Source organism: Delphinapterus leucas, chromosome 7, assembly GCF_059928025.1.
Source record: "Delphinapterus leucas isolate spDelLeu-1000000601 "Yukka" chromosome 7, BTC_Dleu_Yukka2, whole genome shotgun sequence".
Lineage (NCBI taxonomy): Eukaryota > Metazoa > Chordata > Mammalia > Artiodactyla > Monodontidae > Delphinapterus > Delphinapterus leucas.
Genome location: NC_143135.1, coordinates 29,524,208 through 29,762,995, shown reverse-complemented (window position 1 = coordinate 29,762,995; position 238,788 = coordinate 29,524,208). Strand labels below are relative to the sequence as shown.

Genomic DNA, 238,788 nt, shown 5'->3' with positions numbered 1-238,788 from the left:
CTTTACCTTTGATGTCCTGGACATTTATTAATTTTATGTATGTTATCTGGTCACTTAATTTTCGAAACAGTCCATGAGATGTAGATACTATTCATTTTACTGAAGAGAAAACTGAAGTTTTCAGAAAATCTCTAAAGGAAAATATTTCTGTTGAAGGGTACAACCCAGCGAATTCGGAATGGAGTCATTTGTTTCTGAAATACTTTCTAGATTAAGTGATATTAAGATGCTATCTTAATGTAGTCTGAAAATAGGCATATATTACCAATTTCTTGTAAAGGTGCACTGATCATTGGTGAATAAGTAGAAGTGTTTAAATTTCGTCGTTTTTGATACCCACATTGTATAAGGCTGACTAGTCTCACAGGTGTTTCCACACCTAATCTAAATGCTTATTTTACATTTAACTTTAAATTCTGCCTTACACTTGCCATTTAACAGTGTTCACATTTTGAAGTCCATATTTTTAAGGAATTGTAGATTTACTATGCCAGCTGGCTTCTCTTTAGTTTGGCAAGACATTAAGGCGTACAACAGAAAGGACAAGAAATTGGCGTATTTTGTAACGAAATGAAGGGAAAAGAACCAAAACTTTCCAAACACGTGGTGCTAAGGAGACATTAATTCCCACCTTTTGTTAGAAATTAGAGTATACTAACATGTTATTTAAAACATAGAAATTTAACATAGATTCAGAGTAAACTGAAAAGAGTGGAGAGAAGGATAAAATGGAAAGTGAGATTTGAAGTTTCATTAGACATTAAAAAAAAAAAGTAAAAGTGAATTTCAACCTGGCAATGCTAGGGACTTAAATCCCGCACCTCCCCCAGGAGCACCATTTGGAGCCCCGAGCTCCTGGGGCCCTTTGGCAGCTGGGGCCTGGAAGCAGCGGAACCAAAGGCAGACGGTCCTCTGTTGCTGGGGCGGACGTGGGCCCAATCTGTCCGTTCTCGCAAGTTTCCCCCAGGGCTGGGACTTGTGCGGGAGGCAAATTCAGGTTCTCTGTCACCGTAGTGGTCGTCGCAGGCCCGAATTAGAGGCCAACTGAGAAATCTTCGTGCCTCAGGTGAGGAGAAGGTGGCCGAGTCCCGGGAGCTCTTTTGGAGCCCCCCCACTCACCTTTGGGGGAACTTCTAGGGGTTGCCGGATTCACCCAGCACAGAGGAAACTCGCGCCTCTGCTCTCCCGCTTCCTCTCAACACTCATTCGTCCTGAGTTCAGAAGTTTCTAAACAGTTTCCCTTGTCAGAGTGTAATCCTTACTCAGAAGAATGGATTCTAACTTTTTGTTTAGGACCTCTTTCACTTTCTCTGTGTTCGGGTGCCAGCCTCCAGGTCGAATTTTTGGCCTTAGGAATTAAATTTCCGAAGGGTTTTCTCTGCAGGGGGAGCTGACTGCAATGACGGTAATTGGTAGCTCCGTTGAGCAAGTAGTTTTCAAAGGTATCGCTCACCTTTGTGTTCCCACATTTAAAAGAGTAACCTGGCTAATTCCGTGGTCTCAGTTTAAATTGAATTTTGCTGGCAGAGAAAAGTTAAATGGCTTGCTTAGGAAACCACAGAGTTGGCTGTAGAGTTTAGGTTTCCTGATATCCTGCTTCTTTTCTGTGAACAGAGGGAAGTTAAACTATCTTAAATCGTCTAGGGGGGCTAGTTCTTAGCAGACTGTGGAAGTGCTCTGGGTTATCTGGTGGGATATGGGGCTGCAGAAGAGAGGGAAGGAACTCCCTTTAGAATTTGCCCTCTTCCATTTTTAGGGAGGTATTCAAAGACACAACCAAAAAGGAGGATTAATTATTGAGTCTTTTTCTCCATGTTTACCCACATTAGTAGCCAATTAGTGTATACTAAAATCTAGAGGCTTTGTACCTTGAATATATTTGAGTAAATACAAAGAAATTGAATGCAGAAGAAAATTAAGCGCTGTTGAAAGAAGCATTTTTTTCTACCCTATTTGCTTTTTCCTGTGTGGTTCCGATTCTGATATTGGAGTTGATGGGCTTTTTATTTGTTTGTTTGCTTGTTTTTTTAAAAAAAATCAAAATCTGAACATACAGTATAGATTGTTTACATATATTGGATAGGCAAAAGAATCGAATAAGTTATTGGTTGTATTGTTTAAATACTCCATATTCCACTATTTAGGGCTGTACATCGTTCTTGTGTCCTCTGTTGGGTGCCCCACAGTATACTGTATTTCCAAGTGGAGTAGGACCAAGCAATAACATTGGCTCCTTAAAAAAAATGAATCTAATTCATGGAATACTGCAAATACCTAGTCATAGTGTAATCAAAGTGTACCATTCAATTACATGAGTGTATCAAATAGAGCCAGTGGGCTGTGTTTATAGCATATAGGTTAAGAGAAAAAGTTCTGGGGATAGAATGCTGATGTTACAGTTCTAGCTTTATGGCTCTCCAGCTTTGTGCCTTTTCAGCAAATTACTTTTCTGTTTTCCTCATCTGCAACATGGAAATAATAATAGTACCTACCTTTAAGAGTTGGGGTAAGGATTGAATGAGTTTGTACATGTAGTGTGCTTAGAATAGTAAGTGGTACTTAGTAAGTGCTCAATAAATGTTAGCTTTTATTTTGAAATATGTTAGAAATGCTAAGTTAGAGCATAGCTTTTATTTTGAAATATGTTAGAAATGCTAAGTTATTAGAGCATAGTTTGGCTTACTTTTGTAAACTTTCTGGAAAACATAAGGCATAATTCATAATTTGGCTAATTTGTTATTGCTGAGCATCCAAAATCTTACTTAAAACACTCATTAAAATTTTTTTTTTGCCATATTTTTTCTGTGTCAGATTTACAACATAATTTTGTGAATTACGTCTTTGGTATCCTCAAGGTTACATCTTACTGATATTATATTGATATAATATCAAATATGTATTTTTATTTATTTTCCAGTCATTACATGTGATTGACTTTTCAACATTATTCTTCATTTTCTAATGCAAAAGGAAGGGAAGGCATATTTAATCAAGATTTATGTTTCTTAAATATTTTGAGAATGTGGTTTTTGGTAGGGTGAGTGAGACAAGTAAAATTTTCTAAAGCAAGGTTAATTCTATAGAATCTGGAATTTATCCATCCATTCTTTTATATTTTTATTTTTTCCAGAAAACACGTATTAAGCGCCTAGTGTGCATCTGATTTCGTGGATATAAAGGTGTGGTTCTTACTTTTAAATAACTCATAATCCATGAGGAAGGAAAAGAGTAGTGTTAAATTGTTATTTACTTTAATAATATCAAAAATGTTGCTTGCATCCAAATGGGTAAAGAACGTAATGTTTTCAAAAGGTATTCTGTTAATACATTTCATAAATTACTTTTTTCCTCTCCATTTTAAAGAATTACAGATTACAGAATAAAATCGAGCAAGTAAGAGAAAGCGAAGGAATGTATCAGTTATTTACTTGCTTTTTTGGGGGCACGGGGCAGGGAGCAGATAATTAAAATGATATGAAGTGCCAAAGTGTGTTCAGTGGAGTGTTTATAAAGTTATAGTTTAAAATGATATGTATTTTACTGATACAAGCCATGGTGAGATGATTTCGTCAGAGCATATCCATGACAAATCTGTAAGATTTTCATAGACTGATAACCTTTTCTTTTTGGTTGTACATGCGTAGTCTTTTTTCAGGGACAATTTTTCAAAGTTAAATTGAAAATGAAGATTTAGCATTATGAGAAAAACAATTAGAAGACCTTGAAATAAAAGACCATGTGAACCTAAAATAAAATAATGTTTTTAATCCCTTTCAGAAAAATGATGACTGATTAATCAATATTCACATCTCTGATGGTTAAAACATTAATGGTCTCAGAGCTTATCAGGCCCACATTAAAAATTGTATTTTCAGATAGTTTCTGGGGTTCTCTTGGGTTCCTTGCTTTGCATAAGGAGGGTAGTTACCTTCACTTGTCTGAGATAATGAGTTTTACATATTTTTCCTGTGTTAAATATTTCATACTAATTTGCTTTCCCCCAAGTATTATAACATTCTTTTGAAAAAAGCCAACAATCATGATATTTAAATTTTTTTTCTAGATTTGTTGATCTACAGAATGCTTCAATACCCATATTTTTGTAGAATCTATAAAAAATTTCTTTCGTGCTGGTTGGAATCTGGCGTATTTAATTTGGGTGTCTGGCCAAAAAAAATACATGCTACAGCAGAAAGATATAATGATTATGAAGCCCAGGAGCAAACAGATCAAACTGGAGCTCAGGAGTTACAAGGCAGAGATTCTGAAGTGATGACTAAATTACATATTCCAGTGATGGTGGATGAAGTTGTTCGTTGTTTGGCACCACAAAAAAGGCAGGTAAGTTGGTTAGTTTTATATTTTCTAACACTTTTTAACTGAGATGATTCACTTAATATTCACAATTTTAAGGTGTACAATTCAGTGTTTTTTAGTATATTCATGAGCTTATGCAATTATCACCACTGTCTAATGCAAGAACATTTTTATCATCTCACTAGGAAACCCCATACCCATTAGCATTCACTCCCCATTGACCCCCTTCTTGCCCCTGACAACCACTAATCTATTTTTTGTCTATATGGATTTGTCTAATCTGGACATTTCATATCAATGAATTCATACAATATGCGGTCTTTTCCTCCTGCCTTCTTTTACTTAGCATGTTTTCAGTATTTATCCACATTTTAGCGTTTGTCAGTACTTCATTTCTTTTTATTCCTGAATCATTCCGTTGTATGGATATCCATTCATCAATTGATGAGATTTATGTTTCCACATTTGGACTACTCTGAGTAATGCTGCTATGAACATCATGTACAAGTTTTTGTGTGGACAGGTATTCAGTTCTCTTGGGCATGTATCTAGGAGTGGAATTACTGGGTCATATGGTAACTTTTTGCCTAACTTTTTGAGAATCTGCTAAGCTGTTTTCCAGAGTTGATTAGTTTTGTCAAATAACAGTTTTAAAAGGAAAAGAACATTATTCCAGCTATGTGGTTAGGGTATGAAAACTGAATTCTAGTATAGCTTCTTGAGAATTTTCGTATCTTTTTAGGAATGACTGGAGACAAAGATAAAAATCTAAATTCCTGTCCCCTGTTTTCTTAGGCTTAGTTTTCCGCTACCTTTCTGTCTTACTGAGAGCTCTCCAGAGATACAGGACCAACAGAATATGTGTGTGTGTCTGTGTGTGTGTGTGTGTGTGTGTGGTGGTGGGGTGTATGGTGTATGTGTGTATAAAGAGAGAGAGAAAGAGAGATTGTTTGATTGATTTTAAGGAATTAACTCACGTGATTATAGAGGGTTGGTAAATTCAGGATCTGCACAGTAGGCTGGTAGGCCGGAGACCCAGGTAAGATTTCCAGGTTGAGTCTAAAGGCAGTTGGCTGGCAGAATTCCTCCTTGTGCTAGGGAGGTCAGTGTTTGTTCTATTAAGGCTTTCTAGTGATTAGATGAGACCCACCCATTATATGGAGGGTAATCTGCTTTACTCAGTCCAGCAATTTAAATGTTAATTCTTATCTAAAAAATACCTTCACAGAAACATCCAGAGTAATGTATGACCAAATATCTGGGCACTATGGCTCAACCAAGTTGACATATAAAATTATCCATCATACTTGCCTTATTTATAGTGTTGCTAACATGATTGTATAAGGTCTTAGGTATGAAAATCTTTAAAATTTATAAAAAGTTCACAAAAATGTTAGGTGATACAATATCCAAAAAGAAAAAAACTAGTCTTTCTGAAAATTAATCACATTTACCAAAGGAAAAGAAATCTTTATCATTGTAAATTTTCATTAAATGTCTGTTTATAACTTTATGCTGATAGTAATTAGCATACTGACTTCCAAACTATGATCTCTTATTCTAGAAGCTACTATTATTACCTAAATCAGTTATATTCATTTTAAAAGCCATTCTTTGTTTCTTTTCCCAACATATAGTGGCTTAGTAGTTAAGAGCAAAGATTCTATAACAAGACTGTGTAGGTTTGAACCCATTGTCTAGTACGTATGTGTGTGTGAACACATACACACAGCTCTTAAAAAGCCATCAGTGATAGGACTTAGGTTGCTTTATCATAAAAAATATTCTGTTTACCTTGTCCTCAGGCAGTATATATATAATGAAATAAACCCAGTATTCTTTTTTTTTTTTTTGTGGTACGCGGGCCTCTCACTGTTGTGGCCTCTCCCGTTGTGGAGCACAGGCTCCGGACGCACAGGCTCAGCGGCCATGGCTCACGGGCCTAGCCACTCCGCTGCATGTTGGATCTTCCTGGACTGGGGCACGAACCCATGTCCCCTGCATCGGCAGGCGGACTCTCAACCACTGCGCCACCAGGGAAGCCCCAAACCCAGTATTCTTAAATGAGATTATGTGTTTAAAGTATCTGGCTAAATGCTGTCACATAGTAGGGACTCCAAAATATACATGAAAATATAAGTTAAAAAATTAAATTGGATAAAACTTCCTGTTAAGTATGACTTCATCAAAATGAAATTCTCTTCATTTCCTTTAAAGATTCATAAGGCAAGGATAGTAATTAAAACTCATACCAAAATGTGAGTTTTAAAATGTATGTATAAATATATATATTTGAGATATATATGAGAGGGGAGGGGCAGTTAGTAAAAATGTGAAACTGGATTTGATGGCTTGAATTTGATCTCTGGAACCAGAAACCAAATTCATTGTATAAATTTGCTGAACCCTAGTAGCAAAAACCAAATGTTTATTTTTCAATAACCCATGAAGTAGAAAAACAACCAAACAAAAACAAACCTGGCTAAGTCTCCTCCTAATTCAGTACTGGATCTGCCTTTTTTTAAAAAACCAAGTGGGATAAAATTAGGCGATTCTACAACTTGACCTACCCTGCTGTTTCATTCTGTTCAAGTTCGTGACAATTGTAATGTTGGTTTATTTTGACATTTCCATTGTTCTGATTTGAGTTGGGTTTTCTAGTAACTTTTTATAGAAAGTTTAATTTTATGAATGTTATTTATGAGAAATTTAATGTGAGGTACACTTATAGAGACAATGTTATTTCTTACCATTTCTGCTGTCTGGCAGATAGCTTTATTCACTATTCCCTTAATCTTCAAGTAATAAAGAACTACTGACAGTCCTTGGACAGGAAAGGTCTTCATTTCTTCCAGAACCCATTATTTGCTGCTTTTCTTCCTGAGCCTTTTCTCCAAAATTATTTTCCTTTGCAAACTATGAGTCATACATTCACCTGTATCAATCACCTACTTAATTACTGTTTTTCACATCACCTTCAATGATAAATTTACAAATGAAACTTTGATCATAACAGGAACTTTAAATATAGTTTTGAGTGAGGCCTCAGTCATTTGATAATTATTTCCTTTTCTTTAATATTTAAAAGATGCTTACTTAAAGAAAATAATTGATTTTGGTAATTTCTTCTGCATCATAGCCAATTCACTACACATTAACTTAGTTTTGCAAATACATGCAAAATATTTATGAATTTGAATTAAAAGAATAAAATTCCTCTTCCTCTTCCTTGGGAGGTACAGAAGGAATTAAATAAATTATAATTCTTCTCCTTGCCCCATTTTCATTATTTCATAGTCTGGGTGAATAATTTTTGTAAGAAAGTATTACTTGTTCTAAAGACATTTTTCTTGCTCCTGAGGATGTTTTAGTGTAGGCTACCTTGGTCAGTTTTTTATTCCTTATTTCTGAAAGCTGGAGAAAATATACATGATCCTGTCTAGTTGAAAATGATAGCAGTTTGAAGGATATAGGAGTCTTGGTATTCTTTGCCCAGTAGTATTGCTAATGTAGCTTGGTGCCTTAGAGTTTCTATAGGAGTGATAAGTTATGAGGGACATGATGGTCATGCAAGGACTAGTACCAGTAGATGTGTAATTTCATATAAGTAACTTATCATGCCTCTGCCTCAGACTTCTCATCTGTAAAATGAAGAAATACAACCTATCTCATATGGTCATTGTAAGGGTTAAATGAGTTCATTTATGTAAATCGCTTAGAATGATATCTTCTGAGTAGTATGAGCTCAATAAACATTATCTGATACTATTATGGGGGTTAGGAAGGTCAGCATTGGTAGCTAGATACAATAAAATTCAGGAGAAAAATGCCAGGAGGCAGCAAAGGTGGAAATAAAAGTTCCAACAAAGGTGGAACCAACATGTTTGGAACTGAAAAAGTACCGTTTCTTTTGCCTGAACCATTCTTCACGTCTTGAGTTAAATTTCACTTTCTCAGGGAAGCTTTTCTGGAGCCTACAGAGGAGGGCGGTCTCCTGATTAATACATTCATGGAGTTATATACTTTTCTTTCATAGTACTTATAATAGTTTATAATTATAATTTTTAAATGAGATTATTTATTCAGTGGACATCTCTCCTAGCAGACTGCCCTCCATGAAAGTCATGGACATCTTTATCTTGTCTACCATTGTATCATTATATCTTCAGGGCCTAGCATAAGGACTGTAACATGGTGGCTTTGTAATGATTTTTAAGGGAATGAATAAAAGTCAGAGTAAACTGGAGGACAGATGTGAGGCACAGATAAAAGGAATGTCCCTCGGGTACTATGGTAGCTTCTCAGGCTCAAGACTTATATGATTCCAGCCTCAGTGTGGCAGGCCCAGTCTGATGAAGTAACTGGAGAAATCTGGGGAAGGAACAGATATGAGGACTGAGAAAATGAGTTGGTACCTAACTGATGCAAAGTAGATTATGATAAATGTCAGGCTAAGGTTATAAGGTTGGGTTTCTAAATATTCAAAATAAGTATTTAATATATTTTGATAGTCTAACATTTAACATTGATTTCATCATTACTTGATTTACCAAAGCTGTCGTGGTACAAGATATGATAATTTTCTTTCTAAAAAACGCCCTATGCTCTATATAATGGATTTTTCTTAACATCAATTGCAGTATTTCACTTGTTTTGCTTTAAATCCTTTATAATCTTTAAACAGAGAGTGAACATCAAAGAGAAAATCCTGGGACTATAGGTTTACTGTCTTTAAATATTAAACGCTGATCGATAACAGAAAGGAGCAGTTTATTTTGTTTAACCTCAAATTATTGAAAAAGTTAGGAACTTTTATATGAGACAGGACCTGTGCTATAGCACATGTAGGGAGATGCATTATTTTCCTAAAGAAAGAACTATTAAATTTCAGATAGAATGGACTGTGTCAAGATGCAGTGTCCTCTCCTTTATTTTTTAACATATAGCTTTCTTGGAAGCAAATTTTTATTTTACACTTCTTTCTACCATTGTTTATTTGAAAAATGTTTCTGTTTTAAAGCATTGTGTAGCTAGTTAAGTGACCTATGTATCAAAATACCTTCAGGAATGTGATATTTCCAGTGTTGTACGGGTAAATATGTAACACCTGGTGTGTGGATCAGGGTGGGGTACGGATTTAAAAAAAACCAAAAACCTTGATTTATTTTGTTTGCAAATTCCCATGAAATACAAATTCCTACCATGCACAATTCAAGCTACTAATCTGGTGTCACTGAATGTAGCATTAGGAAGAAATATGTACAGTTGGCTCTCTCTAGCTAGTGTGAATAACACTGGATAGGACCCTCATGGTTGTTGCCATTAGATATCTGTAGATTATATAATGGCAAAAATTTTTGCCTGACAATTCTGAAAATTAGTACAGTCTATAAATTTTTCCCTTAGCTTATTTGATATTCCCTCGTTAAGACTTATATTTTATGCTTCTCCTGGAAGGTACCATGGTGTAGCCATAGAATACTGTTCTCATCTACTTTTTAACAGTGGTATTCTTTTTTTCTCTCTCTAATAAACAATCCATCCCAAATATAAAACAGGTTAAAAATGGTATTGTATAGTATGAATTTGTTTATGTAATTTACTTGTTATCAAGTCCATTATGCATTATGTAACAGTGAGACATTTTGTTGGGTGCAAAAACTTTGAAATCAACATCAGTGCCTTTTTTTTTTTTTTTGCACAATTTGCATTCACACACATAAATAAATAATAAAAATATAACTGTTTTGTAAACAGTTTTCCTGGAATCTCACCTTAATTTTTAATTAAGTAGAAGTAGTAAGAGAATTTTAATTAAATCAAAAAGACCATTTTAGTAAAAAAAATTAATTAAAGGTTCAGTACAGCAATAAGATAAAGCAATTATAAATATTTATGCACCTAATGTCAGACCATCAAAATAAATGAAGCAAAAACTGACAGAATTGAAGGGAGAAAGAGACAGTGCTACAATAATAGAGACTTCAATGCCCCACTCACAATAGTCTATAGAACAAGCAGACAGAATATAAATAAGGAAATAGAGGACTTAACACAATAAACCAACTAGATCTAACATTTACAGAACACTCTACCCAACATCAACAGCATACACGTCTCAAGTGCACATGGGATATTTTCCAGGATAAACCATATGTTAAGCTATAAATTCAGTCTCAATAGATTTTAAAAGACAGATATCATTTAAAGTATCTTCTCCAGTAGCAATGGGATGAAGTTAGAAATCAATAACAGAACAAAATCTGGAAAATTCATGAATTTGTGGAAATTAAACAACCCACTCTTAAACAACCAATGGATCAAAGAAATCACAAGGGAAATTAGAAAATACTTAGAGATGACAACAAAACCACAATATACCAGAACTGAAGGCACACAGTAAAAGAAGTGCTAAGGGATATTGGTCTGTAGTTTTCTAAGGGAGAAATTTATAACTATAAATGCTTAGATTAAAAAAAAACAAGAAAGTTCTCAAATCAGCAACCTAGCTTTACAACTTAAGCAACTAGGAAAAGAAGAATAATGAAACTCAAAGAAAAACAATGAAGAAAATCAATGGAACCAAATTGAAGGGACCAACAAAGCTGACAATCTTAGCTGGAAGGTCTAAGAGAAAAAGAGAGAAGACTCAAATTACTAAACTGAAAATGGGGACATAACCACCAGTTCTACAGAAATAGAAAGGATTATATAAGAGTACTATGAACAGTTGTATGCCAACAAATTGGATAACCTAGATTAATTGGATAAATTCCTAGAAACCACAGAAGCTACCAAGAGTAAATCATGAAGAAATAGAAAATCTGAATAGACCTATAACTAGTAAGGAGATTGAATCAGTAATCAAAAAATCTCTTGACAAAGGGAAGCCCCAGACCTGATGGCTTCACTGGTGAATTCTACTAAACATTCAAAGAAGAATTAATATTAACCCTTCTCAGACTTTTCTAAAAAACTGAAGAGGAGGAGATACTTTCTAACATCCTATGAGGCCAGCATTTTCTTGATACCAAAGCCGGACAAAGACACTACAAGAAAAGAAAACTACAGACCAATATCCCTTATAAACACTGACACAAAAATCCTCAATAAATACTAGCAAACAGAATTCAGCATCACATTGATAGAATTATACAGCATGACCAAGTAGGATTTATTCCTGGAATGCAAGGATGGTTCAACATACAAAAATCAATCGGTGTAATATGCCACATCAACAAAATGAAGGGAAAAAAAACATGTAATCATCTTAATCAGTGCAGAAAAAACGTTTTACAAAATTTAACACCTTTTCATGATAAAAACACTCAACAAACTAGAATAGAAGGAAACTACCTCAACCTAATAAAAGCCTTACATGGAAAAACGCACAGTAAATATCATACGCTGTGAAAGACTGAAAGTGTTTTCCCTAAGATCAGGAACAAGGCAGTGATGCCCACTTTCACCAATTCTGTTCAACATACTACTAGAAGTTCTAGCTGGAGCAGTTAGTCAAGAAAAAGAAGAAAATGGCATCCATATTGGAAAGGAAGAAGTAATATTATCTGTGCAGATGATATGATCTTACATGTAGAAAACCCTATAGATCCCACACACAAACCCAAACCAAAACAAAACCTAAAGAACTTATAAATAAATTCAGTAAACTAGCAGGATACAAAGGCAGCACACAAAAATCACTATACATGAACAATCAACAATCTGAAAAGAAAATTATGATATAGTTCCATTTACAATAGCATTGAAAAGAATAAAATGCTTAGGAATAAACTTAAGCAAGGAGTTGAAAGACTTGTACAATGAAATCCACAAGACATTTCTAAAAGAAATTAAAGAAGACATAAAAAAGATACACGCATCCTGTGTTCATGGATTTGAGTACTTAATATTGTTAAAAGGTCAATATTACCCAAAGCCGTCTACAGATTCAGTGAAATTTGTTCCAAAATCCCAATGATGTTTTTTGTAGAAATAGCAAAATCCATCCTAAAATTCATTTGGAATCTACAGGAACCCTGAATAGTCAATAGTCAAAACAATCTTGAAAAAGAACAAACCTGGTGGAGTCATGCTTCCTAATTTCAAAACATACTACAGAAGTACAGTAATCAAGAGTGTGGTACTGGCGTAAAATCAGACATACAAACCAATGGAATAGAAAAGAAAACCCAGAAATAAACCCTCACATATATGGTCAAATGATTTTTGACAAGGGTGACAAAATCATTCAATGGGGAAAGGACAGTCTTTTTAACAAATGGTGCTGGGAAAACTGGATATCTACAGAGAGAAGAATGAAGTTGGGCTCTTATCTAATACTACATAAAAAATTTACTCTAAATGGATCAAAGACCTAAATACAACACCTAAAACTGTAACACTCTTAGAAGAAGACATAGAACAAAACTTTACAACATTGGATTTAGCAGTGATTTCTTGCATATAACACCAAAGGACACATAGCAAAAGACAAAAATAGATAAATTGTACTTCATGAAAATTTTAAAAATTTGTGCATGAAAAGACACTATTCACAGAGTTAAAAAGGTGACTCACAGAATGGGAGAAAATATTTGCAAATCATATATCTGATAAGGATTCAATATCCAGAATATATAGAGAACTTTTAAAACTCAACAACACAAAACAAACAATCTGATTCAAAAATGGGCAAAGAGCTTGAACAGACATTTCTCCAAAGAAGATATACAAATGGCCAATAAGCACATGAAATTGATGCTCAAGATCACTAATCATTAGGGAAATACAAATCAAAACTATAATGGGATACCACCCCACACCCATTAGAATGCCTACTGTCAAAAAAATCAGAAAACAAGTGTTGGTGAGGATGTGGAAAAATTGTAACTCTTGTGCACTGCTGGTGGGAATGCAGAATGATACAGATGCTGTGAAAAGCAGTATGGCTGTTCCTCAAAAAATTTAAAATAGAATATTACCATATGATCCAGCAATTCCACTTCGGGGTATATACTCAAAAGAATTGAAAGACAGGTCTTGAAGCAGTATTTGCACACCCATGTTCATAGCAGCATTATTCACAATACCTAGAGCATGGAATTAACCTAAATGTTCATTGATGGGTGAAGAAAGAAGAAAAATGTGGCCTATACATAAAATAGGGTATTATTCAGCCTTAAAAAGGAAGGGAATCCTGCAGTATGCTACAGCATGGATGAACTATGAAGACATTTTGCTAAGTGAATAAGCCAGTCATAAAAAGACACATACTATATGATTCCACTTACATGAGGCATTTACTGTAGTCAAACTCATAGGCAGAAAGTAGAATGGTAGCTGCCAAGGGCTGTGGGGGAGGGGCATGGGGTGTTACTGTTTAATAGAAAAGATAAAATGAGATATGTAAATGGATGGTAGGCATGGTTGCACAACATTATGAATGTATTTAATACCTACCACTGAAAAATACACTTAAAAATGCTTAAGATGGTGGGTTTAAGTTATGTGTATTTTAGCATAATAAAAATTTGTTTTAAAAAAGAGCAAGTTACTGTTTTGAGAAAACACTTCTTTTTATATTAAATGATGGCTTCTAGAAATAGATGATTGTTTTATAATTATATGTCAACATTCAAGTAAAATAAATATTGTTGCTTTTTTATTTTACTGTTGCAGATTCTGTATTTCTTGCAGATTTCTTCTATGTATACTTCTAAAATATGTCTTTAATATATATTTTAAAATCCCATTAGTATTGGATCTCATGATTAGCTTTGTGTTTATTATATGCAATATTTTATTAGTACCATACTTATTTAATATGTTATCTGATATTTCAGCTATTAGTAGCATTTATATGTAGCCTGCACTACCTGGTGATGTGATGAACATTTTACATACTGTTGTTAAGGTATTTAAAATCTTTCAGGGAGTCAACAGTAATAAACACAAAACAATTAGACAATTAAATATTGAATTCTTATATCTGCTTATTTAACTATAATTTTTTATCACTCATTTTTTGTTGTAAAAACTACAGTTTATCAGCTCTAATGTGTATTAGTTAAACCCATCTTACTCAAAGTATCAAATATAGAAATTCCTCTTAAAAAAAAAAAAAAAAGAATTCCTCTTAGAGTTTTAGGGTGGGGCATATGGGAGTATGGATCCCAATGATAAATTTAGCATATTTTCTCTAATGGGAATATATATATTTAATGCTATTTATAAAATGTTTGTTCATGTTATAAGAAATGTGAAAAATTGATGCAAAAATGAGTTTTTGGGTTATTTTTTCAAATTTTATTTGGCATATATAAAGAAATAAGGTCTTTAGGTAAATGAGCTACTCAATCATGCCCAAAATGTTAGTTTCTTTAACAGTTCTTTAGAGTTTTAGAAGTATATACATCGTTTATAACTAAAAGGAGAATAACTTGTTCATGCTTATTTTCCCTTAAAGATGTGGTACTATTTAAAATAGTTATTTTACAGTTATGTATTTTTATGCACATTTATTTAAATAAATATGTATAATTACATTAGTTTTCATATTGAAATCTTTAATAATTGCAGTGTACTTCTTGAATGTATATCTACCCTTTCTAGTAAGTTTAGTATCCATGAGAATATTCTTGCTTTTCTATCAGTGGCTTAATGCATTTTTATCCCTGTATATAATTATCTTCATTAGAATTTAGAAGCAGATTATAAAGGACATTGGATAAATAAGACCAATAACTTAATTGATTCTTTTGCCTATCCAATGTCTTTAAATTATCTTCTTATAATTTGGTCTTTTTTGTACCCCAGAAGATGAATCTTTCCTATATGTTTGCTATTCAAATATGAGAATTTAAGATTCTTTTTTTGTTTTAAATTTAACTTAAAAGGTAATTAGAAATTACAGTTTTTGGTTCAGCGATAATCCCCAAATATATGTGGTTCCATGGTTGCGAAAATGATCTTCCATTTCTAAATGTCAGACATAAGTACTGAACTTTAAAATTTATTTGAGCAGGAAGAAAACAAAGGTCCATTCTGTAAGGGAAGCTCAGAGAAAGAAAAAGGAGAAACAGGTGAGGTTTTTCTGTTCACAAAGCACATTTGCATGAGTCATTCTGAGTACTGGTTACTGTCTATTTAGGTCAGCACTAGTCCCTGATCAATAGTCTAATCATAGTTACTGCAAGAGGCTAGGTCCAGTGGTTTTTTTTCTAGGTCCCATATTATTTTTGTTAAAAGTGGTAGGAAGTGTACCTTGACCTTGTGAGCTCTAAGAACATTTTATTTTACTCTTCTTCCACTACCTTCTCTTCGTATAACAAACTACTTAGCTGTAAGTAGAATACTTAAAATGTTATTTTATAATAAACGAAGTTGCAAAGCTTTATGGTGACTCATCTTGTTGTAATCTGTGAACTCTCTTGTTCTTTCTTTTTTTGTGGGTGCTAGTTTTTGTCTCCTTTGGGTGAAACAAATATTATTTATCAGAAGGTAATGTGCATTTAAAGATTTTATTTACTTTGATGAATGTTGTTTCAGAACATATTTATATGCATTTTTATGGCTACTTAATTTTTCTTGTTCCCTATAAACTTTTCACTTGGTTTGCTTGAGTCTTTTTTTTTTTTTCTTTGGGGGTACGCGGGCCTCTCACTGCTGTGGCCTCTCCCGTTGCGGAGCACAGGCTCCGGACGCGCAGGCTCAGCGGCCATGGCTCACGGGCCCAGCCTCTCCGCGGCATGTGGGATCCTCCCGGACCGGGGCACGAACCCGTGTCCCCTGCATTGGCAGGCGGACTCTCAACCACTGCGCCACCAGGGAAGCCTGGTTTGCTTGAGTCTTTAATGTATGAGATATTATATTGCATTGTGTAATAATTTTAAGGATATATTTTATCCTTGTCATATTCATTTGCTCTGTGTGCTATACAGTATTTTTCTGTATTTATAATTACATTTCCAGAAAAAAGCCAATTCTTTCTTTTGTTGTATATTTTTTTCTTTTTGAAATGCAAAAGAAGTTAACTCAAAGAAAGGTATAGCATAAATTGACTAGAGCCATCAAGTGACTGAGGCTTAGAGATGGAGATAGAGGGAAAGGGTGCTGTCAAGGGAAGGAAACTGTAAGAGGATGTTTTCAGGAAACAGTGTTAGTACTAAAAAGGGAGACAAACTTCATGAATTTCTATCTTCTCTATATGTTTTCCCTTCTTCTTCCAGCCTCCACGCTACCTTATGTCTCTTCTCTGTGGTTTTGATTTTACCTTCCTTTATAGCAGAAATCATGAAATAATTAAAGCAAATTCAGTCATTCATCCTTCCTCCCACTATAGAAATGATGTTCAAAATGGTCTTATGAAGACTAACTTTTCCACTAGTACGGAATATTGTCACCAAGATGATTTCTTCTTTGAGTAATACATGTGAAACCAACATTTTTGAATAGAAAGGCTTGATTTTGCTCTAATTTAAAATGATCAAAGCAGCAAACTACCTTAATGAATGAACATGAAGCCAACTTTTCTTGCAAAGGACTACTTTAGAGCTCAAATACAAAGTGAGATATTTCAGATGTTTCTAAGTGAGACATAGACAACTATGAGAGAGAAATGTTTTATACTGTTTTCTTGGTTTAATATTTTTGTAACATCTTGTTCATTATACAAACTGCTGAGATTTTTCTAAAGTTATTGTTTTCCCCTGAAGAGCCATTAGCTTAAATGCATGGTTAATAACATACAAAATAAAATATTTTATTTCAGAATTTATTCAAAGTAAGTGTTAGAAATTCTTTGAGAAACTTATATTAGGGATATTGAGTCAGTTCTTTTTAATGTGACTATACCTTCTGAAAGCCTGGGGTGAGAAGTGGTGTTAGTGTCAAATTCTCCATTTCCTGTAAAATCTATTTATGGATTGACATAATTCTGATTCAATTATGCTGAAGGATAGAGGATAAAGGTAAACAAGTATCCAACTACAACTGACATTTTTTGCAATTTTTTTGTTTTCAGTGTGTTCTGGTCTGAATTTTTTAATTACATTCAAGGTAACTGACTTGACAGATTTGGTTTTATAATTACACATGGAAAAAATTCAAAAAGTAATTGTTTTTTTATAAATGATTAATGAATGAGTTTTATCATTCTAAAGATGTAACCATATAAATCAAAATGTTCTTTGTTCATGGCTAACTTAATAAGTATTTACTCACCATCCACTGGGTATGTCTTAGTCCATTTGGGCTGCTATAAGGAAATACCACCAAGTAGGTGGTAGTTTATAAACAACAGAAATTTATTTTTCACAGTCTATAGTTGTAAGTCCAGGATCATTGTGCCAGATGTTCTTATGAAAGCCCTCTTCCTGTTTCACAGCAAGTGTCTTCTTGCTGTGTCTTCATATGGTGGAGCCTCTTTTATAAGGCACTAATCCCATTCGTGAGGACTCCATCCTCATGATTTAGGTACCTCATAAAGGCCCCCCTTCCTAATACCATCATCTTTGGGGGTTAAGATTTCAGCATATGAACTTTGGGTGGATACGGACATTCAGTCTACCACAGGGTACAAATTTTTCTTTCATTTTTGAAGAAACAAAGAATATGATCTGGTACCCACCAAAAATAGCTTAGAGTTTCCTGAAGGAGGTAAGGGAAAGGCAGCCTGAATGGCAGGATAAGTAACTAAACTATTAATATTGTTAACAGAACTAATAGTAAATGATAGGTCAAAGGTAATCTATTTTATGGATGCTCATTTTGCTGAGAGCAAACTCTAATTAAGTTTATAATATATAATTATATCTACAAAGTAAAGAACTTTATGATATAAAAAGGCAGATATTCATTTACATTATGATATGAAAAGCAAGATATTAATTTGCATTTTAAATAAGATTCATTACAGCATTACTCTCTAGCTCATTATGTCAGTTTAGGATGTTAACTACAGTATTACAGGTCTCTGATACTTTTTACTTCCTGATTATGGGAGACCAAGAATTAACTAGTTAAATGAGAAAAACATTTTTAACACTTATGTTTGATTGTAAATTAGGATGATTGCATATTCCAGTTACTACTTTAAGTTCTATAAATGTTTTTGTTCATTACTTTTGTTTTATATTGGTTTTTGGGTAAAAAGTCTTATAAATCTTTCCAAAGTATAACCTTACTTACCTTAGAGTCTACACATCTAAATTAAACTTTTTAAAATTGACTTAAGGTTGTAATTTTGAATATCCGTTCTTTTCTGTTCTATGTAACAGTGATTTTCTAAGTGCCTTAATTTCTTCCTTCCCTAAATCCCTACATGGCTATATATTTCTGGGCGCATTTTTAATCTTTTCTGCTGGTGCTCATTTCTTAGTATGTTCACTTAGAGCAAGTTCATCACTACTAAATTTTCCAATAGAGCTGATCTAAGCAAACGAGTTTCTAGGTGAAAGTAGATAGCACATCTGTTAAGTCAGAAAACCTGGAATAGTCATCCCTCAGATATCCACATGACTGGCTCCCTCACTTCTGGTCTTCATTCAAATGACACCTTTTTAGAGGTATCATCCCTGGCCACCCTATTTAAAATTTCAACTACCATCCCACAATGTTTGATATCCCCTTTCCTTGCTTTTTTTCTTTATCCCTAATACTTATCAGTAACATGCTACATTTTTTCATTTTCATCTTGCTTCTTTTTTTTTTTTTTTGCCGTATGCGGGCCTCTCACTGTTGTGGCCTCTCCCGTTGCAGAGCACAGGCTCCGGACACGCAGGCTCAGTGGCCGTGGCTCACGGGCCCAGCCGCTCCGCAGCATGTGGGATCTTCCCGAACCGGGGCACGAACGCGTGTCCCCTGCATCGGCAGGCGGACTCTCAACGACTGTGCCACCAGGGAAGCCCCATCTTGCTTCTTAATTATTGCCCCTCCCTCACACCCTCCCTCCATGGCATCCTGGAATTTAAGTTCCACAAAGCTTGGGTTTTTTTCTGTTTCTTTACAACTGTATCCTCAATGCTGAAGACAGTGACTGGCATCCAGAAAGTACCCTATAAATATTTGTTGAAATAATTATCAAAAGCAACAATGAAAAGAAAGGTACTGGTAAGAGAAACATTAAGAAGGTAGATATGGCAAGTGATTGGGTGAAGTGAAGAAAGCCTTGGGAAATTGACATAAAAGACAATGAGCTGTTAGGTCTAAGTTTCTGTGTGAAAATGAGACCATTTCCTCATTTTTTCAATAAATATTTATTGAGCTTCTGTGTAACAGGTGCAGTGCTCTTGATGTTGGGGATACAATGTGGAGCAAAACTGGACATGATCTTAGCCTCTAAGGAGCTTATAATTTAGTGGAGGAGGCAGGCATTTATCAAATAATTATCAAGGTGAATGTGAAATTTCCACAGCTGTGAAGGAGAATACAGTCAGCCCTCCATATCTGCAGTTACACATCCATAGATTCAACTAACTGCAGATGGAAATATTCAGGAAAAAAATTCCAGCAAGTTCCAAAATCAAAACTTGAATTTGCAGCTCACAGGCAACTATTTACAAAACATTTACATTGTGTTTACACCTATTTACATAGTATGTACATTGTATTAGGTATTCTAAGTAATCAAGGGATGACTTAAAGTATATGAGAGCATGGCTTAGGTTATATGAAAATACTACACTATTTTTTTCCATTTAAGTTTTATTGAGATATAATTGACATACAGCACTATAAATTTAAGGTGTGTACTGTAATGATTTGATTTACCTACATCATGAAATGGTTACCACAGTAAGTTTAGTGACTATCCATCATCTCATATAGATACAAAATTGAAGAAATAGAAAAAAATTTTTTTTCCTTGAGATGAGAGCTCTTAGGATTTACTCTCTTAACAGCATTTATGTATAACATTCAGCAGTGTTAATTATATTTATCATGCTGTACATTACATCCCTAGTACTTATTTATCTTATAACTGGAAGTTTGTACCTTTTGATTGCCTTCTTCCAGTTCCCCCTCCCCTACCCCACCTCTGGTGACCATAAGTCCGATCTCTTTTTCTATAAGTTTGTTTGTTTGCTTGTTTTTGAAGTATAATTGACCTTCAACACTATGTTAGTTCCTGTTATACAACATAGTGATTCAATATTTCTATACATTTCAAAATATCACCACAATAAATCTAGTTACTATCTCTCACCATACAAAGATATTACATTATTATTGATTATATTCCTATGCTGTACATTTCATCCCCATGACTCATTTATTTTGCAACTGGAAGTTTGTACCTCTTAATCTCCCTCATCTTTTTCTCTCCTCCCTTGAGCCCCTTCCTCTCTGGCAACCACCTGTTTGTTCTCTGTATCTATGAGTCTGTTTTGATTATGTTTATTCATTTGTTTTGTTTTTCAGATTCCACATTTAAGTGAAATCATACAGTATTTGTTTTTCTCTGACTTATTTCACTTAGAGTAATAACCTCTAGGTCCATTCATGTTGTAGCAAGTGGGAAGATTTCATTCTCTTATGGCTGAGTATGATTCCATTGTATATATACACCACATCTTCTTTATCCATGTATCTATTGATGGGCACTTAGGTTGCTTCCATAACTTGGCTATCGTAAATAGTGCTGGAATAAACATATGGGTATATATATCTTTTCCAATTAGTGTTTTCGTTTTCTTTGGATAAATACCCAGGAGTGGAATTGCTGAATCCTGTGGTAGTTCAATTTTTAATTTTTTGAGGAGTCTGCATACTGTTTTCCATAGTGGCTGCACCAATTTACATTCATTAGATACTTCAGAGAGGAGCTAAACCAGAGGACCTGTGCGGAGGGCTCTGTCCCAGGAAAACTCATAGGGCCCTGCTCTGTTACAAAATCAGGGAGTATGATACCTCCAGCTTTGTTCTTCTTTCTTAAGATTGTTTTGGCCATTTGGGGTCTTCTATGTTTCTGTATGAATTTTAAAATTCTTTGTAGTAGTTCTGTGAAAAAATGCCATTGGTATTTTGATGTGGATTGCACTGAATCATGTAGATTGCCTTAGTCAATATCATCATTTTAACAATGTTAATTCTTCCAGTTCATGAACATAATATATCATTACATCTCTCTGTGTCGTCTTCAGTTTATTTCCTCAGTGTCTTAGAGTTTTCTGAGTACAGTTCTTTTACCTCCTTAGTTAGGTTTATTCCTAGATATTTTATTCTTTTTGATGTGATTGTAAATTGGATTGTTTTCTTAATTTCTCTTTCTGATAGTTCATTGTTAGTGTATAGAAACACAACAGATTTCTGTATATTAATTTTGTATCCTGTAATTTTACTGAATTCATTGATGAGTTCCGATAGATGTTTGGTGGTGTCTTTAGGATTTTCTATGTATAGTATCATGTCATTTGCAAACAGTGACAGTTCTACTTCTTCCTTTTTAATTTGGATTCATTTTATTTCTTTTTCTTGTCTGATTGCTGTTGCTCAGACTTCTAATACTATGTTGAATAAAAGTGGTGAGAGTGGACATCCTTGTCTTGTTCCTGATATTAGAGGAAAAGCTTTCAGCTCTTCATCATTGAGTATTATGTTCGCTTTAGGCTTGTCATATATGGCCTGTATTATGTTGAGGTATGTTCCCTCTATATCCACTTTGTTGAGAGTTTTTACCATAAATGGATGTTGAATTCAGTTTAGAGAGAAGAGAGAACATATATAAAGGTTTTATGCTGGGTAAGAGTATGGCAAGACTGAAGGATTGTAAACAAGCCCCTGAATGAGCTGAAGATGCAAAGGGGAGGTTTGAAAGATGAGGCTGGAGAGGAGGTGGAGGTCAGAGATGATTAAGTTTTCCTTTTAAAAAGATTATTCTCTCTACATTATTGAGAATGGATTGGTCTAGACTAATGAGACTTTTGACCAAAGATAATGAGTGGTGATAATTGTAGATTTGGAGAGGAATGCACAGATTTGAGAGAGATATTTAGGAATTAAAAAGTACAGGATGATGCTGACATGAATTAAACACCATTTTCATGTTAGACACTTTATTACGTACAAGGGATACAAAAAAGAAATAGCCTGCAGTAGAAGAACTCTTTGAAATAAAACATTCTATTATATATATATATATATATATATATATATATATATGTTGCTTTGATATAATAATGAGGGAAACTATTCTACCTGGGTTTTCACAAAGGAGATGAAGGCTAATATGCATCTTCAGAAATAACAAGGAGTTTTCTAAGTGGATAAGGAGAGGAAGGGAATTCTAGGTAAAGAGAACTATTTGTGCAAATGCAGAAAGTCATGAGAAAGCAGCATTTGCTCAGGTAAGCAAATGTTCAGAACATAAAGGAATTTGTAAGGCTTGCTAATGATATGGGACTTTACCTTTTGGACATGGGGAACCTTGATACTTTCTCTCAGTGCCCTGAGGTTTGACAAGGAATTTCTGGAGTTGAAGCTTATTTGGGAATAGAGATGGAAAGATGGATGATTGTGTTTGAAGAGGGGGGCTGTCACTTGAATGTCCAGTAACAGAAATGAGAGACTAGAGTTAGAAATTAGATACGGAGATTGAATTTACCACACAGGTGATATTTAAACCCTTGAGAATAGATATGATTGTCAAGGCAAAAAGAAGGAAACCTTGGATAACACTTACATTGAATATCAAAGCTGTAAAGGAATTTGGGAGATGGAAAAAGAAGGGATAAGAGAAGTTGGTAAATACATAAAGTAAGTTGAAATATGAATGGCTGCCACGTCTAATCTGCTTCATTACTTTGGCCCCATTGGCCTAGGAGTTTAAGGAAAATTTTGTTTTCTGGCTTTGTGAATAGATCAAATAAAAGCTAAAAATGATTTTTTATACCTTCCATACCTAGACTGTTTTCTTACTCATATTTAGAATAAACTCTTCCCTTGCTATAATTAACAGTATTTCATCCAAACTCTAAAACACCCATTTGGTAGTCCACAACATATGCATTATTGTATTTCATCTAGAAACCTAAATGTTGTAAAGTGACTTTAGTTTATTTGAAAGCTTTTCATTGCTATTGTTTTATGTAGAAGAAACATTATAACATAGATCCAACTAATCAAACTAATATTATTAGTAGTACTAATCCTGACAAATTCGTTTACAAAAAAGTACTAAAGAAATTGCTCTGAAAGTTCAAAGTTTGCCAGCTTGGAGAAAACCTATCTCTGGTCAATTATTTGAATTTTGCTGAATTTTTGTAGCTTCAATGTCTTGGGCTAATATTCAACCTGTTAGTTGGCTTATTACCTTTCAGAGACTGACCTGTGTTTGGTGTAAAAATTAAGTGACAGGGAATACCCACCTGAGTTGTGAATGTGATTTCTTAATTTTATCTTTCCTGATCTACTTGATGAATTATATATGTTCATACCTAAAGGAAAAGAGGGAAGGATCTTCTTCCATGTGAGTTTCCATTGAATGCTCTGCAGGTATTTTCTTATGGCAACTATTTTAACCAAGGCAGAAACCTTTTCTTCATATTTATGTATTGATGGTATTAAATAGATAGGGTAAAAAAAAATTGAGTAGAAAAATAATTAACCAGGAATAACAGTATAATCTCCAGATGAATTCTAGATGAATGGATGTTGCAATTAGGTACTATATACCACACTCATAGTCTATAAGAATATTTTAAATAAAAATAGTTTAGCTTAAATCTACATAATGTTCAAAATTGAAAGTAAAGTTTGCATGATGTTTAAGAGAGGCATTCAGTGAGTATGGTTTTTGTAAATGTATTGCAATTGCCAAAAATTAACATAAAATGTGTATTCTTGCTATAAACATTTATTTTCAAGATTCTTAAAAATTGGACATACTTTGAATAGTTTTCCCTCAAATAAAATGTCAGTGATAGAGTTATAAGGTTTTTTTTTTTAGTAAGGATATTTTATATGAATCTCTCATTGTGGTTTTATTTTCTAATGTTTTGCATAAAAGTTCAAATGTGAGCAGAAACTATTCATTCACTGTTATTCTCTTTGATCAATTTGGGTATATGTAATTTCCTGTAAAAGTGTGAGTGGGGAAACTAAATTCTTTGAAATGAGTTTTCTGATTATTAAGATTTTATAGGTAAAGCTTTATTATTTAATTAACTTAGATGATTTCGGTATGTGTTGATCATCAACAGAATTTTGTAGACTGTAACTTGAAGTAGTTCTAGTGATGTTTTAGGAGAATACAAAAACATTAAATTGTCTATACTACATCAATTAGCCTTTGATGGTTTTCTTTTTTGTTATGCTAATTTATTTTCATGGCTCAGAAATGAGAGGTCTTTTAGATGCTTTTTGTTTACACAGCAGGTCAGTAGACTTTAGGTTAACATGTCTATGAATAGGTACATGTGGTTATTTTGAACATTTGAAATTGTTTAGATTTTCCCCCAATTTTCGTAACATTTTATATATTAATTTTGCTAGATTGCAGAAGAAAGGCACACTCATATAGTTTGATATTTGTTTTTGTATTTTTTTCTTTCTAACATAATGACTAAGGGGGAAATTTTCGTATCAAATTACTTTTGGTTTTTTTGTATTCTCTAAAAGAACTTTACAAAATTCAATCCAATAAGTATGTATTGAATGTTTTTCTGTTTTTGTTTTTTAAGTATTTATTTATTTATTTAGTGGCTGCATTGGGTCTTAGTTGCCGCACATGGGATCTTTTGTTGCAGTGGGCTCTTTGTTGCAGTGCACGGGCTTTTCTCCAGTTGTGGTGTGTGGGCTCCAGAGCACATGAACTCTGTAGTTGAGGCACGCGGGCTCTCTTGTTGTGGCTCACGGCCTCAGTAGCTCCGTGGCACGAGGGATCTTAGTTCCCTGACCAGGGATCAAACTGGTGTTCCCTGCATTGCAAGATGGATTCTTAACCACTGGACCACCAGGGAAGTCCCTGAATGTTTTTTTATATGTTTAGCACTGTGTTGGGGGACCAAGAGGTTACCAAAATGGAGATTATCACCTGACCTGGCATCCAGTTCATGTGTTACTCCTAAGTAATGATGTGACCTTGGAAATGTCACTTGCTTATCTAAGCCTCAGTTCCTAATATGGAAAGTGAAGATTTTGGAACTATATCCTCTTTAAGGTCTCTTACAAACATAACATTATTTGGAATTGTCAAAGTTGACTTTATAAAGGGCTGGATATCTTCTGTTTACCTTTCCAGAACCACTTTCTATCCTTTTCACCCTGTATGTGCCCTGGGAGGATGACCTTTACCAACTATATCATCTAGCTCCCCTGCCCTTTGGCTTCTGGTTGGATTATACCAATGGGAGATACCAGCTAGAGATCAGAGGGTGAGGGGAAAGTGAAGCCATCGTACTCCTTTGTGTTGCCTTGAATTGGTTGCTTTTCTTTCCCCAGAGCCATAGCACCTGTCAGGAGGCCCTCTCTATATAACTAACCCTCTCTAGATAATGGTAATCACTTACTCCTTTTACCCTTCAGGCTTGGGATGGTAACGTCTCTGGCTGTTGTCAGATCCTCTGGAGCTGTACACAATTCCCTGTTCCCTATCCCCTAAACTCTGTCTACATCTTTATAAATAGTTTGTTAATTAAACTATCATTCTCAAATTACCAAGTTTGGGTGTGCCACCTTTTTCTTTTTTCCCCTTCCAGAACTGACTGAATGCTTTCTATTCTCTTGGAATGACTTGCTACCAATCTCTGTATCTTAAGGACTTATTACCATTAAGTGTCATCAAGAGTCTCTGTAAAATGAAAATATTCTGTGAGGGACTACATGATAAGCTCTCTGACTAATATGTTAATTTTCAGTGGTTACTATTGGTTTATATGCTACTTGTTTTAGAGATGTGTGTATATATGCATGTGTATGTTCCCCCTTATCTTCACTTTATAATCAAGTGAGAGCTCAACAATTTTATTTAGGTCATTTTCCTGGCAGAAAATACCATTAGGCTAGTCAGATCAAGATGTGTAGAGTTTTCTCTTGTGGCAATGGGGAATCTTTGAAGAGTTTTAAGATATGGAGTGACCTGGTTAAATTTCCATTTTTTGTAGGCTACTCAGTGGCTATATATTGGGAGAATTTGTAGGCAAGGAGGCTGATGTTTTATATTAGATAAAAGATAATAGGTATCTGAACAAAAGGAGCAATAATCAGTGTGTTGAAGCAAGGAGTTGAAAAGTCAGCAGTTGTGGCAGTGGATTGGATGAAGGGGAGAAAGCTTATCATCACTCTCTTCTTTGTGTGACTAACCCAATGGAGAGTGATGCTGCTCCATGATATGGAGAATAATGGAGGAGGATTAGGTTTGGGGGAAGTCAATGAATTAAATTTGGGGCTTGTGTGTTTGAGATGCCTAAAGGACATCTAGGTTTTCCTGTCCAGAAGGTAGTTGATTGACTGAATAGTCTGAAGCAAGAAGGAGAAGACCAAATTAGAAAAAATAATTTAAGGAGTCATCAGCAAGGCAGTATTGAAGCCAAAAAGAGAATGAGGTCCCTCATTTTTTTTTTTACAGATGGAAGTGCAGAGGAAGCTAATGTATTACAAATTTGGTCGAAGAAGATGACCTAAGGAAGGAGAGAGAAGGAATGGTTAAAGAGGTATGCAGAGGACCAGGAGACTCTGGTTGCATGTGAGCTAAGGAAATAGAGTTTTAAGACACAAGCCATCAACAATGGCAGATGCACCGGAATTTCAGAAAGGTAGAGGCTAGAAAATATTTTTCAGAGCTGACAGTTAAATGATTACCTTAGGGAGAGCAGTTTCAATGGAGTAATGGTTCATTGGAAATCAGATTCCTGTATGGAAGGGACAGGAAGAGAGAGCAAGTATAAATTGATAAGAAAAGATTTGGATGAGTAAAGGAGGGTAGAATATGGATAGTAGTATGTCAAGAAAGAGTTTTATGTATGTGTGTGTGTGTGTGTATGTATGTATGTGGGTAGGTAGGAGGGCAGGTGGGTAGGTAGTTATACTCCTTATTTCTGTGAGGATAGAGTAGGCCAGAGAGAAAGTTTGAAGATACAGGAGAGGGCAGGTCTGATGAAAGCTGGAGGAGAGTCTTGGTTCAAGAGCACAGGTGCAAGATTGGCTTTGAGTAGAGGAGAGACTTGAAGTGAGGATGGGTGTGATTGAAGATAAATTTGTAGGTAATGGGCAGAAAAATTGAGAGGAATCTAGCCTGAGTGCCTTTATTTTGAGGATGAGATCAAAGACAATGTTGTCTGTAAATCAGAAAGCTGTTTGAAGAGATTATTGAAGTGGGGGTTCAAGGAGGTTGTTGAAAATTTAGAATAGCCATCGAGACATGAGGCAGTGTGGTGTGGTGGTTAAGAGCCTGGGCCCTGGAACTCTTCTACTGATGAGTTGTGTGACCACAGGCAAATTACATTATTTTTCTGTGCCTCAGTTTTCATCTAAGAAAGGGGATAATTATAGTTCCTACCTCATTAGAATATTGTGAGGGTTAATAAATGTTTAAGTATAGATGTGTGTAAAGCATATCTGGTACATAGTAAATACTCTATAAATTATAATTCTGATTATTACTGATATTTTTCAAGTGTTATTATATACTTGAAATGTGGGGGATAAAGTAATTGAAAGTAGTGTGGTTGGGGAAGGGAGAGACAGAGAATAAGAACACAAGTGGATGTGCCCACGTGAGAACTGGAGTAGTTGTGGTTAAAGAATAGAGTATTTGAATTTAAAATTTCAGTTAGAACATGATAAGCCAGTGAAAAGTTCTAGCAACTGACTGTGAGAGGTGAAGGTCATTGGATTTGAGATGGACATTTTGTTGAAGTATCAGAGGTTTGTACTTATAAACAGAATGACTGAACGCAAATCTGCACATGCAGACCAACAAAGGGGTGTTGTGTTGACCACTTAAATATGACAAGTGGCATTGCTGAACGTGACGTGGTTTTCTGAAATGGAGAGCTATTCTTGGTAAAGTTTCTCTCAATTTACGCAATAGTTCCATTCCTAGAAAATTCAATGTATATTCAATCCTTGTAAAAAGTACTGTATGAGATGTAAAACAGAATTTGGTTTCAGGCTTAGATCATTGTTCTCCCTTTCCCCCTCCCCCCACTTTGTGAACTGTGTGTCATATAGAATTTGGGTTATTTTGAAGCACCGTGCTGTGCATTGCAGGCCATCCAGCATTCTTGTACCTCACCCATTAAATGCTGGTGGCATTCTCCAATTCTTTGTAATAGCCTGAACACATTTTTTCAACGCCCTCGTTGAGCACCACTGGGTTAGGGGAAAGACGGCACAAAGTGGCATGTGGATTAGAACCAAGGAAAAGGGTCCTGTTTTGCACAGTGACCTAGTATAGAGATGTGAAGCAGGGAATTACCTGGCAACAAAATTTCAGTAGAATCCTGATATAAGGTTGCAGTGTTGCAAGGTAGTAAAGTTTCTTTACCATCTCAGCCTCTGTCCTTGTTAACTCCTTCCCCCAAGGCACCCCAGTTTAGATGTATCTGGTAGCCAGGTTAATTAACACTTAGTGGCCTAGTACAGTAAGAATTCTTGACTGGATTTGGTGAAGAGTAATTTCAGCATAACTTCTCTTTTAACTACCTTAGCATTTTCTTCCCTTTCTACTGTACTTCCAAGCATTCCTTTTCCATATGAAAACAGGTGAACATACCTGATCTTTCCCATTAAAATGTTTATTTCTCTATTTTTTCTTGCCGTCAGTAAATATGTTGCATAAAAATGTAATCTTTGAATTTCTGTGTTTGCTTATGAACATATCCAAATGTGCACTAAAATGCAGTGGAATTATTGCAGTTTCATCTTTTGTTCAAACTGATAAACTTTTAATAGTGTCACCCTTGTCCAGTGTTAATGGGTTTGTTATTTTTGGAAGAATCATTTGCAGTAGTTTACTTCTGCTGATCCTAATCAATCAGAAGTATTGCTTTTAAAAGATTAATCTTGAAAATCTAGCCAAGTTGTGCTATTTAGATATTGTGCTTATTTTAAATTAGGTGATTTTTGTAATACTGAACAATATTTTTCATTGTAAATAAAAATTTAGCATGATAAAAATGTTTGCCCAGGGAATTAAATGAGGTTTGATGAGGTTTTTAAGCTTCATTTGTGAAGTAAAACCTGATAGTGAAGATGAGTAGTTCCCGAAGTATGCATGCTTTGTGAAATATTTTCCTACTTTCAGTCTATTTCCTGGGGTATATGCCCATGCCATGGAAATCATTGTGATTAACATTAATTGTTAAGCTTCTTGGGTCTCCCTGCAGAGAAGCCAGAGCTGTAAAAATTGAACCTTTTTTTTTTTTTTTTTTTGCCTTGTAAATGTCATAGCAACAAGACATAGGTCTAGAAATGGAGCCCTGTAATGGTCACATAGCTGATTTAAATGGCGCTATGTAATTATATCACGATTATATGCATGGGTAGCATCTCTTTATTAAGTTACATTCTTTTATATTAAAATATATATCATTTTTATGTGAGAAAAGTTAGATATTTCATAAAATCCAATTTGTTCTTGTCCCTTAACCTTAATACGTTACTTAGTCTGTGTTTTAAACTGGTAGAAAATAATTTGTTCTCGATCTCTTTTTCTTATTTTATCATGGACCCTTAATAATCTCAAAAATGAATCCATTAAATCAATTAACAGATTAATTTCACCCGCTTTTAAGTTCATCCTGTGGGGGGGGTTCCTATGAGATTTTCATAAACTATAATTGAGTTTTTATTTGCCCTAAAGTGAGTTGTTCAATCGTCTGTCCTTTGTAAATTCACTTCGGTGTGTCATGTGGTACATTAGATGAGAATTATTTCTTTCTTTGACACACAATGTAGTGTTTTTGCTTGTTTGTTTTAGAAAAGTTCCTGAAAAGTTTTGTGAAAATCAAATTGAGAAAACAAAAACAAAAAACCTCTTATTTCCCCACTGCATTATACTGTAATTTTAGTATGTTTTATTTGAATAAAGTATTGAATTAGTACTTATTCCAAAAATCAACAAAAGTTTGATATGATTAAAGGGAAAAGTGTATTTTTTAATTTTCAATTTTCATCTCAGATTTAGAAGTTCACAGACATATTGGAATAATGATGCATAAGGAAATTAAATGCAGCTTCTAAATCTTACAAAATTGTTCAAATATATCATGTCATGACAAAATCCTATCTGGAATGTTACTTAAGAGTAATGAAAAAGACAAAAGGTAAATCTTAGGATATGAAATTTTGTAAGTGTTCCTTTCTTGGAATATTTAGAAAAATTGAAAAAATGTCTCTTGGAGTAGTAGGGCTAGAAATAGTGGTTGAAAGGTAGGAAGAGGATGTTTTTGGATCATGGCAGGAAATAGGGTACTTTCGGGATGGGAGTTGTGACTAAGATTAAGCACAAGACTTCAAGGTAATTTCAGGCTAACTATAGTCACTTAAGTTTAAGTCCTGGAGTTTAATTAATAGGGAAGATTGAATAAAAGATCAGTTAACATATTGTCATAGCCAGTGTCTACAAAATGGCTTCCATTGATCTTCACTTCCTGGTTTTCGTGTTCTTTCATAGTTCTTTTCCATAATGAATTGGGTTGACCAGTGTAACCAATAAGATATTGCAGAAATGATGATGCTAGTTGCTTCAAAGGCTAGGTCAGAAAAGAAATTGTGCTGTATCTTGGATTGCTTGCTCTGGGAGGCCAGTTAACATGTCATTAGAATGCTTAAGCAGCCCATGGAGAGGCCTACATAGAGTGGAATTGAGGCCTCCTGCTAACAACCAGCACCAGGTGAGTAGGCTATCTTGGAAGCAGATCTTCCAGCCTCAACAAGCCTTCAGATGAATGCAGCCCTGGCTGACACTGTTATTGCAACCTGTGAGAGACCTCAAGCCAGATATTCCTGATCCATAGAAACTGTGAGATAATAAATGTTTATTGTTTTAAAACCCTAAATTTAGGGTAATTCGTAACAGCACAGAGGAATAATATACACAAATAAGTACAGAGTTTCAACTGTGATAATTGCCGTTAGAGAAAGGTGTGTACGTCTGTGAGTGGCAAACAGACTTCTGATTTAGTATGGGTGTTTGGGAAAGGTTTATGAGCTTAGATCTAAAGAATAGGAAAGAACATTCCTGGCAGGGACAGCATGTGAAATGCTGTTGTGGGAGAAACAGGGCACTTTTGAGAAACCTGAAGACCACCAGTGTGGCTAAGTGTAGACAGCAAAGAAGAGATGGAAAGAGATGAAGTCTTCATCAGAAAATGCTAGGCTCAAGACCACATTAAGGATTTTGGTCTTTATTTGAAAAGCAGTGGGAATCCATTGAAAAGTTTTCAGCAGGGGGATGTGGGGTAACTAGACTAGATATGTATTTTGTAAAGAACATTTTGGATAGCCTTGTGGAGAATAGATTAGAGGTAGTAGGCTGGGAATAGGTTGTGTAAGGGTGGGTGAAAGGAGACCAGTTAGAAAGTAATAGAATTTATCTAAAGAGATGTTGATAGTTTGGACTAGAGTGGTGACAGTTTAGATGGAGAGAAGTAGGCAGATTTGAGAGGTTTTGTATTAAAAATAAACAGAATGTGGTGATGAGGAGTTAGACCTGAGAGGTGAAAAGAAATATAGCCTTGTTAAGGCTATATTTAAGGTAGGTATATAGCCTTGTCATTGGATGGATGAAGACTCAGATTTTTTAAGGAAGATTTTCTATTTTTTTTTTGTGTGTGTGTGTGGGGGACATGTTTTTAGATGCTTTTCACATAGTCAACATGGAGTTTCAAGAGCTAGTTGGATAAATTGTTTGGGAACTCAGAGGAAAGGTCTGAGCATGAGACAAAAACTTGTCAGTTTTATTTCATATGAAGTCATAATTCATGTGATGCAGTCTTTGAGGAGTGTGTGGTCAAAAGAACACAGTTCATTAAAACAAAAATTATTTCAAAATAGTGCAAGTTTTTTATGCATTTGTCAAAACTATGAATGGAACTCTTAATTCCCAGCAGTACTTTGTAATATTGTTCTTTTTCCTTTTCTCATCTTCTGTCTTCATCAAATGCAGCTGTTGTACCACCCCTTTCTTCAAAACTCCTGAAGAAGCTACCCTTCTACTCCCATTCAGGCTAACTTTTATTCTAATCCACCCTTCATCTTCTTTGCTCTTCATTATTTAAATTGATGTAACTGTGTTTTCCTGTTTTGACAACATAGGGCCTTGCTTGCAGTGGAGAGTAGGGAAAGAAACTGGGAGCTCAAAGCCAGGTATTCTTTTGATGACTTAGGGAGAAGAAAGTCACGGAACACCTCTGAGAACAGTGACATATTACTGATTTTTGTCATGTCACCTAGTTTTCAGCATTAAGTAAAAATTGAAGCCATGGGCTTAGAGTATTTTTCCTTGTCTTGTCCTTAAGTAGCTCCATCATTTAATGGTTGGGGTAAGGAAGATGAGCCTAGAGGAGGACTGATTGGGATCTGTGTTAACTTCTGTCTGGAACCTCTGAGCTAACTGCTGCTTCAGGTCTCAGGTCTTCGCTTAGATAATGGTTTCTTTGGAAGGCCTTTTTAAACATTTCATTTCCAGGTTAGGCTCTTCTCCGGCAGCCACTCAATCTTATTATTGTCCTTATCACTGCTGTAATTATTTATTTAATTGCATGTGGTTCCCAGCACTCTAACCTCTGCTAGGGAGGGTGGTAGACAAGTTCAACATTGTATCCCCACTAAGTACTATTTTATCTTTTATGTAATGGGACTTATTAAGCACTTGTTTAATTAATTCAGGCAGGTGTTCTCATAGACTCATTAGGCTTCGTATGTGTCTATCAGCCACATTTCTTTTCCTGCTTACTGTCAAAATATATAGACTTGCTCTTTAGCAAACAACATAAAGTAGCTAGACTCCAGGTTCTTGTCTTAGATTATGACTTTGAACTCTCGGCCACCTAATACCTATAAAAAGTTTGGGGGAAATAAAATTTATGAAGGACTGCAGTGTACTTGTACCATATGGTTTTCACATTAGAATTAGTTTAATTGAATTGTGCTTCACTGTTATTCCATCGCTTATATTGAGGGATATTAAAAGCAACACAACTTTAAAACTCATTGTTATATTCACTGTAGGGGTGGAGGAGAAGGTGGTTTTCTGTGATTTTTTTATGAGGACTGATAGGAAATTTTTGTTTTCAAGGTACAGTAGTAGTAAGAAATCTTATTTTGAATGACTAGGTTTTTTTTTGTGTGTGTGTGTGTGTGTGTGTGTGTGTGTGTTTGTTTTTCTGGATATGACGAATCATGTGACTGCATATGTTTCTCTCTTTGCAGTGGCTTCTAGGAAACTCATAAATTTTGTGGTCTTCCTTCATCAAAGGACATAAACATTTTATGTCCTATGTTTTGAGTAACAGTCTTACTAGTGATTTTAATTTTACCTTTTTATTTCTTCTATCTTTATTGCCATCTTCATTCCCTTCCTATCTCTCTTTACTTTTTTACTTCCTGTACTAACTTGTCTTTGTAAGTCATATTAATTTTTTTTGAATCATTACATATAGACTTCTACAGCGTAATGGATCTCTTATTGGCAATTTGTTTAGGAACTGACTTGGTATTAATTTGACATCTCTCCTTGGATCCCCTAGGCTCTCTGCAATATTGAGACTGGCTGAGTCCTGTGGAGCACCCCCTCTCCTAGATTCCAGTTTCTGAATAAAGGGTCTTCTTTGTTTTCCCTTCAGGGAGTAGTCTTTCATTCCTCTTTTCTCTCTCTCCCAACCCCAAAACATTCCTAAACTGTTTTACAAATAGCTACCTATATTGCAACTGTGATTTAATAAAATGTTTGAGGTAGAGATAAAATGTTAGGTAGAGATAAATTTTATGATAAAAGCAAGGAAAGGTAGTTACTTGCATTCTTTTTTATTTTTGTAGTTATTTTGAAGAACCACTTAAGGCATTTATATTAATTCTAGAAAGGTCAGTAATCTTGGATCACACTAAGGATAAACTAAATCTGAAAAAAATATAAAAAACTTTCAATGGGCTAAATGTATATGATGATTTTAGGCTTTTATTCATATCTAAATTTTGTTTCCACTGCTATTTTAAGAAGTTAGGAAATATGGGATATTTATATATGATGAATAGGTGAATTTAATTAAACACTTTAATATTGGTTTTATTACTTATATCCTCTGTATAGTTTAAAAAACAACTAGCATTCTTTATAGAGATAGTTGCAGTAGCAATTTTAAGGAATATATTTTCATTGTTTTGTTAACAAATCAAACTTTTCAAGTTATTTCTGGCTATTAAACCTTTCTGGAAAGTTGTTCCATATCCTTCCGGTCATCTAAATTTATCACAGGCCTTTAACTAAGAAGGTTGGTGAACCTTCTTTCCTTTTGATCTTGCATCCTGGCGGGTGCTTGGGTATTTCTTCTGTAAGAAAAGTTTTGGTTGATGAGTCAGTGCACTGAGTCATAGGCAGCATGAAGCCTCTAGTGTTCTATACTAACTAATTGGAAACAGTTTCAAAATTAATTAAGGCACAGTTGTCAGCTCACTGTTACTGATTGACATCCCACCAAAGTATTTTGTTTTTTGGCAACTTGCTTAATTGTTCTTTGGTGTTTAGGTTTTTGTTTTGCTTTATGATTTTTATTTTTTTTTGGTCTGTTGAATAGACCTATCTTTACCATGTTGATTTTTTTTAAAGCTCTTTTATGAACCCTGTGTCATTTGTGTTTAATTTCTCCCTTGCTTGATGCTTTTTTTCCCTTAAAAATTATTCAATGCAATTCCTTCTCTTTTTAGCTTGCTAATTTATCAGTCCATGAGAGAACTCTTTTATGCTCCACAGAAACTAGTTCATACAATAATAGTACATTGATTTGTCAAATAAGAGCCCGCTCTCCGACTAAACATGTCGGAAGTTAAATGGCATGCTTAGTTTCCTTTACATTGCATAAATTTGACCTTACTAAACTTATTAAAAATGACATGTTTTTGAAAGATTCTGTTTCTTCATTGTGCTCGTATTTGTTTGAAAGTACTTTTATTTGTATAAAGGATTCTGCAAGGGGGGATTTATTAGGTGTTCTTCATGTTTACAGAAGGTTAAACAAGAAATCGAGACCAGTAAGGTATTTTGGCTGAAGCGATCAAATATGTTCTGGCAAGATGATAAAGTGCTAGGGTTAATTACTGAGGGGGAGAAATAAAAGAAGGAGAAAGAGGAGATAACTCACATATTAAGTGCCTACTTATTTCCTCACACTTTCCATATATTATTTCTTTAAATCCTCCCAGCACCCCTTGGAGGTGGGAATTATTTACCCATAATCAAATGTGGAACTTGAAGCCCAGCTAATGAGTAACTTATTGAAAGTCTTCAACAATATCTGTATAATAAGCACGTTAGGCAATTTATGGCAGCACATTAGTGTGCTGTCTCATGCCAGATTTGGAAAGGAAATTTAGGAAAAGTATTTGATCTAGATATACAATAGATAATCTATATGACAGTAAATGGATTACACATCTTTGCATCATTACTCTTAAATATTACTTTTGAAGCTATTTGAAATTGAGACACATTTTACAATTGATGACATGTCATATTTTAATTGGCAGCATCTTTCTTTCATAGTACATATTAATGCTTCATCTTATAATCAGTATGATCTTAGATTTGTTGGAATATAGTAGATGGTCCTTGTTCTTTTCACTCCTTAGAAACGTTTAAGAACAAAGGCAACATTTTGACCTTTAGGGTTTTCATTCATTTTCCCTTAAGTCTCTTCTAATGAGATGGGCTTTAAAGAATTCTATGGTTAATTAAGTTTTAGAAACATAGCATAATCTGTACTTCTCTTGGAGATTCTTATTATACACTAGCATGTAAGAATCCTAGGGGGGGAAAAAAGCAAAATATTTTTAACTTTCTGTACCCACTGTACAAACTTATTTAACCAAAGAATTCTTACCACCCCACCTCTTTCTTACCTGTCTGTTTTTCAAAGAACATTGTGAATATGCTTGAAGAATTTAATCTCTGCATATGTAATGTTGAGAAGTGCTGGATTACATACTCTTTTGCCTAAGACTATCACCAGTTAGAGTTTAACCTTTCTGAGGGTCAACAGATTTTTCTCTTTTTCTTCCAGTTTTATTGAGCTATAATTGAAATACAGCACTGTATAAGTTTAAGATGTACAGCATAATGATTTGGCTTGCATACATCATGAAATGGTTATCACAATAAGTTTAGTGTACATCCATCATCTCATATAGATACAAACTAAAAGAAAAAATAATTTTCCTTGTGATCAGAACTCCTAGGATTTACTTTCTCAACTTTCATATATAACATATAGTGATGTTAATTATATTAATCATGTTGTATATTACATCGCTAGTACTTGTTCAGTTTGTAACTGGAAGTTTGTACCTTTTGACTGCCTTCATCCAGTTACCTGCCCCCACCAGCACCGACCCCTCCCCCAGCACCGCCCCCTCCCCGGCCCTGGTAACCGCAAATCTAATCTCTTTTCCCATGAGTTTTTTTGTTTGCTTTCTGATGTATAATTGACCTACAACACTATGTTAGTTACCGTTACACAATATAGTGATATGATATTTCTATACATTACAAAATAATCATCCTGATAAGTCTAGTTACCATCTATCACCATAAAATATATTATATTATTATTGACCATATTCTCTATGCTGTACATTTCATCCCTGTGACTCATTTATTCTGTAACTGGAAGTTTGTACCTTAGTTTCTCTCACCTATTTCACTCTTCCCCAACCCCACCTAAAGGATTTTTTTTTTTCAATCTTCTTACCCATGCTCATTTTATTTTTATTTTTTTGCTCATGGCTTGGCCACACCACTTTACCAATTCCTTGCTTTTTTTTTTTTTTCCCTTGAGTCATGTCTTGGTATATAGTTTTTCCTCTTTTGCTAGCAAAATTGTGATATTTGAATCTTATTAACTGGGTGTTTGGAGTTTTATTAGAGTTTCTGAACAACTAGAGAATTCTTGGTAATGTATAAATTACAAAGGAAAAACTCCTTTTTCTGGCATTTTATGACATCTAAAGTTCAGGAGATTATGGGAGCCTAATTACCATATCTTATGCTGATCTCTTCAAAGGTATGACATTTTTCATCCTCAAGGACTCACTAAGAAGGAGTAAATCTCCATTCCCTGCTATTTTTCTTGTTTATCTCTTTACTTCCTGACTCCCCTCTTCTTCTCTCCCCACTTCCCTTTGCCCTCTCTCTAAATCTGGAGTCAGTTTACTTAGCAATTACGTGTTCTGTCAGGATTATTTAATCATGTAATATTTGGTCACACTTTTCCCAATTACTGTATGTTCTTCATTTTAATAATGTTGTTTCTGGAGCCGTATTCTTAGCACTTCTGTACAAAAGAGACTGCCTAAGTCTTTGGCTTTTTATACCTAAGCTAAACTAGCTTCTTCTTACCAGTCTTCCTGTTGGCCAATAGATGACTATGTTTCTTCAGTCACCAAGGCATTTAGTATACTGATTTTATTGCAGTCTTTTTCAATTTATTCCTTTCTTACTTATGGTACTTGTCATCATTCCTGTCAGCAAGGATTCTTGAGTTTGTGTTATGTTTTCAGAACTGTAGTGGCCATTGGGGAGTTTACATACTCTGTATTTTCAAGCACCCTATGATCTCAGTGACAAAAAAGCCATTCATTCATAACTTAACTGAATTTATAACATATAAAGGGGACCCAAAGCAGTATAATACTGCATTAAAGGATATGGAAGATGAGATTAGAAATGTGGACTGGTGCCAGGTTGTTTAGCAATTTTACCGCCAGGCTAAGACGCTGCTCGGTAAGATAGCTTTTGGGCAAGGGAGTAATATGCTTCACTTTTCCTATCCTGCTGTTTATTTAGCCTAAACACTTGAATTTATTTCAAGTAACTTGATGCTTTGTTTCCGGCACATCTTCTTGGCTTCAGTCTCAGCCTTCTGATTGTTTTAGCCTTTTCTACTCTGATGAACCTATGTCAGGATTTTCTGATGATTAGATATTGTTCGTAAAGCATTTCATAAACAGTGCTTGGTACATGTGGAGATGACAATAATATGATGACAAAATGTACTGGAATATGGATGTAGCCAAGGTGTGTGTGTTAGGGGGTGGGGAGGTGGGTTGGTGAAACCACACAATCTTTTCTCATCTAGGAAGCTTAGCCAGGGCCATTCTTGTAGCTTTCATGTTTCAGACTGGAAATCAGGAGACCTGGGTTCTGGTCCCAACTCTATGTGACTTTGCAGATCACCTTCCCTTCCAGGCTGCTGTGTCTATTATAGATTAAATAATTGTTTTGAATTAGGTAATTATTAAAAGGTGTGATTCTAGATTTAAAATATATAATTTTGGGGGGTTAGGCAAGTAGTGGATAAGGATGGCTTAAAGATAATATGAGAGTAGGGCCATCTCTTATTTCATTGGAGTATTTCTGATGGGTTACCCGAACCAAACTAGTAAATGACTGTCCAGGATTCATCTGCTTCCAACAGAAAAATTATTTTAATTAGAGAAAGGACCTATACAAAAAAGCACAATAGCAAAACAGAGCTTAAAGCACATTTAAAGTACATTTGCATTTCTCATATTGAGAGTCAATAAATAAAATTCTGAGGCAAGAAAAGTAGTTTCCACTTTCCTACAAGTGGAAACTACTCACTGAGACAACTGAGGAATTTAGAAAAAGAAGTTGGGTAATATCTGATACTTTCATACTCTTCACACACCTAGGAGCAATGTAGCCTCTTCAAATCTTAAATATACAGATTAAAGGCCTATGATTGCTTAGGATGCACCTCTGGGGCAGGCAGTCCTAAACTCCTTGCCAGATTAGGTTTGAAATGCTTAATCAGTCCCGCTTCTTCCCACACCCACCAATCTCCTACAGTGCTCTTTTGCATCAAAATTTCAACAAAGTATTTGGACTAGAAAAATTTTAATTTTTCAGTTGGGTAATTATACTACACTAGTATAGCACTGGTCTTTCTTCAGCTTGGTCCATATTTAACTATTCTTAGTTCTTTGTCTTCCCTTTCCTGTTATTGCCTCTTTCCCTCATCTTTCTTATTACTTCTGTTTGGTTCATGGCACTGAGGTGGATTTGTGTTAGAGATATTATGGGAGCAAAAGAATTGGACTAGTATCTTCTCGCTAACACCTCTTCCACAAGCAAACACACAAATAAACCAATATCTATTATTTTGGATATGGAGAGGTTGGAGACAGAACAAAAATAAAAGAGAAGCTTGAGGATATTGAGTTGGGAAAGGTGCTTTAGGAATACCTCTACTGAATTTGAAGTAGGGATGATTTTAAAAAAGGAAAGATTCTCTCCCTACACACCCCCTGAGAAAAAAACTAAACAAAAACTCCCTAATATTTATATAATTTCATTATAAAGGACGGGCATACATTGCTATCATTTCTAGATATCAGCAGTTTGGGCGTTCTACCCATAAGGGTTGGAATGTTGAAAGCAGAAGAGAATAATTCTGTCTATTCAGGAGAGTTGAGACTTCAGCCTTACTTTCTTTTAAGGCTTTATTTATCAAAGGTATTTTCAGAAGGTAATGATGAACCTGAAACTGTTCCAACCTGTGCTGAAATACTCCCACACTATGTTGTTGGAATAGATTTAAGCACTCTTTGTAAAACCATGCCAGAAAGTTCTTACCATTTGAAGTTTCTGCCCTCAGTTGGATTAAGAGGAAGAATTTCCCATCTGTTCAGACAGAAGAACAGTGATCAAAAAATAGGTAATAAGAAAAGATTTCCCTGTTTGAGATGTGCTTTTTGTGGATGAAAGTTTTTCATTGGAAGAAATTATTTGTTTTCACAAGACAAATATTTGGACCTGATGTTCAAAATAAGTATTTGGAACTCAATTAAAAACAAACTTATAGCTCTAAATATTCTACTATATAAGTGTTTGGTTGGTACGTGAAATCAAAACCCAGTAGGTATGCTTGACTGGAGTTTTTTCACCTGTCCCCCACTTTAAAATACCACCTCACCACCTTCTTATCTCTTACCAGGATGACTGCAAGAACCTCTTAATTTATCACTTACTTTCAGTACATCTTCCACTTTGCTGTTAAATGGATTTAACTTTACATCTGATCATATTACTTTTCAGTTTAATGGACTGTAAATTCCTGGCAGATGTACAAGTTTGTTTACCACCTGGCCCATTCTACATTGTCAACCTCCTCTTCTGCCACATGCCCTACTTGCCATCCACATTAGACCTATGAGGTTCTTTTGGGTCTCTGTTACCTTGCACATGCTTCTGTCCCTTCTTCCTTCCATGGTGGCATGTATTACACTGTTCTTTCTTCCAGGATGACATTTACTACACTTTTGTAATTGTCTGCTAACTTACCTGTTTCCTGTTTAAACTGGAGAGGTCATGCTTCTTCTGTATTTTCCCAACATTTAACTCAGTGCCTCACTCAATGACTGTTTATTGAATTACTACCCCTCCTCCTGCATCTTGTAAATTTCTGTGTGTCTCCACTCAACAAGGTTTAGAATTGCAAGTAGGTTTATGGCTGTTCTTTAAGACCTGTATTTTCTGTACTCTCCCGTGAAAAGGAATCTTTAATTTCTAATTTTTACCCCTGTTATTATTGGTCCCACCCTCTTTCTTCAGATTTCAATTATCGGTATAGTTATTTGCCTCTGAAATAGGGTCAGCCCGTGGCATGAGTCTCTGCTTTATTCACGTTATATAACCTTGGTTATTGTATCTGTATTTCTGCTTTTATTTCCCAAGACATTTAGAGTTTCTTTCTGTCCCCTTGGCCACACTTGCTACTTTATGTACTTTCTAGACAAGTGAATTTAGGTTTAGAGAAGCAAAATGAGTTGCCCAACTTCACAGAGCAAGGAAGTGATAGAATTAGTTTTATATGGCCTCAAAGCTTATGCATGTCTTTTTGCTGCACCACAGTGCTGGTTCCCTTCCAGTTCACAAGCATTATGCCTAAGCTGCTTTCTGAAATTGTCTTGTAACCTCCCCTCTGTTGAATTCATTTCTCATTTCCAAATGGATGGCAGGAAGGAAGTGGGGTTCAGGATAAAAAATGTTTCTTTCCAGTCAATTTTGATGAAAGAGATTTGTTTATATTTTTGGTGTTAGCCATATGGTGGTCATACCACATTCTTTTTATAGTTTGACAGTTCACCCAGAGAGCAAAAGGGAAAAAAATATGTTATGAAACCTTTATTTATTTATTTTTAATTTACAGCCTTTGGGGGACTTTTTTTATTCTGGAAAATAATTTTTAAAAATAAATATCCTAATGTGTGATTTATACAGTTGGGCTTGGTTAAATTGGGAGAGAGAGAGAGAAGAGAGAGAGAGAGAGGGATGTAGATGAGCCCATGAAAATATTAGTCTATTGGTTGCTTGTAAGAGAGAATAATTAAAGAATTAGAAAATTTCATTATCCTGTTATCCCAAAGTTTTGTCTTGATGACCCAGTCTATTGAGTGGGCAAAAGAGTATGCTCAGAACATGATGGAACTGGCATTTAGAAAATCCAACAGATAAAATATTACACCCACTGACTTATGAAACAGAAACAATTAAGGTCCCAATTTAGAATGATTCTGGACAGAGGCTGTAATCGTTAGGCTCATTTAACAAACATCCATGTGGTAGAGCTGGAAGCATGAGCTAGGTGCAGAAATTAATAGTGCTTGAGAAAGTTCTGGTTTAAAATTTGATCCTCTGTTAATCTCCATAAGTTGAGTCATTTGCATTTTCATATAGATATCTAATATTAGTTGAAATAATGGAGCTATTTGAAGTTTCAAACTAGGATTCTTATCTGATGTTTCTGCTATTGATTCTTTTCTGTGTAACTCATAAGAGCAAAGTTTATCTTATTTTCAAGCAGGAATTTTTATTTATTAAGTCTCCAGTAAAGGGAGCTGGAAAGGGAATTAGGAGATCCAACTTGCCATTAAAAGGAAGATTCCAGCCTAGTGGTTAAGAACAAGGCTCTGGAAGCAGATTATTTGAGGACAAACCTCTGTTCCCCCTCTAACTTGTTACTTTATGATCTACAAAAGCCACTTACCTTCCCTTTGCTTCACCTTTCTCATTTATAAAATGTGCTTTGTAATAATACCTACCTTACAGGGTGGTAAGTTCACAGTAAATATTATCAATTTGTGGTTTCTGCCCTGCTGTTAACTTGTTATGTCATCTTAGGTAGGTTACCTTATATCCTTGGGCTTTGTTTATTTCATTTATTTTGTATGAGGGACTAAATAAGCTCCAGGTCCTCTTCAGGAATGGTAATCTGCTTGGAAAAATTTGTATGTCCCTATGTGTGTCTAATGTGTTATTACTCTTATTCTTTAGGGTCTAAAATGTACCCTAGGATAGGAAATTAGATTTGGAAGGGACCTAATAGACAATCTCATTCATCCCTGTACTTTATGGGAGGCATGATCTTGGAACGGTACCTAGTTGAAGAAGAAAAAAAAAAGATGAAGACCTGAGGTTTCTATTAAGGCATATACAACATGGAAACATTTTCTATCTTCAGAATAGCTAGAATGGTTAGAAACTCATTCTTCTTCTATTCATGTCATAAATGTATTTTATGTTTATGGTTTTTAACAGATCTCAATGTATTAGGAAAGTGTATCTTCAATACAGTATGCCATATTTCTTCGTGACTGTGGATATTCGTTACAATAGAATCTTTGAAGTCTTTAAAAATGACCTTTTCAAATAGATAAATATCTTTACTCATAAACATTTATGTCATCACTTTCTAGATGTGTTAAGTCACTCTTATTTCTTTCTGAAATGTTAAAAATTATCAGTGCTTTATTCCCAGGGAAGGGGGAGGGAATAAAACAACCAAAAAACATTTGTACAAGATCATCTTATTAAATGATAGAAACTCTAAAAAATAATTTTTATGAGTTGTCAAACTTGTCTGTAGACAAATTTATTTCCCTTCTTCTATTATAAAATTATGTATATCTACTGAAAAACTTACAAATGATAGTATAGACAATTCTTTTTATTCTCTGGTAGCTTTAGCCAGCAAATCTGATGGCTCCACCCAGAAGATACTGGCCTTCAAACACAAATAAAAGAATAGAAAATATCCTTGTTACCAAAATTCTACAAAAACAGACACTTTAAATCGTTTCTGAAAAAACATGGTTGTTTAATAGGTGATAGATATAAGAGAAATGATATTTAGCCCTTGTTCCTGAAATTATAAACCGCCATTTCCTCATTACATGAAAGACGTAATGATTCTTAACTACAGGTCTGTTGTTGGGAAGTAATCAAGGAGGAGATGATGGCATGATCTTTCTCTTAATATCAGGTTACTGTACTACTTTCAGAATTGCTTGTGTTAAGACAGTAGGATTCTACAATTAATGATCTGGCTTAAGTTTCAGACTTAGGATTTTTATAGAATTTAATCTGTTTAAGAATGGTTTCCTTGATGTCTTTTATAAATAAGTCAATGGTTGTATACCCATCTGCTGAATTTATTCTTAGTGTGACCCTGGCTTCTTAAAAGTGACGCTTGTTGTTTTCTAAAAGTGTTTAAAAAATATTGGAGTTGATATACTTAATTCTGGCATAGAATATGTACATATGAAATTAATATGGTGAGTGAGATTTTGCAATAATTATAAACTATAGGCATATGCAAAGTAGTATGATAATGGTAATGATTATCATTGCCCTACTCCTTGTAAATAAAATGTACTAAATGGTCAAAATATTAAAATAAACAAACCATTCCTTCCTTTAATAAACCCAGCGAGTCAATAAAACTCCCTGATGTAGCTCTTCATTTAGTACATTGATTCTCAATTCTATCAGACCTAACATCCCCTTTTTATTATGAATGTTTTGTATCATCCCTTCTTATTCTGAACATATAACCAAATACATATAATAAAAAAATCAATGTAATGTACTAACTATAATTTAAAGAAATAAAAGGGAAATGAATCATAGTAAACATTAACCATTATATGTAAATGTTAGAAAACAACAATCTAGTGAAAGTTTGGAGTTAAGAAATATCAGAGATTATATATCATTCCATACAAGAAAGTAAGTTGAAAGAGTTAATGTACAAAAAGACACTAGAATAAAAAATGTGTTAGAATAAGTTATAATAGACCACATTTCTTAGTTTTGAATCTAAGTAAAAGGGTAATAACTTTAGTCAAAGTAGGAAAACATGAGAAGACAAATTATGTACTGCCAAATTGGAGAAAATGAGCTGGGCCTTATTTTAAGTGTAATATTAAAATAATTGTCTAGGTTGTAACTTAGGGTGGCATAGTAATGAAATATAACTTGTATTTTGAAATTCTTCTACAACTAGATAAAAAGCATCAGAACGATGGGATGGTGATGAGTTCAGTTTGGTGCCTATTGAGTTTGCGCTGTTGACAGGGCACTATAATGGAGCTATTCAGCAGGTAGTTAAAGATGAGAATTAGAGTTCTAGAAGAAGGTTACATCAACAAGATTTACTTTTGAAGATCGTTTACAAAGTAGGAATAATTGAAGCTATAAGATTAGATGATATTACAAATAAAGAGGATAATAGTAATAATAGAAATTAACATCATAATTACTGCTAACCTTTGTTCATGTTTATTATGTGCCATGCACTGTATGTCTATATGACATATATTTTCTTACATATTTCTCACACAACCCCTATAAAATAGGTATAGTACAATTATTATCAACATCTCCTTTTTACAGATGGAACAACTAACACACAAGAGAAATTACCTTAGTTCACATAGCTAGTAAATGGAAGAGTTTGAATACAAACTCAGGCAATCTGGCTCAAGAACCCACTTCCAACAAAGGGGATTCTTGAGGGGCTCATTCATTTTAGAGGCAGCAGTTGAAAGAAAGAAATATCAGTTAATGAAGAGAGTAAATTAGAGTGTACATTGTCATGGAAGGCCAAGGCAAAAGTGTGGTAGTTAATATCACAGACTTAAGAGCATTTTAGAAAAGGCTATTGGATTTGGTGATTAGTAAGTCTTGGAAAATAGTCATTTGGTAATGTTATAAAGTCCAAGAAAATTACCTGAGCATGTTTTTTTTTTTTTTCAGAATTTCTGGAAGTTTTTAATATTCTATTTATTTGCCCAGTACTTATTCTGAACTTTAATATGCTCTATCAGATTGAATGTGAACCTTAGCAACCATGGTGTATCCATTCTTTTAATAAATCCTGATGTCACTCTCAAAGGAAATCTATTGGAAACAAGCAATCTAATTTTGGATTTGTTTGGGGCAATAGAATCTGTTGAAGATACCAAAAGCTATGATTAAATTAGTTCTAGATGTAAAGGCAAATATTGCAGAAAAGTTTAGTGTGAAAAGTGAAAAATATTTTAAGTATGATTTGTATTATGTAGTTAAGAAAAAGTAACATCATTCCTGGGTGTGATAATGAAGAAGAAATATTCATGTGGGTGTTTTGATGATTAATTAGTTGATGTGTGTAAAATGCTTGAAGAAAAAAAAAGTATGGCATAAATTCTAAATATTATTATTTTATTCCCAGAATTCTGTCAGGCTTCATGGCTGCCTTCCCATGTGCTCATCTTTCCGCACCTGTTGCCAGAACTTCTTTCCACGGCAGTACTGCTTTTGCTTTCATTTGAAATCTGTTCCAGATTTCTCTTCTCATAACTCTCTCCACATGCTGTTACTGGGTTATCTAATTTTAATAGGATGCTTTTTTAATGTAACTATGTATAAAACTATATACAAAGTATATATGTAGCATATACATGTCACACAATCATCATACATGTAGCATACATACAATCAAATGCATTTTCTCACCTTTAGTGACTTAGGTAAAATAATTTTGTTTATATAATTTTTTCCCAGAATCACCTGACCCAAAATGGCTTATTCTCTAGGAACTTAATTATCTTTAACTAAAATTGAGTGAGCTGTTTTGTTAATTCTTCAGTGTTCATTACTTTCTGTTGTCTGGATGCCTTTTCCTTGTCCATTAAAATAAGGACCTCAATCTGAAAACTTGCCACAACTAGCATATATCCCATCTTTTATTAGAATATTTATTATTTATTATAATTATAATACATTTTCCAAATTACAATTTATTTCTCTTTAGGAGAGGCTCTTTTTTTTAAAGAACAAAGCCAAAAATTTTTTTCTAATGGGCTTAAATTTATTTGAAAAATTAAATATGAAGAGGTAATTGTAAAGTCTGAATAAAACACATACATCAAAATACCATACATATAGCTCTTTAAGCATAAACATTAATTACCCTTGAGGATTAACCATTGCCAAAATGAAATCACTCTATTTCCTTGGTACTTTATTTTGACATTTAATTTATTACACACACACACACACACACACACAAACACACACAAAGTCTCCCTATTGTATCTTTACTGATCTAAAACCAAGACAAGCATTTAAAAACTGCTTATCTATGGACAAAACAATTACTTAAACCAAAAGACTCATTAGAGGGTGATGTTATCATGATGCGATCATTCTCTTGAGATCATAAAACAAGAAATACTTCACCATTGCCTTTAATCCCATAGTTTATGATTACCTTATAAACACCATTTTAATTCCAGCATTGGTACTGTAGAATGTATTTACCTGGAAAGAATATGTATGTTTCTGCTTGAAAGAGAGTAACACAGTCATTGTGCCATAGTTTATAGTTGTCTCCCCAAATTTAGACATATATGATTGCCTTTTGCTTTGAAAAACTTGATTATAATCATTTCAGTGTTTTCTGAGTCTAGTGGTATATATAACTAATTCCCCACATGCATAACTTTTTAAATGTCCCTGCATTTTAGCATTACTTCTTCAAAATCCCAGGTGGAACATGTAATTGTCTGAATCCAGGTCACTTACTGCCAGGGAATGAGAGCAGAAGGGATCATCTGGTTCCTGCAGCTTACGTATGAGGAGATGGAGTACACTTCTTTCCAAGAAAGCCCACACTGGGAGATTCACCCCCATAGGACATTGTTTGATGCTGGATATAAAAAAACAAATCAAATTGATACTGTAACAACAAGTTAAAACTCTACATGTTATTTCAGTATCTTATCACCGTGATCTGCTACTTAGATTTTCTTTTATCCAATGTATGTTAATTTTTTAAATGATTTTATTTCCTCATTTTGGTCTTGAAAACATGGAGAAAAACTGGTTACCATCTATCTCTGAAAAGTCTTTATATTCTAGAAGATTGTAATGTGCCAATCATAATGAAAACTAAAACCTTTAATACAATTTTTGCCTACATTTGAGGAAAGATTCCTATACTCACATCAATTTTTTTTACTCTTTCTTTCTCCTTCCTTTCCTCCTTTTCCCCTCTCATCCTGTTTCTATCCTTTCTTCTCTTTGTCACATATTTATGGAGCACTTCTATGTTCAGGCATGCATGTCTTGAAAAAAAAAACAAAAAAACCCCACAATGACACCCTCAGCCTGACCAGTGGAGAAACACGGGTGTGAATATAAACTGAATGCAAGTGATTACTGTTACAAGTTAGAAATGAAAAAATTCTATAAAAATTAGGAGAAATTTTGGTTATGTAGGTCATATATGGTAGGATAACTCAGAAGCATAATCTTCTTGCTTTCACTCTTTTTTTTTTTTAGAATCAGTAATCCAAGTAATGCTTCTTTTAAAGAGAAATTCTAAAATATAGAAAAACACAAAGTGTAGTACAAGTAACACCTATATTCCCATCTCCCTGAATTAACATGTTGTCTTAATTTTCTTTAGTTAATTTTTTAAAGAAATAAAACATTAATAGATACAACAAAAGTTCCCTTTAACAAACACTCACAGTTCCATCCTTAACTCCTTTCTTCCAAGGACAACTGTAGTTTGGACTTTAACCTGTAGGCAACAAGGCAATCACTAGCGTTTTTTAAACAGGGAGTAACATGCTTATTAGATTTGTTTTCTTTTTTTTTTTTGCGGTACGCGGACCCCTCACCGCTGCGGCCCCACCCGTCGCGGAGCACAGGCTCCGGACGCGCAGGCCCAGCGGCCATGGCCCACGGGTCCAGCCGCTCCGCGGCACGCGGGATCCTCCCGGACCGGGGCACGAACCCGCGTCCCCCGCATCAGCAGGCGGACTCCCAACCACTGCGCCACCAGGGAAGCCCCTAGATTTGTTTTCTTAAGAAGATATTTCAAAAGGCAAAGCAGAGATTAGACCAAAATGGGGAGAGACTGGTAGAATTAATGAAAATGATTATGTAGTAATCTAGATGAATGATTCTGAGAATTTAACTAATGCAATCACTGTTACAATGGAGAGCGGAGAGTAGATTGGCAAGTGAATTCTGAGGAGGAATTCAAAGGATTGGATAAATGGATATTAGGGTTCAAGGAAAGTCAGATGTGACTGTCAGTTTATGTGTTTTGAAAACTTCATGGAAGAAAGATTCTCCAGATGTTTCTTTTCTTGGCTGTTCAAATCTTTGAAAGCTTCAGATTTAAAACTGATATTTATAATGTAAGGGTTTTTCCTACTTACGTTCTTCTATAATGTACATTTAAAAATTAATTTAGAAATTCAAGGCAAATGTGATATAGAAGGATACTATAAAGCCATTAAAACATTGGTGTAGATTTGTAGATCTGAAAGGTGATATACTAAAATTACTGGCTGTAGAATCACAGGAGGTGATTTCTGTTACACTAAATTTTTTTTTTAGTCATTTTCTTTAATAATGAACGTAATGGGTTTTGTTTTTGGTTTTTTTTTTTTAGAAATTCCTAGGTTTTATTCCTGGTAATTCAATTTATTTAACACTGAAGTCTTGTGCAAGTCACTTAAATTTTTTGAATCTCAGTTTCCTTATCTGTGAAATGGAAGTTCCAACGAGCTCCCTGTGGTGGTATGGCTGATTGGTCTGTCCTCAGCATCCATTTCTTTTTTTTTTTTTTTTTAATTTAATTTATTTTTTGGCTGTGTTGGGTCTTCGTTGCGGCACACGGGCTTTCTCTAGTTATGACAAGCGGGGGCTACTCTTCATTGCAGTGTGCGGCCTTCTCATTGTGGTGGCTTCTCTTGTTGCAGAGCATGGGCTCTAGGCACGCTGGCTTCAGTAGTTGCAGCACGCAGTCTCAGTAGTTGTGACATGTGGGCCCTAGAGCGTGCGGGCTTCAGTAGTTGTGGCTCTTGGGCTCTAGAACGCGGGCTCAGTAGTCGTGGTACACAGGCTTAGTTACTCCACGGCAGGTGGGATCTTCCCAGAGCAGAGATCAAACCCGTGTCCCCGGCATTGGCAGGCGGATTCTTAACCACTGCACCACCAGGGAAGTTCCGAACATAATGTTTTTTAAAATTAAACTTGGTCTAAGTTAGTAACTAGGTTTGTGAAATCTTCGATAATTACATTAATCATAAATCTACGACTGTTAATAATATTAATGATTTGAAGTCGATATAAGTGTTTTTTGGAAAAAGCATGATTTCCAAAATTCAGTGCAAACTCCTACCAGATGAGAATAATTCTACTTGTTCTCTTACTGCTGCAGCAGAGTAGTGATTGTTTTAAATAAAGTGATTTCTGAGCATATTTCCTAAAATCTGAACAGGAGCAAAGTTCATGCTTGTTTGTTTACTAATGATTTTCTCCCACTCTGGTGACCCTGGGCTGTCTTTGGGTGGTTGAGTGGGGCTGCTCTGATTGTGAGGGTAAGGCATGGGGCTCACTGGGCTTCTGTAGAGCGTGACCAATCTAAGATCTGGTTATTTTGTTGGGAGAATTCAAGTATCAGTAGCGCTGAGTCTTTTCTCTTGGGCTGGTCAGTTTTTCTAGAGAAGAATCTTCCCATCTCCCACCTGCTCAGAGCTGAGTAGAGAAGAGCCCCTGGGGTCTCTGGGCACAGGATGAGGACTTGCGCTCAATTGCCTTGATTTCAGTGTGCACATTTCTCTGCCCTCTGCTGTGCCTCATGACCTGGAACCCAGGTCTGTTTGGATTGTTTCTCTAGAAAATGAATTTCCTATCTCTTGGAAGGGGCAACGGGAGGAAAGATGGGCTCTGACTGCCCCTATGCAGATTACAACTGCTTCTGCTTTCTCTATCCTGTCTCTTTCCCCACCTTCTAAGGAAGCTGGCATCTACTTCAGCTTCCTAGGCTCTGACAATTCAGTTTCCACTTATTTGCACTGTCATTTGAACCATTACTGACATCTCTTATCTTTGTTTTGGGGAGTTTATACCTTTTTTATTTATTAACAAAACTTCTTAAATCGAGTTTGGGGAATGTGCATTAATTTTAAAATGAGAGAAAGATAAGTAAAGAATGACGGTTGAAGTATGCAAAGGACACTAAACTTGAAGCCAACTGACTTTAGTCCTGGCTCTATGTGACTTGTAGTATGACACTAGGTAAGTGTCTTGACTTCTTTCAGCCTTTGTTTCCTCATCTGCATGATAGAGACAATATTACCTACCCCTTTGTATTGTTGTGAGGCTCGTAAGAGAAAATATATGTGAAAAGTTTTGCCAAATGTTCTTAGATTTTTTTTTACATAGCTGAAAAACGAGATTAAGAACTTTATCCTGACTGTAGGTAATTCTGAGATTATTTTAATCTCAGTTTTTAGTAATGAGAATGAATAATATTCTAAACTATGTGATATTTTATTAATGCATTCTTATCATTAGCAGACTAGCATCACTGGAGTGATGCTAAATATAGTGATGTAGTAGAGTTCCTAACTCAAAACCTCACTCTCTAAGGTTTCTTTCTTTAGTATTTTCATGACTATTTACATATTTTAAGAAACTTTCAAAGTTTTGCTTTTTTTAAATTTACTTTGACCATAATCATAGAAATTAATATATCTGATTCAGGAAGATGCAATTTTATCTTTCATCACAAAACAAATATGGCTTTGGAAATGAAGAAACTTAAATATTCTAAGGCGCTGTGTTTTGCCTGCCTGCCCTGCCTTGTCTTACCTTTTCTTTTCTTTTTGATTATATTTTCTAGGCATATGAGGAAGTATTTACTACTAAGAAATATACGCTTTTGCCAGACTATCTGGAAAGATAGTTACCTTTGCAACATGTTACAGCATAAAATGAACTGCTTTCTTCCTTAGTGCATATTTGGGATTCTAGGTAGCATAAGAAAGTCTAAATTCCTCAGATCATAAATATAGATTAAAGCAATTAAATTTCCAAATATATTTATGTTTTTATTCAGTTTTGGTAATCTGCTTTTAATTAAAGGTGTGCAGCACAATTTTATCATAAAGCCCATCTAAATGAACTGGAGCTTATCTATTTTAAGAGAGCATAACTAGATCAGTTCCTTTTTTCATATTGTTCTGGTAGCTTGTATTATACTGGGAATGATTAGTTTACTGAATATAATACTTTCAAAAGCATCATAGCAGCTGTATCTCAGGTCCCTAATTTGATGACGAAAACTCATATGTTATTACCTTTTTACTTTTTTATTGTGTTAGAGAATACAAATTTTCTTTATTTACTCCATCACTATTTTCTACTTTCCTATTATTCCTAATAGTTTCCATTTATTATACCATGTTTCAGCACTCTGATAACTGCCTTACTTTCTGTTTTACATTTTATCTTCATAGTAGCCCAGTAGATAGTAAATGCTCGTTTTAGAGATGAGGCGACTGATGCCGAGAGAGGTCTAGTTGGTTTTTCCATGGTCTCAGACACTGTGTTAAGTACTACCAGCCTCCTGAGGGAGTTGAGAACAGTTCTTGATGTCTGGTTGTCTTCCAGTATCAGACCTATATGCACTTCTGAAAGAAATAAACAGATAATAGCAGTATTGGACTGTGAGAAAATTGTTCAGCCCAAGGAAAGAAGAGCAAATTATGAAGAAAATCTCTTTTGTTGATTGCTTTTTTTTTCCTCCTTTCAAACTTTGGTATTTTACTTTAGTTTGCATCTTTATTATGAAACTGTGTAGAAAAAATTAATGAGTGATTGGGACAGCTGATTTGAACATGAAGAATCTTAAAGACTTCTGAACCTAGGCTTTATAAAGAGATTTGAAAATTTAAAGAAAATTTGTGAAGATACTGCAGGGAGTTCCCATGTAACCTGCATCCAGTTTCCCATATTATTTAACATTGTACATTAATATGGTACATTATTTATAATTAATAAACCAGTATTGGTACAATATCATTAGCTGAAGTCCATATTTTATTCAGATATTCTTAGCTTTTACCTAATGTCCTTTTCCAGCTCCAGAGTCTCATACAGGATACCGCACTACATTTAGTTGTTCTGTCTCTTTAGGTTCCTCTTGACTGTGACAGTTTCTCATACTTTCCTTGGTTTTGAAGATCTAGATAGTTTTGAGGTCTACTAATCAGGTATTTTGTAGAATACCTCTCTATTGGAATTTGTCTAGTGTTTTTCTCATGGTTAGACTGAGCTCATGGGTTTTGGGGAGGAAGGCCACAGAGGTAAAGTGTTGTTTTTATCACATCATGTCAAGAGCAAGTACTATCAACATGGTTTAACACTGTCGATTTAAACTTCACCTGACTGAGTTAGGATTTTTAGATTCCACCATTATTAACTTACTCTTTTTCCTTTCTCCATGTTGTACCTTTCAGAAGGAAGTCACTACATTGCAGCTCACACTTGGGGAGGGGGGGAGGGGGGGAGTTATGCTCCCTTCCTTGGGAATGGAGTATCTGCATAAACTATTTGGAATTATTCTGCATAGAATATTTTTCTCTTTTTCCTTATTTTTTATTTGTTCAGACATTTATTTATATCAGTATGGACTCGTGGATATTTATTTTATATTTGGGATATAATCCAGTATTTATTTTGTTCAAATTGTTTTTGTTGGCTGTTGGTAGCTCTTTCAGTTGGCTCCTGTGTCCCTTTGACATACCTCCATTAATGAAGGTTTTTGATTTTTGTCCTTTTATTTAGTAATTTCTTACTTTCTAGTACTAGAAATGCTCCAGGTTCATCTTGTATATATCCTGCTTGAGTACTAGAAGCATCCATTCTTTTTTTGATGAATGGTATTGGAAACCAATATCTGGGTGCTAGGTACATTCATTGCTACTTGGGTGTCCTTGCCCACTCAGCTGACAGAATAAGGAAGGGAAATAAGTGTGTTTATACTAACCTGTTTATATACACATATCTATAAATATTTCTATATGTAACCGTGTGTATCTATATTAAGCTAAACATGAGTTCATACTGATGTCTCTGCTGTATTTTTTATTTTTGTCTGTTCTTACATATTAAAGTCCTTTGGGATTTCTTCCTAGGTTCTAGCACCTTTCCTCTTCCTATTTTATACTTCCTCTTCTCACTATCCAGCTACTATACTTTTAAAAGTTTACCATTTTAAATTTAAATATTTGAATTCTCCATTAATTATAAAAAGGTAATAATTAATATTTTTGTATCTTGTATACCCTCTTGAGACTCTTAATATATATGCAAGCAATTACTAATCTTTGTCTTTTATATATATCAGGAAGATTTGCTCTTTGTTAGTAATATAAGTTGAGAGTATATTTACCCCCATTTGACATTTGACTTTGCTTAAAAAGGATTGTTTTTGTTTTATTGTTTCTGGATTTTGAGTCATAGTAAGCAAGAACTTTCCCACTTCATTTTTTTATAACCAAGTTTTATTTAATATGGTGTGTTTTTACCTTTAAATATTGAATCTATTTGGAATTTACTGAAATATGCAATACTATTTAGAATTTAGTATAATATATACATTATGAAATATGCACTCAGATATCCATTCCTAACTTACCTCTCTTTTCAAAGCATCCATTTTTAACTCTCAAATCATACGTCTGTCTCTGTTTTGGAGATTTCCTTTAGATTTCTTGCAGGCACTTATTAAAATTTTTCCAAACAGCTCTTTATTAACTTTCTCAAACCTGTACCTCCTTATGTCTCAGTGAATGGTATGGCCAACCAATTGTCCAAGTCAAAAATCTGGGTATCACCTTTGAATTCCTATCTTTCTTACTCTCGGCACCTGATAAATAATCACTAAGCTCTGTTGAATTTAAGTCTAGAATATGTCTCAAGCATATTTGTTTTGACTTGCTCTGTTGGGCTTTGCCCTAATCTACGCCACTACCATCTTTTTCTTAGATCATTGCAGTAGCACCATACAGTATCTGTTCTTGATGAACAAGAAAATTTCTTACCCGAAAAGAACACACATTATTGGTGAAGGAAATAGAAAATAAATGGGTAAACAAATATATGTAGGCATATATTTTTTCAGTTGATGATAATATAATCGAAGTTCAGCATTTTGTTATAGTAAGGTTAATTTAGTGCTAGTATGGAGTTTACAGGTGGGAAAGAATACCGGACATGGGGAGATTAGTTAATATATAGAAGGTAATGAAGATCAGAATAGTGATAGTGGTGGAAGGAAATCATGATTTGAAAATGTTTGTTGTACTTGGACATTTCAAAAGAAATATATATTAATTTTAGAAAATTCTAAAAATACAAAGAAGTTTAAAGGAGACCAAAACTATCCCCTGTAATTCGAGATAACCACTGTTAATCCTCTTGCCATATATCTTTCCAAACTCTTGCTGTGTTTATATGATTTCTCTTTTCTTACAGAATTGGAATCATACTATTCATACTTTTTTGTGCTTTAGCAAAAAATTTAAATATCTTTTTCTATAGTGTCTTCATTAAAAGCATGACTCAGGAGCCAGAGTGTCTGGATTAGAATCCTGGCCCTACAACTTACTGTGCCCTTGGGCAAGTTACTCCACTCTTCTGTGCATCAGTTTCCTCATCTATAAAATAATAGGAGTATAATAGGGTTTAAATCATTAATGTTGGAAAATATTTAGAACACTGCCTGTTCTAAATAAGTATTTGATATTACTGTTATCATCCACAATTCTTCTACAGTATTGTTTTTGACTGTATAGTATTACATCATGTGATATCTAATCTTAAGAGATAGTATAGTGTCTGGTATTTGTAGCCAAGTGGACCTGGCTAGTGCTTCTAGTTATTACCATGTGACCTTGAGCCATTGACCTTACCTCTGTGAGATTGTTATCTTACATGTAAAATGGGGTTATGATAGTACTGGGTAGGGTTTTTGTAAAAAATAAACTAAAGCATTCGTATAAAATACCACCTTAGAAAACTTCCTGGCATGGAATATACACTTAATAAGTCTTACCTGTTACTCTTGTCAAAGTAAAATAGCTACATGAAGGGCATCAAAAGTCTAAGTTTTTACAGAATCCAACAGCACATTAAAAGGATCATACACCGTGATCAAGTGGGGTTAATCCCAGGAATGCAAGGATTCTTCAATATATGCAAATCAATCAATGTGATACACCATATTAACAAGTTCAAGAATAAAAACCATATGATCATTTCAATAGATGCAGAAAAAGCTTTTGACAAAATTCAACATGCATTTATGATAAAAACTCTCCAGAAAGTGGGCATAGAGGGAACCTACCTCAACATAATAAAGGCCATATATGACAAACCAACAGCCAGCATCGTCCTCAATGGTGAAAAACTGAAGTCATTTTCCACTAAGATCAGGAAGAAGACAAGGTTGCCCACTCTCACCACTATTTTTCAACACTGTTTTGGAAGTTATAGCCACAGCAGTCAGAGACAAAAAAGAAATAAAAGGAATCCAAATTAGAAAAGAAGAAGTAAAGCTGTCACTGTTTGCAGATGACATGATACTATACATAGAGAATCCTAAAGATGCTACCAGAAAACTACTAGAACTAATCAATGAATTTGGTAAAGCAGCAGGATACAAAATTACTGCACAGAAATCTCTTGCATTCCTATACACTAATGATGAAAAATCTGAAAGTGAAATTAAGGAAACACTCCCATTTACCACTGCAACAAAAAGACTAAAATACCTAGGAATAAACGTACCTAAGGAGACAAAAGACCTGTATACAGAAAACTGTAAGACACTGATGAAAGAAATTAAAGATGATACAAATAGATGGAGAGATATACCATGTTCTTGGATTGGAAGAATCAATATTGTGAAAATGACTGTACTCCCCAAAGCAATCTACAGATTCAATACAATCCCTGTCAAACTACCAATGGCATTTTTCACAGAACTAGAACAAAAAATTTCGCAATTTGTATGGAAACACAAAAGACCCCGAATAGCCAAAGCAATCTTGAGAAAGAAAAATGGAGCTGGAGGAATCAGGCTCCCTGACTTCAGACTATACTACAAAGCTACAGTCATCAAGACAGTATGATACTGGCCCAGAAACAGAAATATAGATCAATGGAACAGGATAGAAAACCCAGAGATAAACCCACGCACATACGGTCACCTTATTTTTGATAAAGGAGGCAAGAATATACAATGGAGAAAAGACAGCCTCTTCAATAAGTGGTGCTGGGAAAACTGGACAGCTACATGTAAAAGAATGAAATTAGAGCTTTCCCTAACACCATACACAAAAATAAACTCAAAATGGATTAAAGACCTAAATGTAAGGCCAGACACTATCAAACTCTTAGAGGAAAACATAGGCAGAGCACTCTATGACGTACATCACAGCAAGATCCTTTTTGACCCACCTCCTAGAGAAATGGAAATAAACACAAAAATAAACAATTGGGACCTAATGAAACTTCAAAGCTTTTGCACAGCAAAGAAAACCATAAACAAGACGAAAAGACAACCCTCAGAATGGGAGAAAATATTTGCAAATGAAGCAACTGACAAAGGATTAATCTCCAAAATTTACAAGCAGCTCATGCAGCTCAATATCAAAAAAAGGAACAACCCAATCCAAAAATGGGCGGAAGACCTAAATAGACATTTCTCCAAAGTAGATATACAGACTGCCAACAAACACATGAAAGAATGCTCAAATCATTAATCATTAGAGAAATGCAAATCAAAACTATAATGAGATATCATCTCACACCGGTCAGAATGGCCATCATCAAAAAATCTACAAACGGTAAATGCTGGAGAAGGTGTGGAGAAAAGGGAACCCTCTTGCACTGTTGGTGGGAATGTAAATTGGTAAAGCCACTATGGAGAACAGTATGGAGGTTCCTTAAAAATCTAAAAATAGAACTACAATATGACCCACTACTAGGCATATTCCCTGAGAAAACCGTAATTCAGACGTACCACAATATTCATTGCAGCTCTATTTACAATAGCCAAGACGTGGAAGCCGCCTAGTCCATCGACAGATGAATGGATAAAGAAGATGTGGCACATATATGCAATGGAATATTACTCAGCCATAAAAAGAAAGATTTGGGGCTTCAGTGCTTCTGATTTCAAGACAAGAAATGCTTAACCCGAGTTACTTGCTTTTCACTTTCCCTAGAGGTAGGAGTAATTTGATGCTTGACTGCCTAATTTGCTTCTATTTTCCGTTGCCTGCCCAAACATCTACTAAGAGAAATCTTTACCATCAGTGTGGTTGCTTATTCAGGATTATAGCATTCTGAAAACTCTGACACATAAACACTACTCTTAAAAGAACATTTTTTATGTAGCAGTGTATCATTAATATTTTTCATGTTAACAAATATGAATAAACAGTGCATTTACAGTATTCTCTTGCAAAAATATACCACACATATTTAAACAATTCACTGCTGTTAGAAATTCACTGTTTCCAGTTTTTGCTATTGTTCACGATGTTTCATGGAAAATTACTAACTGCTTTATGTAATTATTACATTGGTATTAATTACTTGACATAGACCAAAGGTTATGTACATTTTATGGTGTTCAGTACATGTTACCAAATTGACCTCCAGAAAATATCCACCAATTGACATTCTACCAGCAGTATTATCAGTGCAAATATTAATATTCATTTTTATCAAGAGCACATTATTTCTATTTTAACTTATATTCCCTTATTAGATCTGAAGTTGAACATTTTAATATAGTCTGTATGCATGTCTTCATTTTAGTGTGCCCATATAAAAAAATTTAGGTGTTAATCCTGTTGTTTCAGACAAAAACTGAATATTATTGACATGAATACTTTCAAATCATATTCACTGAAAATATTTCACCTAGGTTTAAAAATTTAATTTTACATTATCTTTATAGGTTTGTTGTGTGTATGTCTCAGACATTTTCATTTTTATGAAATACAGTCTGTTTTCCATTCATTTGACTATGTTTTTTGGTCACTGTTTTCATGCTAGGATAGATCTTCCCCACTCTAGAAGTATACTGATACTCACTTATATTTTCTTTTTGTACTTTAAATGTTTCATTTTCAAATACTAATTTTTAAACTATCTGCAATTTATTTTTACCCAGTGTATGATAAAAGAAAACCTTTTTGTACTGATATAGTTTGTGTGTGTGCACATGTGCACACATGTATATGTGTATTTAAAAACCAATCTAGAAATATTTTAATTGGAACATTTAGTTCATTTTCATTTAATATAATCACTGATAATTGTGGGTTGAAATCTATAATCTTACCCTTTTTTTCTATTTGGATGGCCTAGATATATATTATTACATTTATCCCTTGTTAATTTTCTGATTAACATTAATTTTGTTAATTTGTTAATTTTCTGATTAACAAAAAAATAACATTTTTTATTAGGTGAAGAGTAGTATACATGCATGAAAATACAGACATTTTACGTGTACAGTTCCATGAATTTTTATAAATTAATATATGCTCATAATTACTACCTAGGTGAAGATATAGAACATACCTGCACCAGAGTATCACCACTATTCTCACTTTATTACCTCCTTTTCCTAGTTTTTGAATTTCATTGAAATGAAATCATAAAGTATATACTAAATTATGGCTGTTTTTTTGCATTCAACATGTTAGTAACAGTCATCTACATTTTGATAGGATTAGTAGTTCATTCTTTTTTAAATTATGGTATACTATTCTATTCCGTGAACATAAAGCAATCTATTTGTCCATTCTCCTGTTAATGGGCTTTTGGGTAGTTACCAGTTTTGACTATTATGAATGAAGCTGATGTGGTCATTCTTGTACATATCTTTGAATAGTCATATGCACTCATTTTTCTGGGGTATGTATTTAACAGGATCACTGGATCATAGTGTAAGCATATATTTAGCATTTAGTAGGTACTGCTAAACAGTATTACGAAGTGGTTTAATCTCTTTATGAGTGTTCCAATTGCTTCACAAACTCAACACTTTTGGTATTGTGAATGTTTTTAATTTTAGTTTTTTTTGGTGTGTGTGTAGTGGTATCTCATTGGTTTCAATTTGTGTTTCTTTGATTAATAATGATGTTAAAAACTCTTGTAAACTCAAATAGTCCCAAATCAAGTCCTTATTCCATTACCTCATATCTTACATTTTTCAGCTAATGGAAGCATAATCCCGCTTGGTTATTGAAATGAGGAGCTTGTGATGTCTTCTCTGTGTACTATGGTAGACTATAATGCTCTATAAGAGTACACATTAAGTCTTTATTGTTGAGTGAATAAATGAACAAATGAATCCTTGACTCTTCTCATCTTTCATTTCAAATGGATGTGTTTTGATAATTGTATATCTGAAACATTTGTAAATACCTTGTTTATTCTCTGATATCACTGCTGTTACCCTGATCTTTCCATGATCCTAGATTCAGCAAAACTGACTTAAAAGTAATACGGCCAATTTTGTTGTAAACCTAAAATTGCTCTAAAAATAAAGTCTGTTAAAAAAATGTAATCTGAAACTATGATTAGTTTTCTGCTTTCTATTTTCATTTTTGCTACTTTGGCTCAATGAGTAAGGTTGTTATTTAATGACTAAGAAGGGCTGGGACCTCTGCCATTTAAGGATGCTAGTGTTTATTAGAGACATATTAATATAAATTATGGCAATCCTCTCTTTGTATGTCTCCTCTCTACTAGAGAATTAGCATTCAATTTCTTAAGTTTTCTTGTTTGAGGTTGAAAAGTGAGGTAGAAACAAGATGATTTTTATAAGCGATACAAATGAAAAGAATAACATATTTTAAACGCCAATTTCCCCAGTTCCTTTGTACTTTATTTAAATTTTGGGGCCTTTTCTTCTTCCACTTGTGGTCTCCAAGACTTAAGTAAGAAAAATGAATTCTGACAAATTGCTATTGAGTATTTTTTACCAGTTTTTCCTTAGTTATTTTTGTAAAGAAAGTAAAAGCATGAATAAATGAAATTTACACATACACACTAAATCTTTCATATTTTCACTAGGTTTTGTTATCTTCCTCTCAACTCTGACAATAGCTACTGGAGGTAATAACATTGATTGATGTAAATTTATTTTCCCTCTTTTCTGTTTACCCTGTGGTGCTAGAAAATGGCCAAAATGCAAGATAAATAATAAAGAAAATATTCATGCCCACAGGCATGAATAACTAACTTGTTATATAAAGACATGGTCTCAAACTTATGTGCAGAGACACACTGGTGAGTCATAACCAATTGTAAGTAATTTGTTGCTAATAATATATTTAAAGATAATACATTTAAGTACTTAAGACTGTGCTTGGCTTATAATTCTCAACTAGCGTTATCTCTTATTATCATTACTACCAAAATTTTGCTATATTTTACTTAAAGTTTTAAAAATTATAGCTGATTCAAGTTTATGCTATTGTAATGTGTGACTTAATAATTGCAAATATGCCCATATACACTGTCACAGGGGAGAGACAGGGTAAATAATAAGTACTGGTTAGGAATCAAATCCACAGTCTATCTTATCTTCCCTGTAGAGTAGACTCCAATAAGTTTGTGTAACCTGTGAAAGCCATCTTCCATCAAATGTGTCAGAGAAAAACAGACTCCTTCCTTGTTAGGGAGTCCCTGGGTAAAGGAGATATATTGGAAGTTTGCTTTTAATGATTAGACCTACTTAATCCACATTTTACTTAATGTCTTTAATTTTAGAATAGGTATTATAAGAAAAGGGAATATTGCATTTTTAAAAAGCATAAAATAACGACTTTATATAGTCTTTAAATATTTTCTGATTTGAAATCTATCTATAATCATCTGAAATTATCTATGATAAGGTCCATAGGATCAGGGATCATATCTTTTCTATATTTGTTTACTGTCCTGCAGTGTGTTAGACATTGTAGCAGTTGACTGACAGTTTTTTTTTATTAAATTGAATTCTATTTAAAATAAGTAAACACTAGAATTAAAAAAGAAAGGCAGCCAGAATACAGATTTCTTTTAAAAGGACTGAGGTTTTTTTTCCTTTTTCTAAAGTTGAAGTATAGTTGATTTACAATGTTGTGTTAGTTTCAGGTGTACAGCAAAGTGATTCAGTTATACACACACACATATATACATATAAATGTGTATATATATATATATATAAATTCTTTTTCAGACTTTTTCCTTTATAGGTTATTACAAAATATTGAATATAATTCCCTGTAAAAGTATTGAGTTTTGAGTCAGACTGATTTGGGCTCAAATCCCAACCCCATCTGTTAAAAGCTTGGGCAGGTTGCTTCATCTTGAGCCTTACTTTCTATATCTGTCTTTATTCTTTGCATTTGGGAGGATTATAATACCTATCTTTGAGAATTGTTATTAGGATTAAATGTATATAAAGCATCTTCAAATGACTAGCACATAATAGCCATTGAACAATTAGTAGCTATCATCATTAGTATTTTTATTATTGATAGTTCAGGATCAACTTAACTCTGTTCTGAAACCATTTAGAAACAAAATATCTATTAATTATTACTTGCTAATGGTTTTAGGTTTAAAACTGTTTTACATAATATTTTAAAGCCCAAGGTAAAAGCAAAGTGAAGAAACATTTTTTCTAATTCTGTATGTTATTTATTCACTTAGTAAATATTCATAGAGCTCTAGCTATGTTTCAGGTACTGTTTGTAGCCCTGAGGATATAACAGTTAACAGGAAACATCCATGTTTTCATGGAGTTTATGATCTATTGAGGGAGACATAATTAATACACAGTCAAATAAATATATAAAATATGCACATTTATATGTTATATATACATTAACATAAATATTTATGTATTCATATATATTTTTTAAAATATAGGAGAATCAAGAATTCTGTTTTCCCCATGTTAAATTTTAGGTGCATAGTAGAAATCCAAGTAGAAATGACAAATATGACATTTGGGTTTTTGAGTCTAGAGAACAATTGAAAAGTTAGGCCATAGAAGGTATTTAATACCATGGCCAGGGAAGACATAATTTGAGAACTGAATCATCCATTATGTGAAATGCTGTGGTCAAGTAAAATATGAACTGAGTTTTGCCTAGATAGAGGTCATTGGTGATTTTGTGAGGATATCCTTCAGGAAAGTGGTTGGAATTGAAAACCTGATTGGAGTAGGTTGAAGAGAAAATGTTATAGGGACAGCAAATATAGGAAACCTACTCCACAGAATTCTGTATTACTGTCAATAATTACAAAATACTTTACAGTCAATAAAAAATACATGATTTCTTAATGTTCACATGCTTAAGATTTCTTTTTCTAAAAATCTTAATAATCTTTCTTTTCAATCTATATTACTAATGGATTTTTTTTTTGGAAGGGTAATTTTGTGAGTTTGGATTTTATATTTATAATAAAAATTGTTTTACTGGTTCCACCCTTGAAGAAAACATGTTGTTTTATAAAATTTATTTGACTTAATTATAAATAACCATAATTGTCTAGCTTTTCATTCTATACAATAATATATAGTACTTATATTATGGATGAAAATGGCATAGGTTACACTGTCACAAAATTTTTAAATTCTCCAAGCTTGATCATATTTAATTGGGTAATAATTCTATGTAAAATGTTTTTTGAAATGCAATATACTTGTTTATCTTTAGTAATTGCCTTTACTGCTTAATTTTACCCAATACCACAGTAAGATAGAGTTAAAAATTTTTTTAGGAAGACGATACTGTGGTTAAGTAAGTTTAATCCATGTATATAGTACACTTGTCAAAAGCAAGGAGATTCAGATTCCTTGGATAGAATAGAATGGTGGAACCTGTGAAGACATACTCATACCAGTTAATCTTTAAGTATGTATTTTCGGAAATAAACCACTTTACCAAGCACATATTTTCATTCCAGTAATCAGATAGAATGAACATAGTGTTAATACACTTGGAAAGAAACCTCATAAAAATATAAAACAGTGCTGTTCTTGATGAGCTTAAACAGTATAACCTTGAATAATTTTTTTTTGGAAACTTCTTAGACATACATAATATAAAGCTTATGAAGTCTGTGAGATATGATAGCACTTTAGAAATAAAAATTAAGAAATATAAAAGTAACTAAGGTTTATCCACAAACCCAGAGGTTGTTCTGAACAAAAGTAGGTGAGTTTGTAAACTTTCATATTGGCCATGGTCCTCTTTGACTAGCTAAATAAATCCTGGCTGAACTCTGAGTATATATTTTCATTTAGGTTGCTGGAGATGTTTAGAATGTTTTAAAATGTACTATTCAGGAAATGCATAAATAGATGGTAAGATTGCACATCGGTATACCATGCAGCTCTTAGAAAGGATGAGGTAGGGTTGGTAGGGGAGGTAGGTGATAGTAATAAGTGTAACTCAGGATCATTATGAGGATGAAAAAGGTAGAACATATCAGACAGAACTTGGAACATAGGAAGCACACAATAAATGTTAACTTTTTTTTTAACGTGGAAGGATGTCCATCTTATTAAAATAATAAAAACATGGTTACCTCATAGTTGCAGCATTAAATATATAGTATAATTTTATTTTTATTTATGATACATTTAATTTATGATTTAATTTACTTTTCATTGTTATTTATCATTTGAAGTGTTCCAAATAGCAAGTATTTCCTAATTTGAGAAATAATAATAGAGAAAGAAGTATCTCTTCTGATATGGAAAGATCTTTAGAGATGATAGTTTCATCACTTCATACATGTGGACATATATACTTTATTTATATATAATATGTGTGTGTGTGTGTGTACACACACATATACTTGGGGAATAGCTTTACTGTATTATTTGTGTATATGAAAGTGTAAGGTTTCAACTTATGCCACACAGGTAAGTGATCAAGTTTATAGAAAAATATACCTTTGATTTTATAAAATGGGAGTTTTTGAGTATTTATAATATAATTTAGACATGCAAGCATTGCTGTCTTGGATATTTTTCATCTTTAGCCATGTTCTCTTTTTAGGTTTCCCCAGTTTTGGCCCATAGCCAGATTGAGTTAATATTCTGTTCGTTGTCTTTTGTTATACTAGTTTTTGTGGGATTTGAGAATACAATGAATACCATATCACAAAATTGTAAACTAATTGTAACTAACTAACAAAGTTGTAAACTAACTTTATAAGTGGGCAGACATTCTGGAACATATCATAGTTGACTCAGACTATTTCTGGTGGTTTGATTCACCAAACCACATATGAATCACATATGTTATTTGAAAATAAATTCAAATATATCATTGGAAAGATATTTTAATATTCTGACAGAGTCTTAAACCAAGGCATGGATGGTATTTAATTCTTTGTGATTTTTAACAATGAAAATGATGAAATAAATTTGACCTTTTGTTTGGATTTATTTAGAGATGAAAATATCATGTAAGATATTATTCACTTACTGGAATTCATTTACTATGAATTAAAAGTTAATGATGTAACGACATCAAGCAAATGTTTAAAAAATTGACTCATGCCTAAATGTTAACTTACTAGTTTATAATGTTCATTACAATAAGTCGTTGAGTAGAAGCACAGAAGAAACAGAAGAATATGAAATGTCTTTTAAAAAGTGATGCATAATATTAACAGCAAAGCTTATGTTAGGACTCACCTAAGTTTACATTCAGCTACTTAGTTTCAGAGTCTTGCTGCTGCCCGTATACTCTTGGCTGAGCCATACCTTTTAGAATGCCATTTGAAGCATTATTATATTTTCCCCAAAGTCAACATAAACGATATAATTATAGATTACTGTTACTTTCTCTTTTGTATTGGGAAATGTCATCAATAACTTCTTTTGGTGTAAAATAATAATGTTTATTTCCTAAAGGAAACTGTGGTTGTTCATATAAATGATAGTATAAAAATACGTAAACTTGTTTCTTAGTAATCCATTCATCTTAGCTTATTTTTAATGTTTACATTCATGAAATATTATTTACCATAATCTTCTCAATGTGTAATTTAGGTATATGGCTTATTTTATTGTTGTTTTATTTCCTAGAATCCATTTGAATTTGTAATAAAATATAGCATATGGGTGATATTATAAACTGAAATACTGTGCTAGTAAGTATATTGTTGAATTTTCATTTCCCTCAGAAGCCCACAAGAATTGTTAAATAATTTAGTGTAGAGTCATAATTCCAAGTTTCCTTTCTTTAAAATACTATTTTGAAATTTCGGGATATAAACCTTGCTGCAAAGTCACTAATAACTTGAACTACCAAATGAGATTTTTGTGTGTTTAATGTCATTCAGTCCTGTGTATCTTCATTTTTTATTTCCCAAAGAAAGAAACAAAGCCTACAGAATGTCATAATAGATAGAGGATTGTGTCTAAAGTCAATATCAAATATTATTTGTGCAGAAAGAGACCATCAATAAACTCCAAGGTTTTTTCCTAAAGCTTCAACTTCTAAATTCAATTCTAAAATTGTTTAGTTTTGTTTATAAACTCCTTGCATCTATACCTTGAGTTCTTATTTTGACAAATGTAAACATGTCTGGATCAATTTATTATAGTCTCAGTTAACCATGGAGCAAGTGGTAGTAAATAACAGAGACCAGTTTTAAAACCTCCTGACTCTATCAGTACTCCTTCAATTGGAGTGCACAAGTGGTTAACGATTATAGGAGTCAGCTTACATGAATGAATCATTTCTATTTGATGATTCCCCGTGGTGATGAGCTAGCCAGTACAGTAAACTTCACATTTTATAAAACATCACTAGGATGCCGTACAAGAGTATTTTGTGATTTGTTCAAATAACATTGTAATGGAAATTTCAGTAAAATGAAAGACTCCCAAATTGATCACAATCAGCTGTGTTTTCATTGCAACAGCACTTAGTTATGAAGCCATTACTACAAAGTTCTTTGGAACAGATTTTATATATATTTGCAATACTATTGATTTATAATTTTTCTTTTCAGGGCTCCTGCTAGAGCCTCATGTAGTGCTCTGTATTTTGAGTTAATGCAATTGATTTGCTCTTAAGTGTCGATTATACTTTATTGACTGCTTTAATTTTTTTCCATGATCAATAATAATTCAAAAGTTGATTTAATACTGTTTATTACTGATAATTTTAAGATTACTTCTCATAAAGAGAAACCTCCTGTTTCTAATTTCCCTTAATAGTTCTCTTGCCTGTGACTATAACCACTTATTTGGAGAAGGAAAATAGATGGCCTCTTTTCTCATTTATCCTAGAACATAGATAAAATCCCTTCTTCACATGAACTTTTTTTCCATGACTAACAATAACAAAGATAATTCATGTTTTCTTAGATGATAAAGATCAACTAATATTTTCAGAAATTATAGGAAAAAATTCATTGTTTCATTTATCAATATTTTGATACTTATTCTTTGGTTTTAAATTTCCAGCTCACGTGACATGATATTAAGTTATAATAGAGTTATTTCAAGTTTACTTAGCTGTGTTAAAAATGCAAAGGAATTGTCTCTTAATTTATAGTCAGATATGTTTAGATGCTATTTATTTTAGAATTACAGAATATTTGAGCTTGAAGAGATCATCTTTTTTAATCTTCTTGACTTATCATTGAAAAAATTAAGGCCTAGAGAGGTAAAGTGACTTGTCTGAAGTCATATAGCCACATTTTTATATAAAGAGCTTAGCGTGTTGCTTATATATTAAGTGTTCAATAATTATCTGTTGAATTACATTTGTTTCAAAACCTGGATAAATCATCATGACAGAATATGCAGAATTAATGTTTACATTAGGTAGAATTATAATGTGAATTAGTACAAATTAAAACATTTTAACAAAATTAAGTGATTTTTTAAAAAAACATTTTAGTGGTGGAGTAAGTCAACATTTGCTATACTTAGCTCATTTGCTTTAGTTACAACTTGTTCAACCAAAGTAATAGATGTAGACTGGCACTAATGAGAGTTATCCTAGATTGCATTTACATTATATTGTACAATGAAGTTAAAACATTGAGCCTACTAATAATAACTTAGCTTGACAGCAGAGAGTTACTATATATCTACCAGAAGGCAAGTGGTGCTTCTTTCATATGATTATCATATTAAGGTTTATATTTTAAAGTTACCCCTGAAATTATAAATTGTTTTGTAGAATTGAACTCTAGCACAAATGTCTTTACACTTGCCTGTAGAATTTAAAATTGGTGACAATGCTTTTATTTTAAATTTCATCTGAAATTTTAAAGCAAATATTTATTCTCTATATAATTTGGTGAAATTTGTGCCTGTTTTCTTTTCTTATAATGTCTTTGGTTTGGATATCACAGTAATTCACATTGCTTTTCTTTCTCCTTTGTGTTATAGTTTTTAGTACTTTGTGGGATATTTTTGAGAATTCAACAATTAACTAATATTGGAAGGAAGAAGAAAGCTGGAACAGAGGTTTAAAGAGGCAAGAAGATCTAAATTATTTAAACTTCATATTACCATAAAGAAATTTACCTTTCAAGGACTATATCATTTTTGTAAAAAACATTTTTTTTTAGTAGAACAGTTAGTCAACAGTACTTTTTTTTACAACTTAAAATATTTTTTATAAAAATAGTACATGGACATAAATCTGTGGTATATTTCACATTTCATGGGTAGTATTCTAGTGTTTAATTATGAACTCCAAGTACAAAAAAAAAGTGGTGATATAGAAGAGTTCTTTTGGCACAGAAACATTTTAAGAAGTAACAACAATTACATGTCTGAAATAAGACAGACTCCTGAAAGGCAAAGTTGATTTATTTTTAAGCCTGTTGTGAAAACTAGTAGTCAGAAAATAGCTTAGCATTGTGTTCTGACAGTAAAATATCTTAACTGATTAACAGAAAGTGCTGGTTGTTTTTGCCTAATTTTCTCCTTCTAGCGAGAGTAAGAAGAATTTTCTTGATCTGGTTTAATATTTTAATGTTTATTATTTTACCTTAGCCTGTTCCTGATCTCATTTGGTATAGTCAGTGTTTATATATTTAAAGCCTTTTTCAAATGAGGTTATTTGGGGTATTATGTTTTACTTCAAACATAGGAAACTAAACCTCATTCTTTGCTTATTTGTATATTTTTTAGGATCAGGTATTCATTCAAAGATTGTATCTTCTCTACCTTGTATCTTCTCTTAAGATTGTGTCAAATAGGTTTGATACTTCGCATTATGAAGACATAAATGATATTGTCTCACAACAAATGATAACACATTCTGTAACACACAACTTGGCATAACTAAAAGATTTCCAGGCTTTAAGTGGTTATCAACTTATTTTGGAGTAATGTTTATTGCAACATAAATCTAGAATTGAAGATAGAGAATTGAGGGTAGAAGTTTAACTTTAGGTGGGAATAATTGGAAAAATTGACTTTTCGTGTAGCTTAATGGTGTTTCCTCCTCAATTCCAGAAGGCATGATTTAAGATGCTTTAATTTAGAATGGATTGGAAATATTGGACTTTTTTGGTTGTTGTTTAATAAATAGAACTAACTCAGAAGAAGCACTTGAAAAGTGGAAGCAGATATATAGGGAAGACTAGCTTCCCTTTGTTATAGCAATTTATAGTTTTTTGTTTTGTTTTAAGCAGTTGTTCCCCTTGTATTCTAACATAATATAGTCCTGATGCTTAAAAATATCCTTATAGTAGTTTTCATGTTACACTTATTGCTTAGAAACCTAAATGGTCTCTGCAGTAATGCTCATATTTGGCATTTAAGTACCTTGTAACTCTGAAATACTTGTATTATTCTGGGTTATTGCTTCAAGTACTCCAACCATACTTTTTGAAAGTGTGTGGGGCGGGTCATAATTGGGGGAGGTACAGGAGGCACACAACACAGGTTTCATGAACAGAGGTCCAAGAACAGAGACCATGATATAGGCTTTTGAGATTCCCAATGCAGTCAAACTAAACAGGTGGTAGATCTGTTATAGTGAGTCTTTCAAGCTCCCTAATTATTTTTCATAGCAATAAATAATTTTGACTGTCTGACTTAATTTTCTGGTTTTGGATCTATGGTGTTTTGAAAGACAGTATTTCTAAACACATTTGAGATAGAATTAGATGTCATGACATTATTGTCACCATCAAATGTTTAATAGCAAAAATAATATTTGTGTAGTGATCTACAGTGTACAAAGTTTTTTCATATAAATTACCTCTTTATTTCACACAACTGTATTAAGACTCACCTTTATTAAATGACTTTTCCAAGGTTATAGAGTGGAGACCCTTTTCTAAATGAACCCCATTTGTTAACTTCATTTTCAGTGGTCTTAAGGGCACCCATGTGGTTTTCTAGCACTGCATTAGGACTCTGTTGAAATAGTTGGGTGGAGAATTATACCTTATGCCAATACCGTAGCAAAGAACACCTTAAAGAAGTCAAAATCTAAGATTCAAACCAAGTAAAATTATTAATGCTAATTCCAGCTATCTGTAGTGAATTTTGATAACCCTATACAAATTAAACAAGATCTTTGTTTAATACCTATCCAAAGTTTATTAAAACAGTTTTTCTTAGTAGGTTAGTTAGGCTGTCAGTTGTATGAAGTAAATTTTGGTCAAGGAATAGCCAAGGTAGTAATGCAGTAAGAAGTTATAAATGTGCTTACTGTGCTCTAGAATGTCACGATTGGAATACAAGAAATATGTGTAAGAAAAAATACAAGTATTCAATATTGATGGTTGAATGAGCTGAATAAATTAGACGACTCTTCTTTCAGTTTAAGAAGTTTGCCAGTGTTTGGATACGTTTGAACAAAGAAAAAATGGAAATAAAATTTTTATTAAGCATAAAAAAAAACAAAAAACACGGTTTTTCTTGACAGACAGTATTTTCTTTAAGAATTTTCTAGGCTTTCTCTCTTCCTTTTCCTTTAAGTAAGCCATCTATTTGTTTATCTAAACTTAACAAATGTTTATTGCCTGTTATACTCAGCATTGCTGGAAGTCTACATCTGGATTTTCTGCTTTGTCTTACTTATTGTTTCAGTCTGGAAGACAGTATTTGTAATAGTCAGCGTTCTCCAGGAAAAAATGGAATCAATAAGATATATACCTATATATTAAGAGATTTATTTTCAAGAGTTGGCACACACATTTGTGGAGGCTAGTAAGTCTGAAGTCTGTCAGGCAGGTAAGCTGGCTGGAGTCTCATATAGGGGTTAAAGCTGTGCGGTTTTTTTTTTTTAACCATTGACTTACAATATTCATTTCTGATATATAACAAAATGATTTGATATTTTTATATGTTACAAAATGATTGCCACTGCTGTAGTCTTTTTTTTTAATAGTACAATTACAATTTACTTCATATGGAGGAGGGTCTTTACCCCATGCCACCATTAGCAAAATGTCCACTTTTATTATTTGCTGACAATTTCAAAAGCAGATGAATTTTAGAGGAGGAGTTACCATTTCTTTTTTTGCATTGAAATTTCTCACTGAATGTCAATAGTTTGTCAGCAGAATGCAAACATGAAGACTTCTGACTTAAATCTTTCTTTCTTTTTTCTTCTTTTTTTTTGAATTTTATTTTTAATTTTTTTATACAGCAGGTTCTTATTAGTCATCCATTTTATACACATCAGTGTATACATGTCAATCCCAATCACCCAATTCATCACACCACCACCCCCCAGCTGCTTTCCCCCCTTGGTGTCCATACGTTTGTTCTCTACATCTGTGTCTCTATTTCTGCCTTGCAGACCGGTTCATCTGCACTGCTGTAGTCTTAAGTATTTCTCCTTCCAAGAAACCTTAGGTTTTGCTCTAAAGGCTTTTCAACAGATTGGATGAGATCCCATCCACATTATGGAGAGTAATTTCACTTACTTAAGGTCAACTGATTTTGGATGTTAACTACATCTACAAAATATCTTCACAGCAACATCTAGATTAGTGTTTGATTAAATAACTTGGTACTGTAGCCTAGACAAGTTGACACATAAACTAATCATCACAATATTGTTTATCTGAAAAGTTACTAGAATTGCACCCATCCATCTGAATATGATGAGGCTTACTCATGGAAATGTTTTTAAAGATTCCTGCTAGATTAGATATGTAAATCCTAGCTACTACCTAAAATACTTTACAGGAGGCAGGGTGATAAAGCAAGAAGCTCATGGACCCTCAGAATCAAAAAGTCCACTGTCTCACCTTGGCTTCATTACTTACTGCAGTTTGTTTTGGGAAAAGCCACTTAAACTCAGTCTGTTTCCTGGTCAAACAGGGCAAAAAATATCTGTCTCACAGGAGAATTAGATAAGTGTTTAGTGAGTTAATGGATGCTAAACACCTGGTAGACTTTCTGGCGCACGTTAGATGCTCAATAAATATTAATTCCTATTCCCTTTTCTCCTTTATCCCTTTTTTGAAAACAAAATTTGTTTAGTTACCAATATATTTGTATTCATTTATTCATGTATACATTCAACAGATATTTATTCAGCTCTATGTGACAGGTACTGTTCCAGGTATGAGAGATACAAAAGTGTATCTACTCTCTTAGAACTTATCTTCTAGTGATGGGACACAGACGATAAACACAATAAAAAAGAAGGATATGAGGTTGATTATGTTATATTAGATAAGTTCTATGGAGAAAAAGTAAAGCAAGGAAGGGGTATAGGGAGAAATGAGTGTTGATGGTGAGAAAAATTTTAGTTTTTAGCCTTACTAAGAAGATTATATGTAAGCAAAGACGTGAAAGAGAAGACAGAACAAATGCTCCATCCTTGAATATCTGTGCTGTGATGGGGAAGGCAGGTGGGACGTTAAGTACAAATGCTTTATGACAGGCATTGTTTGAGGAAAAGTAACAAGGCTCTGCTGATGGGAATAGAGTGATCCAGAAGTAGAGGAGTAGAAGATGGAGTCAGTTAAGTCAGGTGAGGTTTGCTGGGCAAATTTTGAAGGGCTTTGTGAAATAGAAGACCATTAGAAAGTTTTGAGCAGAGGAGGAGTGACATGATCTGATATTTGTGCTACTCAAAAATAAATTATAGGAAACTATAGGAGGAGTTTTTTTAAGAGCATAGACTCAAAGGACAGACTGCATGAGTTCAAGTAACTCTGTAATTTATTAACCATGCAACCTTAGGCGAGTGCTTCTTCACATGAAATGGAAATAATAGTAGCATCTACCTCACAGAGTTGTTATGTAAAGTAGCTTGGCACATGTAGAAAGAATCTAATCAGTCTTTGCTATTATTTTTAATAATAGTAAGAGGGTCCATCTGTAATATGACCCATTCCCTGCTAGTGATCTTGAATTGATTCTTAACCTGTTATTGTCATTGATTTAAATGTAAAACTATATTGATCAATTAGAAGGGGTTGCGAGTATGAAGGAAATATGCTGCCGCTTATAAATTGGTGCTTTAGATTTTGAGAGGGTCAGATTTTGAGAGGATCATGTTGATTCCCAGAAAAATAGATTATCTCCTCTGATGATACCAGGGTTTTTATTTTATTTTTTTTATTTTTTGGTCAGTGCTGTCATCATTCTTTAATGCAAATAGATTTGAAACTTTTGTGACAAGTTTGACATTTTTTCTGACTTTATCATTTGTATCTAAACTAAACTTTGGTTCTTATGAGTACTTCTTCATGGTAGCATTCCTTCTGTCATTTCTCCTCATATGAACCCTTCCTTTTCTACCTGTCATTATCCTAGTGCAAGTCCTATACTTCATGGGCTCTCATCTGTTCTTGTGCTTCTTGTCAGTGGAAGTAGTAGGTGTTATTATTATCATCATCATCATCATTATCATTATTATTATTTTTAATCACTCACTATGTGCCGGAAAGTATTCTAAGCAATTTATATACACAAATTTATTTCATTCTCATTGTAATCCTATAAGATCAGTGTTTCTGACTTCATTTTATACCTAAGAGAACTGACTCAGAAAGGTTAAACAACATTACATTCAACCTGGTCTATTTCATTTTACAAATCCTGTATGCTATACAATGAAATCAGTTAATGATTCAAGAATAATGTTCCTTTGCCTTTGTTTCAGATTTTTCCTGCCTCCTGGGACACATTCTTTCCTCTGTTATACTTAGCTAGTTATAATTGAGGTTTGACTTGAGGCCGTCTTCTTTGATGAAGGAGACTTTTCAGACCATGACTGCATAGAGTATTATTTGCTTCTGTAAAACATAGTTTACTCTTTGTTAACATTGACATGTAATTATACACTGGCATTTGGCATGTCTGGAATTTTGTTGGACAAGTGATTTAACTTCTCTGAACCTCAATTTCCTCATGTGTCAATGGAGATAAATATACAATTTTAGTTCACAGTAAAAAATTGGCATGTTTGGAATTTATTTAATCATTTCGGGGATACATGTTTGGTCTCTCCAAGTAGACTGAATGTCCATTAGGACACTAGGAGTATATTTTATAATTCTTTGTATCTACATGTAAAACTTATACTCTAAAATTCTGTATTCTCCATACAGAATTTATACAATAAGTGTGTAATTTTTACTTTATTATCAAGGTAATTAGATAATTGATTTTAATATGACTGTTACTTCTTGTCAGTCAACTGGCCACATTGAAAGTTCTATAAAGTTTTCCTGGTCAGTTAAAAATAGAGAAATTTTGGATGCTTTGTTTCCAGTAATATGTCAGAATACCAGTGTAGTTAAATTAGCCCCACTGTCCAATTCATTGTCCCTACCTGGAGTTGTTTACGCACCATGTTTACGCATATGATTAGTAGTGAGATAAAATTTTTTTAAATATTTATTTATTGATTGATTGATTTGGTTGCACCGGGTCTTAGTTGCGGCATGTGGGCTCCTTAGTTGCAGCTCACCACCTCCTTAGTTGTGGCTCACTATCTCCTTAGTTGCGGCATGTGGGCTCCTTATTCGTGGCTCGCGGGCTCCTTAGTTGTGGCATGTGAATGCTTAGTTGCAGCATGCATGTGGGACCTAGTTCCCTGGCCAGGGATGGAACCCAGGCCCCCTGTATTGGGAGCATGGAGTCTTAACCACTGCACCACGGGGAAGTCCCCGTGCGATAAAATTTAAAAGGGCAATAATAAAAATCTTTAAAGGTATTACTATCTGAAAAAGAAAAGTAATAATAGTATTTACATTTTTAAACATTTGCTTTTAAAGAGTAAGTATTTAACAGATCATCTAGTAAGCTGTATTTTTTTCAATTTGGGCTGAATTTTTTAAATTAGTTTTAAGGCATAGCAAAGTCAGAGTAATTATGAAATTGTCTTATTTTAGATATATCATAGGTGATTTTTATTGCATTTAAAACTCTTTGAAACTTCTCCCTCTAGAAGTGTTAACATTATCGAGAGGATCCTTTTAAAGATGATCTGCCAACTGAAGGTTCTGTTAGTGTTTCTTCAAACTAAGAAGCTGTGAAATGTTTTTGTATGCTAAATTACTTTTGTATTTAGTATAAATTATTATGGAATTTAGGCCTTTTGTGAATAATTGTTTTCTTAATTAAAATACATTTTACTAATATTATTTATGTAGTACTATACCATTTTCAAATTTCCTTCATGCATATTGTCTTATTTGCATATCCTAATAAGGATGTGGTGGACTAAATAAAGTGATGTGAACTAAAATTGTATATTTACCTCCATTTACACATAAGGAAATTGAGGTTCAGAGAAGTTAACTTGCCAACTTTTATGGCAATTAAATAATCGATTCTGGATCAGAAATCAGATATTTTGACCTCCATTCTCTTTCTTTTACACCCTGCTGCTTCATTTAGATCTTGTTTTTCAATTCATGTAATACTTGAAAGTCACAAAAGCAGTTTGTTCTAAAAGTATGTAGATATTTTATTGAACTTGCCTCTTCTAATTATTTTGAATTATTTTAAAGATATTTTCTTGATTATTTTTTCTCTTCCTAACTTATGAAACTCTTTGTCACTCCTTAAATTTTACTTTCTAACATCTACTCCACACAAGGATTTAATGGTGGTGTAGTGTATCCTGAGTGTGAGTCTGAAACTTGTCCAATCTTCAATCACGTGTTTAAACAAGTTAAGGAATATGGAAGTTCCTACACACCGGCCCTTATATGCGTGCATACACCTAGACACATATACGCACAGTGAATTGGACACCAATACTTATATATATAGCTATGCTTTGACTTGTATAAAATTAATGTTATTTGGAGGCCAAGTAATAGTAAATCTTACCATCATTGGTTTTATTTTAATGGTGATAAGGATTTAATATTAGAACCATGTTGAAACCATCATCAGTAAAATGACTTGTGGCCCCCACCAAAAATTTTTGGGAAGAGCATTTGCTGAACACATCGATGAAAGAGTTCAGTATTGTATTATTTTCACATTGTTTTTCCAAATACTTTAAACAATCTATATACGTAATAATTCTTAGAAGAAAATAACTATCATTCTCAGTAGTTGTGTGGTGTTCCTAGAAAAGTTTGTCCAGAATATGTTATCTGAATTTCTTGATGGTGTTGATTAAAAACTATTTTTCTTATTCAAAAAGGTGCAGACAGATTGACATTGTCTGGGCCTGAGACCTTTGTGAAATTAAGCTTATTGAGACCACCTAAGCCATATTATTTTTAGCTGTTTGTGTTAATTCAACCATTGTATCTGAAAACAGATCAAATGGCAGTCCATTGTACAGCGCTGGGACTTATGATTGAAATTTATTCCATGTTACAGGTAAGAGTAAAAGCTATTCATCACCAGGAAGGATGAATACTCTAATTATTTAATATAATCAAAGGACGTACTTTACAAAGAAAAGAAAAAATAAGTTTTGTTATGACAAGTTAAGATTTCTTTTGTGAATAAGATAGAATTTAAGCTACAAGATGAAATGTTTGCAGAATTTAGGTAGAATGAGTCATCATAGTAACACCAATACTCTTGATAAAATGAGAAAGAAGATAAATTTATTGCAATGCATTGATTGTTTTGTTTGGTATAACTTTTATGTTCTTTTGAGATTTTTTTTCCTTTTACATTAGCTCATGTATTAGTTACAAATAAAACAAAATAAGCGTGTAGCAGACGGATACTCAACAGACCTTGACAAGACAATAATAAATCAAGGGGTTTTGTAGGAAAAATGTTTGTTCAGAATGTTAGCTGACTATGAGGTTGGTGGCCTTCTATGTTCACAGTTATATGTTCTAATTTATTTCAGGTCTCCAAATGCATCAGTGTGACAAATGTCTACCTGTCACAGATTAGACAGAAAACATAAGTAAAGCCTGAGAGAAGTTGCTGATAGTCTTGAGTGATTTAAGCACACAATGGTAGAATAATAGTTTGCCTTAGCAATTACGAACATTTCAGTGACATTATAAAGCAGACTACTTTCTAGTAATTTTTTGTCAGAATATCCATTATATCATATCCAAATAACTAGCTCATCTCTCTTAACATTTGTCTCACTGGTTACATCAAAGGAGCTCCCCTCTGTTGCCTTTGGTAAATGTATGCCAGGTGCACTGTATTTGGGGCACAAATTTCCAAAGGCTGCATAGTATAATTTGGATATATTAATGAAAATAATTTATCTTACTCTTTTTTTCCATGTATCAATGTTTTTGATTCAGATGAGCTTTTAAAAATACAATTAAAACTTAATGTTCTTTAAGCATTTTCAGGAACCAGACTTCTTGCTCCCTCTATGGATTATTGCTATTATAATTGGGCCTATTACATTTGTATGCTTTTTTTTTATTCTCTTCAAAATCTCTGTTCAGCCATGTCCCTCACTTCACTGTTTCAAGATTACTACAAAGAGTTATTCTATTCCTATATGAAAGTCTTAAACCTCTTTGTTCTTTCTATCATGCTGCCTGTATCTTCACATACTTTTAGTTTTCTCTCTTCTGGAGTAAGAAGTTGTTCCTTGGCCTTTCTAACACTAACTGGGAGGTGGCAGTGTGGAAGGGAGGGAAAAGAAATGCTTATTTCTGCCTCTATCTCTAATTGTACCACCCATTCATGTTTTCCAAAGTAAATGGCTCCAACACACTCATCTGTTGTAAAGTGGAGTTATTTTACCTAACGTACAGGCCGTGGTAAGAATTAAACTAGATCAAGTTTTTAAAGTGTGTGGCATAGTTAGCACTGGCACGTAATTGCATAATAAATGGTGTCTGTTATCCTCTTAGTTACCTAGATAGCATGCTTTGTGATCATTTAAACAATTTTTCTTACTTCTCCACTCACCACATGTAGTTACTGTTTTACCTCTATAAAAAAAGCACATTAGTAGTACAGGTTCAGGAGAGAGAATTGTTTTTGAAATCAGGTTTCATCATTCATTAGCTGTGCCTCAGACAACTTACCTAGCCCTCTCTAAACCTCCCCTTTCTCTTCTGTAAAATAGTATTATAATAATAATAGTAACTTGGCTCAGAGTGTGGTTTTGAGAATCACATTCAATTAACTAAATGTGTATGTGTGTATATTTATGCCTGTATATAAAATGAATGAATAATACAGATAAAATGTTTAGCACCACGTTTTGCATAAAATAAGCATGAAATAAACGTGCATACATTTGTTATCACTCTCCATTCCTATTGCCAGTTCAAGCTTTTATGTCCTCTTACCTGGGTGCTCTACACCAGGTCACCACTATATTCTCACACTGTACCATCCATCTAGTACTGTTGGCAGTTAAATTATTATTATTATTTATTTATTATTATTCTTTTTTTAACATCTTTATTGGAGTATAATTGCTTTACAATGGTGTGTTAGTTTCTGCTTTATAACAAAGTGAATCAGTTATACATATACATATGTTCCCATATCTCTTCTCTCTTGCGTCTCCCTCCCACCCTCCCTATCCCACCCCTCTAGGTGGTCACAAACCACCAAGCTGATCTCCCTGTGTTATGTGGCTGCTTCCCACTAGCTATCTAGTTTATGTTTGGTAGTGTATATATGTCCATGACACTCTCTCTCTTTGTCACAGCTTACCCTTCCCCCTCCCCATATCCACGGGAATAAATTATTTTTTGTACGTTAAAAAAGGAAGTCTTCAAAGCTGTCCAGCGTCTAACAAATATGGTGTAAATTACTTACCCTAGCCTTTTAGGACTGCTGCAGTTTGATTTTACACTACCTTTCCTGCGTGAGCTCCTAGTTTGTCTATCTTACATTGCTACTACAAGGATTAAGAGAGGGTACATACTGCAAAAATTAAAACAGTATCTGGAACATACATGAAAGTTGTTCATTTTTCTGTTTCTCTCTTCTCCCTTTTTATCCTTTCCACCCTCTTCTTTTAATAAATCCTGGATTCCAATCAAACTTGCTCTCCTTATATCTGACATGTCCTTTCCTATGTCTATGCCTTTTTTAAGTTCTAATTCTCCTTGTTTTTATTTATCCAGCAGATATTTATTGGTTATATTCTGTGCGTTATTTATTGTTTGGCACCAGGGACACAAATGTTTAGGGCATCTTTCAGAGGTTATTCTAGAAAGAAAGGACAGTATGTTAGAGATACTCAGGCTTCCAGGCTGAAAACTACATGAGAGCAGGACCCATGTCTATTTCGGCCTGCTATTGTATTTCTAACTCTTGGAATAGAGCTGTGGACATATTAGGATTCTCATAATTGTTTGGGAATAAAACGAGAGAGATGGAACAAGGAAAAATGGGAGAGAAGGCATGAGGCAGCTTGGCATGTTTGGTTATTGCACATACGTCTGTATAGTTAGAGAATATGTCGTAAAATTCATGTCTGGGAGTAGTGAGAGATCATGTTGGAAAGAAATGAGTAGTGAGAGATAATGTTGGAAAGAAATGAGGAGTCCAGAATATGAAGAATATTGTCCATTTTGCCTAGAAGTTTGGACTCTATCATGTAGTTTTGGAGAGCCTGTGAGACGGTTTAAGTAGGAATTTCACATGCTACAATTTTATTTTAGAAAGGATATCCTGTTAACAGTGTAGCGAGAAGAATTAGAAGTGAGATTAGAGGTAGGGATATGAGTTGTGAGGCTACTGCTATAATAAAGCAAAGAAATATGGGGGCCTGAACTGAAAAAGTGAGTAGAAAGATTTAAGATATATTTGTATGGTAAAATCAACTGGACTTGGTAACTAATTTGATTTGGAAAATATGGAGAGTGAGAAGAAAGGGTGAGCTCTGAGTTCTGCCCAACCTTCAAGGCCCAGCTGAATTGTAACCTACTTCAATTTCATTCATCTCACTACTGATTAAAATTAATATTTTTTTACTCCTTGTAAAATATTATATACACCTTTCTTATATTGTTGATTTCTTTTTACTAATAATTATTTGTGTGAATGTCTAAATTCTCTCACCAAACTGGAAGGGTCATAACTTATTATCTTTGTATTACCTTCTATGGCCTTATCTGTATTGGATGTTCTGTAAATATACAGGTTATTAATTAATGCCATGCATTTTAATTTAGTTACCTCCTGAAAAAACTCTAGAAAGTTAAGTATATGCCTGAGACATTTCAGTATTTCAAAATGAAGCTAGTTACAAATAGGTGAAGTTTAACTAAAATTCTTTCAAAAGAACTTTCATTCGAAAAATTCAAAATTAGTAATTGCCAGAAAAGAAAATATTCATAGGAAGAAATTTTAAAGTGAAATAAGGCCATATTGTTTCCAAATTCAGATGAGTACTATTAAAAATCTTGCACGTGGGCTTCCTTGGTGGCGCAGTGGTTGCGAGTCCGCCTGCTGATGCAGGGGACGGGGGTTCATGCCCCGATCCGGGAGGATCCCACGTGTCACGAAGCGGCTGGGCCAGTGAGCCGTGGCCGCTGGGCCTGCATGTCCAGAGCCTGTGCTCCGCAGTGGGAGAGGCCACAACAGTGAGAGGCCCGCGTACCACAAAAAAAAAAAAAATTCTTGCACAGATTGGAAATGACTAATCAACATTAGAAAAATGTAATTGGAAGATCTGCCCTCATACTGTTCATGGCCAAAAATGTTTTCCTGTCCAATTTTAACAGTGTTGTTCCAGTGTGAAAATTTCAATGATTAGAGGTCTTGTATTGGGAAAAACAAATCATTTAAATATCTAGTCTATGCAGGGTGATCTTGGGCAAATCCCTTGATTTCTGTCAGTCTCCCCACTTCAGAGAGCAGCCTTAGCTGTCTTAAAGGCTATCACATTTGAGAAGTATAAAAGGGATATAGATATAATCTAGAAAGACAGAGTGGTATATAATGACGGAATTAAATTTGGATTACTTCTATAGGCCCTTCTAGCTTTAATCACCCATGAGTCTATGATTTTAGGTGTTTTAATTTTTTGTTTTTAATTTCAAGATCAATTTGAAAACTGTAACCTGTCAAGAAGTCAGTCTTCACCAGTTGCTATTACACATAATGGGCAGACACTTTTTTCAGGCCACATATAAAATATAATTGTCTTTGGAATTTAATTCTACAGATTTATCATCATAAAGTCTTAAAATTAAAATGGTACAACAGTGGTTGTTTTTAACTGTGTTGGAGGCTTAAGGTGCAGAATTCCCACTTGTATATATCTTCATATTAAGAAAATGCTTTTCCAAAGAACGATTGTTTTTATTTCAGTGTGATTATATAATTTCAGTGGGGGAGTATTATGAGATGAAGTGGAAAGAGCACAGGATCTGAGTTTTAATACTAGCTTTGCCCTCAACTAGCTACCAGCTACCTTCTTTGGGCCTTGGTCTCCTCATAAGTAAAATGAGGAGGTGGAATAGTCTGTTATGTCCCTCTGACCTCTGAAATTCTGTGTCTGTACCATGTGCATATCAGATCCACAGCTATAGCTCAACTATTCAAGTGTGACTCATCATGGTGAAAAGTAAAATCTAATCTTTTCTATGATATTTAGAAGACCATGGGATAAAATGTCATTTAGTTGTATTTGATTAAAAGAGCTAACATAAGATATGTTCATTTTCTTATTTCAAGTGTAAAGGAGACTGATCAGCAAATAAAAACATGGTGCTGTAGAGTTATATAATTACAGATCATTATTACTGTTCTGAAAAAGTTCTGTTCATTAATGAATCAATTGCTAATATTAGGAGTACATTGACGTTAAGTGACTTAAAAGTTGGGCATCTTGTGACTATTTTATGTGATCCTATCATAATGAGTCTTACATCTTGAATTCATATGCACAAATGAGTGTTGCAATCTTTATCGTAGTTACATTGGGAGACTGAGCTCTTTTTTCATATCACATCATTAAATATACACTAAACACCTACTACTGTGCACTGATGCTACCATATTGAATTGGAGGCAGTGTTGGAGAATTGTCGTGATGAATCCTCTGCCTCAAATGCTAGTTTTTATTTTCTTTAAATCACCTTCATTTTGATTTTGATCCCCAGTCTCCCTGTGCTGAGAAGCCATCAATTTCACTTATCCCCCAGACCCCACACACCATCCAGAGCTATGCAGAGACCCTGCACCTTCTTACTCATCTCATGTCACATCTAATTTCCCCTAAGATGCCTTTTGTTTTAACCTTCGTAGACCCTCTGGGACCAAAGGTTCTGCTTCTTCTGTGCCATAGAGAGGCATGGAAATCTCTGGTAACATTGGGAAGCCTGTGATTGAGGGTCCTTCCCCTTCAGTCCATCATCTAGCCAGCTGCTCTGAGATCTTACCACCTGTCAGTCACTTTATTGGTCCTGCGCCTTTCTGGAATTTGTTCATCTTCTCCGTCTCTCCTCTACTCAATTTCAAAGAAGTCTCTCATCTCTTTTCCTTAAAGAAACCACCTACCCAGGGTAACTAGCATTATCTCTTTCTGAACTGTGTTTTTGTTTGTAACTAAAAGATGCAAAAGTGGTTGTTGGGCTTCCCTGGTGGCTCAGTGGTTGAGAGTCCGCCTGCTGATGCAGGGGACACGGGTTTGTGCCCCGGTCCAGGAAGATCCCACATGCCGCGGAGCGGCTGGGCCCGTGAGCCATGGCCGCTGAGCCTGCGCGTCCGGAGCCTGTGCTCCGCAACGGGAGAGGCCACAACAGTCAGGGGCCCGCGTACCGCAAAAACAAACAAAAAACAAACAAACAAACAGAAGTGGTTGTCTTCAAATGATAGGAAAGATAGAAAGTTTTTTCTTTCTTCAATGCAAATATCCTCAAAGAACATACATTCTAAAGCTCTAGATACCTAGGCATCTTCTTGAAACAGGAGAAGAGGAACAGAGAGAGGAAGAGGGAGAAGGAGAGAGAGATAAAGATACAGAAAGATGGCTTTTCAAGAGCCTTAATTCCAGTGGGAATGGGTCATCTATAAACACTAAACTTCTGTTGTATAATTTTTGTAAAGCCATCTCTGCCATGATTCTTTCTTATACCATCCCCTTATTTTTTCTTATTTATTGTTTCACTCCCTCCCTCCCTCCCTTCTTTATTTTTTTTCAGAAAAATCACAGAATTCAGAGTTGGTGAGACCTTGTTTAGAATTCTCTTTCCCTCACTTACTATTAATATGATCTTAAGTCACATTATCTTTCTGAACCTGAGTTTTTTATTTGTAAAAATGGGGATAATGCCACTTTTCCATACTCTGTTACAGAGTATTTGTTAGACCAAGTAGGAAAACATTAATGCTTGGAAAGTCATAAAGCAGTGTGCAGATATAGACTCTGTTGACTTAATGCAGAGTCAGTGGGAGAAAGAACACGGGTTTTAGAACCAGGTACACCTGTATTCAATTCTTACATTTGCCATTTACTAGCTTAGTGTAATTTTAGTTTCTGTGTATGTAAAATTTACTAACACCTACTTCATTGTTTTAAGGAAGAAATAAGATAACCTTTATAAATATCTGAGGTAAACAAGGGTACACTTTATCCCCATTTCTTAGATAAAGCAGTTGAATCTCAGAGAGTTAAAATGATTTGGCCAGGGTTATAAAGGTGATGAGAGAAATTACCAGAAAAAACTCTTGGTATCATATGGGTTAGGCTTTTTAGATAAATTATATCAGGTAATTTCAAAGAAAGAATTCCATATATGTTTGGAGCATAAGATAAACATTTGCATATATACATAGTTGAGATTCATAAAAGGATTATTTTGAAACATTCAGTTATGTTGTTCTTGTGCATTTGTTAAGCAAAAAAACATCCAGTCGCCTTATTTTATTATCAAGTTGTACAAATTAAAAAATGTGGTCTTAAGTTAGTGATCCAGGAGAGTGGAAAAACTAATTGGCTCCCTTTTCAATTATAGTGCTGGGTGACTCATAAGGCCTAGATGTCACTTACTATATTTGATGGACAGTGTACATTAGAATTTTTTTTTTTTTTTTGCGGTACGCGGGCCTCTCACTGTTGTGGCCTCTCCCGTTGTGGAGCACAGGCTCCGGACGCGCAGGCTCAGCGACCATGGCTTACGGGCCTAGCCGCTCCGCGGCATGTGGGATCTTCCCGGACCGGGGCATGAACCCGTGTCCCCTGCATCAGCAGGCGGACTCTCAACCACTGCGCCACCAGGGAAGCCCCATTAGAATTCTAAAAATGGAAGTCGATGAATCCAGTCACCTATTAACCCAGGACATATTGTGGGGTTCAGTTCTAGTTTCATAAATCCCATTTGTCTCCCACTTTTTGCTTTGTTTTACACTTGACTGGTAATAATAGATTATTTTTTTCCTATGGAAACTTCCTTGATTGTCAGTACATCTCCAAGGGCATAATCATGATATATTAAAAAATAATCATGTAAATTATAATCATCTCACATTTTCCAGAATATTTTTAATCATAAGGATTTTTCTTTTTAAATATTGATTGGGACTTTCCTGGCTTGGGGTAAGGTAATCATATGCAAATTATTTTATTTGATATAAGTTTAAATCCAGGGCTATACAAGACTTGATATCAGGGCATAACAAGAAAGTGGTATATACTTTTGCCTGGAAAATTTCTTTGTTTAAGTCATGCTAAACCTCTAGCAATTTTAAAACAGAGGCAAGCTATGGTAGAAGATTTTTACCCTCATAGATGCAAAAAGTAAGTATACAGACTGGGAGAGGAAATTATTCAATCTTGAGATTAAATATGGTACTCCTAACAGCCATTCCAATAATAAGACTTTAAGTGTTGTTTTAAAGTTACTGTTTAAAAAGATGAAAAATATATGTAGCCATACCTTTTGTGCTGACAGTGATAGAAGTGCAAGGTTAAGTTATACTAAAAAATTTATGTTAAGAAGCAGTGCTTGTACCATTTTTTTAAACCACATTTACATCTTATATTTTACATCCCTCCTCTTCTCAATTTTGATCAGAAGATTTCCTCCATATTATTCTTTGAATAGTAGGCTAACTTTTCTGAGGACATGATCAGAGGACAGGACTCAGCATGGTAGCTTATAGTCAAAAAAAAAAAAAAATCAAAGCATAATTGTGCCTTGTCTCTGACCACTCTTCCTGAAATAAGTTGTAACATTCAGGGCAGGGAAATGTTCAAATCCATTACAGGAATTTCCTTTGTGCAATGTACACATGAACTTTTAAAAAGTTATATGTTTAAATATTTTTAACAGTCTGACTTATTGTGTATGTTATTGGTCACAGTATTCAGTATTATTGGAATAATTGTTTTTATTTTCATCATACCAGTGAGGCTTATTCAGAGAGCACATTAAACTAAGAGCGTAACTTTGAGAGGATGTGCTGAGTGTCTTGACTTCCAAACCAACTACAATCAACTACCTTGTTTACATTTACGTTTCTTATGGTCCAGGTCTAGTTTCTTGCCCAACTGCCAGCTGGCTTTTTTTTTTTTTTTTAAGTGGGCCAGCATTGTTTTCTTAAGTGTGGCCAAATAAAATAGCTAAGAAATAGATTCAGATCCAATTAACTTCATTGTGTATCTTCAATGATATGTACTCCCATACCTTGTATCCTGTTATCCTGGCAAATCTTTTACTACCAAAAGTGTTTTGGTTTAGATGAGAAATTATATGTCACCTTACCAATTAGGCAGGTATTGGGGTATATTCTTCTAGACCTTCTTTTTCTTTTTAAACTCTGGAGAAATCTAAAAACCCTGGAATTTTAAATGACTTTTCCAAAGCTATGTAGCTACTTGGTGGCAAGGCTATAATTTATCCCAGGTGTTTTGACTTAAGCCCTGGGCTTTTTCAGGTCTGATTTGTTAATTAAATATTTGTCTTATGACTACTGTTAGGTATAATCTCTTTCTCTCTCTCGCTCTCGCTCTCGCTTTCTCTGTATTCTTGAATATTTTTATGTTTAATATAAAGCATTTAGAGAACTTGAGATAAAGTGAGTCACACCAATTGTAAGCTGTCTCCAAATGATGAGAAATTGTTGGAAATATCATTTTTAGTCAGGTGCCTGAAAGCAGTAAAAAGCTAGTAGCACAACACTGTGGCTAGTTTGAACTTATGGAGGGAAATGCAAATTTACCTTGAATTGGCCAGCCTGTGACAAAGATTATCATTTTGCTGTTACTCTGACAAATTCTTTTGGACTGATCACTCATAATTGATCCAGACCTCATGTACAACAAATCGAACTCTAGGCAAAAAAAAAAAAAAAAAAAAGTAATTTGTTTTTCTATTTGCTATCAGCTCTGAAAAGCATTATGTGTGTCTAGAAATAAGGTAGCTGGCAAGAATAAACTTTGCTCATGCTAAGTGGTAATTTTCTTTTTCTGTGTTGGCTAGTTTTTTCTAGATATGACATTTGGTTCAGGAGGACACACAAGAGCCATTCTACAGAAGGAGTCAGATATTACTCTGTATGCCTTAGACAGAGACCCAACAGCTTATGCAATAGCTGAACGGCTTTCAGAATTGTACCCGTAAGTAATACACTTGTATAGTTATTTAATTTTGTTGCTATGTTTTATGGAGCTTAGTTTACCATCTTGGAATTTGTTCTCCCTTGTATGATACTATACGTCACTCCACTAAGTATTTCCTCCCTTTTTATCCAGAAAGAATTGATGTAAATGATATTTTTAGAATCACTTAAAATAATGATGTTACTGCATTTATCCTTTGTAAGTAAGTATAAATACAAAAACTTATTTTTGGCTAAAATTTGAAAATGTGTTGAAATCCATCCATGAATAGTATTTTGACAAATAACCCATACTTTAAAAACATTTTTAAAGTACTTTATGAGTTACAGTTTCTAAGAATTTAGTGGAGTAAATAAATATGTAAAAATTCTGTAGAATTCTGTAGAATTCATGAAACAATAATGCAATTGCTTTCTTTGAAATCTTTCTGAAATTCATAAGTAAATGTAGAGCACTCTATCCATTTATCAGAATTATTGAGCATTTACTAGAGAACTTTTAAAAAATATAGTTATTGTCTTCATGAGTTGTAAAAGCATCTTCCTTTAGAGAAAAAATTTTGAATTAATGAGTTATGTCCATATGCTATGTTGTTTAGAACACACCAGCCTGAAAAAGAAAAATATCTTGGAATTAAGATGGCTATCTCCAAATATGTAAAGGGCTATTTTCTGTAATGGGGAATTGTTCTACTATGTGAAGCTCCAGAGACTGAAATCAACAAAATAGATGAGAATTTTAGAGGTAAAGTTTGACTTGACTATCCAACAAAGAAAAGGTCTCTTTGGTGAAGTAGCAAAAGTATGACCATAGAAAAGTTTAATCACAGGCTAAAGGTAGAAAGTTGGATTACTAATCTAGAATAGTCTTTTTCATCCTCTCTCAGGTCCCAGACTCTGCAAATCCATCAATGTGATTAAATATCCCAATAAAAGTGTAAATAAATATACCTAGATTTTTGTTTGCAAGATCACAGTGTTTATGGAGTCCCTGGAAACCCATTTGACCCCAGGTTCTTTATTTCTAAGAAAATATGAAGATGTGGTTTAGTTTCAGAGTAGTTGTTTTTTTTTTTTAATCTTTCTGTCATTTTAAGCAACGTAACTTAGATGCACCTTCTTTAAGAAGGTTTGTACTAGGGCATTCATATTTGTGAAACTTCTTAGGAGTTCACTTGATTATGACCTGAACATTTATAGAATGAGTGTAGGTCTCCATTATATTTCACTATCATAGACAACCTGAATTTTCTTAGATATTATTGTTTCTAAAGGCAGTGATTCCCAAGGTCTCTTATTCTTTCAAACACCCTAGTTTCTTAAATGGAGCTTAAAATTATCAATTTTATCAGGCGTAATTTTTTACCTAACAGGAATCTTGAGGCTCTGTATTCTCTTCAGCTTACATATGTGGAAACTATTAGCTACACATATTAAAGGTATACATGTCTTAATAGAGATGGGATGAATTTCACCCATCACCCAATAATCTCATTTTATTAAATTATACTATCTTGTCTCAAATCTTACTGAGATATTTTTAGTTCATCGACAAAATAATTCCTTTGCCTAACCTAATAAATTAATTAAAGAACAATAAGATAAATCAAAATAAAGGAGGAAGAGGTAATTAATACAGATAAAAGCTGGAATCAAAGAAACTGAAAAACAAAAAAACAAAAAAAAAGAAAAAAAGGAGAAAGAAATCCCAAAAGATCATTCTTTGCATTCTTTGAAAATAGCAAAATCCTTTTTCACACTGATTGTTAAAGGAAAAAGAGAGCGAAAATATATGCTTAAGTTTGAGAGAGAAGACCAACCAGAGACACAAGGTAAATTATAAGATGATACTACTGTAATTCTGTGGCAACATGTGAAACCTAGATAAATGAATGATGTCCTAGCAAAATATAAATTATTAAAATTGACTCAATAATTATAAAACTTTAATAGGTTATTACCATAAAAGAGATTAGAAAGGTAACTAAAGTACATAGGAAAATGCACAGTGATGAGATTTGCAATTGTTATCTAGATCTTATAAAGAACAGGAAAGGGACTTCCCTGGTGGTGCAATGCTTAAGAATCCGCCTGCTAATGCAGGGGACGCAGGTTGGATCCCTGGTCAGGGAAGATCCCATATGCCGCGGAGCAACTAAACCCATGTGCCACAACTACTGAGCCTGTGCTCTAGAGCCCGCGAGCCACAACTACTGAGTTGGCATGCCACAACTACTGAAGCCCACGTGCCTAGAGCCTGTGCTCTGCCACCACACTGAAAAGCCTGCACACCGCCATGAAGAGTAGCCCCCACTTGCCGCAACTAGAGAAAGCCTGCACACAAAGCAAAGAAGCAAAGAAGACCCAACGCAGCCAAAAATAAATAAATAAATTTTAAAAAGAATAGGAAAGAGCGTTGCCTTTTATGCTAGTCCTGACCATGGTAAATAAAGAAAGCTCTTAAAATTCATTTTATATTGAATCCAGCATTAATACCTAATTCTGCTAGAGATAGTATAAAAGGAAAAAGAGAAAAAGTCCAACCTCACTGAAGTATATAAATGCAGAATTCAAAATGCAGTACTAGCATATCTAATTCACCCTTCATTTAGTTAAAAGGATAATAAAAGAATAATACCTATGGCCTAATAGGGTTTAATTCAAGAATACAAGGATGGCTCCATATCAGATAGTCAATCAATGATAGGTTGATAAGCATCACAGTGATCAGCTAGCTGTTCTTATTACAATCTCTAAGTTAAATGGAAATATAAGTCGACTACTTAAACGTAAAATATCCTATTAACCAAGGACAAATAGCAGTTATTTTCTCAAAAGGTGAAATACTATAACAATCTAGTCAAAAATCAGGTTGTAAATATGGATTAACTTCTATATATATTTTAATCAGTATTTTTGGAAGGTCTGGCAGATGTAATTAAAAAACTAAAGAAAGGTTAAAATAGTCTTTTTTTTTATAATGATTTGACTGAATACTTAAAAACCCAAAAGGACTTGTAAAATTAATAAGATGATACAAAATGGTTAGATAAAAATTTAAAAATCTACTCAAGTAGTAAATACCTAGAAAGGGAAGTGGGAAAAAAATATTCCATTCTTAAAAGCACTTAAAACTTTATAAAATAGTTATAAATTTAGTAAGAAAGACACATTTCCAAATAAAAATAAACCTATATAATTCTATTGAAGGACGTAAAAGATCTGAACAAAAGAAAAAGCATATGTGTTTGGGGGTAAAACAAATTACTATTATAAAAGAAGGCCAGCTCTCCCCAAATTCATATATGTATTTATTGTAATTCCAGGAAGTATATTAATTGATTTCACCTTAACTGATGTGTGTTTTTTTTAACTTAGGTAATATAATGTTGAGTAGATATGGGGGGAAGAGTGACAAGGTCTTTTGGGAAAAAGAAAAAATTGAGAGGAAACTTGCCTTACCAGATGTCAGATCACACTATAAAGTCACTGTAGTGAAATCAATATTATACTGGCATAAGAATAGGCAAGTAGGTTAGTGGAGCAGAGAATCCAGATATAGATTCTACTACATAAAAGAATTTAATAGAAGATAAAGGTGTTTTAATTCATTGAGAAAATAGTGCATTATTAAATAAATGGTGTTGGTACAATGCATATCAAACTTGAAGAAAATAAAATGGACCCCTATTTTAAATCAGATTCAAAAGTAATTTCCAGATAGAGTAAAAATGTATGAAAAAATTGAAAATAAAAGTCCTGTTAGAAAATTGAGGAGATTATATATACAATCTAAAGGTAAGAAACTGTCTTAGTTGAGACTCAAAATCATAAATCTATAAAAATAAATAATAGAAATATCTATTTATATAAAAATTTAAAAAATATATGGCAAAAATCGTATGGTAAAATTTCCAAACAGTTAACTTAGAGAAGATATATTAGTAATATGGAGGATAGGAAAAGGAATGATATTATAGAAGAGGAAAAATATATTTTTTCTAAGTTCTCAACTGGGATCCCTGTAACAAAAGGCAGATTAATAACAGAAAAGCATATAAATTTATTTAAGTTTTACATGACTCATGAGACTTCATGAGGAAATGAAGACCCAAAGACATCAGTAAAACTGGAGCATTTTTATATTAGATTTGATGAAGAGTGGAAAGTTACAGAAAAATATGATAGGACAAAGGGTATGAGCTAAGGATAGTAATGTGGGCAAAATTTAGCAAGTCCCATTTATTTAGATTCCTCTCGTCCCTTCATTTTCAGAGATAAGGAAGCTTTTTTGGGTTTAGGCAGGCATCTCTCACATGAAGAGCTTATGACCTACATGTGCCATTTCTCAAATTCCTTCAGTTTAAAAATATTCGCTATGCCAAGTTGCCATATTTTGAGGTAGCTTTTCCTGAACCCCATCAATATTTATCATATAGGAAGAGTTCTCTCAAACTTGATAAGACAACAAATTCCAATTTGAAAAGTGGGTAAAGGATAGAAGGGTCAATAATAGAAGATCAATGTGTGAAAAGACGCTCCACATAAGTAGCAGTGAGGGGGAAAATGAAATTAAAATAATAATGGTGTAATACTTTTTACTTATCAAACTGGGAAGACGTAACAATTTTGAAAGTGAGCACATGGGGGAAATGATACTTATTTTTCATGGATATCTTTTAATGTTAAAAAAATTGTATATGCATTGTTTGTATATACAATCATGGAGAACTTGAGAAAGAAGGAATTAATGGTGGGGGGAAGTATGGAGAAAGGGAAACCAATGGTTAAAAGAAACAAACCTAGGGCTTCCCTGGTGGCGCAGTGCTTGAGAGTCCGCCTGCCGATGTGGGAGACGCGGGTTCGTGCCCCGGTCTGGGGGGCCCCACGTGCCGCGGAGCTGCTGGGCCCGTGAGTCATGGCCACTGGGCCTGCGCGTCTGGAGCCTGTGCTCCACAGTGGGAAAGGCCGCAGCGGTGAGAGGCCCGCGTACCGCAAAAAAAAAAAAAAAAAAAGAAAGAAACAAACCTAGAGATTATATGACGCATCTCCGCATATGTATGTAAATTAGAAAAAGCCAAGTAATGCTATATATTATTATAAATATCTACATGTATAGTTATAGTATAAAAATACACATGACAAAGATAAACACAAATTTGGGCCACGGATTATTTCTGGGGATAATGGATAAATGGATGGATGGTTTGTTGGAAGGATTGACAAATTAGATAAATTGATTATCTTCTTAAAAATACATATGTAGGGCTTCCCTGGTGGCACAGTGGTTGAGAGTCCGCCTGCCGATGCAGGGGACATGGGTTCGTTCCCCGGTCCGGGAAGATCCCACATGCCGTGGAGCGGCTAGGCCCGTGAGCCATGGCCGCTGAGCCTGTGCGTCCGGAGCCTGTGCTCCAAAACGGGAGAGGCCTGCGTACCGCAAAAAAAAAAAAGAAAAATACATATGTAATCCTGTAACTGATATCTAGGATTACATATGTATTCTTAAGAAGATCATCAATAACATTGTTCATTATTTGTCTTTGGTTTTTATTTTAAAACTGTTTTTCATTGCATAGTAAAGTTGAACACGTGATTCAGTAATAAAAAAATACATATGTAATTACAACTTGCAATAAAGTGTACAAAAAGGAAGCATTTTGTCATTTCAACGTTTACATCTTTTAAGAAAATATAGTAATTTCTTTCATTTATTTATTTATTTTGTTGTTGTCAAAGAGTAGCCTATGCTTCTCCTGAAAAATCCCATGTTCTTCACTCTGTCAAAACTAAGTCAAAAATAGAAACTAACAGTTTCACAGAAAACTAAGCAGTTCATGGGAAAGCTGAATTTTAGGCTAACCCATTTTAGCTCTTTCAGAAAAGATGACATGTCAGGTCACCTGTTGTTTGAAAACTGAAACTTTTCCCTATTGCCTCTGAAGACTGTACAAGAGGAAACACATTAAAATTGGAGCAGTGGGGTGTTGGCTGACTTTTACCACAGTGGAAGATGGATATTGGAAGACAGTTTTTTTTAACAATTTTTTGTTTTCTGAATTTAGGGATAATATGTGCTCCATACACTGAGTTTAGAGAATATAGACATGTATTAAGAAAATATAAAAATTATAATTGATTCAATCATTTGACTGTAGGTAAAGCAGATTATAAAAATATAATAAGCTGTTACTTTCAATAGTTTATAAAAGTAGATATTCTCATTGGGATAAACTTATAATGTACAGAAAAGTATATAGAAAAAAATGAAACTCACTTACCATTCCACCACCTTAATCAGTAGTAATGATTTTGTGTATTTCATTCCATCTTTTTTTTTAACATCTTTATTGGAGTCTAATTGCTCTACAATGGTGTGTTAGTTTCTGCTTTATAACAACGTGAATCAGCCATTACATATACATATATCCCCATACCTCCTCCCTCTTGCGTCTCCCTCCCACCCTCCCTATCCCACCCCTCTAGGTGGTCACAAAGCACTGAGCTGATCTCCCTGTGCTATGTGGCTGCTTCCCACTAGCTATCTATTTTACATTTGGTAGCGTGTATATGTCCATGCCACTCTCTCACTTTGTCCCAACTTACCCTTCTTCCTCCCTGTGTCCTCAAGTCCATTCTCTGCATCTGCATGTTTATTCCTGTCCTGCCCCTAGGTTCTTCAGAACCATTTTTTTTTCTTTTTAGATTCCATATATATGTGTTAGCATACGGTATTTGTTTTTCTCTTTCTGACTTACTTCACTCTGTATGACAGTCTCTAGGTCCATCCACCTCACTACAAATAACTCAATTTCGTTTCTTTTTATGGCTGAGTAATATTCCATTGTATATATGTGCCACATCTTCTTTATCCATTCATCTGTTCATGGACACTTAGTTTGCTTCCATGTCCTGGCTATTGTAAATAGCGCTGCAATGACCATTGTGGTACATGACTCTTTTTGAATTATGGTTTTCTCAGGGTATATGCCCAGTAGTGGGATTGCTGGGTCCTATGGTAGTTCTATTTTTAGTTTTTTAAGGAACCTCCCATCTGTTCTCTGTAGTGACTGTATCAATTTACATTTCCCACCAACAGTGCAAGAGGGTTCCCCATTCCATCTTTTTAATTGCCAATATTTCATTATATTTTATGTACTATTTCTTGTTTGAACTTTTTGGATATTTTTACTTTTTTATACTTCTAAAATGTTGGAATATCTTGGCCAAGTTTAAAAACCATTTTGATCAATTGTATTAAATACATAGCTAATTTAGAAAGAATTGATGTCTTGATATATTTTTCATTGATGATGATATATTTTTCCATTGATTACAGTGTTTATGTTTCTGACTAATATTTTTTCTTAATTAAAATGATAAAATACAGAAAAGTGCTGAGAAGAAAATTTAAATTATTCATAGTCCACCACCACCAAAATTAATAGTTTGGTAAACTTCTTCCTAATCTTTTTGGTTATATATATATGTATATATATACACACATATATATATACATTCATACATATACACATAAATAGTTTACAAAATTTGATTCTATTTATACATTATCAGCACATTCTTATTTCATTAAATTACCTTAAAGAATAGTTTTATTGGTTGCAGAATATTTCCTTTATGTAATTATAACTTAATTTATTAGAATTCTAATTCTAATATAGTCTTATCCTTATCCATATTACTGCTGTTTTAAGCCTTTCTGTGCTGTGTTATTTTAGATGTACTTCCTATAAACAAATACCAGATATATTTCCTTTGTGTAAACAAATCTGTTTTTTGTAAAGGGTAATTAAATCAGGATATGCTTACTCTTTCTATGTCATCTTGTTTTATATTTTCTATTTTTGTGTTTTATTGAAATTATCTTTGGCATTTAAATTTTCTTTTGTCCATTATCCACGTATACATATTTGTTTTTGCCTTTTCTCTAGCAATTTTGATGACATTAAAAAATTTTTTAAATTTACTACTGGCTGGTGTTAATATTTTTTAAGATTAAAAGTACTTAAATATTTTTTACTGTTAAGTATGCAGAAAGAAATATTTTTTGATTAACCATCCCATGTAAAGTGAGAACTTATTTCCTGAATTTTTATTTCCCTCTCTTTTCCCACTTCTTGACTTTTAAAATATGATTTTGGCTTTTAGACATTAATATCTACTATTATGATAATTATTAGTTAACATTTGCATTGTTTGGCAGTAATATCTAAAGTAATCATACTTAAACTGATTTAATTCATTTCAATGTACCCTACTAGCCTTTTTATAACACTGTAAGTCCCCTTTCAAGTTCTTTATGTAGGCTCATTTCTCTACCAATTGATTACATCTTAGTTTTTCTATAAATATGCAAAAGGGAAATATCTATGCCTTTGTCTACCCAACACTGTGTTTCTAATGCTTTCTTACATGGGCAACAGTTGATTTAGGATGGCAGTTTGGGAATTGAATAGATATTACTCTTTTTTTTCTGACATGTAGTATTGTGGAGAAGTCTGAGGTCAACCCAGTTTATTTTTTCCTTTCCTAGGTAATCTGTTTCTCACTCCTTCCTCCCACTATTAGGCTGGATGCTTACTAGATATATTTCTTCGAATATTTTTGACATTCATAAATTTCACTAAGAAATATTACTAATTAATCTCTTTTTATCAATTTTCCATGTACTCTGTGAGTAATTTTGGCCTATGGATCAGGTCTTTTCTCTACAAAGGAGTTTTTGTGTTAGTTACCCTCTAATCTTTTTTCGGTTTTTTTAACCTGTGAGCACTTATGATTTGTTGGTTGGAGTGTTATCTGTCCCACATGTCTTTTATTTCCTTTCTTAGTGTTTTCTGCTACTTTTACTTTGCCTCAGTATTATAGGAAATCTCTTCAGACTTATTCCATGTGTTACAGATTTGGTTTTCTACAGTGTCGATTATGGGTTTTTTTTGTTCTTTTTTTTTTGTGTGTGGTACGTGGGCCTCTCACTGTTGTGGCCTCTCCCGTTGTGGAGCACAGCCTCCGGACACGCAGGCTCGGTGGCCATGGCTCACGGGCCCAGCTGCTCCGCGGCATGCGGGATCTTCCCGGACCGGGGCACGAACCCGTGTCCTCTGCATCGGCAGGCAGACTCTCAACCACTGCGCCACCAGGGAAGCCCTAGCATATTCTTTTAGTGAGTCATGAAATCATTTTTGGGGGGTCTTGATCAGCATTTATGGAATGGAATGGAATAGAATAGGAAATATCATGTTACATAATGGAAGTTAAATTAAGTATCATTTCCAGTGAAATAATATATATGTTTACATATATACACATATATATTGTATTTTTGTATATGGGATTGCAGTTAAACCATATTTCTGACTATGTATCTTGATTAAAAATTTTTGAAAACTACCTATCCTATATGGCTATATCCCACATATTTGTTCACACTGTGTACTAAATGTTCATTGAAGGCAGAAACTTTGTCTAATGTATGTTCATATCCCTAGAACCTAGCTCTGCTTGGAATATATATGGAAGTTAACAAGTGTTTATTTATGGTTCAAACAAAACAGAAACCAGTGGTGTGAATGACAGTTATACTTTCTAGGATCCTGTTGCCTGGAAACCCCAATATGCCTAGAGAATTAGAACCCCCTGAAAACTGCATCTCTTAAACTGTACTTTGCCTGTCTTGCAATGAATGAAACAGAATATGAAATATAGATACTGACTACGAAGAAAGGACACATGTTGGGGAGTGGAATCGAGTTTCAGAGTAAGAGATGTCTGTACTCAAAATATTTACAGTGTACGCCACTGAATTGTACACTTTAGAAGGGTGAGCATTATGGTAAGTGGATGGCATCTCGATTTTTAAAATTATGATTTCTTTTAGATTCAGATCTTTTACATTTAGATTTATATTAGATAAGTGATTAAAACATTTTAATCAACTCATTAAAAAACATTTATAGTGTATGAAAATTATTTAACTTTTCTCCTGATTTGGGATTATGATAGTACCTTAGAGAAGGAATGATGAACAGGCTCAAAAATGTATCTTATCCCAGGTTTACCAAATGAACTGCCTTTCTCAGTTTTCTAAGTCAACCCTTACTCTTCTGAATTCCTACCAGGTGTGCTGTATAGTCTCCATTTGTCTTTAGAACCTCTCTCTGCCCTTGTCTACACCGATCCCAGGAAGATGACTTTTATGGATTTATCGACAACATTTATCTCCTGGCTTCTGCTTGGGTTCAGCAAATGGGTGACACTGGCAGGAAATCAGAGGACAGAGAAGATGAGGTCAAAATGTGTTTTAGCAGTGGCCACATTCCTCTTCAAAGTTCATTGTTCATAGGCCTCTCCTACTAGATGCAGCTCTGACTCTTTGGGCTTTCAGTTACCACTCTTTGCCCTTGCCCCTTCACCTCTTAGCTTCAGGGTACTTCTCACATCCCTTTTTGCCTCTCCTTAACCTAGTCATGTGTTTGTAAATAGTCTCTTTATTAAAGTTTTTTCAATTTCCATACTTGGATGTGCTTTTTTTTTCTTGCCAGAAACTTTGCAGACTCACAAAGAACCTTCTTTGTCTCTAGCTGGATCCTTCCTCTTTGGACTCATCCAGATCTGACTTAAGACAAATATCCATCCACACTGTTGGAGAAGCAGTCTAGATTTTGGAATCAAACAGTCTTGGTTTGGAGTCTTAATTCTGCCTCTTTTAGCTGTAGGATTTTAAATGTGTGACTTAACCTTTCAGAGTTTTTATTCTCATCTGTAAAATGAGTTCCTATTCATACGTATCTCATGCTGTGTTATGAGGACTAAATTATTTAATTAAATTGTTTAGCATAAAATTAATTAATACTAGCTATAGTTGCTTTGTTATAATAATGATTATATAAGATAATATATGATTATGCTAATTATTATCATCATAACTCTAAGTGTCTGAGAAGTTTCATTGGTGTATACCAGGATGATTGGCTTTTATTTCCTGTTTTTATCTGCTTGGTTCCTTAACATGCACATATCAGAGTCAGTTTAAGATTAAGGTGTGGAACACTGCATCCAACTTCCTTCACGTTGCAAAGTGTTCTGACATTTGCCTTTTATTACAGGCTCTCTTTCCCATTGTCAGTGTAAATACTGAAGACTACCTCTGTCAGTGTAAATACTGAAAACTACATCCAAGCACTATTCCAATGAACTGTATCATTGTCTTCCTCCCCCTCCCACCCAGACTTACTTTTTATAAGTTTTGATTTCACCATCAACTCTTGGCTTCAGGCCAAAATAACTAATATTTTTTGAATGTCATCAACCAATCAGAAAATGTTTCCTATGTGTCTCCCATTCTTTGGCTTTCTCCTTCTGTATTCATATGTTGCTGGGTTCCCAGAAGCTACTTTCTCCTCATTAAAGAAGGTTGAAGTTTTTCCATATTTAATTTTTAGCCCTTCTTGTTCTGAAACCTGAAAATTCTAGAAGGCTGATTCTTGAGTTGTCTTCATTTTCTGTAGATTTAAGGTCTTCTTATTTATTATTTAGCTTATTACTGACATAAGTAGACAGAGTCTGCAAATGTTTATTTCAGATAAACTCTTTGGTTTTTGCTTTCTGACTATACAAACTATAGACTTATGTAGACCTGTATAATAATTAACACCTCTACACCCATTCCCAAGTAGTGTTATAGATTTATTTCTTCAGTTAGAATATTTAATTTAAAGTTTATAAAACTGATTAATGGAAGTCAACATGTATATTGAAATGCAAATGGTGTTTCATATTATCATAACTATGAGAAAATGAATTACCTCTTCACAAACTTAAGATAATCCATTTTTATTGCCTACGTCATTTGAACATAACCATATGGTACCAGGATAAGAATAGCAGCTTGTTCAGCACAAGAATGACTATACCTAGAAAGCCTTCATTTTATTTTATCTTGTGTAAGCAATACATATTTAGAGACACATTTTATTACATATGAGAAATTTTTAGTAAAATCCTTTATGCTTGGGCTTCTGGGTTATTAAAAGAATGAAAACAATAGTTGTATTTTCTCTAACATACTAAACTAATTAAATCAAAATACTTGCTATAATTACACATATAATCCTCCTGTTCTTTACACCCCCACTTTTGCCTGATATTTAAAGTAAAACTGAAACAAACAGCTGCTGGATTGGATTATCTACTTTAGTATTTTATTCTTGTTTCCTAAGAGAATACAATCTAAATTTAACGCACAATTCAACATTCATTTTAGAGCCTGCTGTATATAGGGAAATAGGCTGGGGATGGGGAATGCTCAGAAGCCCAAGATAAGGGCTCTGTGTCTCTGTACCACAAGAGACAGCTCAATCTAATAGATAGGTAAACCACTAACGAGATCAGGTAGATAAATCTCCTGGAAGGGAAAATATCAAATGTATTCTAAACCCAAATTTAAATTATTTTTAGAATATCTGTTCTTATTTTCACTGTAAGTATTGTTTGTTACTCATTTAGTACATTTCAAGAAACTATTTTGGGGCAGATATTAAACTGCATTCTGAGGTATAGCTGGGTAAGAAGAGCAATATAATCTCTTTCTACTTTACCAGAAATTATAGATATTAAACAGGTATTTACAATACAGAGTAATGAGTGTCAGGACTCTTAGATATTGTAGAAATAAGCTTCTATAACATAGAAGAACTGACTATGTTATTTAAATAAAATACCATTACTATAAATATTTATGAGAAGGAAGGATACCCATTATATAGGACATATTATGGACATTTCATAGGACAAGTAAAATGTTTGTAACAATAAGATATCACTGATCAAGTTAAGTGAGCTGTTCAAGCAATACTTCTATACAGCAGGCTTTATTCCATGGTAAAATTCTTATAGTTTTTCAATGATGAAACATAGCTTTCCAGATAAAGTTAAACTTTTTGGCTTACCACAGGAGGCCATTAAGGATTTGGCCTCTGTCCTTTCTCTAGATTTATTACCTATGACTCCACCCCAGTCTCCTCATACCCTCCATGAAGTATTAAACTACTTTTACATAATAAACTCATCATGTTTTGTCCTACCACTCTCTATGTCTACATGCTGTTCATCTAACTGGAGCATTATTTACCCCACTAAGTGCCATGTTCTTTAGGAAGTCATCGGTGACTCTCCCAGTTTGATTTAGTATCCTTCTTCTCTTCCCCCATCACACCCTGTGCAATCTTTATCCAAGCTCTTAACACACTATTCTGTTGGTTTACTTCCATATACTGTACGCTCCTTCAAGCATGACTGTGTCTTACCTGACTTTGTTTCTTCAAAATTCTGTAGTAGATATGGATTAAGGTCATATGGATGAATGTATAAATGAATGGATGATAATTTTCCATTTTCTCCATCAGATGTGTAGATGAAGAAATTCGACGCAATTTGCTGAGTTTATCTTGCTTTCCATTTTCACAATGTAAATAGAACCCTTTTAAATCTCCAAACCACTGTTTGAAATAATGTTGTTAGTCTAGATTTAGGTTCCAGAGAGAATTAAGGGGCTAACTGCAGACTCAACTCTTCACTAAATACAGAACTTCTCACAGAAATATTAGGAAATAAACTCTGATTAGATATAGTATACCTTCCAATGAACTCAGAGCCCTTATTACCAGCTTTTACTGTACAAAAACCAGTTATCATCTATATCTACTTGAGGGTCCTGCACACCAAAGGAACCTATATGGGAATATACATATTCCCATTATGAAAAGATCTTTAGATACTATATATTATAAGAAACTTTATTCCATTCTCTACTAATGCTGGTCTGTTTTCCTTTTACTGAAACTGAAAAATCCAGATTTAAAATGTCAAACTCCTATAAATAAAAATAATCATATATTTTAAAGAAACAAAAGCTAATTATATGACATTAAATTATCATGTAATAATTAAAGATATCAGGATACATAGAATAATTCAGAAAATGCTTTTTGTATTAATGCCCTTACTTATTTTATATCTTGGAGAATTATTTTTCATATCAGCAAGTATATTAGAAGGAACATATTGTGTGCAATGTGTAGGCTCAGTGTAGGATTTTCTGCACTAAAACTTTGCAGCGATATTGGTTAATTGCTAGGTTTCAGGCACCTTTCTAACCTTCTTTTTAGTGGGTGTGAAAGCGTTTATTTGTAAGAGATATCGCTACTGACAGAATTTTATCTTTTTCTCCTGGAATCTCAACAGCAATTCCCATGTTAGAGGCATCCCCAGAAAGCTCGTCAAAGGATTTCCACCCACACTCTGAATATCTAACAGGGCTTGACCCATTTTTCTCCCCTTATTAAAGTAGCAGCATACGCATCATGAGGAAAAATAGAATAAGAGCTAGTCTAAGCTTGGAATTTCAAAGTTATCTACCAATATGGAAGAAACTCAAGTGGAAAACAAAATTAGTCTTTATTTCTTATTATACCCCTAATAACAATCTAAATTTCTCACATTAAGGAACCACATCTGATATCATGAATATAGTTTTTTTTAAGTGGTTTAAAATTTATACTTATATTATCAAATGCAATGAATGTAAATACACAAAATGGAGCACATTATAAGTGAAGAGTACTTCTTTGTACCTGATTTTATGACACAAAGTATTTTTTTATAAACCACTTTATTGAGGTATGAATGACATTTAAAAAGCTGTACATATTAAATGTATACAACTTGATGAATTTGGAGATAAGTATACATCCATGAAACCATCACCACAATCTATGCCATAAACATATTCATTACCTCTAAAAGTTTATTCTCATTCTTTTTATTATTTGTGTGATAAGAATACTTAACATAAGATCTACCCTCTTAGCAAACTTTAAAATATATAATACAGTATTGTTCACTGTAGAATCTATGCTGTACAGTAGATCTCTAGGATTTATTTACCTGTATAACTGACACTTTGTACCCTTTGCCTAATACCTCCCCAATTCCCTTTCCCCACAGCACCTGGCAACCACCATTCTATTCTGTGCTTCTGACTATTTTAGATTAGGAGACAAAGTATTTTCCTTACCGGTTAAATAATGTAGATAGTAATAATTAAAACCAGACTAAAACTTTGAATATTAATATTAGTAGAATTCTTTAAAGGCAAGCAAAATAATTATAGAGAATAAGAAAAGGTATTTTTAAAATAATTTTGCTCATATAAATAATGACATCTGGATATTAAATTTCTATATCCATCTGAACCATAAGTTTTTCCCCCACCATGGCATCCAGATACTCATATAGATTGTGGATGATTTTGTTTTTTTAACCTAAAGGTAAAAGTCTCTTTGGAAGACAAGACTACCTTCAGTTTTTTTCCTCCCATTAACTATCTGACTTTGGGCAATTTACTTTATGTGTCAGTCACCTCATCTTCATGATCATAAGTGAGAAAATAATGTTTAATTATTTAAATAAATCTAATTGTTGTTACTATAGCAATTGCATCTTCTGTTTTTATTATTTTGGAGTCAGTCGCCCAGCTAACATTCAAGTACAAATATGTGATTGGTGTGTTCACTTCTCTGTTGTAGTTATTCCATCATCTGTCTAGATTCACTGTTTTGAACTCCTCCTTCCATTCTTTCTTGGATTTACCCAAGAAAAGCTTTCACCTGCTCTACCTTCCAGCTCTACCAAAACTCCTCCTGTCACAAACACCAGTGATATCCACATTACCAAATTCAATGGTGAATTCTCATTTCTTATCTTACTTAAACTGTCAGCATTATGTGATGTAGTTGCCCACTTCTTCCTCCTTCAAACTATTTTATTTGGATTCTTTAGTTTTTCTTCTCCCTGAGCTGTTAGCTTCTTATCAAACTCCTTTACAAGTTCCTTCTCATCTTCCCGTTATATTTGTACTTCTCTGGGAATCATTCTACAGGCCTCTTCTCTATTTATACTCACTCCCTCAGTAATCTTATTCAGTCTCAGACTTTAAAAACTATCTACTCATTGATGACTCTCATATTTTTATCTCTAGACATATTCATCCAGTTGCTTAGTTAATGTTTCCACTTGGCTGTCTAATAGAAATCTCAAATCTAACACATCCAAACAAAGCTCTTGATCTTCCCCTTAAAACCTGCTTTTCCCTGAATCCAACCATCTGTTAAGGGCAATTGTATTTTTCTATTTGCTCAGGCAAAATAAAATAAAATACTTTTTTAATTAAAAAAAAGAATATTCTGTCTTTTTCATATGCAATACAATTTTGTCTAGAAATCCCATTAGCTGTACCTTCAAAATATACACAAAATCTGGCCCCTATTTACCACCTTAGCAATACCACCCTAGATCAAGCCACCATCATCTCTTGGATTTTTCCCTTCTAACCGGTCTCCCTGCTTCTGCCATTATAATATTTTTGTAGTCAGTTTCAGCACCAGGACAAGTTATCCTTTTTTAAAAACAAATTAGATCATGTCACTCTGCTCTGTGCCTACCTCCATTTTACTCCATTCTAGCCTGACTGGCCTCCCAGCCTCCTTCCTATTCTTTCAATATTTCAAGTGTTCTTGGTATGGTTAGAGAGATATGAGTGAAAGGATACCTGAGTGAGAAAGTAGATGATGGGCAACCCTATTAATCTGCTGATGTGTTCCAAACTTGAAAAATAATAAAAGCCAAGTGGAATTATTTAGCAAGATAATTGTCAGAAAATGAAAGATGTATTTTTAAAGAGCTTATCAGATTTCTCAAAATAGTAAAATACTCTGGAAATATTTTCTTGAAATATCATCCTAGAAACATGGTCATTTGTTCATTTGTTCAACATATATTTGTTGAATACCTACAATGTGCCAGGCACTTTTCTCTGTGCTTGGGCTAAATCAGTGAAAAAATCAGACAAAGAGCCCCGCCCCCATGGAAGTTAATCCTAGCAGGGCAGAACCCATAATAAATATAATAAGTAAATTGTCTATGTGAGAAATGTGATACGTGCCCTGGAAAACTACCAGAACAAAACAAAGGGGATTGAGAATGTGGGGGAATGTAGACAAAGCTAGGTGCGATTTTCTGTAGGGTAAAGAGGGTTTTGTTAAGAATGGGACATTCGAGCAAAGACTCAGAGGAGGTGAGAAATTAGCACAGGATAGATCTGAGAAAATGAGCACTGAGGCAGAGGAGCAGCCAGGGCAGGGCAAAGGCATGAGGGTTAGGCCACACATGCCCATTATGTTCAAGGAAAAGCAAGAAAGTCCATGTGGGAAGTAGATAATGAGCAAATAAGAGTTAGTTAAGAGTGAGAGATGATGTCAGAAAGCTAATAGGTGGGAGGGAGGGTGGTGGTGCTCAGATGACAGATCAGGCAGAGCTTTGTAGGTAGTTGAAAGAGCTTTGGCTTTTATTCTGAGTGGAATGGGAAGTCATTGCAGAATTTTGAGCCCAGGAATGAATGACATTGTCTGACATGTTTTAAAAGCATCACTCTGGCTGCTATGTTGAGAGTACTCTCAAGGGGTGAAGGACAGAAGCAAGGAAGCTAAAACAGGGGGGCTATTAAAATAATATCAATAAAACTCTGTTTAAAATTCCAATCTTCACTAGAATTGTGAGAATATCAGGACCAGGTATTTGACAGAAGAGCTATACATATGTTTGCATGTTATTAGCATGCACGTGTTTGTCCATTGTTCTTAAATATTCATATTAAAATTCTTGTTACTATTTTTAGATTTATTGATTTCCTCTCATGCTTTGCACCATCTCTACTCTGGAGTATGAGCAACTCAAAGACAGAAATGATGTCTTGTTCACCTCTGTGTTCTCAGTGCTCAAAATTTGTTTCTTGAATTAAATTAGAACAGCTCCAACATACTGTTAATACACAAAAATTATACTAGAGAGGAAAAGAGCTAAAGATCATTTCCAAATAGTAATCTTTAGTCAATGATAATTTAGTAAGCATCATTCTAGAGTATAAAAATGCTCATTTCTTCAAATGTAAGAAAAAGGATTTCATCAGGTTATAAAGTAATATGGTAGCTTCCTTTCTGTGTTTGTCCATTATATTACTGCTTTTCCCTTTCATCGGTGTCTTTACTTTTTCGGTAGATAAAACTCCAGTTTTACCTTACTTGAACTTTCTATAACTATTTCATTTCCAAATGATAAAATAAATATTAACAACTGTCTTGAAGAATTAGGAAAAAAGGACCTCTAGAGTTGATCTGGCTAGTGATTTTCAAAATGTTCTCTGTGAACCCTGGAGTTTCTTTGAGACTGCTGTAAAGGGGAGGGGTGTGCTAAGTTGGCAGAGAACCAAATCTCACAGATCTAGCCCAACCTTCTGTAAGAGTTGGTTACTGGCAGACACCAAATTTCTTACATTGTTTTCTAGACATCATATTGCTTTAATAATTTTGTTAACATAGGTATCTGTTATTGAGTGCTTGTTCTTCTGAAAGGAGCAATATGGGGTTAAACTTTACAGCTGAGAATGATTATATGTATTTTTATAATTTCTTTACTAAAAGGAGAACTTACTGAGAAAAAAATATAATTCTGTGCCACATTGAAAGAAAAAAAACCATTGTGAAAGTAAAAATAGTATATTTTAAAACTGGCATTCTAGAGGGATTTTTGGATGATTTTGAAAATAAATGCCAAAGAGGAGTTCCTAAAATGTATGGAGTCTTGATGTCATCATTGGTGTAAGTAAACAGTCTCCCAGCAGGTGTGCTCCAAGTGGAGTATTCAGTTAGCTATAGAAATACTGCTGTGGTTAGAATTAGTCTCATGACTTCTTTTTGTCACACTTTTTCTCTCTTAGCAATAGAAGTTTATGCAACGTGGTATTTGGTACAGTTAAAATAGTTCAAGTGGGAAAGAATATCTAAAAACATAAACTGATGTGTTTGCTCCCTGAATTGCTGTGGTTGAAGGCCCTTTTATCTTCCTACCTGATTTAATAAAATGATATATATCATACTGTTTACATTTCAGTTCCTTTTTTTTTTTTTTGCGGTACGCGGGCCTCTCACTGTGTGGCCTCTCCCGTTGCGGAGCACAGGCTCCGGACGCGCAGGCTCAGCAGCCATGGCTCATGGGCCCAGCCGCTCCGCGGCATGTAGGATCTTCCCGGACCGGGGCACGAACCCGTGTCCCCTGCATCGGCAGGCGGACTCTCAACCACTGTGCCACCAGGGAAGCCCTCAGTTACTTTTTTGAGAGGAAAACTGTTTTATTCTAGTTTCCTTCCTTTGGCCAGTGTTATAGCATTCAGATGCTTAAGCAAATATATTAGTATTAAAGTTTAATTCAAATTAAGAATAGCACTCTGGGGTCTCTGGGTGGGTTATGGTAACAATATATAAAGTAAGGGGCAAATCATCAATTTTACTAACCATTGGAAACTCATCCTAACTATGTATAGCCTAACCTAGTTGAGAACATATATTTCTGAGAAGGTTGTTTCCTCATCTGTATTCCCTAGGAAAATGTTATATCCAAAGAACAAATAATAACTTTTGACTAAAACCTTGTTTTAGTTATCTATAGGTACATAACAAACCATCACAAAACAAAGCAACAATCATGTTATTATATTCATAATTTTATGGATCAGAAATTTGGGCAGGACACAATGGGGGATATTTCATCTCTGCTCTGTAATGACTGAGGCCTCAGCTGATTGCTTAAATGGCTGGAAATGGCTAGGATAGCCAGTTCAAAACAAATTTTTTAAGAAGTTCAAAAGCAGGCAACTAAATAATAATATTTGATGATGTGTTCATAGATTTTAAAAAAACTATGAAGAAAAGCAAGGGAATAATTAGTGCAGAATTCAGCATCTTGGCTATATCTTGTTAGGCAAGGATATCAGATTGCAGGCGGTTAAGATAATTTTCCATTTCTTTACCTGATGAGTGTATGTAAGGCTATCCATTTTATTATTGTTCTTTAATCTTAAAAGAGTAGTTTCTTATAACCACTGTTATTTTCTTGTCCTAAATTTTTTATTCTGTCTGAATTTTAACATGATATCATTTACATAAGATTCAATTTAATAGTCATTTTGCATGTACTGTGGTATTTAAATAGTTCTAATTTCAGCTACATAAGATTATTGGGGATGATATTTTTTTTTTTTTTTTAGCGGTACACGGGCCTCTCACTGTTGTGGCCTCTCTGGTTGCGGAGCACAGGCTCTGGACGCGCAGGCTCAGCGGCCATGGCTCACAGGCCCAGCCGCTCCGCGGTATGTGGGATCTTCCCGGACCGGGGCACGAACCCGTGTCCCCTGCATCGGCAGGCGGACTCTCAACCACTGCGCCACCAGGGAAGCCCTGGGGATGGTTTTTAATTTGTTTGTTTGCTTCTCCCTCCTCCCCCACAACCCCCTCCCATACAAATTCTTAGGTTCTAACTCCTTTTTTTGTTTGTTTGTTTTCACTGTGGCCCCAGAATCTGCATTTCTAAAAGCTCTTCCAGGTTATTTTGAGGTATGTCCAGATTTGAGAACTACTCTGTCATTCAAATCTTATACTTACTGGAAACAGTATTTATAAGCAAGTGTCAGAAGGACTCGGGGACAAAAGGAGACTTTCTCAGTGAATTGAACACAGTAATTGAACATCTAAGAAGCCAAACAGGGAGGCTGTCTAGGGATTAGCAAGGCCAATAGCCACTGCTAATCCTGGGCTGAAGGGACAAAGGTGAGGAGCTAGTTCTGGAGCTCAAGAACCCAGGTCACCTAGCCAGAGCTGAAATTGTAGAAAAGAGACTGAGAGGAAGTAGATATCCTGGCTTCTCTCTTCCTCCTGCCTTCTGATCTATTGTCAATATCTTCTATTGCCTGACCCTAATAGAATCCTGGAGAGTGCAGACTGCAGAGTTTAGCCCCCCTGAAATACAAAGCAGAGCAGGAGATAGATCTGAAGGAAAGCCGGTCTGGGACCTGAACTGATGTCCAGCTAGATGGGGGATGATATGCCTTCTTAACTGATTTGGCTTCTTATACTTTGGGCTGGAAATCAGAAATGCAGAATAGTTAAAATTTACGGATGATGGACTCACACAACGTCATTGTGCTCAAAACCCAGCTCCGCCCTTACTCATTTTGGCTCTTTGGGAAAATTACTTGACCTCCATTCCTATTTCCCCATTTGTAAAATGATGAGAATAATTAACTACATCGCCACCTCTGAAACTGTACACGAAGAAGGCTAAGTGAATCCATGTGGGTACAAAAGTATATTTTACATTTTCAAGGGAAACAGTGATACTCACCACCTGTTGTATACAGCCAAGCTATTAGTTCAAGGTAGTTCACAGTTTCAACATTACATTATACATTGTTTCTTTCAACAATGTCATATCTTTACCAAGCTTGATTTTTAGTGGTTGTTTTGATTAAAAAAACAAGTAAGATATGAAAATCAATATGAAACAATAAGGGTGGTAGTGTTCAACCTGATGCCAAGATTTGAAAAGTTATACATTGTCTAACAGGCATATATATACCTTTAGTAAGTAATTGTGATTAAGAATAAAATAAAAATAGTATTTCTTCTTTTAATTAATGCATATTTCAAGTGGCTCTAAATTTTAAGACATAAATACTTATTAATTTGCTTGGCCCTAACTACTTAATATGGAACTTTTAGATATTTATTTTGTTCTGGAGATGTTGTGAAAAAATTACTGAGGCACTAAGGGTGCAGTGAGCCAAGCAAGTTTGGTAACCTCTTACCTGCCTCATAGCATTGTTAAAATGATTAACTGAGCTAATAAATGTCAAATGATTTAAAAAATGCCTAGCAAGTAATAAGTACTGTGTGTCACATATTATAGGCCAAAAGACATGAGCAATAGAATTACAACTCTAGCCATTGTTACTACTATTACCATTAAAACCAGTGAAAACTGACCTGGGGCTTTTATAGTATCGTTATGGGACACCTTTCAGGACTTCAGGCTCATGTCTCCTACTAAGATACGTTAGTGAAGCAAATGGGTGATGTCTGTGAGCGAGGATGACCATCTTTGAGAACTGCACTGTCTAATATAGTAGCCCCTAGCCACATGTGGCAGCGCATTGAGCCCTTGACATGAAGTTCCTGTGACTGAGGAAATGGGTTTTTAATTTTAATAAATTTAAATTAAAAAAAAATTGATACTTGATTTAATATTGGGAAACTCTTAAGAGTAACTTAGGCATGTGCATTTACTCTTTCAACTGTAAATTTTATGAAATCTAAATACAGATCAAGCATTTCTGATGAAATTTTGGCACTTCAATTGAGATGTGCTGGAAATGTAAAATACACACTGGATTTCAAAGACTTGATATAGCGAAATAGGATGTAAAAGATTCATAAATAATTTTTATATTGATTAAGTTATCTATGATGGACATATTCTTTCATATAACTCTGTACATGCCTATAATTTCTCAAGAGCAAAAATTATTGAAAATGGCATATGTGAATTTAAAAGTATGCATATTTTGAATTATGGTAAATACTGCCGCAATTGTTACAATTTATAATAGAGTTTTAATTTTATTTTGTGACTGGTTTTGTTAATTTCTTAAGACATTAAATTTGTTCAAGAAAAGGAACTTTTCCCCAAAAGTGTTTTTACCTAAGTACACCTTTTAATTGGTTTATGAAGTGAGTTGATTCATACCTTGATTCCATAAATATCAGTTTAGCATCTTTTGTAATTTGACCCACTAATCAAGCCTTACATAAGGCCAGAACCTGAGAACATTTTCAGATTGATTGGTAATTCAAACAGAATTTCCTAAGGGGGAGAGAAAATACTATGCTGGAAATCTGGAACTAAAAACTCATTCTCTCCTTAGTCAGTTGCTGACGTCTTCGTCCCATAATCAACTTTTAGAGGTACAGCAGGTGGCTTAAAAGTAAAGCGTGTTAACAATTAATAAGCGTTTACAAGGCTTGTTACATCATTTCTTATTTTCAAATCATTTTCTAACAAGTTACCCAAGGGGTTGAAATCAACCAGAAAAATAATGAAAGGAAAACTGCTAAGTAGCTTATTTTAACCAACAATAGCTGGTTAAAATAAATTAAAATAGGGTAACTATAATATTAATTTAAAAAATTTTTAACTTGTTCAGAATAATATTTTTGAATTTGACAAGAGCTTCTATCAAATTCTCGGTAGTTTATATTAAGTTGAAGACAGCATGAGAGTATTTGAGAGGGAGCACCATTGGTTTATTCTACAAATTTCATAAGTTTAAAAACCTTAAGTGGTTTCTCATCTTTTAAGGATGAAATTCAAAGTCTTTTTGTCAGAGGTTGAAAGCCATTTATGAGATGGTCCCTGTCTACCACTCCATTCTTATAGCCTATTCTTTTATTCTAGCCTGCAGTTCTTCTGTTTATTATAACACCTTTCCTGCTCCTTCACCTAAGAAACTCCTACACTGTAGCAAGCCTTCCTTGGCTTCCCAAGTCCAAATAAGGTGTCTTTTTTGTGTTCCCTTAGCATCTACTTTTTATCTCTCTCATAATTATAGAGCTTTCACCTATTTGTCTCATCTACTACATTTGAATATCTTGACATAAGGATTTTTTTTTTCAATTCTCTTTGTTTAAAACAGTGGTGTAAAAAAGATCCAGTAGATGTGTGACAAGGAATAAATTAGAGAATAAGGCATTCCACTTGGGAATGGATCAACTGCACATAGTTTTAAATTCAAAGCAGGGTACCTTTTACCCAGAGAAGCTAACTGATATTATATAACTTTTCTAATTTTAGTTTATTTTTTATTGTAAACATAATACACACCAATGGAAGACATTTTGAAATCAAAGAAGTACAAAAATTTCACTCAGTCATCCTAATAAGCTTTGTGATACTCTTTCCTGCCAGTTGGTGTGTGTTTGTTTTTTTGTTTGTTTGTTGGATGTTGGAATCTCTGACCATAATTGTGGATTTATCTCTTTTTTTTTTTTTCTCGCTGTTCTATTAGTTTTTGCTTCATGTGTTTTGAAGCTCTGTTTCTAGGTGAATGAAAATTAGAGTACGATTAGGTACTAAGCTAAAAATTAAAATACCCCTCTGGTACTCCACCTAATACTATAACATGTAAATATATCATTTCTTAAATTAGGTTTTATTTTCTATAAGGGATGAGTTTATGCTTAAATCTTGGTATTTCCCTGTTGCTTTGCATTTTGTAAGAGGTTCAGTAAATGTTCATTCATTGATAAGTCCTTTCTTTACATCATTAAACAGGTAATGCTCATCATTATGCACACTATTATGTTGTATAATTTAGCTTCCTTGTCCTATTAAACAAATGATGTTATTATGTGATGTTGCACTAATTTGGTACAACACTAAAGAGATATTTTGGAACTTATTTTCCATTAAAAAAATGATGTTTCTACTACATCATTTGCTTCACTTGCTTCTTGCTCATAAAAGAGGGGCAGAGGAGCCTAAGTATGTAACTTTCTGGCCAGTATGCATGGCTGATTCAGCAAAATAAATTATTGATTCAAAGGCCAAAGTATCCTTCTCTTAGTTGGTTTTCTTGTCTAGAAATTCACCTTCAATTCTGTTTTTCACCTGCCAGAAAAAGCATCTTCTGTCTTGTTATCAGTGACCTTTGACTTGTCAGTAGCATTCAAAACATTGTTATTTCTGCATCACTAATAAAATGTATCAGGTCAACCACCTTGTCAGTTTTAGCTCTTCACTTTCCTATCTCATTTGCATTATTTGTGGTTGGAGTGTGAGAGAGGAGTTTCAGGAATTTCTGGAGATATTTTGAGAAAAGGGTGATTCTTGAATCAAAATCACTATCAGATCTGGATTTTTCTTTTATCCTTTTAAACAAAGCCTTCCCTCAGTCACATCTGAAATATATCTTTTTTTTTAAGGTTCTGTGACTTTCTAGCCCGCCATTTGCTTCTCAGTAGTGCAGATCTCTCGTATTTTTACTAACTAGAGGAGTATTTGAAGTAGATTCAAAGATGGCCAAATTACTACCTTTGCTTTTCATACCATGCTCTCACCCCACTGTATCTACTTTTCTCAAGCCAAAGAGTGAAAGAGAATGATCATTTTTTGGCCAAGCTCTCTGTTGCTAAATTACAAACTTAATGTTTTGGCCAGAATTTTGCTTCATTCCTCACACATAACCCTCTCAGCAGTATATTTTATAATTAATAAAGCTTCTAGCTTTGAGGAGACCAAACCCCTCAACTAACTCGAAACTCATAACATTCTCCCTCAAGAAAATATTGAAGGTCAATTTTATTCTTGCTAGGTCATCAGTTTTCTTGTATAAATGAGTCATTACTCCAGGGCTCTGAGATTCCCCATGTCATTCAGAAATAATATAATGCTATAATAGACTTTCCTTGTAACAACTCACAAAGCCCTAGATGCTTCATAGATACTAGGTACCGAGTGCTGTAGGAATCAACATTAGAAATATGTCACTGACCAGTCTGAATTGTATTCAACATCCTTGTCTCTCAGTTCCATAGTTTCCTTAACTCTAATGTTTTTTTTATCCCACCTCAGCCATTTACACACATGATAGTACCCTAGATCTCTAAAATTTCCATTTCAAATATCACACTCTCTAACCATGACTTCCTGTCTTTCTAGATCCCCTACTCAAATACTCCCACTGTTTCTTACCTCCTTGGTGAACTCCAGCCTCTAGTCAATGTACAATGACTATAATTCTTTTTTACTATCCATCATCCCCTTTATGTCATTACTCATCTTTCCCCTTTCTTCCTCTGTCATATTTCCTCATATAACCCCCAAATTTCTTTAAACACAACTTACTCCACACCTGCATCTGAACATTATTCGAGAAAAGGATATAATTGTAGTGACTGGACTAATTTCAAATTTATTACCACAAATTCATTCAATCAGTTGATATTATTGGGCACCAACTGTGTGTGAGGCGTGCTGAGGGTGTATTAGTGAAGAAAAAATACAAAAATCCTTTCCTTCTTAGGGCATACAGTCTAGTGGGAGGTAAAATATATCTTGTCAGCAAGCGCTAAGGAGAATATACAGTAGGGAAAAAGAATAGGAAGTGTTGATGATAGGAAGGGGAAGGATTGCTGTTTTAGCTAACAAAGAAGGCATCACTAATTTCAAATGGACATTTGTTACTGCCAGTAAATTCCCATTCTCTAGACAACTGTTTCATACTCTGTTCTTCTTAAATCTCTAGCTCCTTTTCTCTCTTTCAGCCAATGACCTTGCCACCTACAGATAAAGAGATGAAATAAAATATGAACTGTATCATATTTCTACCATCAGTTTCACCATCTTACCTGTATCTGTACCCACCCGCTGTGCCTTCCCTTTGGTTATAATGGAGAAATACCTCTTTTAAGTAAGCCTCTGCACTTAAGCACTGAATCCCAGTGTCTTCTTTCTTAAGGACTTTGCTCCTGAAATTTTCCCTTTCCTGCATTATCAGTCTCTCCCTCTCCATGGAAGCATCCTCCTCAGTAAACAAACATTTTTAATATCACAATTTAAAAAAAAAACAACCTTGATCCTAAATTCCTTTATGGCTTTGCTTCATTTTTCTCTTCCCTTTACAGCAAAACTCCTTGAAAATGTTCTCCATATTCTTCCCTTCCTCCAGTTTGCTGCTTCCCATTTGCTCCTTAAACCATTGCAATTGAGCCTTTGTCCTCACTTTACTGAAATAACCATTTCTCCTTTCTTGATATGTTGTTTCTAGGCTTCTTGACCTCAGAGTCACTGGTTTTCTCACCAACTCCACTTCCTGGCCTCCTTCTCGTCTAACAGATTTCTAATTTTGGAGTGCCTCTAGCCTTTGTCTTTGGCCTTCCTTTCTATCTACACTCTTTCAGGGTATGGTCCCGTGGTTTCTAAGGCCATCTCTTCACTGAGGCCCTATAATTTATATCTTCAGCCCTCCCTTTCTCCTAAACTCAACTCAGGTTTAGTCCAATTAGCTGCTTGAAATTGCCACTTAACATGGCCAAACCCTAAATAAGATTTCCTCCCCACCAAAATCATCTTTTATTTCTTGTCTCAGTAAATGGCACCCAGTTGCTTGGGCCAAAAAGCCAAGAAGTCATCCGTGATTCCTCTCCCTCACTAATACCTCTTGACTACTCCAAAATATAGTCCTAAGTCTGCCACTTCTCACCATCCCAAATGCTGTAAGTTTAGTATAACTACATCACCTCTAGCCTGGCTTACTACAGAAGGCTTCTAACTTTTCTGTCTGCCTTAAGTGGGCCTTGCCTATCTATGCAACTTCACCTTTCTCTAAACTTTTCCTTGTTCACAGTGTTCCAGGCATACTGTCTTTTCTGTACTGAAGACATACTCAATTTCATTTCCATAACAGGTACTTAGCTCCTGCTATTCCTGTGCTTAGAACATTCTTCCCTATTGTGTGGCTGCCTCTTTCTCATCAGTCAAGCTAAACATTTCAGCCTTTAATGAAGACTTTTCCTTCATCTAAAGATGAGGTAGCCCCTTTCCTCATCTCCACCATCACTGTTCTCCATTTCCCCTTTTTTATGTTCTTTATAACACTTACCAGTACCTGAAATTATCCTTTTTGTTTATGTATGTAAAGGCTTGTATCTTTTTCTCCCTTGCTGTAACTCCTTAAGGACCTGTTGTCCTTATTTACTTCCTCTCTGTTGCCTTGGGACATGGTAGGTGATCAACAAGTTTTTGTTAACTGATTGATTCCTAGAGAAGACTAAAGACACAAAAGAGCACCCCCAAACTCCCTACAGACATCTGAGGATTCCTTGAACCTTTGAATCCCTGATATTTTTATTTCCTTGCAGGAAAATTAAGATACAGTAAATCCCAACTGTCCTAGACCTATATTTTCTTTGGCTCAAAGAAAATAGAACACCAGCCAAACCAAAACAAAATTATATCAGAAGCTCCCTATTTTGTATGTCATAGTTATCTAAAATACTTAAAATAGTACTTCTTTGAAGAATGTAGCTATTTTTTTTCATGAGAGCTGCCCATCTTTACCTAATCATTTAAGGGATAAATATTTCGTATTACCACTCCTAACTAAGATAACAACTCCATTTTGAAGAGAGTGCATTGCCTAAAAATTTTAATATTTCTTGTAGGTCTTCTAGAGGTAGGAGTAAAAAATGTTTGAATACCATAATTAGATCTGTTTATTCCATAACCTGGGCCAGTAGACCAATTTAATAATCCTGCCATTTTTCACCAGAAATGTTCTAGTTACTGGGTTTCAAGAATTGTGTCCTTGACTAAAAGCCTAGACACTATCACTGTATCATTTTATCCATTACTTTCTAGAACCCCCAGTGAATGTAGTACTTCTCTTTGGGAATAGTAATAGGTAACAAATGAGTTTTCAGAAATTAAATACCAGACCCACAAACTAAAATCCCAAAATTATAAATCTTTCATAGCTTTCAATTGAACTTTCAAGACTTGTTACATTTGTAAATAATCACGAACAAGTTATCTCTTACTAGATCATTTTGAAATTTGATACTCTCCTTTTCTGCCATTTTCCACCTCAGAGAATATGGCCTTAGTAGGATAGATGGACGAATGGATGGGTGGGTGAATGAGTGAGGGGATAGAGAGAGAGGTATGTAATATTATATATATATACAATATATACATAAATATATAAATATAGATAAGTATAGAGGTAGCTACATTGTATATCTGTGTGTTTGTGTGTGTGCCTGCACATGCATTAGGAACATGTATCAATATGGCCCTTCCTAAAGGCCATCACAGATTGCTTGTTAGTCATTCAGGTAGCCATCCCCTACATTAATGGGCAAGAGTATACTTTATTTCTCCTTGCTACTTACTGACTATATTGTGTGTTAGTTGATGTTCTTAACACTTTACAGGTATTATTTAATCTTCATAACAAACTTATCACATAGGTTACTATTACTTTCTGTGCTTTTATAGATTAATAAACTAAGACACTTAGTTAAGACACTTGCCAAAGTCCCAGAGAGCTAGTCAGTGACAGAGCCAGAATCTAAACCAAGGTAGTCTGGATCTAAAGTTTTTACTCTTAACTACTATTCTGTACTGCCTATCTGTTAGAAGACCACTTAGCAAAGGCACACAGATTTAGCGCAAATCACTAAACCAGCAGATTCATACATTTATGTAATAAATGTCTTGACTGCCCATCATATTATAGGAATGAGCTAGTAGGTATAAAGCTTCCTATTTGAATAGCTCACAATCTATCAAGGGATGATCGACATGTAAACAACTGACTATGCAGTCACTATAACTATATATATGTACATACGTACATGTATATATATGCAAACATATACATATTCACTTCACTTGAGATAGTGAAATATGGTATAATTAATTCTGCTAGGGTGAAAAAATATTGTGATTGAGTTAACAAAGGAAATGACATTTCCCAGAATAAAATGTAATAGAGATTAGAAATTTAAAAATTGGCAATTAAAGTTTCTGGATCCTACTTGGCATATTCTTTGGGGTAAATAACCTTTTATTAGGCAAATATTGGGTTATCAGATGTTATCTTTGCTGAGCCATAACAATATACCAGTCCATATCTATATAGCGGCCCATGCTTTCTCATCCAGATTAAGCACTGCAGTTTCCTTCATATTCAGGACCCTTTTCTTGCTATTCTGGCTTCTTCCAGGTCATAGAGAAGAAAGGCAGAGAGTCATCAAAATATTAGTCTTCCTAGTTTTGCATACATGAAACTTCAAAACTGCATCCACAAGGTTTATTCTTATGAATCTTGAGATTTAGATATTTTTAATGTTTCGAGTGCCTCAATCTTTATGAAGGAAGCAGTTATTATTTCTACTTCCTCCCATTTTTAATCTCTTAAGACCTGACCTCGAAATGCTTTTCCTCATGGATCTCTTGGTCTGTATATCTTTTGAAATGTGGTACTCTGAACTGAGCATAGTATGTGCTCTGACCACCCACCCGCCCCACCCCTGCACACACAGACATCAATAGAATACAGTGTCATAGTCTTCCCATCCTCTGGAAATAAGCCTCTTATTAGCAAGATATAAAGAGATGTAGTTTATTCATTTTATATACAGTAAAACTTATTATTGGCTATACCCACTTCTGCCAAGTTAGGTGTTATAATCTAAAATGAGACCCTCTAGTTCATATTTTATTGTCATGCCTTTTATCTCTTGGCCTTATAGATAAAATGGATGAAATGCAATGCAATTAATTTTTCTTTTTATTGAAGTATAGTTGATTTCCAGTGTTTTGTTAGTTTCAGGTGTACAGCAAAGTGATTCAGTTATACATATATATCTTCAGATTCTTTATTCTTTTCATATATATTTTCAGATTCTTTTCCTTTATAGGTTACTACAAAATATTGAGTACATTTCTCTGTGCTATACAACAGGTCCCCGTTGGTTATCTATTCTATATATAGTAGTGTGTATATGCCAATGCTAAGCTCCTAGTTATCCCCCTCCTTTCCCCCTTAGTAACCATAAGTTTGTTTTCTATGTCTGTGGGTCTACTTCTGTTTTTGTTTGTTTGTTTGTTTTGCTTTGTTTTGTTTTTTGTAATTTATCTTTATTTTTATAGTGGAGTACAGCTGATTTACAATGCTGTTTTCTTTTTTTGTATTTTTTTTAATTGGGGTATAGCTGTTTTACAATGTTGTATTAGTTTCTACTGTACAACAAAGTGAAGTAGAGTATATAAGTTGATTTGTATCATTTGCTTTTAGATTTTGCATGTAAGCAATATCATATGATATTTGTCTTTCTCTGACTTACTTCACTTAGAATGATAATCTCTAGGTCCATCCATATTGCTGCAAATGGCATTATTTCATTCTTTTATGGCTGAATAATATTCCATTGTGTGTGTGTCTATATATATGTGTGTGTGTATATATATATATATATATATATATATATATATATATATACCACATCTCCTTTATTCATTCATCTGCTGATGGACATTTAAGTTGCTTCCATGTCTTTACTATTGTAAATAATCCTGCAATGAGCAATGGGGTGTATGTATCTTTTTGGATTATGGTTTTCTCCAGATACATGCCCAGGAATGGGATTGCAGGATCATATGGTAGCTCTGTTTTTAGTTTTTTAGGGAACCTCCATGCTGTTCTCCATAGCAACTGTACCAGTTTACATTCCCACCAACAGTGTACTAGTTGACATTCCCACCAACAACATAGGAAGGTTCCTTTTTCTCCACACCCTCTCCAGCATTTATTATTTGTAGACTTTTTGATGATGGCCATTCTGACCAGTGTGAGGTGATACCTCATTTTAGTTTTGATTTGCATTTCTCTAATAATTAGTGATGTTGAGCATCTTTTCATATGTCTTTTGGCCATCTGTATGTCTTCTTTGGAGAAATGTCTATTTAGATCTTCTGCCCACTTTGTGATTGGGTGGTTTTTGTTTTTGTTTTTGATATTGAACTGTATGAGCTGTTTGTATATTTTGGAGATTAATCCCTTGTCAGAAGCATCATTTGCAAATATTTTCTCCCATTCTGTAGGCTTTTTGTTTTGTTTATGGTTTCCTTTGATGTGCAAAATATTACCCAAGGCAGTCTACAGATTCAATGAAATCCCTATCAAATTGCCAATGACAGTTTACACAGAACTAGAACAGAAATGTTTTAAATTTGTATAGAAACACAAAAGACCTGTATGCAGAAAACTGTAAGACACTGATGGAAGAAATTAAAGATGATACAAACAGATGGAGAGATATACCATGTTCTTGGATTGGAAGAATCAACATTGTGAAAATGACTCTACTACCCAAAGCAATCTACAGATTCAATGCAATTCCTATCAAACTACCAATGGCATTTTTCACAGAACTAGAACAAAAAATTTCACAATTTGTATGGAAACACAAAAGACCCCAAATAGCCAAAGCAATCTTGAGAAAGAAAAACAGAAATCAGGCTCCCTGATGTCAGACTATACTACAAAGCAACAGTAATCAAAACAGTATGGTACTGGCACAAAAATAGAAATATAGATCAGTGGAACAGGATAGAAAGTCCAGAGATAAATCCACGCACCTATGGTCACCTAATCTAGGACAAAGCAGGCAAGAATATACAAAGGAGAAAAGACAAGTCTCTTCAATGAGTGGTGTTGGGATAACTGGACAGCTACATGTAAAAGAATGAAATTAGAACACTCCCTTACACCATACACAAAAATAAACTCAAAATGGATTAAAGACCTAAATGTAAAACCAGATTCTATAAAACTCCTAGAGGAAAACATAGGCAGAACACTTTTTGACATAAATCACAGCAATACCTTTTTGGATCCATGTCCTAGAGTTATGGAAATAAAAACAAAAATAAACAAATGGGACCTAATTAAACTTGAAATACAGTTAGTTTTATAGTCAAGGAAAGAGCTGGATAAATTACTAAAACTAGAGCTTGGAGAAAAACAGTTAAATGTACATATATTGTTAAACTCCAGTTTTATTGACACCTGAATATATGTTTTGATTTATTTTTATAGATGGTAGAACAAGAATTTGTCTCTGAATTTTGAAACATATAATTAATCACTTGTTATTATAATTGTATTTCTTCCCATTAGAAAGGACCATCCATGTCTTTTTGTCTTTCAATCCATAGTATCTTGCCCAGTTTATGGAACTCAGTAGACATCCATTTTGTTTCATGGACTTTTCTTAAATTGATCAATCATTCAAAGGCTTAATTTTAAAAGAACTCTATTAAAGTTTATAAAAACAATAATTAAAAAAAAAACCTTCTCTTTATATATATGTGTGTCAGTTGGTTGGCCTCATTTTTGACTTTCTTTTTCCTTTATGCTTTCTATCTTCTTTACACATAAATGTATGGTTATATTCTGTGATATATTGTCTTTTAATGTGAACAGAACATATTATTGTCCCAGGAAGATGTTAAGTGATTTGAGGGCAAGAGTCATGTAATATGCCTTGTGTGCATCTTCCCTAGGGCTCAGGACAATGCTACACACATGGCAAATAGGTTTGTATGCTTGAATTCTCAGCTACATTTAACCACGTAGAACCTTAAAGTTAGGGCTAGAAAATTTGTATAACTTTGCCTAAGTTTCATAACTGGTTGACCCTTACCATTGTAACCCTCATTCAAATCTTGTGTTTAACATTGTAAGAAGGAAACTCTTTTATTTTTATTTTTTTATTTTATTATTTTTTTGGAAACTTTTAAAAATATGAAATTGTTTCTCTGCGATCAGGAGCAAGACAAGAATGTTCACTCTCATCACTTTTATTCAACATAGTGCTGGAAGTTCCAGCCACAGCAATCAGACAGGAAAAAGAAATAAAAGGAATCCAAATTGAAAGGAAGAAATAAAACTATTGCTGTTTGCAAATGACTACATACAGAAAATTCTAAAGATGCCACCAAAAAACTGTTAGAATGCATCAATGAATTTGATAAAGTTGCAGAATACAAAATTAATATACAGAAATCTGTCACATTTCTATACACTGACAATGAACTGTAAGAAAGAGAAATTAGGGAGGCAATCTCATTTACAATCACATCAAAATGAAAAAGAGACCTCGGAATAAATCTAACTAAGGAGGTAAAATAGTTGTACTCAGAAAACTATAAGACACTGATGGAAGAAATTGAAGACAACCCAATCACATGGAAAGATACACCATGCTCATGGATTAAAAGAATTAATATTGTTAAAATGTCGATACTGAGCAAGGCAGTCTACAGATTCAAAGAAATCCCTATCAAAATACCAATGGCACTTTTCACCAAACTGGAACAAAGAATTTTAAATTTGTGTGGAAACACAAAAGACCCCAAATAACCAAAATAATCTTGAGAAAAAACAAAGCTGGAGGTATCATTCACCTTGATTTCAAGCTATCCTACAGAGCTATAATAATCGAAACAGTATGGTACTGGCACAAAAACAGACACATAGATCAATGGGACAGAGTAGAGAGCCCAGACATGAATCCACACACTAATGGTCAATTAAACTATGACAAAGAAGGCAAGAATATACAATGGGAAAAAGTCAGCCTCTTCAATAAGTGGTGTTGGGAAAACTGGACAACTACATGTAAAATAATTAAACTGGACTGCTTTCTCACACCATGCACAAAAATAAATTCAAAATGGATTAAAGACATAAATGTTAGACCTGAAACCATCAAACTTCAAGAGAAAAACAGGCTGCACACTTTTTGACATTGATCTCAGCAATATTTTTTTGCATATGTCTCCTCAGGCAAGGGTAACAAAAGGAAAAATAAACAAATGGAACTACATCAAACTAAAAAGGTTTTGCATAGCAAAGAAAACTATCAACAAAATGAAAAGGCCACATATTGAATGCGAGAAGATATTTGCAAAGGCTATATCCAATAAGCAGTTAATATACAAAATATACAAAGAACTCATACAACTCAACATCAAAAAAATGAACAAGCCAATTAAAAAGTGGGCAGAGAACCTGAACAGACATTTTTCCAAAGAAGACATACACATGGCCAACAGACACATGAAAAGATGCTTAACATCACTAATCATCAGGAACATGCAAATCAAAACCACAATAAGATATCACCTCACACTTGTCAGAATGGCCGTTATCCAAAAGACAGCAAGTAACAAGTGTTGGCAAGGATGAGGAGAAAAGAGAACCCTCCTGCACTGTTGGTGGGACTGTAAATTGGTGCAGCCACTATGGGAAACAGTATGAAGGTTCTTGAAAAAATTAATAATAGAACTACCATAGGATCCAGCAGTTTCACTTCTGGGTATTTATCTGAAGAAAATTAAAACACTAATTTGAAAAGTTATATGCACCCCTATGTTTTTTTGAAGCATTATTTACAGTAGCCAAGATATGGAAACAACCTAAGTGTCCATCAACAGATGGACAATGGAATATTGCTCAGCGATAAAAAGGAATGAGATCTTGCCTTTGTGGCAACATGGGTGAACCTAGAAGGGTTATGGTTATGCTAAGTGAAATAAGTCAGACAGAGAAAGACAAATGCTGTATGATTTCACTTATATATAGAATCTAAAAAACAAAACAAATGAGCAAACACAACAAAACAGAAACAAAGTCATAGATACAGAGAACAAACAAGTGGTTGCCAGAAGGGAGGGGGATGAGGTGGATGTGGGAATGGGAGAAATAGGTGAGGGAGATTAAGAGATACAAACTTCCAGTTAAAAAATAAATGAGTCACAGGTATAAAATGTACAGTGTGGGGAATATAGTTAGTAATTATGTAACATCTTGTTATGATGACAGACAGTAACTAGACTTAACGTGGTGAACATTTTGAAATGTAAAGAAACATGGAATCACTATATCGTGCCCCAAGAACTAACATAGTGTTGTAAGTCAGTTATACTTCAAAAACAAGTAAACTAACAAACTCATAGAAAAAGAGATCCAATTTGTGCTTATCAGAGGCAGGGGGTGGGGGGATGGAGAATTGGACGAAGGTAGTCAAAAGGTACAAACTTCCAGTTATAAGATAAATATGTGCTAGGCATGTAATGTACAACATGATTAACATAATTAACATGCTGTATGTTATATGTAAAAGTTGTTAAGCGACTAAATCCTAAGAGTTCTCATCACAAGGAAAAAAAATTCTCTATTTCTTTAATTTTGTATCTATTTGAGATAATGGATATTCCCTAAACTTATTGTGGTCATCTTTCCATGATGTACGTAAGTTAAATCATTATGCTGTACACCTTAAACTCAGACGGTCCTGTATGTCAATTATATCTCAACAAAACTGGAAGAAAAAAATGTGTTTCTTTCACCCTATTTCACTAGTATAATAATAGCTATAATATTGGTCACTTAAAGTACAAGCCTCTGTTATTGATGGTGATCAAGGCAATTGCAAAATATGGAATAAGCCAATCAGAGACTTGTGTGAAATGAATTCTGTTGTGTGATGGGAGTAAATACAAATTACCAAAGTTGGCTGATGCTATAAAAGAGACAAAGCAAAATAGGTGTTTTATGGTCTATAAATGTAAATTTAGATCAAGCCCTATTTAATGAATCATAGGCAGGTATGATCCATATTCCCTTCTTACTTTCCCTGTTCTTCCCTCTGAATTCGCTAAATTTACAAGGTATGAGTTGTCCAACAAAATTAATAGCCTATGGACTGTGATGATGAAGTCCGTACCCTGCCTGCTAAGGTAGAAGCTCACTGGCACCATCGTAGAAAGGCTAGACATAAATAACTGTGAAAAGCATGAAAGACTTGCTGAGTAAATGAAAGTGTCAATCCTGTATGCCTTCTCTTTATTATCTTTTATTTGGAGTCTAGAAACACACGCATGAAGGCCCAAATACAGTATCTGATGAGCATCTTAATGAATATTATTATTGCAGTTAATATATATACCATGTCAGTTATAATTTCATCAGTATTCCCTCCTCAGTATTAATGTTAGAATTCCTTGGTTTTCTTCTCTTCTCTGTGTAGATTCCCACTCTTGGTAAATCCATTGAATTTAATGGCTTCATATACTATCTTCATACTGATCTTCTCTCTTGAACTCAAGACTTGTATATCTAAATATATCTTTGACGTCTCCATTTATATGTAAAGAGATCTCAAATTTAATGTGACTGAAGTTGAACAACTGACATTTACCTAAAACTTGCTTTACTTATAGCCTTCTTCAACCTTCTTATTGGTTTGGCCAAAATCTTTGTTGTCATCCTTGATTTATCTCTTTCTTTCTCTCCCTATATCAGTCCATTGTATCCTATCGCCTCTAACTTCAAAATGCATTATGAATGTTTAGATGGCACCACCTCCACTGCTACCACCTCTGTCCTAATTGGATCACTCAGTAACCTCTTACCCAACCTTCTTGTCTCCTCAGTGTATTCTCAACACAGCAGCCATTAATGATCCTTTTAAAACTTAAGCCAGGTTATGCCATTCCTTTGCTCAAAACTCTGCAGTGGTAACTATTTTATAGAAAATGAAGAACTAACAGTAGCTTACAAAGCCCTATAATGTTCAGCCTCCTCATTACTTCTCTGTCCCTTTATCACTTTGCAGTGGTCACTCGGGCTTCCTTGCTGTTTCTCAAAATTATCAGGCACGCCTCTGAATTAAGACTGTTGTACTAGCTATTTCCTCTGCCTGGAAGGTTCTCCCCTCTCCTTTTCCCTCCTTCAAGTCTTTGCTCAAACATCACCTTCTCAGGACCTACCTGACCACTTTATTAAAATCAAAACCCTAGCACTTCTGATCTTACTCTTCTCCACTTTATTTTGTATTTTTTGTTGTCACTTATCACCTATTAAACTGTATAATTTACTTATTTAAAAAGTTTATTATTAATCCCCACCCCTACTAGAATATCAACTCCATGACGCAGAACTCTTTGTTTTGTTTGCTGATGATTTTCAGTAGCCTATAGCAGTGCTTGGAACATTGCATGTGGGGGGCAGTGTTCTAGAGACTTGGATTTGTCTGCCTGAATCTCCATCTCTTTGCCTCTCTTATACAAAGTAAGTGAAAATAAGGGAATAGAATAAATACATATGTATGGATGGATTTATGTGTTATTGCATGGTTAAAACACATATAAATGTCTATATATAAGAATAAAATATTTTCTATCTTAATATAGAAATAATAATTGAGTAATACTAGAATGTAAATATTTTCTTGCACATAAATTGCTGTCTTCATCAGTAATTTGAATATATATTGCTTGGTTTTGATAATATTTCTGTAAATACTGTTGCTGAAATAGGAATTGTATTCCCCTTTTCTACACAAATATATTCTCTATGCCATCCATAGCAAGACACTGTTATAGAAAACCATTATCATTCTGATTGTATATTCTGTTTGATGGATTCTTCAAGCCTTATAAGATCTCATTTGCACCCACTTTAAAATGAAACTGTGTTAATTGGCGTCTTTTCATTATTAAATATAATACATAATTGGAACACATCTTTTGGGGTTTTCAACTTACAGTTTCAATTCTAGTTCTAAGGTAAGGTGGTACAATTCCTCCATTTTGATTGTAAACTCCTATATTTATTTGAGCAATATCTTTTCTGAAAAATGACTGATATTCCTATATGACTAACATAATAACCCTTCTTTTTTTTGCATCCTGTAGACTTACTGTTCCTTATTGTTCCATGTCCCTGGTTAGAATATTATTATTATATCTTATCAAGGGAGATTTACCAGTTCATGAATCACTTTGTCATGTAAATATTTCTGATTTGACATGTGCTAACAGTGGGTAACTCAGTTATATACCACTTTAGGAAAAGACAAAGTAAAATATAGCATTTTTTTTACCTGAAATTTAAGGAGCAGGGGGCATCCTAAACCACCAGATACTATTTTGGTATAATCTATCACCTTTGTTAGCGTTTTATTGGATATAAATCATAACATATCAGGTTGCATAGAGACAATATGGCTCACCAGGCATTCTATTTTTATAACTTTATTTGAAACTGACATGTAACTTGCTGTACCTGAAACCCCAAGTGAGCCAGTTATTGGAGTGTAACAAAGTTTTGACGTCAGAGTAGCTATTTATTCTACTGGAAACCATTAGCAATGCATTACCCTTTGGCACTGCTGTTTTTTGCAGAAACATGGTTAAAATTTTATGACTGATTTTGACCAATTAGATTTCTTTCCCTCTTAGAACTAAAAAATTACATATAATACATAAATATAATATGCATATGCTTTGTATTCTTAAGATATATAATATATATTTAAATATGTTTATATATGTGTATATATATACTAACATTATATATATTGAGCCTTTTAAAAGTTTCTTTTTAAAAGCCAAGCATTATTGTCTTATTTTTCTTAATTTAATGACTGATTACTATTTTATGGAAGGGGATTAGTTGCATATTATTATTGTTGTTTATTACAATGGATATGGATACTGCATAGTTCTGCCATGTTTGTTGGCATTATTGCTGTTGCTCTGTTTCAAGAGGATACCTTAGCACTTGTTTACTTCCAACAGTAGAGTCTTTAGAAGCGATGGGAGTGACACCATTTTGTACAAATGTAATATAATCAGTTACAGACAGGTTTTCCTCCTGCTTAGCTTTACTGCTTTTTTCCCAAAGGTACTAAAATACTCTGTGAATCCATGCATGGAGTTAAAGTCCCTTGACTTCTGAGCCAGCCAAGTGCCAGCTTACATGCTGAGCTCTGCCAGTGCATTTCAAATTGGATCTGAAGGGACCACCATTTGGAATTAAGAAGAGGAAAAAGATTTCAGTTTTTTACTTAGTGACCTAGCTGCTCTTAAAACCCTGTATGAAACATTGCCAGAATTGTGTGTATGGAATAACTCAGTTGTGTCAGTTAAGGAGATGCCTGCATTTAATCTGAGGAGAGAAAGTTATTCTCTCAAACTTTAGTGTCAGACCTCAGATTCAACAATCATTAGTACTATTATTTTTAATGTGGTATTTACTTATTAATTCTCACATTTTAAAATTGAAGTGTAATTGATTTACAATATTATGTTAGTTTCAGGTATATAGCAAAGTGATTCAGTTTTATATATATATATATTTGAGATTATTTTCCATTATAGATTATTACAAGATATTGAATATAGTTCCCTTTGCTATACAGTAAGTCCTTGTTGCCTATCTGTTTTATGTATATTAGTGTGTGTCTGTTAATCGCATATTGATTGTTTTTCCTGGGAAAATTCAAATGCTTATATATAAATTTAGTAGGAGAGCTCCATACTGGTAACCCTTTCAGCATGTTATAATTTTTTCCAACTACATCTTTTTCTCCTGAAACCCACCAAGACTCTTTTGAGATGCAAAACGTATAGGATGAGTTCCAACCCCCAAAGTAGTTTATTTCTTACAAAGCATCATAATAGCCCAGTGGTTAAAAGTAGAAGCACTGGAAACAGAGCAAACAGGGTTAGAATTTCAGCCTGTCACTACCTCTGACAGTGAGCAGATTATTTCAAAATTCTGAGTTAGTTTCCTGACCTGTATAATAGGTATAATAATGACTACCTCAAAGATTATTGTTTTTCTAAGGATTAAATGAAATAACAGACATAAAGCCCTTAACTCAATGTCTGGCACATAATAATAACAATAAATGGTAACTCTCATTTGTGCTATTGGACTTAGTAACTCTTGTTGTCTCAGAGGCAGTACAGCATGGTGCTTAATAGTACAGGCTTTAGAACTAGACTGCCTAGGTTAGAATTCCAGCTCTGCTGCTTAATTGCTATGTAACCCTTCAAGATGTTTCTTAACTCTGCTGCCTCAGTTTCCTTATCTATACAGTGGGGGAATATAATACTACCTACCTCAGGTATGTTTGAAGATTATACGCTTTATACAAAGAGAATGCTCAGAACAGTGCCTGACACATAGTAAGGGTTCAATAATGTTAGCTATTGTTATACAAAAATTACTGACTATGGGCTTCCTGGTATTTGAGAGGTATTTTAAGTCCAGATCTGGCATTTTATAATGATTAAGCAGGCCCAGATATAGAAATGATTTACCCAAAGACACACAGCATTTCTGGACATTTTATCATCTAGCCCAGCAGTCCTGAAAATGCCTTTCAATAAATATTTATTGTAAAACTAATTTAAACACAAATGAAATAACCTAAGTAATTGACCCCAAAATCTGAATGAATTCACTTTAGTACTTACTGCAAAAATGTGTTATTTCAGATTTTATTTTTGCAGTTTTTAAAGTTGGGATATGTAGTTGTTCCAGGAAACCTTGTTGTGTTGGTATGAAGCTAACCTGGTTAATTCTGATTCAAGATTGATATTTGGATAGTTCCTATTCTCAAGTGCACATAAGTTTTTCATCAGGCAGATAATTTCACTCTGGTAATACTTGCCAGTGGTCTAGCCATCCACATGGGTGACATAGATGCTAGATCTCTATAATTCCATTTCTTTACTGCCTCCTCCCCCTCAAGGGTGGATGCTAAAAGTAGAGCAATGAATAGACTTTTTCTCCTGGCATGCCATTCCACCTTTTCAAAAAAAATGTATACATAGCTCTAGAATTACTATATTAAGAAGGTGTTGAATCAGTTTCATCAGAGAGATGTGCAAACAGATGCCCTGAATTAACCTTTCAAAGCTATCTATAGTAATACTTCGACATCTTGGTCTTGGAACTAACTGACCTAAGTTTAGTACTTACCTTTACCACTACTAGCTGTGTGACCTTGAGCAATTCACTGGTTATCAAATATTTATCAAGTACCCATTCTGTTCCCTATTACTGTGCTAGATTATTTTATAGAAAGATGTGCAAGAAAAATAGTCTCTAATCTCAAGTTTCAATCATCATAAAGTAAGGAGAAAAGTGTTTACATTATATAATTTATAGAATTGTGATGAAGGTCAAAATGTGATTAAGTTAAAATATTCTGTGAATCATAAAGTTGTGCACTGTTATGAACTCTTACAATAGGGACCTTAGTATCTAATGTAGTATCTGACACATAGAAGTATTCAGAAAGTGTCTGTAGCAGACTGATTTCCTTAAAAATCTCAAAAGCATCTTATCTGTGCATAAAGAATATTAACATTTAATTTAATATTTAACATTAAATTAAAATTTAAACTTAATATATAGATGATTTATTCTTTTGATTTGATTTTCTAACTGGATTCCACATATACTCAGAATTATGTCGAACATCCCTATGGAATTTCCTAAAATAAAAAGTAGTGTGGTCTTAAAGTAATTTTTATGTTTGCAGTGTTACCAGCAGGCTCTACTTTCTGCAATGTAATGTTGTGTTTGAAATAAGAGAAATTATAAAATTGATTAAATCTATTATGGCCAACAACTGTTATTATTTTTACGCATCTAGAGCCACAGCCTCCAGATTTTAGAATAATTTAACTTATATGTCATATACAAATCATCAATTCCAGGTTTGAACCTAATCACGCAGTCACCCTTTTGCAAAATAATGCCACTCAAGACATACATAAACTAAATTCATGCTTTGTTTGGGAAATTATCTCCTGCTAATGTACACTTGAATATTCTTTTAAAATGAGAAATGATATACAGTAGTCACAGAAATAAAACTAAGCAACCGAAAAGTACAGAAAAACCTTTTCAGAGAGAGGTCATTGGAAAATAGTATGGCTAAAAAATTTGCTCCTGACACATATTCAGCTAATTAATTTGCATTTACAGAGGGAATGCATTTTTCTTACTCCCTCTGAACTTAAAAAAGCAATGAAAATTCACTAAAATCTCACTATCAATTTTTAGTTTTAATGATTTTTTTCAAGAGGTCAGAAAGGCCATATTTTCTTTTCCTTAAACCAAAAACCATTAGCTATTTGCCATAATCTTGTTACATTATGTAATAACCACACTGAGTTTTGAAACTAATGAGAACCACCAATAGGACAAAGGTTTGCAGGCTGTCTTTTCCTTCTCTGGATGCTTCGTTTTAATATGCATCATTTTAATATGTTGTCAGAAGTGTTGTCAGTGAGTATTCAAGATTACAGGAAAAACATGGTATGTCTTCCTAGAGCAACAATTTGACTTGTTAAATTAAACATTGTTTTATAATTAAACATTATTTTATATTAAAGTGAATATAGATATATCACAGAGTAGATGAAAATGTGCATTAATTTAAAAATTCAAACATCAGACTGAATTTTTAGCTAATGACTGCTCTCTTCATTTGAAAATCACGACTGACTTCCATTATGGATTTTTCCTTCATTTTAAAATTCTTGGTTGTATTTAGTGACTTTTATTTCTTTATTTAAACTGAATTTAAATTTACAGCGCCATTTTAAGTCCACCCATCAAAAGATACTAGGGTAGGAACTGGTAATTTCAGACTTACACACTAGAGTTAGGACCTGTTGATGCATAAGGACAGCTTAGTGACCTCACAGGACATCCTTGTGACAGTGACCTCATTGCTCATCACCAGTAAGTAGAATTTCTCTCTTCTCTTTGGAAGGGGGCGACACACAACTAATATTCCCAAGCCTCAGTGTTCCTAGCAGCTGCCATCCCTTGCCTTATGTAGCAATTGTTATCCTTTACCATAACAGTAAGCATTTAATTTTTCTTACTCTTTTGCTTTATGGTTGTTGTGTGTACTTAGTGTATAAAAGCTATCATCAGCCTCAAGAATTTGCCATTCCTCTTGGTCTTGATAGACATACCTAAACCTATTTTCTTTTTGGCCATATCTAACCATTGCTCCTTAAAGAGAGCTATGAGAATAAGAACCCTTCAGAAAAATCCCCCAAATGTAGCATGTTTGTCTTGATGTTGATTTTTTAGGATGGTAATAAAACATCCATAATTTGTAAGCATTCTCCAGATGATCATGATATTCACCCTTAATTAGAGACCATTAGATTAAATCATCTGGTCCCTTCAGACCTGAGTTCAGGCAGTCATCCAAGCACCCGGCGTCATCAATGCCAGGCATTCGAAACTATTGATGTTTAAGTCATGAGAGATCTTCCTGAATAACTGATAGAATCAATGGGATATTTTGGCAGTGTATATGCATGGTGATTTTTTAGAGGCTGAATTCATCAGAACTACTTAACATGTAAGTTTTGGAAAATGATGCCCCCAAAAGATGGACACTTTTTATTCCAATTATCACACGAAGCTTTATAGAAAATTGGATCAGAGGATAATATGAAGGGAGTGGGGTTATCTAGCATAAGGAGTCAGAAATATTAGAAATCATAGAAGGAGCCGTTTAAACATCATTTCTCAAATACTATCTGATAATTATTATGCAGAGAAAACCAACACTCTTACGTATCTCTGTAGATATGTAAAACCTCTGTACATATGAAATAAAATGCATTTTTTCTGGGACTTTTTAAAGTACTCCAGAAGGGAAAAAGAGGATACTCCAAAAAGGAATTTTATTTAAATAGTATTGTAATACCAGCCTTCAAATTAAAGCACTTCAAAGTTTCCTTACTTATTGAATGAGTTAAATTTAACCTTAACTGAATTCCCTGGCTTTGGTTAGTATGTATGAATTGTGAATTTTATTTCCTTTGTTAATAGAACATGCTAGCATTTTTTCCTTTGAGTATATTTAAGTTCTTCCATGATAATGTAGGTCGCAAGATACCATGAACAAACTTCTTCCGTGATAATGTAGGTGGCAAAATATCATGAACAAAAACTTAAAATACACTACTTTAGGTTGATTGACTATGGTTATAAGGTGGTTCCATAAAACACCTCCTGACTCTTACAAATGTGAAAAATAAATGCCTGAAACTTAAGCCCTTCTAATGAGTGTATTGACTTAAATTTACAGGCTACACACTGCATAACTGTCTGTCCCTCCAAGGCTGTATTAGTTTACTATGTATCTTACATGTATTTCTTAGCAAAGTATGATGGAAAAAACATTGAGCTTTTTATTACTGAGTTCTCATCTTTGATGCCTTTAAAAAATGTTAATGCCTTTAAAATCATCACCACTTTCATCATCAAAAAAACTTCCATTGAACACTTAGAATCTTTTAGGTACTGCACATACCAAAAGCTGTATAACATGGTCTATATGACCCGTAATAGGTTTAAGTTCTTGTTGCAGAGGCAGTGTGATAAAAAGATAAACAACATTACAAAGTAGCATGTACTGAGTGCCAAATGAATCATAAGTAAGCTCTACTGCAGTCTAGAAGAAGAAATTATCACCAATCATTGGAACAGTGTAGTCTTTAATGAGAGAGAGAGAGAGAATGTGGGGTATGGGAGTGGGCTGGGTGATTTAAGCACAGAGGATATAGATATTTTTATGTGAGAATTACATGGAATCAAGGATTAAGTGTTTGAATATCATTAAAATGAGTAAAGTGAGATGCCAAGAAAATTAAGCAAGGAAGCAGTTCTTGCCAAGAAAATTTTCTTATTAGAATTCTTGTTCATTTTCTAATGTCTTTTATAATATAAAATTAAATAAACATCTCTATGAGGGGCCCAAGTGTAATGAAACCTTCTCTAGGCCATGTATTTGGGAAAATTGCATTTTTATTTGGTATTTCTTTTAGCAGTGGTTATCTATTTCCTGATTATATTGGCCTGAAACTGAGACCAGAAGAATTTTTCCGTTTTAAAATCCTGTTGTATATTCATTTAATAAACATTTTCTAAATCCCTACTCTTTTAAGACAATTACAAAAGTTGTCTCTCCAGCCCTGACCTCTCTCCTTAGCTTCAGTGTTATTGCATGTTCAACTGCTTCACAGACCTCGCCAAGTGGATATCAACCTAGTGATATCATCCCTTATATATGTGGCTGGATTTGATATGCTCATATTCTGTTAACTTTTGTTATTTTGCCCATGAGAAAGATTGGCCTTTAGTTTTGCTTTTTTGTAATGTACTTGTTTAATTTCATAGCAGGGTTATGCTGGCTTTGTGAATGGCTCTTTTTCTATTCTCTGGAGGGGTTTATATCAAATTGATGCTGTTTTAACTGTTTGGAAGAATTCATGGTTAAGCTGTTTAGGCTTGTTGTCTTCTCTGTGGAACGCTTTATAATTGCAGATTTAGTTTCTTAATGCTTTTAAGACTATTTATATTTTACATTTCTTCATAGGACAGTTTTAGTAAGTTATGATTTTTCTGGGAATTTTTTCATTGATCTAAATTTCAAATTTATTATCGTAAAGTTCTTGATAATGTCCTATTGTGTTTTTAATGCCTGTAAGATTTGTAGTGACATGTTCTTTTTTTTACCCCTTACGTTAATAATTTGTTCATTCTCTATTCTTGATTACCCTTATAAGGGATTAATCAATTTTCTTAGTATTTTCAAAGAACAAATTTTTGTTTTTTCTTTAATTATTTCTATTGTTCTATTTTTTTTTTTTTGCTCTTGTATTTATAATTTTCTGCCTCTTTTTAGGATTTTAATTTGGTATTGTCTTTTTCATTATTATTATTATTGAAGTAGAGTTGATTTACAATATTTTGTTAGTTTCAGGTGTACAGTAGAGTGATTTGGGTTTTTGTTTTTGCTTTTGTTTTTTGCAGATTATAGTCCATTGTAGGTTATTACAAGATATTGGGTATAATTTTGCTGTACTATAGAGTAAATCCTTATTGTTTATGTATATTACTTTGTATCTGTTAATCTCATACTCCTAATTTCTCCCTCCCCTCCTCCCTCTCCTCTTTGGTAACCATAGGTTTGTTTTCCATGTCTGTAAGTCTGTTTCTGTTTTGTATATAGATTCATTTTATTATTTTTTTAGATTCCACATATAAATGATGTTATATAGTATTTGTCTTTCTCTGTCCGACGTATTTCACTAAGCATAATACCCTCTAGGTCCATCCATGTTGCTGCAAATGGCAATATTCCATTATTTTATGGCTAACATTCTATTGTATGTATGTGTGTGTGTGTGTGTGTATATATATATATATATATATATATATATATATATTGGCTGCACCAATTTACATTCCCACCAACAGTGTACATGGGTTTCCTTTTCTCCATACCCTCTCCAGCATTTATTCTTTGTAGATTTTTTGATGATGGCCATTCTGACCAGTGTGAGGTGTACCTCATTGTAGTTTTGATTTGCAATTCTCTTAATTAGTGATGTTGAACATGTTGATTTTCATGTGCCTGTTAGCCATCTGTATGTCTTCTTTGGAAATATGTCTGTTTAGATCTTCTGCCCATTTTTTGATTGGATTCTTTGTTTGTGTGATATTGAGTTTTATAAGCTATTTGTATATTTTGGATATTAACCTCTTGTTGGTCACATCATTTGCAAATCATTTTTTATCCTATTCCATAGATTGTTGCTGTTATCGTTTAATTTATGAAACAAGAATGCATAGATCATTGATTTTCAGCATTCTTTTATGTACATTTTTCTCAATAATGGTTTTAGAAGTATTCCACAAGTTTTGATGTGTTGCATTTTCATTAGGTGGTAAGTTATACTCTTTAAGTATTGTTTAGTTTAAAATATTTATTAATTTTCTTTATTTTCTGGATTATTTAGAAGCCTATTACTTAATTTCCAAACATTTGTGGACTTTCTAATAGGACTTTTCCTATTATTGATTTCTACTTAAATTCCACTGTGCTTAGAAAATATACTCTGTACGATATCAGCCCTTTGAAATTTGATGAAACTAGTCTGATGACCCCAGCAGATAGTCTATGTTTTACAAATTCAGTGTGTCCTTAAAAATATATACATTCATGTAGTTTTGGAGTATGGAGTTTTTTGTGTCAGTTAAATCAAACTTGATAATTGTGTGTTTCAAATTTCCTATATGTTATTCTGCTTAGTCAATATTTACTAAGAGTGATATTTTAAAATCTACCATTATGGTTATATATTTATCCACCTGCTTTTAGTTCTGTCAATTTTTGCTTCATATTTTGAAGCTTTATTTTTAGGGATATAAAGATTTGTAATTTGCATGCCATTTGGTAGATTTGACCCATTTATCATGATAAAATGCCTCTTTTTATTTCTAGTACTGTTTCAATCTGCTGTATCTGATACCACCTTTCTTTAGTGTAGTGTTTGCATTAACATTTTTTCCATCTTCTTATTTTTGAGTTCTCTGTGTCCTAATAGTTAATTTGTCTTTTATAAGCAACATATCATTGGATTTTGAAAATCTTTTTTAAATTAGAGTATTCAGTCAGAGTATTTAATATAATTACTGATGGGGCTTCCCTGGTGGCGCAGTGGCTGAGAGTCCGCCTGCCGATTCAGGGGACATGGGTTCGTGCCCCGGTCCGGGAAGATCCCACGTGCCGCGGAGCGGCTGGGCCCGTGAGCCATGGCCGCTGAGCCTGCGCGTCCGGAGCCTGTGCTCCGCAACGGGAGAGGGCACAACAGTGAGAGGCCTGGGTACCGCAAAAAACAAAAACAAAAACAAAAAAAGTAAAAATAAAAAAATATATAATTACTGGTGTATTTGGGTTTGGATCTATGTACTATCTTCCTGTTAGTTTTTTATGTATCAACCTGTTCTTTGTTCCTTTTTTTCTTCTTTATTGCCACCTTTTTTGTTATCATCATTCTATCTTCTCTCTCTGTTTGCTCATATGTTATACTTTATTTTACTATACTTTTTAAGATTACCCTGGAGAACACAACATGCGTAATTGTCTTATGAAAGTCTAATATAAATTAGTACTTTAACCTCTTACTGGACAATGGAATTTCAAAGACTTTACAACATAGCCTCCGAAACTGTTATTCCAGAACAGAGGAATATTACACCATTGAATACATTTTGAAAGGGTAACTGAAAGATAGAAATATAATTACATTTCATCATTTCTAAAATGTGCTTTATTCAAGTCAATATATGAGTTGTGAATAAATGACTAAATCAATTTCTAGAAAGTATTTCCTGAAGGGAAAGACAATGGTCAGTAAAGATAATGCTATCAAAGATTTTGAGCAGATTATGCAGAACAAAAACATCTTTTCGTTCCATCTCTACAGTGTATGAAAATATTATTTGAGCAGGTGTATCCTTTAATAGTGTTTAAAAAGTGATCACAATTAATATGAAAATCAACATCTTGGACCTTTATGTAGTATGGTAAACATTAACATATCAAAAAGTGAACAGTTTTCAAACTATAACAAGAGCATGGTGAAATGGAAGGAGAAATACAGCCCAGTAGCAGCACATAAAAGAGATTGGAGAAGAATTCTTTATAGTCAGTATGGCCCTGCATTTGGTGTGCCTGGAGCAAATCCTTGCTACTGCTCCCAACTTTCAGTTGGCAGCACAGTGACCAAATCATAAGAAGAATCTCTAAGGGAAGAAAAGCAGGTTGGAACAGAGGGAGAGGTAACATTTATTGAGGGCCTTCCTTTGCCTAGGCATCTTAGTAGCTGTCCTCATGTACATTGATTAACATACTCTTCACCAAAGCTTGGTGAGTTTGGAATTGCTCTGTTGCCCACATGGTACAAATAAAGAATCTGAGTCGTAAAGGGATAAATAATTAAAAAGTTAATAATCTGATTCACTCTGATTCCAGAACTTACTGAGATACTTCTACCATACCAGGCTGCCTCAAAGGGGAAAAACTTAAATACCATGAGACACAGGGAACTGAAACTGAGAGATATTAAATAACTTGTCCAATACCATAGGGTTAATAAGTATCAGAACCAATTTTTAAACATAAGCCTTATGATGCAGTTTCCCCTTTCTGCTCTACCACTGCTGTTTAAAGAAGAAATAAACCATCTCCTCAGTGATTTATATACGTTTGTGTATATACCTTTCTATATTGTGTGCTGTTGTTCATTTTTATATTCCTGTATTCCAGTACCTGGTAGATAATCCTTATTCAGCAAATATTTGTTGAGTGCCGAATCTGCAGACCTATAGCTATGAAGAGATGGCAAACATTGAAAACAATTAAAGCATTTTAATAAAAAAATCAGAAAAACTAGGCAGATTTATGGATCATGACAAGGTTATAATGGTGAAGAGTTAGAGGTCTGAAATGGCACTAAATAAATAGAAACCTAGGTATTACAGTGTAGTGGTTAAGAACATGACTCTGGAGCCAGAAAGGACTGAGTTTGCATTCTAATTCCAGCACTTACTAGCTATATGGCTTGAGTAAGTGACTTCATTCTTTGTACTTGTTTCTTCATCTGCAAAATGTGGGTTATAATGTCACCTAGCTCATAGGGTTATCATAAGGATGAAATGATTTAATAGGTATAAAGCACTTAGCACAGGGTCTAGTACATAGGAAGCATTCTATAAATGTTTGCTCTTACCATTGCTCAAATATGAGCCATGCTTTCATCCACTGCTTTGGCTCCCTCTGAATTCCTTGCTTGGGGGGTGCCTAATGAAGTGATAAAAACAGCCAAGGCCCCTGCTCTGTTCCTACAGACCAATAAAATTTAATGACTAGAAAACAGGTAGCACGCTGGGATTTCATGGATTAATGCTGATACTAACGTGAGAAAGGCTTGGATCCACTGTAATCAGACCTTCGCCCCCGCAAAAACAATTTGGATTTTGCTCTTCATATCTTCTTAGGGAATGTTATCACCTAGGTGTGCCCTCAGATGCACACACAAAATGAATGATTAAAGTAAATGACAAAGTGAACCCTGAAATGAACTTTAAGTATCTGAATACATTCCTGGCATCTTCTTAAGAAATGTCAGTTTTCTTCTCTTCTTTACATTGTTCTGCTTGTCACTCTGGTCCATATGATCAGAGTTCTCTGCATATCCATCTGCTAGCTCAGTGTACCCTCAGATTTCGCCACAGGGTTCCTGATAATGGACTGAAGATGGCCTAGTCTGTAGCTTAGGTGACTTTACATGAGGTTGCCTTCGCGGCTGATACTGACTTGATGCCTCAGTTTTAGTGACTGAGCCAGTTCTAATAAATTATATCTCTAACTTATTCTTTCATGCCTGAATCTGTTTCCATCTCCCTGTCTAAGACCTCAATTCCTTCACAGCTAAATGATTTGTTCTTTTTAGAAAGAACCTAGATCTACTTTTATAATTTGTTGAGTAATCTATCCTTAACTGCTATCATTAGACTGTATGCAGTTAGAGGAATGGTGAAGTTCCATGTTTAATCCTAAATCACGTAGTAGCTACTCTTACATCACTAGCCTCAGTATGTACTAGGATCCTTTATAATAAAACAAACCCAAAACTTGTACTCCAAGTGCAGATGACTTGCCAGAGTCAAGATTAACAATATTATCATGGTCAAAGCCTCAAAAAATGGCTTCCAGGAACTAGGGTATTACTGGCACTCTTGCTAAGTGCCTTATTTTTCTTGGCGTTGGGTTATAGAACCTTCTCATGTAACATGTGCTTTGAGTCACAAGCAACATTTTACTTACATCCTGGGGATCCTAGGGTAATGACAAATGATGATGACAATGATAAATTCTGTATTTGTAGTTATGGCTAAATGTCCTGGTTTGGCTCTGTTTTTGTGACCATCATGATCCTCTCTGGCGATTTCACACTTTTCTGTTACTTGCTTTATAACACTTGTAAAATACATATGCAAAAATACTAAGAACTTAAAATTTGAATAAAAGAGGAAGAAAGGAAGGAAGTAGGGAGGGAGGGAAGGAAGAGAGAGGACCTGAGGAAGGAAGGGAGAGAGGAAGGAAAGAAAAAAGAGAAGAAGAAAGAAAAAAGAGAAGAAGAAAGAAAAAAGTGGGCGTGGAATCTTCCTACCCAGGAAAATTAGCCTCAGTATAACTGCATATGTGAAATAATGCCCCAGGGTCTGAAGTTAAGGCTAAGTTTTCAACAGTTTGTTGGTATACTTGTAGATGTTTTTTTGTTTACTATGAGAATAACCTAATTCTAGAAACTGATATAATAATCTATTTCTATAACTGATATAGCATCAGAAGACTCTGCCTTAAACACATGATTTACTTTGTGGTGTTGTCTCATGGTTACTTTTTTTTCCCCATATGATATTCTCATACTTGTATATGATTATGGTGAGGATTATATTTTTGTTACTTACTCTTTGCCATGCCTAAAACTAACTGAATATTAGTGTTAAACAGTTATGTTTGAGGGTGTCCAAGAATGCAAACATCTCCTGTAAGATATTATTTTTATTTTACAATTATATTATTAGCTTTAAGCAGGATATAGCTCTAATGCTAAGGAATTAAGACTGGGCAATAGTGATTTGTTTGAGGCTTTTGCTGAAGTGTAAAGAAGATTTCTATGGTTCAAGATAATACCTGGATCCTAAAGGGTTGTAGAAAATATGTAGGTTAGAGATTGTACTAGATCTACAATAATTAACAAAACAAAACTGCACAAGTACAGTGTGGAGGAAACAGGCTTAGCAGTGGTGTACAATGGTATTAGATAGTATAAGTCAACAGTGTGAAACAAATTCTAAACTATTTTGATCTTGAGCTGTATTAATATAATAACTAGAACAAAAGAGGAAAGAATTTACTTTATTCTGTGCTGATCATTATGGAGTTCAGATCTAGGGACATAGGCAAACTGGGACACATTCAGAAAAGAGCATCTTGCATGGTGAAAGACTTTTTGCATGGAGAATAGCAGAAGAAACAAGAGTTGTATGATTTAGAGAAATGAACACCTGAGAAGCATGATAGCTATAATAGTTATGTTTTCCATTGCAAGTAAAAAAAAAACAACTCAAACTGGTTTTAAATAACAAAGGTAATTTATGAGCTCATATAACTCAAAAGTTCAGAGACAAGTTGAATTTTAGGTGAGGTTCAATCTAATGGCATGGTTAATCTTTCTCTATGCTTTGTAGAGTTTTGGCCAAATTGGCTGCTACCCTCTCCCTTCTTTGGGCCAAGATATCTGCTGGCAATGATCAGAGCTATGTGCTTTTTCATATCAAGTGAGAGTCTGAAAAATATTTTTCTTCCCATGGCTCAATGGAAGAAAAGAATTTTCTTTCCCCAAGTCCCTAGGAAATATCTCTTGTATCTTATTGGCCAGAGGTGTGACACATGCCAATCTTAGAACAAACTATAGGGGCCATGGTGGTCATGTGTGCAAATTAGCTTAGCTAATCAGAAATCTACCTCTTGAGCAGAGATATTATATCCATTAGGATAGAATTCTCAGGAGAAACAGAACCAGTAGGAGATATACATACATATACACACATACGCATCATATATATATATATATATATATATATGGAGAGAGAGAGAGAGAGAGAGAGAGATTTATCTCAAGGAATTGGCTCACATTGTGGGGACTGGCAAGTCTGAAATGGTAGGGCAGGCCAGCAGACTGGAAACTATGATAGGAGATGATACTATAGTCTTGAGATTGAATTTCCTTTTCCTCTGGGGAACCTCATTTTTTGCTCTTAAGGCCTTTCATCTGATCAGATGACACACACCCACATTATGGAAGGCAATATCCTTTACTTACAGGGAACTGACTGTAATGGTAACCACATCTAAAAAAACCTTCACAGCAATACCTAGATCATTGTTTGATTAAATAACTGGGTACTTTTGCCAAGCCAAGTTGACATAAACAATCATGGATATGATCATTCTCTCCCAAGATACAAGGCTGAAATTTTGACGTCCTGTTGGAAAAAAGAGACTGGCAACTAAGAGGTAGCCAACAAGTATCGCTTACAATAACTAACAATAGATATGTAACAGGCTGCCATGGGTTTTTAATTGTTTTCCACGGACTGATACCTGGAACAAAAGTTATAGAAATAGTGAGGAAACAGCCAGCAACTTCACTAAAAAACAACTGACTAAAAAAAAAATTTAAAAAACCAAAAACCAATAGTGAGTTTTTATTTACTGGGAATGTTCAAACACGGGCTAAATGACTGTGAGGTAAGGCCTAAAATTTAAGCCCAGTATTATGTGTTCTTGACATTTAGGGAAAGCTGGAAGAATCTTAAATGGCCTAACCACAACTTTTCTTTCCCACTGTGCTTCCACAGAGAAGGTTCCTAGCCAAACAACACTCCTTATCAAAAGGATCAGGCATAATACCTGCTTATCCCTGAGTAGCAGGTTTCAGTTCCCTGCCAGCGCGTGGAATTATTCAAACAAGCCAACACATCCTTTCTTGGGCATGCGGCACCCTACCCTATTGATACCATAAAATCTGCTTCTCACAGCCTGTCGGTCCACTCTGTTCCTGAGTGCAGCACCCATGTAGCCATGCATGGCATTTGGTGTCCTCCTCCCCTGGGCTGTGAGTGGATGTGATTAATAAACCCCTGTCAATCTCATCTGTCCAGTGTCGGGTGCTGTGTGTTCACTTGACCATTTCCATAATTTTAGAATGGGAATCCCTTCCTCACCAATGGGGTGAATGAGATATGATTAAAACAATGAGTCTCCTCCCCACCCTGCCCCCCAGCAGTGATGGTGGAAAGGGAAAAGATTCAAACGTCAATTAAGTAATTGGAACAAATGATTTGTGAGTTGCCTTCCAATCCCAAGATTCTACTATTTCTGTTTTCAATGCTAGTATTAATATTCATTTCATATTTTCCAAATACAGACATATCAATTTGTCTGTCTCTCTACTATTAGCACCCATGAGATTGTTTTGCAAACAGTTTATTTATATACCTTTCTCTCAGCTCAAAGCTCAGAAAGCCATGATTTATTAATCTGTTTATACCTTAGAATAGCATAATGCCTGACACATAGCAGGTATTTAGTGAATATTTGGTGAGTGAATCTGAAAATCACTTTCACCATTGGAATTTGAGAAAAAATTACCAATGAGCTGTGAAATTCTCCTTAAACAACATAACATATAAGTAAATATCATAGATATGAATTCCCCAACACTGTTGAAATCCACCCTCACTCCATACACCTGTAGATGGAGGGAATGAGGTCTTAGAGTGTTGCCCAATTTTTCTCTTCTCATTCCCCTTCCAAAATGCATGCCAGTTGCCCTAGGGCTTCTGAAGAACCCTGAAGGCAGCATCTCAGTTTGTGTAGGAAGGAGAATTAATATAGCTGTAAGGTGATCCCAACTCCTTGCCTGTCTGTTAATTCTGAATGCTCCATTCACTTCGGAATCCCTGCTGAGAGCTAAAACATTGCTTCTGTGAGAAGGCGTTTATTTTAGGCATAGTTTCATTCTTCAAGTGTGCAGCTGCACAGCACCCCTATCCTGAATTATGTGAAGAATATGGAGAAAGCTAAAATGGTTGGCTTGAAGATGTTTGACATATAATAAGTAATAAAACAGAAAGAAAAAAAATATTTAAATTGGTTTACTAGTTAGAAGTTAAATTTTTTTCCAGTTTTATTGAGATAATAATTGACATATAACACTGTACAAGTTTGTGTCCAGCATAATGATTTGACTTACATATATTATGAAATGATTACAGCAATGTTTAGTTAACAGCCATCATCTCATATAAACACAAAAGAGAAAGGGATTATTTTCCTTGTGATGAGAGCTCTTAGGATTTATTCTCTTAACAACTTTCATAAATACCACACAGTAGTGTTAACTATAGTCATCGTGTTGTACATTACACCCCTAGTACTTATTTGTCTTATTTGTCTGGAAGTTTGTACCTTTTGACCACCTTCATTCAATTCCCCTTACCTCATCCCCCACCTCTGGTAACCACAAATCTCATCTCTTTTTTTAGGAGCATGGTTTTCTCTCTCTCTCTCTCTTGCTCTCTCTCTCTCTCCCCCTCTCTCTCCCTCTCCCTCTCTCTCTCTCTCTCTTTCAATCTCAAGATTTCACATATAAATGAGATCATACAGTATTTGTCTTTCTCTGTCTGACTTAGCATAATGCCCTCAGGGTCCATCCATGTTGTCACAAATGGCAAGATTTTCCTCTTTTTTATGGCTGAATAATATATATATACACATCTTAAGTTCTTTATGCATTCATCCACTGACAGACACTTAGGTTGTTTTCATGTCTTGACTGTTGTAAATAATGCTGTTATGAACATGAGTGTGCTGATACTGCTTCAACATAGTGTTTTTATTTCTTTTGGATATATTCCCAGAAGTGGAATTCCTAGATGATATGGTAGTTCTATTTTTAATTTTTTGAAGAGCCTCTATACTGTTTTCCATAGTGGCTATACCAGTTTACACTCCCATCAACAGTGCACAGGTGTTTATTCTTTTGATAGAGTGGCATATGTTTCTTTTCCCAGCCCAGAGATATATGAATTTATTTTTTTTAGAAAAAAATAAATAAAAGGACGGGTCTGACCAGGAAATTTTTCTAATTCATAAACTTATATACCTTCACAAAGTATAAAATAAATTGTGTTTATTAGCAAGAATAAAATTATGTCAAACCGGGCTTCCCTGGTGGCGCAGTGGTTGAGAGTCCGCCTGCCGATGCAGGGGAGGCGGGTTCGTGCCCCGGTCCGGGAAGATCCCACATGCCGCGCAGCGGCTGGGCCCGTGAGCCATGGCCGCTGAGCCTGCGCGTCCGGAGCCTATGCTCCGCAACGGGAGAGGCCACAACAGTGAGAGGCCCGCGTACCGCAAAAAAATTATGTCAAACCACCTCTGATGTTGAAACCAAAGATATAGAGTTTCCATATCTGTATGTCCTTATATAGTACAAAGCATGTGGTTGGCACTTAGTAAACATATATTGGTTAAATAAGCTAGTAATAGAATGTGCTCCCTTTCATTGATCCTAGACCTTAAGAAAGACTTTAATATGACATAAGTGTTTTTTCCATCTCCTGGGTTTATCCCCAGTAAACAGATCCGAGCCATCCTGGGCCAGTTCAGCCAGGCAGAAGCCTTACTAATGAAAGCTGGAGTGCAACCAGGGACTTTAGATGGGGTTCTTTTGGATCTTGGGTGTTCCTCCATGCAACTTGATGCCCCTGAAAGAGGTTTTTCCCTTCGGAAGGATGGCCCCTTGGACATGAGAATGGATGGTGGCAGGTGAGTATTGATAAAGCATTTCTCCTCATAACAAGAAATCAATTTCTCAAAAACACTCTGAATTTAATTTCTTTTTAAGACTGTAGAATTCCTATCACACGCCCACACCTAACACTATCCATACATAATAAATCAGTTTTGTTTGCTACTCATTATAGACTTTAGTCTTTCTCTAGATTTGGGATTCTAAAAGAAAAATCATTGCAGTCTTTACACAGAATAGTGAAGAGGATAACTTTAATACTGATTTTCTTTTTTACAGATACAATGTGATCTTTTAGACTACTAACAATATTAATATGATACTGAAGCAATGGTTCCGTTTTGGTGCAGGCCCAACTATGCCTTTTGTGAAAAGTAAAAGGAACTATATTTAATGCATATTCTTTTGAATACTGCATAAAAGGCAAGATCCTAGAGGTCAGCAATTGTGTGTTGTGTCCTGTTTCTTGTACAGTCACTTGGATTCAACCTTCTCCAGAGAAACTAAAATTTATGGTACTAAATCAGACACAGTACTATGTGTAAGACAGCTTTACACCTCCTCTTCATTCCTCACCACCTTGGAAATACATTCTCCATCATTTAAATAGGTAACATATATTAAATAACACAAAGAGGGTCACATTCTAGGAAAGTATAGGATAATTTCTTTTAAATCTAAATTAATTTTAAAAGCTTAGATTAGCACTTGTCTCTATGCACAACACTGGCCCAGGAACTGAATAGCCTGTACCTACGAAACAAAGCTTAAGCATGTTTTTCTCATTTTATGCACCCCCTCCACCAAATTATTTATCATGGCCCCTACATTTGGGAAGCTTACTTTCTAAAAGAACATTAGTCTTTCTTCTATCTAAATTTGTAAGCTATTCTGTTGCTAATCTGCAATTCTAGACCTGCACAAACATTTCTACTGAAACAAATGTATTTTCCAACATTTCTTCCAATCTGTCAGAAGGATCTTTATATGAGAAATTTAATGTCCAATTTAAGTCAACAATTTAATATTGAGTTGACTTTGACTTTTTTTCCCCACAAACTTCTTTGTCTCATGGTAATTATTCACATACAGCCTTTCCCCATGTTTTGATATGACCTGTTAACTTAGAGTGTGACTCATCTTGTTGGAACCTTTTTGTTCTAAGTCTTATACCTTCATTTGCACAAATTGGCATTCATGGAGTGAAGAATGTCATAAAAGAAAACAAAAATCTTTTAAAGACCAATGACTAATAGTAGAGGTCAAATATCTTCTCATGTTTGGAGATTGAGGTTGTTGGGCAGAGGTAATAAAATGTAAAGCAAATTTCTGCTGTTCCTATGTCTTACTAAGGATGCCTTCTGAAATACAGTGAACAAAGCTTCTAGTTAATAGTAATAAATCCCCATATTGTTAATGTAGAGACATCATCAAACTGTAGTCTATAAATGAGGGTTCCTGAGGTTCTCCCCTAAGAACATGAAAATAAGCCGTTGAGAATTAAACTCTAAGTCAATATGTAATGGATAATAATAGTATTGAGCAAATGTATCTTGAAAAGCTGGATGGCTTCCAGGTAGATAGCATAGGCTGTAAACTAATCAGAGATGTTAACATATATGAAGAAAGTTCATGGCATTCAGAAAGGAGGAGTTGGTTCACTTGAATTCATAGACAAGGGAAAGTTGGAGATGCAAATATGTTTAATGCTAATCTAAGTGGTATTATGGGAAGAGGGAGTCCAAGCCAATAAATTTGGCCAGTCAGATCCTGGAAGCTGATATTTCCCTGTGATAAAGATGGGTGCAAGAGGCTTTCTTAACCTGTTGCCATTTAACACTGGAATCTTACAGAATAGTTAATTCTGTACTACCCCAAGTTCAACAATAGCTTTCAGATCATAATAAGTTTTCATATAGCAGAAAGAAGTTCCCAGCTTCAAGGACTTGCAGGTCTAGCTCTTTTGTCAGTTGTATTCTTCACTAGAAGGTAATAATGAATTGTCATAAATTATGGTGATATTTATGCAATAAATTATGTTAATATTTTCTTTCTTTCCTGAGTTTAGTCATTTGTAAGTTGGTGATCTCTGGAGGACTGACAAGATCTCTTAACTTTTAATTTGGAGGGGCAGATTTTGTATGTTGGCTTCTTCACTATTTGAATGCGTATTCTGAAGCCTCCTAACAGCCTATCAGTTTTCCAGAGCATTGTCCCTATGGAAACTTGGGTTGGCCAAAAAAATTTGTTCATTTTCTTCTGTAAGATGGCTCTAGTAGCCCTTAGTTGTCTTTCACTTCATTTGAAACCATTTTGTTAGATTGTATTGTGACAGCTGTCAAATTACCATGCATTAAAAAAAAACTTATCAAAATTGGTGAATTTTTGTGTAGCCATTTAATATTGAAGATGGAAGGAAAAAAACAACATTTTCAGCATATTATGCTTTATTATTTCAAGAAAGGTAAAAACACAACTGAAATGCAAAAAAAAGATTAGTGCAGTGTATGGTGCTGTGACTGATCAAACGTGTCAAAAGTGGTTTGTGAAGTTTTGTGCTGGAGATTGCTCGTGGACAATGCTCCGTGGTCAGGTAGACCAGTTGAAGATGATAGCAATCAAATTGAGACATTAGTTGAGAACAGTCAATGTTATACCACGCAGGAGATAGCCGACATACTCAAAATACCCAAATCAAGCGTTAAAAATCATTTGCACCAGCTTGGTTATGTTAATCGCTTTGATGTTTGTGTTCCACATAAGTTAGCGAAAAAAAACCTTCTAGACCGTATTTCTGCATGCGATTCTCTACTGAAACTAACGAAAACTTCCATTCTTAAAACAAATTGTGACAGATGATGAAAAGTGGATACTGTACAATAATGTGGAATGGAAGAGATTGTGGGGCAAGTGAAATGAACCACCACCAACCACACCAAACGCTGGTCTTCATCCAAAGAAGGTGATATATGGTGGGATTGGAAGGGAGCCCTTATTATGAGCTCCTTCCAGAAAACCAAACGATTAATTCCAACAAGTACCGCTCCCAATTAGACCAACTGAAAGCAGCACTTGACGAAAAGTGTCCGGAATTAGTCAACAGAAAATGCATAATCTTTCAGCAGGATAACGCAAGACCGCATGTTTCTTTGATGACCAGGCAAAAACTGTTACAGCTTGGCTGGGAAGTTCTGATTCATCTGCCGTATTCACCAGACATTGACCCTTCAGATTTCCATTTATTTCAGTCTTTACAAATTCTCTTAAGGGAAAAAAATTCAACTCCCTGGAAGACTGTAAAAGGCACCTGGAACAGTTCTTTGCTCAAAAAGATAAAGTTTGGGGAGGGGTTCCCTGGTGGCACAGTGGTTGAGAGTCCGCCTGCCGATGCAGGGGACACGGGTTCGTGCCCTGGTCCGGGAGGATCCCACATGCCGCGGAGCAGCTGGGCCCATGAGCCATGGCTGCTGAGCCTGAGCGTCCGGAGCCTGTGCTCCGCAACGGGAGAGACCACAACAGTGAGAGGCCCACGTACCGCAAATAAATAAATAAACAAATAAATAAATAAACTCATTTTAAAAGTTTTGGGAAGATGGAATTATGAAGAAAAATGGCAGAAGGTAGTGGAACAAAATGGTGAATACGTTCTTCAATAACATTCTTGGTGAAAATGAAAAATGTCTTTTATTTTTATTTAAAAACCGAAGGAACTTTTTGGCTAACCCAGTACACTACTATTCTATGTGAACATGAGTAAAATAAAATTATGCCTATTATCCACTGAACTGTATTTGAGCAAAATGCTCTTTTAATTTTACTTAAAAGTAGAAAGGTATTAAAAAAAAAAACTGCTGAGCACATCCATACTAATCTTAGAATTGTCCTGGTAGAACTGTACATATATTCTGAGTCTGAATTTACCATCACTAACAAGTTTCATTCTGATGCTTGGTGGCTTGGGCAGTTGAATTAACAGCTAGGTAAGATCTAACAGGGATTTTTCAGTTAGACCAAGAATGATGTTTGGCAAATCTAGGAATGGACAAGATCTAAAGGACAGTGACATTCATTGAGTTTCTCTGTTCCAGGCATTATACTATCTAGTTTATAATTGTGTGGACCCTTAATTCTCTCAACAATTCTGTGAGGTTAGCATTGTTACTTACAGGTTAGAAATTGAGGCTCCAATAGGTTCAAAAGCTTACACAATATGAGTAGCAAGGCTATGATTCTGATCGAGGTTGATCTGACTCTATAGACCAAATCTTCATCCTTAAAGCTGTTATTGAAGGAGCAAAGCCTGTTGAGATGGAAATAGGCTACCTTATAGGAAGTTCATTGATCTGGGAGTACCATGGCAGCCAAAAAGAAAAAAAAAAAGAATCACAGGATCTAGAAAACAAGGTTACACACACACACTCACACACACACACACACACACACAAGGAGAGAGAGAGAGAGAGAGAGAGATATGGAGGTCATGGCGATATAGGGGACAAGCCAAGGACAACAACAAAATTATTTTCCTGGTGGTACTAGACATGTTAACAAGGTGCAATGTAGTATTTTAAGGACGGATTCAGGTATTCCTTGGCAACACAACTCTGATTGATGGTCAGGTCTTAAAGCTACCATATCCTTGTTACTTAAAGTCAGTACAGTATGGTACCAACAATCAATCCAACATATTAACTACAGGAGAGAGAACTGTACTATTAGCAAAGCTATCTTTCTAATAATTAAGATCTCAGTTAGCTCATCACTTAAAATTCCTTGACACATTTCCCTAAATTAAGGTAAATTGGAATTGCCTGACAAAGTGAATGCCATTTCCTGTTACTATAATTTATTCTATTTGACCAGAGGTTGGTATTGCTTTGTCTCCTCCACCTGAAATTACCATCTAGGCCTGTTTAATATTGTTTGTTAATTACCAGATTTTACCCCATGGTGACTTTTGTCATGGGTGTCTAAGCCCATATTGTTAACAACTTGAAATAATATATGTTATTACTATTAAGGTTCTTCTAGTTTTTGTAAGGGAAACTGACCAGCAGTATCTTCCTTTTTAGACTTTCTAAATTCAATTTATACCCTCATATAAATAGTTGCTTACTTTACAGTATCACATTTAGTTAAGTTCCTGAGATCTAGGCTCATTTAAATATCAGTCAGTAAGCTTTGTATCTTCTATACTGAAAAAAAAAAAAATCAAGCAGTAATTTAAATTTGAACAAACGAAATCCAAAACATTTTCCATTATTTTAGTTTAGGACAAATCTTTTTTTTTTTTTTCTTTTACATCTTTACTGGAGTATAATTGCTTTACAATGGTGTGTTAGTTTCTGCTTTATAACAAAGTGAATCAGTTATACATATACATATGTTCCCATATCTCTTCCCTCTTGCCTCTCCCTCCCTCCCACCTTCCCTATCCCTCCACTCTAGGTGGTCACAAAGCACCGAGCTGATATCCCTGTGCTATGCGGCTGCTTCCCACTACCTATCTATTTTATGTTTGGTAGTGTATATATGTCCATGCAACTCTCTCGCTTTGTCACAGCTTACCGTTCCCCCTCCCCATATCCTCAAGTCCATTCTCTAGTAGGTCTGTGTCTTTATTCCTGTCCTACCCCTAGGTTCTTCATGACATTTTTTTTTTCTTAAATTCCATATATATATGTTAGGATACGGTATTTGTCTTTCTCTTTCTCACTTACTTCACTCTGTATGACAGACTCTGGGTCCATCCACCTCATTACAAATAGCTCAATTTCATTTCTTTTTATGGCTGAGTAATATTCCATTGTATATATGTGCCACATCTTCTTTATCCATTCATCCGATGATGGACACTTAAGTAGTTTCCATCTCCAGGCTATTGAAAATAGAGCTGCAATGAACATTTTGGTATATGACTCTTTTTGAATTATGGTTTTCTCAGGGTATAGACCCAGTAGTGGGATTGCTGGGTCATATGGTAGTTCTACTTGTAGTTTTTAAAGGAACCTCCATACTGTTCTCCATAGTGGCTGTACCAATTGACATTCCCATCAGCAGTGCAAGAGTGTTCCCTTTTCTCCACACCCTCTCCAGCATTTATTGTTTCTAGATTTTTTGATGATGGCCATTCTGACTGGTGTGAGATGATATCTCATTGTAGTTTTGATTTGCATTTCTCTAATGATTAATGATGTTGAGCATTCTTTCATGTGTTTGTTGGCAGTCTGTATATATACTTTGGAGAAATGTCTATTTAGGTCTTCTGCCCATTTTTGGATTGGGTTGTTTGTTTTTTAGTTATTGAGCTGCATGAACTGCTTACAAATTTTGGAGATTAATCCTTTGTCAGTTGCTTCATTTGCAAATATTTTCTCCCATTCTGAGGGTAGTCTTTTGGTGTTGTTTATGGTTTCCTTTGCTGTGCAAAACCTTTTAAGTTTTATTAGGTCCCATTTGTTTATTTTTGGTTTTATTTCCATTCCTCTAGGAGGTGGGTCAAAAAGGATCTTGCTGTGATTTCTGTCATCGAGTGTTCTGCCTATGTTTTCCTCTAAGAGTTTGATAGTTTCTGGCCTTACATTTAGGTCTTTAATCCATTTTGAGCTTATTTTTGTGTATGGTGTTAGGGAGTGATCTAATCTCATACTTTTACATGTAGCTGTCCAGTTTTCCCAGCACCACTTATTGAAGAGGCTGTCCTTTCTCCACTGTACATTCCTGCCTCCTTTATGAAAGATAAGGTGACCATATGTGCATGGGTTTATCTCTGGGCTTTCTATCCTGTTCCATTGACCTATTTTTCTGTTTTTGTGCCAGTACCATACTGTCTTGATTACTGTAGCTTTGTAGTATAGTCTGAAGTCAGGGAGCCTGATTCCTCCAGCTCCGTTTTTCTTTCTCAAATTGCTTTGGCTATTCGGGGTCTTTTGTGTTTCCATACAAATTGTGAAATTTTTTGTTCTAGTTCTGTGAAAAATGCCAGTGGTAGTTTGATAGGGATTGCACTAAATCTGTAGATTGCTTTGGATAGTAGAGTCATTTTCACAATGTTGCTTCTTCCAATTCAAGAACATGGTATATCTCTCCATCTGTTGGGATCATCTTTAATTTCTTTCATCAGTGTCTTATAGTTTTCTGCATACAGCTCTTTTGTCTCCTTAGGTAGGTTTATTCCTAGATATTTTATTCTTTTTGTTGCAGTGGTTAATGGGAGTGTTTTCTTGATTTCACTTTCAGATTTTTCATCATTAGTGTATAGGAATGTGAGACATTTCTGTTCATTAATTTTGCATCCTGCTACTTTACCAAATTCATTGATTAGCTCTAGTAGTTTTCTGGTAGCATCTTTAGGATTCTCTATGTATAGTATCATGTCATCTGCAAACAGTGACAGCTTTACTTCTCCTTTTCCAGTTTGGATTCCTTTTATTTCCTTTTCTTCTCTGATTGCTGTGGCTAAAACTTCCAAAACTATGTTGAATAATAGTGGTGAGAGTGGGCAACCTTGTCTTGTTCCTGATCTTAGTGGAAATGCTTTCATTTTTTCACCATTGAGGATGATGTTGTCTGTGGGTTTGTCATATATGGCCTTTATTATGTTGAGGAAAGTTCCCTCTATGCCTAGTTTCTGCAAGGTTTTTATCAGAAATGGGTGTTGAATTTTGTTGAAAGCTTTCTCTGCATCTATTGAGATGATCATATGGTTTTTTTCCTTCAGTTTGTTAATATGGTGTATCATGTTAATTGATTTGCATATATTGAAGAATCCTTGCATTCCTGGAATAAACCCCACTTGATCATGGTGTATGATCCTTTTAATGTGCTGTTGGATTCTGTTTGCTTGTATTTTGTTGAGGATTTTTGCATCTATGTTCATCAGTGATATTGGCCTGTAGTTTTCTTTCTTTGTGACATCCTTGTCTGGTTTTGATATCAGAGTGATGGTGGCCTCGTAGAATGAGTTTCGGAGTGTTCCTCCCTCTGCTATATTTTGGAAGAGTTTGAGAAGGATAGGTGTTAGCTCTTCTCTAAATGTTTGATAGAATTCGCCTGTGAAGCCATCTGGTCCTGGGCTTTTGTTTGTTGGAAGATTTTTAATCACACTTTCAATTTCAGTGCTTGTGATTAGTCTGTTCATATTTTCTATTTCTTCGTGATTCAGTCTTGGCAGGTTGTGCATTTCTAAGAATTTGTCCATTTCTTCCCGGTTTTCCATTTTATTGGCATAGAGTTGCTTGTAGTAATCTCTCATGATCTTTTGTATTTCTGCAGTGTCAGTTGTTACTTCTCCTTTTTCATTTCTAATTCTATTGATTTGAGTCTTCTCCCTTTTTTTCTTGATGAGTCTGGCTAATGGTTTATCAATTTTGTTTATCTTCTCAAAGAACCAGCTTTTAGTTTTATTGATCTTTGCTATCATTTCCTTCATTTCTTTTTCATTTATTTCTGATCTGATTTTTATGATTTCTTTCCTTCTGCTAACTTTGGGGTTTTTTGGTTCTTCTTTCTCTAATTGCTTTAGGTGCAAGGTTAGTTTGTTTATTCGAGATGTTTCCTATTTCTTAAGGTAGGATTGTATTGCTATAAACTTCCCTCTTAGAACTGCTTTTGCTGCATCCCATAGGTTTTGGGTCGTCGTGTCTCCACTTTCATTTGTTTCTAGGTATTTTTTTTATTTCCTGTTTGATTTCTTCAGTGATCACTTCGTTATTAAGTAGTGTATTGTTTAGCCTCCATGTGTTTGTATTTTTTACAGATCTTTTCCTGTAATTGATATCTAGTCTCATAGGGTTGTGTTTGAAAAAGATACTTGACAAAATTTCAATTTTCTTACATTTATCAAGGCTTGATGTGTGACCCAGGATATGATCTACCCTGGAGAATGTTCCATGAGCACTTGAGAAAAATGTGTATTCTGTTGCTTTTGGATGGAATTTCCTATAAATATCAATTAAGTTCATCTTGTTTAATGTATCATTTAAAGCTTGTGTTGCCTTATTTATTTTCATTTTGGACGATCTGTCCATTGGTGAAAGCCAGGTGTTAAAGTCCCCTACTATGAATGTGTTACTGTCAATTTCCCCTTTTATGGCTGTTAGTATTTGCCTTATATACTGAGGTGCTCCTATGTTGGGTGCATAAATATTTACAATTGTTATATCTTCTTCCTGGATCGATCCCTTGATCATTATGCAGTGTCCTTCTTTGTCTCTTCCAATAGTCTCTATTTTAAAGTCTATTTTGTCTGATATGAGAATTGCTACTCCAGCTTTCTTTTGGTTTCCATTTGCATGGAATAGCTTTTTCCATTCCCTTACTTTCAGTCTGTATGTGTCTCTAGGTCTGAAATGGGTCTCCTGTAGACAGCATATATATGGGTCTTATTTTTGTATCCATTCAGCCAATCTGTGTCTTTTGGTGGGAGCATTTAGTCCATTTACATTTAAGGTAATTATCGATATGTATGTTCCTATTCCCATTTTCTTAATTGTTTTCTGTTCGTTATTGTAGGTCTTTTCCTTCTCTTGTGTTTCTTGCCTAGAGAAGTTCCTTTAGCATTTGTTGTAAAGCTGGTTTGGTGGTGCTGAACTCTCTCAGCTTTTGCTTGTCTGTAAAGATTTTAATTTCTCCATCAAATCTAAATGAGATCCTTGCTGGGTAGAGTAATCTTGGTTGCAGGTTTTTCTCCTTCATCACTTTAAATATGTCCTGCTGGTCCCTTCTGGCTTGCAGAGTTTCTGCTGAAAGATCAGCTGTTAACCTTATGGGGATTCCCTTGTGTGTTATTTGTTGTTTTTCCCTTGCTGCTTTTAATATGTTTTCTTTGTATTTAATTTTTGACAGTTTGATTAATATGTGTCTTGGCATATTTTCCTTGGATTTATCCTGTATGGGACTCTCTGTGCTTCCTGGACTTGATTAACTATTTCCTTTCCCATATTAGGGAAGTTTTCAACTATAATCTCTTCAAATATTTTCTCAGTCCCTTTCTTTTTCTCTTCTTCTTCTGGAACCCCTATAATTCGAATGTTGGTGCGTTTAGTGTTGTCTCAGAGGTCTCTGAGACTGTCCTCAGTTCTTTTCATTCTTTTTTCTTTATTCTGCTCTGCAGTAGTTATTTCCACTATTTTATCTTCCAGGTCACTTATACATTCTTCTGCCTCAGTTATTCTGCTATTGATCCCATCTGGAGTATTTTAATTTCATTTATTGTGTTGTTCATCATTGCTTGTTTCATCTTTAGTTCTTCTAGGTCCTTGTTAAATGTTTCTTACATTCTGTCTATTCTATTTCCAAGATTTTGGATCATCTTTACTATCATTATTCTAAATTCTTTTTCAGGTAGACTCCCTATTTCCTCTTCATTTGTTAGGGCTGGTGGGTTTTTATCTTGCTCCTTCATCTGCTGTGTGTTTTTCTGTCTTCTCATTTTGCTTATCTTACTGTGTTTGGGGTCTCCGTTTTGCAGGCTGCAAGTTCGTAGTTCACGTTGTTTTTGGTGTCTGTTCCCAGTGGCTCAAGTTGCTTCAGTGGGTTGTGTAGGCTTCCTGGTGGAGGCGACTAGTGCCTGTGTTTTGGTGGATGAGGCTAGATCTTGTCTTTCTGTTGGGCAGGTCCACGTCTGGTGGTGTGTTTTGGGGTGTCTGTGGACTTATGATTTTAAGCAGCCTCTCTGCTAATGGGTGGGGTTGTGTTCCTTTCTTGCTAGTTGTTGGCATAGGGTGTCCAGCACTGTAGCTTGCTGCTCGTTGAGTTAAGCTGGGTGCTGGTGTTGAGATGGAGATCTCTGAGAGATTTTGACCGTTTGATATTATGTGGAGCTGGGAGGTCTCTTGTGGACCAGTGTCCTGAAGTTGGCTTTCCCACCTCAGAGGCACAGCACTGACTCCTGGCTGCCTCACTAAGAGCGTTTCATCCACATGGCTCCGAATAAAAGGGAGAAAAAGTAGAAAGGAAGGAAGGAAGAAAGGAAGAAAGAAAGGAGGGAGGGAAGGAAGGAAAGAAGATAAAATAAAGTTATTAAAATAAAAAATAATTATTAAGAAAAAAATTTTTTTAAAAAAGAAAAAGAAAATGGATGGATAGAACCCTAGGACAAATGGTGGAAGCAAAGCTATACAGACAAAATCTCACACAGAAGCATACACATACACACTCACCAGAAGAGGAAAAGGGGAAAAAATAATAAATCTTGCTCTCAAAGTCCACCTCCTCAATTTGGGATGATTCGTTGTCTATTCATGTATTCCACAGATGCAGGGTACATCAAGTTGATTGTGGAGCTTTAATCCGCTGCTTCTGAGGCTGCTGGGAGAGATTTCCCTTTCTCTTCTTTGTTCTCACAGCTCCCAGGGCTCAGCTTCGGATTTGGCCCCGCCTCTGCGTGTAGGTCGCTCGAGGGCGTCTGTTCTTCGCTCAGACAGGACGGGGTTAAAGGAGCAGCTGCTTCGGGCACTCTGGCTCACTCAGGCTGGGGGAAAGGAGGGGCACGGAGTGCGGTGCGAGCCTGCGGTGGCAGAGGCCAGCGTGACGTTGCACCAGCCTGAGGCCCGCCGTGCATTCTCCCGGGGAAGTTGTCCCTGGATCACGGGGCCCTGGCAGTGGTGGGCTGCACAGACTCCCCGGAAGGGGGGTGTGGATAGTGACCTGTGCTCGTACACAGGCTTCTTGGTGGCAGCAGCAGCGGTCTTAGCGTCTCGTGCCCGTCTCTGTGGTCCGCGCTGTTAGCTGCAGCTCGCGCCCGTCTCTGGAGCTCCTTTAAACAGCGCTCTTAATCTCCTCTCCTCGCGCACCAGGAAACCAAGAGGGAAGAAAACGTCTCTTGCCTCTTTGGCAGATCCAGACTTTTCCCCGGATTCCCTCCCGGCTAGCTGTGGTGCACTAACCCCCTGCAGGCTGTGTTCACGCCGCCAGCCCCAGTCCTCTCCCTGTGCTCCAACCGAAGCCCGAGCCTCAGCTCCCAGCCCCTCCCGCCCCGGTGGGTCAGCAGACAAGCCTCTCGGGCTGGTGAGTGCCGGTCAGCATCTATCCTCTGTGCGGGAATCTCTCCACTTACCTTCCGCACCCCTGATTCTGTGCTCCCCTCCGCGGCTCCAAAGCTTCCCCCCTCCGCCACCCGCAGTCTCCGCCCGCGAAGGGGCTTCCTAGAGTGTGGAAACCTTTCCTCCTTCACAGCTCCCTCCACTGGTGTAGGTCCCATCCCTATTCTTTTGTCTCTGTTTATTGTTTTTTCTTTTGCCCTACCCAGGTACGTGGGGACTTGCTTGCCTTTTGGGAGGTCTGAGGTCTTCTGCCCACGTTCAGTAGGTGTTCTGTAGGAGTTGTTCCACGTGTAGATGTATTTCTGGTGTATCTGTGGGGAGGAAGGTAATCTCCGTGTGTTACTCTTCTGCCATCTTCCTGACCTCTAAGGAGAAATCTTCATAAGCCATAATTCTTTCTGAGTTAAAGGCTAGTAAAGCATTTTAACTTTCTGCTGCCCTTAACTTAATAAATGTCACATACAGTCCCACTTGCCATAATCATGGGTATTTAAAATGGAAAATCTATTTCATTTGTGTAAGATTTCAGTCTGTGACTTTAAAAACCTCATAAGACCTCTTAGACTATGTGTGTATGCCTGACTTTATGTCTCAGTACTCTGAAGTTTCACCTCTTGTCAATGAAAACTGACGTCAGTGAAGTAATTGGCTCTTCTTCTGCGTAGGTACCCTGACATGCCCACCGCAGCTGATGTTGTGAACGCTTTAGATCAACAGGCACTTGCATCCATCCTGAGAACATACGGGGAGGAGAAGCACGCCAAGAAAATCGCTTCAGCAATCGTTCAGGCACGCAGCATCTACCCCATCACCAGAACCCAGCAGCTTGCCAGCATCGTTGCAGGTACCCTCATTAATTCTGAACCGTGTCTGAGAGAAGAAAAAAAAAAAAAAAAAATATATATATATATATATACATACATACACACACACACACACACATCTATGTGTATATATATATATATATATATGAATTACCCCAAACTCCCAGAGGGATTCATTTGTACTTGAAATCATGCAGGATAGAATCTTGCCTATCCTTCTCTTATGCCACCTTTCTTTGGATTTGCAAGCTTCCCCCCTCCAACACCTCTCCCCCACACAATTTTTAAAAATATACTGTAGTTTGCTGATTAGTTTAATAATAGAAAATTTTTGTGCATGAGGTGATTTATCATTTGTGCCTACCAAGGTAAAACATGGAATGACAAGAGCAGAAGAATTTCTCTATCCATTACAGTGGTTGATAAGCATCCTGTATAAGATATGACATTACCTCTCTTAGTTTCACATTTCTGCATTTTAATATTTTGGGCAAAAGGAGAATTGCATTGCCCAACTGCTAAAATAAAATCCAGTGACTCATACATCTATTCTAAACAACCAGCTAACAAAGGGTATGTGATGTATAGGTTATTCCACTTTGTGAATGCTAACTAAATCAGCCTGAGGGGCTTATTGAAACATTTCATCTTTTCTGCTGTTCACCACCATAAACCTCTTGAACCTAAGTATAGCTAGGAGGTGCTTTATTATAGCCTTTCTGTCTGAAGCCAAAGTTGTTTCACAGCTGTGTTCCATGATGAAAGTTTTCAAGGCAAAAATATAACTCCTGAAGTTATTTAACAGAATTCCAGTGGTAAATTCTTCATCTTGTTGGACCATCTGAAACTCTACATCATTTTTATTTACCAAATGTAATAAGATTTTTTTTAGTAGTTCCTATTAAGTTACTTTAAGTAGCTAAAGATGTAGAAAAAAGGAATATTTGTATAGCTTGTAAAAGGAATGTAATATTAGTTGCCTCTATCTTATTATCATACATAGTTTAAGGAATAAGACTTAATTATAAATTCACTCAGATTGAGATTTAGAGGTCATGTAGCAACTATTTTATAACAATTTAATAAAACTATATTCTATTTAGTTATTAAGAGTTGACCAAGTCTTTAATTTTTTAAGCTGCATACCTCAAGGCCTCAAAGCCCTTCCAACTTACCACTGATATTCCTGTAGGAAGGTACGAGTAAAATCTTGCAGGTTATGTGAGCATAAAATATTACATGATTTTCTTCCCCAAAACGTTTATCCTAGCAGGCTGACATCACATTCACCCTGTCTTCTGTCCCTTGCTTTCTTCCTACTCCATACTCACTAACACGTCTCCACCTTATCCTTTCTGTCATTCTTTAACTAGCTATGTTCTCTGTCTCCCATTTTGGAAAGAAGAGCAGTGAGAAGTCACATTTTTTTTTTTTAATTGATAAGAAAATCCAGAATTTTCTGTGCTGAAAATGAGGACCTGGGGTAGAGGGCATCCTAGAGATCATGAAGTCAAAAAGCCTCATCTGATAACTGAAGAAACTAAGGCTCAGGAAGGGTGAGCAATTTCCTCAAGAGTACAGTGGCAATTTCAATGCTAATCTAGAATTTGGAAGTTCATGAGTTTGAGGCATCATTAGGAATCTGCCTTTAAGAAATTAAGCTAACTTTTCTGTCTCAGAACCCTAATCTATAAACTTGGGGGAATAACACTGTGGTATTAGATAGAAATTATTTGAAGATGTAGAATAGGTACATAAGTATTTTCAGAAGGATTATGATGTGAAAGGCATATTAGGGCTATGAAAAATGATATACTAAAAATGAGAATTTTCATGTACGTGTAGATAAAACCCAATTTTTGTAAATGTCATTAAAAAATTGAGTTCTCTATAATGAATCCATTTTTAAGGCTCAAAGCAGCCCATTTTAATACAACTTTATTGATGATAATTCTTTGGAGAAGGGAAAAACAGAAAAGAATGGTTTTCCATTTTGTGCTTATTTATTCAAAAAATATCTTGGAAGAGGCTGCTATATACCAGGCATTTTACCAAGTACTGAAGGTAGAATGGGGAGCAAATCAGATAGAGCCTTTGTGTTCATGAAACTTACAGGCTAATAAGTAATGGAATAAAAACATGGGGTAATAAACTTGTACTTATAGTAGAAACACTCATTTTATTTTTAACATCTGTATTGGAGTATAATTGCTTTACAGTGGTGTGTTAGCTTCTGCTTTATAACAAAGTGAATCAGTTATACATATACATATGATCCCATATCTGTTCCCTCTTGCGTCTCCCTCCCTCCCACCCTCCCTATCCCACCCCTCTAGGTGGTCACAAAGCACCGAGCTGATCTTCCTGTGCTATGCAGCTGCTTCCCCCTAGCTATCTCTTATACATATGTCCATGCCACTCTCTCACTTTGTCACAGCTCACCCTTCCCCCTCCCCATATCCTCAAGTCCATTCTCTAGTAGGTCTGTGTCTTTATTCCTGTCTTACCCCTAGGTTCTTCATGACATTTTTTTTTTTTAGATTCCATATATATGTGTTAGCATATGGTATTTGTCTTTCTCTTTCTGACTTACTTCACTCTGTATGACAGACTCTAGGTCCATCCACCTCACTACAAATAACTCAATTTCGTTCCTTTTTATTGCTGAGTAATATTCCATTGTATATATGTGTCACATTTTGTTTATCCATTTATCTGTTGATGGACACTTAGGTTGCTTAAATGTCCTGGCTATTGTAAATAGAGCTGCAATGACCATTGTGATACATGACTCTTTTTGAATTATGGTTTTCTCAGGGTGTATGCCCAGTAGTGGGATTGCTGGGTTGTATGGTAGTTCTATATTTAGTTTTTTAAGGAACCTCCATACTGTTCTCCATAGTGGCTGTATCAATTTACATTTCCACCAACAGTGCAAGAGTGTTTCCTTTTCTCCACACTCTCTCCAGCATTTATTGTTTGTAGATTTTTTGATGATGCCATGGCATATATTCTATAAGCTCTAATTTTATTTTTATTAAAATGAAGTAAGAATTTAAAGATACTTACAAAGTAATCTGAATGAGCATATTTTCTAGATTTTCATTATTTTTGTCTTAATAATTACCTCACCCATATCTAATTGGATTGCATATTTATGTGACTCACCTTTATAAGGAAAGAGTTTCCAAAGTCTCCAACTTAGCATTCATGGAAACAGCAGCTGTCTTTCCTTTTGCATTCATATTTCACCAGTTCATGTGATATTTCATTGAACTATGTATTGACAATATAAGTGCTCTGGGCTGTAGGCATACAGTTCTTTTGGTGGGAGCACGACTATATGGAATTATAGATAGTGGAATACAATTTGTTTAGTAGAGAAAGGGATTAATCTGTCAAGTACATTAAATAGAAGTCTCTTAAGAGAGCTGCTTCATAAGGAAATACGGGAAGCAATGGAGGGCCCAAGAAGGTTTCTATATTAGTTCCATAGTACTGCTGTAACAAAGTACCACATACTAGGTGGCTTAAAACAACAGAAAGTTATTCTTCCACAGTTCTAGGGGCTAGAAGTCCCAAACCAAGGTATCAGCAGGGCTCTGGGGGAAGAGCTTCCTTGACTATTCCTAGTTTCTGGTGGTTGCCAGCAGTCCTTGGTATCCTTGGCTTGTAGATGCATCACTAAGTCTCTGCCTCCATCGTCACATGGTGTTCTCCCTGTTCATCTGTCTTTGTGTCCACATTTCCCTTATTATAAGGACACCAGTCATGTTTGATATAGGGCCCACCCTAATCCAGTATATACTCATCTTAATTTGATTGTATCTGCAAATTTCCTATTTCTAAATAAAGTCACACTCACTGGTTTCCAGTGGACATGAACTATGGGAGACACTGTTCAACCCCATACAGTTCCTAAGCAATATCTTTATTTAACAAACATGTATTTTAGCAGGCTATAATATGCAGTGATTATATTTGAATGTCTTTTCTGGTTCTTAATAAATTCATACTAAACATGTTCAATATTATCAAGCACTTTGGGAAATATGCCACTGTTCCTGACACATAGTAAAAGCCACGTATGGACAAAAATATAAATCACTTCCTTTGCTTTCAAAAAGCTAATCATCTATCAGAACAAGAAAGAGCACCACACTTGTAATCACAATATACTTAGTGGAATTATATAATAATTAAAGTGATTAAGCTGTATTTATAAAATCTAAAGCCTAGTGCCTTTTGCTAGCACAAATAACTACAGTTCTAGTATTCTTCCAGATCATGGGAGCTCCAGAAGACAGGTTTGGGGCTCTAGGATGGAATAGAACACTTACAACTACAACTACCATGACTTTCTTTGTAAATTACCAGTCAGCAGTTTGTAAGGTAATTCCAAAAACAACCTGAAGGACTTCACTGATTATATGCACTATTCAGAACTCCTAGCCAGGAATTTTCATATAAATAACATATATACAGTGTTGTATATAGTGTTCCCTTCACTAAAGTTCCCTACACCTACCCTTTCCTGTGGCTAATGTCAGCTCTTCCTTTTGAGATTAGTTGAAATGTCACTTCCTTTAGAAGTTTTTTCCAGTCCTACACAAATTAGTTGAGATTCTCTTCTTTTTGCTCCCATAGCACTGTATTAGCCTGTCACAGCATTTATGCTGTTCTTGTTGCTTGTTTACTATTTATCTTTTCCTCTATACCTATACTGTCCAGTACAATTGCCACTAGGCACTTGTGTCTGTGGAGCTCTTGAAATGTGGTTGCTCTAAATTGAGAGGTGCCATATATGCAAACTACACACCAGATTTTGAAGCTTAGTTTGAATAAAGAATTTAATTTTAAAATTTTAAAAAATTTTTATGTGCCTTTTATGTTGAAATGGAAACAGTGAATCTCCCATACCAAAATGGTCTAACAACATTAACACTAAAGTACTCAGGTAAATTAGAAAACACACATTTCCCTCCCTTATAATTTTGGGATACTCTGAAGAAAACTAATACTCTGATAAAATATTTTTACTAATAAGAATCTTTAAAGATGGGAAATGGTACATATAAAAATACTCAAGCTCCTCAGGAAAGAAATTTATGCACTTAATTTTGACAAAATGGCTGTGGTTTTAGATTTTGCAGAATTAATATATATCTGATTTGTGGAGGCTTAAAAATGGTATTGGTTCTGGATATCCCTTTGAATAACAAATTCTGATTATTTTCCTTAATAAGCTGTTCATATTTCATTAGAGCTATTCTGTATTCCATTTCTCTTTCAATTCTCTGGATACATCGAGGAAAAAAAAAGTCATTTAATATTAAATTCAGTAGGTGAAATGAAAGACTTCATTTAATTGTTTATGATTTTCAAAATGATTTAGAATTCATCCTAGATCAAAATAAATGTATGTGATAAACTTGAAAAAATAATAATCTTAACTATTAAATTAAATCTAGTTTAATGTGAAGATCTTAGTTCAAGTCCTGGTCCTACAGCTTGCTTTCTGTGTAAACTTGAACAGTTCTAGACCTTATCTTTCTCATCTTGAAATGGAAGTGAATAATACTTATGATGATGATCATTGTTATTTAGCAAACATAACCCTACTAATTATATTTTACTTAAATGAATATTGAAATTCACTTGCAGTTTCCAAGCTTATGCAAAAATCAAAGAAGTATACTGATCACTTTTCAGGTCATTGGGATTTAGATTCAAATTCACAAAATAGATAATTAATCCATTGATTATCAGTGACAGAAGGCTTATACTATCAATTTTTCAATGGGAAAAAGGCGACAGGAGGAAGCTTCTTAGATATATCTGATTCTTGTTGATTAAATGTATAGACATTATTCCCTGACTAAAACTTTTATGTAACCTTTATTCTGACTCATGTACTGGGTACATGGCCAGAGCTTAATGAATGCCTGTTGAACAAATAAATCAATAAAAAGATGTATATGTTCTCAGCCAGAGTAAAATAAAAATTCAGGAAAACAAATTGTAAGTTGTTAGGTGTTAAGAGTGGGAGACCTAAGCATCAAAGTCCTCAGTATCAGTTAAAGCAGCGTGAGGAATAGGTGAGACTCCCCAAGACATGGAATCAAAAATCCTGAAGTTCTATTTCTGGTTCTGCGATTTATTTGCTTTGTGGACTTAAATAAGTCACTTATCTTCTCTGATCCTTATTTTTTCATCTGGAAAAGAGGGATAACTAGTAACTGCTATGACCAATAAATGAGATGATATTTGGAAAGTTCTCTGAATTTTAAAGTGTAAATACACTGGTAAGCATTTTATTCTCTTCTCTATCCAGAACTAGGGTGATCCAGAGATCAAATAAGTGCACTAGTTAGAACCCTGAGTGTGGTCTTCTACCCTGGAATTCCTGTCCACAGCCAAGTAGTGTGATCTGTGATAGGCTGGTTGCTTCATTCCAAGCTGTTCTTCCCTTAGAGGTTATGTGAGTTTTAGAAAGAATAATCATCTTTTTCTGCATTGGTGAATATAAGGTGTATCTTTCCACAATAGCATTGATGGCTCATGCCTCAACTTGTGTTTGAAATCAGTATCTTTTCCCAGCAAAATTTTGTTAATTCAGAGAGAAACCTTTGAAATAAAAAAATAAAACATTCATTAAGAAATGGGCATTGCTATCAAATTTTAGTGGAACATAAACTTTTTCCTGATGAAGCTGATCAGACTAGTTTGACATCCCTTTTCTGTTTTAATAACCTGCATGTTGCTTCCTCCATCTTCCCCAAAGAGCATTCTTTGTATTAACGTTGCCATAATTAAGGAATAAATGAATATGTCAGAGTTCAATTACCACTCTAGTGGAGAACGGTATGGTCAAGCCTACAGCTGAATTTGGATGGCTTGCCAGTGAGTCATAGTTGTCATTGCTACTGCCTATGATAGTACACTTATTCTTCTGTCATTTTAAATTTCTTCAATTCAATCTGTTATATAGTGTGTGTATTGGTATGGTAACTTCATGCCAACTAACTTAGCAATGACATTTCATAAGTAAACTTATTTCTTTCTTTTTTAACTTAATTTATTTATTTTTTATACAACAGGTCGTTATTATTTATCTATTTTATACATATTAGTGTATATATGTCAATCCAATCTCCCAATTCATCCCAACACCACCCCACCCCCCGCTTTCCCCCCTTGGTGTCCATACATTTGTTCTCTACATGTATGTCTCTATTTCTGCCTTGCAAACCAGTTCATCTGTACCAGTTTTCTAGATTCCACATATATGTGTTAATATACGATATTTGTTTTTCTCTTTCTGACTTATTTCACTCTGAATGACAGTCTCTAGGTCCATCCATGTCTCTACAAATGACCCAATTTCGTTCCTTTGTATGGCTGAGTAATATTCCATTGTATATATGTACCACATCTTCTTTATCCATTCGACTATCAGTGGGCATTTAGATTGCTTCCATGAGCTGGCACTATTGTAAATAGTGCTGCAGTGAACATTGGGGTGCATGTGTCTTTTTGAATTACGGTTTTCTCTGGGTATATGCCCAGTTATGGGATTGCTGGGTCATATGGTAATTCTATTTTTAGTTTTTTAAGGAACCTCCATACTGTTCTCCATCGTGGCCATGTCAAGTTACATTCCCACCAACAGTGCAAAGAGGGTTCCCTTTTCTCCACACCCTCTCCAGCATTTGTTGTTTGTAGATTTTCTGATGATGCCCATTCTAACTGGTGTGAGGTGATACCTCATTGTAGTTTGGATTTGCATTTCTCTAATAATTAGTGATGTTGAGTAGATTTTCATGTGATTCTTGGCCATCTGTATGTCTTCTTTGGAGAAATGTCTATTTAGGCCTGCCCATTTTTGGATTGGGTTGTTTGTTTTTTTAAATATTGAGCTGCATGAGCTGTTTATATATTTTGGAGATTAATCCTTTGTCCATTGATTCATTAGCAAATATTTTCTCCCATTCTTAGGGTTGTCTTTTCATATTGTTTCTAGTTTCCTTTGCTGTCCAAAAGCTTTGAAGTTTCATTAGGTCCCATTTGTTTATTTTTGTTTTTATTTCCATTACTCTTGGAGGTGGATCAAAAAAGATCTTGCTGTGATTTATGTCAAAGAGTGTTCTTCCTATGTTTTCCTCTAAGAGTTTTATAGTGTCTGGTCTTACATTTAGGTCTCTAATCCATTTTGAGTTTATTTTTGTGTATGGTGTTAGGGAGTGTTCTAATTTCATTCTTTTACATGTAGCTATCCAGTTTTCCCAGCACCACTTATTGAAGAGACTGTCTTTTCTCCATTGTATATCCTTGCCTCCTTTGTCATAGATCAGTTGACCATAGGTGCGTGGGTTTACCTCTGGGCTTTCTATCTTGTTCCTTTGTTCTACATTTCTGTTTTTGTGCCAGTACCATATTGTCTTGATTACTGTAGCTTTGTAGTATAGTCTGAAGTCAGGGAGTCTGATTTCTCCAACTCCTTTTTTTTCCCTCAAGAATGATTTTGCTATTCAGGGTCTTTTGTGTCTCCATACAAATTTTAAGATTTTTTTGTTCTAGTTCTGTAAAAAAATGCCATTGGTAATTTGATACGGATTGCACTGAGTCTGTGGATTGCTTTGGGTAGTATAGTCATTTTCACAGTGTTGATTCTTGCAAACCAAGAACATGGTATCTCTCCATTGCTTTCTGTCATCTTTGATTTCTTTCATCAGTGTATTATAGTTTTCTGAGTACAGGTCTTTTACCTCCTTAGGTAGGTTTATTCCTAGGTATTTTATCCTTTTTGTTACAGAGGTGAATGGGATTGTTTCCTTAATTTCTCTTACAAATTTTTTATCATTAGTGTATAGGAAGGCAAGAGATTTCTGTGCATTAATTGCATCCTGCTACTTTACCAAATTCATTGATTAGCTCTAGTAGTTTTCTCATGGCATCTTTAGGATTCTTTGTGTATACTATCATGTCATCTGCAAACAGTGACAGTTTTACGTCTTCTTTTCCAATTGTATTCCTTTAATTTCTTTTTCTTCTCTGATTGCCATGGCTAGGACTTCCAAAACTATGTTGACTAATAGTAATGAGAGTGGACATCCTTGTCTTGCTCCTGATCTTAGAGGAAATGCTTTCAGTTTTTCACCATTCAGAATGATGTTTGCTGTGGGTCTGTCATATATGGCCTTTATTATGTTGAGGTAGGTTCCCTCTGTGCCCACTTTCTGGAGAGTTTTTATCATAAATGCATGTTGAATTTTGTCAAAAGCTTTTTCTGCATCTATTGAGATGATCATATAGTTTTTATTCTTCAATTTGTTACTATGGTGTATCACATTGATTGATTTGCATATATTGAAGAATCCTTGCATTCCTGGGATAAATCCCACCTGATCATGTTGTATGATCCTTTTAATATTTCATTGGATTCTGTTTGCTACTATTTTGTTGAGGAATTTTGCATCTATATTCATCAATGATATTGGTCTGTCATTTTCTTTTTTTGTAGTATCTTTATCTGGTTTTGGTATCAGGGTGATTGTGACTTCATAGAATGAGTTTGGGAGTGTTACTTTCTTTGCAATTTTTTGGAAGAGTTTGAGAAGGATGGTTGTTAGTGCTTCTCTAAATGTTTGATAGAATTCACCTGTGAAGCCCATCTGGTCCTGTACTTCTGTTTGCTGGAAGATTTTTAATCATAGTTTCAGTTTCTTTACTTGTGATAGGTCTGTTCATATTTTCTGTTTCTTCAGTCTTGGAAGGCTATACCTTTCTAAGAATTTGTCCATTTCTTCCAGGTTGTCCATTTTATTGGCATAGAGTTGCTTGTAGTAGTCTGTTATGATGCTTTGTATTTCTGCGGTGTCCATTGTAACTTCTTGTTTTTCATTTCTAATTCTTTTGATTTGAGTCTTCTTTCTCTTTTTCTTGATGATTGTGGCTAACGGTTTATCAATTTTGTTTATCTTCTCAAAGAACCAGCTTTTAGTTTTATTGATCTTTTCTGTTGTTTTCTTTGTTTCTATTTCATTTATTTCTGCTGTGATCTTTATGATTTCTTTCCTTCTACTAACTGGGTTTTGTTTGTTCTTCTTTCTCTAGTTCCTTTAGGTGTAAGGTTAGATTGTTTATTTCAGATTTTTCTTGTTTCTTGAGGTGAGCTTGAGTTGCTATAAACTTCCCTCTTAGAACTGCTTTTGCTGCCTCCCATAGGTTTTGGATTATTGTATTTTCATTTTAATTTGTCTCTAGGTATTTTTCAATTTCCTCTTTGATTTCTTCAATGATCTCTTTCTTATTTAGTTATTGTCTAGCCTCCATGTGTTTGTGTTTTTTGCATTTTTTCCCCTGTAATTTATTTCTAATCTCATAGCGTTGTAGTCGCAAAGGATGCTTGATATGATTTCAATTTTCTTAAACTTACCAAGGCTTGATTTGTGACCCAAGATGTGACCTATCCTGCAGAATGTTCCATGTGCACTTGAGAAGAAAATATGTTGTGCTATTTTCAGATGGAATGTCCTATAAATGTCTGTTAAATCTGTCTGGTCTATTGTCATTTAAGTTTATGTTTCCTTATTAATTTTCTGTCTGTATCATCTGTCCATTGGTGTAAGTGAGGTGTTAAAGTCCCCCACTATTATTGTGTTACTGTCGATTTTCTCTTTTATAGCTGTTAGCCGTTGCCTTATATATTGAGGTGCTCCTATGTTGGGTGCGTATATATTTATAATTGTTATATCTTCTTCTTGGATTGATCCCTTGATCATTACATAGTGTCCTTCCTTGTCTCTTGTAACATTCTTTATTTTAAAGACTCTTTTTTCTGATATTAGTATTGCTACTCCAGCTTTCTTTTGATTTCCATTTGCATGGAATATCTTTTTCCATCCTCTCACTTTCAGTCAGTATGTGTCCCTAGGTCTGAAGAGGTTCTCTTGTAGACAGTATATGTATGAGTCTTTTTTTTTGTATCCATTCAATGAGCCTGTGTGTTTTGGTTGGAGCATTAATTCATTCACATTCAAGGTAATTATCAATATATATGTTCCTATTACCATTTTCTTAATTGTGTTGGGTTTGTTTTTGTAGGTCCTTTTCTTCTCTTGTGTTTCCCACTTAGAAAAGTTCCTTTAGCATTTGTTGTAGAGCTGGTTTGGTGGTACTAAATTCTCTTATCTTTTGTTTGTCTGTAAAGCTTTGATTTCTCTGTGGAATCTGAGTGACATTCTTGCTGGGTCAAGTATTCTTGGTTGTAGGACTTCCTTTTCATCACTTTAAATATGTCATGCCACTTCCTTCTGGGTTGTAGAGTTTCTGCTGAGAAATCAGCTATCAACTTTATGCGAGTTCCCTTGTATGCTATTTTTTGTTTTTCCCTTGTTGCTTTTAACAATTTTTCTTTGTCTTTAATTGTTGTCAGTTTGATTAGTATGTGTCTCAGCATATTTCTCCTTGGGTTTATTCTGCCTGGAACTCTCTGCACTTCCTGGACTTGGGTCGCTGTTTCCTTTCCCACGTTAGGGAAGTTTTTGACTGTAATCTCTTCAAATATTTTCTTGGGTCCTTTCTCTCTCTCTTCTCCTTCTGGGACCCCTATAATACGAATGTTGATGCGTTTAACATTGTCCCAGAGGTCTCTTAGGCTGTCTTCATTCCTTTTCATTCTTTTTTCTTTATTCTGTTCCATGGCACTAAATTCTACCATTCTGTCTTGCAGGTCACTTACTGTTCTTCTTCCTCAGTTATTCTGTTATTGATTCCTTCTAGTGTATTTTTCATTTCAGTTATTGTATTGTTCATCTGTTTGTTTGTTCTTTAATTTTTCTAGGTGTTTGTTCTTTAATTCTTCTAGTTCTTTATTAAACATTTCTTGCATCTTCTCAATCTTTGCCACCATTCTTTTTCTGAGGTCCTGGATCATCTTCACTGTCATTATTCTGAATTCTTTTTCTGGAAGGTTGCCTATTTCCACTTCATTGAGTTGTTTTTCTGGGATTTTATCTTGTTCCTTCATCTGGTACACAGTCCTCTGCCTTTTCATTTTGTCTGTCTTTCTGTGAACGTGGTTTTCATTCCACAGGCTGCAGGATTATAGTTCTTCTTGCTTCTGCTGTCTGCCCTCTGGTGGATGAGGCTATCTAAGAGGCTTATGCAAGCTTCCTGTTGTGAGGGACTGCTGGTGGGTAGAGCTGGGTGTGGCTCTGGTGGACAGAGCTCAGTAAAACTTTAATCCATTTGTCTGCTGATGGGTGGAGCTGAGTTCCCTCCCTGTTGGTTGTTTGGCCTGAGGCAACCCAGCATTGTAGCTACAGGCCCTTTGGTGGGGCTAATAGCAGACTCCAGGAGGGCTCACACCAAGGAGTATTTCCCAGAGCTTTTGCTGCCAGTGTCCTTGTCCCCACGGTGAACCACAGCCACCCCCTGCCTCTGCAGGAGACCCTCCAACACTAGCGGGAGGTCTGGTTCAGTCTCCTATGGGGTCACTGCTCCTTCCCCTGGGTCCTGATGCACACACTACTTTGTGTGTGCCCTCCAAGAGTGGAGTCTCTGTTTCCCCCAGACCTGTCAAAGTCCCGCAGTCAAATCCAGCTAGCCTTCAACATCTGATTCTCTGGGAATTCCTCCTCCTGTTGCTGGAACCCCAGGTTGGGAAGCCTGACATGGGGCTCAGAACCTTCACTCCATTGGGTAGACTTCTGTGGTATACTTGTTCTCCAGTTTGTGTGTCACCCACCCAGCTGTTATGGGATTTGATTTCACTGTGATTGCACCTCTCCTACAGTCTCATTGCGGCTTCTCCTTTGTCTTTGGATGTGGGGTGTCTGTTTTGGTGAGTTCCAGTGTCTTCCTGTCGATAGTTGTTCAGCAGCTTGTTGTGATTCCAGTGCTCTCACAAGAGGGAGTGAGTGCATGTCTTTCTGTTCTGCCCAGTAAACTTATTTCTTATTTTAATAAGTAATCTTTCCAAGAGACATTCTGTACAAGAAGTCCAACTCAAAAGAGAATGAAATGACATGTGAAAAAAATAAAAAGAATGAATAAAACCTTAAAATCTTTCTCCTAAAAAATCTAGCTATCCTCAGTTTGAAGTACCAAGTAGGGAGCAGGAAATGCCAATCCCAAGTGACTGTGGCCCAACCATAATTTAATAGTAATAATGCTAGCTCACACTTTTTGAACAAGTACTAGTACTATCCTAAATTATTTTCCGGTGTTAACTCATTCCTCACAACTACCCATAAGGCAAGTACTGTTTTTATCCCCATTTTACAGATGAGGAACTGAAGCACAAAGAGGCTAGATAACTTGTCTCTTGTCAAGTGGAGCTGGAATTGAAAGCTAGTAATCTCACTCTAGACCCTGTGCTCTTATTTATGACACTACTCTAAATATCTTTCTTATGATTGAGGTACAGCATGAATTGCTGCTGGAGAATGCTAATAGCTCAGTCTTCCAAGATCTCACACACTCATATAGGAAAGCCATATAAGCAACTCACTCTGTCACCCTGTAATAAATACTATGTATAACAGAGTCAAGAACAAAAATGTATGGAAATCCAGAGAAGGGAGCAACTGATTTTGATGTGCTGAGAAGGTTTGAGTTATTGAGGGGAGGGTTTGGGTAGAAGTTATAGACAAAGAGATGCTTGAGTTGGGCCTTTTAGGGGGAGAGTGATGGCTGTTTATAGAAAAGACCCTGGCCCCCAGTAGAAACTTATTAATTACAGAAATGAAAAAAATCAATGAACAAATAAATGAAGAAGCAGGTAGGATTTCAGAGGGCTGTGAGGAATAGAAGACAGGCAATTGAGGGTCCTATCCCAGGACCCAACACACTTCAAATCCCTGGGATTCTCCATTATCTTGGGATCTTCTATCCTAAATGTGACCTTGAATTGGGTCAGATTCTTATTTTAGAATAACCAGGCCCTCTAGGTTTTCCTGATTATAGCTGAATTTCAAACTGCTTCTATGGGACAAGAGAAGAGAAATGCATCCTTTTACCTCATTACTCCATTTCTTATTATTTTATACCTTGTATGCTTCTGCAAGTGAAAATCAAAGTGATATGCTGGCATTATAGCAGTTTTCCCATTGATATTAATTTTGTAAGGATGCATATGTATAGCCTGGGCATTTTGTCCTTCTCTCTATTAATTTAAAAAAAGAAAAAGAAAAAAGAAGAGGAAGAGGAAGAAGAAGAAGAAATGTTATTTGTTCCTGTAACTAGTTATTGGGCAGTTTTAAGAATTTGGTGGTAAATACGAGAGCTCTCTATTTGAGAAACAAGATCAAGCAGTCTTATATATTAATTGTATTACCATTTTGTTTCTGAGATTGACATGATTCAGATGTTGTCTAGATATCTTGTAAGTATAATAACAAGTCTTTACTTCACCCCCAAAGTACTAAGAGGATCAACAGTGTGTAGCACCATTCCTAAAAGTAGTAGTTTCAGATGTCAGTGATTATATGTTGGGAATATTCTTTGAAGACAAGCATCTGTTTTCATTTTCAGAGTTTAAAATGTTCATATCATCTCAAAAGAATGTCAAAGAAAGAGAACCCCAAATGTTAATAGGTTGACAGAGATCAACGATTATATTTCTAGGGCTGGGAGGAGAAATAGTGAATGAAATAGTAGTTTTGATGTCCAAACTTTAATCATAATTAAAAATTAAGAATAATACTTCAAACTTATTTTCTGTGATATCTTTTGCTTTGTGCGAACATTGAGATATTATAGAATATTTGGAAAAGGTATTCCTTGAATTGAAAATACTAGGAATCTATACTAACTTTTCATATGTTCTTATCTTTCCCTCATCCCTTTATTTTTGTTATGAATATTAGCAGTTTTGCCATTTTCCAAACATTTTAATTTATTTTATCGCTTTATTGTTTGTGTGGCTATATGATGCTTCACATATTTTTTATTACTTGGAATCACTGCTACCATATTATAAACTGGAGAACAGATAATTTCCCTTTACATTTGTATGTAGTACCCATCTGCATATAGCACTCAGTAAGCAATAGGAAATATTTACTGACTTCCTACATTATTCTAATGTAAAATTATCCATTTAATAACTTTCTTATCACCTGGACTATTAACTCTATAAGAGCTAAGATTATATATATCTTCTTTATTGCCTGGTCCTCAAGACCTAATATAGTATTGGGCTCATAATACATGTTCAGTTAATATTTCTTGAATGAATAAATTAATGTCCATTTCTTTATAGTTTTTATGATGTTTAGAAAATAGGTGAGATTAGAGACAACTAATAGGAGTCTTATAACCAACTAATTTCTTCAGTATATAGACACTTTCTATTGTTAGGTAGACTCAGGCCTACAATGAAAAGAGAAACTACAATAATTTTTTTGTCACTTGTAATATCTTTCCTGTTCTCTAAAGGGTGAATTGGGTTCAATATGCCATACAATACTGGGTCAGTCTTCTATATTTTCAATTTCTTCATTAGCAAAGCAGAGAATTTGAACTAACATTGAGATGAGACATCTGTTTCATATATACATTATATATTAATTTAATCATCAGTGTTTGTTGTGAGTCCACTTTGTGCTAGGCACTAATGAAGTCACATGAATGATTAAGACAAAGCTTTCACCTTCTAAGAATTAACAAAAAAAAAAGATCTTTCCTAGTTAGTAGTCTTCACAGTTAGTGCTTATTTGGATATATCAACATGTTTACTTTTTTTTCCCTTAGCTACAATTCCCACTCCTTTCTGAGCAGTTCCCTTCTTACCCAAGTACATATTTTGAGATATTTCAGTGAAGATCTATGAGAGATACATTCTCATACTTTGTTTAAATCTGTCTTTATTTTGCCCTAACTTTTAAATGATAATTTAGTTGTGTATAGAATCAACAGGTTTATAGTTATTTTCACTTAATACTTTGAAGATATTATTCCATTGTCTCTTGACATCTATTATGGTTGAGGAAAAGTCTAATTGTCATTATTTTATAGTTGGTCCTTTTCTTTTTCTTGTTACCTTTCAGATTGTCCTGTCATTGATGTTTAATTGTGATGTGTTTGGTTGTGACTCAATTTTTATTGGTCATTAATGAAACAGAATGAACTTCTTTAATATTTCTTCAATCCTGGAAATATCAGACATTATTTCTTCCCATATTACTTTCTCTCATTCTCCCAGCTCCTATGCAACAGTTATTCACCATGTCACTCACATTTCCCATGTCTTTGTCTCTCTATGTTACAATCTAGGTAAGATTCTTTTCTGGCTCACTAAGTCTCTCTTAAGATATATCTAAGCTGCTGTTTAACCCATTTGTTGAATTCAGTAGTTGCTTCTTAAAGTTATAATTTTTTTCTAAGTACTCTTGTTCTTATTCTTTCATTATAGCCTTTATTGATTATTTAAAATCTTACTTTATTTTAAATATATAAATATATATAGTTATATCATATTCATGCTCATTTTTTCTGTTTTCTCCAGTTCTTCCTATTTTGTTTCATCTGCTGATTTTAGACACACACACACACACACACACACACACACACACACACACATCCCCTTTGGGAACCCTGCATGTGGTTTAATGCCTCCTTCTTCATTTCTTCCCTTCCTCTTTCCTACCCAATCACCTACCAGACAAACAAAAAGTGTCATGTTAGTAAGTTCTTTTAGGTTGCTGAAGTCAAAGACACATTTAAGCAAACTTAAGTAATAAAGGGTTGTTATTCTAAGCTTTGCCTGATAATTAAAAGGAATTGTTATAAGACTATTCATGTTAATAAGAAAGTTATCTAAGCTACATAGCTTGGTCTCTGAGAGACTAGAAGGATGACTCAGGAGCTGTTCAGGATACTACACAACTTCACTACTAGACTATCACATTGTAGTCTCAACAGGAAACATCTTTGGCTCTGTGCTCTCGTAAATTGTCATTATTTTGGTTTGGCTACTCTATCTCCAACTTCTATGATTAACTTTTTTTTAGGGTTACTAGTTTCTGCTTACTCAGACCTTTTAACCTAATTTTACCGCCTCATGTCTTCTACGTATAAATGCTTTTACTGTATGTTTTAGTAAACATACACTCATGTAATAGACGCCCCCTCAGAGTCATAATTATTGAAATAATGCTTCAAAGAAAAAGTAGTTCCTGAAAAAGTCCATAATTATTGGTAAGTTTTTTGTTTTTTTTGTGAGGGTGTTGCCTTTAAAAGAAAGGTTTATTTGTGTCTATTTGTCTTTTAACAAAAAAGGTCTATTTGGGAATTCCCTGGATGTCCAGTGGTTAGGGCTCTGCACTTCCACTGCAGGGGGCACGGGTTCGATTCCTGGTCAGGGAACTAAGATTCCGCATGCCACTCTGCACAGTCAAAGGAAAAAAAAAAGATCGATTTGTGTCTACCTATTGTAAACAAGTATTGAGAGATTCATTGTATAACTGTTGTATAACAGTTCTAGTGTGTCACCAAAGCATGATAAAATTTACAGTTTCCCAGAATTTCCAGTGGCAGTGAAATTGCTTCTCTGTCCAAGACAAATGGCCTTGTTTTGAGATCCTCCCACCTCCCACCAAATATAAGGCTACTTCTATTGAAAATTCTTTCCTTCTCTCTATAGTGTCAGCCTTAGCAGGTTCATCAGATAGAAAGATAGATAGACAGATAGATAGATAGATAGATACATAGTTAGTTACATAGATAGATACATAGATAGATAGACACATAGATAGATACATAGACAGACATGACTCTGGCTCAGATACATTTCTAAGCTCTACTCCCACATTTCCAGTAGCCTGCAGGACATTTCTACCTGAATTTCTTGTTAGTACCCCAATGTCAAAATGGATAATAGGGCAAATTAATTATTTTCTCCAACAAAACCTTTTTTCCTCCCTGTTTGTTGTGCTAATGGTAGTACCTGACTTCCATTCAGTTGCTGCCAACCAGCTGGCTGACCATGCAAATCTGGCTTTTGACTCATACTACCACTGATGACTAATGAGCCTCCTATTTAGACTGTTCTTGGTTCCCAACTAACTAGATTTCTTTCACGTTCTATACCTACCTAACTACCGCTAGCCCTAGTCCTGACCAGATTCTGCTTCATCTTTTACCATTCAGGGCCCAACTTACTTACTCTTCCATCTTTCCTTTACTAACACAGGTGTCATTCATTTGCATCTTTAACTCTTCTCATGCTATATTGTTCTTGTCCATTTCCTTGGGAATCTTGGAGTACCACTCCACCCCACCAAGGTCCAGATTTTTATCACCGCCCCCTGTCCAAATCTAAATTCCCTGACTCTTAATTCCCTACTCTGCCACTAATTGACTGTTATTCAAGACAAGTCGTTTTTCACTCTGGTCTCAGTTGTAAAGGGAGAGTGAATTAGACCTCCCAATCTCTAATGTTTTATGAAACTATAAAAGGCATTTTCCTAGCCTACAGCATGGAAACTTCAGAGATATCTTTGAATCATTTCTTTCTAAGCCCCCCACCCACAATTTTCCATGTGATCAGTTTTTAAATTCTGTCCTGATCCTGGCTCTTGATTCACTCCTTTCTCTTCCACCCCTGTCACTACCACTGTTTATCCCTTGTTTAGACTATTACAATAGCCTCCTTAAAGATCTACCTGCTTTCACTCTCCTCACTCAAATCCATCGGTTACACATATTTTGGAGTGTCTGCCCAGCCTACACCCTCCTTCCTTGCAACTGCATAGATTCCTACCAACTCCCAAGATAAAGAAAGGGTAGGACCTACATAACCATATTTACTCTACCAGGTTACCCCAGAAGCAGCTGATTAAAGAGTCATGGAAATTAGATACTTCTCTCAAAAATTTGAGCTGGAGGAACCTTCAAGATGGCAGAGGAGTAAGACGTGGAGATCACCTTCCTCCCCACAGATACATCAAAAATATATCTACATGTGGAACAACTCCTAAAGAACACCTACTGAATTCTGGCTAAAGACCTCAGACTTCCCAAAAGGCAAGAAAATACCCACATACCTGGGTAGGCAAAAGAAAAAACAGAAACAAAAGAATAGGGATGGGACCTGCACCTCTGGGAGGGAGCTGTGAAAGAGGAAAAGTTTCCACACACTAGGAAGCCACTTCACTGGCGGAGACAGAGGGTGAGCAGGGGGGAAACCGGAGCCACAGAGGAGAGCACAGCAAGAGGGGTACAGAGGGCAAAGCGGAGAGACTCCCGCACAGACGATCGGTGCCAACAGGAACTCACCAGCCTGAGATGCTTGTCTGCTAACCCACCAGGGTGGGTGGGGGCTGGGAGCTGAGACTTGGGCTTTGGAGGTCAGATCCCAGGGAGAGGACTGGGGTTGGCTGCATGAAGACAGCCTGAAGGGGGCTAGTGCACCACAGCTAGCTGGAAGGGAGTCTGGAAAGAACTCTGGACCTGCCGAAGAGGAAAGAGACCATTGTTTCGGGGTGCATGAGGAGAAGGGATTCCTTCCCCTTGTGCCCACAGAAGTCAGAGCACCACCTAAGTGAGCTCCAGGGACGGGCATGAGCTGCAGCTATCAGCTCATACCCCAGAGATGGGCATGAAAGGCTAACACAGCTGCTGCAGCCACCAAGAATCCCATGTGCAAGCACAGGTCACTACCCACATCCCCCCCACCCCAGCCCCCAGGAGCCTATGCAGAATGCCACTGCCAAGGTCCCAAGATCCAGGGACAACTTCCCCAGGAGAACATGCGGCACGCCTCAGGCTGTTGCAATCTCACGCTGGCCTCTGTTGCCACAGACTTGCCCTGCATTCCAGTTATGACTACCGTACCCATCCCTCTCCCCAGCCTGAAAGAGCAAGGAAGACCTAATCATCCGCTGCTTTGACCCCCCTCCTGTCTGGGTGGGTAGCAGACACCTGAGGGCAACCTACACGCTGAGGCAGGGCCAGAACCAAAACTGAACCCCAGGAGCTCTGCAAACAAAGAAGAGAATGGGAAATTTCTCCATGCAGCCTCAGGAGCAGCAGATTAAATTCCCACAATCAACTTGATATACCCTACATCCATGGAATACCTGAATAGGCAATGAATGTTCCCAAAATTGAAGCGGTGGACTTTGGGAGCAACTGTAGACTCGGGCTTGGCTGTCTGTTTGTTTCTGATTATCATGTTTATCTTAGTTAGTTTAGTTTAGTTTTTAGTGCTTGTTATCATTGGTAGATTTGTTTATTGGTTTGGTTCCTCTCTTTTTTCAATTATTATTTTTTAAATTTTATTATTATTCTTTTAATTTATTCTTTTTCTTCCGTTTTTTTCTTCCTTTTCTTCTGAGCTGTGTGGCTGACAGGGTCTTGTTTCTCCGGCCAGGTGTCAGGCCTGAGCCTCCAAGATAGGAGAGCTGAGTCCAGGGCAGTGGACCACCAGAGACCTCCCAGCCCCACATAATATCAACTGGCGAGAGCTCTCCCAGAGATCTCTGTCTCAGCACTATGACCCAGCTCCACCAAATGGCCAGCAAGCTCCAGTGCTGGACACCCCATGCCAAACAACTAGCAAGACAGGAACACAACCTGACCCATTAGCAGAGAGCCTGCCAAAAATCATACTAAGTTCACAGACACCCCAAAACACACCACCGGATGTGGCCTTGCCCACAAGAAAGACAAGATTCAGTCCCACCCACAAGAACACAGACACCAGTCCCCTCGACAAGGAAGCCAACACAACCAACTGAACCAACCTCAGCCCCTTGGGACAGACACCAAAAACAATGAGAACTACTAACGTGCAGCCTGTGAAAAGGGGACCCCCAAACTCAGTAAGTTAAGCAAAATGAGATGACAGAGAAATATGCAGCAGATGAAGGAAAGAGGTAAAAACCCACCAGACCAATCAAATGAAGAGGAAATAGGCAGTCTACCTGAAACAGAATTCAGAGTAATGATAGTCAAGATGATCCAAAATCTTGGAAATAGAATGGAGAAAATACAAGAAATGTTTACCAAGGACTTAGAAGAACTAAAGAGCAAATAAACGATGAACAACACAATAAATGAAATTAAAAATTCTCTGTAAGGAATCAATAGCAGAATAACTGAGGCAGAAGAATGGGTAAGTACCTGGACAATAATATAGTAGAAATAACTACCATAGAGCAGAATAAAGAAAAAAGAATGAAGAGAATTGGGGACAGTGTCAGAGACCTCTGGGACAACATTAAATGCACCAACATTCCCATTAGAGGGGTCCCAGAAGAAGAAGAGAAAAGAAAACGGTTTGAGAAAATATTTGAAGAGATTATACTTGAAAACTTCCTTAATATGAGAAAGGAAATAGTCATTCAAGTCCAGGAAGCACAGAGGATCCCATACAGGATACATCTAAGGAGAAACATGTGAAGACACTTATTAACCAAACTATCAAAAATTAAATTTAAAGAAAAATATTAAAAGCAACAAGGGAAAAACAACAAATAACATACAAGGGAATCCCCATAAGGTTAACCGCTGATCTTTCAGCAGAAACTCTGCAAGCCAGAAGGGAGTGGCAAGACATATTTAAATTGATGAAAGGAAAAAACCGACAACCAAGATTACTCTACCCAGCAAGGATCTCACTCAGATTCAACAGAGAAATTAAAACCTTTACAAACAAGCAATAGTTAAGAGAATTCAGCACCACCAAGCCAGCTTTACAACAAATGCTAAAGGAACTTCTCTAGGCAGGAAACACAAGAGAAGGAAAAGACCTACAAATACAAACCCAAAACAATTAAGAAAATGGGAATAGGAACATACATATCGATAAGTACATTAAATGGAAATGGATTAAATGTTCCAACCAAAAGACATAGACTGGCTGAATGGATACCAAAAGACCTGTATATAGGCAGTCTACAAGAGACCCACTTCAGACCTAGGGGCACATACAGACTGAAAGTGAGGGTATGGAAAAAGATATTCCATGCAAATGGAAATCAAAAGAAAGCTGGAGTAGCAATTCTCATATCAGACAAAATAGACTTTAAAATAAAGACTGTTACAAGAGACAAAGAAGGGCACTGCATAATGATCAAGGGCTCAATCCAAGAAAAAGATATAACTATTATAAATATTTATTCACCCAACATAGGAGCACCTCAATACATAAGGCAAATGCTAACAGCCATAAAAGGGGAAATCAACAGTAACACAATAATAGTAGGGACTTTAACACCCCACTTTCACCAACGGACAGATCATCCAAAATGAAAACAAATAAGAAAACATAAGCTTTAAATGACACATTAGACAAGATGGCCTTAATTGATATTTACAGGACATTCCATCCAAAAACAACAGAATACATATTTTTCTCAAGTGCTCATGGAACATTCTCCAGGGCAGATCATATCTTGGGTCACAAATCAAGCCTTGATAAATTTAAGAAAATTGAAATCATATCAAGTATCTTTTCTGACCACAGTGCTTTGAGACTAGATACCAATGGCAGGGAAAAACTGTAAAAAAAAACAAACACGTGGATGCTAAACAGTACGCTACTAAATAACCAAGAGATAACTGAAGAAATCTAAGAGGAAATCAAAAAATACCTAGAAACAAATGACAATGAAAACACTACTACCCAAAACCTGTGGGATGCAGCAAAACCAGTCCTAAGAGGGAAGTTTATAGCAATACAGTCCTACCTCAAGAAGCAAGAAAAATCTCAAATAAACAACCTAAACTTACACATAACACAATTAGAGGAAGAAGAATTAAAAAAACCCAAAGTTAGCAGAAGGAACGAAATCATAAAGATCAGATAAGAAACAAATGAAATAGAAACAAAGAAAACAATAGCAAAGATCCATAATACTAAAAGCTCATTCTTTGAGAAGATAAATAAAAGTAACAAACCATTAGCCAGACTCATCAAGAAAAAAAGGGGAAGACTCAAATCAAGAGAATTAGAAATGAAAAAGAAGTAACAACTGACACTACAGAAATACAAAGGATCATGAGAGTTTACTACAAGCAACTGTATGCCAATAAAATGGACAACCTGGAAGAAATGGACAAATTCTTAGAAAAGGTCCAACTTCCAAGACTGAATCAGGAAGAAATAGAAAATATGAACAGACCAATCACAAGCACTGAAATTGAAAGTGTGATTAAAAATCTTCCAACAAACAAAAGCCCAGGACCAGATGGCTTCACAGGTGAATTCTATCAAACAGAGAAGAGCTAACACCTTTCCTTCTCAAACTCTTCCAAAATGTAGCTGAGGGAGGAACACTCCCAAACTCATTCTACGAGGCCACCATTACCCTGATACCAAAACCAGACAAAAATGTCAAGAAAAAAAAACTACAGGCCATTATCACTGATGAACATAGACGCGAAAATCCTCAACAATATATTTGCGAACAGAATCCAACAGCACAGTAAAAGGATCATACACCATGATAAAGTGGGGTTCATCCCAGGAATTCAAGGATTCTTCAAGATATGCAAATCAATCAATGTGGTACACCATATTAACAAACTGGAGGATAAAAACCATATGATCTTTTCAATAGATGCAGAAAAACCTTTGGACAAAATTCAATATCCATTTCTGATAAACACTCTTCAGAATAGGCATGGGGGAACCTACCTCAACATAATAAAAGCTATATATAACAAACCCACAGCCAACATCGTTCTCAGTGGTGAAAAGCTGAAACCATTTCCTCTAAAATCAGGACAAGACAAGGTTGCCCACTCTCGCCACTATTATTCAACATAGTTTTGGAAGTTTTAACCACGGCAGTCAGAGAAGAAAAAGAAATAAAAGGAATCCAAATTGTAAACAAGTAAAACAGTCACTGTTTGCAGATGACATGATACTATACATAGAGAATCCTGAAGATGCTACCGGAACACTACTAGAGCCAATCAGTTAGTTTGGTAAAGCAGCAGGATACAAAATTAATGCACAGAAATTTCTTGCATTACTATACACTAATGATGAAAATCTGAAAGTGAAATTGAGGAAACACTGCCATTTACCATTGCAACAAGAAGAATAAAATACCTAGGAATAAAGCTACCTAAGGAGACAAAAGACCTGTATGCAAAGAACTATAAGACAGTGATGAAAGAAATTATAGATGATACAAGCAGATGGAGAGATATACCATGTTCTTGGATTGGAAGAATCAGCATTGTGAAAATGACTATACTACCCAAAGCAATCTACAGATTCAATGCAATGCCTTTCAAACTACCAATGGCATTTTTCACAGAAATAGAACAAAAAATTTCACAATTTATATGGAAACACAAAAGACCCCGTATAGCCAAAGCAATCTTGAGAAAGGAAAACGGAGCTGAAGGAATCAGGCTCCCTGACTTCAGACTATACTACAAAGCTACAGTAATCAAGACAGTATGGTACTGGCACAAAAACAAAAAGATAGATCAGTGGAACACGATAGAAAGCCCAGAGATAAACCCACACACATATGGTCACTTTATCTTTGATAAAGGAGGCAAGAATATACAATGGAGAAAAGACATCTTCTTCAATAAGTGGTGCTGGGAAAACTGGACAGCTACATGTAAAAGAATGAAATTAGAACACTCCCTAACACCATACACAAAAATAAACTCAAAATGGATTAAAGACCTAAATGTAAGGCCAGAAACTATCAAACTCTTAGAGGAAAACAGGAAGAACACTCTGTGACATAAATCACAGCAAGATCCTTTTTGACCCACCTCCTAGAGAAATGGAAATAAAAACAAAAATAAACAAATGGCACCTAATGAAACTTAAAAGCTTTTGCACAGCAAAGGAAACCATAAACAATATGAAAAGACAACCCTAAGAATGGGAGAAAATATTTGCAAATGAAGCAACTGACAAAGGATTAATCTCCAAAATATACAGGCAGCTCAATATCAAAAAAACAAACAACCCAACCCAAAATGGGCAGAAAACCTAAATAGACATTTCTCCAAAGAAGATATACAGATTTCCAACAAACACATGAAAGGATGCTCAACATCACTAATCATTAGAGAAATGCAAATCAAAACCACAATGAGGTATCACCTCACACTGGTCAGAATAGCCATCATCAAATATCTACAAACAATAAATGCTGGAGAAGGTGTGGAGAAGCGGGAACCCTCTTGCACTGTTGGTGGGAATGTAAACTGATACAGCCACTATGGAGAACAGCATGGAGGTTCCCTAAAAATCTAAAAATAGAACTACCATATGACCCAGCAATCCCACTACTTGGCATATACCTTGAGAAAAACATAATTCAGAAAGAGTCATGTACTACAATATTCATTGCAGCTGTATTTTCAATAGCCAGGACATGGAAGCAACCTAAGTGTCCATGACATGTGAATGGATAAAGAAGATGTGGCACATATATACAATGGAATATTACTCAGCCATAGAAAGAAGCAAAACTGAGTTATTTGTAGTGAGGTGGATGGACCTAGAGTCTGTCATACAGAGTGAAATAAGTCAGAAAGAGAAAAACAAGTACCGTATGCTAATACATATATATGGAATCTAAAAAAAAAAAAATTGGTTCTGAAGAACCTAGAGGCAAGACAGGAATAAAGACGCAGGCATACCGAATGGACTTGAGGACACAGGGAGTGGGAAGGGTAAGCTGGGACAAAGTGAGAGAGTAGCATTGACATATACAAACTACCAAATGTAAAATAGGTAGCTAGTAGGAAGCAGCTGCATAGCACAGGGAGATCAGCTCAGTGCTTTGTGACCACCTAGAGCGGTGAGATCGGGAGTGTGGGAGGGAGATGCAAGAGGGAGGGGATATGGGGATATATGTATACATATAGATGATTCACTTTGTTATACAGCGGAAATTAACACCATTTTAAAGCAATTACACTCCAATAAAGATGTGTTTAAAAAGTTTTTTGAGCCAAGAAAACCAGAATCTATAATTATATGGCATCGGATGTAGAATTAGGACCAGATTTGCCTCTCTTTCAATGAAGAGCAAGTTGAAAGCCATAGTTAGGAGAACTGGGAACCAAGAACAGAGTGAAGGAGATTAGTTGCAGAAAGAACAGACATCTAGAAAATGGAGGTGTTCAGAGATACACACAGACACAAATGCATGCACAAACACATGTGTGGAAGGAGTGCTTGTCTGATAGCTCTCTAGTTCCTTTAAGGCCTAGTGCTATTTCCTGTAATTGACTTCTTGTGATTCATACATTTCCTTTTAATGATTGTTTTTTACCTTAAGTTATTTGAGTAGACTTTGTTCCATTCTTTAACCTCCAGTCAACCTCCTAGGACATCATGGCTTTACTAATCATGTCATTTATTTGTTCAAAAACTTTCAATGGCTGTCCTTTGCCGATACATTTAATCCCATACTCCTAAGCTTGATATAATATATTTGGGTCCATTCTCTGGTCCAAGACATTCTTTTCACGCTTCTCTCTTCATCATCTGTATTCTTGCCTAACTGTTCTATTCTTTTCCCTCCAAGCATGCCTTATATGTTTTTTGCTTATGTTTTTTATTGTGCTATATCTTCTACCTGGAAAAAAGAAACTCTCCTTCCATCTCCACTGGTTGAAAACCTCTCCACCATTAAAGCCCAACTTAAATGACACTTTATATTTTTAATTATTCCATCCTTGATCTCCCAGGTTGGGTATGGCCTTTGACTTAAACTACTATAGCAGTTTGTTCATGTTTCATCTTCATTATGGCAATGTGGCATAACAAGAGTATATAGGCTTTAGAGTCAGGCTGAGCTGCATTCAAGTCCTCGTTTTGCTACTTAGTGGTTGTGTAACTTTGCCAAGTTATTTAATCTTTCCAGGCCTCAGAGGGAGAAACAGTTAATAAGCAAATAATCATTCAAATAAATAGATAATTATAAATTGTATAAGTGTTATGAAGAAAACATATAGGGTTTAGTATTAATATACAGGGTTTGGTATAAATTTACAAGGTTTACAGAGTACAGTATGGGGACCTAGCCTGGTTTAGGGGTTTCGGGAAGGCTTCCCTGAAGAAGTAGCCTTTAAGCAAAGTCTGGAAGAATAAGTAGCCAAGTGACAAGTCTAGGAGAAGAGTTCTCAAGACAAAGAAGTTAAGCATAAACAAAGGCACTGAGGCCCTCCTGCATCTTACTTTATCACTAATATTTTCTCTTCTCCCCTCTTAGCTATTGCTTCATTCAGTCCCATTGTTTTTACATTTCATGTTTCATGTCACGATTTGTGTTCTGTTAGCAAGTTTAATTCTTATTGCCCTATTTTTGTGACATTTTATAGCATAATCTTGATAACTGCAAGCATCAATTTAGTGTATCTGTTAGCTATACCGCTCTAGTGGTTGACTAACCTTTGCTGCTAAAACATTGAAATATGAATAGGTGAGGATAAACACTGCTCTTTTAATTCTAATATTTTTTATTCTTTCCTTTTGATGACTTCCCTTTTTCTACTTTCTTTTTCTTTGAGTAATTTTTTTAAAAGATACATATCTATATCTGTATATATAATATATATCTTTTAAAAAATTATATATGCCATATATTATATATATCCTTATTATATGTTCGTAAGAAGTCTAAACTATAGTGGGATATTGACATCTAAGCAAATAATTCTAAAATGAGGCAGAATATTTTTCCATTTCCTTTATCTCATATTTTACCATTCCCCGCTCCCCCCTTGACTCCTATGATGACATATTCTCCCTCCTGCCTCTCTGCTTGTACTTTTTCAGTACTAATTTTTCTTCCTTTGCTTTTGCCTTAAATGTTATTGTTTGCTGGGAGTTCAATCCCTGGTTCTTGGTTCACTGTACATATGATGCTGGGCATCTACATCCATTTCTACAGATCTGATATCATCTGTATGCCCATGTGCAACTCAAATCTTTCTTCTGAATTCTAGACCAATATTTGCCACTACTTTCTGAACATATCAACTATTTATCCCACAAGCATATAAAACTCAGTGTTCCAAACCTCACCTTGCTTAGTGCCACTGACCCTGCCTCTTTTTCTGTTTCTAACGCACCTAACCACATTTACCCAAAAGCCCAAATTAAAACCCTCTAATCAATCTTAGTATGAAGTGAAAACATGCATCACTAAGACATTTAAATTCTGCCTCCCTAAATCTTTGTGTCCCCCCCACCCCGATTTCCACCATCATTGCTTTATTATAAGCCTTTATTATCTTTGCCAGAATATTTACCTTAGTCTTCTAACTGGACTCTATACCTTTTGTCTCTCCCAACCCCACCATCTCAAGCTCTACCAGAGTTATATTTATAAAATACAACTCTCCTACTATCATACCTCTCCTAAAAATCCTTAGTAGGTTCCCTATTATCTGTAAGACAAAACCTAAACTCCTTAAGATGAAAACCAAGTCCCTTCATGATCTGGTTTTTGCCTATCTGTTTAACCTAATTTCTTCACCACCTTTCCCCCACACCACACTCCGTGTCTACACCAAACTGCTTACCATTCATGGTCCCAGAACTCACTTTCTGCTTTCTTACTTCCATCCTTTTGTATGTGATCTCTCTCTGCAAGATATGCCATTCCTCACTTCTCCTCCCTCCCCTCAAAAAAAGAAAAAAAAAATTTGTCTACTTCTTTCAAGACTAGACATTACTTTGGAGCTTTCCTGAACTTTCCTTTTTGCCCTCTTCCTGAAGTTGCTCACTTTTCCCGCATGTTGTTCATTTATCTAAGGAGCATTTACTTCATTACACTCTGTCTCCCTCATAGACTGTGTGAGCTCTTCAAGTGTAGAGTGACCATATCTAACTTTACCAGAGTAGCCTCAGCACCCATTTCCTAGGGAATGAGTTAAAGAACAAAAGACTAGGTTAGAGGAAGCAAGAACTATTCAATCAGGGAGATTTGAAGTGGCTCTGTCATTTACTAGCCCTGTAAATTTGGGCATTACCTTCTCTAAATCTCTGTTTCTTAATCTGAAAAATATGAATGATAACAGCTACCTCACAGGATTCTTGGATAACTAAATCAGACAATGTATTTTAAATGCCCAATAGAGACTCATCTCTAGTAGACTTTTCTTTTTAAGTTTTGTTGAATGAACACATAAAAATAAGTGAGTGAGCAGGTTACTGAGTGAGTAAATGCATTTGAGTGAATAGAACAAATGCTGTAAAAAATTTTATAATGGATTCACCAGGAGATATTTCCTATACAAGCAGCAGTTGTCTTGCTTGTTGAAGGGATGGTTAAGATGTCAGCAGGCAGAGATGTAGCAGTCAATGAACTAGGAACCTGAAGCTTGAGAAGCAGTGTGAGGAGAGGCCAAGACTGGGGAAGACATCCCTTTTTTATTGAAAACATTATTTCCTGCTGTTACTTTACCTTTCTCCCCCCTTTTTTTCATCAGTTAAAGAACTCTAAAGATGGGCTGGCTACCAACTCATTCAAGGTGAATCAAATCTCATTAACTAGGTGACAAGTTAGCCCTCACACAATAAACTATAAGCTTGGATTTTGAAAAGAGAATGTGGGTTATTGTTAAAAATAATATAAATTATTATTGTTGAATGAAGATTTCTGTTGCCTAATTATTATTATTCAGTGAAATGTTTTAGAGACAGAATCATGGCAATGATGTTGAAGGTACTACAATTTTCTTATTTAAAAAAAAAAAGTATGTGAACATTTATGTAAAGTCCACTGGAAAGCTAATCTCTAGATTAAGATCTAGAGTCCTATGTGCTTCAGACCTATCTCAGAATTTGAAGCTGAGAATGATAATCTAGCAGGTAGGATTTATAAGTTGTTGACTTCATCTCTGTACTCTTTAGATGGAAAATGGACTTTGATGACAGACTTAAATTAACAAGCCAGTAGGCTGCATTGCTATATTGCTTACCTGTTTGGTTTATTAGTCAGGATTCATGTCTCTTCATTCTATTGTGTCACTGAGTAATGGAAAAAGAAATTCATTTTGGAATTATACAAAAACTTGGATTCAAATTTTAGCCCTGCTGTTTACTAGATGTGTGAAATTGGACAAGTTACATAATCATTCCAATCCTCTTTAAGATAAGGATAATGCTTCCTAACTTATAAGATTGCTGTGATGATTAGAAATTACATTTTAAAACTACCTACCCTTGTTCTAGGCATATGATAGAATTTGACAAAAGCTAATCAATATGAAGAATTTACCTTATCTAGTTGTTGATAGAATCTTCTTCACAAATACATGTAAAAATAATTAAAATTCATGATCATAGAAAAAATGTAAAATTTTCTTTGTTATAAAAGCATTCCCGGGGCTTCCCTGGTGGCGCAGTGGTTGGGGGTCCGTCTGCCGATGCAGGGGGCGCAGTTCATGCCCTGGTCCGGGAGGATCCCACATACTGCGGAGTGGCTGGGCCCGTGAGCCGTGGCCGCTGGGCCTGCGCACCCAGAGCCTGTGCTCTGCAGCGGGAGGGGCCACAACAGTGAGGGGCCCGCGTACTGCAAAAAAAATAAAAATAAAGAACAAAAAAAATAAAAGCATTCCCATTTATGTCATACAACATTAAGAAATTCAAGTGAAAACTTTAAAAACCTGTAATACCACTCTACCACCATAGCACACATATAATTTTGCATATTCTCTTTATCTCTTTATTTTTATTTATTATTGCATTTTTTGAGTTGAAATGGTTGAAAGGATGTAATTTTGGAGTTCATTCACTTAGTGTTTTATCATGTTACTCATTTTTTTTGTCAGTATACTAAGTATCAGTAAGAAATACCATAATTTATTTAATCATATCATCATTATTAGATATTTGGCTTACCTCCTAGTGGAGGCTATTATTGAAAGCTATATAATTAATAAATGCTTTTATGCATATTTAAGGGATTTTGGAGCTGATAGGGGTATTTCCTTTATAGGCTGAATCCCCTAGGTGAGATTAATGGCATATATATATGCCTTTAGTCCTTGAAACATTGTTTTTCAGAATGAACATACATTCTTCTATAAACCAGTAGTCTTCACTGGACATTATCCAAAGCACTGCTCCTAGAACAATTTAGTAGGATAGAGCAGGCAGAAAAATAAAAGATGAGTGGGGGGAGGGGTTCACTATTAGATTGGGATATGGTAGGGAGAAAAAGGAGATACTTATAATCTATGATTTAATTAAAATCCATGTGCTATAGGCCTTTGGATAAATTGATCATCTATTCTTTAATTCAGTAAGACAGTCTATTAGTCTTTCATCAAGCCTGTTATGGGAAAAATGAGAAAACACATAATCCCTGCCTTTTGGGAGTAAAACACGATCCTGACTTCTGGAAGCTTATATTTCAGTGGGAGAAATATTTAAGTTTTAATTTTTTAAAAATAATTTCAATACAGTTGAGAAGTATTCCATTGCAGGTTAAGTATGCTACAGGAGGGCAAACAACTTTACCTTGGAGCATGAGGATTAATTATGTGTATGTGCTGACCTCACAAGAAAAAGAGGGCATTGTTAAATATCTTTTCCTGTTACCATCTCCCAGCTCTGGAAAGTGTGACTGGCCCAACTGAGAGTAGTACTGTATGCCCTATAGACTATTCCTAAAGGTTCAAATGTATCTTATTATGGGTCTTTAATATGCTGGAACCTCCTGCTTAGACTGCTTTGTGTTCACAGTATCTGGCAAATAGTCCTCAATCCTGGTTTGAAGATGCAATAAGTAAATTTAATGTTGACTACCTAAATAGGTAATAGGAATCATGATTCATTTTGAGCTACCCCATCTATGCTAAGCATTTTAAGACACAGGTAGTGTAGAATTAGCTTCACTGAAAAATAATGTGAGAAAAATATCAATCCTTTAATTTGATATTCTTTTCATTTAATTCTGAGCCATCTTTTTAATTTCATCTCAGTAGGTAATGTTCCTTGTTACCTTTTTTGTTCAAGCCTACAACTCGATGTTTTCCCTATTGTAGGAGGATTTGTAAATCTCAACCACCCAGAGTGAGATCATGTTGTCATCAGACTTAACCTGGTATGAGTTGGGGATTAGATGAAACTCTGAAGAAGTTTCAAAAGAACCTCACTGAGTAAAGCCAATTTTATCCAGAACCACTGAAGTTTACAGATTTTAATTAACAATTTGAAATTTGTAATATTACTCGAATTTCAGATGGGTGAGAATTTAACCCTACATTAAAGGAGCCCAGGCAAAAGGACACAGAGACTTATTAAATATGATGGAAATTTGACAGACGAATGCTGACAAACAGGTGCAAGAGCTGAATTAATTTTTAAGCCCTACCACTGAGGAGGAATTGCAGTGCATCACGTTGACAGCCACAGCGCATTGCTAATTTCATTCACAAGCTTAAAAATCTCAATATATTTGAATATGTGAATGTATTAAATTTTAAAAAGTGTAAGTAGCATAAGGGTATCCCAGAACTAAAAATGATAATTTCTCTCTGGGACCTCAAGTCATTTATCTAGCCAGAAGCATGGTGTTTTTTATGAATGAAATCTATCTTACCGCTTCCACATACAAATTGTGTTCTATTATTATATATAGTGCAGCCTGTTACTAAGCAAGCTTTTCTCTCTTTTTTTTTTTAATATGAAATTCCTTGTGAGTCAGAGGAAGACTGAATATTCACTGCTATAGTTTCCAACTTCTGCTGTCATGCATAAAGGGGGTTTTTAACCAACGTTTCTGATGGTGCTAAGTGGTGATATTCCTGGAGATAAAGAAAAATATAACAAACCAAAACTAGATAAATGCAGAGCCTTGTTTGGTGGTATTATTAAAGATGGTAAGTTGTAAGCCGAAAACTCAGTAAACTCAATATGTTTTCACCAGGAATTTACCTACTTTGGGGTCCCTGGTATATTTGAGCCTTTGATAGAAGCCCTGCAGTGTCTCCACATAAATCTGCATGTATATACAAAATCTTACAGAGATTTCAGGGATTTTATGAATTTCCACATTCAGAATACCATTTATGGTACATCTTGATCTTTATCTGGGACTGGAAGAATATCTCTTATTTAGTGGATTCTCCCCTTTGCCACCTACTGTGCACCAGGCCCTAGACCTGGGACTGGGGATATAAGGAAAATAAGAAAAGGTTTCTGGACTACTTACAGCCTAGTAGGGGCTAGTAGGTAAATAGTATAGAGTAGTAAATAGTTTGATAAAAATATCTATTAAAAGGTCATTGCAAAAGCTTCCTGGAGAAGATTGCACCTTAGTGAGTATTAAGGATGAGTAGACATAAACTGTAAGAAGAGGGCAAAGGGCATTCTAGACTGAGAATGAGAGCAAGGAGCACTGCCCTGTCATTGGTAAAATTGTGTATTTACAAGAAATGCATAATAACAAATGTATGGAAAAATCAGTCTTCTTTCAACATTTTTCAAGAAGCTTTAAAGAAAAAAAATAAAAGGATCTGGGTTTAATTTCCCAAGATTTCAGCCATCTGAGCCCTTTATTCCTAATTGTACACAAGCTTGTGCCCTCATTTTGCTTAGCTGGAGAATATTAAGTATTCATTTTTAGAACATAAAAAAACTGTAAAGGGCTCCCTTCCTAGGGAGTCAGGAAAAGCCCAGTATGTACTGCATTGGATGAGTCTAGATTCCTAATCAAAAACATGTAATCAGTACCTGCCCAAAAGTCTTTTTATAATGGCAGCAGTAGCAACTGTTTCTTTTTTAAACCCACTATCAAGAAAGCTGATGAAAAAGAGACAAATGCACAGTCTAATAACCTGAGCTAACAATATATTATTTTCAATGGAACGAAAAGGACAAAAGCCAAAGGTATTCATTACTGTTCCCAGGGTAAGAGATCAGGGCAGTTGCTGCCTTCACCACATGTGCAGTCTTTAGGCTTGACAATGCACATCTCCCCAAGGGAAATGTGGAAAGAAAGCCAAACTCTTGCAACTTGATGCAAAGTGATTTGGGTTCCATTACAACATCTCTCAGTAAAAGGCTATTCAGGCTTAGAGTAAAGATTCCACACTCATTTTCTCCCAGAAAATGAGATTGTTATATAAACACCAGACATGGAATCAGAGCTTCTGGAAATCGATCTAAACCATGTGATTTCATCTTAACTTCCTTAAATTCTAATCAGGAAAAAGGAGGTGAGATAGTTTAGTGAACATACAATCTTAAAATTGTTACCTTGTTTTGGGCACACTTAAAAACTCAAGAACATCCTAAGGAAATTTTTAAAATTACAAACCTATATAATAATATTGGGGTTTTTGTTTTTTTCTGTTTAGATGAACTAATGCTGATCTGGGCTTCCCTGAATGTGTTTCTCAGATGAACTCGCCAGAAATGTTATGCCTTTCTTCTGGGAAAGTTAGGCTCATTCAGTATTTGAAAAAAGGGGATGTTAGGGTACACTTCACGTTAAAAGAATCTGAGTTCCCATTTGACTCCTGTGAACTTGAGAAGATACATTTTACACCTTAGTTTTTGACCTTTAAATGGAAATGAGGATATTTACTTCTTACCTCTCAGGGTTATTATAGGGATTTAACGATGTAATTAAGATATTTGGAAAGTTATTAACACAAAACCTATTTTCAATATTTTCCAAAGTGTGTTACCCAGCAAATGAGTTCTATGGAATAAATAGTTGTTATTAAAAATTAAAAGTTCTGTTTCAAAAAGTTTGGACATGCTAGGTAAACAAAGTTAAATGTTTGCCTTCAGAGCTTTACCATGCTAATGGGTATTGTGCGTCTCCAAAAGAGGAGTATAGCATGCTGCGTTTCTCAGACTTATAACAGACACATTGGCGTTTGGTTGGGGGTGCAAGTGCTATAGTTTACAAGATCACTGTTCTGCAGAAGAGTAGTTCGGAAAATGCTGTCTATATGAGGGCCAAAGATACCTTCCCCCTCCCTCTCCACTCTCCCTCCCCCTCCCTTAATAGTATGTACAATCCTTCTTTATAACCCTCTTCCCAATATTTATTTATTTATCATTCTCTTCTTTGGGTTTGAATTTCTTGAGGACAAGGACTATGTCTTCATAAACATTTTAATCCCCAGTGTTTACTACATTGTACATAATAAATATTGGCTAAGTGAATGATGCTATAATTACTGATATACATCATTCAGGATGTAATTACTGGGTTTTTTTGGAGCTGTGAAAACAATGGGCCTGGTTTAAAATGACTCCAAATATATTTTATCCTTGTGGAACTGTGCCTAAGAAAGCAGATAACCTGTACAGAAAAATGTTCCATGAGAACTAAAGGAAAGAAATAAAAAAAGAACAGAGAAAGAATATTATGTTCTTAGAATGCCATAATACAAGTTGTGTAGTTAGGTGGCAAGAGGAATCTAGGAGTGTAATTATGGAAAATAATCTCCTGGATAGGTGAGTGCAATGTGGAAGGTTAGGTTAATGAAATTAGGGTTTTAATTCTTAGCATCAGTTATTATAAGTCAAGGTCAAACTGGAAAAAAATTTTTTTAGTGATTTCTCATTCCTATGCCATGCTAAGTCTTCATACTTTTAAGGCCTAAATACTGCTTAGTAAACTTAGAAGTATGCTGCTAATTTGTACATAAGGAAAATTTTAACTTCATTCTGGATGCTGAGGTGTTTTAGTCTGATGCCTAAATCCAATAAGCATTACTCAGATGCTTCAGGGGTTTTCAGCAGCCCTCTATCCTACCTACTGTGCTATTAGTTCAGGATGAAAATAAAATTAGTTTGGCAGAACCTCAGATTAACCTATCAAATCCCCTCATCACTTATTCCATTTTACAACTGAGAATAATAAATAAATGTGTGAATGACATTCATAAAGTGACTACTTTATGCCAAGTGTGCACTAGGTGCTCCTGAATATTTTCTTTATTTGATTTTCAGAATAATCCTGTGAGAAGTGTTATCACCTCATCTTCTAGGGGGGAAACAAACTCAGAAGTTGTGCTATTGCCCCACATCAAACAGCCATAAAAATGAAAAGATCTTATACTAAGCCTAGTCTCTCCTTTCTAAAGTTTAGCCCTATTTCTGTTACATCATGTCATCTTAATATAATATTATCATTTCTTATGCTTTTCCATAGGGATGGTTAAAATGTGTATGTATAAACACAGTACTTACAAATAGCCTGACCAAGACTTAAGTGAAGACAACTACTCAACTTTAATGAAGGACATGTAAAATATTAATGGAAATACTGTTTCTTGGATGGATTGTTTGATATGATAATGTAAATTTTTCCAGATCAGTTTAGAAATTTACTGTAATTCCAATCAAAATGTTTATCATTATATACTTTATTATTTCTAAATTTAATTTGGAATAATAAATGAATGAAAATACACAAAAAAATTTTGAAAAGAAAGATAATGGCATGGGAAAGGGGGACTTACTCCACCTGATAGCAAAATGTACTGGAAAATTTTTAAAAGCAGTAATAATCTGGTATTAGCAGAAAAATAGAGAAATACATCAGTGCAACACAATTGAGAATCCAGAAGCAGATTTGTATCTAAAAATGTAGCATATGATCAAAGCAGTACTTCAAATGAGTAGGGTAATAACATACTATTTCATAAATAGGACAATTAGCGATGTGGTTTTTAAAAACTAAAGTTAGATCCCTACTTCATACTATACTAAAAATCAAACTTCTCGTGGATCAAATATTTAAATGTAAGAAATAAAACCAGAAATATACCAGAAAAACATAGACTTGGTTATATCTAAAATCTTGGGGTGAGGAAAGCCTTCCTAAACTTGACAAAATCTAAAAGACATGAAAAATTTCTTTATAGCAGAAAATTCTAAATTTTTATATAGCAGGAAAAAATCTACAAAGTAAAAAGACAGTCACAATCCAGGAAAAATATTTGTAACTATATATGAGAGGAAAATGCTTTATATCTTTATTTTATAAATAGTTCTGCCAAATCAATAAAGAAAAAAGCAACATCACATTAAGGGTTTGTTCAAGCAATTCATAGCTAAAATCAAATGGTCATTAGATTTGAGAGGATGCCCACTTCTACTAATTGCCAAAGAAATGCAAATTAAAACAACTATAAGCTATCATTTGCCTACTATTAGACTAGTCAAAGTTACAAAAAGTAATAGTTTCCAGTACTAGTTGAGTACGTGGGGAGGTGGACTCTCTCAAATACTTTTGGTGGAAGTAAACTGGTACAATCTATTTAGGCAGTAAATTTAGAAGCATTGATTCAAATTTAAATGGGCATGAACAGCCTTTGACCTAACACTAATTCTACAGGCATAGTATCACAAGTTCACATACAGTTAAAATATTTTTCCCAGATTGTGACTTTTTACTTTGTAGAGGTTTTCTGCCATGTAGAATTTTTAAAAATGTGCAGTTCACATGTTTACTGCAGCATTTTTTTGTGATAGTAAAAATAGAAAACATCCCAAATATTCCTGCTGTGGTGGCAATATGAGCTCCACCAAAGTAGAGACTGCCTCTACCTTAATTACCGTTCCCAGTTAGCTGGTACTGTTCTTGACAGTATAAACATTTGTTAAATGAACAAACAAAATGGACTATAATGTGTCTATACAACTGAAATTATTTTTAAAAGTAAGATAATTAAACAAATTGCAGATATTGTACAGATCATTCCCTTTTTACAAATATATATATGTATGCATGTACATACATTTATATACAAGTGTCATATGTGTCTATTAAGAAAAAAGTTAGAAAGTATACCTCTTGATTGCCTCTTAGGGTGGAATTTAAGGAGAAGTGACATTAACATTTTACTGCATATACTACAGATAATATATCTTTTTGCTTTTGTTGTTTTAGCCATGACTATGTTTATAACTTTAAAGTACAAATACAATCATTCTTTCAATCTACTAACTCTTCTTGCTGTAAAAGATTTATAGCAGTTAACAAAGTCTCTGTTTTCACTGAGTGTATATTCTAGTGGAGGAAGACAGATGGTAAACAAATAAATATTATCCCTGATAAGGTATTATGAAAAAAAAAATAAAACCATGTAAGGGGACTCCAGTGACAGGGTGCTATTTTTCTTTTCTAATTCTGCAGTGTTTGAGAAGAGACCTGAGTGAGGTAAGGAGTAACCCATCCAGGTATATATAGGCAGATAGATATTCTTGGTATAGGTCAAAGGACCCAGGATGAACACGCCATGAATTAGTTAAGATTACAGAGTTCAAGATCAGGAGATGAGTTCAGAGAAATGGGGGTGGTGAGAAGCAGAAATTGTATATAACATAGGGACATTTGGCCAAGGTAAGAAGAACTTCAGCTCCTATTTCATGTGATAGGAAGATACTAGAGGTTTTGAACCGTGGAATGACATCCAATTTTTGTACACAAAAGATCTGTCTGATGACTGGGTGGAAAAGATGATGATGGCTTGGAGTAGGGTGAGACAGGCAAGCAAACTAGTAATCACAGTAGTGTGGTAAGTGTTATGTGAAGAGTTAAGCACACCTCTTCCCACTTAGAACTAAGATACATTGGCCTGGTGTGAAGTAAATCTGTTGATGGACTATAAACCAGAAAAAGGAGATTTTCTCTCAGTACCAAACCAAATGACCCAAATTGTGATTGAGTCCATATTTTGTCTTACCTGCTCTCTGCCTTAATCAAATGAATTAGCCATACAAGACTTTGTGATTAAGCTCAGGAAATGGAAAAACAGAGAGACCAGTTTCTATTTCTGATAACAGGATGTGGGAGATGAGAAAGCAGTGAAGGATTGCAAAACAGCCAGCTACTCAGAGTCAGGGAGCATGTATCACTAATATTTTTCTTCCTATGGCCTAAATCAGATTCCAGCTCATAGGTAGGCATTGGTTCTGGTATAGTTTTTGAATCTTTTTTCCAGATGACCTGTAGGCAAATGTTCCTACCTAGTCTATGCATACCTAAGAACTCTGTGGCAGAGTTGCTCTCTGACCAGTGACTTTCACAAGGAAACCCTTTTTTGCTACCTCAGAGGCACAGGACATTTACTGATTGTCTTTAAAGTTTCCAATTCAGACAAAGAATCTTGCTTAATTCCTAATAGCAGTATTGTCTTTTCTTATATTCTTGTCTGTTTGTAACAATGCCAGTTGATGTTTTGTTTTTACTACTTTAATTTTCATTGCCATATGCTATTTTATATACTTTTGTTTCTTTATTTCATTTTACACAATCTGCATTGTCAACCTCTCTTCCCATAAATTACAGACACAAAAGTGCCAGTAAAAAGGAAGGGAGGATATGTGCCTTTCATCCCCAGAGCAGCACCAAAAAGCTGCACGAAACACCTTGCCCATTGCAGTCCCTTATCATCTCTCTAAAAATGGAACTTGAGGAGGCTGACAGAACCACAGCTAGAAATCCTTCCCAAGAAATCCAGTGGACATAGTCCATATTAGAATTCCCTAAACAAAAGTAAGAAAGCCCCAGAAGGAAATCTTCATGGAATGTAGTTATCCTATTATCTTCAGGATCATCCATTCCTAAATATAAACAAAAGCTCTTATTTTCTTTCTCCATGATATGATATTGACAAGGCCTAATTAGACCTTATAAAGACAAGCTTATCTGGTCACAGTGGTGTTAATTTGTGAGCTCCAGAATCATAGTGTGGATGTACTTAATGTGAACATGAATTATATAAACTTGACATTGCATAATATAAAATGTTAATAAAGTCTCACTTTATGTGAATACTTTGAAATAAAAACAGATTTCTTCAATTAAAAAAATCAGTCAGGAATCTCATAGTTTCATAACTAGCTGGCTGAATGAATTATAAACTATAATTATAGCAGAGGAAGGTGCCATTTTAGCTGGTAAACAGAAATGCCTGCCATACTTTGTCATGTCAAACGAACCAATGCTGTTGTTTATATTAGAATTTCTATGGGGATTTCAGACATTACTTTGTTATTTTAACATTTCCTATTTGTATTAGCTTTAAAAAACATTTAAAGATAATATCAAGGAAGTGTTAATTAAGCTCTCTGCTTTTCTATCATTTCATCAATTTAGTTAACACATATCCAGGCATGGCTAATTCAGGGTGCTATGTTAAAAACCACATCCTCAAATATGTATCTTTGAAATGTGATAAAATGCAAAGAAAACTAAGCAGTTACCATGTTGAGCCATGGTTTTAATTTCTACAAAATATTAGAGATGATAAGAAAAACAATTTTTTAAGCCTTAAAGCAAAAATATCCTACAGTATTTGTTGATCCATATGCTCCATGAATGTTTACCTCCTATTTTACATTAAAATCCATATACATTAAAATGTATTTTATATTACATTTCTCCTTTGAAAAAATTAGCATTGAATTAGGCAAGGTTTGAATCACATAAGGACTTCAGGAATGCAACCTTCTTGAAGCGTTCTCTAAATCCAAGCTCTAAATTGTGAATAGTTGCATGGTTGTTCAGATCCTTAGAATGTTTCGAAATACATTGCCCAGTGACCAAAACTCTTTCCCAGAAAATGGAGAAATTGAATAGCAAAGGGAAAGAAGTTGACCTCCCTCCTCAGCTTTGACTTTGGCATTTTGTTTCTGAGAGACCTGGTTGTTGGAAGATAAATTCCCTAATGTCTAACGCTTTCTAGCCTTTCAGCAAAGTAGATTTTGTAGAGGAAGAGTGAACCATAACAGTGATTTGGTTAACGTCAGGCTGCCGAGTTCTCAGCTCTGTGGTACAGGTAAAATATTATTTCTCCCCTGCTCTGATCCAGTTTCCTAAGAAGATTAATCAGATGTGTCTTAATGTACTTTACTACCAGAGCTACAGATTACTAAATGTGAACTGTTATTAAATTGTGAGATTCCCTTATATGTGCTGAATAAGAGAGGTTTGTGAGATATATGTTTTATGGTTTTAGTGTTTACTCTTAGGTCCATGATCCATTTTGAATTAATTTTTGTGTGTGGTGTGGAGTAAGGGTTGAAGTTCATTTTATTTTGTACAAATAATCACTTTCATTGAAAATCTGTTCTTTCTCCATTGAATTAACTTGACATTTTGGTCAAAACATAATTGCCTATATAAATGTGGGTCATTTTTCTGAAGCATGTAAATTTTTGGAACTATGTTATTTGGTGCATATGCATTTGTAATTGTATCTTCCTGCTGTCTTGATCATTTTTCTCAATAGTAAATGTTTATTTTGGGGTCTAGCAATTCTTCTTTTTAAAAGTTTATTTTGTCTAATGGTAGTATAGTCTCTCTGGGTTTTTTTTTTGCTTAATCTCTACATGGTATACTTTTTCACAGCCTCTTGCTTACTTTTATTTGTGTTTTTATATTTAATGTGCATTTCTGCAGACAATGTATAATTAGGTCTTGCTAGTTTTCAGTCAGTCTCTATGTTTTTATTGGAGTGTTTAGTACCCTTACATTTAATGTGATTATTTTTATATTTGGATTTATTGTCTGCCATTTTGCTATTTGTCTTCTCTTTGTCTCATTTTTATTTTCCTGTTCTTCTGCCTTCTTTTGTGTTAAACAATATTTTGTGGATTAATTTTATTATTATTTTATTCACTTATTAGCTTTATTTCTTTGCATTATTTTTTGTTATTGCTCTAGGGACCACAATATGCAACTTTAACTTCCAGGAAAATATAGGAACCTTGTACTAGTGTAGTTTCATTTACACACTCTCATCCTTTGTGCTGTTGCTATCATATACAATACATATCTATATCTATATTATAAAACCAAGAATGTTATATTATAATTTTACTTACAGTCTTGCCTTTTAAAGAAATTAAGAATGACAGAAAGACAGTCCTGTCTTTTAAGAAATTAAGAGAATTATTTCTTATCTTCATATCATATCACTCATATTTTCATTACCCTCTCTCTATCCAAGTTATCACCTGATGTTATTATATTTCAGCCTGAAGTATTTCCTTTTGCATTTCTTAAATTTAGAGCTGTTAGCAATGAATTTTCTCATTATTAAATTTATTTGAAAATGTCTTTGAACCTTTAATTCTGAAGAATGGTTTTAAAATAGCTTTCTTGGAAGACAGGGTTTTTTTCCTCAACAATTTGAATGTTATTCCAGTATCTTATAGACTCCATTATCCTAATGAGAGATTAGCTGTTAATCATATTTTTGTTCTCCTATGTAATATATTGTTTTTCTGTGTTATATTCAAGATTTTTCTTATTATCTTCAGCTTGTAGTAGTTTGATCATGATGCATCTAGGTGCAGTTTTCTTTGTTTATTCTATTTGAGTTCCATTGAATTTTTTGTAGCTGAGAGTTAATATTTTTCATCAAAGTTAGGAAGGTTTTCATTATTATTTCTTCAAATATTTGTTCACCCTTTTCTCTTTCTCTGCTCTTGTTTGACTCCATTTACCCTTAAGAGTTCTGAAATATGTTTCTGACAGAATAGTTTTAAACTTTGATGGAAGGCTCGGAAATAAAATGGAGAAGTATGGATGAAATGACACAGTTTTCTAAGGAAACTTAGTTCCTTAAATATACACACAACACAACCCAGTAAATTTACAGTGGAAAATATTAATGTTACCTATTTGTCCTCTTTTCCTGTTTTTACAAAATCTGTTTGTAGGTGCATTTCCTCCATCTGCTACTTATGCACGAAAAGACTTGCTACAACGATCTACCCATATCGCTACCAAGACTTTCCAAGCTTTTCGCATATTTGTGAACAATGAACTCAATGAACTTTACACAGGACTGAAGACAGCTCAGAAGTTTCTGAGACCTGGTGGTCGCCTGGTTGCCCTCTCCTTCCATTCACTGGAGGATCGCATCATCAAACGATTCCTGCTTGGGATAAGCATGACACAAAGGTTTAACCTAAGTGCTAGACAGAAGGTGATACAAAAATCACAGTTGGGTTCAGATCATGAAAACACGGAAGGAGTCTCTATAGGAAGGGCCCCTTTAATGTGGAAAGTGATGCATAAGAAGGTACTTACTCCGGAAGATCAAGATGTACAAAATAACCCCAGAGGACGCTCAGCCAAGCTTAGAGCAGCTATCAAATTATGAGAAAGTTATCATCATCTGATTCTTCAAGTTCTTCCTCACAGTTTCTCGTGTAATATTCCTGAACGGCCTAATATAAGAAAGTGTGGGATATATAGAGATATGTACTATATATGTGTGGAAATAGGGGGTATTTAGCATTTTTTTCTCAAAAAGAAAATGTAGGAAATATTAGCATGACACAGATAGCTCAATTCAAGATGCAGCAGTGTCTCAAATCTGGAAAAATTGTTTATCTTAGCATTATATTTGACTTTTGAAATGCAGTCCTTTCTCTAACCGGGAAATTTTTTTAAAAAGAAGAAGAAGAAGAAGAAGAAGAAGACAATACGTGTATTTACTTAACTATGTAAATTCAAGCTGTCAAAAGAGAGATTATAATTTTATCTGCATGCCCAAATTCTGAATTTAGATATTCAGATTTGCAACAGACTGTCTATAACTCAAATAATTAATAATGATCATAAAATGAATTTTAATTTTCCTACTTGGGAATAATTAATTACTACTATAGCTTTCTCAAATATAGGTACTATGAAAATTTAAAATATTCAAGTAGTATTTTAAAAATGCATTATACTGATAAATTTCATTACTGAAATTACAGTGTTCATTGTTTTAAAGGGATTTTTCAGTATGATATGTGCCGTGTTTTCATATATTAGAAACTAAAAATGTAGAATTGCTCTAATAGCTCTCACAGAGAGTGTTTCACAAAACTTATATTTAAAGTCAATTGTGTTTAATAATAGCCCAGAATGCTTTTGATAAATAAAAATCTGTCATCATTTGAATCCTGCAACTTTAAATTGGGCTATTCAAAATATTCAAAGTCTATTTGAAATGGAAAAGTATGTTATCTCTTCCAGATACTAAAATCAATGCTTTTATTTACAAATAGTAATTGTAATTGTAAAATGTTTATTCAGGTGAAGTTCACGTGGCAGAGGATTCTTTAACAAATTAATGAAATTGATTCAGTATTCACATAACTTTTTATACATTAATATGCACTTCTAATTTATTCAGTTATGCAGCAAGTACTGAACTAGGCAAAGAAACAAAGGCGAGTAAAATACACATAGCCCATAGTATTAGTCCTGTGGAGTTTATAGTCTAGCCAAGAAGAGCAATGGTAGTTAAATGATCATAAATATTAGTATAAAATTGACAAAGCGGTAAGGGCTATAAAGAAGTAGTACAAGGTACCATAAGTACATCTAGTAGGGATTTCATCTACTGAAGGAAACCAGGTCTGACAACATGGTGCTTGATTTGTGACTTGAAGAATGAATAAGTGATAATTAGTAAAAGGATACATGGGCATGTTTATTAAAGGTGCATGTAAATGATTGTTTTCTTAAGTAGTTTCCCTTGAAGTCATATTTATACTATTAATTTGCTCAGTAAACTATTTATTCGAATACAGGAAAAATTCATCTTCTCAATTATGATTACAAACTCTAAGTTGGTGAATCCAATGAATAAAATATCAGCATAACTATATGGGCAAAAGATAAGAATTAAATACTTGAATTTACCTCAGACTTACTTTATCTACCTCTGTAATATTTAGCTTTAGTTCCCAAGTTTGTTTACCACTTGTAATTTACAGACTTTATTCAGATCTGAACAATTCTGCAGTGAAATCAGAATTAGAAAATATTCTAGGGAACAGTATGCTCAAATTAGAAACAAATGAAAGTACCTAGCTTAATCTCCTCAGTCCTTCCTGAAGAATTTAAGTTCCTCTTTGTATGTACGTCATATTTGTGAATGAGAATGATTCCCAAAGGTAAGTGCCCATCTGAGTATCTGATCAGAATATAAAAGATCGCATCTAACATTCAACAATGATTCACCTATTTCATCAATCATTTTTGGATGCTATATAATACAGGAATCTTTTCATTAATGTTAAATGGAAATTGACTGCCCTGGGTTGGATGGCATCCTTCCAAACTTCATGTCCTTTCCAAAACCTCATAATGTGACCTTATGTGGAAATATGGCTATTGCAGATGTAAGTAGTTAAGAGGAGGTCATACTGGAGCAGGGAAGGCCCTTAATCCAATAGGTCTGTGTCATTATAAGAAGAGGAGAAGAGAGAGACACAGGGAAGAATGCCACATGAAGGTAGAGGCAGAAATTGAAGTGATACATCTACAAGCCAAGGGACACCAAGAATTGCTGGCAACCATAAGAAGCTAGGAGAGAAGCATGGAATAGATTCTCCCTCATAGACTTTAGTAGGAACTAATAACTCTGCTGACACCTTGGTTTCAGACTTCCAAGCTCCAGAACAGTGACAGAATAAATTTCTGCTATTTTATGCCAGCCAATCTGTGGTAATTTATTACGGCAGCCCTAAGGAACTAATACTCTGACCCAAAAAAAAAAAAATCTTGAAAAATATTCATGAAGAAAAAATCGTTCTTCAATAAACACAAAATCGGTTTCAAAATGTTGTAGTGTAAAAATATATTAGCTTTTTTTCTATAATTAGGCTGTTTGCCACAATCATTCTTACCTGACTCTTAGTTTTAGTTGTAGGATGCATAATAAAATACATGAATGAGTTTCAAATTGTTAACTCTGGAGAATGGTTTAGGGAAATTCATACAATACATATAGAAAATAAAACAGATTATTGAAATGAATACATTTTAGTACATTTTATTGGAAAAGTACATTACTTTTCCAGTAAAATATAAGCTATATAAAACAAACAGTTGTTTTACATTTCAGAATCTTTGTATCAACTGCTCTCTACCAATCATTTTAATATAACATCCATCCCATTGTGTAGGACATCAGTTAACAGGTTTTAGTTCATTGCTTATTAACAAATGAAATTTAATAACTGCACACCATTTTTAATTGATATCCCTATTTTGTATATTCATTTCATTTTAACAATTAAAAGTTATGTAACCTTTTTGAAATTTCTAGGGTAACTTTTTGGGGGTAATTTTTGGGCTATGTCATATCTATATATTTTTTTCTATTTCATGTAATATGTGATATCTATTTTTTTTTCTATTTCATGTAATATGTCATATATGGTTTGTGCTTAGCTTCATTTATATTGAACTATTTATTATGTTACAACCAATAGTTTATAAGAGAATACAGGGCTTCCCTGGTGGCACAGTAGTTAAGAGGCCGCCTGCCGATGCAGGGGACACGGGTACGTGCCCCGGGCCGGGAAGATCCCACATGCCGCAGAGCGGCTGGGCCCGTGAGCCATGGCCACTGAGCCTGCACGTCCGGAGCCTGTGCTCCACAACGGGAGAGGCCACAACAGTGAGAGGCCTGCGTACCGCTAAAAAAAAAAAAAAAAAGAATACAGTATGTCAAAGGTTTTTTTTTGAATTATTGAATGTTATTTTTTTATACGGCAGGGTCTTATTAGTTATCCATTGTATACATATTAGTGTACATACGTGAATCCCAATCTCTCAGTTCATCACACCACCATCACCACCACCACCACCCCCGCCAATTTCCCTGCTTGGTGTCCATACGTTTGTTCTCTACATCTGTGTCTCAATTTCTGCCATGCAAACCAGTTCATCTGTACCGTTTTTCTAGGTTCCACATATATGTGTTAACATACGATATTTATTTTTCTCTTTCTGACTTACTCTATATGACAGTCTGTAGGTCCATTCACATCTCTACAAATGACCCAATTTTGTTCCTTTTTATGGCTGAGTAATATTCCATTGTATATATTTACCACATCTTCTTTATCCATTCATCTGCCTGTCGATGGGCATTTAGGTTGCTTCCATGCCCTGGCTACTGTAAATAGTGCTGCAATGAACATTGAGGTGCACGTGTCTTTTTGAATTATGGTTTCCTCTGGGTATAAGCCCAATAGTGGGATTGCTGGGTCATATGGTAATTCTATTTTTACTTTTTTAAGGAACCTCCATACTCTTCTCCATAGTGACTGTATCAATTTACATTCCCACCAACAGTCCAAGGGGGGTCCCTTTTCTCCACACCCTCGCCAGCATTCATTGTTTGTAGATTTTCTGATGATGTACATTCTAACTGCTTTGGGGTGATACCTCATTGTAGTTTTGATTTGTATTTCTCTGATAATTAGTGATGTTGAGCAGCTTTTCATGTGCTTCTTGGCCATCTGTATGTCTTCTTTGGAGAAATGTCTATTTAGGTCTTCGGCCCATTTTTGTATTTGTTTGTTTTTTTAATATTGAGCTGCATGAGCTGTTTATATACTATGGAGATTAATCCTTTGTCCATTGATTCATTTGCAAATATTTTCTCCCATTCTGAGGGTTCTCTTTTCGTATTGTTTGTATTTTCCTTTGCTTTGCAAAATCTATTAAGTTTCATTAGGTCTCATTTGTTTATTTTTGGTTTTATTTCCATTTCTCTAGGAGGTGGGTCAAAAAGGATCTTGCTGTGATTTATGTCACAGAGCATTCTGCCTGTTTTCCTCTAAGAGTTTGATAGTTTCTGGCCTTACGTCTAGGTCTTTAATCCATTTTGAGTTTATTTTTGTGTATGGTGTTAGGGAATGTTCTAATTTCATTCTTTTACATGTAGCTGTCCAGTTTTCCCAGCACCACTTATTGAAGAGACTGTCTTTTCTCCATTGTATATCCTTGCCTCCTTTGTCATAGATTAGTTGGCCATGGGTGCGTGGGTTTATCTCTGGGCTTTCTATCCTGTTCCATTGATCTATGTTTCTCTTTTTGTGCCAGTACCATATTGTCTTGATTGCTATAGCTTTCTCGTATTGTCTGAAGTCAGGGAGTCTGATTTCTCCAGCTCCATTTTTTTCCCGCAAGACTGCTTTGGCTATACGGGGTCTTTTGTGTCTCCATACAAATTTTAAGATTTTTTTGTTCTAGTTCTGTAAAAAATGCCATTGGTAATTTGATAGGGGTTGCATTGAGTCTGTAGATTGCTCTGGGTAGTATAGTCATTTTCACAGTATTGATTCTTCCAATCCAAGAACATGGTACGTCTCTCCATCTGTTTGTATCATCTTTAATTTCTTTCATCAGTGTCTTACAGTTTTCTGCATGCAGGTCTTTTGTCTCCTTAGGTGGGTTTATTCCTCGGTATTTTATTCTTTTTGTTGCAATGGTAAATGGGAGTGTTCCCTGAATTTCCGTTTCAGATTTTTCATCATTAGTGTATAGGAAGGCAAGAGATTTCTGTGCATTAATTTTGTATCCTGCAACTTTATCAAATTCATTGATTTATGTAATTTTCTTTTTTTGTAGTATCTTTGTCTGGTTTTGGTATCAGGGTGTTGGTGGCCTCATAGAATAAGTTTGGGAGTGTTCCTTCCTCTGCAACTTTTTGGAAGAGTTTGAGAAGAATGGATGTTAGCTGTTCTCTAAATGTTTGATAGAATTCACCTGTGAATCCATCTGGTCCTGTATTTTTGTTTGTTGGAAGATTTTTAATCACAGTTTCAATCTCATTACTTGTGATTGGTCTGTTCATATTTTCTATTTCTTCCTGGTTCAGTCTTTGAAAGTTATACCTTTTAAGAATTTGTCCGTTTCTTCCAGGTTGTCCATTTTATTGGCATAGAGTTGCTTGTAGTAGTCTCTTAGGATGCTTTGTATTTCTGCAGTGTCTGTTTTAACTTCTCCTTCTTCATTTCTATTGTATTGATTTGAGTCCTCTCCCTCTTTTTCTTGATGAGTCTGGCTAATGGTTTATCAATTTGTTTATCTTCTCAAAGAACCAACTTTTAGCTTTATTGATCTTTGCTATTTGTTTTCTTTGTTTCTATTTCACTTATTTCTGCTCTGATCTTTATGATTTCTTTCCTTGTGCAAACTTTGGGTTTTCTTTGTTCTTCTTTCTCTACTTCCTTTAAGTGTAAGGTTAGATTGTTTATTTGAGGTTTTTCTTGTTTCTTGAGGTAGGCTTGTATTGCTGTAAACTTCTGTCTTAGAACTGCTTTTTCTGTGCCCCGTAGGTTTTGGATCATCATGTTTTCATTGTCATTTGTCTCTAGGTATTTTTTGATTTCCATTTTGATTTCTTCAGTGATCTCTTGGTCATTTAGTAATGTATTGTTTAGCCTCCATGTGTTTGTGTTTGTTACATTTTTTTCCCTATAATTGATAATCTCATAGTGTTGTGGTCAGAAAAGATGCTTAATATGATTTCAGTTTTCTTAAATTTACTGAGGCTTGATTTGTGACCCAAGATGTGATCTATCCTGGAGAATGTTCTGTGCGCACTTGAGAAGAAAGTGTAATCAGCTGTTTTTGGATGGAATGTACTATAGTAGTTAAGTCTCTCTGGTCTATTGTGTCATTTAAAGCTTGTGTTTCCTTATTTATTTTCATTTTGGATGATCTGTCCATTGGTGATAGTTGGGTGTTAAAGTCCCCTAGTATGACTGTGCTACTGTCGATTTCCCCTTTTATGGTTGTTAGCATTTGCCTTATGTATTGAGATGCTCCTATCTTGGGTTCAGATGTATTTATAATTGTTACATCTTCTTTTGGAATTGATCCCTTGATCATTATGTAGTGTCCCTCCTTGTCTCTTGTAACATTCTTTATTTTAAAGTATATTTTATGTGATATGAATATTGCTACTCCAGCTTTCTTTTGATTTCCATTTGCATGGAATATCTTTTTCCATCCCCTCACTTTCAGTCTGTATGTGTCCCTAGGTCTGAAGTTGGTCTCTTGTAGACAGCATATGAATGGGTCTTGTTTTTGTATCCATTCAGCAAGCCTGTGTCTTTTGGTTGGAGCATTTAATCCATTCACGTTTAAGGTAATTATCGATATGTATGTTCCTCTTACCATTTCTTAATAGTTTTGGGTTTGTTTTGTAGGTCCTTTTCTCCTCTTGTGTTTCCCACTTAGAGAAGTTCCTTTAGCATTTTTTGTAGAGCTGGTTTGGTGGCACTGAATTCTCTTAGCTTTTGCTTGTCTGTAAAGCTTTTGATTTCTCCATCCAATCTGATTGAGATCCTTGCTGGCTTGAGTAATCTTGGTTGCAGGTTCTTCCCTTTCATCACTTTAATTATGTCATGCCACTCCCTTCTGGCTTGTAGAGTTTCTGCTGGGAAATCAGCTGTTAACCTTATGGGAGTTTCCTTGTATGTTATTTGTCGTTTTTCCGTTGCTGCTTTCAATAATTTTTCTATTTCTTTAATTTTTGCCAGTTTGATTACTATGTGTCTTGGTGTGTTTCTCCTTGGGTTTGTCCTGTATGGGACTCTCTGCATTTCCTGGACTTGGGTGGCTATTTCCTTTCCCATATTAGGGAAGTTTTCGACTATAATCTCTTCAAATATTTTCTCTGGTCATTTCCCTCTCTCTTCTCCTTCTGGGACCCCTATAATGTGAATGTTGTTGTGTTTAATGTTGTCCCAGAGGTCTCTTTGGCTGTCTTCCTTTCTTTTCATTCTTTTTTCTTTATTCTGTTCTGCAGCAGTGAATTCCACCATTCTATCTTCCAGGTCACTTATCCATTCTTCTGCCTCAGTTAGTCTGCTATTTATTCCTTCTAGTGTATTTTTCATTTCAGTTATTGTAGTGTTCATCTCTTTTTGTTTGTTTGTTCATCTCTGTTTCTTCTAGGTCTTTGTTAAACATTTCTTGCATCTTCTCAATCTTTGCTTCCATTCTTTTTTCCGAGATCCTGGATCATCTTCACTATCATTATTCTGAATTCCTTTTCTGGAACGTTGCCTATCTCCACTTCATTTAATTGTTTTTCTAGGGTTTTACCTCTTTCCTTCATCTGGTACATATCCCTCTGCCTTTTCATCTTGTCTATCTTTCTGTGAATGTGTTTTTTGTTTCACAGGCTGCAGGATTGTAGTTATTCTTGCTTCTGCTGTCTGCCCTCTGGTGGATGAGGCTATCTCAGAGGCTTGTGCAAGTTTCCTGATGGGAGGGACTGGTGGTGGGTAGAGCTGACTGTTGCTCTTGTGGGCAGAGCTCAGTAAAACTTTAATCCACTTGTCTGCTAATGGATAGGGCTGTGTTCCCTCCCTGTTGGTCGTTTGGCCTGAGGCGATCCAACACTGAAGCCTACCCGGGCTCTTTGATGGGGCTATTGACAGACTCTGGGAGGGCTCACGCCAAGGAGTTCCCCGAACTTCTGCTGTCAGTGTCCTTGTTCTCACGGTGAGACACAGCCACCCCCAGCCTCTGCAGGAGACCCTCCAACACTAGCTGATAGGTTTGGTTCAGTCTCCTATGGGGTCACTGCTCCTGCCCCTGGGTCCTGATGAGCACACTACTGTGTGTGCTCTCCAAAGTGGAGTCTGTGTCCCCCAGTCCTGTCGAAGTCCTGCAGTCAAATCCCACTAGCCTTCAAAGTCTGATTCTCTAGGAATTCCTCCTCCCGTTGCCAGACCCCCAGGTTAGGAAATCTGACGTGGGTCTCAGAACCTTAAATCCAGTGGGTGGACTTCTGTGGTATAAGTGTTCTCCAGTTGGTGAGTTACCAACCCAGCAGTTATGGGATTTGATTTTATTGTGATTGCACCCCTCCTACCATCTCATTGTGGCTTGTCCTTTGTCTTTGGATGTGGGGTATCTTTTTTGGTAAGTTCTAGTGTCTTCTTATTGATGATTGTTCAGCAGTTAGTTGTGATTCCGGAGCTCTTGCAAGAGGGAGTGAGAGCACGTCCTTCTACTCCGCCATCTTGAACCAACCTCTGTAACTAGGTTTTTGAGATTAACTAAAATCTCTTCAAATTCTCTTGCAAATTGTTGAAAATCGTATTTTCTTTAATGTTTGCAGAGTATTACATATCTTCAGAGGTTTATAAAATTCCTTATTCTAATTTCTGTTTTTAAATGAGAAGCAGAGATAGTCATGTATTTATACTGTAGAATTTTTTAAAATTTCATTTGAAATCTTATTCAAAAAGTATGAGACAGTTCTTAATGGAAAATTCAAAATGTACAACAGATACAAAATTTATAGCAGCACTTTCATTTGGTTAAAGAAGATAAATACTTGGATATGTTCATTCAATAAGTATAGATTAAAGCCTGACCATTTAGGAAGAAATCAAAAACACCTCTCTCAATTCTTTTCTTCTTTTTATACTCCTTCCCTTTCCCTCTCTCTTTTTACATGTGAATTTCTTATGCCATCGGAGATGACATTCATTTATATTTCACATTTACTCTAGAAAAAGAAATATGCAATATTAGCATGTACTCTCACAAGCTAAGAACTACATGTTAGATTCTTAGTAATGGGTAAGGATTAACTAAAAATTGCTTCTGGTTAAAATCTGTAATTTTTATTTTAATGTATTTTTCTATTGCGTTTTCTTGAGTGCTGCAGTATTCTGATAGATTTTTTTGTGTCTAAACAACATTCCATAATAGAAAGAGATAAGTATTAAAATGTGAAGGGAATTTTTTGAGGTTCTTGACAAATATAAATTTAATGACAGAAATCCTGATTGGAGATAAATTTTTCTCAGAAACACAATGCCATATATTCAATGTTGAATGAAGTATGGTTTGTAAAACTCAGCGTGATATTCTAAAGCAGCTATATTGTATAACAAGCATAACTATTTTTATATTGTTTTCTCAAATTTCATCTGTTTATAGCTACTATTCCCAACTAATATTTGGTAACACACAGCGTGATCTGCAGGAATACTAAGAGATAGTTTAAATGTAAATTTTTTTTGTCTTGTTACAGCCTAAATTTTCAAAAGCATTAAAACTTCAATAGAATTAATTAATGCGAGATGCAGTGATGATATTTCATAATACTTATCATTTAGGTGGACCTTATAATTCTTCACAGACGTTTTGGCCACCTCACTCTCTTCTCACATAATTTACCAAGATTGTTAGACATCAAAGTAAAGAAATAAAATGTAATGCTCTGTTATGCAAAGTAGAAGTTTGCCTTTTTGGTAATGTAACATCTCCTTAGGCAATTCTTTACCTTAAATACAGGGTATTTAAGGACAGATTTTCTGCCATTAGCATATGCCCTATTAAATATATCACTGCCCAAATGTTAGAATACAAAGCTGAAATCAAACAAGAGGACATGCTCCATTTCTGATTCTTGAGTAATAGCTTCTGTTCATTAAACTCTATCTTTATGCTTGGCCAGTAATACTTGTCTGCCGTGCAGAAGGTGAGGATCTGTATTGTTAAACAATCAAATGGTATGATTCCTCATTCTTTCACGTGGAAAAGCATTATCATCCAACTCTTATAAGTGCTAAATTGAGGGGAAGTTTGTATAGCCTTGTAAATAAAACCATTGGCTTTGGAGTCAGAAAAGCAAGCTCGAATTCCAGGTTTGAATATATTAGCTGAATAGCTCTGTAGTATCCTGAATCCTCATTTATTTCACGTCAAAATGAGTACAGTATTGGTACTTTCTCATCAGGTTACTATGAATCAAATAGGAAATAGTAAATATTTATGAGTTAACTGAAAGTCATAATTACCACAATGTAACTCACATTTCTGGACACCGTGGTTAAGGAGGTATGTACTTTTTTCCTGGTAGTTTTAAGTGCAGCCTCTGCATCACTAGTAGTAGTTGATTGGGTTTATAATCGGTTTATTATTTGGGAATTTTATTCCTATTTATTATTTATTTAACATCCGCAGTGTTTGCTATACCTTGACAAGGCCTATAAAACACACAGTTATTGCCCTTGTGGAGTTTCCATTTATAAGAAAACAAACTGGGAAGAAACGAACCAGTTGCTCAAGGTATTTGACATTCATTTAGGTCAGAGAATGTTATTTGTCCTACAGTTACATATGAGTAAGTGTCCAACCTAAGTGGTCCTTTTAGTAAGATTCTCCAAAATACATTTTGAGGAGGGAAAATGAGTATTTTATGATAGATGGAAGATTTCTAAAGGAGTATTTAAGAAGTTTCCTATTTCTGCACTCTAAAGTCAACGCGGAGAGACTAAAGGACCAATAAAGTGTGTATGTTGCAGGTGTTCAGGGGAAAATAACATGAAAGGTAAATAGACAGTTCACACTTAGAATGAGCTGATGATCTTCTCTTGCAGCACCACTGAAACATATATTATTAGAACTGGATCTATGTAATTCCCACCCACTTACCTTTGTCTCAGAATTTATAAATCTCTTACTTTATCTCCATTTTGTCCTCCTGTTTCTCATCAGAGAGCTTATCCTGACTCCTTTTCTTTCTGTCTTCTCTAGGACTTAGTTCAGTCAATTTTCTTGCCCTCTTCAGTCTTGAATCCATTCTCCACTGGTATCTTTCCTTCAGTCTACAAACATATTCAAAAGTGAACCATGCTAAAAGCAAATCATAATAACTAAAATCTCTCCTTGACTCTGTTTTCCTTACCAAAATACCCCCCATCATTCTGTTTTCTTTCATATCTTGACCTCCTAAAGAAAGTCTCCAACTCTTCATCTATATTTCACTTATCCAATTCCAGTATACTCTCTATAGAAACTATTCTCTTAAGTATTAATGGTGACCTCTTAATTACCAGGCCCTGTATCCTAATCTCCCTCTTCACTTTCCTGATCTCTTCAGCATTTGATAATGTTCATCTATCGTTCCATAAAAATCTGTTCTCCATTGTATTCTCCAAAATCACTCCTGTAGCTTTTTCTCTCTAACTCTGATTCCTTGACTAAATCCTCTTTCTCTGTCCCGTAAAGCCAGACCATGTCTCCTGTGAGTTGTTCACAAGGTATAGGTAGTTCTAGGGATGTGCATTTAGTGAAGGCAGTACTGTGAAAATTACTCCATGATCATCCATGGAGTAAATGAGAGATGAGTATCCTGCCAAGATAACAGACAGTGGAAATAACAGAGATTGGAGTCTTCCTGGAAGTTAAAATTGACATCAAATTAAGTAAGGTGTGTCCTGGACTTCCCTCATGATGCAGTGGTTAAGAATCTGCCTGGAAATGCAGGGGACTTGGGTTCAAGCCCTGACCTGGGAAGGTGCCACATACCGCTGAGCAACTAAGCCCATGCACCACAACTACTGAGCCTGCGCTCTATAGCCTGTGAGCCACAACTACTGAGCCTGCATGTGCTACAACTACTGAAGCCCGTGCACCTAGAACCCGTGCTCCACAGCAAGAGAAGCCACCGCAATGAGAAGCCCGTGCACCACAATGAAAAGTAACCCCTGCTTGCCGCAACTAGAGAAGGTCTGTGTGCAGCAACAAAGACCCCACACAGCCAAAAATAAATAAATAAAATAATTTTTTTAAAAAAAGTAAGGTGTGTACCAACAACCAGGATTTCAGCTTTGGTAATGGCAAACAATAATTTGGACCAACCATCCCATTCAGAACAACTAGAAAACCTAGAAAAGATTTTTTTAATAAGAATTCATTTTGAAAGCACCAGAGGGTTAATAAGGCAGTGAAAAATATCCAGGAGAAGAAGGAAACCCAAAGAGGTTAGCCCAGCATTTGTAGCTGCCAGTTGCCAATTCCAGAAGTGGCAGCTGAGAAACTAAACAGAACTTCTGATGACAGTCTTTAGGGAGTACAGGTGAACTCAAAGCCAACTGGACCTTGAAGGAACTGAAGCTCAGTTTCAAATTATCTTAGTCCTTGAATTGGATTAAATTGATCCTGGACGCTAGAGTCCCTAAATTCCTCATAAAAGCAATTTTAGATACTCTTTTGGGAAAAACAAATTCTTACACACAAATCATTTCAGTAATATTTCATATTTAGTGTCCATCACTAAATCAGAAATTAGTCAGTCATGAAGAGACAAAGCATGATTTTTAAAAGAGAGAGAAATCCAGGTAATAAAACGCACTAGGGCAGGGGGGTATTCAGACAAGTGCTATAAATATGTTCAAGGAAAATAAACTGGAAACTATAAAGAATAAAACAAAAATTATAGAACTGAAAAATATAGTACCCAAGCTTATGAACTCAGTGGACTGGTTTATGAGCAGATTATACACAGCTAAAGATAAATAGTGAACTAGAAGTTATTTCAGAAGGAAATATCCAGAATAAAGCATGGAGACAAAAAGAAAAAAAAAAGAGTACAAGAGGCATTGGAGTTACAATGAGAAGTCTAATTCATGTGTAATTAGAATCCCAAAAGGAGAAATAAAATAGAACAGAAGCCACATTTGGATAGAGAATGGCTGAGAATGTCCCCAAACTGATGAAAGACATCAAGTTACAGTTTCAAGGACCCCCAAAACTTCCTAGGAACAGCATCTTAAAACCCACTGGAAGCCAAAATCATAGGCAATGCACATTCTCAGGGAATATCGCTCACATGATCTTTTGAGGGGAGGGGGTACTGATGGAATCCAGCAAACCAAAATACAAAACAAAATATCAGTTAAGGGAGAAGTTTTATAAAATGTACTAGGATAAGCTTTGAATGCATGTAAATACAGAACTAAGAGTAAACAACCGTGGGAATTATTGCTACGGATCGGAATGCAAACATAAGTCTTGAGAATGTAAAATTAACAGAACTCACCAAAAGTATGAGTTTAAGAGGTCTGTTACATTGATGTGTGTTTCAGTTTTTGTGCCAGTACCATGCTGTTTTTATTACTGTAGCTTTGTAGTATAGTCTGAAGTTAGGGAGTGTGATACCTCCACCTTTGTTCTTTTTTCTCAAGATTGCCTTGGTCATTCAGGGTCTTTTGTGGTTCCATATACGTGTTATGATTATTTGTTCTAGTTCTATGAAAAATATCATGGGTATTTTGATAGAGATTGCATTAAATCTGTAGATTGCTTTGGGTACTCTGGACACTTTAACAATATTAATTCTTCCAATCCATTTCTTTCTATTGCTTTCAAATTGCTTCATCTCAACATCACTAATCATCAGAAAAATGCATATCAAAACCAGAATGAGATATCACCTCACACCTGTCAGAGTGGCTATCATAAAAAAGACCACAAATAACAAATGTTGGCAAGGATGTGAAAAAAAGGGAAGGCTTATACACTGTTAGTGGAAATGTAAATTAGTGCAGCCACTGTGAAAAACAGTATGGAGTTTTCTCAAAAAACTAAAAGTAAAGCTGCCATATGATCCAACAATGTCACTGCTGGTATATATCTGAAAAAAATGAAAACAATAATTCGAAAAAATATATGCACCCCAATGTTCATGGCAGCATTATTTACAATAGCCAAGATATGGACACAACCTAAGTGTCCACCAACAGAAGAATGGATAAAGAAGATGTGAGGTGGATATATAGATATGTGTGTGTATGTGTGTGTGTGTGTGTATGTGTATATATATATATATCACATGGAATATTACTATATATATCTATATATCACACATGGAATATTACTCAACCATGAAAAAGAATGAAATTGTGCCATTTGCAAAAGTGTGGTTGGACCTAGAGAGTACTATGCTTAGTGAAATATCAGATAAAGACAAATACTATATGTTATCACTTATATGTGGAATATTAAAAATAAATATGTATATATAAAAACAGATGCACAAATATGGAGAACACACTAGTGATTATCAGTAGGGAGAGGAAATGAGGGAGGAGCAGGATAGGGGTATGGGATTAAGAGATACAAACTACTATGTATAAAATAGATGAGCAACAAGGGTATATTGTACGGCACAGGGAAATATAGCCACTATTTTTAATAACTTTAAATGAAGTATCTATAAAAATATTGAATCACTATGTTGTACACCTGAAACTAATATAATATTGTAAATCAACTATACTTCAAATAAGTAAATATTAAAAATGAAAGAAAATGTACTACTGGAGAGGATTATTCAACTCATGGAACTTTCACTCAAATGATAGTAAACATCTTACATTTCTGCACAGTGCTGATATGGCAAGAAAAAAAGAATATGTCCTCTTCTTGGATTTACATATATGGTTTATGATTTTGCTTTTCTCTTTTTAATGGCACCATACCTACTTCTTCTGAATCTATAAATTACAGTTTTCACACAGAAATCTCTCTGATGATGATGAAAACCATGTTTAAGAGCCAGCCAGATGACTTTCGCATTTTCTGTTTTGTACATACATATGTGATTTTCATGGGGTAGGGAGGGGTTAGGGAGAAGGGGAAAAAAACAACTATCATGAATGTTGAACCTGTCTAGTTATTCTAGAATCTATCATTGTTCCTTTGAAGAAATTCAACATTTGCCTTTTACAACCAGAGAATAAACATCAGCTGCTAGAGGAAGCTATTGAATTTCAAAATCCCTTTGAAATGTCACGTTAACCTGTTTAACTTTCAGTCAGTTCTTTAAAGCACCAGACATTTCCTGATGACTCCCAGATCTAAGACTGCTTATATTTCTCTAACTTAAAAGTTTGTTTCCTTCACTTGCAAACGAACTGTGGTGAATGAATCAGTGCTGTTTAGACCTGGGAGAAGTGTATCACAGCTGCAATCTGTGTGCAATCGTTCTGTAGCTTAGTTCAATTTGTGAACATTGAACAGGGTCAAATGTAAAATCTGGTCATTTGACTAAAACTACATGGCTCTGGCCTTTTATTTAGCTCTCCATTAAATTTTAATCTTTCAAGCTGTATTTGTTTCACTTACTATCTTTTATTCTGAGATATGTAGAAATCAGACAACCATTAATTTATCATTTGACTCAGCGACATCTATTGAGTGTCTGTTTGCTAGGTGCTGGGGGTAAAAGTGAAAAGAAATGGTGTGCCCCTTGTCCTTGAAGAACCACATTATAGTATAAACTGAGACAGTTATGTAAGTTCTGAAAAGTTAGACTATAACAGGCTAAATACTATAATAGAAGTTAAAATTCTATAAGAACACAAAGGAATGACTAAATGAATGAAGTTTTCTTCTTCCAGGCAGAACTGGATTTACAGTCAGCCCTTCATATCTGTGGGTTCTGTATCTGTATATTCAACCAACCTTGGGTCGAAAATATTTGGTAAAAATATAACCAGAAAGTTGTAAAAAGCAAAATTTGTATTTGCCTCATTCAGGAAACCACATAGTATTCACACTGTATTAGGTATTATAAGTAATCTAGAGATTATTTAAAGTATACAAGAGAATGTACAAATACTGTGCCATTTTGTATAAGGAATTTGAGCATCCATAGATTTTGGTATCCGTGGGGGTCCTGGAACCAATCGCCCATGGATACCAAGGGATGTATAACTGATCCTTTTAGTGTGAGAGCAATAGGAATTGTGTGCTGAATCATCACCAGCTTTGTTTCCTGGGACGTAATTGGCCTTTCCTTGTAATGTCATTAATAGTCTTCCTGCCTTACACTTATTGTTAGTTATACTTGTTCTTTGAACTTTATGAACTTTGATTTCCATGACCCGTGAATGCACATTATTGAGAAGACTAATATTCTTAGACATGGATGGCCACCTAACAGTAATTGTGGTATAACCTATCTGAATGAGCCATTTCATCCTAGAATTAGAATTCTTAATTTTTTGAAGCCATTGTCTTTTTTGAGAATCTAATTAAAATTAGAGTCTCTCTATATGAAAAAGCACATACACATTAATTTTGTATAATATCAAGGGGTTTATAAAACACCCTCATGTCTATGATGGGCTCCAGTTCAATGACTTTTGCACTAGAGAAACATCTCGATTCAAGCCACATTTCCCAAATCTGACCCTGTGACAGTCAAAGGATAAATGTTGACAATTTCTACCTATTAAACTCATTTGGCTTATTCATTCCTGATGCTTCAAGTTTCCTACTTTGTTTTAGAGGATTCCAATCTTGGCATCAACCAACCCGGGCAGTGTCCCAGTAAGGCTAATCTGGGCTCCTGTAGGAGTTTTGTGCTAGACACAAAGAATAGAAGGGATGAAATGATTTCTGAGGGTCTGAGTAGATCAAATACTCCAGACTAGTGCTGTCCGATAGAAATATAATGCAAGCCACCAATTTGAGCCACATTGTAATTTTAAATTTTGAGAAGCCACATTGAGAAAAGTAAAAGAGAATAATTGAAATTAATTTTAATAGTATAATCTAGTTAAACTAATATATCCAATATATTTTAACATATAATCAATATAAAAATAAGATAGTTTACATTCCTTTTTTTATATACTAAGTCCTTAAAATCCGGTATGTGTTTTACACTTACAGCACATCTCAATTTGGACTTGCTACATTTCAAGAATTATAGGTTCTTGAAAGCTATAGGTGTCTAGTAGCTACCATATTGGACAGCACAGTTTTAAATCTGGAATAAATGTCAATTTTTCTGTATATCTGGCTTTGTTATATCAGTGATCAGCTTTTCACCTTTCAAAAAACACTCTCTCCCATAATAACTATCTGGTAATAAATGAATAAACAGTTTCTTCTATTGTACTGTATCACACATGGAGGAGGATATAAGCCATACCCCCTGAAGTCATGCAGTGCAGTGATCCTGACAATGAAGAAGCTACATCTTTTCATTCCTCTTCTGTAATGGGCCAGTGGATTTCGTGCAGCTACAAAACAGCCTTAAAAATAAAATAACCAAAACAGATCTTTGTACCCACATCCAAAATCAAGCCAATTCATTCTAACATCCCCTCTAAAAATTGTTTCAGCCTGACTATACCAGGGTTGCCGTTCAGATCAGCATTAAAAGTTGAGTGTGAATTCTGGGTAAATCGGTGCATTCCTGATGAGGAGCAAGTAACCACAGCATATATGAAACCAGGAATGGTGCTTATAATGAAAGATATTTAAAGTTAATGATTATTCTTTTAAAGGGGGATGGGGATTCTTCTCTCCCCATCCCCTTCACCACACAAAAAAATATTGCTATCTTATTCAGGTATTATAGAGCATTTACGTGAATAGTCTTGAAGACTAAATGCCAAAACTGCAGTTCATATGCAGCAGCTATTTTACAGAGACATCTTTAGCGTGATTCCTCAGTTAAACTACTTCTTATACGCATTTCATTTTTAGAATAACAGTTTTCTTGCCATCAAATGGAAAAACTTCCCCCCAATTTTTCCAGGCACCATTTTTTTCTTTTTTTTAATCCAATGAAGTGCTCTGTTGTGTTTTTAAATGGCATCGTTTGGAACAGACACATCATCCTTTGAGGAAAGGACACACTGTTAAGTTTGTTAAAAGCTATAATGGGCATCTTGAATCTTTTTCTCAGAGGTAAAAAAAACCCTCATGCTAGTAGTTAATAATCATTAATAAGAATTTTTTAAAATAATGGCTACAATATTGTAGTGTTAATTGCATTACTCACTGAAAGAAATGCAATGAGTCATTTTATAGTTGTTACTTATGCAATTTGGAGAACTTTTTAGGCACTTGATAAAGAATGAGAGGACTCCAAACCAGGTAAAATGAGTCTAGAAAAATAATTTCCTTTCTTTAATAAGGTTTAGGAAATTTGCAGTTAAGAAGGCTAAAGCAACCTGAAAATGCAGCATGGATTCATAGTCTTTTCAAGCTCAACAGGACCTCAACAGGGTCAGTTGATTTCAATTGTTCCCAACCTTTTCAAAATCAAAGACACTTGGGACTTCCCTGGTGGTGCAGTGGTAAAGAATCCACCTGCCAATGCGTGGGACACGGGTTCGAGCCCTGGTCAGGGAAAATCCCACATGCTGCAGAGCGTTACTAAGCCCGTGTGCCACAACTACTGAGCCTGCGCTCTACAGCCCGCGAGGCACAACTGAAGCCTGTGCTCCACAGCAGGAGAAGCCACTGCAATGAGAAGCCCACGCACCACAACAAAGAGTAGTCCCCACTCGCCGCAACTAGAGAAAGCCTGTGTGCAGCAACGAAGACCCGACGCAGCCAAAAATTTATTAAAAAAAAAAATCAGACCCTTTTGCTATTCCTCATTACCAGCTTTTCCCACAACATGAACCTAATGTTTAAGGAAAAAAATGTGATTTTCTACCAAATATAAATAAAGTTTATTTCCCTATTAGTGTAAAGCATGTACAATTACAAAGCAGCTTCTGCTGAGTGTAAAACAGTGTGTGTTACAATGATGGATCAAAATAATTCCAGAGAAAATGAACACAGTTATGTGATATCTAAGTTAGCCTCCACAGATGGACCAGACAAAACACAGAAGACTTAACTACATGAAGAAGCCAAAGCAAGTTGGTGCATTCTCCAGGATTAGTTGTCCATGTTTATTTACTGCAGACTGATAAATGTGCTCACAGCTCAGCTCAAAAATGCCAGATTCCTTAGTAACTAAAAGAATATTGATACTTCAAAAAGAACGAGGTGAAGTACTAAATGCTTGAATTTAAGCTCCTTCACACCTCTCCTTGTAATAACCTTCACCTCTTCTAACAGTTAAATCCTTTTCATCATCCAAAACTCAAATGTTCTGGCCATGAGAAGGCTGCCTCCTACTACAGGGAGCATAATTGACTAAGGGTCCAAGCTGCTGCTCTCTGAAGTTCATCCCTGCATTTGCACTGAGGCTGTGCCTGCCGTGGGCTGCTTCCCACCAATAATTGAGTGAGGTAGGAATGCAAATACAGACCCATTTCTGAGAGATGGGGAGTACTTGACAGTCAGCTTTGACTGAAGGACTCACAAATGGCTCTGCTGAAACTTCCATCCAAACTTCCTTACCTCTCCTTACACAGGGTCAGACTTGCATCAGTCTGATGGCTCTCCCAGACTTCTTCAGCTTCCTCCTTATTTCCTTTCATGCAGGTAGTTCTCTTAATAAACTCCGTGCGCATTTAATTCTGGCTTGGAGTCTACTTCTCAGAGGGCCTGGACGAATACATCAGCTCAAATGGCTCTTTCAATTTCTCAAACTGCATGTGCTCCTAACACTGTACAAAAGAAGAGGAAGTGGCCCATCATAATTTGGTCCCACATCACCTCCCCATCTGCCTTTACCATCTCTGTGTGTTCTAGGTACACCCAACTCACTACAGTGCTCAGCACTCTACACATTTGAAAATGTCTCCTATGCCTAAAATTACTTCCTCTGTAGTTATATAACAACTTCATTTTACCAGAGTACATGCATATCATCTCCTTTGGTAAACCTTCCCTGACATCTCCGAGCAGAATTTAGAGTGTCCTCCTCTTGCACCCATATTTTACTTACTTTAGCTTTCATCATCTTGGCATTTTTAAAGATGAGCCAGTTGTTTTTTAGAATATCTTATTTAATTTATTAACACTTATATTTTTATTTTTTATTTGGCCAGTTAGGGTCCCTTCAATTTTACTTCTGTGTCCTTTTGATACGCCCTCATCCTTCTTTGAGCATCTCCTTACTTTCTGTTACCAAAGATGTTCCAGGCTAATCATCTTCTCTCCCAGTTCCAGCCCTGGATTCAGTCATTTCTTCAAGGAGTCCTGTTCGTTTTACTATTTGAAACCAAGATATGATCACTAGGTGCTCATTACTACTGGGATGCCACTGTTTCCAAGCCCTTTTAGCAGATGGCTAGGAACTACACATACGTTTATATTTATTTCTGTATCTATCTGTGATAACTATTTCTCACCTTGGTACATCCAATTCTAATCCAATGCCGGCTGGGTGTGTTCCAGTTTTATATTTTTCCATATCTCTAACCCTGTCCCAGTAGTGAGAAACCCAACTCATCATTGTTCTTGATGTATTTATTTATTTGCTTTCTCTCTGGATGCAGCCGATCTTCTGATACTGCTAGACCCCCGCCCTCTTTGCAAATGGACCTGCCCTGTGCTGAGGTTGGCCTCCTCTGCACAGGCCTGCAGCTTACTTTGTCAGGCCTGACTCATGGCTATTTGACAGTAGAAGCAAGGCTACTAATACATATTTTTTTTTAAGAAAATAAAGGGACAAAGGGGAAGGGGAGAACAAGAGACATAGCTGCTAGCATTCTTTATGCTCTTTTTTTTTTAACACTATATCTCTGTTTTGGGGGGAGGAGGGGTTATTATTTATTTTTTAAAATAATATCTGTTTTAAAAAGGAGAGAGCAGTCTTCAGGCTTAGAGTCTTCTGTAAGGAATCATATCTCTCTAGAATCTAATAACACTGTTAACACTGTTTAATTGTGAATGTGTTTAAAGTTACCTGATCTATTTCTTTCCTTTAAATATATTTTTAAATGAGGAAAAAGTTACATATTTTATTTTATTAATAAATTTATTTATTTATTTATTTATTTATGGCTGTGTTGGGTCTTCATTTCTGTGCGCGGGTTTTCTTTAGTTGCGGTGAGCAGGGGCTACTCTTTGTTGCGGTGCACGGGCTTCTCATTGTCATGGCTTCTCTTGTGGAGCATGGGCTCTAGGAATGCAGGCTTCAGTAGTTGTGGCATGTGAGCTCAGTAGTTGTGGCTTGCAGGCTCTAGAGCTCAGGCTCAATAGTTGTGGCGCACAGGCTTAGTTGCTCCGTGGCATGTGGGATCTTCCCAGGCCAGGGCTCGAATCCGTGTCCCTTGCATTGGCAGGCAGATTCTTAACCACTGTGCCACCAGGGTAGCCCAAAAGTTACATATTTTAATCAGCAGTTCTGTATATATACCAGATTGAGATGTAGAACATTTTCATCTCCCTAGAAGTTGTCAGTCAATCTCCACCCTCTATAGACATCCACTCTTCTGATATATATCAAAATTGGTTTTGCTTCCTTTGTAAATATTTTTAAGGAAAAATAAAAGTGTTAATAAATTAAATAAGATTATAAATGGTAAAGATGATGTGTGGAGTATAGAATAGCACAGAAGACATTGCATAAATGATGGGAGTTTGGCCACAATGGTTTGTTTCATGGACATCTTAGCCTTAGAAATGTTGCTGTTGCTGTTACGGAGATGGCCACCAATGGTATTCAAGCTATGGCCTTCCCACTCCACTCTTTCTATATGTACTCATCCTTTAAACATCTATTATATACCTACTATGTGCTATGTGATCCAGGGGCTGTAGATAAATAAGAAACAATGCCTGTACCCAAAATAGAGATGATCAGCATAACCTGATCCATGGAATTGTTTACAAATATGGCCACAAATTCTTGTGGCCACCTTATGGATGATGGTCAAAATTCACAAATCCACGGATATGCAGGAGGACAATTTTGGAGGCACTTGAAAGAAATGAGAAAAAAAGGAAAAGCAAAGAGGGTAGAATTCCTATTTTGTAATTTGCATATGATTTTTAATAAATACAAATTGTTTTATTATAAAATTACATCTGGCATTAACAAAATAAAAGGGACAACCATACTCTACAACTTAAGCATATTAAACACCATATCAATCCAAATGTGCTGACACAGTTATTCCTCCCATGGTAAAATCCAGCTAGAAAGAAAATTAATTTGGATTGAAATTGTTTGGATAAGAGCTAAATGGTGATACATTCCTTCTTTTACTCTACTTGTTTTTGCCTTCGTATACTTTTATTGTCCAGCAACTGACTCAGTTTTGTACTGCAGTTAGCACATTGTGAAAGGCACAAAGATGAACACAAAGTGATGCTGTCAACCAATCAACAGGTATTCCCTGACTGTCTGGGCCATGTTCCCACAGAGAAAATGCTCTACTTAGGGGAATAAATTATGCTTACAATTTTTAATTTTACAATACTTTTGAGAGATAGGGATTATAAACTCCCACATAAACATTTCCTACATTAACTATTAAAATATATTCACACTAGGTCATTGGTTACCAAGCAACTTTTATTAACAAATATCACTAAATTCCCATATCCTACATGAATTCGAGAAGCTTAGCCATTCTGCAAAGTGGAATAAATTCTACTAATTTCTCTTTACAGAGAATAGGGAAATGTCAGAAGGATCGACTTTACTTGTAAAACCTAATGAAATTTGAGACAGACTACTTAAAGCTATAAATTCAGAAACAATCACTTATCAATGCAAATAAATAAGCAACGTGAACATCTGGAATCTTTTTTTTAGCTCTTTGCCCTACTTCTCTATAACAGTATCTCAGTATCTGCCTCACTGGGATCAATGAGATAGTGTGTGGATGTGGGTGTGTGTGAGAGAGAGAGAACGATAGAGAGAGAGTGTAAGTGTTTTGTAAAGCATGGCACAACTATCCAAGTGTAAAATCCTCATTAGTCTGTACACTTTGCTGTACAAAAACATAGTATAACACGTGTCCTTGCATTGGAGTATCATTTAAGTGTAAACTTAAGGCAGTTTAATGTGACAGAACAGTATTCAGCACTCATGTATAATGGTGAATGAGGCATGACAGGAAATTTATAACAGCACAATTATCATAGGCAGCCTTGAGAGGTCTTAAGTATAGACAACTCATGGTTAGGAAGGCTCTAAAGCCAAAGCTTGAGAGAGACTAAGTCTTATAAGCTCTGTTGGAAGGCTCACTTGGCCTGGAGCCACGAAGCAAGTTACTTGTTCTCTTTGCCTTGATTTCCCTCACATGGACGTCATGATTACAAAGGTGAAACTGGCTCTGTAGATGAACATTATGAGACAGAGGGTAAGGTATAGATAGTGTAATTCTTTGTGAAGTAATTTATTATTCAATTTACATTAAATGAACTTCATTTCTTTGCAAGTTGAGCTTGGGAATCTGAATTCTTTTAGCGATGCCCCAGGACCTAACCTCCACCTCTTCACAGCACAGGTGAGAAAATGCTGCCTGATCTTTCTTTTGGGAGGAGGAACAGTTTAGGCAAAATGGTTAACTCATGAATCAGTCCACATGGCTCTCTTACTTTGGTACTCCTACAGGAACACAAGGCGGGAGGAGAGAACAGAGGGAGAATGGGATATTGGAGTAGTAAAGAAGTTGGCCATGTCCCTTTTCCCACTGCTAAGTTATAGACTTCTTGGGTCATTCCATACAAGAGAAGAGAGGAGCCTAAAATTGGATGAGAGGTTGGATGTTGTTTTAGATTGGTTTTTAATATTTGAAAATGATGCTGTTCTATTATTATCCAGAAATGGCCAGAAAAGCTATAGAATTGGCTTGAGAGGACAGAGAAGAAGGACCTAGTAGAATGGTTTGAGGACAGCAGTAGAAATAAAAAATAAAACTGCCTTTATGGTTTCCTTCTTACTACAGCTCATTCAACAAACAGAAGCAAGAAGGGTCAGAGCAGTAAACATTGCTACCCATTCAGTGACATAGAACTTAAGGGAAAACAGTGAGTGGTGCTATAACTGGGTACATTTCTTTTCAATTTTACAAAACTTATTTTAAAATCAGTTTTGAACTTTTAATCCCTTCATGTATGTTTTGAGTTTGCCAAATTATGCTGCCAAGAAAAAGGTGCTGAGAACCACAGTGGAAGGGAATAGGAGACATGGAATTCAGTGGAATATTGAGACTGAGCACAGATTTAAAAAATCATCAGCACAGAGGTGGTTGAGATGACCTTGTTTGCCTGTCCCTGGACCTGTTTTCAGTTTCAGCTTTAGATAGATGTAGTCGTATAATTTCATGCCTAGCTCACTGTTTTAAAGGTGGCTCTCTTGAAACATTTTGCAAAAATTCATACTTGTCAATAGATTCTGGAATTTTTCTGGGCCCTGTCAATCTAAGGGCCTGTAAATTTCATTGAAGAATTCCATTTGAAGAATTTCATTTATGTGACAATTTGGAACTATTTTGTAGGTTAAAGTTAGTTCTGCAAGACCAGGCCTTCTTGGTCTTTGGAGGAAACCCATCATTAAGTTGGTTAAAATTCCTGAGCATTGGTTTCTTCATTGCTAGAAAACCCACTAATACTTAACAAGTTTGTGGGAAGATCAAGACAAAAGAATACATACCATGGGCTACAGGGCCCCCCATGTTTTGGATTCTCCCTACCTGTCCAACTTTATCTCACACCATCTTTTTCCTTCGCTCACTACCTTTCTGGCACACTAGCTGCCTTTCTCTTCCTCAAACACACGGGGCTATTTCCCACCCCAGGGCCTTTGCAAGTGTTCTTCCCTCTACATGTAATTTTTTATCCCTCTAGCTCTTTGCTCCATATCTTTCAGGCCTCCTCTCAATATGATCTTCTCAGTGAGGTCTTTTCTTGCCTTCTATCTAAGTTGCCTCTGCTGGATATTTAGTATCTTATAAGCTTGCTTGTATCTCTCATATCATTTTTTACACTCTGTAATTATGTTGCCCATTTATGTATTTACTTTGTTGTTACCTGTCTTCTCCCACTGAATTTCATGATATTTTTCATTGAAGCATAATGGACATGTAACATTATATTAGTTTCATGTGTACAACATAATAATCTGATATTTGTATATATTGCAAAATGATCATAATAAATCTAGTTAACATCTGTCACCATACATTGTTCAAAATTGTTTTTTCTCATGATGAGAACTTTTAAGATCTAGCGTCTTAACAAGTTTCAAATATGCAACACAGTATTATTAACTATAGTCATCATGCTGTACATTACATCTCCATGACTTATTTATTTAATAACTGGAAGTTTGTATCTTTTGACCCCCTTCACCTGTTTCTCTGATTCCCCCCAGCCCCTCCCTCTGGCAACCACTGATCTGTTCTCTGTATCTATGAGCTCATTTTGTTTTTCTTTTTTAGATTCCACATGTAAGTGAGATCATACCGTATTTGTCTTTCTCTGACTTATTCCACTTAGCATAATGCCCTCAAGTCTCATCCCTATTGTAGCAAATGGTGATATTTCATCCTTTTTATGGCTGAATAATATTCCACTGTGTATGTATGTATATACATGTATGTGTGTATATCACATTTTATCTATTTATCCATTGATAGACACTTAGCTTGTTTCCATATCTTGACTATGGTGAATAATGCTGCAGTGCTGTAGTGAACATGGAGGTGTATATATCTTTTCAAGTTAGTTTTTTCTGTTTTTTTTAGATAAACACTCAGAAGTGAAATTGCTGGATCATACAGTAGTTCAATTTTTAATTTTTGAGGAACATCCATGTTGTTTTCCATAGTGGCTGCACCAATTTACATTCCCACCAACAGTGCACAAGGGTTCCCTTTTCTCTACATCCTAACCAACATTTGTTATTTCTTATCTTTTGATAACAGCCACTCTTACAGGTGTGAGATGACATCTCATTGTGGTTTTGATTTGTATTTCCCTGATGATTTGGATTTCAAGATCTTTGAGATAAAAAACCTTATCTGTCTTGTTTACTGCAGTGCCCAATATAGCTAATACAGTGCCTGGCACACATTAGACACTCACTACATGTTTGTGGAATGAATGACAAATGTTAGATTGAACATTTTGAAATAATAAAAAAGTAAAGAAACGTAGTTTATGCTCTTGCTGAGAACAAATTGCACAGGCATATTTATATGAAGGCATAAAAAGGAGGTAGGAGAAAGGTCTCCCTATAGGAAAGGTTCTAAAGGCCAGGGTTTGTTTAGAAAGATAGCCAAGCCAGAAGCTCTGACTGAGGTGGACAATGACCTGGCATTCTCTGACCCCAAAGGTGGCTCCTGTCAAAGCAGAGGCATGAATTCTCATTTGGCAGAGCATTTCAGACCAGATGAACCATGCCAAACCAAAGGGCTGGGAGCAAAATCATCATTTTAATGATGTCATTTTGTAGAGCTATCTCGAATGATTTCACAGGTTAATACTAGCATCTCTTGGTATTTAGAGCTAACACCTTTAAGCCATAATTTGTCATCTTCAAATTAATCGGAGACCCAGATGGCATCCTGGCTGAACCAGGATGTGCTCCTAGGAAGAAGAGGCATTACCTGGCATGGTTGTGGCTGACACAGGCCCCGGTATGCTGGCCTCAGGACTCATTTCTTGAGGAGACTGAGCACATTCAGCCCCACACTTGGGCCTGGTTCCATGGACAAGTCCAGAACCTCACAGTTGCTAATACCATCCTGGCTCACTCCACACAGAACATTTTTTCTCTTTTCATTTCCTGCTTCTGGTAGGCAGAACTTTTGCTTACAACTTTGGAAGGAGTATATCACTTATAGGCTGGTAGAATAGACTGAAGGACAGTAGACTTTGGATTTACACGTGGTCCTCTGGCTTTACCACTTGCAAATTCTACGATCTTTGCAAAATCACTTAACCTGACTGAGATTTTCTCCTCTATAAATGCAGAAGATATCACTAAATAGAGTATTTCTGAGGATTCCATAAAATAGTGTGTATGAATGTGTTTGACACATAAATATTTCCTTTTCTTCTCCCTCTCTTTTTTCTTTCCCATGTAGTTGATGTATAATGTCTCTGGATACTGGCAGAACCAGCATTAGTGGTCAGAAACTGGTTCTCAAGCCACGTAGTCTTGATTTTACATCCCAGGATTCCCTGTCCACCTCTACGTTCACTGACTACACTAAGATGTAGTGGGAGGTTTGAATGAAAGTAAGCCACAAATTAAGACTAAGTGACTTTGATCATCTGACCTAGTGCAGAAAAATCTTTATTTCTTTCTTTTAAATTTATTTAGTTTAATTTATTTATTTTTGGCTGCACTAGGGCTTTGTTGCTGCGTGCGGGCCTTCTCTAGTTGTGGCAAGTGGGGGCTACTCTTCGTCATGGTGTGCAGGCTTCTCACTGTGATGGCTTCTCTTGTTGTGGAGCACGGGCTCTAGGCACACGGTCTTCAGTAGTTGTGGCGCGTGGGCTCAGTAGCTGTGGCTCACGGGCTGTAGAGCACAGGCTCAGTAGTTGTGACACACAGGCTTAATTGCTCCATGGCACGTGAGATCTTACCAGACCAGGGATCAAACCCGTGTACCCTGCATTGGCAGGCAGATTCTTAACCACTGTGCCACCAGGGAAGTCCAAAATCTTTATTTCATTAGGCATTGCCTTAGAGTTTAGTACATCTTCTTGTACTGTTTCCAAAGAAATCAACCAGCAAAGAGAGAGGAATAGTATACATATGTCAGGTGTAGTAGACAGAATTTTGACCCCATGACTTTTTCTCTCTCTGGTGTTACACCCATGTATATGTTACATGGCAGAAGGGATTTCACAGATGTAATGAAGGTTACTAATCAGTGGACCTTAAGATAGGGAGATCACATTGTCTCTTTAAAGCAGGAGGGGAAATCTGAGATATGCAAAACATGAGAATGATTCTGTGCTATTGTTGGGTTGAAGACACAGGGGATCATATGTCAAGGAAATGGGAATCTCAGTCCTACAGCCACATGGAACTGGATTCTGCCAATAACCATTGAGCATGGAAGAGGATCTTGGGCCTCAACAGGCAGAGAACTGCAACCCTGGCTGACACCTTGATTTTACCCTTGTGAGACCCTAAACACAAAATACAGTCATATCATGCTGTACTTCTGACCTACCAAAACTGTGAGATAATAAAAAGTGTTGTTTTAGGCCACTATATTTGTGGTAATTTCTTACAGAATCAGTTTTTTAAAAATACACCAGGCTTGCAACTTTCTCCAAAGCATGATAACAATAAAAATTAATCAGGAGGGGAACTTCAAGATGGTGTAGGAGTAAGACGTGGATATCACCTTCCTCCCCACAAATACATCAAAAATAACTCTACAAGTGGAACAACTCCTATAGAACACATACTGAATGCTGGCAGAAGACCTCAGACTTCCCAAAAGGCAAGAAACTCCCCACGTACCTGGGTAGGGCAAAAGAAAAAAGAAAAAACAGAGACAAAAGAATAGGAACGGGACCTGCACCAGTGGGAGGGAGCCGTGAAGGAGGAAAGGCTTCCACACACTAGAAAGCCCCTTCATTGGCAGAGACGGGGGGTGGAAGTGGGGGAAGCTTTGGAGCCACAGAGGAGAGCGCAGCAACAGGGGTGCGGAGGGCAAAGTGGAGAGATTCCCTCACAGAGAATCGGTGCCGACCAGCACTCACAAGCCTGAGAAGCTTGTCTGTTCACCCTCCAGGATGGGTGAGGACTGGGAGCTAAGACTCGGGCTTCAGAGGTCAGAACCCAGGGAGAGGACTGGGGTTGGCTGCGTGAACACATTCTGAAGGGAGCTAGTGCGCCACAGCTAGCCGGGCGGGAGTCCGAGAAAACGTCTGGAACTGCCTAAGAGGCAAGAGACAATTGTTTCAGGGTGCGTGAGGAGAGGGGATTCAAAGCACTGCCTAAACCAGATCCAGAGATGGGCACGAGTCATGGCTATCAGTTCAGACACCAGAGATGGACATGAAACACTAAGGCTGCTACTGCAGCCACCAAGAAGCCTGTGTGCGAGCACAGGTCACTATCCACACCTCCCCTCCTGGGAGTCTGTGCAGCCCGCCACTGCCAGGATCCTGTGATCCAGGGACAACTTCCCTGGGAGAACACACAGCGTGCCTCAGGCTGTTGCAACGTCAGTCTGGCCTCTGCTGCAGCAGGCTCACCCCCCATTCTGTACCACTCCCTCCTCCCAGCCTGAGTGAGCCAGACCCCCCTAATCAGCTGCTAATTTATCCCCATTCTGTCTGGGTGGGGAAGAGATGCCCTCAGGTGACCAAATCAAAAGCTGAGCCCCAGGAGCTGTGCGAACAAAGAAGAGAAAGGGAAATCTCTCCCAGCAGCCTCAGGAGGAGCAGATTAAATCTCCACAATCGACTTAATGTACCTGCATCAGTGGAACACCTGAAAGACAACAAATCATCCCAATATTGAGGTGGTAGACTTTGGGAGCAACTGTAGACTTGAGGTTTGCTTTCTGCGTCAAATTTGTTTCTGGTTTTGTGTTTATCTTAGTTTAGTATTTAGAGCTTATTTTCATTGGTAGATTTGTTTATTGATTTGGTTGCTCTCTTCTATTTTTAAAAAATATATATATATATTTTTCCTCTTTCTCTTTTGGTGAATGTGTATGTTTCTTTTTGTGATTTTGTCTGTATACATTTGCTTTTACAATTTGTCCTAGGGTTCTCTCTGTCCATTTCTCTTTGGTTTAGTTTTTTTAGTACAGTTTTTAGCACTTGTTATCAGTGGGGGATTTGGGTTTTGGTTTGGTTGCTCTCTTCTTTCTTTCTGTTTTTTATTACTTTTCAATTTTTCAATTTTTAATAATTTTAAATTTTTTTAAAATAACTTTATTTTTTCTTTCTTTCTTTTTCATTCTCCCTTTTCTTCTGAGCCATGTGCCTGACTGGGTCTTGGTGCTCTGGCCAGATTTCAAGCCTGAGCCTCTGAGGTGGGAGGGCCTAGTCCTGAACATTGCTCCACGAGAGACTACCCGGCCCTATGTAATATCAAACGGCAAAGTCTATGCCAGAGATCTCCATCTCAACACTAAGACCCAGCTCCACTCAACGACCAGCAAGCTACAGTGCTGGACACACCAGGTCAAACAACTAGCAAGACAGGAACACAACCCCGCCCATTAGCAGAGAGGCTGCCTAAAATCATAAGTTCACAAACACCCCAAACACACCACCAGGCTCTGTCCGGGTGACCATGAGGACAAAATCCAGTCTCATCCACCAGAACATGGACACTAGTCCCCTCAACCAGGAAGCCTACACAACCCACAGAACCAATCTTCCACACTGGGGGCAGACACCAAAAACAACGGGAACTATGAACCTGCAGCCTGAGAAAAGGAGACACCAAAAACAGCAAGTTAAGCAAAATGAGAAGACAGAGAAATATGCAGCAGATGAAGGAGCAAGGTAAAAATTCACCAGACCAAACAAATGAAGAGGAAATAGGCAGTCTACCTGAAAAAGAATTCAGAGTAATGATAGTCAAAATGATCCAAAATCTTGGAAATAGAATGGAGAAAATACAAGAAATGTTTAACAAGGACCTAGAAGAACTAAAGAGCAAATAAACAATAATGAACAACACAATAAATGAAATTTAAAATTATCTGTAAGGAATCAATAGCAGAATAACTGAGGCAGAAGAACAAAACAACTACCACAGAAAATAACTACCACAGAGCAGAATAAACAAAAAAGAATGAAAAGAATGGAGGACAGTTTCAGAGACCACTGGGACAACATTAAATGTACCAATAATTGAATTATAGGGGTACCAGAAGAAGAAGAGAAAGAAAAAGGGATAAGAAAATATTTTAAGAGATTATAGTTGAAAACTTCCATAATATGGGAAATAAAATTAAAGTCTAGGAAGCACAGAGAGTCCCAAAGAGGATAAATCTAAGGAGAAACATGCCGAGACACATATTAATCAAACTAACAAATGTTAAATTCAAAGAAAAAATATTAAAAGCAGCAAAGAAAAAGCAATAAATAACATACAAGGGAATCTCCATAAGGTTAATATCTGATCTTTCAGCAGAAACACTGAATGCCAGAAAGGAGTGGCAGGACACATTTAAAGTGATGAAAGGGGAAAACTTACAACCAAGATTCCTCTACCCAGCAAGGATATAATTCAGATTCGACAGAGAAATTAAAACCTTTACAGACAAGCAAAAGCTAAGAGAATTCAACACCACCAAACGAGCTTTGCAACAAATGCTAAAGGAACTTCTCAAGGAAAGAAACACAAGAGAAGGAAAAGACCTACAATAACAAACACAAAACAATTAAGAAAATGGTAATAGGAACATACATATGGATAACTAGCTTAAATGTAAATGGATTAAATGCTCCAACCAATAGACATAGACTGGCTGAATGGAAACAAAAACAAGACCTGTATATATGCTGTCTACAAAACACCCACATCAGACCTAGGGACACATACAGACTGAAAGTGAGGGGATGAAAAAAGATATTCCATGCAAATGGAAATCAAAAGAAAGCTGGAGTAGCAATACTCATATCACATAAAATAGACTTCAAAATAAAGGCTATTACAAGAGACAAAGAAGGACACTACATAATGATCAAGGGGTCAATCCAAGAATATATAACAATTGTAAATATTTATGCACCCAACATAGGAGCACCTCAATATATAATGAAAATGCTAACAGCCATAAAAGGGGAAATCGACAGTAACACAATCATAGTAGGGGACTTTAACACCCCATTTTTACCAATAGACAGATCATCCAAAATGAAAATAAATAAGGAAACACAAGCTTTAACTGACACATTAAACAAGATGGACCTAATTCATATTTATAGGACATTCCATCCAAAAACAACTGAATACACTTTCTTCTCATGTGCTCATGGCACATACTGCAGGATACATCATATCTCGGGTCACAAATCAATCCTTGGTAAATTTAAGAAAATTGAAATCGTATCAAATATCTTTTTCAAACCACAATGGTATGAGGCTAGATATGAATTACAGGAAAAAAAAACTGTAAAAAATACAAACACATGGATGCTAAGCAATACACTACTAAATAACCAAGAGATCATTGAAGAAATCAAAGAGGAAATAAAAAAATACCTAGAAAAAATGACAATGAAAACACAATGACCCAAAACCTATGGGATGCAGCAAAAGCAATTCTAAGAGAGAAGTTTATACCAATACAATCCTACCTCAACAAACAAGAAAAATCTCAAATAAACAACCTAACCTTACACCTAAAGCAATTAGAAAAAGAACCAAAAAAACCCCAAAGTTAGCAGGAGGAAAGAAATCATAAAGATCAGATCAGAAATAAATGAAAAAGAAATGAAGGAAATGATAGCAAAGATCAATAAAACTAAAAGCTGGTTCTTTGAGAAGATAAACAAAATTGAAAACCATTAACCAGACTCATCAAGAAAAGAAGGGAAAAGACTCAAATCAATAGAACTAGAAATGAAAAAAGAGAAGTAACAAGTGACACTGCAGAAATACAAAGGATCATGAGAGATTACTACAAGCAACTCTATTCCAATAAAATGGACAACCTGGAAGAAACAGACAAATTCTTAGAAAAGCACAATCTTCTGAGACAGAACAAGGAAGAAATAGAAAATATGAACAGACCAATCACAAGCACTGAAATTGAAACTGTGATTAGATATCTTCCAACAAACAAAAGCTCAGGACCAGATGGATTCACAGGTGAATTCTATCAAACATTTAGGAAGAGCTAACACCTATCCTTATCAAACTCTTCCAAAATATAGCAGAGGGAGGAACACTCCCAAACTCAATCTATGAGGCCACTATCACCCTGTTACCAACACCAGACAAAGGTGTTACAAAAAAATAAAACTACAGGCCAATATCACTGATGAACATAGGTGCAAAAATCCTCAACAGAATACTAGCAAACAGAACCCAACAGCACATTAAAAGGATCATACACCATGATCAAGTGAGATTTAGCCCAAGAATGCAAGTATTCTTCAATGTACAAAAATCAATCAATGTGATACACCATTTTAACAAACTGAAGGATAAAAACCATATGATAATCTCAGTAGAAGCAGAAAAAGATTTCAACAAAATTCAACACTGATTTATGGTAAACACTCTCCAGAAAATAGGCATAGAGGGAACTTACCTCAACATAATAAAGGCCATATATGAAAAACCCACAGCCCACATCATTCTCAATGGTGAAAAACTGAAACCATTTCCTCTAAGATCAGGAACAAGACAAGGTTGCCCACTCTTGCCACTGTATTCAACATAGTTTTGGAAGTTTTAGCTATAGAAATCAGAGAAGAAGAAGAAGAATTAAAAGGAATCCAAATCAGAAAAGAAGTAAAACTGTCACTGTTTGCAGATCACATGATACTATACATAGAGAATCCTAAAGAAGCTACCAGAAAACTGCTAGAGCTAGTCAATGAATTTGGTAAAGTAGCAGGATACAAAATTAATGCACAGGGATCTCTTGCATTCCTATACACTGATGATGAAAAATCTGAAAGAGAAATTAAGAAAACACTCCCATTTACCATTGAAAAAAAAAAAGAATAAAATACTGAGGAATAAACCCACCTAAGGAGACAAAAGACCTGTATGCAGAAAACTATGACACTGATGAAAAAAATTATAGATGATGCAAACAGATGGAGAGATATACCATGTTCTTGGATTGGAAGAATCAACATTGTGAAAATGACTATAATACCCAAAGCAATCTACAGATTCAATGCAATCCCTGTCAACAACCAATGGCATTTTTCACAAAACTAGAATAAAAAATTTCACAATTTATATGGAAACACAAAACACCCCGAATAACCAAAGCAATCTTGAGAAAGAAAAACGGAGCTGGAGGAATCAGGCTCCCTGACTTCAGACTATACTGCAAAGCTACAGTAATTAAGACAGTATGGTACTGCCACAAAAACAGAAATATAGATCAGTGGAACACGATAGAAAGCCCAGAGATAAACCCATGCACATATGGTCACCTTATCTTTGAAAAAGGAGGCAAGAATATACAATGGAGAAAGACATCTTCTTCAATAAGTGGTGCTGGGGAAACTGGACAGCTACATGTAAAAGAATGAAATTAGAACACTCCCTAACACCATACACAAAAATAATCTCAAAATGGATTAAAGACCCAGATGTAAGGCCAGACACTATAAAACTCTTAGAGGAAAACAGGTAGAACACTCTGTGACATAAATCAAAGCAAGATCCTTTTTGACCCACCTCCTAGAGAAATGGAAATAAAAACAAAAATAAACAAATGGGACCTATTGAAACTTAAAAACTTTTGCCCAGCAAAGGAAACCATAAACAAGACGAAAAGACAACCCTCAGAATGGGAGAAAATATTTCCAAATGAAACAACTGACAAAGGATTAATCTCCAAAATTTACAAGCAGCTCATGAGCTCAATAACCAAAAAACAAAAACCCAATCCATGAATGGGCAGAAGACCTAAATCAACATTTCTCCAAAGAAGATATACAGGTTGCCAACAAACACATAAAAGGATTCTCAACATCACTAATCGTTAGATAAATGCAAATCAAAACTACAGTGAGGTATCACCTCACACCGATCAGAATGGCCATCATCAAAAAGTCTACAACCAATAAATGCTGGAGAGGGTGTGGAGAAAGGGAACCCTCTTGCACTGTTGGTGGGAATGTAAATTGATACAGCCACTATGGAGAACAGTATGGAGGTTCCTTAAAAAATGAAAAATAGAACTACCATATGACCCAGCAATCCCACTACTGCGCATATATCCTGAGAAATCCATAATTCAAAAGAGTCATGTACCACAATGTTTGTTGCAGCACTCTTTACAATAGCCAGGACATGGAAGCAACCTAAGTGTCCATTGACAGGTGAATGCATAAAGAAAGTATGGCACACATACACAATGGAATATTACTCAGCCATAAAAAAAACGAAATTGAGTTATTTGTAGTGAGGTGGATGGACCTAGAGTCTGTCATACAGAGTGAAGTGAGTCAGGAGGAGAAAAACAAATACCGAATGCTAACACATATATATGGAATCTAAAAGAAAAAAAAATGGTTCTGAAGGACCTAGGGGCAAGACAGGAATAAAGACACCGATGTCGAGAATGGGCTTGAGGACACAGGGAGGGGGAAGGGTAAACTGGGACTAAGTGAGCGAATGGCATTGACCTATATAAACTACCAAATGTAAAACAGATAGCTAGTGGGAAGCAGCTGCATAGCACAGGGAGATCAGCTTGGTGCTTTGTGTCATTTGCCCACAATTCCTGTCTGCTTCGGAAGAGACCTGATACTGCCTTCAGAATTTGGGGACCCATGATTTCTTGTCTTTGGAGTTTAGTGTCAGGTGAAACACAAGCCTGACTCTGGTCTTCAGGGGAATGCCAGTCATCAAAATTTCACTGAGCATTTTCTAGGTGTCAAACACTGTGTTAAGGCACCAGGACAGCAAGATACAGTAAGTCCCCTACATAGGAACGAGTTCTGTTCCAAGAGTGCATTCATAAGTCCAATTTGTTTGTAAGTCCAACAAAGTTAGCCTAGGTACCCAACTAACACAATCGGCTATATAAGTACTGTACTGTAATAGGTTTATAATACTTTTCACACAAATAATACATAACAAACAAACATAAAAAATAAGGAAGGCATTTTTAATCTTACAGTGCAGTACCTTGAAAAGTACAGTAGTCCAGTACAACAGCTGGTGCTTCTTAGCAGTACCAGCTACATCACCGCTGCTTTTATGCTTGTTTCCGGACATCCTGGGCTTGAAATACAGATACTGTACTACTGTATGCTATACAGTACTGTACAATAAAGTACACAAAAGCACAACCACTTGTAGAGAGTGCACGCATGTGACGATGTATGCCAGACACGTGAACTAAATTATGTGATTGGACATGCGAACGCACGTTGGCACGTTTGAAAGTTTGCAACTAGAAGGCTCTAATGCAGGGGACTTACTGTAATGAATACTGTGTCTGCCTTCTAGGAGAAAGTAGCTGACTTCCTCTATAACCCCTAGAGACTGAACAGAGGTTACTGTAGTGGTCATTGTAGTGCCTTGGCCTGTTTCCCCATCCCACCTATTTGAGGACTGAAGCACTAACTCATCTGCTCTGTGTTGGTGACTGATAGCTTATGGTTGAGTCCTCCTGGGAGACTGGCCTCATCTTGAAGGGAGCTGCCACACCCAAGGTTCTGTCCCAAGGTCAGTATGGAGATATAAAAGTCTGCCCCTGGCCCTGATTTGGGACAACTCTGCAGGATCATACTTGCTGCAAAGCTCCCAGTAGGATCAGTTGGGCCTTCATTGTGACTGCTTTGCAGTTTGACTTCTCCCCTAACTCAATCTGCTTCCTTTACTCCCTCATGTGTGTTGACATTGAGAGTACAGTCCAATAAATCTCGTCTGCTTCCTGGTGAACGTGCCCTATGAAAGTCACGATACTTAGGGCATTGTTATGGGATAACCCTATAAAAGTCTGTATCAATATTATGCTTCACTTCTAGGTTTATACATTTATAAACCTTTCACAGGAGGAAACTAGCTTCAGCCAAGAATTCTGGGTAACACTAATAAAACATAGCCTAACTGAACAATAGAAATTTAATTTACTTGTTTTAGTGTTTATCACACTTGCCTAAAACTAAGAACTAGGACTCAGAGTTGAAGGTATAATCAGTATTAGAACTCAGTACTTACGGTGTAAGTGTGGATTAGTTTCAATGCATTAAGACTAAAAGAACTTTATTCTCTTTTATCTATAGCAGCTGCTTTAAGAGAGGGAAAATGAAACTCTATTTTCATCCCTCTGAAGAAAATTTCTAGATAATACAGTCATATTGTATTTGTAGAAGGTGTTATTATAAAGCAATGTATGCAAAGTTCAAGGTTTTTAAAAATCATTTGTCTTCATAGCACATATAGTGGAATATTAGTTAGCTATTTTTTATGATATCTAATTCAATACTGTAGTAGTGACATATGTACACCAAGTGGTTAATACAAAGTTACTTACTTTATTTGTTACATAGTTTCTCCCGTAATACAGAACTCAATATATTAACGTATAAAATCTTCCTAATCTTTGAAAATGTCAAAATGCATCTGCTGATTGATAATAAAATGCCAAAAATAAAATAAATTTTACATATAATTTTTACAAACATTGGGGTATATGAATTCCCAGAAGTCTTTTTCTAAACCTTTCTTTGGTTAACATGATAGAGAGAATGACAGATTGCTGTGTTTCTCAAACTATTTGTCAAGGTGGTACCTGAAGCCATAAGCTAAATATTTATATAGAACAGTATAGACTTTGAAATTTGCATGAACTTTTAAGAGAGGACATAAGACTTCAGAGAATTTTCTACAATGAGCTGGTTTTACCTAATCATATCATTCTTTTCTCTCTGCCTCCTCACATTGTTTGCTGCACTTAAGCAGTAAAGTTTGATAAAAAAATTGCTATGTAGATTTGATGGTGGATCATAAATTTGGCTTTTTGCTTAGAGACGGCCACAATTTATTTATGCAACCATCATTTATTGCTAACCTACTATGTGTGGCATTGTGTAAAGAAAGCTGTCTCCTCTTTTCTCTGCTTCAGTCCTATGCCATATAAGGCAGCTTCCATTCAACCTCAGTAATCCAAGCTCTGCTTTAAGCCTACACATTTTTAAACCTTTAAGAAAGCATGACTGCACTCAAAGTAATCAAAATGGAGGGAAGCTGTGACATCCTGGACTGGCCTTCAGCTCAGAGGTGAGCCACAGCGAGTGCTGAGGTCCAGCTCCTCAGATAAACAGTGAGCTGGCTTCCCCTAATTAAGCATCTCTCCAGGTGCTCTCAGGGCAAATAAATGAGACCTGATGTGGATAAGGTGAGAAATAGTTTAAAAACCAACCTGAATTAGTCAATGGAGTCTGAGTTGCTCCCAGCCCCACCCCTCTTTAGGTCCAGAGGTTACATATTTTCCTGACATTTCTGCATTCAGCTTTCTTGCTCAGCAAGCTTTGTAGAACCTGAGGGGTTTACATTACCCAGATGAGTGTGGAGGAAATCAAAGTTTCATCCACTGCTGTGGGTGGGCTTGGGCAAGGGAATGAAAATGTTTGCTAAATTTAGGCGGCTCATATAATGCTCACTACACACAACAACGTGTTTTCAGAACACTAAATTTGGAAAGACAAGAATTTCCGCCCTAAACAGCTTCACTCACCGTTGAATTGAACAGAATTGAAAACACTTGAGAGCAGTGAATTATGTGAAGTCTTTTTAACTGCAAGATTTCCATCGGATCAGGATGACCAAAAATTAGGGTGTGTGAACAGCTGTCAAGAGGAAGTCATTTCCAATCTCTGTTTTAAAAATACCCAACAACTTTTCATTACAGCAAACAATAGATTTTTATTTGGCAAAATTGCCCCCCAATAAATGACATGCTCAGTGGTGTGTCTTGTCATTTTAATTTTGATAAAAATCTACTGATTTCAATTGGATATGAGACTGCCATATTTGTGGTTTTGATCTAATGAAACGCCCAAGTTAGGGAATCAGTTATTTTCACAGGTATTATTATTACTTGCCTGAAAGAAGAATCAGCTGACTAGGACTCTAAGAATATCTGCCTGGGATGATCCTTTTGGAGACCTTTACTTGTAGATTTCCCTTAAGAAGTAATACCTTAACCTACATTTTTAGTTAATTATCACTCAGGATTTTTTAAAATCATTTTCATTTTTTTCAAATTTAGAGAAATTCCTGATCCTCTCTCATGTTTTGTCTGATTTATACATTTTTTTCCTTTTTTTTTTGACCATACTGTTTTTTTTTCTCTGCTCTTTTATTGTGTAATCATTTTGATGATTGCTGTGTCATTTATTTAACATCTTTTTCTAATTTGTCTTTGCAATGAGGATTGTAAACAGCAACACCTGTTGAAACCCATACAAAGCAGCCAGTGCCACACTTTGGGGACAAATAGCTGAATGCCTTCATAGTACTCTGCAGACCGGAACTTGGCCCTTCCTGACGCTCTTCTGGCTTTGATGAAGATCTCAATCCTCATCTTGGCTGGCTAAGAGAGACACACAAAAAAAAACCTGCTCCCTTATAATCCATAAACTCTAGAGGCCAAATTACGGTAGAGGAGGATGCTTCAAGGATAGCTCAGAGAAGTTACTGCTATAACAACTTTATCTTGTTTTC

The 238,788-nt window shown here is 35.4% G+C and overlaps 1 protein-coding gene across 4 annotated transcripts; it reads left to right on the top strand.

Moving 5' to 3' along the window:
- The first annotated feature begins 566 nt into the window (after positions 1-566).
- On the top strand, positions 567-220,462 carry METTL15 (methyltransferase 15, mitochondrial 12S rRNA N4-cytidine). 4 transcript variants are annotated; one of them, XM_022583727.2, is made up of 7 exons: positions 569-1,066; positions 3,131-3,179; positions 4,064-4,341; positions 86,534-86,670; positions 143,162-143,353; positions 156,046-156,224; positions 198,860-220,462. In XM_022583727.2, exons 3-7 carry the CDS (start codon positions 4,081-4,083, stop codon positions 199,303-199,305), a joined length of 1,215 nt encoding a protein of 404 aa, XP_022439435.1. In that variant the 5' UTR covers positions 569-1,066; positions 3,131-3,179; positions 4,064-4,080; the 3' UTR covers positions 199,306-220,462. The 4 variants fall into 4 exon arrangements, with proteins under 4 accessions (XP_089771150.1, XP_022439435.1, XP_022439436.1 ...); XM_022583728.2 differs by lacking the exon at positions 3,131-3,179 and having other exon boundaries at positions 570-1,066; XM_089915023.1 differs by lacking the exons at positions 569-1,066; positions 3,131-3,179 and adding an exon at positions 15,344-15,401 and having other exon boundaries at positions 4,182-4,341.
- The last annotated feature ends 18,326 nt before the right edge of the window (positions 220,463-238,788 follow it).

Coding starts and splice junctions, on each gene's coding strand:
- METTL15 (XM_022583727.2), top strand. CDS start 4,081: ATGCTTCAATACCCATATTTTTGTAGAATCTATAAAAAATTTCTTTCG. Junction 4,342..86,533: donor TGGCACCACAAAAAAGGCAG/GTAAGTTGGTTA, acceptor TGTGTTGGCTAG/TTTTTTCTAGATATGACATT. Junction 143,354..156,045: donor ATGAGAATGGATGGTGGCAG/GTGAGTATTGAT, acceptor TCTTCTGCGTAG/GTACCCTGACATGCCCACCG.